General features: G+C 46.0%; 8 protein-coding genes across 16 annotated transcripts; 4 read left to right on the top strand and 4 right to left on the bottom strand.

Annotated features, from left to right (window-relative positions):
• Positions 1-4415: 4415 nt before the first annotated feature.
• On the bottom strand, positions 4416-57167 carry LOC144093963 (V-type proton ATPase 116 kDa subunit a 1-like). Of its 4 annotated transcripts, none has more exons than XM_077627742.1 (19): positions 56910-57167; positions 56676-56754; positions 56091-56188; positions 52330-52458; positions 39212-39297; positions 36217-36343; positions 35617-35699; positions 25973-26066; positions 25389-25601; positions 20308-20458; positions 16487-16626; positions 15996-16132; positions 12593-12671; positions 12401-12519; positions 11104-11326; positions 9655-9789; positions 9078-9336; positions 8336-8507; positions 4416-4752 (listed from the first exon to the last, which is right to left on the bottom strand). In XM_077627742.1, exons 1-19 carry the CDS (start codon positions 57024-57026, stop codon positions 4656-4658), a joined length of 2538 nt encoding a protein of 845 aa, XP_077483868.1. In that variant the 5' UTR covers positions 57027-57167; the 3' UTR covers positions 4416-4655. The 4 variants fall into 4 exon arrangements, with proteins under 4 accessions (XP_077483868.1, XP_077483867.1, XP_077483869.1 ...); XM_077627741.1 differs by having other exon boundaries at positions 39212-39300; XM_077627743.1 differs by lacking the exon at positions 39212-39297 and adding an exon at positions 43241-43326.
• A 93-nt stretch (positions 57168-57260) lies between these two features.
• LOC144093965 (V-type proton ATPase 116 kDa subunit a 1-like) lies at positions 57261-113617 on the top strand. Of its 4 annotated transcripts, none has more exons than XM_077627746.1 (20): positions 57367-57495; positions 57981-58059; positions 59304-59401; positions 62168-62296; positions 63947-63961; positions 68024-68109; positions 72578-72704; positions 73853-73935; positions 79749-79842; positions 80375-80587; positions 83261-83411; positions 87609-87748; positions 89620-89756; positions 93255-93333; positions 93418-93536; positions 97076-97298; positions 105190-105294; positions 105732-105969; positions 109644-109815; positions 113453-113617. In XM_077627746.1, the coding sequence occupies exons 1-20, from the start codon at positions 57481-57483 to the stop codon at positions 113547-113549; spliced, it is 2400 nt and encodes a 799-aa protein (XP_077483872.1). In that variant the 5' UTR covers positions 57367-57480; the 3' UTR covers positions 113550-113617. The 4 variants fall into 4 exon arrangements, with proteins under 4 accessions (XP_077483873.1, XP_077483872.1, XP_077483870.1 ...); XM_077627744.1 differs by lacking the exon at positions 57367-57495 and adding an exon at positions 57656-57864; XM_077627747.1 differs by lacking the exon at positions 63947-63961 and having other exon boundaries at positions 57261-57495.
• A 9531-nt stretch (positions 113618-123148) lies between these two features.
• LOC144093968 (thiamine pyrophosphokinase 1) lies at positions 123149-140505 on the bottom strand. Of its 3 annotated transcripts, XM_077627751.1 has the most exons (9): positions 140365-140462; positions 139184-139226; positions 139015-139100; positions 134696-134776; positions 134232-134374; positions 131437-131538; positions 128508-128657; positions 127161-127272; positions 123149-123453 (listed from the first exon to the last, which is right to left on the bottom strand). In XM_077627751.1, exons 3-9 carry the CDS (start codon positions 139076-139078, stop codon positions 123320-123322), a joined length of 786 nt encoding a protein of 261 aa, XP_077483877.1. In that variant the 5' UTR covers positions 139079-139100; positions 139184-139226; positions 140365-140462; the 3' UTR covers positions 123149-123319. The 3 variants fall into 3 exon arrangements, with proteins under 3 accessions (XP_077483877.1, XP_077483876.1, XP_077483875.1); XM_077627750.1 differs by lacking the exon at positions 139184-139226 and having other exon boundaries at positions 140365-140505; XM_077627749.1 differs by lacking the exon at positions 140365-140462 and having other exon boundaries at positions 139184-139418.
• Positions 139431-207581, top strand: Nrx-IV (neurexin-4). The gene is made up of 23 exons (XM_077627748.1): positions 139431-139640; positions 140789-140878; positions 141350-141546; positions 142871-143012; positions 145513-145716; positions 146993-147162; positions 149300-149473; positions 152743-152901; positions 155905-155983; positions 159407-159544; positions 161874-162012; positions 162996-163102; positions 164078-164206; positions 168813-169016; positions 170499-170822; positions 172247-172417; positions 175068-175289; positions 176988-177224; positions 182253-182426; positions 190659-190792; positions 194659-194755; positions 197589-197858; positions 201831-207581. Exons 1-23 carry the CDS (start codon positions 139577-139579, stop codon positions 202019-202021), a joined length of 3816 nt encoding a protein of 1271 aa, XP_077483874.1. The 5' UTR covers positions 139431-139576; the 3' UTR covers positions 202022-207581.
• Positions 207582-213993: 6412 nt separating this feature from the next.
• LOC144094899 (uncharacterized) lies at positions 213994-229979 on the bottom strand. Its single transcript, XM_077628768.1, has 5 exons — positions 229849-229979; positions 226813-226893; positions 222195-222410; positions 218471-218753; positions 213994-214447 (listed from the first exon to the last, which is right to left on the bottom strand). Exons 1-5 carry the CDS (start codon positions 229945-229947, stop codon positions 214113-214115), a joined length of 1014 nt encoding a protein of 337 aa, XP_077484894.1. The 5' UTR covers positions 229948-229979; the 3' UTR covers positions 213994-214112.
• Positions 229980-234071: 4092 nt separating this feature from the next.
• On the top strand, positions 234072-237396 carry LOC144094900 (uncharacterized). The gene is made up of 2 exons (XM_077628769.1): positions 234072-234346; positions 236835-237396. The coding sequence occupies exons 1-2, from the start codon at positions 234164-234166 to the stop codon at positions 237105-237107; spliced, it is 456 nt and encodes a 151-aa protein (XP_077484895.1). The 5' UTR covers positions 234072-234163; the 3' UTR covers positions 237108-237396.
• A 19118-nt stretch (positions 237397-256514) lies between these two features.
• On the top strand, positions 256515-261510 carry LOC144095441 (solute carrier family 22 member 7-like). Its single transcript, XM_077629181.1, has 2 exons — positions 256515-257682; positions 260783-261510. Exons 1-2 carry the CDS (start codon positions 256515-256517, stop codon positions 261508-261510), a joined length of 1896 nt encoding a protein of 631 aa, XP_077485307.1.
• Positions 261511-268990: 7480 nt separating this feature from the next.
• LOC144094901 (uncharacterized) lies at positions 268991-270452 on the bottom strand. Its single transcript, XM_077628770.1, has one exon. The coding sequence runs from the start codon at positions 270425-270427 to the stop codon at positions 269027-269029; it is 1401 nt and encodes a 466-aa protein (XP_077484896.1). The 5' UTR covers positions 270428-270452; the 3' UTR covers positions 268991-269026.
• Between the last annotated feature and the right edge of the window lie 17906 nt (positions 270453-288358).

Raw genomic sequence — 288358 nt, forward strand, 5'->3', positions numbered from 1 at the left:
AGCAATATATTATACCACAATTCCTTGCACTCGGCGAAAAGTGCGGTGGCTTTATTATACTGATGGTTCAAAAACACGTTTATGCCAGAAGCGCAGTGGCATGGGGAAATTGGGAGGAAACTAAGACTTCCACAGTGTGCATCCATCTGCACTGTCGAATGTTACGTTGTCTATGTAGCCATAGAAACAATAGTGCACGAGAAGCTCACAAGCGGTATTATTTAATCCACTCTAGGAATGCATTTGCTCCGCTACTCAGTGACATAATGCACAACATAAAATTAGCTCAAGGACAAAACCTAAAACTCTGCTGGGCACAGCCTAAAGGCAACCAGAGAGCAGACTTCTGTACTGATTAAGGTCGCGGCAAGCAAATAGAAAAAGTAAATATACCCTTTAAAGATTGTATGCACATAGTATATCCTAAAGTGAGCAAAAAAATGGAAAAAATGGCGGTCTGCTTGGAGCACTGAAACAGATAACATACACTTTGTAAAGCCTGTTTTAGGTGAATGGAAGTCTGCAAGGAAGTGCTTACCTCGCGCCTATCTCGCACTCGCACCTCATGCATACCTTCATACTGACAAAACAAGAAAAGCCCCAGCGTGAATTGTGCAGAGATGAGCTAACAGTAAACCATGCTTTATTTGCATACAGAAAGCTTCAAACACTAAGAAAAGAGCATTTTGCAGTTATTTTTTTACAATGAACAGATACCATTCCATCCAACATAGGCCTTAGGTGAAGATGAACTTGTAGACTTGTCATGTGTCTTTAAGTTTTTAAAGAGGAGCTGTTTTAAACAAACTGTACATTTGATAAACTGATGAACTTATTACAACAAACAGACTTCTTTAACCACACCTACGCCACTTTCTTGTTCCTGACAAGGAGGAGGCTGAGGTCATTTGATTTGTTGGGAGCCTCGAGACCCATGCCCAGTGAAGGACGGTCGCTTAGATTACCTGACCTTCTTTAAAACTTGTACTAAATTTCTTGTTCTCTGTCATCACTAGGTAGTACGAAATGACTTATTTAGGCACTTTTACGCCATTGTTGTTTTGCCCCCTTTTTATAAATTCATGCACAACAGATTTCTACACCCCGAGTTTGGCACATGATAGCTTAGATGCTTGTGCACCACTAAACCCAACATAACACGCATCACTGCAGTCTTGTCACCAGCTGCTACCCTTCTTCTGTGATGGCATGCAGAGGTCTAGCAAGAATGTGCTTGGGGCAGAAATGCATTGTCACTGGTAGGGACCATATTGAAAAGTAATGAGCTCCTGGGAGAGAAGATATTGCATACATTCGTATTACTCGTATTATTTTTCTCTGGAAACTGGGCTCAAACTTCGGGGTGCACCTGTTATGCGCGGAAGTAAAAAAAAAAAAAGTTTTTCGTGACCAAACTGGGGGTGTGCATGTTGCACGACCCGACCCGCTGGGGTTTGTCTAAGATGAACAAATGAAACGCTTCATAATAAAAACAGTTTGAATGGGAGAGCTCAATTACGGGCAAAAAGAAACTCTCTGAAGCTTGACTGTAAGGAGTGTGACAAAAACTACAAGCAGGTGTGCATTGCATGACTATAAATCCAGTACCTGGACCTGCTCCGTTCATTTTTTATTTTTATTTTTATTTATTTACGTACATACTGCAGACCATGGTTAGGTCCAAGCAGGAAGGGCAGGTGCACAAAAAGCAAAAGTATAGCAACAAAAATACAACAATACAGCAAAGATAATGTAGTAAAACAACAATACAGCAATGCAAGACAAAGCAGAAAAAAATACATAATACGCAATATCAAAGATGGCTGTTTTTCAGGGTTGATTTGGTACGGTTAATGAGTTCCAGTCAGATATAGTGCGTGGGAAAAAGGAAAACTTGAACGAGTTAGTCCGGGCAAAATATGGTTTTAAAAGAGCTTTGTGATAGTGTCGTGTATTCCGTGTTGGCATTGGGGAAAGATAAGCAGAAGGGTCAAGTCTGAGTTTATTGTTAAGAAGTAAAGAAAGAAAATCTAAACGAAAATTTCGTCTTCTTACCTGTAGTTCTTCAATACCGTTAGCATGCATCAAGTCTGAGGGGGAGTCAGTGGGTAGATATTTTGAATATATGAATCTAATTGCTTTCCTTTGAACGTTCTCGAGCTTTCTTATGTTAGACTTAGTATACGGGTCCCAAATTATGCAAGCATATTCAAGCATGCTCAGCCTCATCAGCTTCCTTACATATTATTTTATTTTGTTTTAGCTTTTTTTTTTGTGATGCCGCTAGGGCCAGCAGCACATTCCAATTTCGTAACTAATGGCGGCGCCCCGATGGTTGTGCCATCTATCGTTCTGCCGTGAAAGCTTCCAACGATGGTTTTCAACAGCGGCGCTTGGCGGCGCGCAGTTCGAATTATGGGTGGCGGCGCCAGTTTTTGAGTGAATTAACGAGCTGTTACGCGCATACTTCTATGCACTGCGGACCGGACCACGATGACTATTTCGAATTATCCAAAATTTCGAATTAACGAGCTTTCACTGTATATTGAAACTGAATAAAAAATAATCAGTTTTTAGTAAGTGCATGTCCCTTCTTGCCATTGTTTGCTAGCGCTTGAAGTATTCCACAGTAGGCAAAATGTACTATTGGCGCTAGTGGGGGTTTATACCCAGCACCTTTCACATACGAGGGCAATGCTTTAATTTACAATGCAGCAATTGTATACTCTGAACGACATCCATAGAGGCACCACACCATGGTCATGCGGTCATTACTTAAAATGGCTTGGAATGTGGTAGCACAAAGGTGGCTAAGAACGCAGGTCTCTTATGCAACTTATTGCAAGTTGGTTTATCTTGTTGATCAGGGCAGCCAGGGCGAAATCTGGTCATTCCAGTGTCGAGCCACCATGCTTGCATCCAGTGGTAGCTGCCCCAGCACGAGTTGCTAGATGCTTCACGAGCATAGTGCCGCTATTCTGTGGATACTGATTTCTATATTAACAAGGTATGTGGCACAAGGTCTGTTCGATTTGGCTGCACTTACTGTACCAGTTGGATTGAATCTTGCACCCTCCAAAGTGGAAGTGGAGCAAAAGTGTTGCAACATGGCGGCGCATATACTCATCTCAAATTGTTTGCAGCGCTGTGAAGGCTGTGGCAACCTGAGTCAATCAGGATAGCGTGCACTGCAAAACTTGTGCTTCTGTGCCTCTCACCCTGTGACTCGTGGCTCTATCACTGGGAAGAAAGCACCAGTGTCCAGCTCCTGTGTGCGGGAGAGATTGCCAATTTGGCTGACATTATGTTTACAAATGGTGGTGCACAACTCCACAGCAGGCTTCCACGGTGCTTTGTTTGCGCAGACTTTCCCTGCTAATTAAACTGGTGAACGAAACTCTCGCTGTACTTTCGAAACACAATTCTGAACTACCTTTTCAATTACTGCAATAATTGTTTAAAAAATAGCTCCAATGCTACTAAAATATTTCAGGAATTCATTTGGGCCCAATTGGAAGAGGGCTCTACCTTTTCCAGTGTCGCAAATGTCTTGAGAGATGAAGTATGTGCGTAGGGATATAACTGCACGCATAAATGCAGTTTTCTTGAAAGGTGGTGGTGGATAGCTGTTTGCAGCGTCGGTATTGCAAATCTAAGCACTCAAGTTAAGCTCCGCGGCCAGCATTTCAGTGCACATTTGTAAATAGTGTAATGCATGCAATTACTTCAGGAAAACGACTATCTGACAGGCCTGATACAAACAGTAGCGTTAAATCCACGTCATTTTTTTTTTGTCTCCTTAGTCCACGTTTTCCGCGCAGAAGAAGCCGGTGCGAATCCTGGCGTGTTTTCTCTATGGGTAAAAATGTTAACCAGCTGAAATATTCAGAGCAGTTTGTTCCAGATGTCTCTACCACTGCCAAATGCGAATTTGACCGCATCGACTCGTTGGTTCCACTCATTCCCACCTAGGTTTCTTTGAACAAGATGCTGTCTGCTAGCACAGATCGTTAAAGTGCAGTGCAGCCACACCTCTTTCACCAGAGGAGCATTTGTGTAAACCAAGTGTACAGACAGCTTCAGTTGTCATCTGCAGCCTCTAATGCACCAAAAAAGGTGTGAGGCAACCTGCAAACAGCAAAGCAGCCCTGATCCTGCTAGGCTGCTGCGAGCAAATTGGCTGGAAAAAAAAAAGGACTCCTGCATCAGCAGCCCAGTGTTTTCAATATACAGTTGTACATATCAACCAAAACTTAATGTCTGTGTGAAGGCATGAGCTTGCAAGGCTACTCCACTCATTTGGTATAAGTAATGGCCCATGACTACACCTCAGCTTGCAGTCGTTTTGAATGGGCAACAATCGGGAAACAATAAGACAATCCAATACCTGTACTAACAAGCATTCACAGAGTGGCTCAGATTTGCAAGCTATATTTTATTTCATAAATACAACAACAGTAGGCGACACCGTAGATGACCTTAAAAGTGCTTAATTTGAACAGCATATTGCAGAGATCCATGCAGGAGAAAAGCCGGAGGGGGCTTGGCATGAAACGGCAGATAAAACAGGGATAGTTATGCAACTAAACAAACTTGACTACTAGTATATTACTTCTCAAAGCCTACTTCAGACTAGGCACAATGCCCACAGTGGACTAGTCTTCTGTACCGGAGGTCTCCAGTATGGTGTCAAATGCAAATGGCACAAACATGTGCCCCTCCCCTCGGTAGAACTTGCTCTGGAACTCCACCCTGCAAGCAAGAAAGAGCACAGCGTCGGTAAGCAGAGAACATCGACTTTAATCTACGTTGTCTCCAATGAGCAAACTGCACCATGTGTCGGGGACAGCAGCATCTTTAAAGAGCTCAAGGAGACAGATGTTTGCATGCAGACAAAGCCTGACAAGAGCAATGGCGAATTGTGGGTGGACTAACTGAACTCTTGTTCTAGGTATAAATGTAAGTTTGTATGATGCAACCATAGGCAAACAGTACTGAAACCTGCGTACACAAATCAGAGGCCCACAACGAGTGGCCTCACCTTACTACAGATACAATAGCTCTCAAAACTTTTTTTTCCACAATTGTGAATGTTTCCTTGTGCACCCTTTCTCAATTATGTTAATTTCATTCCTCGTTTACTGATTGTGCCTATACACTCCAGCACAACCACATAATTTCAAGCACTTCCAATGATTTAATAGGTCCCATTACATGTGCCTTAATATGCAACAACGGTAATTTTATGACCTCAATAAATTTTACGGAACCTTTTATGGTAGGTTCTTTGCAGTTGGCTGCAAAATTTTCCAAGTTCAGATTTGTTTTAGCAAAAATTAATTTGAAATTTTCCCATTTCGTGGCCTCATTTGAGGCAATTTTTACGGGCAACCTAGCGTGCGACGTCATGAGCTGGATGTCCATCGATATTTACTTTGTATTTGCTGTAGGAAAAGCTTTCGATCTTGCTGTTGGTAATTTCAGACAATGATTTAAGCCGTCACAGTCGCTAGTTTGGCCAATCAACATATAAGGCATTTTGCGACTGTTTTCGTGATGTCGTACGTTGTGATAACATACTTCAATTGAAGCCCAATTTTGGTTTCGGTTTCCTGGCTTTTGCCATTTTACAGTATTTCTATTCAGTAGTTTGAAAAATGGGTTATTGAGCCGAAAAGAAGGCACAAAAATGTGACGAGTTTATCAATTCAAAATGCTAAAAAAATAACACCAGAATTGCCTTTAAAGACAATCTACAGTATGCAGAAGAAACTGTATAAAGGTTCATTTAATGATGAATGCAAACAAAATCCATAGCCGCTGACAAGAGACCTGGCCTGCCGGTTGCATGCTATGCCGAAGCCCACTGTGCCTTATTTTTAAAGTGAAGTTACTAAATTTGTGGTAGAACTGGTAAAAAGATCAGATGTGGCCATTTCCAAAGCACTGTCCACTACAGCTCTGACGTGAAACAGGCCAGGCGTAGTGACACCCGTGAGTGACTCCTGCCGCTATGTAGGTGGCTGGCTGCTACAGGAAGGGCACTGCTAACTGCTAATGTAGGTGCACCCTATTCTCGCTTCAAAGTTACTTATCAAACATTTGTGTGACCTAAACTTCAATACGCTTGCACAATATTTGACCCCCATCAGTCTAACCTTACCTCAGCCCTTGGATCTGGTCAGAATAGGGCCACTCGCTTTATTCTTTCAAACTACTCGCGATACTCTAGCATATCCGCCTTGAAGTTCCAACTACAACTTCCTTCTCTCGCTTCCCGTCGCCGAATTTCACATCTCTGCCTTTATCACAGGTTTTTCCATTGTTCACCCCGTGAGAGCAAGCTCATTCTACCAGTACGTCGAACACCCCGCACAGGCCATCCAAACAGCATCATCCCGTATCGTGCCTGCACTACTACATTTCAGAAATCATTTTTTGTCCACACAGCTCGCGACTGGAATGACCTTCCCTGCGACCTAGCACTAATCCCTGATCCAGCCCATTTCAAGACTGCCATCGAGGAAGCCATGTCATCGTCATGATTCCCATGTAACATTCATTGTTAACCGCTGTTCTTGCGCCCACCCCTCATGTAATGTATGTCCTGCCAGGGACCCTTGAGATTCAAATAAATAAAAACAAGCTCATCTATTGGCAGATATTGCGTCTCCAATTTTTGACATACCAAACATTTACAATGCCCGTTAAATCAGACTATCCAGTATCAACTGTTCATGTGCACTTTCACATATAGTCAATAGAGTGATGCAGGATGCAACAGCGAAACAAATGGGACAGGATCTACACATGGAAGGCAAACAAATGCATTAGCTATGCTGTCTGCGTCAGCTTGGTGCTGCTATTGTAACTTTTTGGAATTGAGTTTCGGCAAAGTAACGGCATATTTTCATCTGGAAGTGTTCGTGTTAAAGCTACTACATGCTGCTACAACTAAGCTGCAGTCTGGCAGAATCAGTGCAGATCCTGACCACTGCCTCTGGGATGGATGCAATTATCTGCACCTAGCTGAATCTAAGTGCTGGCCAAACCATACCTCTGGCCATGCATCTCAAAGAGAGCAGTCACTATGTACCACTCAACACCAAAACGCGAGCTAATCAAAGCAGCAGATAAAAAGTAGAGGTGTGCCTGTATTGAAATTTTCAAATAGGAATAAAATATGCATATGAAAAAAAAAAGCCTTCTATTAATCAGATTGAATATGTGTTAAGCAAGAAAACTAAAAATAAACATATCTACACTAACGCAGCACAAAAAAGATGCACAAAAAAAGTTCACTGGTTGAATTAGACTGCATAACAGAGCGCAACCTGTAATGTGGTCACGCAAGATGAGCATCAATATTAAGTCCATTAACGCATGACTGCAACTAAATGCAGTGAAGCCTTGTGGGGAGGCTCCATCACACAAATGGCAAAAAGCCAGTGATGAACGCACAGTTTCATCGGGCTGGAAGAATTCGGATGTAAGCAAGGGGAATGCGAGTTGGCGTTCGAAAGTGGCATGCAGCTGGGTTTGGATGACTGGCCTCAAAGCTGAGAAACTATGCGGTCAGACTTTTTTTTTTTTCCTTGCCTAATGGCAGGGGCCCTTTTATCACTACCATGCCTGTCATTACACACATACCAGAGGTGCATGAGCTACAGTGCATCATGCATTAGGCAGGATTTTTACATGATTGCTTGCTCTGGCGGTGACACCGACTGCTCCTTTTGGAGAACCTCAACCTTTTCTGCATATCAGTTGACCAAAATGAGATGGTGGTGCTCACGCCAGGAGAGTTGTGAAAGTGACTGGACAAGCCATGGGTATCGGTGTTAAGCATGTAACACATTATGGATCAAACAAAAACACCGCACACTTGCATGTTTTGGCTTCTTAAAGTTGGTGGTCACTATCTTTTTCTCATCACATGTGATATCTGGGAAAACCCACTTGTAAAATTTCACATGAGGTCCATGCCTAGCAGTGAATGAATGTGAACAGTACATGTGATAACCGACGCTGAAGCGGACGAAGAAGATGCCTTTGTAGCGTTTTCCTGTCAGTTTAAATGTGGTCTTCGGATAATATGCCAATATACTGCGGTTTTGCACTGGTTGGACTTATGAAAATTGGCAGTATTCGGTCACTGCTGAATATTAGAGATATTCTCTAACATCAATTTTTCAAATCGAATATGAACTGAATAACAGACATATGGAATTCGTATTTGAAATTTCGAATATTCGGACACCCCTAATAGGAAACTGACACCCCACTTTGCATTGTGGCTCTTAAACGTGAAGGCTGAAATGCAGCAGTGTCATACCAGTGCAGACGCAGGGCATGCAGGAAGGCAGACAGCCCCTCCATGATGAGCAGTACGGCCACCGTGAGGAAAGCCCAGGCAGCAAACGTCATGTACATCAGGAAGCCACCAACCACGCTGATGGGCATCAGGCCATTCTTCAGCACCATGTTCCACAGCACCTCCGAGAGCTCTGCAGGTTGCATGCACCAGAAAATGACAGCAGAGGGTCAGCTGCGATACTACTGTAAGGAAACTCCAAGGTGCCAAGCTAATGTCAAGCACGCCTTGGTCCTACATCAGCCAAATTGAAAATTTTTGAGGAACGATGGGCGGTTCAATATCTATCAGTCTTTCGCTGTCCTTATCCTTGGTGTGCGAACTGTTTTAGGGCCCTTAAAAAGAAATCACTTTGCTGAGAAAAACTTCCTTGAAAAACAGGAAACTGTGCCAGTTCCTATGTTCCACTTGCAAGCAGCAAACACCACCGACTCCAAAGAGCCCTTCACAAAGCCAACGAAAGAGCAGCAAGCTAGGTGCACAGTTATGTTCCACAGTTTATGCACAAATTCAAGTTTAATAAAAATAAAAATAAAGGGCTCGTACACCAAGAAATATGTTCCCATCAATGTTTGAGGATTGCTTTTTATGTCTGGTTTTGCACAATCGTGTTTGCAGCATCTGAACTTGGTTTGCTCCAGATGCCAAACTAGGCACTCCAACAGACCTGAATAGCATGAGCAGAAGTCTAAGTTGCACTCACGTGCGTGCGCCAGGCTGAGCGCCCAGAGTCGGAGGTAAGAAGCAGTGTGGGACACTGAGCCGAGGCAGTACTCGATGGTGTGGATGGTCTGGTTGATGAAGGTGTCGCCAAAGTTGAACTCGCCAGACTCGTCTCCGTGACCATGGCCACCACCAACACTGGCAGCCCTGTGTGGTTCTGGAACTGCATTGGCTGCTGTGCCATCTTCACCTTCCTTCAGGGAAGTATGATCAGGCCGTCCTGCACCAGTGGTGGCGCCCTGCACACAGATGGATGAAGGCTCCAGAAATGGTCTTCCCTGACCAGTGTCCTCAGAAAACATGCAAGGCAGCAGTGGGAGACAAGAAAAGACAACAAGCAACAGTGCAGATAGTTATCAAATCTGTCAACAGAAGTGAGCATAAAGACTTGAGCAGCAAATGGCTTGCTTTGAAACAGCTGGTGTCTAGAGCAAATTTCACGCCTTTACTAAAGAGCAGGCATGCTTGGGAATTCGCCAAGTATTTCACACTGCGCCCAATCAACAGCCTTTCTTTTTTAAACCAGTTGTAGTGCACTGTCCCAGGCATGCCTCTACCTGCGCATTGGAGTGACCACTCGCAGCAATCCTGGACGCAAGCTGGTGCCTGCGGCGCAGATACAAGGGCTTGGCAAGCAGGATCCACGGAATGCATATCACGGCCAAGATGACCAGGAAGCTCTGGAGCCCCCTCTGCACAGAACAGAGCAGGCAGAGTGTGCCAGTCCGTTGTCAAAGCACTGCACAACACTCTTCCAATCGAAGCCATGTTCACAAATTAAGTATCCTCAATGAGCAGGATGAAACACTTCAGTGGCACATGAATATCGCACTGAGCTATGCAAGTAAACATTTCTCCTCCATCAGAGTACAATTGGATTAGCTCTAATATCGAAAAAGTTACAGCTGTCAGCAAAGAACAAAAAAAAAATTAAGCAGCAGGCGCAGTACTTGAATTTGAACAATTTGTCACTAATCATGCTGTGGCCCATTAAACAGTCTAAAATGTAGTGTGAGTAGTCTCAGAATGAATCAGCCTTACAGAGACTGCAGGAGACTAAAAGGACCTACACAGGAGGAGCATTGCCTGTGTAAAGGGTTGTGTACGTTCAAAAGCCCAGATTTAGTAATCTGTCAGTGCAATGGCTCCAAGAACCTTCAGGCTGCGATCTTAAATTCATTATTATTTATTTATCATGAGATTTCAGAATCAGCAATCCATAAATTTCTGGTGCTTAGCTATCGCAGGCATGATGAAAATTTATGACATGACCTTACTACAATGCTTAACCCAATGACAGGGAGAAAAGAAAGAGAATGAGTAACAATACTATGCATTAAACTTGTTGGTGTCAGCATTAGCCTGATATTAGTAAGGGTAAATCTGACACAAAAAAGCCTGATATTAGTAAGGGTAAATCTGACACAAAAAAGAAGATAGGTTCTCAAACTAATTTCCAAAAGCTCTGCCACCCACCATCCCTAATCCCTGGGAGAGAGAGCTGCTGCATTGTCAGCCCAATGCCACGGACACACTTACTTGCCCACATCACCCATGCATTGGGTAACCATCACACCATGCCCAATCCCAGCCATAACTCATTCAATTAAACTGGCAACCCAGATTTGGGACATAAAGCCAATGAAAGTTTTCACATGCAACAGCCTTAGCTTTATGAGAAGCAGAGGCAAAAAAGGCTTTAGCATGGCTAGGCCAATTCCGAATTAGGTGTGTTAACACTTCGGTTTTGGTTTTGAGGCTGTTTTCAAGGTCAAGCAGGCTCCAGACAAAGATCAGTGAGTGGGGGCCTTAGTGCTAGAGCACCAAAACTGCCATGACGCACTGGACAGAAGGAACTAAAGAACGCCATGCTATTGTACCGCTCGTGTGTGTGTGTGCGCGCATGTTTCTCCCTCCCGTCCTGTGTTATTCTGCGCAAAGTTCTTAACTGTACCACCCTTTATCTCATTCAGTCCATGCAGCAGTGAAATACTGTTTTTCCTCACCTGCCCATTGTAGAACTCTGCCTGGTAGCAGGGCTCGGATGGGTAGGAGAAGAGGAACATGTTGATGAGCGTGATGAGCAGGCTGGGGGCACAGTAGGTGTCCTTGCCAAAGTTGATGGTCCACTTGGCAAAGATTATGATCACCAGGTAGCCAAAGATGGAGCACAGGAACAGCAGCTGGGGCACAAACTCGCACCACACGTTGGCCATGTTGTTGAAGAACCTGGTTAAGAGGAGAAGAGATGGATTGGCATCTGTTCTCCAGAACTGAATAAATGGAGATGAGAACACTTGCTGAAAACCAGCGATAATGGAGGAACACAACACGGACGATCCAACACCTCAATGCACGACACGAGGCTTTTGAGAGCTGGCAGAGCCGCAATGAGCAGTGCAAGGACGTAGAGATTGAATGCGACACCAAACACAAACGCCGACTACCAGCTCTGTTTATCAATGCGAAAGCATTATATTGCTCACGAGACAGAAAAGCCGTCGCCGGAAGTTGTCTTCACACTGTGGTGCCAAAGGTCACGCAGCCATAAGTCATAAATTTGGCCTATGTCATTTGCAAAAATTTGACCCGGGTGACCCCTGAAATTTGAGCTTGGACAATTTGGACCAAAATATATGTCCAACCATAATCGACCTTGCCCTACCTGATGGAGACTTCCAAATTTAGCCCATGCAACCCATTAAATTTGACCTTGGCTGATTTAAACCAAAATGATGCCAAAATGCGTGGCATACTAGGGTCACGTGATGTCTGGATGACTTGCAAAAATGTGTGACGTCAGGAAGTAACGCAAAAAACAAGCGACATGCTTTTGCAGTCCTCCATGTAAGCAGACTTCAGTGCCCTCAGAATTTAGTCAACACATGCAGCTTAAATGTCATTCCAGCAGCAAACACAAGACAGGAAAATACCACTGCATTATACAGGAATCCCACTCAGCCCACCATCCCATCTCGAATCGAAGCCACTTCCAGAAAAAACTTTTCTGTAATAATAAAATGGACGGCACAGTGGCAAATTGCTCCATTTGATGCAGTCAAACAATTTTCCAGGTTAGCTTGATTGGGGTCTCAAATTATCACACTGCACTGATCAAACTAAGGCATAATCTTTGCAGTGAATTCTCGCACAGAACTGCATGTAGCTTTTCTTCTGTGTCTGCATCTCTACACCATTCTTTGTAGTGACGCAAAACTAAGTAATCCAACACTGTCCATTAATAAAATGTTGAGACCAGGCTTACATAATACCTTGTGTAAATAAAGAGCTTGCGTTACTCGCCTGTGGTTCCAGAGGCTGAGAAAAACTCCAAACAGCATCTGAGACACGCCCAGAATGACTGACGTTTTCATCTTGTATGAATTCGTGAAGGGAATCTTGTTGGTAGCCAGCTGCCACACCTGTGAACAGACGCCACTCATTTCAAGACCACGTGCTCAAACAGTGATGCAGACAAAACATGACAAAACTTACAGGATCCACACCAAATGGGTACGGTGTTCCCATGTAGTTGTCAACTGGGTCCAGCTGTTCGTGCTCTTGGTAGATTGACCTAGAGACAATGCAATAAACGAGAAAACTGGCCATTAGAAGGCCTTTCTGCAGCCAAGGTATTTTCCACAACGCCAAAAGTTCAAAGTTGTTTCAGCTTCAACTGAAAAACACATTTGTTTCTCCATAATAAAGTGCAGGCCACAGCACACTCATTGACCATATCTTGACAATTTTGAGTTCCCCCCTAACTGCAGGAGTTGTTGATTTTCAAATTATTGCTCAATATCCTGTTTTTCTTTTACTGGACAGCATTAATCATTACAAAGAGCAATGCATTTCATCCAAACAGTCATTTCATCGCAAACAGCATGGAGGGTTCAATACTAACCATACATGCTAGAGTCCTACATGTAAGGCACAGCTTGTTTGCGCAGTAACTCTAAAAGTTTGGTCCGTAATAGCTTGCGCCCGCCAGTGTAGGTTCTAGAGGATCTAAACTTTTCCTGTTCAAGGGCTGTGTTATGTGCGTTCAGTTTTCTGCACTGTGTGCATTCAGAAAGATCTGCCAGTCTTCTTCTCTAGACGCCATTTTTGAAATTTGACCCCATCGACTACACTGTAATGCAGCAAAAGTTTTTGCGCATTCTCATAAGGAAACCACCGTGCATGATGAGAAATGTGATTTTAAAGTCGATGTCAGATGTTCGAAGCTTTACTGCAAGTAACGGGTAGCAAATTTGCCTAGTATCCCGCACTGTAGGACGGTTCAAAAGTAGGTGTTGAAAAAAATGTTTCCACCAATAAAAGGATGATACTAAATTGTGAAGTGAAATAAATTATTTATATAGAAAAATATTCAAATTTTTTTAACTTTCTGGAGTTTCAGCACATATGGCTTAAGGAACCATTTAGTGCAGGGGTGAAAGAGGGTCAGGACTGTCACTGCTATGTGCTGAGAGTTCGGCTCAAGCACACAGATTAAAAATAAACAAGAGATTCAAGGGAGGGGGGTGGGGGGGGGGGGGGGGTGCTCACCTTGAGCAAGATCAGGGTGCTTTAGAATACAGAGTTATAAATGTCAAATGAAAATGTTATTTTTTCAGGCCTGCAGAGATCAGCAGCTATGCAGCCCTCAAAGCCAGACAGATTGTTCAACTATAGTATTTCTTTTTTTGCTCCACACAATATAGCGTGTTGTTCTGCTTGGCCTAGTTGGTGCATCTCTCATTACTGAAGTGCTCACAAAACACAAATATCTTAGGCGCTGTGGACGTTCAAGTCTTTCCATGCACCATGAACGGCAACAGACGTCTTAGTGCGCAAAATCCACTACTCCGACGCATGTGGTGCTTTTGTTTCCATCAGGAAGCCTCGCCTAGCAAAGCGTGATCAAAGGTAGACTGCAAGCTGGCGGCTAGTATACGTGGCTGCATTCGACTGTGCAGTGTTGCAAGCTTCTCCTGGCTAACAGACCTGCTGAAACCAAATGCGGAAAATTTAACTAACCATGTGCTGAAAACAAATGAATCGCCACAGAATTTGAGACTGCTTAGTAGAAATTAGCGACTACTAACCACACAGCAGCCGAGGAGACAGACTGATTGTTGCAATGGAACAAAGTGCATCACATGCACATGCTTCACTTGTGTTGGCCAAGCCATTTATTTTATGGCTTGCCATGAGAAAACTAGCCTAATGAGGCCTGCAGCTCCCATGGAGGTGTTAAGCAATTCTAGCTACCTTATCTTGTTTCAGAGCACAGCTCTTAGGCGGCGCTCCTGCATTCCGTGTCGTAGTCGGCGTAACACGCCACCTGCCAGCGGTGGCATGTGAAGAGCTGCGCTCATGTTTCGCTTTACAGACTATCGTAGTCGCTTGTACATTTTTTCTCTTTTTTTTTCTCCCCCAACAGTTGGAGGCCATGCATATCTCTAGTCTTCATGTATACGCAAGGACTGCAAGAGTCTATGGAAATGAAGATCACCACACAGGAGTTCCGAATCTGCAGACACCCACCTTGTGTAAGACTTGGTGCCATAGCTATGCAGCATATATGAAATAAATGCTGCTTTCCTTTGTAACAAGTGATTGCTATTCTTTCACTTTTGCTCCCACGTAATAAACTAGTAGTAACCATTAACTGAGGACATTTTTTGCGAAGGTATGCATCCAAACTTTTCATAGCATACATATTTGGATGCAAAAAAAGAAAAGAACCCTTCCACTTTTTGAAAGCTAGTAAGGTCGCCTGAGAGCAAAGGGTTTGGGAACCTGTAGTTTAATTCAAAATTCACTTTCCTCAGTAGTACTTAACTTTCTTGCACAAAAGAGCACAAAGAGGATGGGGCTTTTCATTAAAACAAGCTCAGGCTTGACATTCAAGCATGAAGAATTCGTCAAAAACAAAAAATGGCGACTCTAATAATGCAACCTGAAAAGCAATAGCCATTGTCCGGCAACATTTTAAGCCACACACACCACCCCTACAAAGAACAATTCTCTCTTCCTTGTGTGGCATCTAAAAAAAAAATGCCTCTGCAAAGAACACAAATAGAATGTCCCTATAGGAGAATTTACGTGTAATTCATGGTGTTGAATTAGTAGTACAAGGTAACATTGCCATTAGGATACAATGTAAGCGGAATCTCACCACCTTTAAAGTGTTTTAAACAACAATTAGATAGCTTAAGATATGCGTGATGGCATGGTACATAGGGCTTAAACTCTAAAAGCTGCACATGAGGTATGATGGATGCCATAGTGGAGAGTTCAGGATTAATTTCAACCACCTGAGGTTCTTAGCATGCACTAACATTGCATAACGCGCAGGCATTTTTGAATTTGCCTCCAGTAGGATTTGATCCAGCGTCCTTGTGTTCAGCAGTCGAATTTCATAGCCACTAGGCTGCCACAGTGGGCCAAGCCAAGTGCGATATCTACACCATTATATTGTAGTTTGGGCCAAACGTATTACACTGAACTTGGAATTAACATCTGACCATTAAAATCTAAATCTCTGAAACTGAATTAGGAGAATACCTGAAACAGCAATATTCAAGTAGGAATATCACATCTAAAAAAAAAATAAAATAAACAACATTCAGTGGATTTAGAATACTGCTGCTTCATCCACTTCACAAGAAAATTCACAGCTGCTGGGATGTTTAAGTCTAAATAACGCACACAAAGAAAGAGTAAGGAAATCAAATAAATAAGAATCCGAAATTCAAGGTAATAAAATAATAATGCAACAAACCCTCGCTGCCAGTATCTAACCACCATCAAATGAATACTTTAGACAATAACACCCTCTGCCTACAGTTACATCCAGCCAACAGGCAAGCAACGCTGTTCTTACAAATTAAAACAAAATGGGACTTACTTTTTCGCGACAAACCAGGATGAGCCAAAGATGTTGAAGGACTTCGAGAAGGTGTCATTGTAAATGAGCCCTGTGTACATGCTGAAGATCCCCATGAGAAGGATGATGTAGCGGCCGCCAAAGAAGGTGTTCCAAATCTGTCCAAATGAGAATTGGGGTGCAATGCCATTAAAACACAGTGCAAGAGCTCTTCCCAGATTTCCACCTTGCACTGGCATTAAACCACCCTGTAGAGTGCAACAAGCCACGAGTTATTACACCGCAAGTAAAACTTCCTCAATTGCTCTTTGAAAACCAGGCAAGTCTGGTGCTGGTGTATCAGCCAAGTTCATGCACAAGTTGTCTGAAACTTTCACCAAATGAAAAAGCACCGACTTCCACCAAATCCACCTTGATCAATAAATTGCAGCACCGGACCATGTGCTCATTACAAATGTTTTCCCTGTTATTCTGATACCTGTGCATAAAGAATAAAACGTGGCATGGCCCACCTCATTGTCCGATTTCTCAGCCAGTAGAGCCTTCTCCTTCAGCACCATCCACAAAGCGAACAGGAACATGAGAGTGCCATGGCCAGCATCCCCAAACATCACCGCAAACAGGAATGGAAAGGTGATGATGGTGAATGGAGCTGCACCAAACACATGGGGATAAGAGTCACATCTTGTGTTCACAGTGCACTAGAAGAAGTTCTGCCTTTCGATGGCCGATGAAATTTTTTCTCAACTGTGCAGCTGCAGTCAATTGGGAAGCAACAGATACTGCATTTACATGAATAAAATGCCAGCTTTTCCCTTTGTTCATCAGTTTAAACCTGCCTCCCGCATTATATTCGGAACCAACATGCAACTTTTTTGTCGCTGTTCCTCAGGATGGCTACAGTGAGCTTCACTCTAGGCTCAAGAGCTGCTAGGAGAAGCCAACTTTTAAACGGGGCCTTGGGGCTATGCTGTACGCAAGAGCAAAGGAGAGTGCGGATGCGAACAGGGAAGGAAAGCAGTGCAGGCTGTTAAGATATGGCACAGAAAAAAAGTTGAGCAGAGCAGGAGCAAGAAAACGAGAGCAAACGTAAACAGGACTGGGCAGCACGAAACATGGAGCAGCAATCGCATGGCGGCGAGGGCGGATGCCGTTGCACGAGTGTGTGCGTTAACATGTTGGAGACTTTTCACGTGCATTTCAGAAGTACTGCTTTTCAAATAATATCCACATATCCATAACTTCCGTATTTTTGCACGCCATCTATATCTTTTTTCCAGCCCTCGGATAATAGTTGGCTTGAACAGGCAGAGTTCACATTGTAATCGTTATATGAATTTTCTTCATTTTCATGAGGACTTGAACTCTCCTCTCACGTTATATAAGTGTAAATGTGGTAGTCGTCTCCTTTACGACCTTTCGCCGCAATCATTATGAGGAGTGGTCTGTGCAAGCAGGTAGTCATACCTTATTATCATGAAGAGGTAGAAAAATCTTAAGATGAGTTCGATATAGCTAAACTTCGAGAGATAAAATTGTAAAAAAATACATGCAAGAGCAGCGCAATTCAGTCATCGAGGGGCAGCAACTCAGGTGACCAGCTCTAGGAACTAGGGAAAGACCTCTTCCGGACTGTTAGCATTGTTTTGGAGGCACTTGTGGTGATTCTCGGGGCCGCAAAAAACAGCATCAAACATCAGTTATGTTGGTTCCTCTGCATAGCACTGCCAGCATTCAGCGGCGGCAGGTTAACGCCAGCTAGGGCTGCTTCCACGCATCACGGCAGTGCCATGTAGAAAATGGTATGCCAGAACAAAAACTAATGCCCTTTTCATCACGTCTGTACCAGCCAATGCGAGTTGGACAACTGCAGTGATTACTGCCTGCCGTCCATGCTGACTGCTCCTGGGGTGCTGCCAATCTGTTCGAGGTAATGCAAGACAAACGCGCTAACCATGGCATGAACACTTGCCACTATTCACTTGTTAAGTGCGATGAAGGCTGTCCCCTGCCGTCCAAGTGGGCATTGCTTGGCGCTCGATATATCCGTTTTATGGTTTGGATGATTTAAGAGGTTTAACGTCCCAAAGCGACTCAGGCTATGAGGGGCGCCGTAGTAGAGGGCTCCGGATAATTTCGACCACCTGGGGCTCTTTAACATGCATTGAAATCGTACAGTACACGAGCCTCTATGGCGATGGCCTATGGCGCAGTCAAGAAAGAGTTCAACGTATTAGACGGTATAGCAGAACCTCACTCATATGCTCTCTGTTCATGTGCTCAAGATTATGGGCAATAAAAATGTCCCATAGAGTTACACTATTTTTCTTCCGGTTAATATGTTCCCAGATAACTTTCCAGTTACTGTATTCAAAATTGGAACAAATTCTGGTCTTATAAAGCATTTAGTGCTATAAAGCACTTAGTGGCCAAAAGCACATGTGAAAGTGCAAGAGTCGGCCAAAACTCAACATTGAATGCTGGAACGCAGCGGCAGTCACCTGCTGTGGTGGCTTCTCTGCACAGCTTAAATGCAAAAAGGCGAAACAAGAGAAAAAAAGGGCAAGAGGGCAAAGCATCTGAAACCTAGAACGATGCGCCTATATTAGAGCGTCCAGGTCTGGGGACCGCAGCATAAAGAGCCATGAACAGGGAGCCGCCACTATGACTTCTTCACAGTGCATTGGTGCGAGGGAGCGAAGCATCCGAAAATGAGGAAGAGAGAGACAGCACTTTATTTAGCAGCTTCGTTTTAGCCACCGAGGATGGAACGAGCTTGCTCCACCAGTGCCAATTGATCCTCAAACTGGTCCGAGGCCAAACATGCACTCCAGTAGGGTGGCGGGATTGTATGGCGACTGGCAAAGTCTGTAGAGGCAATGCTCTAAGATTGCAAAGGGTCGATGCAGTTAGGGCAGGCTGGGGTAGCTCAGAGACTATGTAGGTAGGACTGAGCAGGGGTGTGTAATACGTTTAGTGTTGGTAGCGCTGAGTGTGGGGAAGGCAGTGTCTGGAGGGCCTCCCTAATGTTTTCATAGTGGGTGTTTATGCTGTGCTTGTACTGAAGGCTATATTTCCGTGTCTGTTGGAAAGACCAGGGGATTACAGGTGCCCAGTGCATGATGTGGCTGGTGAGCCAGTGGACCAGTTTGTTTCCTGCAATTTCAGCTTGGCCAGGGACACACCGGAGCATGACAGTGCGAGGTCATATGTATCCTAGTGCAATGTGCAGGCGGTCTCAAAGGGTCACGGAGTTGCTGAGGGAGGCTGGGCAGGCTGAGGAAGAGGCTGGTGGCGTACAGTTTGGCATTAGATGTATAAATTGGAAGGTTTAGGGCTGTCTTGTATAGTGTGTGAAGTACCCATTCTATCTGGGACTGTTGCTTACGGTTGAGAGTTACATTGGGCACAGTGCATAGTATTTTGCTGAGAGCTAAGGTGTGTATGAGTTTTTGGCACGTGTGGTTGTTGGCGTGTGTGGAGGGATCGGGTTGTCCACAATGTGAAGGTGGATTAGGTGGTTGTGGGTTCTTGTGGTATGAAATGCGCTAGAGGAGAAGGAGTTTTGATTTTTCCGGTGCTGGTACAAGACCTGCTTGTTCCAGGTATTCATTTACCATGTTTACGCCTGATTGATTTCCTCTACTTCCCCGGGCGCCCCGTGAGTGCGCCATAGGATAAGATATGCACAGAAGGTATGCTGCGGGCGGGGTACTTTCGAGAGTTGGTGGGAAAGTGGAGGCATGCCTATGTTAAAACAGGGTGAGGGCGTGCCCCATGTAAGCGTGCCTGCCTCGTGCAAGATTTAGATGGGCCGATATGAAGTCGGGGAGGTAGAAGTGCGCTGTGCGATGACCAGCCACTTTCGCACTGGCACTGACATACTGAATGTGCTGCAATGTTTTTTCCGTGCTCAGGACACCGTATGAGCGGCTGAATTCTGCGAGCACTTGAAAAGGAGCTGCTCAGAGCTTGTGCTAAGAAGTGCCAACAGACACTTTTATGAAGTGAAAGGATCAATTACTTTGCACCTCATTCAACAGTAGCATTTTTCAAAATTAGGTGGTTTAAATCATGAGCTTTCCTGAATATGCATTTTTTCCCCCTCATTCTTTTAAGTAACATATCAACGCAGTTCTACTGTATATGTGCCACAGACAGAATTTGAGTAGTAACTGCACTGCACATCATTCCATGTGGCAAGGCGCCTTCAGCATAGTGACACACTGAAGCCTAGCCAGAGGTAGCTAGCCAGAGGTAGCCAAACATATAAAGTATAAAACAGCACTATCGAGAGGCCTCTCCTGCATTGGTGAACGTGAGACCACCTCACCTGGGTTCACCTCTCGGTAGCTCGGCACCGCATATGCATCCACAATGTTTTGGAAACCCACAGTGAAACGGTTGGTGCGGTTGTAGGTTGGCGGAGTCTCCTTAGTCTCCATGCGGTTCAGGATAGATGGCACAGTGTTGCCACCACGATCCTGGAGGAGAGAACAACACATCAGCAAATCATCCTAGATCAAATGCTTACACAGCAGACAAAAAAGTGGCTGTGATTTAGCTCTGGTTAAACATGGAGTGACGCGAGAGCTACATCTGATCGAGTGGAACTCGCTCAGTCGAATTGCAAAGTCAGTCTTTCGCTGCTCCATTTTGCTTGGCGTTCCTTCATCTTCGTCCCTGAATGTGGATTCACTCTCTCCCCCCCTCCACCACCACTCTGTTTCGCTGGCGCGCCGCGCTGCCGGCAGCAACAGCTGTTCCGCACCATGTGACCAGCCATGGCACCGCCACGGAGCTCAAGGGGTGCTATGCTGAAGGCTCGAAGTGCTAGCATAGTGTAGCTCTCGCTACAAAACATATCCAAGCTTTAGTCACAACCATGGAGATGATGATAAATTGTGAAATAACACTTTCAAACTGCATGAAATGTTGCACATACACAACTATGCCCAAGCATAAAAGCCCACATATGATTAATAGTTTAGTTTAGTTTAGGACTGTTTCACGTCCCAAAGCGACTTAGGCTATGAGGGACGCCATAGTGCAGGGCCCCGGAAAATTCGACTACCTGGGGTTCTTTAACAAGCAATGACATTGCACAGCACACGGGCCTCTAGAATTTCACGTCCATTGAAATTTGACTGCCGCGGCTGGGATCGAACCTATGTCTTTTGGGTCAGCAGTACTGTGCCATAACCACTGAGCCACCACGATGGCTACCAACTGTTAATAGTTGTTTAGTACAAAATGAAGGTGATGTGACTTATGATGCCAATTCGAGCTATGACACCAAGTCTTAGATTCAAGTTAAACATCAGCTACTGTGAACATGCAGATGCCACAAACCCGCATGTGGAGGCGCACTGCATGACCCTAGCTGTTTACATTGGACATATGTGAGCACTCTAACCTCAATGGCTTTCCCTTTCTGCATCAGAAACTTAAATGAGCTGCAGGTTTTGCACACTCAAGAAAAAGATGGAAAAAGTTTGCCTTGAGTGTGCAGCATCGCCCTGGCTTGCACCCTGAGGTCACTGCCTTGAGGCATTCCTGTTTAAGAAGGTGACCTCGTCGTGCGGAAGAGAGAAGCTCTGGGTGGCTGAACGGTAGACAATGCAACCTACCCTCTCTTTTTCAGACCTAAGTCACTGCATTTTAAAGCAACGGCTGTATATGGTGCGTTCAGCAAAATCATGTTGACAGCATCTATGCTCCCGCCGGTAAGGAGTGGACTACCTTAGGTAATGCGGCTCACTTGTGTGACAAGCACAGCAAGCTGCGACCGTGGGTGTTTGTCACACCTCCCCACAACCCTGCGACTGCTACTGCACTCGGCTACTGCAACACCAAGGCATTCACTAGAGAAAACCTTTTGCACCAATGAGAGTTTAGTAACTGTGAGCACAGGTGTGAAATGTCTGCAGAGTTTGTGTTGCTAAACACTTAGGACTGGTATCAGTAACACCCCAGCTGTTGCTAAAATTTGCATTGCCATAAAGGCAAACATACTGTAAATTTTTCTTTGCGACAAGTCATAACAGGAGAGACTGCACAACTCTCTTGAACAAAGCATAACAGCACATGCAAAAAATGCCAGTCCCTTTAAAGCCAGATAAAATATATGATGAAGACTGCGGGCCTACTTTGCCAAACTGCATAAAGCACAATACGTGCTGCCACTTTCGCTGCAGCCGCTACAAGTGATGTACTTTCAACTTAGTGGCTGGGCAAGCCTTGCAGTGAGTCTCTGCCTTTTGCTGGGATCAAAATTTGGCTAATGCTAGTTGGAATGAAGCCCAAATGGTGTAAACCATTTACTAAGAGCAAAAACTTGCCCATCGGTCATATATGGCCTGCTGCCAAAAATTCAAGATGGTGCTCCTGGACAAGTGGGACATCCAGTTTGCTTCTAGTACAACACCATTTCTTTGGTGTCAGTTTTGGTTTTTCACTTTCTAACGCGAGGAGATGACGTGGTAAATTAAACTCCGGACATAGTTCGCCGGTCGCCGATCATAGAATCAGTTTTGCGGTTCCTATGCTGTTTTTTTTTTTTAGAGCAGTAGTGGTGAATTAGACAAGCATGTGGAATGGTCGGATTTCATTTTCAGTCGCAAGACTTCGTCTCAGAGGCCCGGGACATCAGCATGTGCTCGCATGGGTTTCGTTTTACTGTTCACCTATTTTATGCCGTGCACTTGATTTGTACATGATGTGAGTGGTTTTGTGCTGTAAGGTTTTTGGAACATAGTGCCATGATATTTTACCAAACACGTCAGATTTTGATTATGACCCTGTCAAGGAAGGCCACACCCCTTTTTCTGCGCCATAGGCCATCGGTCATTATATGACTGACGTTTTGAGCCTGCCACCAAAAATTAAAAACTGCACTGCTGGACAAGTTGTGCCATATAGTTTGCTTCTATAACACCATTTGTTTTGTTTCAGTTTTGTTTTTTCATTTATAACGCGTGGAGGCGTCGTGAAAAATGAAACTTTAAACTGACTGGACATAGAGCAGTGGTGAGTTAGACAACCATGTGCAGGGGCATAGCCAGAGGGGGACTTATGCAGCTCAATCTACTCTCTGTTAAACCATGCGCAGGGGCATAGCCAGAGGGGGACTTATGCAGCTCAATTTACTCTCTGTTAAACCATGTGCAGGGGCATAGCCAGAGGGGGACTTATGCAGCTCAATTTACTCTCTGTTAAACCATGTGCAGGGGCATAGCCAGAGGGGGACTTATGCAGCTCAATCTACTCTCTGTTAAACCATGTGCAGGGGCATAGCCAGAGGGGGACTTATGCAGCTCAATCTACTCTCTGTTAAACCATGTGCAGGGGCATAGCCAGAGGGGGACTTATGCAGCTCAATTTATTCTCTGTTAAACCATGTGCAGGGGCATAGCCAGAGGGGGACTTATGCAGCTCAATCTACTCTCTGTTAAACCATGTGCAGGGGCATAGCCAGAGGGGGACTTATGCAGCTCAATCTACTCTCTGTTAAACCATGTGCAGGGGCATAGCCAGAGGGGGACTTATGCAGCTCAATTTACTCTCTGTTAAACCATGTGCAGGGGCATAGCCAGAGGGGGACTTATGCAGCTCAATCTACTCTCTGTTAAACCATGTGCAGGGGCATAGCCAGAGGGGGACTTATGCAGCTCAATTTACTCTCTGTTAAACCATGTGCAGGGGCATAGCCAGAGGGGGACTTATGCAGCTCAATTTACTCTCTGTTAAACCATGTGCAGGGGCATAGCCAGAGGGGGACTTATGCAGCTCAATCTACTCTCTGTTAAACCATGTGCAGGGGCATAGCCAGAGGGGGACTTATGCAGCTCAATCTACTCTCTGTTAAACAATGTGCAGGGGCATAGCCAGAGGGGGACTTATGCAGCTCAATTTACTCTCTGTTAAACCATGTGCAGGGGCATAGCCAGAGGGGGACTTATGCAGCTCAATTTACTCTCTGTTAAACCATGTGCAGGGGCATAGCCAGAGGGGGACTTATGCAGCTCAATCTACTCTCTGTTAAACCATGTGCAGGGGCATAGCCAGAGGGGGACTTATGCAGCTCAATCTACTCTCTGTTAAACCATGTGCAGGGGCATAGCCAGAGGGGGATTTATGCAGCTCAATTTACTCTCTGTTAAACCATGTGCAGGGGCATAGCCAGAGGGGGACTTATGCAGCTCAATCTACTCTCTGTTAAACCATGTGCAGGGGCATAGCCAGAGGGGGACTTATGCAGCTCAATCTACTCTCTGTTAAACCATGTGCAGGGGCATAGCCAGAGGGGGACTTATGCAGCTCAATCTACTCTCTGTTAAACCATGTGCAGGGGCATAGCCAGAGGGGGACTTATGCAGCTCAATCTACTCTCTGTTAAACCATGTGCAGGGGCATAGCCAGAGGGGGACTTATGCAGCTCAATCTACTCTCTGTTAAACCATGTGCAGGGGCATAGCCAGAGGGGGACTTATGCAGCTCAATCTACTCTCTGTTAAACCATGTGCAGGGGCATAGCCAGAGGGGGACTTATGCAGCTCAATCTACTCTCTGTTAAACCATGTGCAGGGGCATAGCCAGAGGGGGACTTATGCAGCTCAATCTACTCTCTGTTAAACCATGTGCAGGGGCATAGCCAGAGGGGGACTTATGCAGCTCAATCTACTCTCTGTTAAACCATGTGCAGGGGCATAGCCAGAGGGGGACTTATGCAGCTCAATCTACTCTCTGTTAAACCATGTGCAGGGGCATAGCCAGAGGGGGACTTATGCAGCTCAATCCACTCTCTGTTAAACCATGTGCAGGGGCATAGCCAGAGAGGGACTTATGGGGCTCAATCTACTCTCTGTTATGAGCTATGAAACTATGGGCATATTTCAAGTCCTGTTCCTCCCTCCACCAATGTCTGGTCTGGGGAACCTACAGCCGCCTTAACTCTTAACAAATGCCACATCCATGTGCAACTTAGCAGTCCCTTCATTGCACTCTCCAAAAGTTGCACAAAAGACAACCACTGGAAGAGAACAAAGTAGCGCTACACCACAGGGTCAAAGGCAGAGCGGAAAGTGTCAGTGAATGGCTGAGCTGTCTTCACTACACAGCTAGGCAGCATTCCTCCTCACCACTTCTTGCAAAAACTTTTACGAATGGTCTAGTTCTCACCTGCCAAATACTTAGTCAGGCCAGTACTCAGACAATGCCGCTCAGCACGAAATACCATTGTACATCTGCACAGCAGTCTAATTAGAGACAGCGGCATTTCGCGGAATCAAGGGATGCACCGAGTACAATTGGCCATGAAAACACCTGCTTTGGTTCCTCCCCCCGATTACGGAAAGGTGAGCAGGTGAGCAGTTCCGAGCCCTCCACAGGCTTCCAATGGCAATCTGGACTGACCGTGCCACGGTGCAGTGCCATCTGAATCTTCTCGAGGTCAGAGACGGCACACCAGCACTCGGCAATCAGGCACTTCTGAGTCACGTCCAGGTTGAACAGGTTCAGGGCGTGGTAGATGGCCTTGATCTTGCGCACCTTCACGAACCAGTTCTTGATGTTTTTGGCCGCGGCGACCAGCACTCTGTGCCGGTGGTCCTGTGTCTGGCCCAACACCTGAAAAGCACAAAGCAAGCGAAGCAGCCAGTTTCCCATGAACACTGCTCAGTGGTACCGTCTTTCTGGTACAAGGCATGGGCCAAAGACACAACTAAAAGCTGCAAGCTTCAAAGAAATTGCAGTAAAGTGTGCACTACCTGGATCAAGCAGGAGGCCAGCAGAAAACCAAACAAATGACTCAACAATACAAATGAAGCACTCTCAGGAGGCAAAGTCAGCAATGCTGAAAAAGACTTGTTAGAAACCACACAGCTGCATGAACAATTACTGATACCTCGCTGAAGTGCTTGTACAAGCTTGCTCATGAAGACTATCACCATGGTTGCACCGTAACCGTCAGCATGCATAATTTCCTAGCACTTACGCACCGTGTTCAGGTCTTCAATGCGGGTCATCACACCAATGGACATCTCCCTTCGATCGGCTGGTGTCTCGGGGCAAGGGTACAGTGTTGCACGAAACCTGCACAATACTCTCACAATTAAACACGATGCGCCGCAAAGAAAGTAGCCAGAAAGAAATCCCAATAAAGAAAGTATGAAAGCATAGCAGAGTGCTTCGTTCACACTGATCTTCAAACGTTTTTTTTAATCATGCCACAAGACATATTAGAGCAATTAAAATATCTACTTCAGGCTGTAAAGAAGCCATTTCCACAAAAGAGTTTGAAACACTGCAAAAGATGTGCAAAAAGTACAGCTTTCTTAATAAAACATAAAACCAAACTGCGGTACCCTCGAAGTGAGAAAGCCCAATAACGCTAGTTTCATGTAATCTCAAATCATGTGTGCACACACAAAAATTTTGTCACCCTAAACAGCATCTTCATTACAATACTCCTAACAACCAGAATACACCGTAAAAGAAGACGATTTCCATTTTTGATGCGCTATCTTAATCACTTAATGGGAACACGGCAGCGCATGGCTTTGCATACGGCACCAGAACAGCCCGATAGCCACATGCACTACTTTATGTGCACATAGCACATATGATCAGCTATGTTACTAGTGCACACACCGTTGAAGTCAAACCCGGATATATCAAACTCGAAGGGTATGGATGCGAAATATTCTATATATTGACAATTCGATATATAAAAAATGGCAATAAATTAGCTTATCTGTAACCCAGAAGCAAGGATACATTGCACCCACATTTGTGAGGCTTTTCTTGCCGCTTGCTAGCGTACAAGGCAGCGTATTGCTCACTAGGTGTTGGTAGGCCTAAACCTGCTTTGCATCCGAGCTGCAGCAGACTGTTCTTTTGAACTAGTCACTGCCTATCATAATGTCGCGTAGTGGTGACGGCAGTCGAAGCAGCGATGAAGACGGACGAAATGGTCTTCTAAAAGAAAACTGTTTATTGGGCTGACTTGCACCCAAAATGGACTGAATCATTCGGCGGCGGCGAAGCGACAAGCGTGCTCGGCGGTGGTCGAACAGAATGCCGGCCGCTGTTGGCCGTGCTCAATTTAAAGCTGATAGCGAACTTTCGAGGTAAAGAGCGCAAAGGTACTAGAACATTCCGGAACAACGTAGAATCAGCTCTGCCTGGCTGCGATCAATCGAGATAAATCTAGTCGTGTCTTGCGTCGCAAATAAAGCGATAAAGTGGTGTGGCGGCAGATTTGAAAAACGAACAAACACTGCAAATATTCGCGGCATTACTCCCCTCTCAAAGAAGCATCGACCCGATGCATTAAAACAAATAATGCGACTAGTAAGGAAAAAGAAACGGATCTTGCGAAAATAGAGGATGGAAATGCAGCGGCCTTTAACGCACATAATACGGCTTCAGACGGACTACATGGACAACTTCTGGTCGTACGCGGCGTCGCTGGGATGCAGTCATAGCGTCAGGGATGACTTCATAATCCAGTTCACCCAGCCGACGAAGAACCTTGTACGGGCCGAAATAGCGGCGCAAAAGCTTTTCACTCAATCCACGGCGGCGAATGGGCGTCCACACCCAGACTTGGTCTCCTGGCTTATATTCCGCGTTGCGTCTTCGTAGGTTGTAGCGTCTGGCGTCGCACCGCTGCTGATCTTTGATCCGTAATCTGGCAAGCCTTTGAGCTTCTTCTGCGCGTTAAAGGTAGGCGGCAACGTCGACGTTCTCTTCTTCTGTAACGTTGGGCAGCATGGCGTCTAGCGTGGTCGTGGCCTCCCTGCCATGGACGTGCCTAAAAGGAGTCATCTGGGTGGTCTCCTGCACAGCGGTGTTGTAGACGAAGACGACGTAAGGCAGGATGACATCCCAAATTTTGTGTTCGGCATCGACATACATGGCGAGCATATCGGTGATGGTTTTGTTCAGGCGCTCGGTCAGTCCGTTGGTCTGCGGATGGTATGCAGTTGTCCTCTGGTGGCTGGTTTGGCTTTAACGCAGGATGGCTTGCGTTAGTTCCGCCGTGAATGCTGTTCCTCTGTCCGTGATGAGCACATCGGGGGCGCCGTGTCGAAGAAGAATGCATTCCACGAAAAATTTGGCGACTTCTGCTGCTGTTCTGTTCGGCAGGGCTTTCGCCTCGGCGTAGCAGGTCAGGTAGTCGGTCGCTATGATGATCCACTTATTTCCAGATGTTGACGTTGGAAAAGTGCCAAGCAAGTCCATGCTGATCTGCCGAAAGGGCCTTGAGGGAGGTTCAATGGGGTTCAGAAATCCTGCTGGTCGTGTGGGAGGGGTCTTTCGTCGCTGACAATCTCGGCAGGATTTCACATAGTGTGCGACATCGGCAGACAGTCGGGGCCAGTAATACTTGTCTTGAATGCGGCGGAGGGTGCGAGTAAGCCCGAGATGCCCAGCTGTCGGCTCGTCGTGTGAAGAAGCCTGTAGAACTTCTTCACGGAGACAAGCAGGTACAACAAGGAGGTAGGCTGTTTTGCTCGCTGCAAAGTTCTTCTTCACGAGGACCTCATTCTGCACACAGAAGGAAGACAGTCCTCGCTTGAATGAAGCGGGGGGTGAAGAAACCTTGCCTTGCAGGTACTCGATGAGGCGTTTTAGGTCGGGGTCCGAGCGTTGCTGCTGGGCAAACGAGCTGGGGCTGATGGGTCCCAGGAAGGCGTCCTCATCGTCATCCGGCGGCGGTGTATCTACAGGGGCTTGTGAGAGGCAATCAGCGTCGGAGTGCTTGCGTCCGGATTTGTAAACGACGGTGACGTCAAACTCCTGGAGACGCAGACTCCATCGAGCGAGTCGGCCAGAGGGGGCCTTCAAATTGGCAAGCCAGCACAGCGTGTGGTGATCGCTGACTACCTTGAACGGTCGTCCGTATAGGTAGGGGCGGAACTTTGACGTAGCCCAGATGATGGCAAGGCATTCCTTCTCAGTTGTCGAATAGTTAGCCTCGGCTTTGGAAAGAGAACGGCTAGCGTAATAACTTTTTCCAGCCCGTCGCTTTTTTGAACGAGAACGGCCCCTAGGCCCACGCTGCTTGCGTCGGTATGAATTTCAGCATCGGCGTTTTCATCAAAATGCGCGAGGATTGGTGGGGACTGTAAACAACGTTGAAGTTCCTTGAAGGCTTCTGCTTGCGGCGCTTCCCATTTAAACGGCACGTCTGCTCTCGTCAGGTTGGTCAGGGGCTCAGTGATGTGCGAAAAGTTTTTCACAAATCGTCGGTAATATGCGCACAGTCCGAGAAATCTGCGCACTGCTTTCTTATCGGCCGGCGGTGGAAACTGTTCAATAGCAGCTGTTTTCTGCGGGTCCGGGCGTACTCCCTCCTTGCTAACGATGTGGCCTAGAAACAGTAGCTCTTCATAGGCAAAGTGGCACTTCTCTGCCTTCAAGGTTAGGCCAGACGACTTGATGGCGTCTAGTACTGTTCGAAGTCTTTTGAGGTGCTTTTCAAAGTTTGAGGCGAAGACAACGGCGTCATCTAAATATACCAGACAAATTTGCCACTTCAGGCCTGCCAGTATATTGTATCCATTACTCGCTGAAACGTCGCTGGTGCGGAACAGAGATCAAATGCCATCACCTTGAACTCAAACAGCTCATCCGGAGTGATGAATGCTGTCTTCTCGCGACCTTCTTCGTCGACCTCAATTTGCCAGTACCCGCTTTTGAGGTCCATCGATGAGAAATATTTGGCATTGCAGAGGCGGTCCAGTGTGTCGTCGATGCGGAGGAGGGGGTAGACGTCCTTCTTTGTTATGTTGTTCAAGCGGCGGTAATCCACGCAGAATCGAAGTGCGCCGTCTTTCTTTCTCACTAGAACAACCGGTGCCGCCCATGGGCTGTTTGAAGGCTGGATGACGTCGTCGCGAAGCATTTCTTCGACTTGGTCCCGGATGGCTTGTCGTTCTCGCGGTGACACACGGTAGGGGCTTTGACGGAGAGGTCGGACGTGTAGATCCGTTATAATGCGATGCTTGGCAATTGGCGTCTGTCGCACCTTCGGCGATGTCGAAAAACAGTCACTGTAGCTTTGAAGCAGATTGCGGATCTGGTCTTGTCGGTTCCAGTGCAGGGCTGGGTTGATGTCGAAAGTGGGCAATATCCCTTGGTCAGGGGAATCTTCTGTGGAGGGGTCGGAGAGGGCAAAGGAGTCTCGTACGTTGGATATCTCGTCGAAGAAAGCAATCGTCGTTCCTCTGTTAATATGTCGGTATTCTTCGCTGAAGTTAGCAGTACTTCGGCCTGGCCATTGCGCAAATGTGCGATGCCTCTTGCGATGCTGATTCCTCGGTCTAGGAGCAACTGCATGTTGCCCTCGATGATGGCTTCAACGTTAATGGCTTTCGTGGCGCCTACGGTCACGATAACGCTTGATCGGGGTGGGACGCTCACTTCTTCCTCCAGGACACTCAGGGCAATGTGATTTTCCAGAGTTTTCATCGAAACGATGGCTTCGTCCGTCGAAAGCGTGATCAGCTTGGATCGCAGGTCGATGATCGCCTGATGCTCATTAAGGAAATCCATACCCAAGATCACTTCGCGGGAGCATTGCGGTAGCACAACAAAGGTCGCAGGATAGGTATGTCCTTTGACAGTCACTCGCGCTGTGCATCGTCCTGATGGCGTAATGAGGTGGCCCCCTGCGGTGCGAATTTGTGGGCCGTCCCAAGCCATTGTGACTTTTCTCAGCTGCGCAGCGAATGTTCCATTCATCACCGAGTAATCGGCTCCTGTGTCGACTAGAGCGGTAACTTTCCGGCCGTCGACAGTCACTTCTAAGTCGGAGGTCCTGGCTCTTGCATTGCATGTCGCTCTCGGCATCGGGTCACGGCTTCGTCGCGTATGCGAGTCGCGGGTGGGGCGTGTGGTCGAAGCTCTTCTGGGTGGCGGCGTCGTTTTCAAGGCAGCCTGCATCGTGGTCGGGGTTTTCATTGTGCGCGGCGTCGTGGGTGCAGCGTCTTCATGGGGCGTGGTCGGTGGAGGATCTTTGGCGTTTCGCTCGTGAGCAACCTCACCTCCAGAGGTTGCTGCCTTTAGTTTCCCCTACGGGGGCTGGGAGATCTTCCTCGTACCGCGGCTGCGTAGCTGCGGTGTGGCGACACAAACCACGAGGTTGACGGCGATGGTGAGCGTGAAAAGCGGTTCGGCGTGTACTCTTCTTGACGTAGGTGCTCGTCGATTTCCTGCGGACGTTGTCCGAGGCGTGGTCGTGGGGCGTTAACGGCAAATCCTCGAAGACTGATATGTCGATACGGGAAGTGACGAAGAATATGGCCGGCCTCACCGCAATGGAAGCACAACGGCCAGTTGTTGGAAGTCCTCCAGGCGTCGCATTTCCTGGGGCTTGAGCGCCGGTCATAGGCTGGGCGGGCGGGGGCTGGGAGGCGGCGTTGTGGAACAAGTGGCTCATCTCGGGGAGGACGTGGGGGTTGTCGTTGGGGCTGGGCAGTCCTTACTGCAGCGGCGTAGGTCATGGCCTAGGGTTCTGTGGCCGTCGGGGTGCCAAGTGCCTGCTGCACTTCTTCTAGTACCACGTCCATCAGAGTCGCTGCTTGTGGCTGTGGGGAGGATGGCAGTAATCGGCGTAGCTCCTCTCGGACGATTTCGCGGATAACTTCTCGCAAGCTGTCGCTGGTGGTGACCGGCGCGTCCGAATGGATTGCACAGGCAGAGGAAGGGCGATTGTACTGCCGATCTCGGACGTTGAGGGTCTTCTCAATCGTGCAGGCTTCTTGCATGAATTCCTCGACTGTTGTTGGCGGCTGGCGGACGAGGCTGCCGAAGGGTTGTTCTTTTACGCTGCGCATTAAAAATTGAACTTTCTTTTCCTCGGTCATCCCAGGGTCGGCGCGGCGAAATAGGCGCTTCATCTCCTCGACGTAACCACAGACGGGCTCATTCGGAAGCTGGATCCTGGACTTGAGGAGTCGTTCGGCTCTTTCTTTCCTCAGGACACTGGTGCATACCTTCAATAGTTCTCTCTTGAATAGCTCCCATGTCGTAAGGGACGACTCGTAGTTTTCGTACCACGTGCGTGCGGAGCCATCCAGTGAGAAGAACACGTGTTCAATTTTTGCCGCATCATCCCACTTGTTGAATGACGCCACGCGCTCAAATTGATCCAACCATTCTTCAGGGTCTTCGCCTAGGGATCCATTGAAAGTTGGCGGCACCCACGGCTGCTGTAGTATGATCGGTGTCGACATCTTCGGCGAGGTTGCGGTGCTCGTAGCAGCGTCTTTTCGCTGTCTGGCGCGGTCCGGCAGTTTCCCGAACTCAGGCTCCTCTCCCTGGAGACGTCGGCTGGCTCGCTGAGCTGCTGGCTCGTCCTCGGGTGCAAATCGCTGAGGGCTGGCTTCACGACTTGAAGGAGGCGTCCGGAACATGGAAGGCTACCCCGCACCTCCACCAGATGTCATGTAGTGGTGACGGCAGTCGAAGCAGCGATGAAGACGGACGAAATGGTCTTCTAAAAGAAAACTGTTTATTGGGCTGACTTGCAACCAAAATGGACTGAATCACTCGGTGGTGGCGAAGCGACAAGCGTGCTCGGCGGTCGTCGAACAGAATGCCCGCCGCTGTTGGCCGTGCTCAATTTAAAGCTGATAGCGAACTTTCGAGATAAAGAGCGCAAAGTTACTAGAACATTCCGGAACAACACAGAATTAGCTCTGCCTGGCTGCGATCAATCGAGATAAATCTAGTCGCGTCTTGCGTCGCAAACAAAGCGATAAAATGGTGTGGCGGCAGATTTGAAAAACGAACAAACACTGCAAATATTCGCGGCAATAAGATGTCTAATCCTGTTACCGGTACACTATAAATAGAATAATTGCTCATTAAAACTGAGATACAGTTGGTGCCTGCTACGCCTTCGGCAGCGAAGCACGCCAGGCGAGGGCCACTGCTAGACTTTAGGCTGGCTTCATGGCATAGCAGTGATGGAGCTTGGAAAATGATTACAAGATATCAGACGCCACTCTCATGCACACCCCACATTCAAGGTATCACATGGTTTCACAGCACCAGAGCTGTCAGCAGGTGCCCAAGGCCGCGCAGCAGACCTGTTTTCGCTCGTGAAAAGTGATCGAAAAGCGCCGTTAGGAGAAGCGCCAAGTGCACGGGCATGGCAAGTGCAGTTCGATATGTCAAGTGACTGGAGAAATTGGAGCTCAAGATAGTATGCCACTTTCCTATAGTTTTACATAGAATTTTTTAGGGGACAATCTACGCGTTCAGTAGAGCCAATAATTCGATATACACAGGCTCGACATTAGTCGAACCAGTTTTATGTGCTAAGTAAACATTTAACCTTGCAAAACGCATCAAAATATGATGCACAACAAGCCACCAATGACAAAAAGCTTCGCAAACTTAGTTTTGCCAATGCTCATTGTAAAATGTAGAAAGGATACCAGAAAATTATGCGAGACTGTTCCATATACTGATGTTGAATTCCAATGGCAGATCCGGATCAAGTTTTTCTGCTCTGTTGGGAGCAATCGTATTCTAATGGCAAAATGGGAGTGCGAGTTGTCTGTTCCAATGGCAGATCGGGATCAGACGTCGATCCCGGATCGCTCCGTGGAGCAGCGATATTTGCTCCGCTGAAATCGGCAGATTTGACCGGCACCCCTCGCGACGTTTTAGTTTCCCGCGTCTGCTTCCGGTCACGACCGGCCGCTGCCTTCCTGTCGTCGCTACGCGGTGATCCGGGCAATGTACAAGCAGTATTTTTGACTTTTTTTAAAATTGAATTGTCCCAAATGTAATTATTTTTCGTTTTGTTTGCGTCTGCACAAGTTAAAACAAAACATTTTCTTAACAGGATGTCAATTCCATCGCGGTCAATTCTTTGTGACTGCTTTTTAGACCGAAATCGTTGACTTGTTTGAACCTCCCGCGCTTTCTGACGTCAGACGACGCATACTCTCTAAGCCTCATTATGAAAAAACCTGGCGCTATCAAACGACGACACAGAGGGGACACACCGCTACTCGCAACTACAAGAAATTTTATTCAGAGGCTTCTATATGCCTAGCAGCTCTGTAAATAAGGAAGCAATCTGAAAATTTGGCGCGTTTCATCACTAGAATTTTGTGGTGCGGGCATCATCACACAAAGCGAAAGCTTCGTGCGCTTTTTGTTTGCCGTGAACGTGAGAGACAGAGTGGCGGCAAGGACGAATCGCTGGTGAAGCGAGAGGCCGCGCTTCGATGGGCGCCGCCATGTTGCCGGAACTTCAGGCTATTCTTGCGCTGAAGAGCGCATGCATTCCATTGGCAAAATGGGAGGGAGTGATCTCCGCCTGAACTACGCGCTCCGTTTGTGATCCGGCGGAGCGCTCTCGATCTGCCATTAGAATTCACATGAGATATACTGATACTGAAAAGTAAACACAGAGCACTATTTCTTTCCAAGCCTTAATTTCTTCGTTATGTGTATTTTGCAGTCAAAACTGCGGACGTCAACATTAGTGTGCTTCAAAAATGCACCATCATTTGGGTCCTTGAAGATCTAGCATGCCATTCACAATATGTACAATATGTAACATAACCCCCAGAGCAGCACATGAAAATCGCTGCAAAATCGCAGCCAACCGAAAAAAATCAAGCCCCTTGACTGAAGACTCCTCACTCAACCATTAAATGCTGGTTAAGGGGGGAGGGGGGATGAGGAATATAAAACTGCTAATTTAGATAACTTTTTTGATTTCTCAATTTATATTTCTTTTTGTGACCCCTCAGGACTTCCATCCCTTTTGTGATGAAAAATTAGTGGAATATGCAGTAGAAACAGAATCACATGTGCATAAAGCTTTCCATGTCAGTTTCCATTGTGGCCATGGGCTTATGATAGTCTGCACTGCATTTCCAGCCACTAATAATTAATTTTTGTGCAAACACAGACTGGTTAGGAGGCATGCCATGTTGGAAGCTGGAGTACCTTCGGTTCTTGGCACAAAAGTGTCAGCACGAAAGTGTTTTTGCACTGTTTCTACACTGATTTTATGCAATAGCATGAGAACCTCATTACAGCCAAAAGCCGGCTTCAAGTGATGACCGATGCCACACCTAGGGAAGAAACTAAAAAATAAACTTCATAGCCGGGGGAGCGAGATTTGAACCCTCAGCGGCGCGAACAGATCAGTTCTGCTGGCCAGTGCTTCATACTACGCCATTGCCGCAGCTTAACATCCCGCATGTTATACTGCCAGTCTCTTACGCTATGCTTGGAATGTCGTATTCATCGACCAACCGCCCTCACACACGTTAAACTGCTGGGCCCTTGCGCTGCAGCTTGGAAGCCGTCATAATTAACTTCCATCCGAGTGTGCGTGAAGTGCCAACAGACAAGCAAGCAGCTAGCCACACGAATGGCGGGAGATGAGAAGCAGTGAAATTCAGTTGAATGTCCAATACTATCGCATAGTCAACGTGTGATGACAATTAAGCGACCTACAATGTGCTCTAGCATTCCCGCAAACACTAATTAGGGTTGCGCATAATGCACCCATCAGTCAAACTCAAAACTTAAATGTCACATTTTTGAAGCTGTCTAAATAGTGTATGAGGCAGAATGGAAAGAAAATTCAGTCTCCTACCCTTCACAAATCTTTTTCACTCTTGTCTTGAGCTGCTCTCCTTGGAAAAAAATAATGAACACAGTCTTGTAGACTTGGTCACCCTGGGTTGAAAAAGACATCACACATCAGGATATGGCAGTTTTAACAAGTACGATTTGAAACTCTGTACTTTGTGATTTACGTACTTATTCTGCACTCTGTGTGCAGTCTGTTCCATTCAGAATATTCTTTTAGTTGCGCCTTGTTCTTAAAGCTAAAACTTATGAGCATGTATTCAGTTCATGCAAGCCAATGAACTCTATGCAAGTTTTTCTTGTGGCAACACCACAAGGGAGGCATTTTGTACCGACATCTTACCAGATACTCACTGCAAGCTATTAATAATATTACGATATTAACTAGGCCAATGACTTCAGTAGATACCTACAAGCACTTGCATCTACTGCCCATCCACAAAAGCCACATGCCTAGCAACCACGCAACTCAATTTTTGAAGTGATGTGATGTCGAACGAAACAGGATGAATAAATGGACCTCCAAGCAAGCTACATTGCAAGCTACTTTGCAAGAACAGCTTAGAATAGAGTAAAAAAAAAGAAAAGTGCACAGTATACTCACAGTGACTGGGTCCTCCAGTGGGGTTTCAATGGCTGCTTGGCGAAGGAACACGTTGCCACGACACACGCGCCACAGCATGCGCTCGAAAGATGGAAGCCGCTCCCGCAGAACCACTCCAGCCACAAACCTGTCCAATGCAAGCACCGTGGCAGCGACGCGCACACATAACACTGTTAGCACATACACGAGACAAGTTACAAGAAAACAATGCTATGACAAGCTGCACAGGCAAAGACTACTTTGTTTAGTCCCCTTAATTAACCCACCCTTCTTCCAAAAATGGGGTAGTTTAGATGCTTTCTAAGTATGCTATTAACATACATAGCAGCTAATTAAAACTGCCCCCAACGTGGAGGGAAGAGAGATGGGCACAGAGTAGTAAAACATTCAAGGTAACGGCACTGAAGACAGCGACAGTTCACTATTATGGTTTATGAAATGCCTCCGCTCCTCCTCCACATGGCCAGAGACTTCCAGCCAAAGGCTGTCAGATTGTGCCATGAAATGCTCTCCAATAAGAATACCCTACAATTAATGGTAGCCAGCAGGCATTATTGCCAAGAATCAAGACGAACTAATGAGCATCAAATACGAGATTTATAAACGTGTGGACAGAGAGGCTATATGCAACTAGTGGGGAGGAGTGGGCCCAAGTGGATGTTGTGGCTTTACTGCCCAATGATGCAGTGCTGTCTTTCCACTTCATCTCGATTAAATCACTCTCTGAACTTTCTGCTTTCTGTTCATTCATTCCGCAGGCTTTATCACGTCAACTATCTGCACTGGATTTCACTGATTGGTACCAGGTGTCAACCTTTATGCACCAATTTAAAGGCCAAGAAATGTTTAAAAGAAATGATTTTAAGTGAAAAGGCAGGAAACAGAAAACATTCTTAAATTTAGAATACTGTTTTTACCTGATATATTAATAAAAAAAACACCTGAAATTTTGGGCACAAACATACAAGTGGCGACTATATGAAACAGGAGAAGTGACTGAGGCAGTCCTGTCACTGGCAGCTTGCACGAAAAAGGCAATGTTCAGAAGTCTTACAAACAGCACATTTTTTAAAAGAAATAAAGCCGCAGATATGAAAGCCTCATCAAAGTCATCTAAAGGTTTAAATGCATCTTTCTCTCACTGCACGTTACTGCGCTTAGAAAATTTTCATCCCAGCAGCACGAAGTGACCGAACACATATCACCAGATTCCTAGAGCATGGTACAGGCACACTAGCAGTGAGTGTGCACAATTTCAGCACTGTTGAGCTGCCTATACATTCGCAAAAAATTAACTTCAATACGCGTCTCCAGTGTTCCAGCAATGCCTAACTTGCCAAGGCCTCTACAGCAGCTGGTGGCATCCGTGGCAGACTTCCGCGACTAAGGTGCACAGAGGCTCATTTCAAACAACCAAAACAATCTGCAAGGTGCAAGTGCAATGCTTTACCAAACGCAGTTCAGGGCATGCGCTGGCAAGTGTCGTCAGAGGTTGCAATGTGCAAAAAAATAAAAGCATGCAAAAGTTATCCACTAAACTAGACCCCGTGAGTGCAATGCCACAGTAGCCTGCATAGAGCAATGGTAAGCATGCAGAAGTACAGCCATAATTTGGCATGTGCACTAAGCACTGCCTCGCATGCCTTGAAATAGCATCAATCATAAATAAAGGAGCTTTTAGGAGCTTTCACAACGTAACTGAATCAGAGTGGTCTTTTCACGACTAGTGATACTTCCAGCGTTAAAGGGACAGTTTATTGGCAGGCCAGTTGGTGCAATTCGTTCATCTCCAAAAAGCTGCCTGAAAAAATGAGGAACAAAATGAGGAAACATACACTGCGCCGTCTTTGCGTGTCTGTCCTCTTTCCTTCCTGCCGTCACTTTTCGTGCAGTTTTTGAAGACTAATTAAAGGGACACCAAGAACAACTACATTCAATTAGTGTTCTCAGTAAAAATAAATTCTCTGGCTACAGTTATGTTTGTACGGCAGCAAAAAATGCATTTATTGGCGAGAAAATTGGATTTAAAAATCGTCTTCGTCAGTTCATGCAAACTCATGATGCCCTTAACCGAACAGGACTGGTTGCCAATGTTCTGAAGTGAATGGCGGTGTAGCATGGCTTCTGGCATCCGGGCACAAGAATCTGTTTCGACGCACACATTTTACTTGATATCTGCCAGTGGTTGGGCCACTTGAACTTCGTTTTTTTATGTGTGTCTTTCTAGCTTATAAAAGCTCCATTTTCTGCAAGAGTGGTTGATCTCTTATCAGAATGCGGTACTGTATCAATACAGGTCAACTTTATTTGTCATCAGTGTCCCTTTAACGCTGGTGTAAGCAACCAAAACTTGCCTTTCAGTCATGTGATTAAATGGGGTGCATCTCAGCCAATCACTTAGGGGTGGCACATAAGTGCACCCATGCCACTGAATGAAGCCCTACATGATAACTATCCTAGTTACTTTTTTATACAGCATGGCAAGAAAATGTAGTTTTTTTGAAGCACAGGACAAACTATACTGTTCGCAAAAATGACCTCTAGAGGCACCGTGACATTCTAAGCCAAATGGGCAGAAGGCTGCAATGGAAGGAATTTGGCAATTTAGTTTGTTACCGTTCAAAATGCACAAGGCATATGTGAAATGGATGGAGTAGGAAACCTCTGCCTTTTGGACAGCTGGTCACTTTGGGAAGTTTCTACGTTCAAGATGGTAAAGTACCTACAACTGCCAGAAAAACAATGCGTGCACTGTGCCAACAACGGGACGCAAAAAAGCGCATGGTTCAGCGAGAGAAATTCCAGGGATGGTGAAGAGTCAGTGATAGCAGACTATGCAGCTGAAAGGGGCACCCCGCCGGGCTCGACCTGCACCAAAAGCTAGGGTTTGCCATCATGCAGAAACCCGTTCACTCGAGCACTTCACCTGCACCAAGCTCAGAGACAGTCTGCGGCTCAGAAAACTATGTGCGAGACAGAATGGCAGGTGACCTACCCAAGTTGCATGGACGAAGATGCAGTCATTTCGCTAGGCACCAATTGGAGATTCATGTGCTCTAAGTCCATGGTCCGAGCATGCGACTGCTGCATTAATGCCAACCGGCAGAAAGACGTGAGACGCTCTGTTCTTGGCATGACAATCCCCACAGAAGGAAGGTCAGGTAAGGCTGGAGAGCGCAGAGTACGCACACCAACAGATGCATGCCACAACAACACCATGAGGAGGATTCGGGGTGGCAAAGGGAACTGCCCACAGCATGGAAGGGGAAAAAATGCTTGGAGCTAGAAACAAGGCTGCTACAGCAGGTTGGAGTCTGTGCAGCAGAGGTGTTAGTGCGAAGAAAAAGGAACATGGGAGGCTTTGCCACAAATATGCTTGACAGATCACTGGCACAAGACACATCAGACGACAGATCACTGTCAACAGTGTCCACACTGAGCTGCCACATTCAACCCTGGAGTGTGCCGGCAAGTATTCCACACAACACACCTCGGGCACTCAGGGCACAATGCAGTCAAGAGCCTAGTCAATGCACTAATACCAGATCTCCTACTATAAGCTCCAGCACTGCGATACAGTTCAGCACACTCTAGCTGGAAGAGTGGTGGGTTATATTTCATACAAACAACATACATGACAACATGCATGAAACTCAGACATGCAACTGTCATTTACCCTAATGCAAAGTGTAATGCACGAACCCAAAAACAATGCAAAGCATACTATAACTACTTCGCTTGTATACAGAATACCCTTCACAAGAAGAGAAGCCTAAGGATAAAATTTAGATGAGGAATGTACTTTTCTCATCACAAAAAAAAAATACAGGAGATACATCTACCAAATAGGAGCAGAACAAATTCTAACAGATTTTGCACGCTGTCTGAAAACCAGCAAGCTCAGCAACTTATCGTTCTCAGACTTTCCACGCCTTAATGTCACGATGCTACAAGTACCCCCAATCTAGCAAAGCAAAACTGTGCAAACCTAGAGAACTGGCAAATGACAATGTTACATGTTTAGATGCACACATGCGAAGATATCAAGCGACAACACGAGTTGAGCGTCTCTTAGTTGTGCAAGCAACATCCAGACCTGTACAAGAAAGGTGGCTGTTAGAAACCACACTGTAAGGCCAAGCATAAAATGTGGCATTGTTAGACATGCAATGTTAAGTTTGGCCCAAAGTGCTCTATATGGTAACGTAAAGTGCATCTGATCTACTCAAGGCTATGGCAGGGATTACCAACAAAAAAAAGCAAATTTCACTCTCAGCCTTCTGTATAACAAAGAAAAAGGCTACTTCGTAATCGCAATGCTGTATTACAACCATGCAATGATGGACACAGATGAGAACTGAATAAGAACACCTCATCCAGTTCCTATCCCAGTCCCTGTCAATGCCCATAAAATTTATAAAAATCAGCGCCGTTGCTATCAATATTAGGAAAATTTGGGTTAGTCTTACATTTTATGAAGATAAGTGCTAATCCCTCATGTGCTACACCCAGTACCCTGCATGCACACAGCAGAACATCACAACTATAACCAAAAGATGAGTGTTATTGTTAGGGCAGCTTATAATATGTGGCCACAAAATGAGCGAGGCCTGCCAGAATGTTAAGGTCAACTACCATGCCCTTGCCCACGGGGCAAGTCAATGCATGGGCAGCAAAGACCAACACATAAGAAGCATTTCTGTATGTATGCCATGCAGACAACTAGCGAACCAGCAAACAGCTTACTAAGAAGCCTTGGCATAGAATCGTGACTGTCTGCTTCTTTTTTTCTATAACCTTAGACTGCACGATAAGAAGACAGGCGTAAATTCTAGCTTGACATGATTGCAAAGCTGGAAGTTGCGTGTACAATTTAAACTTGTTGACAACTGTCTACACTGATCACAGATTCAGATTTATATTTTCTGCTGAAGTGGGTTCCTAATTCCAATTGCATGGCACCTATGAGAGCATTCAAACGTAAAAGTCCTCTAACATTTCTCTACTGCTCCACGTTAAGACCACGCCCATAAAAAAAAAAAAAAGACCCCGACAGTGCCAGTAGCTTTTTATTTCAACCACCATTACGGTGCCATCAGCAATGAAAGGAGAAGGCAGAGTACATGCTTCCAGACCATACTGCTATTCATGAAAGACTACATTAACTCCTTTCTAGCTTGAACTAGACAGCTGCAAACCTCACTGAACAAATCAGCTAAGCACAAACATGAAACGTGGCAGTCACTTTACCGTTAAGCAGGCAGAAGTGTAAGTAGGAAGCTCAAATGATGGACTTAAATTATAGTCTTCAACAAATCTACCTTTTCTGACAAATCCTGACTCTGGCACATTAACAGAAACTGAAGCAAATGATGAAAACTAGATATTAGTCTCAACACGTACACTAGCTCAATTGTCTTTATGTAGTCAAGTTGAAATATGTGTAGATTCTAAACTTTCATACATTGGCTTCCTGCTTAAACACAATAATGGACCATATAGTCGTGTAGGACTTTAGCATTGCCACATGCCATCTTTTAGAAACATTCCCAGGGTATAAAGCTTGCTGCAAGGCTGTGCGGTGTATGTCTGGCACCTTCCCCTGTACCTCAAAGCTCTGGCAGCCTGAGCAGGCAAGTTCTCATCTCCAAAAACTCTTGAGCACTGGGAATGCTATACAAGCTGCACAGCAGAGCAAGAATCAAGCCTCATGACCAAGAAACTCTCGAAAAGGATGACACAAAAGGACAACTGGGAAAGGCAAAAGTGCCCGACACAAGTGTGACTCCCCTTTGGTGTCACTCATGCAGTGCCACATGGCAATGGCACACTTCAGTGACATTCGCCTCGAAGCAAGTTCAGCAAACTGCCTTCGCTCAGCCTGAACACATTTCATGCAGTCTACGTGTGCAACTTCATACCACTGCTCTAGGAATTACAGTACTAAAAGTACCTGCATGAGAGGGTGCAGATGTGTTATAAAATACATTAAATTTTGGTGTTAAAAAGTAGCTTTTAAGACCATAATAGGCACAGGAAGAGCAAAAAACATTGTGCTATTTTGCCTGACAGGGCACTATTATGCTTCACGCTTGTCTTGAATTGCAATACTTCATTACATCAGTAAACGTGTGCTAAAATGCTGTTTATTGTGTGTGCTGTGCTTATTAGCTTTCAGTCATCATCAACATCAATTCCAATGACACTTGGCACATCGCTGCCAAGTGACTTTACAAGGCAAGAGTCCACTCGTTGAAAGTGACGCTAAGCTTGGCTGCCTGCCACCTTTACAACAAAAGCCCCAGCAAAGCAACACACTAAAAGACAGCTTTGCAGGCTGCCACTTAGGTCGTCTACTCATGTGAGGTGACTGCCACATAGGTAAAAAAACTATCAGGCCAGACACTACTGGGGTTACCAGATCATAACGTGCCATCATAGGTGCAGAGTGGTTGGAGCAACTCTGTAAACTTAAGTGCAGGGGAGTCTACATGACGCCTACAGCAAGCCTCCACAATCTGCTTAACCTGCTTAAGCTAAGCATATGCCAGTGGCACTGAGGGAGCATGCTCAGGCCACTGGTTCACGGCCAAATCCCTGCCCAGCAGCAGTTACCAATAAGACTATACATCTCCAGATGCACCTGAACCCCCAAGCATAAGGATACACTAACAACCAAAGCTACAAAAGTGGCTAGTCGGCTGTTTATTCTGTAGGTATGAGGCGTACTATATTATACTGATGTGCAAAAGCAAACAGGAAATTTCACAGAAACAAGACAGGCAGATATGTGCACAAATTCTGTGCCCTCTCCTGTTCGCTTTTGTGCATCAGCACAGTGCGCCTCGCGCCTACAGAATACCAGCAAACCTAGCGGCAGCTCCACTCAACTCAACAGCAGCTCCAAACACCGTGAGCTTACTGCAGCACCTATATCAGCACATGTGCCAATAGACCTGGGTGCCACAACCTTGCAGCGCAAAGGTTCTCTCGTACAGCATGCGCCCCGACATAGTCCGCTCACCCGAGCCTGAGGGCCTGTCCGCCGGCCCTGAGGCCCTCGTCTCCCAGCAGCATGACGTGCTCTTCCTGGGCACTCGGGTCGTGCATCTGTGCACGGTGATGAAATTCCGCCTGGTGTGACAAACGCACCCGCATTGTACGCACAAGCCTGCTCTTCTGTCCCCACGGCCCATTAGGGGGGAGGGGAGATGGGGAGAGGATGGGAGAACTAATAGGGAAGTAAACACACAAATTGAGGCTAGTCCATTTTCCCTTTCCTGCAACATCTTTTACTCCCCCTAAAACGGGGACATAAGAGCCAGCTTAAAGAAGTCTTTGCAGTGGCAAATGGCCTCCCGAACAGTAAAGATGCACGCATGTTACACTTCAAAGCTATTAAAAGTTTGATCTACGCAAGAAGAGCTTTTAAAAAATGTGCAGTATAATGTACGCAGAGCTCCTGCACTGTAGCTCAACAACTAAAGTACCACTGCCACTGCCACAACGCAAACCTCCCAACATCTAGCATGAAAAAGTCCACCGAAAGTCCAGCTACTGGGTGAACGATCTACGAAAGTACAAAGAAATATACTGTCAGTAAGGAAGCACTTCATACTAGTGATACAAAAACACTACTAAACTTTTTAGAGGCCTCCCAGACAGTTTATATCCCTTAACATCCTTCTCTACTCTCCGCTCTATGTTTCGTATGTTCCCCATGCTAAGAAATACAATGATATTAAGGAGGTTTCAATAATGTTTCGCTGCTGCTCAAGTACAGTTTACAGTGCAGTTCGTTACACTAAGAAATAGTTTCACTGCTTCTGCTGAATTTCCTCTATAGTTTGTACTGTGCAACTCTAATCTGCACACTGTCACAAATTATTGCGTAGATCAATCAATTTTCGTTCTTGCAGCCCAAACACCGTGTTCAAATAAACTCACTCTAAATGCCTACACATAATAAGCAGGAGAGGAAAATGGGCAAGCCTAAGTCAAAAGAAAAGAAGATAAAAAGGAAGAAAGAGGCAAGCCATGCAAGATTAACACATCATGCCTGACAACACATTACAAGCAAAACAAATGCAAAGAAAAGAAACAAGTGCCGGCATGCAGCATTTGCATCATATGTATTGCATGCACCTAATGCAGAACAAGACTAACTTTTTTTTCTGAAGGATATTCCCAAAGGCACACAAAAGCTTGCATCCTTAGCCTTCCAAATGAAGGAGCTCCCCATAAACTAGTCATATTCCTCAAAGTTAGTCGTGCTTTAGCTGAGAATTAGCTCGGGAAAGTTCAGTCATAAGTGTGGACAAAAGAAAACATTGCTACATAGATGAACTGACCAAGATGAAAAGCTCCTTTAAAAATAAGTTTACCAGAAATACTTTCGATGACCAGAAGGCATAAATATGACAGAGAATCTGCATGAACTGAAAGTAAACGCAAGCTCAGACAGCATCAATTAAGCAGAAGATTGCACTCACAATTGCACTACAAGCAGACAAGATGTGCCTGTGGTTTGAATGCAACTAAAAATGCTCCGGCTAAATTAGAGCACTCCAATAACAACAGCAATTTCACTAAAGGCATGTTTTATATGCTCAATAAGGACAAAAACATGCAGATGCAGTTAAAGTGGTCTTTACATTCTGACCTCCACTATTGGCAAATGGATACACAATTATGCAAGGAAGCCATCTTTTGGGTCCCTTTAGTCAACTGGTTAGATAAATTGACATGCTCATATGGCCTAACTGTAATCTGCTTACGTGGACATCCTTTCAAAGCTCCAGGCAGTGTCCTCATCTGCCCTTACCCATGCTTGAATGGGGAGAGATTAGCAGAGGAAGAAAAATGGGTGAGAACAAAGGTGAAAAATGAAAGAACAGGTGGTGAAAAGACAGCACAAGAGATTGAAGACAAACCTGTCCTGCTTTTCTGCAATGAGTCTTCACTGATACATTCATGCTCTGGCACCTTCACAGTGCAAAATATGTGAAATAAATGTGCACGCCTATATTCTAGCTGCTACTCTGGCCACTTTTCTGGCTGCATTAAAACCAAGACTTTATAGTCTCTAGTCTACGAAGTACATGCAAGCCCTCAGTTCCTTTGCAGCACTGTAACCAGAGAAGCCACACCTTGTGGTTCAACTAAATGACATGGTGCCGAAAAATTCAGATGTACATTTTTGTCACTATAAAGGCGTGTAAAGTAAATTGTGCCTCGCCTCTCCACATGTGCGAACCGTAATAGAGTATTAAGAATAATGCTCAGCCAACTTCAGAGCTGATTTTCAGTCTAAGATCTGCGTAACTTAATCCCAAAAACCATGACAGTGTGCTTGTTGAAGGTGTTTGAAGGTTCCATTTTTTTTTTTTTGCAATATTCCTCATTATAGCTTGAAGGTTCTGTACAGTGGTTGCACTGCAGTTTTCACTGTGGAGTGTTTGCTTTAGCATCTCTACTTCACCCTATTACAAGTTTTTTTTTGCAATGAGCGAGGCACAGTGCAACCTTTGACTGCAGGCTCACGAAAGCAGTCACGACACAGTCATCTGTACGTATGATGCATCGATATCCAGGGCACTGTGATTATGCAGAACTGTTGCACCATGCAGAAGGCTATCAACAACTTTTCTGCCACTTACCCATTACGTGTTGAAGAAACTTTTTGAAATGTTTGCACAATCCTCATTAAGCAAAAAAATTACGAATGTGAAATGAAGATGGCAAAAGAGCCTGTTTTCTGAAGCAAGGATGACTGCAGCAAAGGAACAGTGAGTCAAGTGGCGGAGACAGAATGCCTTAGAATGCAGTTCAGGCGAGGAGGACAGGGTTCCAAGGGAGGCAATAAATTAAGACATCTGCTGGATCCCGGCATTTTACAGTGGCTTTAGTGTGATTAGTTTTCTTGTCCACCAGTCTGCACTACAAACAATGTGCACGACAGACATTACAGGAGGCTGTCCTAATCAAGACGAGCACAGACGTAAAGGTTAAACTGCATGTACAGCATTGGGAAAAGTGCAATGAAGCAAGAAGGAGGAATGTGTCAAATGGACGTGACAAGGGGGTTAGAACCTAGAAAATAAAAGCAGGAAAGCCTTTTCACCTCAAGCCAGGGAAGCTTTCCACTATTACACAACCACAAGGAAAACTAAGGAAGGAGCAGGTTCTACAGGAAAAGGAGCAGGATGGGGCCCCCACAGACGTCTATATTCCTCAGCTATCTGACAGCTTGAGACACTCGTGCAAGGCAGTCTGGTCATCACCTACTTGGAAGTGCAGCGGAACAATCAACAAAGGTGCAAACCTAGGTCTCGCAATGCCAAAGCTGCAAAAAGAAAATATATCAACCAAGCAGCCCCGCTCAGGTCTTGCCAACCCTGTAAAAGCGGAGGCTTGCACCTAGGTGCAGGCACCTCAGCTTGATTCTGCAGCCGCAACTTGCTCAAGACCATAAAATGCTACAAGGCGTTCCCCAGTGAGCACAAGGCGGACGCGTGCACCCATGCATACTCTGCAGCTGAAACAGACATCCACAGATGGAGAGCTGCTGGGGCTCTCCTGACAAGCCCAGCATTGCCCTGCAATGCACACTGGGAGGCAGCCCTGCTTTGCTCCACGCAGAGAGCCACAAGGATGAAAGCACGTTACATACACATGCACTGCAGTGGCTCAAAAAAAAAGAGCCGCTGGCTGGCTCCCATAAGACTTGCATCAAACCATCCACAATATTGTCACATCACTAAGTTATGTGCAGGGTTTCGCACCCTATTCCAACGCAACAAAAAATAACCTACTTCTCTGTACTTACGAGTTTCTTGACAGTAAATGCCCCATGCAATAGTATGAGAAACACTTGGTGACATAACATGCACTACTACATTCCATTCCTAGTGATTGCATATATAGTGACTGCATAAAAGTAGAGAGGGAAGCAGTATCTGCCAGCTTCACTTATCACTGCTACATCAAACTGGGGCATTAAGTCTCGTTTATCCAAGGCAGTGCACTTTAGCGCACATAAGGACAAACTTAACCGCAGTAATCGAAGAGGCCATTGCTTCCACTGAACATAGGGCACGGGGAGCACATTAAGCCAGTTACTCCACTACATGCAAGAAAAAGTAAAAAAACAATGAAAACAGCCACCGACCAGTGACGTAACCCTGCACATAATAAATGCGACAGACACACCGCTGACCCGCACATGAAGTGCCTAACGCACAGGTTGGTTTTCAACAGCAGCATACGCCTACATGCAAGGAAGACAAGGGTAACATAACAATTCTCCCCGAAGTGCAACATGCAACCCCCCCTCTCCTCCCCCAACAGCCCACACTGTCTGGTTCCACGTGTAGCAATTCTTCTGGACCAATAAGTGGTGAGGGCTTGTCCCTCCCTTCAACTTAGCGAAAAAAGACTTTGCCCCCCTCAACAAAGCAGAAAACAAAGCCAGAGAGAGAAAAGCAGGTTAGTTGCACACAAGTAGATAGGCAAGGCAAGAGAAGAAGACGGGCAACGCTACACAGCACCATGTGAAGAGAGAGAGAGAAAGATCACTGGGGTGGGAAAACATTTCCTGCATGGGAGAAACACCATTTGTCAACGCCAAATTGTGAGCAGGCAGCAGCTTTCATAGAAACCAGTGCAAAACCGACAAACTTCCATTAAGTTCTTTGTGTTGCCAAAGTGAACGGAAAAGAAAGAAGGATGATGATGATTATGGATTTTTGTGGCGCAAGGGCAGCTATGGCCAAAGAGCGCCATGTCACAAGGTATTTTTATTTTTCTCAAGGTGGGGTCAAAGACCCATTTCCCAAGCATTTCACCCTAAATAAGCCGAGCACCAGACCAGGGGAAAGCTTGTACCCATTGTATCACTGGTGGGTGCCCGGCGGCACTGGGGATCGAACCCCGCACCTCCCGCATACGAAAAGAAAGAAAGAGAGAAAGAAAGGAAGAAAGAAACGAAAAGTCAGCTCAACAGAACTCGTACCTTGAAAATGCAGCACATGACCCGTAATAACCTATACAAACCAAGGCTAACCCAGAGAATGTAGAGTGATCAATCAGCATCTGTACGTTTAGCACTGAACTTTGCAAGGCTCCTAAAGTAACAGACTTGTGACACTGGCACAAAGCTGCTGCTTGCCCACCAATGTAAAACAAAGGGTTGCAAAGGCAGATGGAATCTGTACTTGATTAGTTCAATCAAGTCCTGGCTACACAGGTAGTGTGCTCTCTGCTGCAAGCATTTATTTTTAGCATGCAGCCTTGCTTTCGTTGGGCCCCAACAAGGGCACAGTACAAAACGGCAGGCAGCAGTTTACAAAAAATGTTTTCAGCTAGATCAAGACCCTTAGCTGTACAGTTAGCATGCCCTGCATGCTAACCTGTACCCTGCCACAGGTTAGATGGGACCACATGTCAAGATAGCATTTGCTTCAGAACAGTATTTGTAGCCAGCTAAATGACCACAAATTTCTTTTCCCTCATCATGAGGAGTCAAGGCAGCTTTCAGTTTCCCCATTGGTCCACTGGCAATTCTCCCACAAGTAACGATCTTAGTCCTCTCCAAAAAACTCTCCGAAGGGACCCCGACAGCAACTCTACTGGGTTTTTGTTTGCAAAATCTGATGGTAGGGCCTTTTGTGGCTATGTTAATGCCCATTCAGCAAAAAAAAAAAACAACTTTTATCACAGAAATTTAAAGCCGGAATTTTTTCTCTGCAACCCTGATCTGAACTCATGACATTTTGATGTGTCTGTTTCCAGAAATAGTTTGGCAGTTTTCTCAGCAAGGGCAAACTCTGCAGATTTAAGTTTCACCAGCATAAGTGGTCACATTCTTCGTTTAGAGGTCAAGCACTCGAAAAGAAATTTTGATGTTTTGTGCAGGGGAAACGAAAAAAAAATCTCGTGACTGGGTCAATAGGGGCAAGCTTACTTTGTAAATCTGCCGCACTGCCTATGCAGCAACTAAGATGGAACCAGGACAAGACTGAATGAAAAGATTTCCAGCTACCTGCACCAAGGGTATATTAACCCAGGCAGCACAGGTAATTAGCCCAATATTGCAAAAAAATGGCTTTGCATTGGCGCTTTGTAGGACCAGCCTTTGCCAATACATGCACAATATTGGGCCAATTACATGTGCTCCTTGGGAAGATAAAAACACACACACACACATACACAGTCATTCTTGCAAAGCTCTGATAAGACAGATCTAATCGAACAATAAATTGAGCACAGTGACTTACTGCAAAAACACTGAAACAGGAAAAAAATGGGGCTGGTTGTTGCAGTTGCCCTTTGCTCTGCTCAAAGCCACCTGCAATCTAATCTTAACAGGGGCACTACATTCTACGGCTATCTATATGGCTCTTAGGCAAGTAGAAAATATGCATTCCATACAAGCTATTAAGCTGCAAGCGATGCCAGCCTGCCCACAGCTCAGCTTATTCTCTCAAATGCTTAGCAGAAAAAAATAGAGGGATTTAATCACAAAGTCGAGAGCAAAGGACCACTGACCCGCATCAAAAGAGGTGGTCAGCAAAATGCTGAAGATGTGCTTTTTAGATCCAGCACAGTTTCAAATGCTCATTTGCCAAGTGCTGTCCAGTGTGCAATTACATGTTCTGATGCCTATCCATTTTCCAGTGCTGAACTCGCAAAACAATGGTCCTTAAGGCAAAAGTGTACAGGTAACTGCAATACTGTCTTCATGAACTAATAGCTGCATGCGACAGATCCCAGTTTAGCCCAGTACCAATTCCCATGCGCTGTGATTCTAGAAGTGCGGCTCTTTTATTGCAAAGATGTTACCGTGTACGTTTTACACAAAGCTATTTCAAAAGGTGCTGAAGTCAGGAAATGCAATCTGAATCACTTAACTGCCTGCTTTCTCGATGACGTAGCGTGACTATCAACTGATGGAGCAGCTGGCAAACGAGCGCATACCCCTAGCGTCATACTTAAAAGTGCTCTATAGTCGTGGACAAAACTTTGTAGGATGTGGTTGCACAAAAAGAAATTTATTTGTGCCCTGTCAGGGAAATCAGGTCATGGAAAAGCATATAAGCATGTAGCATGCTCCACTCATTGGGATGAACGCCAACTGGGTAGAGAGGCAATGAAATTCTTTCCTTCAAATCCACATCCTGCAAAGTTTTATCTCTGATTACACCTATGCACCTAATGTTGTCCCTCAAACAATACTGGCAAGGATGCATAAAAATAAATCCTATTTTTATTTGCTTTTGCACCCCTACCCACTACAATCTCTCTTGTAAACCCTGTAATGCCCAGTGCATAATGCAAGATGGAGACCATAAAAATTAACAAGCTTTCATTTTTGCAGGTACGGCCTTTTCCAACATATATTATATCAAAACAAGGCACCAGCTATAAGATATGCAGGAGACTTGCTCAAAGATAACTCACTGCAAAAGCTAACCATAATGGCAAAACAGCTCGAAATTTCCACAGTCATACCACAGTGTAAGCAGGTGATTGAACAGTTTTTAATTTTAGTTTACGGTATGCATCTGAGTGTAGATGTGATTTTACCACTCTTAAAGCACTTGAAAACTGTTTTCCCAGCTTAATTTATTTCATTCCTGCAATGAAGAAAACAATAATGGAACTGAAGTTCGTGACTTTTATCCAATGTTTTTGCTGCTTGGGCATTACACGGTTAAATCAACTCCTTGGCTCTACATGCTGCACAGCATGCAACAGTTTTGTTTTTGGGCTGAAACAACCTGCAGAACACCAGTATACATGATAAAGTGCATATGCAAGCACAAGTATATGTTCAAGGCAAAGTGCTGAGTTCTGCAAGTGTCTGGGCATTCTGCAAATATATGGTGGACTCTGCATAAATGAAACTCAGGAAAAAAGATCCCTCTAATTTTGTGCAATTTTCACAGTAATGATAAACTGTAACATCCTGTGATATTCCACAAGTATTAAATGCCAGTAGCATGACTGGGAAGTTCAGTGCCATTGTAATGCTACATTTCAACATATGCACAGTGTGCACACCTCAATCTGCGAGAAGTTTGAAACAAATGAGCCATCAATGACTCTCACGGGAATTTTCAGTTGTCACTATGGAATGGCCTGCATCTAAAACTAACACAGAAAGATCATACTGCACTGCTTTGCATATGCATTCAAAACACAAGACGGTTTCCACGCATTCCATTTTTTTATCCTGCACAGATGACTTGAAGATGCTGACCTCCGCAAACATGAGTGGTTGGTAGTTTGTGTGCTCTTGCTGACATGCTTTCCCAGCTCAATGTTGTAAGAATGCCCCCATTTCACCGACTCTGTGGTTATGGGCTGCTAAGCGAAAGCTCGCAGGATTGCTCACTTGCTGCACAATGTCTGTGCATGCTAAAAAACCTTGAGTTGTCGAAACTAATTCAGAGCCCTCCACTGTAACATCCCTCACAGCACATGTGCAGCTGTGGGATGTTAAACCATTACAAGTGCACTGTGGCTGAAATGAATATCAGAATGTGAGATTTTGTTCCATTTCCACCTGACCAGAGAGAAAGACCTCCACATTAACCAGATACTATTAGTGTGGCGAGCACAGCAAAGGAAGCAAAGTTGCATGTATATTAGTGCAGTCGGTTCACAAATCTTAGTTTCATCTATGGAGAGTCAATTACTATACATGAAAAATGATCAGCAGACGTGCCTCTAGCATGACAACCATTAGGCTGGTTGAACTTGGTTGAAATATGCCATGCATGCTGTGCAGCAAGGCTGTAGGAAAATCCTGACTGAGGGCAACATACACCCAATGTTTTAAGGCAACCACAGGAGTCCATTGTTTTACGACTGTGACCAACCTTAGCCTAAGATGCTCTCTCTCTAATCTTTAAGATGATACCTCACAATTCTTAATTGTTTCAATATGCCTCATTTATTTCACTAGGTGCAGCTGGAGGCACGACTAATTAATGCCAAGTTTTCATGCAGTAGAGGGTTTCAGCATGTAGAAATAAAATTGGCAGACTGAATGAAGTTACCAAAGCACTTGACACTATACTGCTACAGCATGACAGTGAAGGCACGTACCTCATCAAAGAAGGCCTGCGTTTTACGCAGAATGTGCTTCAGCTCAGTAAGCTCGAGGTAAGTCTTCTTCAGAGCTTCAGCATTAGTGTTCACCTCTTTCAGCTCATTCTCAAGCTTCTCAAATGTAGCCTGGAAAAAAAAAGTAAAAGGGGCGCTTAGTCCACATGAGCAGCCCTATTCAACCACAAGGTTGCAGTTAGTGTAGCTAGTACCTGTAACAATAGCTTGCATGTCTAGGCAGATAAATCTTCAAAAGAGTTGTGTCGGCATGAACCCCACTGGGTTTGCGAATACAGATAAACCTGGTTGTACTGAAATTAGCAAAATAATTTGATATATCAGTTAGCTGATAAATTAAAATTTGCTGAGGCAAGATGCAACTGAGACACGAGCCGCTTGCAGCCCATCCCTCCATCCAAGCAGTCAGCACAGCGCAGTGCCCCTGCCCAGTGCACGAGTATGTGGGCATGGATACAGTGAAATATGAGAAGCATTTCCTACACACAACATGCCACGTAGGATGCCCAAACCATGGTACCCAAATGTGCAACTTGCCCCAATGATGATAAGAAGCCTATACTGCCGGTCTTGCTTCTGCTGGTCACTACTTGCATAAAGAAGGCATACCGACAGAAACAAGGTGCCATGTGCCCTAAACTAGCCTCCTTTAGCACAACAACGCGAGCTAGTAATGTAATTTGTTCCAGCAGAAGTCGGTGGCTCAGTGGTTAGGACGCTCGGCTACTGAGCCGGAGTTCCCGGGTTCGAACCCGGCCGCAGCGGCCGCGTTTCGATGGAGGCGAAACAAACGCAAAAGGCACCGATGTGCTGTGTGATGTCAGTGCACGTTAAGGATCCAGGTGGCCGAAATTATTCCGCAGTCCTCCAATATGGCACCTCTTTCTCTCTTCTTTCACTCCTACCTTCCTCCCTTACCTTAACACATGGTTCGGGTGTCCACTGAGATAGGATATGCGAGACAGATACTGCCCTATTTCCTTTCTTCAAAAAAAATTTTTCAAGTTTACCACAGCCTTCAATTCATTATTTCAGTGGCAGGCATAGAAGTGCATCTGCTCTGAGCCCCATCTGGCGGCATTGCTTGCCTGCGTGAGCGGCTTTGGATTCTTCGAGGTAAACTTCACAATAGAAAAATAATTGCAAGAGTGTGCTGATGAAGGGCACAAATTATGGGGGCACAACAAAGCACCTCATTTGATAAGATGCAATGCCGCCATCAGGAGCTACGTAGTTACCACTTAGCTCTAAAAGGGAGCATCCAGGCCACATGGCCTTTCTGCAGGCAACAAAACTTTGCGTCCAATCCAAACAGGGGGTGAAGCATCTGAACAGTGGGTGCCTAAATAGGGTCATGTCATTTGCCTTTCAAGTGTAGAGGTTTCCATGAAAATCAAGCATACACATTTAAATTCTTCAGGGCATACCAAACTGAACAGTGACAGTTATGCCATGTCTGCACTTCATTTTCACACAGGATGCATGAACTGTCACTAATCAGACCCAACTATCTACGAGTGGGGTGGAAAATGAAAAATGAAGCTTAACTTGGATAAAACTGTGTGCATGGAGTTTTCAAGGAAACATACAAAACACGTATCCACACACATTATAAATAATGCGTGTCTTAAAGCAGTCCCACAATACAAGTATTTAGGTATATATTTCCCGCCATCGCTCTGCTGGCGCTGCCATGTAAGTTATACGGTTGGAAAGGTCTCCAAAAGCTTAGGATTTCTCCTCTGAAATACGCGTTCCTTTCCGCAAGCCTCCCCAAGAACTTCTTTACAAAACATATGTACGGTCAGTACTGGAGTATGCTAGCACAGTGTGGGACCCACCTACCATACATAGCTTGTGAAGAAAAACTTGAGAAAGTGCAGTCCTTGGCAGATTGATATATACTTTGAAAGTAATTTAAACATTGTAACTTCAGTGCAAAAATGGCTAAAAAGGTTCTAGCTTGGGAATCAGACAACCGCAGAACCAAGCTAGGGCTCAAACTTTTGCATAACATACACTACTCCCACACTGGCATTCCACACGACACATACATCTTCAAACCACACTACTATGTACCCGCACGCCCTGACCATGGCCAAAAAGTATGTGAATATAAATGCAGGGCGGCAGCATACAGCAACTCTTTTTTTTTTTTCAAAAAACCACTCAGTGGAACCATCTGCCAACCATTGTTACGGCTATCTCATCAAATGAAGCGCTCTATTCCGCTTTGAGCCAGGTCACATCATTTCATCATTAGATTAGGAGCTGTTATCTATGAGCAGCTGCCATGCTTCTTGTGTTTCATAGTGTATTCCACTTTCGTTCTCATCTTTGCATAGTATACTTGCATGGAACACACATAGCACACATTAGAAGTTTTTTGTTGCATTACTTGTTCATTAACATGTGTACTGCATTGATATTTGTTATTCTTTTCTATTATTCTCTAGGTGACTGTGCTGCTTTTCTCTTTTATTTCATTTACCTGCTTTTTTGTGTTATGTTACACGTATCAACCCCCCCATTGTTATGCCAAAATTGGTGCTGTGGGTAAAGAATAAACAAAATAAACGACTGGAAAGTATCGGCAGAGGCATATGCCTCTCTTGATCACCTAAACTTACCCAACCACCTGCAGCAACACAGCCAAAAAAGCAGAATTTTGCAACATGAGGAGCAAAACCAGCAACTGTCCATATGAGGCAAGCATTGTCTAGTAGTTTTGGCTTACGTCGGTTTTGAACTTCTCCATGTTAACATAGTGAAAAAAAAAGAGACAAAACCGACAGACTTTCAGACTACAATGAGCATGTCGTGTCCCGTCACTTGTAATGTGCATCTTGGATTTATCCCTTTTGTGACACGGTATCTACGATTGTGCACGTGACTTTTTTTTTTTTAGGTGTTCAGTGGTGTTTTCGAAAAGTCAGGAATGCGAAATACATTTCAAGGTCCTGCTGGACAGAATGGCAGGCTTATAGTATGCCCTGAAAAAAAAAAAAAAGTTTCCCGAAACAAGAAATAAAGATCAATGTTGCAGATTTATATATAGTCGGCTTTGGAAGTGTTTTCTGCTGCTGTCGCTTATCTGAAGCAGTAGAATGCTTAATTAAAGGTCAATATAGCTGAGTTCTTGTTGCAGAAACAACTCCGAATGATAAAAACAAGTTAAATTGTGCCTAAATGTGTGATACAAGAATAAGGCTGCGATTCCAAGCGTGGAAGTGTAGGGCGTGCGTCATTTCAGAAAGTTCTTGAGCCATTCATTTTGTGTTCGTGAAACAGGTGCTTCTATATATAGTCACACAAATTTTTATAGTTTTCTCAATTGAGTACAGAACGCATGTCTGAAAGGATTGTGTGTTCTTGCAATTGTCTCATCTGTGAACCCGAGGCTTGCCACATGATGCAAACATATAAACACCAGTACGCTGGGTCAATAAAGGTCCCTCATCAAAGTTCCAGCCAATGAATCCTGGCTCTTTATTAGGTCCACCTCAACCTCACACCACAGCAAGAACTCCGGTTTCCCCAGCTAGAACTGTGCTTTGTGATCACCATTTGGCTCTCACCACAGTTCGTGCAGAAAAACTGCCCCTGCAATCAAATGGATTCTGATGCTGGCCATCAAATGTAACTCCACAGTGAAGACTGAGTTCTAAATAGCAAACCAGACAACTATTTACACCCGTCTCCAAAAGCAACGCAAGAGTCGTAAGGAAACTACAGACACTTACCTCCAAGTCTATCATTTCTCGGGGCTGTGGTGCTTCTGGGTTGTCACCAATGTCCAGCATTGGAATCCCATCCTTCTTGATCTCTTTTTCCAGAAAGCCTGGATTTCGTGGAAGAAGAGTATGATAACCAACCAAACTCAAATCTTTAGGTCGGCAGTGCGTAGAAAATGTTTGAAAACCATGAGAAGGCAGCGACGTTCCCAACAACCTGGCACGGCTAGAGGAAGAAACAGGTTAAATGCATGAACACTTATTAGCCACTGAGGAGTAGTGAAAGCGAAATCGAAGCTGTAAGGAGCCCCCAGTAGCTTCCGACGTAATATGCCAGTTTAGTATATAGAACACAGAATCGTATCCGAATCTCGGTACAATTAACGTATATGTATTCGCACTTTTCCGTCTGGGAAACCGCACATTAAAAAACTAGTACAACAAACACGCCTACATCAGCAGTCAACTCGGGCAGAATTTCACGCGTATTGCAAGAGATAGCTGGCGGTTTGGAGGGCGTCGTGAGAAACGATAAAAACGAACACAAGAAAAAGCAAAATACAGAACACAAGCTACAAAATGTTCGACACTCACGTAGCTTCCGCTCCATTTCATCACAGCGGCGAACTTCATTCACGAACTTTCGTTGAAATGCATTGACGTCTGGGTTTAGCTAGAATGAGGCAAGACAAGGGGCAGACAGAAATCAGTGAAATGCGGTCAGAAATTCATCTGCGAAAACCGAAACGCAGGCGTGCGTGCTTGATTAACCGGTGTTAATCACGACTCAATGCGAAAGCAAAGTGAACAAGAACAAAAAAATCTTACATCTCTGAACTGGACCAAACCAAGTTCGCCTAGCTCCGACACGCATCCGTACGCTGCTTCGGACTGAAGAAACAGCTGGCAGAGTGTCATTTCCTCGCTGCGGAAAAGGCCCCCCATCTTCACTATTGCCTGAAAAAGCTTTCTCTCCCAATATGAACTTTTCCCAATTCTTAACCTATGCGTACACTTTCATACGCCCTGATAAAACGGTAGCAGCAGCACTGCGGACTGCCGCAATCATGTGACGACGATCAATAAGAGTCGTTGTTGATGTGAGCGCACCCGTTGCCTGGTGTTTCTCGTTAAAAAGGGAGCGCTCGTGCCAGCAGCGATGTGATCACGTGGGGACGTGAGTATCTATGCCGCCATCGTCCTTCAGGTTTGAAATTGTTTACGTGCGTCACGCTATGCGGATGATTGCACGGCGCTGCTACGAGCACTTCTCTTTCTTTTCTCAGCGTAAATAAGCTGTACATACAAAACTGTTTCGCTTGATATCAGCGCGCTGTTAGGTCTCTGCGATGTTTGATGCTTTTACTGTGTCCCATCAAAATGGCAGCTGTTGTAGTACATGCCGCACCAATCGGTAAGTTTGCTTTCAACCACAGCTTCATTTCTAACGTGGCGAGCGTTTTCACATTCGTGCCTACGAGTCATGCGCAATCGTCTTCTAATCCCAGTGAACGCCGCGCATGACCGGTTAGCTCGTGCGTGCGCTCCTGGCCGGCTGTCTCGCGCCACGCGCATCTGCCGGTGTTCTAGACGTTCCACAGCGTAGCCAGCGTAGCGGAGACCGGGTGTTCGTTTTAAAGCAGGTTTTAAATTAATTCGTTGCAAGATGGGGGGCCTCTTCCGCAGCGAGGAAATGACGCTATGCCAGCTGTTTCTGCAGTCCGAAGCAGCGTACGGCTGCGTGTCTGAGCTCGGCGAGCTTGGTTTAGTCCAGTTCAGAGACGTGAGGCTTCGCTTCTGTCCACCTCGCTCACGCGCCCTGCTCGCATCTTATGCTCGCTCATATATCGTAGTTAACAGTTTTTACAGTACGTTTTCTTGCTTTCTCTCTGTCAACAGCTCAACCCAGATGTCAACGCATTTCAGCGCAAGTTCGTCAACGAGGTTCGCCGTTGCGACGAAATGGAACGGAAGCTACGTGAGTAATTGCATGGTTGTCTGTATGTCATCTTCTGAGTAGCTGTACCGACTTTGTCTTGTTAATTCATAATGTGTGGCACTGATCGTGCAAGTATGTTCATTCCCGCTTACGTCACTCTAATGTCTTGTACAGACCATACAACAAAGTGCTCGAACAGCTCTGACATGCGTTGCTGTAAACCGCCATCAATTCGGATGTGCATGCGTGGTAAGGTGTAGTTTAGAGCCGTAGGCCTCTCCGCATGCACATGAACACGGAAGATGATAATCTCCAATTTTATCCGTATCTTGGCACAAATCATGTCCAGCTGGAATTGCAGTTTCCAGGAGAAACCACTCAGTCCCGACTGCAACGTCTTAAGCTTCTAGCTGGCAAATGGAATTCCCAGCTGGCTACACCTGTGGAAAATCTTCCAGCTAGCTCCAGTCGGAATTTTTTCAACTTCCAACTGTAAAACTGAAATGCAGCTGGAATGAGCGGCACCATTTTCATCTGGCTTGTGAATGACGCCCTCACCAGTGTGCTGTTCGAGTGCTTTAGATGAGTATGTGGACGTCTGCACTATCTTGACTAAAGCCACCGTGAACATGGGAGTGCCTGGCCTTGCATACTATTTATTAATGCTGCATACTATTGGTGCTTTCTAATGGGGCCATAGGGAACCAACTCGCATGTGCAGTGCATGCCACACTGCCATTCAGTGTGCATAGTTGAAAGGAGGCTCAAGGTGTAAGCTATGCCTCTGATTCTAGACCAGACATAATTGAACAAAGAAAAACGTTTGTTATAACACCGATATTTGCTTAGTGCCTAGCCTATCTTGCTGTTTTCACTCCTGGTGCTGTTAGTTTCACAAGTGTTTTGAGACAATAAAGGCACATGACCTTTAAAACCTGGTTGAGTGGCATTACACTAAATAGCTAGAGCACATAGGAGCTTTGAAACTGCTGGAGAAAATAAACAATTGTTTCTTTTCTCCAGCAGTTTCAGAACTCCTACGTGCTCTAGCTATTTAGCCTTATGTCACTCTAGCAGGTTTTAAATGTCGTGCACCTTTAACCTAAATGGTTCACTTTAGCCTTAGTGTATGGTTCAGTATGCTTGCAATTTTAGTGAACGGCACACATCTGATCTGATCCATTACAAGTGCACAGATGCTTAAAGTGTGTACCAAAGTGAACTTGTGCTGCTGTTTACATTACTCAGCTGCTTCTTTGGTATCTACTTCTGTGAAATCCCAGGCTTCCTGGAGAAAGAGATTAAAAGAGATGGCATCCACATGCCAGACACTGGCGACAGCCCAGAGGCACCTCAGCCTCGAGAAATGATCGACTTGGAGGTGAGTGCCGTGCTCTTGTCGGATATCTTGATTGCTTACCCCCTGATTCTTGCAACTGCTTTTTTGGTATACATGATAGCTGCTATGGTTTGGGTATAGAGAGTTGCAGATGCTGGAAGTTCGCGAAAAATGTGAATAAGAGGTTCTTAAGCTTGGCGACAACAGCAAACCTGCCCCCTAATTTGTCTAAAAAAAACCCCGTGGCTGTGGACACAATATCTTTGAGCATGCTGGGTGGGCACAAAGGAGCTGGTCAATCTTGTGGCATGGCCTAGAGCAGGTTTTGATGTATGGAGTCAGTGCTGTTTGTCAAAGTGTAAATTTTGGGAACCAGCGACACTTGTAATTACTGTTTATTTGCTTTGCCCTCCAGTTCGCATTAGATTTAGCCTTGGCGAAGGGTTATAATTTGCTTTAAACAGGACCATCGCTTAGCGTCTGCGTATACCTTCATTTTCACGTCACTGACATTTGCTTATTCACTTCGTGCTCTCTCAGAGTTCCTTGTTATAATTAAATTTCACTGTGCTATGCACTCTTTTCAAATCTATCGGAATGAACCACTGCATTGAACCTTCCAACTTGTTCGCCATGTCTACAGTGTGTACTATATCTGACAGTGCTTATGATGAGGATTCTCCATTTGATGGTGCTCCGGCTGAGTTTCGAAGTGCTTAGTGACATATCATACCAGAAATTTTCTCTCTTGTGCCTACATGATATCAAGTGTGTCCACGTGACTCGCGGTAATACAGGATACTCTGTCCGCCACTGTGAACGAGTGTGGCGCTGGCACACACTTGGAAGGGTTGGTCACACACAACATAAATATATCCCCCAAAAACATAAGATTGAACAGCCGCCGCCATAGTCTAGTTGGTAGAGCCCTATATGTGACATATGGAGGTCATTGGTTCAGATCTCATTGTTGCCATGTGGTTATTCCTTCTGCTTTTTTAATCAGTTATATTTTAGAGATAAAGAGATTACGCTTTTAATTTCCCACTGGTCAACACTAGAAATAAAAAAAAAAGAAACATTCTGATATGCTTTCTTTTATTTCAATTACTGTTGGCTTCCTTAATACAATTGTTAGTTTACTTGTTCAACATTGCACAGTGCTATACTTTTGAGTGACAGGTCTGCATGCAGTGGACGTAGTCAGGCTGATGGTGGTGGTGGTGATGATACTTTTGAGAATGGTCCTTGCTTTCAGGAAGAGGAAGAATGTGAGTTAGTGCTGACTTCGTCCCTTAATTCAGTCACCACTGTAATCCTCAAAACGAAATTTATTGATAACGAACATAGCAGGGTGGCCATTTTTCAATTGATTTGCAGATTTCAGAACGTTGTCGCATAATACAAAATAGTCTTTCACAGATGTTTTTGATATGTCGAATCATTTTATGCTGCTATTTTGTGAAATAGACAGGACTGATCAGCTTAGATTATGAAGCAGGTGGAATGCCTTTGGAGACATTACACTTTTTTATATAGTATAGTCTGCATCTTTTTGCAGCTACTTCATGCTACAGTAGTATAAACCTGCCATCTTGATTTGGCATCAATAAATAATTATGCTCTGGCAGCATAATGACTGATGCCTGATTTCAGCATTTTAATCACTATATTTAGTAATATAACTTGAATTATTAGTGAAATTTCAGTCTCTTGTTGCCCTGAAGTACAATGTGAGGCAGCTAGCTAGTGAGCTGCTCAGCCTCGTGAACATCACTGCCTGATGCTATGGAAACTTGCTTGACATAAGGGCTCTTCATGGCAGGTTTGGTTTGGTTAATGGAGTTTAGTGTCCCAACGAGGCTCAGGCTATGAGGGATGCCGTAGTGAAGGGCTCCGGAAATTTCGACGACGTGGGGTACTCTTTAACGTGCATTGACATCGCGCAGTACACGGGCCTCTATCATTTTGCCTCCATCAAAATGTGACCACCGCGGCTGGGATCGAACGCGCATGTGGGTTGGCAGCCGAGCTCTTCAAGGTAGGGTTAACACACCCTGATATGTTGAATACATAGTATCGAGGTTAGTGTGAATTTGTGAATCAAGCATTAATAAATCATGAAAGCTTATTTGCTTCCCGCAAAAGCAGCTGCCCTCCTACTCTCCTCATTAGCATATATAGTTCTTTCATGGCTCACAGCATGCATGGCTGCTTTGTGCTTACAATGTGAAACTCGAGGCAAGTTCTCTTTTCTCAGAGCTATGTCATATCACTGACTACAGCATTGTGCTGTTGAGCATGAATGTGTTTTGGACCCTGGGCATGACAATTGCGTTTCGATGGAAGTGTGGTGCGAAAATGTACGTACTAAGATTTTAGTGCACGCTGGAGGCCTCCAGGTAGTCCAGCCTTGCAGCCCACCACAGTGTAGGCATATGCTATTAGTCATACATACTGTTGATTGACTGTAATGTACAGGTAGACTGATGAAAATTTAAAAATCCATTCATCGATATGCAGATTGTTTGGCACATTTGATCACACAGACATTACAGATATGGAATTGCTGCTTGTAACCATCGCAAGCGCTTGGAATTAACTCTTGAGTTCTGTTACATGGCTCTTAATTGTTCAGGAGAAACATGGGCAGATGTAGTGCACTAAGCAGTGACCAGTTCGTTTTGTCTGGACTTGCAATTTAATGGTATAGGTAGCAGGAAAGGCAATGTTGCTCTCTGTGGTGGCAGACATTGGCTGCTAAAAGAGGTCAGTGTAGACACTGGTCTGGATTTGATTGTCATGCAGGCCACATTTGAGAAGCTCGAGAATGAACTGAAGGAGGTGAACACCAATGCGGAGGCTCTGAAGAAGACCTTCCTTGAGCTCACTGAGTTGAAGCACATCCTCCGTAAAACACAGGCATTTTTTGACGAGGTACGTGGCTTCCCTAGCATTGTCTAGAACGTGCTAAGATAGCACCGTTTAATTCCTGCACGCATCAGTTGGCCCCTGGTAGTATGTGTAGCGATATTAATGCAAAAGCATTTCTTGCCTCATGGAAGACGCGACCACGAGATGTGTACACGAGCTGTGACCACAAGATAACTAGATAACAATGATAAGAACAACGATAGTAACGATAGCAGGTAATTAACCACTATTGATTAATGAAATGAAATGACAGGTAATTCATAATTAACAAAAATAGGCGGTGACAATAGTTAGTGGTAATAGTTGAAGGGCAGCAATGACAGTTAATAACATTAATAGTTAGTGTTAGTAATAGTGGGAGTAATAATAGTGACATTAAATGTGATAGTAATAGCTAGTAGTAGTAAGATAGTCGTAGTGATAGTAATAGTGATATTAATAGTGATAGTAATAGTGATAGTGATGTCATCAGCCAGTCACATGATGGGACCCAACTAGTCATGTGATAGGAACATCTCTAAACAAATAGTCGATGAGTTTGACATCACAAAAGATAAAAAAGACAAAAAAGCATGTCTAGACAAGAAGTTGCGTCCCTGCAGTTTGTTCTTGGATGCCGACACATGTGGTACTAAAAATGCTTTTGCATTTCTGCACATAAGGAGACTTAAGTGCACGCCTTGAATTTTTTTAGTTAAACGTGTTAAAAGGAATTAAAAGTGAGCAAATACCAGTCAAGAAGGTTACCCTTGTTGACGGGGTTTCTGTACTGTGTAATTATTCTAAACTGCAAGCAATCCCCTTCCACATGCTGTATGCTTGTAGCTTCTTCAATCGCCTAGTTAGCATTTATGTGCTGTTGTTGTGTAGCTTGTCATGGTCTTCTGCTGTAAATTTTATTATCAGTTCTCTTGCCTTGAGAATTTTACAAGCTGTGTACCCTTTCAAAAACCAGCAGGACTTGCAGTTTCTTTTCTTTACCTATAAAAGATCACAGCTAAACATGAAACCCCATGCACTTAATGCTGAATTTTGCTTGCAGACATTACATTTAGCGCCCTGGAACTAAGAAGTGTAGTAGGATTCATTAGTGCTGTTCAGGTTAGGTAAGATGTGAGTTCTGAGGAGAGCAAAGGGCTGTTGCAGCACTAATTGTTGCTGGAACATTACCACAATGTTACCTTCCAATGCTCATTTCAGATTTTTTTTCTAGTATATTGATTGGTGATTCTCGCTGTTAGCCATTTAAGTTACTATTTCTTGGTGCATGGAAAAAAAAGTACTGTTAAGAACGGTCTGGTCTTTGATGCAAAATACGTAAATTCAGTAGCACACTTATTCTTTACAAAAAGCACACAATTCTCTAAGGTTTATTTCTGGCCACCTTACAGCTTCACATAATGTTTGTATGCACTTGCACTAGGCAGGCAATTGCAGCAGCGCAACTCCAGATGGCATTCAGACATACATTTGTAATGTTAGTGAATGGTAGCCATTGTCCTACAGCACGCGTTATAGCAACAGTTTGTGCTACTGCAGTGTTTGCTTGGCACTTTTAGAGTTTCCAGGTTCTCATGCTTGAATAAATATATGCCTTAAGCATTCCAGCACGACTGATTGTGTTTTTATTCTTTTCTCTTTCTTTTTTTAAAGATATCTTCGGTACAGGTAGCTGGGAAATTCTCTTGAAATACAGTCCTGTCCTGGTGCCATCTTGTTGCCGCAAGCATGCTTCCATGGGCGAAACAGCAGATCCCCTGAAATAAGCCCAGGCCTTGCTTTTCCCGTCTTGGCTGGCCATTCACGAGATGATGGATGCCGTTTGCCCTCCCTTTTTCTCTCTTTAAAACTGCAAAACTTCTCGTGAAATGTTTTCCTCTTGCCCTTGTGCTGTAACTGAACATATTTAAATGTGATGAGAAAGTATAAGCAGCAGAGCATGGTAACAGTTTTTTTAAGATTTCTGCTTGTTTACTTAACTGCTTGTGACAGCCAGTAGAAAGCAAGACAACAGACAAAGCAAATTCACTTTCAACTTGTGATGCTGCCTTGCCTGTAAAAATGTTATTGCCTGCAGGAGCATGCTTGCAATGCAAGAGAGGACTCGGTCTTGCTAGGCAGTTGTTTGGTTTTGTGCCTCTTTGGGCCTAGTTCAAGAGGGTGCTTCCAAAAAGTTGCAGGTTGTAGCAGGAAAAGGAAGGTGCTATTAAAGTCAGCATTTGACTGGACTATGTATGCTTGCAGTTTTCGTCAGCCTTTACTAGCGTTGCTTTTGAAATCACAAGCGTGTCATGACATTCAGCCAGTGTAAAAAATTTGGGCGGGTACTGTACTCTACTGCCTCCGTGATATAGCCACAACAAGGGTGTTGACATAATGGCTTCCTGTGCGAAAGCATGTGTGCTTTGCTTTGCCCGCTAACATGGGATGCACAAGATTTCAACCACTGTTTTTTTTTCATGAAGGCAAAGTACTTCCTGCCTGTCCACGTTGCTTGAGTTGTCTACTATGAATGGAACAAGTTCCGCGGTCCTGTTTGCAAAGTCTTCAGAGTACTGTACACAGGAAGATAAAAAAGTTGTTACATCAGGGAATGATAATCAGGTCACGGTCATGTTGGCTTGTGTATGCTTGAGCTGGTACTGCTGTAACATTTTCACATCTCAACAGCCTCTTCTTTGCAGTACATTTTGGTGTTTCTCTCTTGCCTTGCCCCATGTGCCTGTATGCAAAACTAGTCTTTCCTGACTTGGGCTCCTTCCTCTGCTTTGTGAGAGGTGTTTTCACACTGCAAGTTGTAGGGAATTGGACTGGCATTTGATAAAGCTGAAAGCAGTCTGCACTCATTGAGTGCAGAGCGAGCACAGCAATAGGACAGTGTAGTGTAGACAAAGATAGCTGTGTTGCCCCCCTTGTTTTTGTGGCTCGCACAGCATGCATGGCCATCAAGGCATAATGTGTGTGCAGTCAGATTAAATGCAGTGTTTTCATCATTGTTGTTTCCATAATGTTGAATTAATGTTGAATGAATTAAGACTGGGTGTGTTCTCTACGTACTGCTTGTTCACTAGAAGTGCTGACCTGTTTCTTTCTCATGAAGGAGAGATTGGTGTCGATTGTACCAAAATTAATGGTTTACGTCTTGAATCCTGAGCCTAATGCCATCCTTGAGCTATGCATTCATTTGCTAACAAATAGCACACGCAAAAAGTTTTCTTTTGCTTCCGTACTCCTATGCATTGACTTCTTTTGAGCCACACAATCTAAAGTGTAGATTCATCTGGCCCCCAGTAGGCAGAAGTCAGGGAAGATAAAATTCTTGACAGCACAGAATGAAACGAAACAGGATGGAAGCCCCCATTCCACAGACAAATGTTAGGACGGGGTGGCTTGTCTTCATCCGGGTTCAGATGAAAACTGAGGGTTCACTGCCACCTTTTGTTCACTTTGTGCTGTCCCCGCTAATTCTGCGAGGTGCACCCTCATTCACCTGTTGTGGAGGGTGCAGTGAGAAAAGTGGTCAGGAAAGCTAACTCAACTGTGTAATTACTTATTGTACACTTAGATAGCAAGCTACCGTGCACTGATGCAGTGGGGTTAAAATGACGGCGAGATGGGAGAAGTGTGGTACCCTGCTCTGGAGCAGTTCTGCAGTCTGTGGTTGTTGTTGCAGTGACTGTCGGAAAAGGCAGCAAAAATGCGTTGTTCCCTAAAAATGTTTTTCTGATCAGCAAGATTGGCCATCTTGCTGCCGGTTCCGTCCAATAGGCACGAAAGTCCGTTCAGTACTGCATGCTTGCATCTGTTGTCTTGCTTGGCTACATTTCTTTCCTGCCGTTGTGTCTGCTGTTCTGCACTGCCTGACACCCCTTGCTTATTCCTTGTCTCCACTCAAGTCTTGCCCATTCTTCCTGAACATGTCTGGTTAGGGAACCTTAGAGCTTGATTTTTGTTGACAGGTCTGATTAATTGTTGCAAGAGTTGTCGTAGTGTTGCCTGCATTAAATGTGTGTTTGGTGCGAGGAGAAAGCTCAGCTTGTTACGTGAGTAAAGTACCCTTCTCCAGTTTTGAAATTTATTCTTGAACTGCAGAACTTTTCACGTGCAATAACGATTTTTGCCTTGCTGAGTAGCAGCCTCAAATATTGGCTGTTATGTGGCGTGCACAACCTGATCTTGCATAGTTAGCAATATGCTCACCAGATATGGGTTGGTTATGCATGCCATTTTCACAATGTGGTTTTTTTACATTAAGTGTTCTTGGTGGAGTTGAATGTAGCCTGTAACTCCTGCATATTAACATGCACCCAATATTTTTGAACGGTTTTGTAGGAAAGCTGCAGTATTATACACTCAGCTTTGTTGAGCAAGTTCATCACTGGAACAGTGGTACAGATTTGTTGAGGCTCAAAGTTGGCATGTTCACTAGTTCAACTGCAGCTGGAAATTTTGTATGCAGCACATTCATTTATTATTTATATCCCTCAGGGCCAAAGGCATTTCAGAGGGAGTGGTTACAAAAGAATACAGAAGTGAATGAAAACAAAATACAAGTGCCATATTCCTGGTTATAAAAATATGTCTAAAGTATTAAGCAAACAATTGCTAGTGCAAGGCAAAAGGACAAGCAAGGCTGATGGAGAACAATCGGAACATTTGTTGTGAGCCTTAGTATACATTGTTAGCTAGACTGTTATGGAATGTCAGGTTATCTGGAATGCTGGCTGCGATCTGGAAAAGTTTTTCCAATCTACTGATGTGCAGGGAATGAGACTGCGAATGAGCTTTTGCTTGGTACGAAGATATGCCTACTTTGTGAGCTTGGCTACTAGGAGTGAGATGCGGCTGAGGAGATATTGCATCACGTAGATTGACACAATTGTAAAAAAATTTACCATTTCTCTTCAGTGCTAGACCTCTTGGAAAAATGGTTTTTGCTATTTGATAACTTTCTAAGGTATGAGTTGTACATGGCTGCATAATAAGAGATCTAGGTTCTTTAGGAACACTTTAGGAGGTACTTATCTTTTGCAAGTAATTTCAGCAACCTTTAGCTGCTCTGAAGAGTGGTATGTGGAAATTTTAAAACTTTTTTGAGTTGCCAATTTAAAACCATCGCAGGAGCTGTTGAGCTTCTTTCCCTCGTGGTCTGATTTTACGAGAAGCCACAAGGGATGTCGAATTCTTCCTTAGTTCTTCCCCCACCCTCTGTTTCTCTCTTCTTTAGATGCACACTGGGGCCAAAAAAATGTCTGTCTGAATTGTTAGGGTAATGTGGTTAATTGCAGAGCGACCATTCGTACTGCAAACAGAAGTTTAAAATCTGAAAAAGGCCAAAAAATAAAATACGGGTGCCTCTCTATCATCGGTCGATTTCGTGAGTAAAATGCGTGCGTTGGCACTTTATTTTTCTGCATGGATCCCAGAGGGTGCACTGCACTGCCATTCACTTCAAAACAGCCTCAACCAGTTGCTTTTGGTAGGGACATCACGACTTTGAATTTACTGGTGGGAAGATGCTTAAGCTCAAGCATCTCTCCTTGATAGTGCATCTCTCACTGCTGGACAATCTTTAACGTTGCCAAAAGAGCCACAGAATATCAATGTTTACTGAGAGTGATAAGTGGATGGAGTTGCCCCTTTGACGAGTCAAAAGGATGAAAAAGCATGCTTGCATGTGTGATGTGACTGTGTTGCTCATACTGAGTGCTCTTTCTTCGCTTCACACAGATGCACGACCCAAGTGCCCAGGAAGAGCACGTCATGTTGCTGGGAGATGAGGGCCTCAGAGCTGGTGGACAGGCCCTCAGGCTTGGGTAAGCTGGCTATGTAGGAGCGCACACCATGGTAGAACCCCTGTGTGCACCAGCAAGTGTGCGGACAGCACTCCTGTGTCTCCCGGGCCCATGTGCTGGCCAATGAGGAATTCTGAGCATCACAGGTGATGTTTGAAAGCATAGTTGTCATGTACAGTGGGTCTGCTACAAATGAATGTGAGTGGCAGGAAAAAAATTTCTATTTTTAAGTGCACAGTGAGGAGATTCTTTGTTGTTCTCCTTGATCTCATGTTCGCAAGCTATTGCTAACCCATATGGATGATGCAAGAGGCTGAAATGAGATTTGTGATTGTAAAATGCCCTGCTGTCATGCTAACGATCTTTCATCGCCTCACCTTTGTCATGAAAATGCAATAGATTGGTCAACCGGCTTCATTCAGTGCATTTTTCAGAACGGCCACATCTTTTTTTTGTTAAGTTTGTCCCTTGCCTTACAGCAGATGTCAACAGAAAGGTCAGAGCTGGCATAGTTGGAGAGAAAAAAATATCACCTGTTGCTCCTGAGCAGCACTGGGCATTAATGGGTTAACAGAAGTGGCTAAAATTTTTAGCAAGGTTGAACTGGTCATGAGGCAAGCAGAAATGAGAAGGGCTTTGCAAGGAAATCCTTCTATGACAACTTCTCTGTTGTCCTGTACAAGCACGGCGGCCTAACATCATGTCGAAATGTTTATGTGCTGCATGTTACTGAAAAAAACTGTTACTGTAATAAAATAGCAGAATATGACAAACTATGTGCTACGTGCATTACCGACCATTGTTCTCAAATGTTCTCTCCTGGCTAACCTAACACAACCTAATTTATCTTAAATGCCTCTCCTGTGCTGTGATAATGATCTCTTTGGACAAGATTTTTATCAATGACCTGTCACAAAAATGGGGCTGCACAGAAATATCATTACGCACATAAAACTACATAAACTTATTTCTATATCAAAAACTTTTTAGCTGAAATTCTGCTCTCAGGATTTGACAACTGTTATGTGGCTTTAATGTAAAATGTGCACAAGGCTCACTGGGCAGTCAAGCCTTGCTGAACAGTGCAGTCATGTGTTGTGTCATTTGATCTGACTTCTCAGTTTCTTATGAGTCAAATTCTGTCAGAATACATACATCTTTACATACATCTTTATTTCCAGAAGACAACTGGATGGTCTCTTGGGCTAAAAGCTACACAAAAGCTTGACGAGGCCCAAGAGACCATTACAAGGCAGCAGCGTAAAGAATAGAAACATAATAGATGAATAGTACATAGGTAGACAGTAATAGGGAAATAATAAAACAGTTACTGTGACAGGTAATAATGATGTCAATCGCATAAAGCTACCAGTAATGAACTGAAAACAAAAATAAAACAACTGAAAAGCACATACGCAGAAACAACAAACAAAAATTAATGGATCACAACTGCACAAAACAGGAATGTAATTGTTTTTTGTTCAAGCCCACTGTGTGTCTATATTTGTTTAGTATTGTAGGGAGGTTATGGGTAAGTGACTGATATTTATAAAATGTATGAAAATGAGGAACTGCCCGCGCATCAACATTTCTTGTTTGCACGCTAATATTTCGTCGCTCTAAGGATGCCAAGGACTTTAGAAGGTTAGTAACTTCAGGGGAGGAAAAGTAGATTGACTGTAATAGGCGAAATTCATACAACTTGTCTACACTTATGATATTGAATGATTCAAATGCACCCTTTGTAGTTTCCATGGGCTCAATATTTGCTATGTAACGGATGATTTTTTTCTGTAAAACCAGGAGTTTATTTAAATTGGTTTTTGTGGTTGTGCACCAAACTAGACTGCAGTATCTTAAATGAGAGTTAAACAAAGCATGATGTACTTGAAGTTTTATCTTGGGTGGAAGTACAGTACGACAGCGCGATATAACTCCTGTAATCGAGGAAAGTTTTTTACGAAGGTGATCAATGTGAGCATCCCAGGTTAGATGTGAGGAAAAATGTACACCTAATATTTTATTTTTGTCAACGATTTCAATTTCTTGGTGCTCATAGGTTATAGTGTGATTTATTTCAACTTATTTGTTTTTAGTGTGGAATATAATAGCTTTAGTTTTAGTGCAATTGATTTGAAGTCTGTTTAACCTGGACCATGTGGATAGCTTAGCTAAAAATTCATTACATTGCATGATTAAACCATCAGCATTTGGGCCAGAAATAAGAATAGTACTATCATCAGCATATATCACTAGTTTTACTGTATTATCAATATTCACCAAGTCATTAACTTATGTATTGAACAACAGCGGACCTAACACACTTCCCTGGGGTACGCCACTCTTTATCGGAAAAAGGGATGAGCTGCAGTTTTTGACAAACACTCTCTGAAACCTGTTGCTGAGGTAGCATTTCAGCAAAGCTAGACACGTGCCGCGGATCCCGTAAGCTTGTATTTTGGATAGAAGAATGTTATGGTCCAGACAGTCAAAAGCCCTGCTGAAATCTATAAAAACAGCCAACGAGAACAAATTACTTTCTATGTTTCGTAAAATATTTACTTTTAATGTTAGTAAAGCAGTTTCCGTCGATCTGTCCTTCCTAAAACCGAACTGTGCATTTGTTATGTTTTCTTTGTTAAAGAAGTTAGTTATACGAGCAAAAATGATTTTTTCTAGTGCCTTAGAAAATACAGGGAGGACTGAAATTGGGCGATAGTTTGTTGCCAAGTTTGGGTCGCCGCCCTTGAAGATTACAGAAACCCTGGCACATTTCATTTTTTCAGGAAAGACGCCCGAATCCAGTATTAAATTAAATATGTAAGCAAGTACGAATGTCTACAAGTGCCCAGAAACTCTTCTCTGGACTCTATTTAGAGATTTGCTCAAACTGTTTTTTTTTTTGTCCCCCTGAGTCTATTCTACTCGAAGCTTAATTCATCAGTGTAGCACAATCTCGATGCTAGTCTGACAGCACACTTGTGCTTCCTTCCATATTCCCATCTTTAAAAATTAAACGTTTAATTTTTAATTTTATTGTTTTGAATGCTGATGAAATGTTTTTATGTACCTGTTAGCGTTGCTGTTTGGTGCTGTTCTTTTCCAACCAGAATTTGCTTTCATCATGCTGAAATCGACTGTGTGTTCTGATGTGTGTTCATATATTGATGTCCTATTGATGTGCGTGCTTTGCTCCAGTGGGGGCAGGGTAGCGATGGATGCCAAAATTTGCATTATCTGCCATGTAAATGGCATGACATGACATAAACAAGCAGACTGTTGGTACCAGGAAAAAAAAAAATAAAGTGAGCACAGTACCACGTTGATTTCTGTCCCATATTGCACGTTGTCCTTTTTTTTTTTTGGAAGCCTAACCAAAGCGTTCCAGAGTGTTTCTGACCTTTTTTGTCATTGGTTTATCATCCTACTGTTAATGTGGTGGCCACTGATACATACCGTATGACAGGGGTACCAAAATGTGCGGCTGGTTTAGTGGTGGGTGCAGTTCATGGATGTAGGCAAGTCACTTTACTGGCAGCTCCATAGTTGGTTCAGTGCCACACAAACTATGTATGACTCATCTGCATCATGCATGGTGAAAAAAATATTAGTTTCAGGGAAAGGCCTTTCCACAGCTTTCTGAGATAACACTGCTGTTCTGATATGGAGGAATTATGTGGATATTAATTGCATTTCAGACTTACAGCTTTTCAGAATGGTTATTAACTGAAGAGAGCCAAGGGCCTCATTAAGGGAGTGAAGAAAAGCATGCTCAAAACAAGCCTGATGATACTGCTGTGATGAAAATCTGGAATTCCTGTCTTGAGGGACCAAACTGGAAAGAGATCGAGAAAATTGCACTCTGTTGGAGGGAGATTAAATAATGACCTGCCGTCGCGTGAACTGCCCTTTTTCATCTTTTATGTTGTAATTTTTGCATTCCTAATCTTAGTCTCTTGTACAGGAGCTAAAAGCTTTGAATTATTTATTCATTTAATGTTTCCCTAAGCTGTGTTTCAAGTACTACTTCCCTCCAGGCTGATGGTGTTTCAGGCTTTTTTACAGTGATGGCTGTTAGGTGCCTATCCCTGGCATTCTCGTTGCCATTGCTGTCGGCATAACCGGTGGGTGCGCTAGCACCTACTGGTTACGCTGGTCAACCTGGGTCTCATGAGCCTATGGGTGGCACTATGCATCACTATGGGGTGCATCACTTGACCGCTACACCAGTGTGATATGAGATCATTATCTTTTCTACCTCAGAATATCCCCCAAACTAAATTCCTAAACAGCTATCGCTGAATCTTGTGTTACATAGTTGTAACCGTCCTGTGAGTTATTTTTTTTCACTTTTGTAGGGTGTAATGAGACCTCCTATGCTTGTAGTGCATTTCCTCAGTGCCCTTTTATCGAGCGTAGTTTTTTTTTTGTGTGTGTGTGCTGATGGTGTTGTGTGTTTTGCTGCTGCCACGGTGCTTGCGTCGGCCAGGTTCGTGGCCGGAGTGGTTCTACGGGACCGGCTTCCGTCATTTGAGCGAATGTTGTGGCGAGTGTGTCGTGGCAACGTGTTCCTTCGTCAGACAGCCATCGAGACGCCACTGGAGGACCCAGTCACTGTGAGTAGTTCGGATTTTTTTTTTTCATCCTTTGCTGCAGGCAATAAAATGGAGCAGGTGCTGTGTTAGCATTCCTAAAATGAAAGCTGAGCGCAAACACAAGGCAACCAACAAAGACCGCTGTTCCTTAAGGGTCTCTTTATGGGCTGTCTTGTGTTCGCACTCATTTTTCACTATGCTCGTAGACTGCTTATGTGATTGATGGTTGTCTATAGGGCTTTACTAATGCGTTTATATTGTGTGCACTGTAGCAGAGCCTGTTTTGATGTCATTTTTATTTGGAATTCTAGCTAACTAGAATGGCATGTAGAAAAATTGAGCTAAAAGTAATCGTTTGCAGCATTTGGCACAAGCTAACCATCAGAAAATTGGGCTGTACAGTCACTTTATACCAAATGTTTCGCCTAAGATTTTCTACTATTTTTAAAGATAGGCTTTTTGAGTTTGAAGGTTGCATTTGTTGACATAGCAGTGTCAGTGGTGTTGCGCATCTGAATACAGCTAAGATGTGCAGACTAGATGGCTGGTTAACTGTTACTAAGAAATTAACTTTTTAACCTTTAGTTAGACTCCTTATTTATGTAGAGATGCATAGCCCACCATAATTAATCTGCATATGAATTTTTAGAAATTCGAAAATGCAGTTACTCTTGGCTCTGGGGTCCTACATATTTTGGCTATTTCAATAAGTTACATGAGCTGGAGGGGTTGCTTTGCCTGCAAGCTTCTCGTAAGCACATGTATTTTGGCTCGATGCAGCCAAAATTTGTTAGGCCACAGTGCCAGGGGTAACTGCATTTTCGAAATTCTAAAAACTGATATGAATATTATTTACAGTGGGCCACATGCCTCTCAGTAAGTACGGAGACTAACAGTAATAGTTAAAAGCTATCAAAGCAATGCAGGCTGTCCAGCCTACTTATTAGAACATCTTAGCTATATTCTGATGTGCTACACCACTGGCAATGCTATGCCAAAACAAAGCGCTCTTCTAACTGCCAATTTTTAAAAATTGCACAGCATCTTAGATGAAATACCCATTTGTGCTTTAAAGGTGACTAGACTAAAACTATTATATTGTGTCATGGTACGAGGAACAGGTGTTGACATTAGAGCATTCTTAAGCATACTATATTCTTTTGACCCAGAGCGATCAAGTCTACAAGATAGTCTTCATCATCTTCTTCCAAGGAGAGCAGCTAAAGACACGAGTGAAGAAGATCTGTGAAGGGTGAGAGATGAGTTTTTATGCCAGCTCCAAATGGAGCTGATTTCAAAGCCTGGACATGCAAGACTCCCGAGTTATCGTGGTGTCTTACTTAACTTTCTTGCTATTGATCAATTGTTGTTAAAAAAAATCAATCTTGGTTCATCATATGCTATCAGTCTTGGTTAGCTAAATGGTAAAACGGCTGCCCCGCTGAGGTCCCGAGTTCAAACCTCTGACCAAGACTAATTTTTTTTCAACTGCGAAGTTTCTGTAGAAGCTGTATTGCTTTCCTTCGTAGCCTTATGGCTGCACTTGGAGGGATGCCATTGAGTAATTACTGTCTTATTGCTAATCTGCTCCACTTGGGGAGATTCCCCTAAACTTAGAACCAAAGCTAATCACTCAGCATGGGCTTAAAACACTGCAGCCTCTTTACATCTTCGTATTCTAGAAAGGACAGGTGATGGTGAACCTTTCAGAACTGCACGAACACTGTTGTAGTAGTTCTGATGCCTTTGATAATGTGAAGAAATTGCCTCTGCTGTTGGCTTATTTTTACTGACTTTTTGGCACATTATGGTCTAGATTGGTGCTACTCCTTTACCCTCTGTATACAGGAGACCGACACGTGCGGTAGCCATGAAACAACTGCCGTTTATTGCCCGCTCACCGGAAGTGCCCGAGCACGTTGCCAGACTGGCTGGCGTGCACCGTACAGTTTTAGCGGTCACCGATACATCCTCTTTTCTTTAAACATTGAGAAGGTGACTACAGAGTAAGTCCTTCACAATAGGGAGCAGGTGATATGCAGGACGGGGCGCCTTAATTCTGGTGGGCCAACCGGCGGGGAGGCCTTCTGAGTCTTGAGGACCGTCTTAGTTCTGCACCAACCACTCTAGTCGGTCCAGAGGATGTAGTGTGTTCTGTAGCAGTCTCTGCTGCTCCCCCTTGAGGTTGCACCGCTGGCCGCTCTCCTGTTTGTTGCTTGGGCGACACGCTTGGTTCGGTTGCCCCCAACGCTCCAGCTGGTCTAGGGGGTGTGAGAGGAACGAACTCCGCGGAACCCCTTTCTCCTGCTGCTGGCGAGGATGCTGTAGGCGGTCTTAGTAGTCTAGGTGGTGTACACAGCTCCCTTGCTGGGGCTGTTGATCTTGCACTCTATAACGGAGTGTCAACACGCATGAGGGCCTGTTGGGGTCTTGTCGCTCTCTGCAACACTGGGCGACTTTCCACGTCTCCAGCGCTGCGTCCTGTAGGATGAAGCTGTTGTGATGTTGGGTTGCAAATCTCTCTCGTTTTTCACAAGTCTTGACGGTTCCTTCTAAATTCGCTTCCATCCTCTGTTATTACTCTGTATGATCGGGGGGCCACAAGATCTAAAACTATAGCTTTTGTGCCCCACTTGCTTCCAGACCTAATCCGAACGCTGTCTCCAGGCTGTAATGGCGGGAGCTGCTGTCCTTTGTTCGTATCCTGCTTATGTTTTCGAGGTTTTGAGAGCTGCTGAGCTGAATCCGAGCAGGGGTCCGGGAGCGGCGTTCTGCTGTCGCGACCCATGAGATACTTGGATGGTGAGACACCGTCTTCCAGCGGAGACGCACGATAGTTGAGGAGGCCAAGCCAAAACTCCTCCTTTGATGATCCTGCCTTCTTGAGTAGCCTCTTGATTATTTGTACGCCTTTCTCCGCGAGTCCATTCGATTTCGGATAATAAGGGCTGGAAATGATGTGTTCAAAGTCAAACATCACTGCAAATTCCTTAAATTCCTTGGCTGTGAATTGGGGACCTCCATCAGTGCAGACCTCGTGGGGGATGCCATAACATGCAAATATCCGAGATAGTTTGTTTATGACCTCAGTAGTTGTGGTGCCGTTCAACTCCTCCACCTCCGGATAGTTAGAGTAGGCATCGTACACAACAAGGTAATGCTTCCCAGCATGCTCGCATAAGTCGGCTCCCACCCTGTACCATGGGCGACTGGGCGTATCCCGTAACAGCAGAGGTTCAGCAGGCTGTTTGTAAGCATGTATCTGACAGGTCGGACACCGCTCCGCCATTTCTCTTATTTCAGCTGCCATCCTGGGCCAGTACATGAGGCTGCGTGCTCGTGATGTGCATTTCGCTATGCCCAGATGCCCTCGATGCAACCGACAAAGCATTTTCTTTCGAAGCTCGGAAGGAATGACAACTTTGGTACCTTTCAACAACACACCTTCCACCACTGACAGTTCACTGGTGTGCGTTTTCCACTCCCCGTTCAAAGACTGTGACGCCTGCAGTTTTGCCATGATTTGCTGCAGCTCCGGGTCCCTAGCCGTGGCATCTTTCAATTTGTCCATTGTTCTCTTGCTCACCCGGTCCTCCAAGACACTTATGGCGGGTATTTCCAAGTCATCTGATAAGTTATCTGACAAGCGTTTCCCTTGCATCCTGGAAAGAGTGTCAGCAATAACCAGTTTCTTCCCAGGAACAAATTGCAACAGGTAGTCGTATTTCAGCAGTCGCAGGAAGAGCCTTTGAAGTCGAGGCGGGATGTCTCAGAGTCCTTTCTTCGAGATAGATATCAATGGACTGTGATCGGTTTCTATAGTGATTCTTCGGCCCAAGACAAACTCATTAAACTTCTCACAGCCAAACACTATTCCAAGGGCTTCCTTTTCAATCTGTGCGTATCTGCGCTCGGTCTCTGTCAGGACCCTTGACGCATAGCCTACAGGCCGCCAGTTGCTACCATGCTGCTGGGAAAGGGCTGCACCCAATGCAAAGGCGGATGCGTCAGTGCACAGCTTTGTAGGTAAAGATGGATCAAATATAGCAAGTACAGGAGCTTGCGTGAGCATTTCGTTTAGACGGGCCCACTCGATGTTGTGCGCTCTAGTCCATTCAAAGACAGAGTCCTCCCGCAACAGACCACGAAGTGATTCTGTCTGACTTGCTAAGTTCGGCAAGTACTTGCTGAAATAGTTGACTGCTCCAAGTAGCCTCTGGACTTCCTTTTTCGTAGCCGGCTTCTGGCAATGGGCTAGGCACTCTACCAGTTCTGGGTTTGGTTTGATGCCTTGTTCACTTATTCTGTCTCCAAGGAAGTCGATCTGTTTCACTCCGAACCTACATTTGTCCCAATTAAGAGTTAGGCCAGCAGCACTGGCCGTTTCCAAGGCTCTGTACAGTCTCTCCTGGTGCTCTTCCCATGAGGCACCCCAAACCAAAATGTCATCGATGTAGATGCGTACCCCTGGTAGACCGTCGAAAATCTCTGTCATTGTTCTTTGAAATATCTCTGGAGCCGATGAAATACCAAAGGGCAGCCTTAGGAACCGGTAACGACCAAATGGACTGCTAAATGTGCAAATTCTCGAGGACATGTCATCAAGCGGGATTTGGTGGAATCCACTATTGGCGTCAAGCGTGCTGAAATATTTCGCTCCTGCCAGTTCACTTTCGATCTCTTCCCTGCGCGGAAGCTGAAAGTGTTCCCTCTTCAAAGCCTCGTTCACTTTTTTGGGGTCCATGCAGACGCGAAGTTGGCCGTTCTTCTTTCGAGCAATAACAAGTGGGCTTACCCAGTCAGATGGCTCTCGCACCTTGGCAATGATTCCTGCAGCCTCCAGGCGATCAAGCTCCTCTTTCAGCCGCGATCGAATTGCGTGAGGTACCCGCCGGGCTGGCTCGGCGACTGGACGGGTGCCATCTTGAAGAGTCATGCTGTATTCCTGCTTCAGTTTTCCGATGCCCGTGAACAACTTGGGATACTGCCGGCGAACGCACTCGGACAAAGCCTCATCTTTTTTTACTGCTCTGATTCTGTTGACAAGACCAAACTGCTCACAAGCCTGCAGTCCCAAGATCGCTTGATGGCCCTTCTTCACAACAAAGAATTCCACTAGTCGAGTGTCGGCGCCAATCCGAACCAGGAGGCATACCTTTCCCATGTGCACGATTTCATTCCCGCCGTAGCTGCGTAGTACAGCCCTGGCTGGCTCTGGCTGCTGCTTGGTTCCCAGGGCTTCAAACAGACCGCGCGGCAGCAGGTTGGCCTGCGCGCCGGTGTCGACTTTCAGCCGCAACCCAGCGCATCGTTCCTGTGCTGCTGATGCTTGTTTTTCTCTTCACCCACTGCGTCGACGCTTTTGTCTTCACTCCACACTTTGCTTTGTGCGGCAGTGATTTCCTCAGCCTTTGCCCACTCGACGGCTGTGGTGAGTGTCAAGTCCTTTTTGGCTAGAAGCTTTTCCCTCAACGTCTTACTAGATGTGCCGTACACTATTTGGTCTCGCAGCATCGATTCCCGAAGGTTGTCAAAATTGCAGGTCTTGGATTTCAGTTGCAGGTCTCGATAGAATTGCTCGAACGGCTCACCTTCGGCTTGCGTGCGGTTCCGGAACACGTAGCGCTCGAACGTCTCATTGCTCTGAGGTAGGCAGTAGGCTTCAAAAGCTTGCACTAGCTTGTCGTAGTCCTTCTTGTCTTCAGCGGTAAGATCGAAGGTGTTGTAAACATCTATTGCCTCTTGACCGGCAAGGTGAAGCAAAATGGCGGCTTTCTGGGCGTTGCTGCGTTGTCGTCCTGGCTCTGTTGACTCAGTGGCGATGAAGTAGAGCTCTACCCGTTGCTTGAATCGAGTCCAGTTGTCCGAAACTTAACGGCTCTGGAGACAGAAGCTCCGTCTTTTTTTTTTTTTTTTTTTTGGCGCGGGAACTGGTCACTTCTGACACCATGTATACAGGAGACCGACACGTGCGATAGCCATGAAACAACTGCCGTTTATTGCCCGCTCACCGGAAGTGCCCGAGCACGTTGCCAAACTGGCTGGCGTGCATCGTACAGTTTTAGCGGTCACCGATACACCCTCCAATTACCATACTACTGCAACTCTTTAACACCTGCAACAGCCTTTGCTTCTCTGCATTAAAGCGGTGACCCCCACCCCCACCCGAGATAACTTGGTCCTGTTGAGGGAGGGTAGGTTTCGGATTCCTAGTGCTGTGGAGAGATCGACAGTTATTGAATACTGACACTTGTGTTGTACAAGCTTGCAACGGTGAAATCGAGAGAGCAAACTTGTCTCATAGCAGTTACAGGGTACATGGGTAATCAATCAAACAAGCCGCACCTTGTGAGGCCTCTTTTGGGAGCATGAAAGTCATGCATTGGACATGCACACAAGGCTGCATGCCTGCAGAGCAAGAATAAACTATATATGCGAATCATGTAGAGACTTGACAGTAAACCAGATTATATTTTCATGTGCAAAACTCTAGAAAACAAGGTAAGAGTATCTCGTGTGATTTATGACATTGCTTTCTTATGTAGATTCAGTCTGTGAGAAATGCAGTTGTAGATACTAAACAAGTCTCTCTGGAATTCTAGAAGAACTGTATGTTTTAAACAAAGTGCAACATATTTTACTTTGTTCCTCTATCTCAAACGGCATGTTTGTCCTGTATTTGGTGCATGATAGCCTTTGCCACTTATATGTTCCATAATATACTACATATCACAATAGCAGCATATTCAGGCTATCACATATGTCAAGACTTTCGACATTTCACACATGGGGAATCATGCAGAGATGGGCCTCATCACAGATGGAGAAGGTGTCATTCTTGCGTTGTCTGAAATTATCTGAAATCATTGGAGGTCTGCAGTACTAGCATGCTGAGTACACTGTAGTTTACTTAACCCGCTGTTTCATAGTGGTTTTTCAAATTGCTTACAGAGAATGCCGACCAAAGTAGTGATGTATAGCAGTTAAACTGCTGTCGTCTGCTTGTAATCAGTATTCCTTGGCTCATTTAGGTCAGAAAGTGTTTAACCTGAAATTATTGCACAGGTTTCGTGCGACCCTCTACCCTTGTCCAGAGACGCCAGCCGATCGAAGGGAGATGTCTATTGGCGTGATGACCCGCATTGAAGACCTGAACACGGTGCGTAAGTGCTGGCCTAGTGCGTCTACATGCAGACTGTCACTTTTAAAAGTGGTCATACCATGATAAACATCTGTGAGCAATTTTGAGCAAGCACTTTAGGAAGGGATCATTCATTGTCCACACAGCCCTGTGTGTTCAAATTAGTCCCTTTCATCACTGCTGACTATATATCAGCTGAAAGCAGCTCATCATTTGCCATCGTTAAAAAATTGTCTTGGTTTTCCGCTCTCCTCCTGCTTGATGCAGGCAGTGCACACTTGCTCGCCTCTAGTGCATGAAAACTGTCATACAGCTCTCCTCTAATATTTTGTTAACCGGAGACCAGTTCTATGTACTGCCATGCTTCTGTGTATGATGGTTGATGTGGTACATGATTGCATGTGCAGCCATTGTAAGACGTGTAGTTTTAGTCCTTGTTTGATTGAACTCGCAGTTTGTAAAATTTTTGTTCTTGGCTCATTTCCTGTACTGAAGGAAAACTCAACTGAGCAGTGTTCATGGGAAATGGTCTGCTTTGCACTCTCCACAGGTGCTGGGCCAGACAAAGGACCACCGGCACCGGGTGCTAGTCGCCGCTGCCAAGAACATCAGAAACTGGTTCATTAAGGTGCGGAAGATCAAGGCCATCTACCATGCCCTGAATCTGTTCAACCTGGACGTGACACAGAAGTGCCTCATAGCAGAGTGCTGGTGTGCCATCTCCGACCTTGAAAAGATTCAGATGGCGCTGCACCGAGGAACGGTCAGTTGATCTGCATCAGCAGTTTTCATGCGGGTTGGGTTTCTGCTGACATTTGCCAAGCAACTAATAAACTAATGCCTCATTTTTGCCCTTATTACTGCACCAGTGCTTATTTGCACTGATGTAGCCTTGAAGCTTGGTGTAGCTCTAGTAGTGTTGACGTAGTGTTCCCGTTAGGTGGCTGGCTGACTTGCGTTTTTGTCAGGAGTGAATAAAAATGACAGTAGCTGCGCTCTTGGTCCAGGCTTCCTGCCCCCTTTTTTTTGGGTCCTACAGTGTCTTGCAGATTGGGTCTAGCCTGAGCAAAGAGCTCACCTAAAGTGAGACATTAGTAGGTCTGCAATACAAATGATCTACATTTCAGCTACGTTGTTTTCTATGGCAGGAGCCTAAGCAGATGAAAGGCCCTATAATAATTAATCTCCATGTTGGCATCTATAGTCTGATGCAACTCGAGAACGAAGCTGCAGATGCCACTCAAAAAAGGCCCCCTCCAGCCAACGGTGTCGACAGATTCTCGTGACATTGTGGTTGATCACCTTGTACCTGCTGGCGTGACAATGCAGGGGGTGGAAAATAAAAGGCAATTAACCACGGCTAAATTGGATTAACCATAGTGTCAGGAAAATGAGTCAATGCCAGTGTTTCGGAGGACCTCCTTTGAGAGGCACCTGTCACTTTGTTATTTTTTATTTATTTGATGCCTTAAAGGCCCCTGGTATGGGGCATTACATGAGGGATGAACATGGCAGTTAAACAACAATGGTCTTAAAAGCATTCTTAAAATGGATGGCACTGATATGATGCGTTCTTTGGCAGATCATCCCAGTCCCGCGATGACGACGAAAAAAGATGAGGAATGAGTGGTAGTTCTTGTGGGGGGGGGTATGGTCTATACACACTGGCGTAGTATGAATAATCAGAATAAAGCGGTCATCACGATTTTGTATTTTTTCTAAGGTTAAGGAGAGGTTAGATTGGTGAGGATCCCATATTGCTGAAGCATATTCTAGTTGGGATGAACAAAAGTTAGGCATGGCAATAATTTGATGGATGGGATGGCAAATCGTAGATTGCGACATATAAAGCCAAGGGTACGATTAGATTAGCCTCATTAGCGATGTTCTTGATATGAGATGACCATCTTAGGTTTTGCATTACAGTAATACCCAAGTACTTACAGAAAGAAATGGATGACACTTCTGAACCAAAAAGAACATATTTAAAAGGAGTATGCAACTGCCAATGATGGAACGAAATCAAACATGTTTTAGCAATATTAAGAGACATTAACCACATTAGCTGTATCCCAATTATAGCTAGCTAGCTTCAGCTTATATTCGTGGTTACCCGCCGCAGTTGCCCTATGGCTTTGGCATTTGAGTGTTGATCCCAATTTCGTGAGTTTGATGCCAGCCGCAGTGGACTTATTTCGACAGAGGTGAAATACAGAATCATCCATGTGCTGTGCGATACCTGAGCATGTCGAAAAACTGCCACGTGGTCTACTATAATCCAGAGCCCTCCACTACAGTGTACCCATAGCCCATATACCACATTTTTTTTTTGTACAAGTACCTGCAGCACCACAAGGGCGTTATTGCAGTTTGTATTCATGTTTGCAGATTCTGCTAAATTGTTCTGTTCTGACTTCAAATTAGCTGTTTGTACAGTGGGATCGTGCTTAAGTTGAACTGCCAGTTTATTCAAACTGATGCTTCAGCCTTGTCAAATTCATCGGTATTTCACTGAGAGAAAACTCCCTCTAACTCTAATGCATGGATGTATGCAAAAGTTAATTCATACAGGTTGCAGAGCACACCGGCTCTTGACTGACAAACCACATCGGCATAAAGGCTTGTCTTCATCCTGCTGGCAAGTGGCCATGCGCCTGTAACCATTGCAAATGATCAACTCCTTTGAGTGCGTGGTTACGGTAGTGCCACTGGCGCTGTATGCACGCATGAAAGCCCACTGGCATCTGCTGTCGCTGCATGCTGCTTATTGCCAACTGTATTCTTGCTGCCCCGCGTGGGCTGTGCACGTTGCCCTATCAGCACCAAGGAAATCACTGCTCTGTTCATGCTCCCTTTTCATGCACGCCTAATGCTACCGCGGACCTGTTTACCTTAGCAATCTTAGAAAAACTGCAGCTGAGAGACACTGATATGACACAGCGCGCATTGGAGACCCCCAGAGATCTACCATGTGAAAAAAAAAGAAGGGCATGATGCTCACTTGCAAGTCTCCAACGCTCTTGCATTTCTTAACGTGTATCAACCGCTCATTCCAATTAAATTTCTTTGGTTTAAAATGCATATAGTTAGAAGGAGGTTTCAGTCTCCTCATTTGTTGTAGTTATCAAGATTCGATTGTAATTAGTTAATATTGTTAGCAGTTCAATGAATATTAGCCTCAAAACCATTGATGGCAGCTCCTCCGCAGAGATATATGGTGAGGGAATGCATTGTTTTTAACATAAAAATTCCAGATGAATAATGTTAATTGCTAATGACATTAATGCACAATTTATATTTATTTCCATGTAACACATTTGTCAACAACGTTGCAATATACTGCAGCAGCAACATTGCTGCTGCCATCAGTGCTGTTTGCCCTGGAACACTGTTGCAATTGCAGTGTGTGTGCTGAAAGATATTTTTTCCCTTCCAGGACCGTAGCGGCAGCACCGTGCCGTCCATTCTCAACCGCATGGAGACCAAGGAGACTCCACCTACCTACAACCGCACCAACCGCTTCACAGTGGGGTTCCAGAGCATTGTGGATGCATACGCCGTGCCAAGCTACCGGGAGGTGAACCCAGGTGAGTCAGCCACTTTATGCGGGGTAATAGACACTTTCATTCTGCCATGTAACATGCTTAGGCTGTAAGCAGCCATTTATAAAAGTATATGCTCTTTAATTAGTGGTCACTTAATTTAAACTTCAAATTTATTCATACAATGTGGGCCCCTCAGCATCAAGTTTATTAGAAAGGCTGCCATTAATTCAAAGTGTGCATATTTTAAACCGGTTTTCAAATCCCTTCGAGCTTGATGTCATCAAGAGCCGACTGTACTGGGATCCATGCTTCATATTGCAGTGGCTTCATGCAGCATAGCTGCAACAGTTTCTGCTGACACTTGAGTTTCTTCTAGGTTTTGCAGCATTTTAATGGGAAAAACATGAACTCTATACATGCTGTGGATAAATTCACTGGTGGCTTCGTGCAAAACCATACAGCAAAAAGTAAGCTTTTTAAGCTGCCAGTTGTAGTGAAGTGTGCCAGTGAAAGTAGAGAATTGACTGGCAGACAAAAAAAAAAAACCAAGTTAACACTGTTTAACCAGGTGGTTCAGTGACAACCCTTTTTTTTTGCTATTGTGAGATTGGCAGCTGCCATTCTTAGGTTTATTCATTTGTAGGTCAGTGGCTGTTAGCCACTTTATCGCCTGGCAATCAGCCGAGACAAATAAAGCAGAAAACCACTGCACCAGTTATTTCAGTTGTAAGTAGTTAGTAACAGGTAGGAACAGTTTAATGATTAGTAGCACTGTCCTCATTTGCAAAGGGTAAAATTTTCCTGGTTCAGGAAGACAGTAGTTAGAGCTGGGCATCAGTTAATTCTACAAGGGCTGCAGCTTTTGCCTGATGTGCTTACAGCATCAAAAGCCACTAAAGATCTGAATCCATATCCATATTTGTGAAAAGTAGGAAGGCTAGCATGCCCAAGTGAACCCCTGCTTTGCCTAAGACAAAGGGTTTCCGAGTGCATGCAAAGGAGCTTCAAGACTGTATGTCCATACGATGCTACTGCCGTTTATCCTCTGATTAAAAGCAAGCTGTGGTGGGCGTGAGCGTGAGGCGTCGGTCTCCACTGCAAAGGGGAAAAAAAGAGGAGGGGAAGAAAGGAGGGAGAGTGCCAGCAGTGCAGGCATGCAAGGGTGTTGCCATCTGGCATTGTTGGAGACAGTGCAAATGGGTGCCAGAAGGCGGGTGCTGTTACAGATTGTTGCCTCTGTTAGCAGTTCTGTGTTAGTGTTGTAAGTCATTAAGCTTCTATAATTCCACTTTACATAGCATGCAAGAAGCACGCAAGAGGAGGAGACGTGTGAAGGCTGTTATGCAATGCTGAAACATTCAGGGTCATCATGTACCACAGCCGCAGAGAAAGCTGAAAGGCAGATAATCACATCAGAGATCTTAAATTAAGCTCCCCATGATTTTTGATACCTCTTGGCTTCTGACAACCTTGTTTGAGAAAAGAAAAGGAACTTAAGCTTGCTTAAATTTAGGGGTGCTTCCACTGATTGAAGGTCTCTACTTTAGAAAAAAAGGGTGTTTGAATTCACGTATCAGGATCTAAAATTATTGTGGTGTGAAAGGGGTTAAAAACAAACTGCACTAACATAAAACAGCAATTTGGAAATGATACAACTGTGCATCAAGCAATCATCTTTCTGTAATGAGCCACGATTTTGGGCAAAATTTAACAGCACAGGCTTTAGTGAAACATTTTCCGTATGCATGACTCTCTAAAATGATCCGATCTGGTAATTCCAATGTTGTATTTGACTGATGGACAACAGTGTCGGGGATAAGGAATGAGAGAGGTACATGAAACTTGAGCCGCAGTCAACATGCATGTAACTAGTTTTTATGCATTTACTTCTCATGCATGAGAAGTCAATAAAGTACAATAAAACCTCTTTTAAGGCATACTCACTTAAATGGTAGGTCTGCTCAGGACATCATCTAATGAAATTCCCGTTACATCTTTCACTAAAGCTCATGCGTTTGGTGCCCCTTTCTACGTAATGGCATATTGCAACTGTCTTGGTTAGGAGGGTGTACCTGTCATCATCTCTGGAAGAAATCTCTAGTAAAACACTCATGAACTGTGCCATGTATTGTAAGTTAACTTCATTTGTGCTCCTAACGCTTAAGCCGTGGCGAAATGTTGATGCTGTGACAGAGCACCGTGTGACGAGCATGCTTGCAGCTGGCAGGCTGCAGGAAATCACACTCCTGTCCTATCGTTGGGAGCGCCAGTGTACCCACGCCACCCCCACTGCCCCATCGCCATCCCATTCACAGGCGCTAGTGTCAGAATGGCCACTGTTTAACTCTGCATTTTCGCAGCACTGTAGCTGCTCAGTTTAGGCTGGCTGCAGCTATTTCATAGCTGCCATTGTTGTGTTGCTGGCTGACAGATGATACTGCACGACTGATTCGGCCTATCTCGTTGCCTTGTCGTGTTATTACTGTTGCCATGAATCGCATGCTTCCCATGCCTAGGACAACACTGCTTCCCAAGTGACTGCACTGCCAGCATGTCTCGCGTTGGGGGCAAATCTCTGCGTATGGGCCACAGCTGGCAGTGATGCCTGTGAAAGGTTGTCCATGAAAGTTTTGCAGTGGGGAGGCGCTGTGGAAACTGTCGCCGTTTGGATATTTAGAGATATAGTGCTGTTTGTTTATTTATTTTTATTTATCAGTGTACTCACAGCGCCTGTACAGCATTACAGTGGGGGGGAAGGAAAATACAGGGCAAGAGTGTAAATGCAAGAATTACATCAACAATCCGAAATATGCAACTTAACGACGCTTCTCCAGCATGGTCCTATAGTGACATTGTTGCCTCTCGTACTGATGAAACGTCACCCTATGGAAGGAAGCAGCCCCAAGAGGAAGCTTAAGACAGCCTGGGCACTACCGTTGGGGAGACTGCATGCGCGCTAGACGGGGTTTGTCTGCTCACCCAAATACAGGGCCTAATAGGGCAGTCAGGGCCTCGTGTGCCTTCGAGGCTGCGCTAGTATAGCTGTGAGATCGCTTCTGCGGCAGACATAAACAATTGATTTCTTTGCTCATACGTTTCTAAAAGACTGCGTGTGTGCCTTCCTTTATACCGCATGAGGCGATATTCCTTCGCGATACGTCGTGCGATGACGCCGCCGTCGCACATCGTTGCCGCTGGCGCAAACCGCACGAAGCGACGGGACAACGCTCTTAAGGCTTCATACAAGATAAAACACAATAAAAACATTGAAAAATATATTTAGGTAATAATTTTTAGTCTACACAAAGTCACGTGACGCAGAAAAGTGTGCGCGAGGGACGCTGCGATGAGGCGCCAGGCGACATTCCTGCGCTCTTGCGACTTATAGTGCGTGTAGGACATACCCACAACACCTTTTACTTTTGAATTTCATTAATGAGCATTTCATTAAATTCTTGCATAGCTGCCATGGTGAGGGATGCGTCCGCTGAAAAAAAAAAAAAAATCGACTTTCGTGCGCAAGACGGATCGGAAGTTACTCACCCGCAAGGCCTACCATCATTGGCTAGTCTCGCACGGCACTTCCGGGCGATGGGCGAAATTTTTTGTAAACCCAGAACCTGGGCGACGCGATGAGCGACAGTGCTTCGGTGGCCCTCAGCCCATTGCGCGGCGTGTCGCCGCGAATTTTCGCCTTATGCGGTTACTGCTTTAGATATCATCCTTTACAAGGTCAGTGGATATATTTAAGCTGTTTTAGGTTGGGGCATATTTCTGTTTTGTGCATTCTTTTTCTGTGGTCCCGCAGGGTACATGTTAATGATGCTTCAGTGTATACTACCACCAGTATACCAATACCAGTAAACTACCAGTGAAGAGAATTGTCCTCTTGCTTGCCATGCGTTCTTTAGTTCCTAAAGATGTGAGGCACCGATATCATGAGCCCATTTTTTTACGTTGTGAAAAGGGGAAGTTTGCAATGCTGAAATACTTTTGCTTTAGACCAATGCATTCTTTGCAGTCTGGGAGTTCCTAATGCACCACTGGCAAAATAAAACAAAGTAGGCAAGTACAGAAGGCTGGCTGTCACACTGAGACTCTTCTTTCTTGTGGTGGGAAATACGTCACGAAAACAATGCACTGCTTGCCCAAATGTGGAATGGCACCAAAGAGACCAGCGTGCAGTCCTCTTTGTGGCCACGTGGCAGTGATGCTCATTCTTTTCTCTCTTTGGTGCAGCTCCGTTCACCATCATCACTTTTCCGTTCCTCTTTGCGGTGATGTTCGGCGATGCTGGCCATGGCACCCTCATGTTCCTGTTTGCCCTGTGGATGGTGCTCAAGGAAAAATCCCTCCTGGCCATGAAGTCAAACAACGAGGTGAGCTTTGGACAACTTTTTTTTTTTTGTGAGATTATACCAGGTGTCCCAGCTAAATGTAACCAGGTTTTAAAAAGAAAGGTGGGACTGGTTTAGGTGACTGATACCAACTGAGTGCTGTTGAGAATTGTGTGATTCAGTATTTTTTTTACTCTTCTAAGTTAGGTAATTGGTAAATACCTTAAGCTGACCTTTTTTTACTGTAGACATCGGAAAAAGAGTAAATTTGGAACTTGTAGATTGTGTTGAAAAACAGGAGGCAATGTTTGCATTACAGCAAGGCACCTTTCTATTTGTCAGCCCGAAAACGAAACCTGCCAGTGGGTTAACAGTTGCTGATACATATCTTGGAGCCACTGCAAATGCAGAGTTGGATTCGGGACAGTGCTCCAGAGATAATAATAATAATTGGTTTTTGGGAAAAGTAAATGGTGCAGTATCTGTCTCATATCCTTGCACACCTGAACTGCCCGAGAAAGGAAGAGAGAGGTGCCATTGTGGAGGGCTCTGGAATAATTTCGATCACAGCACATGGGCATCTTAGTGTTTTGCCTCCATAAAAACACAGTCGCCATGGGAACCCGGAACTCTGGATCAGTAGCCGAGCGCTTTAACCACTCAGCCACTGCGGTGGGATTTTAATAATAATTGGCTTTTTTGGGGAAAGGAAATGGCGCAGTCTCATATATTGTTGGACACCTGAATGGGGGGGGGGGTAAGGGAAGGGATAAAGGAGGGAGTGAAAAAAGAAAGGAAGAAAGGGGTGCCATTGTGGAAGGCTCCGAAATATTTTCGACCACCTGGGGATCTTTAATGTGCACTGACACATACAGATTTCGTTTTAAGAGCGCATCCTGCAGTGCCGAGGTAGCACCCCTATCACGATTGTTTTTATATGTTGCAGACTTTGTTTTATGCCAGTAGAAACATCTGTGTAAATGATACCTTGTTGTTGTTACCTTGTTTTTCAACTTCCGAATTGGCACTTTTTTTTTCAGTCATTACTTTAAATGTTAACTAATTAGTGTTTGCTAACTAACTAAGTTTGCAGAATGAAAAAAATGCTCGCGCAGCTCTCAACAGCATTCAGTTGGTTCATTCACCTCGGACACCATTCTTTCTTAAAAACTTTGTTACGTTTAGCTGGAACACCCGACATAGCCAATATTTGGGGTTCTATCCTGTTAGTTGATTGCAAAATGATTGTAATAGTTGCTATGAATGGCACCACAGATGTTCCCAGAAACAGCTTGGGACATAAAGTTAGCTTATATAATCAGAGCCTAGCACTTCACTGGCTGTTGTATGATTGCTAAGGGGAAGATTTTTGCATTTATAGCTGTTTGGTGTTTTATGTTATGTTATGTTTTAACCTCTGTTAATTGTATGACTCAGAATATATTTCATCTGTATGTTTTCTTCTCAAGAATGTTCGATGTGCTCATGGGGCTTATTGAAGTTGGGACTAACATTCAGAAGAGACCTGAGGATCAACTGGGTATCATTGTATTGGGTCAACTGTACTGGTTTTCAAGTGAAACAATTTGGGTCAAAATTTATTCCCCTTTTCATAAGGTTTGTAATGGTGGTTGCATTCTGTGAAGGTGTCAAGTTTTTAATTGTTGCATCAGTAGAGATACTTGAAATTAAAGCAAACTTAGCTTTTATTGAACAGAATTACTTTTATTAAACAATCAGCCTTTTCCTCTGTCTCTCTTTTTATGTATAACTCCTTTTGCACTCTTCTTTGACATCTACATCAGAATTTAAGGTGATTAATTAATTAAAAAATAAAACTTTGCATATAAGTCTTTTTGTTTGTACTGCATTGACATTAACTTCCCGGGTTCTTTCTGCAATGCATGAAACAGATTTGGAACACCTTTTTTGGCGGCCGGTACATCATCCTGCTGATGGGCATCTTTAGCATCTACACGGGCCTCATTTACAATGACACCTTCTCGAAGTCCTTCAACATTTTCGGATCTTCCTGGTTTGTCACAAAAAAGTGTGTTCTGATTTCTTTTTACTAACCCACTTAGCATTTACTAAGCAGATATGGTTGAAGGGACCAAACACTGAATTTTAAGATCCTGATTTTTTTGCCCAATAGAGAGCCTGTTATTTAATGTACTCGAGTCTGCTAGGGTTTCGTTAAAAATTTTGATCAGTGCATGCATCTGTTTTTATGTATTACGATACTATAAACTGTGACCAGTGAGCACAGTGGCAAGAGTGATATGCCAAAACATATAAATCTCACCTGCCAGACAGTAATAAATTTTTTTAATATAGAGTAGTGTCTATTTTAGTTTCTACACCTAAAGATATTATGGCACAGTGATATGCACCTTGTTGACAAAAGTTTTAGTGGGCTGTGGTTGCACTAGATAGCGTTAACTATAAAAAAAACATGACTAATACTCCTGAAAGAAAAAAACTACTATATTTCTCCCTCATGTAAAACCCTCACCCAAGGGCCCTTGAGGTATTTTAATAAATAAATAAATAAATAAATAAATAAATAAATAAATAAGTAAATAAACAAACAAACAAGTAAACAAGTAAAAAGTAAATAAATAAATAAATAAATAAATAAATAAATAAATAAATAAATAAATAAATAAATAAATAAATATTCTACTGCACAAAAAACAGCAGTTGTATTACACTGGGATGTGGTCATATGGCGAGATACACTGATAATGGCAGGGTTTCACTACAAGATGGCACTTCTGTTTATGTGATTTTAAATGCCGAATTAAAATTATAAATCCCCGTCTTTTTTTTCATAATTCAGTGCTCAATTACAATAAAAGGCACAGTCTTTCAATTGCTGCATAATATGACATATTGTGGTCAGTGGTCGGTCCCTTCAACTGCCTTCCTGGTTGCCTACTTGAAAGCATGTTTGTTACTTTGTAGAAAGACAATGCTGCATCACAACTTTTTCCTAATAGGCAGCTCTTTTCGAGGCTGGGCACGCATCTCATGTTTTTCTTCTGGCCCTGACCACAGTGCACTTGTGCACTACAGTGAGCGTTGTTGTCTGAAATATTATTTTGTCATTTTTTCACATAATTTGCTAGCTTTGTTTGCAGCAGCAAAATTACCTCTTGGTGTGGCCTTTGAAGTACTTCAAAAAAGAAGTACCAGCTTGCACCACAATGCAGTGTCAACAACCCAGGCCTGAATGAGATAAGAAAAAAAAAAAACAGGTGACACAGGCACTACTTTAAGCTAGAGCTTTCTTCAGTGTGCAGAATGCGCCCAAAGCAACTGTTGTGCGTAGTTTGTGTAAGTCGCGATCGCTGTGAAAGTTCATCTTAACTGAGACACATGCGAAACAGTTAGTCTTAGGTTTTTTTTTTTACATTGAGTTCATGGGAAACCAAGCAAATGTTCCCACATTGTTCATATTATTCAAAAATTCGTCATAATGTGAGTCTACTGTATGTAATTGGAGCAGCAGGAAAATGTCATTAGCAATCTTTGAAAGGTAATAAAGTGGGCAGGATAATTCTGCATTGAGAAATTTAAGCAACATTCGGAATAGTCATGATGTTAATGATCAAAGTAATGGGGCTGATGCAGTGAAGAATGAGGACTGCATGCTGGCCAGTCAGCATGACACACGGTGTTAGGCCAACAACACGGAATTGGGAAAACCTGCCCTTAAGGGACACTGAGAACAGCCCCATCTAATTTTTTTTTTCTTCTGTGGCTCTTTCTGTTTTATTGTTTGTCCTGCAGCAAAGGGTGCTTTTAATGTTGGGGAAAAAAGCATTTAAAAATATTCCTACCACTTTATTCAAACTCTTGACATCCACGCTAAAAAGGACTCTGTGTTCACGGATAGGAAGTGGGTGACTCTGTAGCCTGGCCTTTCAGATCCATGCAAAGAAAAATTTATGAACCACAGTTTACGGTATTCTTTAGGTTATAAAAGCTCCTTTTAGGTGAAAGCGGTCTCATTGTGATTAGAACATGGTAATCTTTCGATACAGGCTAGCTTATAATACTCTGTTTCAACATAGCAGGCAACACAGCGGAGGCTGCAGAAGTAGTGTGCCCGCCGAACCATATTATTCCGCCACGTAAAATTCGTTGCTCTCGAAGTCTCGTTGAGTGGACGAAAACAAGAGTGGTATAAAACGAAGAGCTAGCATTGAAAATCACAGTCGAAGCTGTGACACACTCAGTTTTCGAGCCCTCTGGCTATGAAGTTCTCCGAGCGTTCACTAGTTTTTTGGCGTGGATGGAGTCTGAGCGATTCACCATACCAGGTGTGTATCATACCGTCGCATGTCATTCTTGCATGTCGAAGTCTCGATGAGTCGCAGGACAAGGCTGTGGCAAGAGATGAAACGAAGTGCAGGAGATTGTCAGTCACGGCACTTAGGTTGTACGACGAACTGTTTTTCGGGTGTGGACTTAGCTTGCGTGAACAGATGCGCTAGCTTTGGCAGCGTTGACTGCTATGTATGAAACGGAGTATATGTTTTTCCTCAATGTCTCTTTAAAAAGCTGCCGCTGTAAAATTAAGATGAAGACTAATGTTAAGCAGCCTCGGCAGGGAAAATTTTTCGGTTTATGATATGCAACAAGGTACTGAAAGTTGTCTAGGCCATGCAGTAATTGCAGATCTGCACACTAGAGGAAAATAATTGGAGCAATAAGAATATGATAGTTGCATTTTGCCAGTACAGTATTTACTCGCATAATGGATGCACTTAAATAATGAACCCCCCCCTCACTTTGGTGATCAAAAAGTGTTTTTTTTTCCCTTGCACAGCGAACACATTCCACTCTTTTTGCACGCAGTCCGCTGCTGATGATAGTGAAAGCTAGCAGGTGCTCTTTTGTGACCGCTGGAGCCACTACGGTACACTGTAAAGTACCATCTGCTGTTGTTCCGGGGTCCCTGGAGTGGATACAGCTGAAGCCTAGAAGAAAAAGGCTTGAACTTAGATTGCAGACATGGCAGTGAGCTGTGGAAAGGAAAATGGTAGATGTAGGAGGAGAACAGGGTGAGCTTGGGTGAGAACAAATGCAAGGTAATGATATCCTAGCTTAAATTGGTAGGAGAATATAGGCATTGGCAGGGCATGTAATGAAATGTAGAGAACTAATTTTCAGGGTAGCAGAGCGCATTCTGAAAATAGTACGGCATAACCGACAACAGCACAGTCATGTGAGGCAAAGAAATTTGGCCATTGGTATGGACGGGCTGCAGCTGGCACAAGACATAGTTGGTCAGTAGGAGAGGTCTTTGTCCTGTGATGGATGTAGTTAGGCTGACAGTGATAAAGACTGTGGTTTTCACCACACTTTAATTTGGTGCTGAAGAGGTTTAAACATAGTCGTTTCTGAAAGATGAATGTTCAGCATTTGTTGTTAGTATTAGTCATGTTAGTTTCATGCCAATTCGGGAGTGAATTTGCCTTTTGCAACAAAACGTATCACAATGGACTGAGGGCATAATTTTTTTTTGTTCGGCCTCCAGGGCCAACTATCATGAGCATGAACAACTGGACCCGGTGGACAACTTCATGGGATCACCTTACCCCTTTGGCGTGGATCCTGTAGGTGCCCTTGCATTGTGTTCTGCATGTGTTCGCTGAAAGTGCATGCTCTTGATCAAAGCATGTAATTATTGCTCACCGCAGGCATGGCAGCTGGCCACCAACAAGATCCCCTTCACTAATTCGTACAAGATGAAGATGTCAATCATACTGGGCGTGTCTCAGATGCTCTTTGGAGTGTTCCTTAGCCTCTGGAACCACAGGTGAGTGAAGCAGTCTCGCTTTTCTCTGTTTGGTCCAAAATGAGTTGTAGCCAGTTTTCTTCATAGCAGCGCAACCCATTTATCACCGCGCTAGAAGTTTAGTGGCAGAATGTCCAACCGTACCTGTCAATTTAAAAAATGGCCTCAAAAGCATATGGGTAGCTGGGCTTTAGCCTAGGCCTCCTGATCTCGAAGCTTGCACAGTGACATGATCCAGGCTTCCCTCAGGCCGCCAATGTCTTTGCTATTAGTCCTCGCAAACACCTGCCCAGTAGAGGCCACATTCTGTATTGTGACTACGCATGATTTCATAAGCAGTTCAATTGAAAACACTGGCACTTCTCTATTGAGCTTTGCCCTTGTGTGGCATACAGCATATACTGAGTTGCCTGCATGTGTCCTGTATTACATTGCCTGCCTGCACTCTTTCCTTCATTGCATACCTCAGAGCTATGAACGTTGATAATGGAGTGTGGAGAGCAGCCAAACCAATTGAAAACTTGGAAACAATTTTTCAGCACCGGCACCAGTGAATTTGCTCCCCACAAATGCTATCAGATGCATTCTTATGGGAATGCAAAGCTCTTTCACGTTTGAGCTATGACATGGAAGAGAGAGAGAGAGAGATTTTTATTTTTTATTTTATTTCTTGATGCCTCACAGGCCTCGTAGAGCATTGAGTGAGGGGGGCATCAAGGAAAAGGAATATACGAAAATAATAAACAACAATAAAGGTAGAATGGACGCAATACAAAGCGAAAAAACACGAACACAGATTATTTAAAACGGAGCATAAATAACATATGAACAACACAATAGAAAATACGAAAAGCTGCGAAACTCGAATACGCGAAGAGGTAGTAGTCAGGTGCAAACAAAAACAGTGGTACATCAGATAACAATATAAAACCAACTGAAACTGCAGAAAAGCATTTGAAACAATACTTGAGGGGTAAATGCATACATAGGGCTGTTTTAAACTCTACAGGATCAGCACAGGAGATTATGCTGTCAGGAAGATCATTCCAGAGCCTGATTGCTTTAGGTAATGCAGACGAATTAAATGATTGAGTTTTGCCATATATACAATTGAAGCTAAGATGATTATTCAAGCGCGCTGAGGAATGGAAAGGTGCTTCTGGAGGCAGAAACAAGGGGTGGGTGTAAACATATTTATGAAATAAACACAGAAGTGAAAGTGAAGACAAATTTTGAGTACCTGTAAGTCCTTAAGAGTTTTAAGCTGGGTGACAGTGGCGAGGGGACTACAATTACTAACAATGTACCGGGCAGCTCTGTTTTGAATAGTCTCAAGCATTTTAATGAGATATTTTTGATGGGGCAACCGTATAGATGAGATGAATTCCAACTAGGGTCGTACAAAAGTTGGGTATGTGAGCGTACGAACGGAGCTAGGTTGCGCAGGTTACGTCGTATGAAACCCAGCGTCCTCGACGCTTTGTTGCAGACTGCTGAAAAGTGACAAGACCATGAAAGATCTAGAGTGAGCTGAATTCCGAGATTTGTAAGACATTTGGGATAGGAAGGTGTTGTTAATAGAGTAGGTGAAGTTAGACATACCATGTTTTCTGCTAAATGTCATAGATTTACATTTAGTAGGGTTTAGGATCGTGTGCTAGTTATTACACCAATCAACAATAATGCTAAGATCAGTTTGAAGGGTCAGGTGGTCAGTCTCTGAAGTGATCATGCGGTAAGCAACAGTCATATGCGAAAAGTCATAAATGGGATGAAATGTTATTAGGAAGGTCATTAATGTAAATTAGGAAAAGCAAGGGTCCAAGTATGCTTCCCTGTGGTATGCCAGAGGTTACATCACATAGTGGTGAGGTCCTTTGACAACAGTGAATTGTTGACGAAATGAGAGGAGGTTACGAAGCCAAGACAGTATGAGAGAATCAAGAGAAAGGGTAAATAATTTAGTAAACACCCAGCCGTGTGCAACTCTGTAAAATGCTTTTGAGAAATCTAAAAAAATGTGATCTGTTTGCTGGTTATCGTCCATGTTAAAATGCAAGTTAGTAGTAAATTCAAATAACTGGGTATCACATGCCTTTCTTAAAACCATGCTGATTAGAATTGAAAAACTGATTATGTTCTAGATGGTTGTAAGTGATAACAGGAGAGGTGTGCCTGATTGTTAACCTGGCATGCTACTCCAGATGAGGGTGACGAAAGAGTGAAAAACTGGTGGGGACACTTAAACTCCGCCATATGACACGATAGCTTAGTGAGTTAATGCTCGTGTATGCAGAATTGGTCATTCTCTACATCCTTGGGAGTCCTCATACCACTTCTTTGCAGCGGTGCAGCTGTTAAGCAATGCGCCACTGCCCCGTGAATGGCAGGTGGTGCCACTGGTGGGCCTTGTGCGACCCAGGTTGCTTTTTCCAAGCAACCAATCATTAATTTAAGTGCCACTTGCCACGGTGCGCAGGTTGTGATGCTGCCGCAAGGTCACTTGACATAGATGGCCCGCTTGCCTCCTAGGTTGCTTCTCAGGGGATTTTTCGGGGATTTTTTGCTCACGATCAACGACGCCGACGATGTTGGATTTTCTGCGACACGAGCTACTTAACGCTTGTGTTAAAAAGAGGAGGGAAAAAGGAAAACGAAAGGTGAAATCAAACACACACAACACTAGTGCACTTACCAATTTCACAGGATCATCAAGGGGTGTTTACCAAACCAGTGTCCCTAAGAAAAACAAATGTAACATTGGAGGTTTTTTCTCATACCATTTTTACAGTAATGGCTTTTGTGTTTCCAAAAAAGGCATAATGTAGAAATACTGCATGGCTGCAAAAAACTCAAAAGCATTTTATTGTCTTGAAGACTGTAGGCCTTGCAGTCACAGTAATGTTGGCAGCTTGACCCTCAAGTCCTCGAAAATATAATCGGGGGCACATGCACCCTAAACGAGATCAAATTGCTTCCCACACAAATGATGCTTTCAAAGCATTTGCTTCAGTTGCTGTTATAGATTATTGATTGTATTCTTTTATAGATTTCACGCAGACACAGAAGAGTCGCACTTACAAGTTGCATGGCACCTGTCATCCAGAGAAATTTATTTTTTTGTTTTTCTTGGCTACAGTGGCATCACGGGCAATGTGAAACTGATATGCAATATAAATTGTATCAGCGGAATCTATACAATGTCTAACCCTAAGCTGCAGTACAGTCAATAAAAGCTATGACAGTTTAATAATAAACCTTGTTTCTAGTCATTAACTTGAGTTGTAGCAAGCTTTGTACCTAATTTCTTCACATAAGCTGACTGAGCAGCTTGGCATCATTGAAGGGCTGAAGTAATTGACAGATTGTGCAGAAAATGTCATACATTAAGGAAAGCCACAATAGGTTGCATGCACAGGCTCTCGATCCTGTTTAGTGAATGCAGTGTATTTGTTTGCTTTTGTGCAGTTGCTGCTCTACTGGGGTGCATCCATAGAGAATGAAGTGGTTATTTGGGATCGAGCGATGCTAATGGAGCTTCCGCTGGTCCTGTTGTGCAGGTTCTTTGGCAACATTGCTAGCGTGTGGTGCGAGTTTGTGCCCCAGCTGCTGTTCCTGTGCTCCATCTTTGGCTACCTGGCGATTACCATCTTTGCCAAGTGGACCATCAACTTTGGCAAGGACACCTACTGCGCGCCCAGCCTCCTCATAATGCTTATCAACATGTTTCTCTTCTCCTACCCGTCCGAGCCCTGCTACCAGGCACAGTTCTACAATGGGCAGGTGGGGAGGAGCTTGAAGGGTTTTAGATTTTAAAGGAACATGCATGCATGGAGGGGGCTACAAAGTCATCAGATTTGATGTTAAAAAAATTGTAGGGTTTGATGCCCTGAAGCGACACACGGGCTATGAGGCACGCCGTAGTGGAGGGCTCCGGTTTAATTTTGGCCACCTACAACGCGCAGTACATGGGCACCTTTTGCATTTTGTCTGTGTTGAAACATGGCCAGGATTAACATTGTGTCCTCTGGCTCAGATACCGAGCGACGTAACCACTGAGCCACTGCGGCAGTGGCAGATTTGATGTCCCATCATCCATAAGGTTGAGTGCTGGGCAAAGGCTATTTTTATTTGTAGAAAGATGTACATGGAGGAGCAGTAAACCTACTATTTTCATTGCATTTGATGTTTCAGTTGTTTGAGCATTCCATGTTGAGTCCGAAAAATTGGTCCGTTACTGTCAATAGCACTCTTTTAACTTTCGCGCAGTGTGCAGTCTGATTTCGGAGCATGTTGGATTTCTGCTCCTGCCTTCTGTTCCTGCTGCTTTGTCTTGCGTCCTTTTCTCCCACCGCTTCCTGTTCCTGACGTTCTTTTTTTTTTTTCAGACTTCACGCCTCGCTATGCGATCATCTTGTGAGCCGCTTTTACGTTTAACCGCCTTTTGACACTGTTGCAGTTGCCACCCATTTGGCATATCTGTGCAGGAATATGTAAGAGATGTTACCAGGCCCCAGTCCTTTCTCAGTTTCCAAATTTAGTGGAAGGGTTAAGACTCCAGGTACAGTTACAGTAAGGGGCCCTAGTCGCTCTCCTGTGCAAGGGCTAATAAGAGTCGGATTTCTGTCATCCGCAGTTAAAATAGAACAGAAGCAGTTAATCAGTGTGGTTGCATTTTTTCGGTCTTGCTCTGGATATATGCTTGGCTTTCATTGTTTTTAGCATTTAAAATGTCAGAACTTTTGGAGAGATCTTTTAGGAAAATAAGTAAAAAGTTTTAGCTCTTCTGATTTTGGATTTCTGGTCATGGCTGTGGTTAATTTGCCAGGTATTCCTTGTGGTGGATGATGATACTGGATTTTTCTGTTTTCTAGATCTTGGTAGGCACGCAATTAGTAATGCAATGCAGAAAAATATTTTTCGACCTATGTGTATGCCACAATGTTTCCCTGTCAGCATTTGTCATCTGAGAGTTGTTGAAGTGATGATAGTTCTTGAGAAGGTATCAAGTATCATCAGCTCGGCTGCAGTTGGGATACGCTATTGTTGATTGCAAACAAGGTGCAGTATAGTGATACGAGACAGAACACATAGTTATCTTGTGGTCATGCAGGCCATCTAATATTTGTGCGTTTGCTTCAAGATAAAGGAAATGACTACCGAGAAACACTAAATCTAGAATATTAGAGCTATATCCTTGTATGCGGGTAGGTCCTGTTATTAGGTATTTGTGAGAGGTTAAAAGAAAGCATTACTTTGAAAACATTTGCGCAAGGTGAATGATGGTGCAGTGTGCTCCAGTTGACTGAAATCTCCTAACACTTTTAGTCTGGCCCCCTGAATGTGATGTAAGCATACAGTGATTGAATTACGTCTGGATTGGAACAAGGACTGCAATAAACGCATCCCACAATGATGGTGGTATCTGAAAAGTTCCGCCCCCTCATCTTCTGGCAGTGTAACGAAAAGGACTTATTTTTTTATTAGTAATGCCACGTCTCTGTCTCGTGTCGGCCAGTCTATGTTAACAGTAGCATAGGGTGTTATTTCAAAGTATTTGATATCTTTCATTGGCCAAGTCTCTGTTATGGCTAAGAAGTTTGGCTCCAAGCCTACTAATGATGACTGAATGGGACCCAGCTTAATGATATTATATGTGCATTGATGTTCACGAAAGTTATTTGGGACGTTGTGTATGCTGCAGTCGTAGAGCTCATATAGTTGTGTCCTGGTTTTTGTTTTGTTTGAAGCATGTGCAACAGGAAACACATTTCTTTTTTTTTATTTCATTTCATATTTATTTTATTTTGATATACTGTCAACCCCAACCGGGGTTTTTACAGGGGTAGGCGGATGTCAAAAAAAATACCTAACTTCCAGATAAAACAATTATAGTAAGCAGTTATACAATGAAAAGGATGGGTCTACTTAAATCAAGACAAGAACAAACAAATTCGAGGTAATCAGTTATACAGAACACAGTATATATCACCAACATTTTAACAATATTTAGTCACTTTTGTGGCAGCATACTCAGCTCGGCAAGCTCCAAAAATTTGAGGACTGTCGGCTGCATTACAGTCGAAGCATCAAGGGCATTCCATTCGTGCACTGCCCGCGGAAAGAAGGAAAAATAGAATGTGTTATTGCAACAAAAAAATTCTTCAAGTGTAAGAGGATGTTTGCGGCGGGTGATTCTGGAGTGGCTTATATTGACGAAGTCTTCAGAGTTAAGCTTAAATGAATTGTGCAGAAGTAAGTATAGGAATTTCAAGCGGTGCAGTTTCGATCGGATAGATAAAGGCTGAAGTCCTGCGTGATGCAAAAGTTCAGTAGGTGAATCTGTGCGCCTGTACTGGTTATAGATAAATCGCGCAGCTTTTCGTTGCACACTTTCCAGTGCGGCTACGCTAGTGCCTGTATAAGGGAACCATGTAATGTTAGCATATTCTAATACCGGGTGGATAAGTGTAGTGTATGCCAGAAGCTTTATCTCGGGAGGCGAGTTTTTCAAGGCACGTTTGAGGAAAAACAGCTTGTTCATTGCCTTATTTGCTACATACTGAACGTGCATTGTCCAATTCAGGTCGGATGAGATAAAGATGCCCAGATATCAATATTCCGTAGCAGTTCGTAGCGCAGTGTTATCAGAACTTAAGTGGATTTTTTTTCTTTGTGACGGACATAGAAAGTCTTGTCTTTGTTAATGACCATACTCCAGTCATGACACCACTGAAAAACTTTATTCAAAGAGCTATTTAGTTTGATCTGGTCAGACTGATGTTTTATTTCATGATAAAGAACGCAATCGTCTGCAAAAAGTCTCATTTGTACTTCATTTTGGTTAGTTATATCATTAATAAATAGCAAAAATAAAAGAGGCGGCAGTACAGATCCTTGGGGGACGCCAGATACCACGGGAATAATGTCGGAGGTATGTCCGTCAAATTGGACAAATTGGTAACGTTCAGACAAAAAACCATTGTGTGACGGGACCATCACCAATTAAATGCTTGAGTTTGTACACAATTTTTGGTGCGACACCCGGTTGAACGCTTTGGAAAAGTCAAGGAAAATTATATCAAATTGCGACTGATTGTCAATACCTTGCACAAGATCATGCACGAATTCAAAAATTCAACGATATTGTCCCAAATATCGTTTTATTTAGTTAATTATAAACCAGGTACACTTTATCACTGGAATCATTTCTTGGTTTCTTGTATTTCCACAGCTTTTTTCTGAAGTCACAAACACGGGGTTAGAAAATCTGATAGCACACTCAGTCCCTTTCAATTTTTGACAGTTTCATAATGTTTTGCTCTGCGTTCTCTCAGAGCCTCATGCTCTTGCTGCCACCATGTTTTGGCTGCTAGCTCAGGTTTCTGACACATCAGTGTGGGACGCTGAGAGGTGTCCTGCATCTCCTTGTCATGCACAGTACGTTGGACGTTGCTACCCACATGCACTACATAATGTGCCAGCGAAGCACAACCTCTCTTGTGCTCCATATTGTCATGGTCGGACTACAGTCCAGTAGCATCCACACTCTGATCACTCACTTTCCTCCTCACTGCTTTCATATCTCCCGCTTGCTGTGGTCTGCATAGAGAAGGTTGCTAAGGCAAAAAAAATTGGAGGGGTAAGCTCCACCTTAAGGGTATGACGTGATAGGGTTAATGGGTTAATGCCCATATATTGGAATGGGTCATTCTGTATAATTTACATTCATAGATCCCTGGGAGTCCTCATACCACTCTTGGCACAGAGATGCAGCAGTTAAGTGATGTACCACTGCTTTGAGATGGCAGGTGCTGCCACCAGTGGGGATCGCTCTTCCCGAGCAACCTCTCGCGAGCAGTCATTAATTTAAGCGCCACCTGCCATGGTGGGCAGTTTGCTCACAACCCATTGGGCAGGTTGTGATGACGCCGAAAGGGTCACGTGATCTACGTGGCCCATCTGCCATCTAGATGGGCCACCTAGGTTGCTCCTCTGGGGATTTCATGGATTTTTTGCTCACAGCCAACGACGTTGATGATGGCGCTGGCTTTTCTGCGACACAGGCACCTTAATGCTATCATGCTAAAACATGCCAAGAAATCTACCGTGGTTGCTTCATTGGAAGATATGAAGCTGAAGAATATCAGTGAATTTGAGAACAGCCAAGGAATAGTCGAGCCCACATATAACGGCCCCACTTAAGACTAACTTTTCGCTTATAACGAACGAGACCTGCGCGACCGTCAAAATATACATTGTTTCAATGGCACAAAATCACACTTATAGCGAACATCATTAAGCCCTGCTGATCGGTTACAGCGAACGGACGGTGTAAACCCGGTGCCGCAATGCGAGATAACCTTCCTCCGACCCGTTTGTGCGCCCGGGGTGCGCGCAGCATGTTTTCCCCGAGCTCTCGAGCAAGCTACCCTTCCCCGCCGACGCGCCTTCCAACATCGCCCTCCCGCCCCTCCTCGCAACTCCGCTCCCCTCTCCTCATTCTCTTGCAAATCCGCGAGTGGCCTCCGTGACAAACCGCGCCGGTGCCGATCGCAAAGGCCATGCTCTGTGGAGCAGGCCTTCCCTAGGAGCCAAGAGGTGGCTGCACTGATGCTCACGGATGCCCCTCATTGGTCTCTCCGCTGGCGCTGTGCATCTGTATCTTTAGCTTTACTGGCTTGATTGCCATCTGTTCACGTTGCATGTCTGCTCCATCGCACGCTTTTTTTCTTTTTTCACTCTTGTTGCGGTGCGGACGTTTCGATGGCTTCGTTCAAATCTCGGGCCCTGGTTGTAATTCGGGATGGCGGACGGGAACACTGTGCCCATTTCCATTCTGTTCAGCGGTAGAGAAGATGAAAGCGGCCTGGGCGGAGGTGACGTCCACTGGTGAGCGGAACTGCTTCCGCAAGGCCGGCTTCGTCAACACAGTATCTGAAGCCGAGCCTGATGCTTCAGAAGATGACCAGCCCAGCGGCGATTTGTGGCAGCGTGTCGTCGATTCCGACATAGGGGGTCATGACATTGGTTGGAATGATTTTATTTCTGTCGATGACGACGGCGACACCGCAGAACCTTGCACGGACGAGGGCATCGTTTCTGAAGTGCGGGATGAGAGTGAGCTACATAGGGAGCCTGAGACAGCTTGTCTATGCCAAGGGCCTCGGCGATAGCACAGTTCTGCTTTAAATAAACTAGAAACCTCCCTCATCTGATCTGTGCTACAGAAACAGACATCTATCACGGACTTTTTCGCAAATAAATTCTGTGTTTTGACAACTGTCTTTAAAGCTGTGGTCCACTTACTACGAACTTCGGGATATAACGGACGCCGCGTGACGCTCATGTTCGTTATGAGCGGGCTCGACTATATTGACTGAAGCTGAAGAGTCTGCAGGATTCGGTTGTGGGTTGTGTAAAGAGGAAAAAATTAATTTAGCACTACCAGCATGTGCTGCTGAAAATCTGAAAATACCTTTATTACCACATTTTTATGCCCTTGTCATTTTCTGTTTATGCTTTTGAGTTCCCTGTTCTACATGTGTGCTGAGAGGCACTGTGCTTTCTGTGGTCCTTCTTTCCTTAATCCTCAACATTGGGCTCCTGCTACAAAACATAAGGAAGCTGCTCCAGATTCACTATTTGCCTGCAACAAAGCCTGCCTCTAAATGCTCGTGGCCATTTCCACTACAGGGACTGTTAACAAGTACCGCACTTGAGTGCGTCAGCAGATGTCAAATCTGGAAGAGTGCGGTAAGGGGCTAGTTGATACGAGATTATAAAAAACGAGAACTGCGCAAAAAGGCTGGTACAAGAGAGTAGTAGTATGCGGTATGAGTGCTCGTCCCGTGTGCTTCTTTTCTCTTGTCCCGTCCTTTTTTGCGCAGTTTTTTTTACAATGTCAAATGCCATGTTCATGCTGCAAGTGGGGGAAGCAGCAATGCAAGAGTGGTTTTTATGACATCAAGACTGGCAGAACTTGTATCCATTTGGCAAGGGTACTGTAGGCACTGCTGCATCATATTTATGTGGTTGCAGTAAACACTTTTTTTGCCTAAAAGAAAAATTTACCGATGATTATGCTTCTTCTTGGGAATGAAATTTTTGAGCACAGCTGCTGCAGTATTTGAACCATAGACGACAGCATACGGAACATACTATGCCTAATGGAGGAGCCTCTGGGTTTAGGCTTGGGCAGTGTCGAGCCTCTTCTCAGGCAAACGGATGATGGCGCGCGCTACTCTGGTGCCATCTTTTAGCAGGCCGCCACCACAGAGCCAGTCTTCCGGCTGCCGCCATACCTTCCTCCTTAGATTTCCTCCTTCGCTTTCCTCCTTGCGCCCTCTTCGCTTTCGCTGTACTTTCATCCTCCGCTGCGTTTCGCATTCTTTTTCATCTTCTGCTATGCTGTTCATTCACTCTGCCGGTTATGCTGAGACCGACAGCGAGAGACGCCACCCAGACTACGAACAGGCGCTTAAGAGCTGCGCGCTAAAAACTAGGGAAAAGGCATTTCTCATTACTTTTTGATGAATACATTGCTCTCCACGCTAGCTTGTTCCTTGTGCACTTGTACACATTCCGCGTATTTTTAGTTTTGAGTGCGCTGTGGTGAAATTTGGCTCCCCCTAATGGAGAATCCTGCCTTCATGCCCGATATCGGAGGCCACAGCTTGTAAGTTATGACATTAAAGAACCCCAGGCGGTTGAAATTTCCGGAGCCCTTCACTACGGCGTCCCTTATTCCCTGAGTTGGCTTGGGACGTTAAGCTCCCATAAACCAAATCAAACCAAACCAAATCCCCTCGTCAAGTCATGTGTGGCGCTAGTCTGTTCACTCTCATCTTCAGTAGCAAAAGGTAATTTATTGATGCTCTTGACATGACTCTCACATATTTATTATACCTACTGACTTCATGCTGCATGTTCCCAGTGGAGATAACTGTTGCTTCTTTAGACCGTTACAGCTGTAACTCTGAGCTATAGTGCCACCGCTAGCACTTTGCTGTTTCATAAGAATTGGTTTGGTATGAATATTCGTGCAGGCAGCGAATAAGCATGCAAATTTTCTATTCTTATTTGATTCGATTCTTTCACTATTTGATTTGTATTCGATCCACTTGCTGGCTGCACTATGCTTATTCGATTCAGTACCGAAGTTTGACTATATGTATTCGATTCAGTTACGAAAGAGTACTATTTGTACAGCCCTGACAGTTTAAGTGACATATGCATATCAAGGTCATTAATCTTTCTTTTTCAAAAAGCTGCAGTATCTGCAGTACCGTTGATGCTTTTTTTTTTCTTTTCACACATAAACAATGTCTGCCCAGTAGTGCTTTCTTTGCTCTTCACAGTAAACTGTTGAAAGTTGGCGCTCGCGTGTCTCCTGACCTTTTTATGTTCTTGTCTTCCGTTGTGCTGTAATCTTCAAATCATGTTGTGTCAGGATGAAAGTTCAAGAAAGCACTTCTCTTTTTATTTATGGGGTTTGGGCTGTGGTGGCATATACTTTTTTTGTACATTATGACTGCCTGATAAAGTGCTCACCAAGTTTACTGTCGTGCTTGCTCGTTCGTTTTTGACTGCACTTTATGTTCACTGGGGAGATGTGTAATGCTCTGGCAACATGCTGGCAAGGCCCACATTGTGCCTGTTGCATTCTGTGCAGAAAGGGCTGCAGAGCTTCCTGGTCATCTTGGCAGTGATATGCATTCCCTGGATCCTGCTTTCCAAGCCCTTCTATCTGTATTACAAGCACAAGAGGGCAGCCAAGGTAAAGCAATCTCCTGGAAAGCTTCTGTGGATGCTCCTTGAATACCATTTCCGGTTTGGTTCTCAGTGTGGCCAGTGCCTCTTTGTCACTGGCTTCGTGATCACAAAAAAGATTTATGGCCACGAAAAGGAGTATGCTACTCATATGCTGTTGAGAATGCCGCGATAAAAAAAATGTTCATTATTTAAACCTTGCACTTTCCCCACATGAGCTGCTACAGAAATTGCAATAATATGTCACTTCTTTTGCTATTGGAAAGCAGTAAGCCCTCATTTAATTAAGAAAACTACTGCGCAACTACTTTGCTCCTTATCACTTGCTTTAATGCACTCACTCAGTATTGGTAGTATTCGGATCGTGCTCTAGCTTTTGCCCCATGTGCTGGCAAACACGGGATCACCTTGGGTGCATGTCAAGTTCCATCCATCCATGCACAGGCTGCTGCTCGTGGCTCATCACGGCCCGACAAGGAAGCCGAGGACAGCACACTGGCCAAGGCACCGAAGGCCGCTGGTGGTGGTGGTGGAGGCCATGGTCACGGTGAAGGGTCTGGCGAGTTCAACTTTGGTGACACCTTCATCAACCAGACCATCCACACCATCGAGTACTGCCTCGGCTCAGTGTCCCACACTGCCTCTTACCTCCGACTGTGGGCGCTCAGCCTGGCGCACGCACGTGAGTGCAACTTGGCCTTCAGTAGGCTTCATGCAGGCTGCTTGGAGAAGTACATGGATGTGTTGGTTGGGGCAAATGGTGGACAAATGCCCTCATGTTTGCTTTTCTTCTCACTGTCACCTTTAAGGTGGTGTCCTTCCTTCACCTTTGTTTCACAAAATTTGCTGACTCTTCCTCACCCCCATGCTTGCACTACAAAAAATTACCCACTCTCCCACATCCTGTAACCATGTGGCTGCACTTTGGTGTATGTTGATCAGCAATTACTCCCCTATTTCAAATCTTACTCCACCTTGGAGGATTCCCCGAAACACATCCTCACCCTTCTGTTAGACAGTTTCGTTACTTTTTCTGGCTGCTTACGTATCTCAACATTGTTAAAAGAATTTTGAACTGACAGTGTGAAACTTTTATGGGTTGATAAAAGTTTGTACGTGTAGGTGTGGTGACGAACACAACCATATCGCTCGGTTCATTCTTGCCCTGAAGCACTTCACGTGGCACTCCACATGCGTCGGCATTAGAATAATTCTAGTACTCAAAAGCCGGCGAGTGTGCATTCTTTGCTGCTCTTGCTGCAGAACTCAGTCCCCTTTTGCCACTACGTAGGCATGAGTGGAAAAAGGAGCAGGTAGTGCTGCTGCCGCCAATGTTCTTTTGCAAGCAGAAAACTCTGAACACAAGAAAGATGAAAACAAGAGTGGCCTGCGCAGCACGCCCTGCGAAATGTTTGTGAGCATTCCGGTACGAAATTGCTCTGGACGCCCAGCTTGAGTTCTGTGAGCTACGAAAACTGTGTACGTATTCTAAGTCATTGCCCATAGGCATCCAGTGTGCTGGTACCTACTAGTTGTACTGGTTGGCAGCAAAAACTTTTAGCGGACTTCATCAGTTCCTGTGTTCCACTGTAATTCCCTCAAAGGTTCTGCATATTAAGGAAATGGAAGATTTTCTCCAACTAACACATTTGCCTGGTGACATAAGCGCTACACCTGCTATTGAAGAATAGGCCTAGGAATTAATATAGCTTGATCATGAACACATCGCATCAAGGCGATGTGGAACATGGAACAGGCAGCCTGGCTGCATTGTTGGCTGGAAGATGAGCGAATATGGCACACACGCAAAACACGTACACCAACCACAACTGGCAATGTCTGAGTCCTGTTTAGAGGATTTCGTTCTTGCATTTTTATTTTTAGCGTTCGTTTATGTTCTGTCTCATCTGTGTGGTGTTGTGCTATTTTGCATGTCGTGTTACAAGCTCACTCAGTCTGCCACTTTATTAGTTGATATCATCATGTTAGTTCATATCAACATGTTCACCTCGCACCTTTTTGTAATTAACACCAGCAAATTTTGACACAACAGCATCAATCCCAGACGTGCTTTAGAAAACTGCTCTTCATTTAGTTCCTGAGTGCACCGCATGAACTTCTGTCCAGCTCTTATTAAGGTTCGGAAAGACTACTGTTAAAGGGGAATACCAAGTCAGGCTAGACTGATAGGTTAGCGTCACATGTTAGCAAATTTATAAGCTAGAAAACTGCTTAAAAGTGAAGTACACAGGGCGCCGTCATACGCGAATCCGTGCAACTGTGGCTGTGGCATGTCACTGCACTTTCTTGCGGAACGCTATTTAGCCATCTGTGGGAATTTATTATTGAAATAGGTGGAAAGCAGCATGAGGAGCGTAGCCAAGAATGCGAAGAATCTAAGTTAAAACTGCGCAAGACAGACGAATTGAAAGAATGGCTTGACGCAAAAACGAGCGCCGAATCTTTTGCCTCACATTCTGTGCACTCAGGCTTCATGTGGCCTTTGTACGCAGCAAGGTCAGAACTGCAAGCTGTCAAAGGCATTGAAACTCTGTTGTGCTTGCTATGCATACGGTGAAGCAGTTTGATTCGATCTTCAGCCATCGAATCAGCTACTTTGTGCAGGTTGTGGGTGTTCTGTAATTGCACAGTGTCTTTTTTTTTTTTGGTACGTGCTCATGCAGACGCATGCATGCATGTACGTTGTTAACGTGTGTGTGAAGTGCAATGCGAATGCATGGTCTTCCATCATTTCTGCGCAGTATAAGTGCAAGTATGCCTTTTGATGTGTTGTAAAATATCTGAGAAGTGTCATGTGCATGCACCATGATCTCTTATTCGACTCATTGAACAAAAGTTTCCTGGTGCAGGTAATCATGCATGCAGTACGTGAGGCGCAGAAATGCAAGACAAAATTTTAGCTCTTTCGCCACATAGTTTTTTTCACACCCATGGAGCCTATGTCTACCTTGCACATGCATTGCAACGTTGCAACGTGTGCTTTTGGTGGAGTTGGCTGACGCAGCCCGCGCTTGATCCTTGCCGCTGTGTTGGCTGCCTCAAGCAGTGGGTTAGTTCCAGTTTCCGGCAGTGTTTTTGGTCTTCTGAAGTGGCACCTCTGGCTGGTTGGAAAGCTCCGCTACAAGTGCGTCATAAGATTCAAAATGGTGGTTCAACAGCGCAAACACACACAGACCAAGACTTGCCGAACTGAGCTCGTTTTGAATGTGAAAGGGTTTCAGGACTTCCATTTGCAATTTTGTCAGCAACACAGCCATCTTTCCGTGTAGGAAAAAAACGTCTGTAGTGTTCTTGAGGAATAACTTATCAGTCTTGCTTAGGTGATATTTCCTAATGTGTTCTTTTAAGCATTATAGGCGTTAGGGTGGGCGACTGCTTCAGAGTAAAATTGTAATAGCTACTTTGGAAGCTTTTGTGTCTGAAATACAGCTATATGTGTCTCTCTAAACCACCTTGAAGGTTCCAGTGAACAAGCAGTTGACCCATACCTAGCTTCGTTAAACAGCCACACTGATTGGCTTTCTTTCATTCAAAAGTTGTGAACTGCGCCTTAAGTAAAAAGAGCATGCTATGTTTACTGAGGTATAAACAACTGAATAGTATGGGTCGTATTAACCGATCCACATGCCTCTACGTTCAGATCGTTTCTCCATAGACTATGCTTATTTAAGCAGAATACATCTGTCATCTGGGCAGCTTGCTTGGATATGCGTAGTCAGTTAGGCAGTGCCAGCTAACAGTTGGCTCTTTTGCTATATTAGACAGTACTCGTGACCGTGAGTTATTTTGCATTTTGACGCTTTGACACAGCACATTTTTTTAATACTTTGTTATGAAGTTGTGAATGACTGCCTTACTAATAGAATGTTTTGTACATTTCTGTTTGCTTGTAGTAAGGAGTTCTAGCACTCCAGAGATGTGTTAGCATAGATGCATACCAGATTAACACATGCCTGCTGTGCACATGCAGTGGCAGGTGCATGCAACACCTTGCACCATATCCTGCAAATATGTGTGCTTGGCAGGCATATGTTAATCCAGTTTGTGTCTATGCTAACACGTCTCCAGTATACTAAAACTCTCCAGAATAGCCTCACGATGAGGTCACCCTTATGAGGGTGCCAATGTCTGGCTGGAACGCACTTCTTTTGACGCCATTTTGCATGTGTCGGGCACCACAGAAGGTCTTCCAAAATTTGGTAGTGTTGAGGAACAGTGCAGGATGCAAGTGCTGATGATCGCTTTGTATCTGAAGTGTTTTCTTTGTACACTACAGTATTGTAGCTATGCGACTCATTGCAACAACACGCTTTGGACCACGCGCACGTTATGCAGAGCTCTCGGAGGTGCTGTGGGGCATGGTGCTGAAGACTGGCCTGATGCCCTTGAGCGCTGTCGGCGGCTTTGTCATGTACATGACGTTTGCTGCCTGGGCTGTCCTCACGGTGGCCGTCCTGCTCATCATGGAGGGGCTGTCCGCCTTCCTGCACGCTATGCGACTCCACTGGTATGAAACTGCTGCATTTTGAGCCTTGGCAAAACGCTAAAGCTTTGAAGGCAGCCTTTCTGCATTTCATAAAAAGCAAGATCTTGAATGCAGTATCTCAGTACCCTAAAACGTGACTCAACAGAACAGGAAGAGAAAAATGGTCATTCCTGCCGTCTAGAGGCCCATTCCCGGTAAATAGCTTTTCTTTTTGTTTTCGGGAAGATATTTGGAAACACTGATTATGGTTATCATCAAAGGCTATGGCCTCGGGCACCAGGTACAACCCACTGTGCTACCTGCTACAATGATATCAATTTTACTCTCCAATCTAAGATAGAGAAGTACAATTATCTCGAAGAATAGATAAATCATGGCAAGCATGAGCAGGCATGCACAGAAAGCATCAGCAGGCAATAGGGAACAGAATTGCAGTCTGTGCATATAGACACAAAGGTGTGTGATTTTCATGTGCACGCACGTGCACGTGAACTGTTTTCTGTCCTCTGAAAGTTCTGTAAGGTAATGTCAGTATGACATATCAAACAGCCCCATTCCAAGCTTTGCTAACACATAGTATATTTCCAGCTGTTCAGGGTGAATAGGGACTTCAGCCACCACTGTCCTCAGCTGCTGTGGCACCTTGGTGAAAATCTGAAGTTGGTTTACTGTTTTGCTTGGTCTTTTCAAGTAAAACGCATGTTTGGGCACAGTTTGAGCACAGTTCAGGCCTTAAGCTAGTTTTGCTGCAACATGCAAATGATGTGCTAGTCACTCCTGTGTTTTTTTGTAGAGACTGGAATGCGCAGTGATCAAAGAAAGCCATTTTTTTTCCCTCGAGTACTGCGCACCACATAGAGAAGCTGAGGATCTGCTTGGTGTGAACAGTGTTGACGGTGCTATGCAACTGCGGAGAAACCTGTGCATGCTATGGTCATTTTATTTTTCACCAGTAAATGGCCCCCTTCCCTTCCAAAATGTACAGCTCAAATTTTCTCGATTTATTAATACAGTATTGTTGCGATTTGCACGTTCTAGAGCAGTGATGCACCCTTGTTTTATTGCAAGTGCCATAGCTGTTGGCCCATTCTTGAAAAGGCTGACCTTTACTTAGAAATCTTCATTTCACTTGTAGCTTTCATGCAGCTGTGAGATAGTTCCATGATATGTACTTGCACTACAAAGCTGCCTTTGTACAAAGCTACCTTTGTGGCTACTACAGTCGACGACCAATTTTTCGGACTCTCTAGGGACCGCGAAAACGACCGAAAAATCAGGCAGTCCAGAAAATCAAATTTCCACGAAAAAATCACAAACTTATTACCAATACGCCGGAGGAAGGGGTCAGTTGTATTGCACACATTATAAAGTTTCTCATGACTAAATTTCGCTGCGCAACATTTGCATGAACGACGGCGACAACCACTTTCATGAGCTCGGCCTGCCTGTGCCGCCCGTGGCATGTTGCCGATGAATGCACAGGTTGGGACAAAGTCTAAACGGGAAAGCGAACGTGCCGCTACGGAAATTGAGCTGCGCTCGCAGTACGATGGGCCCGGAACGAGAACGCGAAAGTGGCGAAACAATAAGAACCGAGAAACAGCCGAAGCTAGCGCTCCGCCGGCGTTGGCCTTCGATATTAGGTCTAGTGACTAGAGCCAAAATTTCCTCATTTCCTCCCGCGCTCATCCTCTTCGTGCTTGACCTCTTTCCGTATTCAGGACGAAAGACTCTGCACAGATGAGTTCCGCGAACTCTGACTACTGTCAAAGTTCATGCGACAGAAGACATTCAAGAAGAGTACGGATTCAAAACAACGCGGGCACAATGTACTGACTCGCGCAGAATTTCAGAATCTCAAGTTGAGGGGCTCCCTTTAAACTTGAATTTAGTTTTGCTTGATCAAGTTTTCGATCTCTCCTGCAGTTTGAATTAATGAGGTTCCACTGTGTGCATTATAAGGGGCTTGGGCATTGCCGGCGAGTGCGAACAAGGTCCGAAAAATCGAGCAGTGAGTTCCGGTGTGTCCAAAATTTTAGGCGCTCTTATACATTGGCTCTGTGGGCCATGTCGCGGCGCCGTGAAAAAGTCCGAATAATCAAGCATGTCTGAAAAATCAGGCGCCCAAATTTTCGGCCGTCGACTGTACATCCCTTCCTTAATTTAGTAGTGCTAACTGATCACTTTGCAGAGATAACCTGTGAACAAGAAGAGCATTTTAGGAAAGGCAGCTTGAAAAGGGTTCTGATTGGCAAACATGAATAAAGTTATTATTTTGTGGTGACGTTAATGCATCCTTAAGTGTAGAATTTTTGTATCACTTCTGCCCATGGTCGTGTCACATAATGCCCCATATTGTGATGCCCTCATGTATAGATAGCGTGTTCCGCAATTAAACGCACGCCGTAGAGTGCACCTCACAGCTAAACCGGTTAAATGTTCGAGCTCAAATTTCGCACAGAAATGGCATTTGGTTGGGAGTATTGTTTTATACCGCATTTGTTTGGAGTACTTGCCTGAATCAATAAAAAAAGTGATACTTGCATCGATTGCGGCGATGACGAAACAAAACGGGCCACTCTGTCAGCGATTACACTGGTGGCGCCATCTCATTGGTCGGCCGTGGAAATTCGGCACAGGAGGCGAGGGAGTGTTTTGCAGGAGGTTTGACGATGCTGTACCACGAAAGCCTTCAAACTTAGTACAGTTTTGGCTAAACTAAGCTTTTTGTATTCATTGCTAAAGCAGTTGCCGAAGAGTTAAAACCTCCCGCAAAAGACTCCTGCCCTTCGCATTATCTCCATGGTCAACCAACGAGATGGCGCCACTGGTGCAATAACTGATAAAGCGGCCAGTTTCATTTCGTCGCCGCCGCAGACGATGCGGATATCTGACTTCTTATTAATTCAGGCAAGTACACCAAAGAAATGCGGTATAAAACAATTCTGCTGACTCTGCCGACCAAATGCCATCTCTGTGCAAAATTTGAGCTCGAACTATTGACTGGTTTAGCTGTAAGGAGCATTCTACGGCACGGATATAATTTCGGAACAGTCTGTATATAATGGCCCACACCCAGGGCCAATGAGGAAATAAATAAAATAAACCATAATTTGTATATTTGAAGTCTGCCTTTCAAAGCAACATTTACAAAAGATTTGATCAGGTTAGAATTGCATGACACTCTGAGGGCTGCGCTCCACCTGTATGCTTGTGATGTCCTTTCATCATCTTGTTCTATTTCTTTAAGCTAACACAGTTCTAACATCATGTGGAACACGCTATACATGAGGGCATCACAATATGGGGCATTATGTGACACGACCATGGGCAGAAGTGATACAAAAATTCTACACTTAAGGATGCATTAACGTCACCACAAAATAATAACTTTATTCATGTTTGCCAATCAAAACCCTTTTCAAGCTGCCTTCCCAGCATGTTAAACACCATTACTTACAGAGTAACCACCATATAGTTAGGATAGCCTTGGTTCCTTGTTGTGTACAGACCAAATAGCAATATACTAGCAGAAAACCCAACAAACTCTAAGGGTATTCACAGGAATCCATGCGCACTTCCTGGACCACAAGTTCCAGTCTGATTTTCCTATAAAGCAGCCAATCTCAGCCTACTGACACTGTACTCTTGCATGCAGGGTGGAGTTCCAGAGCAAGTTCTACCGAGGGGAGGGGCACATGTTTGTGCCATTTGCATTTGACACCATACTGGAGACCATGGGTGCCGAAGAGTAGGCCTGGCATCAGAGGTGAACTTATACATAGCACACACAAAAAAGAATATACCATTGGCAAAGCTAAAATGCTTGTATATGTACCCTTCTTGTCTGCAATTTTATTTCGGGTGATATATTTGCAATTGTCTCCTGACTTGTAAACCTTTGGTCTGATCAGATTGGGACCACTTTCAATGTTAGCTGGTTACAACAACGCAATCATTTTGTTATGAAGAACAATCATATTGTTCAATGTATGGATATTGACTAAAGTAGAATTTGGAAACTTGCGCTTGTAGAGAGATTGAAACTTCGTTCTCTGTTTTATTTCACAGTGCTGGAGAGATTTCATGCTTCCACATTGATCGGGGCATAAAGGCCTGCATGAAAGTTTCACAAATTTTGGTATCCATTTGGGCACTGCTTGCAAACTGCTGATGCAAAGCCTGCAGCGCTGCAATGATTTATAGTAGAACCCCACTTACTTTCCCGGGTGCAGTTTTCCTAGCTATTTTGTTGAGGTGGGCCAGTTCTCCTGTAACTCCCATACAATCCTATGTAGTACAAATTCTGCTGTTATATCAGAGTTGTGGGATTTTGGTAAGCATTTCTCCACAATACTCCTGCACTGGTATGTGCAACGAGTTCCGTGAACCGTGCTGAATTTAGGCTAGACTTGGCCTAGCTTTACACTATGACCAACAGCAACAAGTACTGCAGCTGTTGTAGGTGCAATAAGACACATTTAACATGCAAACTGAGCACTGCACGCTGACAACAGTTGGAGCCTGTTACAGCCCATCAGCGCTTTATGATGTATAGACTACTTTGGACACATTTAGCGTGTGTCTTCTTTCTTCCCATGAACAGCTTCCAAATCTCTCCTCTTTCCATTCTGCTGAACCATCAATGCTGGACTGCCACCATGTTCGGCGGCTTCCAGTGCTCTTTGACATTGTGTACACTTAAAACGCAGTGCTTATCCATTGCACTGCAGAACCCATGGGAATGACCACAGGCATGTGCAGAGGGGGCAAGAGGAGCAGTGGCCCTTAATTGGGAAGGGGGTTGCAAATATTGTCCCCCATTGTTCTATGCTACCCAGAAGGCACCATGAACATTCTCTCCCCCCCTCTCTCTCCTCTTATGGAGAAGCCCGTGCATGCCTATGGGAATGACCTGTCTTAATTGTGCCCTTATCCATCTTCATACAATGTCTTCTATTTGCATCCAGTTGGTGCTGCATAAACAGCTGTGGTAGAGAATGAAATAATGCATATATCTCACCTGACAGACTGAGTGTAGATGCTAATAGCAGTGTAGTTTCTGATGCTGTAAGGCAACTCGCTGCAAAGGTTAACCCACCTGCCATATCTAGGGGTGTGCAAGTATTTATAATTCCGAATAGCCTGCTAAAACACTGCTTGATTTTTATTCGCACTGCACATTTACTGTTATGTACAATTAGTGTTTCTTGATTTATTGAAAACTGTAAATTTTCATATTCGCCTGAATCCACAGTGAACTGGCTCATTTCTGAATGGTGATCAAAGATGCTCTTTCCATATAGAGTCTACTGCCAGCACGCTGCAGATTGTGCATGCGCATACTGCTGCAAGTGCTTAACGAACCAATCATCATTAACTGCAGGAAGGCTTTGCCCATTGACCTTGTAATTAATCCTACCCAGGAGTTAATTGGTCTGTTTATATAGAAAATGGTGTTCAAATAGTGCTACACCAAGGTGGTCCAATCCTGTTCAGCGGGTGCACTTTCGGCTCCGCCCACTGGGATAAGGCCACATCCCATCCCTTGTCCCAAACCAACGGACCAAAACAGACACTGTAAGTCACTGTGGTATTGCTCCCACATGCTTCTGTATATGCAATTACAGTGCAACGCCACGCTTTATCACATTCAATGAATGCGTGTGAATGTGTGATAAGAGATGTAGTGCACATAGAAACAGGGTTTCTGCAATACGCGGAGTGTGGGATGCCTGCACTACTGGGGGGTTATTGCAAAGGCCAAGTTTTATGTCGCACACTTTTCAATTAAAGACTGAACAAAAGCCATGGGGCACAGAGCCGGCCTGTGCAATGGCAGTTAGCTTAATTTTATCCTGCTGTCCCATGCATTGTATCTAAATGTGTACTTTCATTTACGTACTTTTGGTTGTGCATAATTGCCATCAAACTGCATTAATGGCCACAACAAAGTTCATGTTGCCCGGAAGCATATGAAGTGTAATTTGGAGAAATGGGAAATTATGCCCACTGAAGTTGTCTGTCATTCATGCGAAAACAAGCTTCCAATAAGATCAGATATGTCTGCCACAGCTGTGAGCAATTTAAAGCAGCCTGAAAACTTGTGCCTGTGTAGTAAGCACAGGTCAAACTGTCTGCGTGGTGTTATCCTTCTCCACCCTTTTCTTCCCTGTCATGTAATGTATAACAACAATGATGAAAAGAATAGGTATTTAAGCTATGAGTGTTCATAATGAGTTGCAGCTAACTTGCGTGGTCTGTCCAGAAAGTAAGGAGACAAGTTGTGGCATTGTGTGCATGTGTGCTTGATGGGGAAATTGGTTCTGGGGGAAGGTCAGGCAACCTTCAGCTTGAGCTCAGTTGGCTTTGAACAGGCGAAGCGAGTGGACATACTTGAGAGTGTACCCCTGTTTCGTTGCTGCATTAAGGAAATAACTGAGCAAATATTGGAACACGAACAGCACTATATGGTAAAGTTTTGCATTAAACTAAGGAAGTCTCCTACCGAGAGGCTCAGCATGGTCAAGACAGCATAAGTTAATAATGCAATGTGCATATTAAAAGTGTTCGAATGGCACAAACCTTTGTGGACTTCCAAGATGATGTCCGCGATGAACAACATTTCAGGCGCCTGTCAATGATTGTTACGAATGCTTATGTTGATTGTATGCATGCTTTAGTGAACACTAATTGGTATTAAGTGTCTGTATGATTGCAGAAGTTAGGGACTCCGAAAACACAAACATATGCAAGTGGTTCATATTCATTTCATTAAACTGATACTCGAAAATTTCAGAACATTCAGCACTCATCGAATACCACGCAGGCTTTTATAAGTCCGACTGCAGCAGAATCACAATACCTGGAGAGAGACAAAACTTCATTTGTTTTTAAAATGTTGGGCAAGTCAGGTGGGTGGACTCCAGTGGCTTGCACCGATGTCTGGATCCGTCGGACGGTCCCACGTTACCCCTCCAGACCACTGCTGGTCAGGGCTGCCTCCCACAGCTCGTGTGATGCTTGTGATGTTCTCAAATGGGTTGGCTTTCTTACGAAACTCCACGAAATGTGGAATAGCATGGGCTTACCACTGCACCTGGCACAGGTGGGGTGGTACCTTGAAGGGTGGATGAAACTTTACGAGTACAGGTAAGGGAAGATTTCAGCCTGTATTTGCCTCCAGAATGCGGTTTCTTCTGTGGTGAGTTGAATATGGGAAGGGGGATAGTTAATATGCTTTAGTATAAGGATTTCTAGCCGTTCTCCACAGTTTGCTAGTACAAGGGTGAGGTATGGGTAAAGATCTGCCCGGCTTGTTAGCTCGTGAGTTAATCGTTTTATGCCTCGATGCCTTTAAGCCCTCCATGGCTCGGGGTCCATGTAATGCTATGGGAGCGTTTAGAGTCTGTGAAAGAGCCAGTGGTAATGAGCAGGGCCGCCATCGTTTTTTTGGAACTTGCCCTGTAGTATAATACTGATAGGCTTGCTTCGAATCGGTTATTATATGGGCTGAGTAGACCGCCAGATCGCAATGCCTTATGGTGAAGGCGATGGCGGAGATTTCTGCTATGGCAGGATCCTCCGCCTGGAGTGAAACGCTAGTCAATATGTGGGAGCTGTGGTCGAATGCAACTGTAGCACCCTCTCTTGGGTGGCGCCGACAACCCGGCTAGCGCGCGCCACCCTGCGAAGAGAATAAAGACGGCACCTAATCGTGGCTCGTGCAGCCACGACTGGCAGTTCTGTTCTGGTGTCCGCTCGTAGCAGTGGTCTCGTTTCCTTCGCTCCTGAGGCGTTAAGCCTACATTGGTGACCCGGGACCAGCAATGACCGATCCCGCAACATCCACGCAGCAGGATTCGCGTCCGCAGGACGTCTTGTCGCTGCAGGTTCGCCTTCCACCTTTCTGGCCCCAGAACCCGCAAGTTTGGTTCCACCAGGTTGAGGCGCAGTTTTGCCTAGCTCGCATCACGTCGGAGACGACGCGCTACTACATGTTGCCTCAGGCCTGCCTCCTGACGTTGCCGGTGAGCTCTCCGACGTTCTCTCCGCCCCCATGGGTGCTACACCATATCAGCACCTGAAAACCAAGGTGCTGGAGAGATTTATGCCGTCGGACCGCACCCGCCTCCAGCAGCTCCTTACCGGGGAAGACCTTGGCGACTGGCGCCCCTCCCAGCTTCTGCGCTGCATGCAACAGCTTCTCAGGGAGCACGACATCCCCAACCACTCAGCGTTGCTTCGAGAGCTTTTTCTCCAACGCCTTCCCCAGCCCATTTGCCTCGTCCTTGCGGCGGCCGGTGATGTCACCCTCGACCGCCTGGCTGAGCTCGCAGATAACGTTAATGAGGCCACCTCCCCGTCCGTCACTGCTGTTTTGCCGCCAAGAGACCCAGCGATTTCGCGCCTTGAGGCCCGTCTCGAGGAGCTTGCCGCCTCAGTCGCCGCACTCTGGAGCCGACCTCTGGAGACCCGTCCGTCTCGTCTTGATCATCGCGCTCTTTCGCGCTCACGTCAAGCTCGGAGTCGCAGCCCTACATCTCTCTGCTGGTACCACAGGCGTTTTCGGCACCGGGCCACGAAGTGTACACCGCCCTGTTCGTGGCCGGGAAACGCCCGCCGGGATCACTAACGGCGGCGTGTGGTTCCCCCAGTCATTCGAGCCGCTTGTTCATGGTCACTGACAAGTTCTCCGGCACCCAGTTTCTTATCGACACGGGCGCGGAAATCAGCGTGGTTCCACCGACTAAGGCAGATCGTTCCAAGCCATCAGGACTGTCACTCCATGCTGCCAACGCCTCGTCTATACCCACGTATGGGCTACGATCTCTCACCCTCGACTTCGGCCTACGCCGCACTTTTCGATGGGTCTTCGTCATCGCAGACGTGGTTCGCCCGATCATCGGCTCAGACTTCCTCTCCTACTTCGACTTAGACGTCAGCGTGCGGCATCGTCGCCTTACCGACAATCTGACTCATCTCTCCATCTCGGGAGTCTCGTCCGACCTTGCTCCCATGGGCATTCGCACGCTGCATGATACCTTCCTCTCAGTTCGAAAAAGTGTTGGCGGATTTCGCGGAGCTCACTAAGCCATGCAACCTCACTCAGGCGCCTAAACATACTGTGACAAACCACATCGTCACTCGGGGTCCACCCGCAGCTGCTCGACCGCGCCGCTTGTTTGGAGACCGTCTAGCTATCGCCAAACGCGTGTTTGACCACATGCTGGAGCTCGGCATTATACGCCTGTCGTCCAGTGCGTGGGCGTCTCCTCTGCATCTAGTGCCCAAGCGTGATCCCGGTGACTGGCGTCCCTGCGGCGACTATCGGGCGTTGAATGCCAACACTGTCCACGACAGCTATCCGCTGCCCCACATCCAGGACTTCACATCGCGCCTCACCGGCTGCGCCATTTTTAGCGAAGTTGACCTGGTTAGGGCGTATCACCAAATTCCCATTGAACCCGCTGACATACCTAAGACCGCCATCACGACGCCCTTCGGTATGTTTGAGTATGTCCGGATGCCTTTTGGACTACGCAATTCGGCTCAAACCTTCCAGCGGTTCATGGCTGAGGTCACGCGGGGCCTACAGAGTGTATTCGCGTAACTTGACGATGTCCTCATCGCCAGCCCTACACCTCATGATCATGAGCAAGACCTACGTGCTTTGTTCAAGCGTCTGCAGCACTACGGCCTGATTGTGAATGCCTCCAAGTGTGTTTTCGGTGCTTCTGAGCTCGACTTTTTGGGTCATCACATATCCTCAGTGGGTATCCGCCCTCTCGCGTCCCACGTCCAGACCATCGAGAATTTTCCTCTGCCCACAACCCTGTGCCTCCTGCGACAATTCCTGGGGCTGGTGAATTTCTCCCGCCGCTTTATCCCGCACTGTGCAGAGCTACTTCGCCCGCTCACCAACCTCCTCCGGTCAACCGCTGGCCCGTCCTCCGCAATCTCTTGGTCATCAGAAGCCCAGGCCGCCTTTACTGCCGCGAAGCAAGCAGTCGCTAACGCCGTGCTTCTAGTCCATCCGCGCAACGACGCCCCTACGAGATTGATGGTGGATGCCTCCAGCGTGGCCATCGGAGCCGTCTTACAGCAGTACATTAACTCTGAGTGGCGACCATTGTCTTTTTACTCTCGGAAGCTACTTCCTGCTGAGACCCGCTACAGCGTCTTCGGTTGAGAGCTCCTAGCCATCTACTCCGCCATCCAGCACTTTCGGCATTTTGTAGAAGGATGCAAGTTTCACATGCTAACCGATCATAAACCGCTGGCATATGTGTTCCGGACCAACTCATCGAAGTACGTGTCACGTGAACTCCGTCAGCTCGCTTATATCTCGGAGTTTACTACCGACATCCGGCATGTGAAAGGTGCAGCCAACACCGCCGCTGACGCCCTCCTTCGTATAGTCGCGGTAGACGCTCCATCTTCCACCGTCGACTGGGCCGCATTCTTTTCTGCCCAGCAGAATGACGATGAGCTCGCCGCTTTTCGAGCGAACCCTCGTTCTCTCCGATTATGGCTTGTGCCCCATCCTTGCTCGCCTGAGCCCTTGTGCGATGTTTCAACGGACTTTCCTCGCCCTTTTGTTCCGGCTTCACTACGTCGCCCTATCTTCCATTCTCTTCATGACATATGCCATCCAGGCATTCGGGCTACTCAGTGCCTTCTCACCCAGCGCTATGTTTGGCCCGGAATCAACGCTGATGTGCGTGCTTGGACGCGCCGGTGCCTACCGTGTCAGTTGACCAAGATCTGTCGACATACCAAGACACCTTCCCAAGCCTTTCTACCCCTTGGCCGTCGTTTCGACCATGTTCATCTCGACATCGTGGGCCCTCTACACATCTCTCGAGGCTACCGCTATATCTTGACCATAGTCGACCTCTTCACTCGCTGGCCGGAGGCAGTCCCCATTCCTGACATCACCGCAGAGACTGCTTCGCGCGCCTTCATTTCTGCGTGGGTATCTCGATTTGGTTGTCCTGGCACTGTGACAACCGACCGTGGACGCCAGTTTGAGTCCTCCCTGTTTGCTTCCCTTAACAATATTCTCGGCGCCAGGCATTGCCGTACCACTGCATATCACCCGTGTGCTAACGGCATGGTGGAACGCCTTCACCGCCAATTGAAGGCCGCCCTTGCCCCTTGTGCTGCTTGGTCTAAGGGCCGTCATCCGAGAAGACTTACAGTGCTCAGCTGCAGAGCTCGTGTATGGAAGTGCTTTGTGTCTTCCAGGCGACTTCTTTACATCCCAGCAGCTTCCAGCCCAGCCCCAAGAATTCCTCCAACGCCTGCTGGACTGCGTTAAAGACCTCCGGCCTACTCCCCCCTTGTTCGTCCCGGCACCATACCATTTTCGTACACCCCGACCTGGCCACTTCGACCCACGTTTTTGTGCACCGCGACGCTGTCTGAGCTTCACTCACACCGGCTTACGACGGACCTTTCCGTGTTCTCCGCCGCACCCCGAAAACCGCCACCATCCTCCAAAACGGCCGCAAAGAGATCGTCAGTCTAGACCGCCTTAAACCGGCTTACATGGAGACCGCCCTGGAACGACTCCCAGCGCTGCCTGACCTAGTGCTCCAGTGCCATTGCCGGCCCTCCGTCCGTTTCGACTTCCAATCTAGGTGGGGGGCCCTGTAGCACCTTCTCTTGGGCGGCGCCGACAACCCGGCTAGCGCGCGCCACCCTGCGAAGAGAATAAAGACGGCACCTGGTCGTGGCTCGTGCAGGCAGGACTGGCAGTTCTGTTCTGGTGTCGGCTCGTAGCAGTGGTCTCGTTTCCTTCGCTCCTGAGGCGTTAAGCCTACACAACAAATTATCCAAGGATTGAGTTTAAAGTGCCAGAAAAATGGCACAAAGTCGTCCTCTTCGCTTTATTCATCGTTTGTGATGTGGATCGGTCACATTCGGACATTGATAAGCTTCGACCTCATACAAAATTCTCAGGTTGGCTTTCCCACATACCACATGATGTGAAAGCGCATAGTTCATTTGTTTGTTTCATCCTTCCATGCTGTGCTGTACATCTTCCCTACACCCATCGCACTTGTCTTGTCGCTTTCACCACTCGCCTAGCACGAGTGGCGCCACGTCGTTCTGGTCAGCTGCGAGATGCAGGAGAGCCCACTTGCAAAATTTCGCACAGGGACCGTCAATGGGCACCGAGTTAGTTATGTGTTACTGGCTGGGCAAGCGATTGAGTAAAAATCCCCTCACTTATGTCTGCGTTTTTCTGCCATTATGCCAAACTGTGCACTGGCCACGGGTTTTTCGCCATTCGTGCGATGGAATCTCCTCACAGGACTTCACTGCCTGTTAGAATCTTAGGCAATGTGGGGGTTCATTTAATAACTTGAACTTCAGATAATTTGAGTGTTTCTTTTTATCCTCTGATTAACATGATGTGCTACCTACCAATCACATTTATTTTAGTTGCCAGTCATAAGGCATTCATGGATTTCATTTTGTTACTCATTTTTTGCAAGACCACAATATAGCCTGCATATTTATGCTAATTGAACAGTACACATTGCTGTGCACGTCTTTTTTTTTTATTGCATGGTGCTGAGTCAGTCTAGGTTTGTTTACTTAAGATAAAAACAAAATACACTACAGTAGAACCCCTTTATAGTGAAGTTGCTTTATAGTGAAGTTTATAGTGAAGTTGATGATATGGCATGGCACTGAGGATACTGTTAGCACTTGAACTGCCTTCCATCCTCCGCTAAATGTGCCAATACGTGCTAATGATTTATTTTAAGTTACTATTTCAAAAAATAAGGACAGCGGGTGTCCACCAAGATGTGAGCCAGTTAATGTCCCTCTACCCCTATCCTTTCTCACTATCGCTCCCCCCCTTTCTTTCCCTCTCCCTGTCCTTATATTCCCACTAGTCCAAGCTCAGGTGCTTCAGGTTCCCATGGCAGATGCCGTGGCTACCAACATCTTTTCCTTCCATTGTTATTTTATTAATAAATAGCCACTAACAAAAACAACATACTGCATCATTTCCTTTCCTCAAAACCAATTTTTCAGCATGCCTGTTTATCTTTTCTGTATTTTTTTTCATACAATACAGGTATTGGATATTTTAAGTCATTTCTTCTACGTAATTGCATGCAATTCATATTCAGAAATTTTAATATTTGTGCAAACCAAGTTATGACACGAAGTTTGCACGCCTGCTGATACTGGTTTGACCAACTACATGCTAAAGCATTTCATATATGTGTATTGGAACTACTGAATATTCCATTCGTTCGTACAAAAATTTACTCCATCACGAACCACTCTGCCACATTTGCAACGCAGTTTCAAGAAGTACACCAAGGAGTAGAAAAATTAACCTTTATTTTAAAAACATCTTAAAACAAACTACAAAAGATATTTAAGAAATTCTATCAACTCTTCTACAACAGTCGTTTTCTAGTATGCGGTATGCACATAGTATAAAACAAAAGTTGCATCACCGGTGAATTGGACTTTCATCTTGTACATCGTAACATTAGCCTGTGATGCACTGTTTCTGCAACTCCATAGTCCAAACGAGAGGCTCGTCGGTGTTTACTGTCACCACCCCTGAGCCGTCGAAGGCGTTGGATGTGCTGATTAGCTTGCCAAAGCACATTGCGGAGTTGCCTGCACAAAAACAGCCACCCACAAACATGTTTAAGAGGATGGATACAGCAGACATGTTCGGCACTGCTAACAGGAGATGATGGCACTAGTCATGGCTTTAGTGATCACAGAGCTAGCACAGAGGAAAAAAGCAACTGAATTAAGCTTAGACTAAACTGGCAGACTCGTATACCTATATACAACTAAAATGGTAATGAGTGGCAATAAAGCTAAGAAGGAGCTTCTTTTGTAAAATAACAGATGGCATTGTGGTTCAGAGGCTTTATGGAAATGCTTTGGTGTGGACACGATGGGGAAACTGAATTTACTGAAACCTAAAAACGGGCAGTGGTGAGTACCAAGTCTCAAGAAATGATGCTGATTACAAAGTGTGCCATATTTAGAATGGAAATGCCAAAAACCATTTTGGCATGCTATGGCAAAGGAAAAAAATTAATGTTGTTAGTCACCAGCATCTTCCTGCCAGTCAGCACACATGCTACCACAGGTGAAAGATGGAAATGGCATGAAAAAATGCCGCACTGATGACGGCACTGAAGATGAGTACCCAATTTTATAACCACTCAGCTATGTCAAAAATATTCCTTGAAAGTTCTCACTCAGTTGACAACAGCAAAATTTTTTGAGCAGAGTGCACCAACTGTTTACAGACACAGGGAAGTTCTATAAGTAGGATGTCAAGATAGCAGGACAACAAACTTTTTCAACTATTTGTACACAAAATTAGACAAAGATTTGTGTACATAAGTGATTAATAATGCTGATACCTAAAGAAAAAGAAAACGCCTCCCAAAGGCATTCCCATTTCAATAATTATTTGGCAGAAAATTCAGTGATGTTCATAAAAGTATGTTCATGCAAATAGGCAAACAGCGCATTATTGTGCCTCCACTGGCCATTTAAAAAGAATTTTACTTCACAAGCCCACACTGTTTCAACAAAAGGAAAGCCCTGTTCAAAAACAATATAAAAGTAGAAAGGCGGATATCTGAGAGCACATTCAACAACAAAAAGCCACAGTGGCCGGTGAGGGCTTTTAGTACAAAAGCAGATGCAAGAGTATGCACAGTATGATTTTCATTACTTTTTAAAAATATATTCCAATACAAATTTCTGAACACAAGAGGGCTGGAGAAGTGACACTCGTGTGTTCATGTTATGTACCTTGCATCAGTGGAATGCAACGTTTGGCATGCTACCAGGCTGCTTTGCTGCATATGCTACACAAAAATCTGTATAAGAAAAATTATGGATGAAAATGGACCATTCAATTATAAATACATTCTATATGAGTTTAGCCTTTTCATTTGCAACTTACTTCCCATTATAGAAAGCCAAACACAAGGGTTTCTTTTTAGAGACAGCCAGAATGCTCTCACCCTCGCATAGAATGCACTTAGCCAGCCCTCGTGAGTAGGTTACCAACTTAACGGAAACAAAACTTAGGATGGGAAATGGACAAGTAAACAAAAGCAAAATGAACAAAAATTAAAAGCAACGAAACAGCAAGACCAGCCCCATGAAATTATTTTATTCCTGCTGTTCAAAGTAGTATGCCGCTTTCTGCCTCAAAGTGTTTGGCGAGTGGCTCAAGGGGATTTTTCTGACTCGCGTACTAAGCGGGCTAAAAACTCTAACAGTCGGAATTAGCCATCACGCAAAGGGAGACTCATGTTTCTATTGTGTATGAATGTGATGAGCGTGTGTAAGCCACATAGACTTAGAGACACTGAGGACAAATAGAAGCTGTCCTGCACTGACAGGGTAGCCCGTTCTAATCCCAAAGAGTCCGCTGTCACCGAAAACAGAGCTTTTATAAGCTAGCAAAGACTATAACACGAAATAGAGGTGTCGCCCTCAAATAAGTAAAATGAGTGCATCGGCATTGGTTTCTGGACACGGATCCCAGAGGCCACACTACACCACCATCCACTTCGAACCGGTGTGTCAACCCTTCCTTTTCAGTAAGGATGTCACAAGTTTGCATCGAATGGTGAGAAGATTTTTAAATACAATTTTATCGGCAATAAATTACTCTTTTGCTGCCGGGCAAACATCAACAGAAAGAGCCAAAGAATAAATTTTTAGCCAGAACAATAATTGGTTGGAGTTGTCCTTGGTTCCTCTTTAAAAGGGCCCCGAAACACATTTTCAGTGCATTGTTTTGCCTATTGTTTGCATAGAATGAGTTATAGTGATGCTATTAGCATCGGTCGTACCGCATATACTGTGCTTTTTAATATTTTAATTAGCTCGCAAAAACAAATTCGGGGCGCTGATGGTGTCACCATACAGTGGCGGTTTTTAGCAGCGGATATGACATCACTTTGTGCGAGCTTGATGATTGGACAAAAAGTAAATATACTGCAAATTGGGTTAATAACTAGAGATATGTTTCGTAAAGTTTTTGTGTTTTATACTACTTTAACAAAACCAGCTTGTTTGCCCTAGATAAAAGCACTAAATCAAGTAAAACAAAAACACGCCACCAGAGGCACTGGCTACTTTTTGCATCGAAGGACTTTGCGCCTCTCTGTAAACATCCTACGACCTAGCACTAAACACTTATGGCTACTCTCTATGTATCTGAGAGCGGCTTTGCGGAATCGATCCGATCGAGCCATTGCACTCTTTAAGTGTTCATTTCGATCCCAAGGAAGGATGTGTTCATTTCACATTTAGGAGGCAGTGCGCATCGTCGGTTTGTGGAGAATCACCGGGTGGTGGCGCCAGATGGCGCCACGTTCCCGTCAACAGCGCGCGCTCCTTGCTCGCCGTGGCCAACCAGCGCGCTAGGAGCGACCGGGCGATGGTTGGCAGTAAGCAGTAGCGGTACGCGCTATGCTAAATGTGTCTGATATCTTGCGCAGGCTGTCACACCGTCGCAGTATATCGAGCTCGAGTTCGGATCCATAAGTAAAGGAACGTCACTGATCAGTGTTCCCTTCTGCGCTGTCAACGTGATGGTGAAGCATCGCAGGGTCTGCTGGGCGTTCACATGGTTGTTGTAACCATGCAAACGGTGCTGCCAGCCTTGGCATGAATGAGTTACAGAGAACAGGCAACCATGGAGTGCAACTTCCACGACGTGCTCAGATAGGCTGTTTTGATTGGTCCCCCCCAGGTGTCGTCATTGGGAGAGTGAAATGGGAATGGGAAGCTGCATGAAAATAGAGTTGAGGGCAGCAGCATATTGTTTGCTTGTATTTTGATATTTCTTCATTGAATAACTCCCGTTCCTATGCATCGATTCTCGTAATTCTTTTTGAGTCAGCATCTGTGTGACATAAAGAATCCATCTGAAGCGTAACCGGCATCCGTTCAAACGGTGTTTCGCAGCCCCTTTAAATCCTGGAAAGATGTCAGTCCTGACTAGGGTAAGTCACGACTTGAGACTCCTGACGGAAAGTTGGGACGGTCCCGCAACACCCGGGATGGTTGACGACCTTACTCATGATGTGCACTTTACAGTCACGAGCATGTGCTGCAAGCTCGAACTGCACATTAACGTTTGAGAACTGCACTTCCAATCCAATGAAGCCCTCTATGGCACTGACTCTGAGCGATTTAAGTTCATGCACATATTATAAACTTGAAATTGTTTGAGGTACACCGTTATTCAAAACCACTCCAACTGAGTGCAGACAAAGATTACAATCAACAGCAAGAGTTAAGATCAACTGCAGGAGAACACGAGAGACACTTGCCCAGGTTCCACTTGAGGCCCGTGGTTGTGACGCTGCCACAAGCAGCCCCCAAGGGAATGAGACCACACCATGATCCGGTCAGGTGTGGCGGCGTCAGGATGCGATGCTGACCCTGCACAGCAGCATAAGTGGTGCACATAAGGCTCGCTGCTGCACAAGGCAGCCAGCAACAGCCATTATAAAGATGCATATACCCATTTTTTTTTTATTAACTAACCAAATCAGTGCTTCTAGACTGTGTATCAAACTACATAGCAAGCATATATTTAATAAGTAAAGTGCATGGGTACTGCATACTGCCATTAAGGTTATGCAACAGATGACCAAGGACTACTAGTAGCATTTCGTGCGAGGGTTGTTTGACCATGACATGGCATTCCAAAGCCTTTCCCAGCAGTGTCCAATACTGACACAAAGAAAAGAAGAATGCAACCCTCCTAAACAAGTCATTCAGTCTGAGAAACTGAGTTTTCTCTACTGCATAGCAGCAACTGCTATGTTCCTTGCCAGCCATGTGATGGATAAATGACACCTATGGCAATGAATTCTTTTGGGATGTGGCTAGCTATTTTCTTGGCTTCACCTCCAACAATACAGTGTTACAAGTGCTGCAGTATTGAAAGGCATCTAATGTTGCAACTAACTTGCCTGGCTGGAGGGCCACATTTATATCACTCCCACGGCGAAATGGCAGTAAGGCAGGTGCATGTCAGTTTTTGTAATTTCCTAATGCCTGTTGCCAGTCCTTGCTAACCTAACTGGCTGCCATACAACCCACTACACAGCTACACATGCACATTTGTATGCACTTCTGAAGGATCGTTTAATGAAGGCCTGCATATCATATTTCAGATGCAGCCACTGAAGCGTGTTATGCATTATGGCACACAGTGTGACATGCCATGAGTGCAGTAAATGAGGACGAGTACAATGTGCAGCAGCTTACACACAAACACCTCTCAGTTGAGGTACATTCTTTCCAGGTGAAGTAAGCTTGCAGTGATAAATCCTATGCACCAGCTACTCTACATGCAGAGCATAAAGTTCGATCCCACAGCAAAAATTCAAAACAATGATTTCTTTAAGTTTGCTAAATCTTGTTCTTGCAGCATATGTCAAATTAATTTTATTGCAGGCAACCTAGAGCAACAACTCTAATATGAATATTACGCAGGAAAGGCACAAAAGGTGAAACCTTCCCGAGTGACTTGAATCCAAATAAGCTGGCATGTTCAGTATTAAAACCTTAGCCTTCCAGCCTTCACATTCTAGATGCAAAAACCATAACATGACAGCACTGCTCAAGTTCTGCCTGCAAGCTGAACATGAGCGACAGCCTGAGCATACCTTGTCGAGCAGCCAGGTGAGCGAGTTCTCCAAGAGCAGGCAAACGGGTGTCCCGTCCAACAGTTGGCGGCTCTCAAACAGCGTGTTGAAAATGGACATCATGTGATCAACCCGATCGAAACTGCCGCAAAGCGCCAGTACCCAGTCCAGCTGCAAAGAAGGGGGCCCACTGTTATCAGCAGCTCTTGAAGTACCCAGTTGAAATCTCAAATTAGAGGCTACGCTGCTGGCACACAGCTGCTGTGTGCCAGCAATTCGGAGTTCACTGGGCTCTTTGCAGCGTGACGCCATCAGGGCAGTGTGGTATTCTGAGCTTTTAATCCAGTGCAAGAAAAAATGGGGATGCTACACGTGGGAATAAGGACCACCATCACATTGGGGTCAACAGACGTACTATACATCTTTGGGACTGCCTGGCTTCTCAACTGCTAGTCTGCTAACACCTTATGACAATGTATTTATAATACTTTATTTCACAGCCTTTTCATTTTCTTATAGCTGTTCAGACTGATGTCTTTTCAATGACTGCTTGGTTCCCATCAACGCAGTGGCACAGGCCTGTGTCAACTGATGCTGAAAATGAGCTTTGCTGTACCAAAGACAGCAAGACAGAAGAAACTGAAAAACGAAGTGCAACGTTTCGCACCCATCCAGTTTGCTCAGCTTTGCAAAAGTCAGCGATAGGTGTTTCTCCTCTCATATGTGCTGATCACTGCAACATACCTGCTAATACAGCATACATTTTTAACCAACAATAAGGCAGCAGCTTTTCTGAAGCAGCAATATACAAAGTAAAGAATGCTACAAATACATACGCAATCCAGAGTTGGGGATGCCTATAAGTGTTTTTGATCGCTTAACTGCACAGGTGTTCCCTGTCGTTTATTTGAACATGACACCTGCCCTAGCCTAGCTGGTGCTACAGGGCAATTTAAGATAAGATCATGCAATGGGTGGTCGGTCGACAATTTCAATTTAACTAATATTTTTGTATGTCATTAACTGGAATTGTAAGGGATTAGATACAGGGGGGTTACACAATGGTATGCAGTTCGCCGCAGATAACATGAATGCATCAGTTAATGTAGTAGCGACTAAAAGCAACAACATTGAAAAAGAAAAAGCATTTTCACTTATTGCACCAGTTATAAGGTGTTCCACATGTTAGGCTGCTCATGTATTTAAGTGTAAATGGTCCCACTGAAAAAAAAAAAAAAAAAGAAACTTACTTCATTTGATACACATTGCAGAAAGTTTGTTCACAGCTACAGGGTACGCCGGAATTTGCAAAAAGGTCTCGTGTCTACCAGCAATATTATGCAACATATGTACAAGGCTCATGAATATTCATATAATACAGACACCTGTACATAATACAAAAAATAATAAAACACTTTTTTTAACCATCATCCAAAATCTTTGTTGTTCTGTGTTTTCTTGAAATTTGGGCAATAATATTTCTTTATCTGTCAGATATACCATATAAACTTATCTAAGGGCAGAACTTTAATTTTTTAAATTCGGGTGTGAATTTTGAAGGTGCGGCCCATACATGAATTAAAAAAAACGTATAACCATAATTTTTTCTCAAATATGTAGTCCAAAACAGGGGGTGTGGCCCTTACAGGAGATTAGAGATTATATGGTATATCAGCTAACTTCACACTGGTTGGTAGATAAGTTTGCATACAACACAGTGTAAACTAGTTATGGTTAATGTTTATCTATTATCCGCAATAAAGACCTCGAAAGTTTGCAAAGTCCTTCCTGCACACCAAGTTTGCGAAATTTTACAAAAAGTACAAAACTGAAGACTCAACAAGAACAAAAGGATGCACTCTAGAGTAATTGCAAATGTCCTCTGAAAATTTTCAAGATATTTGCAAGACATTTTAAGCTCTTCATAAGCAAAGTTGGCAAAAACACCAGTCTGCATAAAAAAAAAGCCTCTTTAGAAGTGCTGTATCTCCCACACTAGCAATTTTATGTAACATGTTTTTAATGGTTACAAATATTCATAGTGTAGTGCATTAGTGTGGGGGTCTACCTTTTCATGATCAAGAATTAGATGTGCTTCGAAATAATTTTTTATGGACAAAAGTAATTGTAGCTCCCTTCTTTCCAGTAATTAGGCATATAAAAATATTAAGTAAATTGATGACGTTGACCAGCCACTCATGCACAATCTTGTCTGAAATCCCCCTACCATCTTCATGTGAGGTAAGCACAGGCAAGCTGACACCTGACTGACAGGTTACCAATTACTTGCATGGTCCAACTACTTGCATCAGCTCACTGCCACACCTCTTTGGCGCCTTAGTGATAACAGTGAGATCAGTGCGTGGAATGGAACCTGACAATGAATGGTTCATGAGTTGTTTTGTACCAAGTCCTCTGACAAGAAACCCTCAGCTTACTGCACCTGCTTTGTCATCTGGCCATTGGGCTACACAAACTAGAGTTCCTTTGAACATCACCCAAGTGTGTCAAGTCTGCACCACTGATGTCTCACCAGCTCAGAATGCCTGGCCCTCCACCGGTCTCAAGAATGCACATCGAATCAGGAGAGGCACTCCGTCATTAGATTCAAGAGCCCAGTGGCCAGCGCACCATGCTGATCATCACTCCCGGTACCCAGAAATTCAACTGAAGCTTCCGAGAGTGGCGTGACCAGTCAACTAACACAACATCCCTTAGCTCCAACAGCAGGATCTCCCACTTCCCCTCTTCTGCTTCCTGCCTCATCACACAAAACCTGCCCCTGCCTTCACTGCCGCTGCTCCTTGTTCGCCACCTGCGACTACACTCTTCACTCCAGCATATCTTTAAATTGTTCATTGTATGTGGTAATTATTCTGAAATGAAAGCAGTGAAACACTGTCGGAATGTGCCCAGGACGGGCCTGTAAAAGCAAAGAAGGGAGGCACACCTTGATGGGTGGAGCTTTTGAACGCGCATGCTCCCCAAGCACTGCAAGTGCTTTGGTGAAGTCTGTGTGATCTTGGTCTGGCGTATGCACCACTTTGGTTCCCTGTAAGGACACAGGAGGAGATCATCAAGCATGGAAGAGCAATCTAATGGACTTTTGTTAATTCGAACTCATTAAATTTGAATGGCCAGTTTATTCACACCAATGCCTCAGTCCCACTAACATCAAGTGCACTAAAAAGGCTCCACTTAATTTGAACTCAAACATATTTAATAATTTGAAGAACTTTGAAGTACCCTTCAAATAATCAAAAGTTGACTATACTTTCACACTGCAGAAATCTCTAAAACATATTAGTCAAAATCTACAAGTGAGTGGGCCCAACCAAAGTCTACAGATACAGCTGTCACACAAGCACCACTATGCAGTACCCTACACCACCCTTTTTTTTGTACTTTACACTGGAAGGCAACGAACCTGCAAAAAAGCCAGCATCTGTTAATAGGTTGATATAATAAAAGGGCTGAGCAGCACACTACTTATACAAGTACCACAGGCAAGTGGAATTATAGTACATGCAGCTAGGAGCATCATCTTGTAGCTAATTATATGTCAAATCCACGTGTAATTCAAGTTACATTTTCAGCTCAAGGTTTTTTTTTTGATAAAAAGTCTGGTTTGGGCTAGTTGCTTTATGCTCATCTTGAATGTGCAGCACTAAACATACAAAGAATACACATTGCACCAGCCGATATCATCTGTGTTTTTATACAGTTTGCCCTGCACCTACATAAATTGAAAAACAAAGTGCTTGTTCCTCAGTGCAAATGAGAAAGACTAAAATTTAAAACTCCATTAGACCTAAGCTTGATAAGCTTCAATCTAACTGAAAAGTCTGACAGGAACTGCTCATTTGCAGCTGGTGGTGGAGGTTTGGTTTGCACTGAAATAAATAGGGTTTCCTTAATGCAATGATTTGTAGTTGCAGAAATTTTCACATTTCACTTTCGTAACACTATGCGAGCAACAACTAGAAAACCATTCTGCATGAAACGAAGACAAAATTTTAAAAAATGCTTACACTGAAAATTTTTTTCCAAATTTTGCAATGTAAAGACTTAATTATTAGGCAACTTTTAACGAGTACCAGCTCCACAAGTTTAGAATCAAAAACAGTATTTACGAGCTCCAGGGGCTTATAAATAAAATAAAATTTTGATAGAGCTTTCAGTGCCTAGCACAAAATAAAAACACAGGCACAGATAAAAAAATAACACTTTTAATTAAAGACAATTTGCCGCAGTCAAAGCTCATTCTTTGGTTCACACCGCAGTAATTTACGTAACCATGCAAGTGGAATGCAATTCATACAGTAAGTATGCACATATGTAAATGGTCAGAACAGTTTTCTTCAATGTTTTGTGTACTTTGTCCAGAGAATTAAGGTCAGCAATGAAACAATTCAGAGTAAAAGAAGCTCTATGAATAACAGTGTATCTTCAAAACTGTCGCCTTAAGCACTTCTTGGCTCTACAGCCTTTTAACTAAAAACTTCTTCAAACTCCTATTCTTTGAATTGACCGACCAAACAATGAAGTAGACCCTACCTGTGCAAAGCATATTTCTAAATGTTAAGTCCAACTTGGACTGCATACCTCACATTTACTTTGCAAAAAGGGTATTATAAGCTGATGAAAATTCAGAAACAACATTGAATGATATAGTTCTGCCACGACGTGGCATAACCTCTGCGTACTGAAGGTGTTCTGGTCATAACAGAGATACCGGCTGCTGGTTTATAACTGCCTACACATGACAATGAAAGACCCACAAAATACTTTTTTGACCTTACTCAGTCTAGCGAAATTCAGTACTGGTCATCTAAAAAATAGAAATTCTATGATGCATGTGGCAGTGCACTCTCAGCATGTCAGTGCACTGCTTTAGTGTAAAAAGAATGTCCACCAAGAGTCAAGCATCCATTTTTTAAAGTCTTTGGCAACACTCAAAAGTTGTTTGATGCCAAAGTGTGAACAATGTGAACAGTGCCCACAAAAAAAAAAGCATGCCTAGAAGTCAACACTGACGACCTGTAGGGCTCTATGTCGACCATTTCTGATTCTGCTGTTTTTACAATGAATGCAATTCAATGAGCTGCACTGACAGCATTCTCAGTGGCTGCAATCAAAACCCGACATCAAGGCTGCCAAATTTCAGTCCTTTTCAATGAACTGTTTGGTTTCCAGAGTTTGTTGCAGCAAAGCTGCAAACAATGTAATAAAAGTTATGGTGCGCTGTTGAGTTCGATCTTGCAGCCACAAATCATGACACATAAGTAGCCATCTTTGTGCGACATGACTATACAACTTGCTTTAGAAAAACCACACCAAGTCTACACAGGCAGGTTTGTGAGGAACTCTAGGAGCGAGCATTTGTACAATGCATTGAAATTCATTCACTTTGTTTTCTACCCAATAACATGGAAGCTAATGCGCATTCAAACTGTAAAGTTCTCACATGAGGGGGAAGGGGTCAATCTTTCCTAGACTGTCAGCAGGAAAGTGCTGACTAAAGTTATCACTGGATGTCCTTGTAGAGAAGATGAGTACAAACAACTCATGTCGAAGAGACATCATTTTTTGCAGAAAGGCTACAGAGAACTTTACAACCTCATCAAACACTGCTGTACAGCTTAGACTGCATGCGGTTGCATCATTGCCCAGTACCATGCACCTTCGTGAGTAATATATACACTGATTGCTTCAGCCCCACAAGGCAAGAAAGCACAAACTCACTTTTGATTTGTAGTACTCGAGCGTTTCCTTGGATACTGAGTCAAAATCTCCAGTGATATAGTCGGGAATAAGCTCCTCAGCACAGGTAGCCATGGCAGTGCGGAAGCGGTCGGCTCCTCCATCGATGCAAATTTTCGTAACAGCTGACAAAGAGATGTATGAGTTTAAAAAAACTGCTTTATGTGCTGCAACAAACTAAACCACTCAGGAAAATCTTAGAGCAAAAAAGAAAAAAAGCCTCCAAGCCTATATGATGCACCCAACACAGTGCAGATAGCACATCTGATACAAACTGCCACTGCTCTAATCCCTGCACCAGCTGACATTGGTGGCAAAAATTTCTGAAGTGCTGCAGCCACATGTCTTATTGCTCATAACCATGGAACTGTCGTATTAAAAATTAGGCAGGCAAAATGTAAAAACAGCTGCTTCAGTGAATTAAGTTTGGAAACACAATGCCTTACCTTGGCTCCAGACTTTCTTCAAGAATGAAGCAGTCTGGGAGCTTAGGGGCTGGTTCAGAACAACAACAGCGTTTTTCGAACCTGCAAAGCATGGCAGAAGCATATAACATAATTAACCTACCTTTCATCTCAGCACTTTTAGAATGCAGATCTTAGCCGCCTGTTCCCGGGCTGAGCGGCGTGCCTCGGTGTAACCGAGCATGGAGCGCAGCGGAGGATGAAAGACGGCGATAGCGAAGAAAGCGCGAGGAGGAAACCAGAGGCGAGTACGGTGGAAGGCTCGCAAGAGATGGCGCCAGAGTAGCGCACCAGTGTAGAGAAGGAAGAATTAAGATCAAACGGACAATGGAACCATAGGGGAAGAAAGAGACGCAAGTGCCAGGGCCAAGTTAATTCAGATATAGGTTTCATTAACATGCAAGGTGGCAGGAATAGACTGAAATGGGAGGAAATAGAAGAACAGTGAAGACAGGAGGAATTAATGGTATATGGTTTAGCGGAAACACATCTTAGAGGCATGGAGCAACCACCCTGTAACCCAGACTACGCATGGGAATATTGCAATAGAACAGAGGGCAGCAGAAAGGGAGGTGGAATTGGGGCATTCATTCATAAAAGTATGAATTTTCAAAGGGTTAGACTGGTATGCAGGGAACATTTATGGCTAAAAGGAACAGTGGCAGGCAAGCAAACACTCCTTGGCTTTGTATACCTGTGGACAGGGGTTAATGCCAAAGAGGAAAACAGGAAAATGTTAGAATGTATTGCAAGCGACATTGATGAGCTAGGAGGACAGGGCGAGATAATTATATTAGGTGACATGAATGCACACATAGAAGACCTGGATGGGTACACGGATTCGACAGGAAGCATGCTGCAGGACATGTGTGACAGGCATGATTTAGTTGTATGCAACAGCACCGAGAAGTGTGAAGGGCTCATAACATGGGAGGCGGGGAGTCTGCACTCGACGATAGATTATGCACTAATGTCACAGAGGATGTATAACAGATTAGGGGTAATGAGCATAGATGAAGATGGTTCCAGAAGTCTAGGTAGTGACCACAAGCGTATCAAGTTGAGCTTCAGAAGAAAAAGCAATGTAGGACTGAAGCAAGATGAACAATCAGGGGGAAATTTTTACTCAGAAAAGCAATTGGAAGTAGCAGCCAAACAAATCGAGAAAGTAATTTTTGAGGATAGTGAAACAGAATGGACTTATACCAAATTAACTCGATTACTGGAGCTAGAGCTAGCTAAGGTGCGAGTAAAGCTAAAAGGGAAAAGATGCAAACCCAAGAGTTGGTGGGATGAGGAGGTCAAGAGGGCAATAGAAAAGCGCAAGAAAGCATCCAGGGAACACAGATATTCCAAGAAGAGGGGGGAACCAAAACCCGAAGTAGACAGAAAATGGGATACCTTCATAAAGTGTAGAAGGGACGCATCCTATTTGATTAATGAGAAAATTAGAAGAAAGGGTGCCCAATGGATGTCAAAAGTAAATAAAGAGGATAGAAAAGCAGCCCAAAAATTCTGGAAACATCTAAATGCAATGAGTAATAAAACTAGGCTAGAACAAAGGTTTATTGTTACAGATGAGGGTATTCGACTAGAAGGGGATGAAGCAATAAAACACATAGGAACAAGGATGACGGAAAAATTTTCAGCAAAGCACGTGGTACATAATTTATCGAAGGAGGATAGACCGGTTACAGCAATAGCTTCACTTGAGCAAGGAGAGTGGGAAAGGGCAGAGAAGAAGGTTCCTAGTGGCACATCAACAGGACCAGATGGTATCCCGATTATGTTGATAAAGAAGTTAGGACCAAAATCCAAGCAAACATTAATACAGGTAGTGAACAAAATGATAGTGGATGAGAAAGTCCCCGATGAATGGCGATTAAGTAGAATGAACATGATATATAAGGGAAAGGGGGACAAAGCAGACGTAAGTAACTATCGCCCCATAACAGTGACATCTGTGGTTTACAGGGTGGTGATGCAAATTATAAAGGATAGACTGCAGGCTTGGGTGGAGAACGAGGGGGTGTTAGGGGAACTACAGAATGGGTTCCGGAAACAAAGGAGGTTGGAGGACAATCTATTTTCATTGACACAGTGTATAGAAATTGCGGAAAAGGAACATAGGCCCTTATTGCTAGCATTTCTGGATATTAGGGGAACCTATGACAACGTTACTCAGGAGCATTTGTGGGACATATTGGGCACATTGGATGTGGAAAATGGAGTTATTAATCTTTTAAAAGATATATATAGAGGTAACAGAGTGCTCATAAAATGGGAAAAAAATGTATCAGGGCCTGTAGAGATACGGCGGGGGCTTAGACAAGGATGTCCTCTGTCCCCTTTGTTGTTCATGTTGTACCTGCAAGGTTTGGAGGCCAAGCTAGAGGGGAGCGGACTAGGCTTCAACCTATCTTTTTTCAAGCAAGGGGAATTGATTAAACAGACATTACCGGGACTAATATACGCGGACGATATAGTGATAATGGCTGACAACAAGGAAGACCTGCAGAAGTTGTTAGACATATGCAGTACAGAGGGAGATAGATTAGGCTTCAAGTATAGTAAGGAAAAATCTGCAGTCATGATATTTAATGAAGAGGGCGGCGAGCATAGAATACAGGAGTTCGTGCTAAAAGTAGTGAATGAGTACAAGTATCTTGGGGTGTGGATAAATAACAGTGTTGAGTATCTGACAGAGCATGAAAAATATGTAATGAATAAAGCTAGTAGGAATGCAGCTGTCATGAAAAATAGGGCACTGTGGAATTACAATAGGTATGAGGTGGTAAGAGGGATCTGGAAAGGGGTGATGGTCCCTAGCCTGACCTTCGGGAATGCGGTCCTGTGTATGAGGCCCGATGTTCAAGCAAGGCTGGAAATTAGGCAACGGGGAGTAGGGAGGTTAGCTTTGGGAGCACATGGCAATACACCAAATCAGGGGGTACAGGGTGATATGGGATGGGCGTCTTTCGAGAGCAGAGAGGCTAGCAGTAAGATAGCATTTGAGGAACGATTGAGAAGGATGGAGGAAAAGCGGTGGGCTAGGAAAGTTTTCAGATACCTGTATATAAAGAACGTTGACACGAAATGGAGAAAGCGAACTAGAAAATTGACAAGCAAATATCTGGACAGCAGTAAGGGGGCAAATCAGCAATTATCGGTTAAGAAAAAGGTTAAAGGAACAGAGAGAGCTTTGTGGAGAACAGGGATGCTGACGAAATCGGCACTGGAAACATACCGGACCTTTAAACAGGAAATTGTCAAAGAAAATATCTATGATAATTGTAGGGGAAGTTCTTTGTTGTTTGAGGCCAGGACTGGAGTTTTGCGGACTAAGACGTATAGAGTCAGGTACCAGGAGATAGACACTTTGTGCATTGCGTGCGGAGAGGAGGAGGAAACGGCTGAACACTTGATACTTTTCTGTAAAGGGCTTCACCCAACAGTGGAAGGCAGCGGGGCTGACTTACCCAAGGCATTGGGGTTTAGGGATAGTGAAGGGAAAGTGGATTTTAAGAAGTTAGAAGTAACCAAGCGAAGGTTATCTGATTGGTGGCTAAAAGCAAGACAGGAGTAAAATTTCACAAGACATGGCTAGGTGGCTTGAGCCACCGCCCGATGTAAAGGGTTCAGCCGTATCCATCCATCCATCCATCCATCCGGTCGTTGACCCGAGGCGAGGCTCACCGGCGGCAGAACGCACAGCGCTCTGCCAAAGTCGAAACTACAGTGACTACAGCGAATTCTAGTTCACTATATCGAAACCCAGAGCCGTCTCCGTTCAGCACTGCGTGTTCCGCATGTGGTCACCTACGGTTCGAGCACAGCAGCAGCTGCGCTCAAAAATCGCATTGGGCGCCTGTGTGCGTTTCGCCTCCATCGAAACGCAGCCGTCGCGGTCGGGTTCGAACCCGGGTACTCCGGATCAGTACAGACGAGCGCCCCAACCACAGCCACCGCGGCGGGTTCATTTCCGAATCAGGTAGCAGCGCTATCAAGTGAGAGCCAAATATCCATCCGAACGAAGCGACCACAGCGTTGTCAAGTGCGTCACTACGCGAAAAAGACCACAAACCGCTATCTCCGTGCGACAGTTTAGCGCGCCATGCCAAAAGCAGCATGCACTGGCCAAACGAAACTAAAGCAGGTAGACAGGTAGGAGGCGGGTATTCAAATACTGTAGCTATAGTTTTCGTGCGAAAAGAACACAGTGAACACGTACGTTAAGTAACGTACTTCCTGTGCGTTTTTAAACGCCGATTAAACGTACTACAACTTCAGAACGAACTTGCCTGCTCTCCTGAACAGCGCAGCTTCGGGGTCCCATTCCTTCAGTGCAACAGTATGCGAAGCCATGCTCCTTGCGAGAGGACGGAGACTATGGTGAAACAAACAGCAGCACCAATGTAACGTCCAAGAGCGAACAAAATATGCAAATAAAATTCAGTCATCCCGGCTTACTCATGCGGTACTTGGAATGCCGGCGGTCTCCGACGGAATAAAACTGCAATACAGCGCCAAGAACTGTTCGTGCTAAGATGACTGGTGCACCACAGAGTGACCGTCATTGCACATCAATGCTACGGCACAGAGTCTAAAGTGAGCTCAATCATCTTGTCGCCTCACTCAGTTTCCGCACACACAAGCAAAACATCAAACACGAACTGGGCGCGGCCATTTTGAGCACGTGGTATTCAGATGGCAGCACCTGACATTCCATTCATGTATGTCATCCAGGCCACGCGCTGGAGTAGAGGAGTTGCTGGAGTTGGGCGTGAGCTTGTCCGAGTTTAAAAGTTGTTTACATTCCGAAGTAAAATGTCTTGTGTGTAGTGCGTGCTCAAACAAAAAGCAATGGGGCGCCTGTTGCATCTGTTTTTGGTGTCACTACTCTTCCAAATAATTGGGCTCTGCTTTGGTAAGCGGTTTCAGCATTTTTCCTTTTGCGCTGTGCTACCTTTAGGGCTAACACCTGTTTCGGCTGGCTCCGGTGGACCCACCTGTCTGCTGGCGACGGTGTTCAAAAAAAGCTTCCTTAACTACTTCATCAAAAAGCCGTTAGCGCGGCTTGACGTATGACATTGATAGGAAACACCTTCGATCTCTAGTTGCTTGTCTCCACATCTTTATGCACGCATTACTTTTCGCGACAGTTGTGCTAATTGAGTGTGGTGGTGCGTTACCTCAGCGGAAGGGCGTCGCATTCTTGGCATCTAACGTCGATTCCTACCGCGCGATGGCAGTTTCTATGTCTCTCTCGACCGACCAGCGGCGTGACACACTTAAGTTAACACGATCATCTTGTACACACTGCGTGCCGTAGAATATTTTAAAATACCTTTACGGCAGGTGCCTCCTGCTACCGTTATGCTGCAAGTATGTACTACTCGAAATCAGTTTCGATGTCGAGTCACTTCTTGTAGTTGCATGGGTTATCCTTTTCCTAGTTTAAAAGCTAACGTTTTCTGCGTCCTGTGAAAGCATTGTGTTCGTCGTGAAATTGAAAATAACTTGTGAACGGGAACAGCAATCTGTCATAAAAATGGGAAATGGAACGGCGTGACCTACTCTGAGTTGCGAATATTCGTATGATTTGTTTTTAAGGGCTGTGGAGGAAGATCTGAAATGTTGCAAGCGCTTACCTGCGTAGCGTAGAGTCAAACTTGACTGCTTGAGACACAGCCAGCGTATGTTACAAAGCAGCTTATGTAGGAGCTGCAGGTGTTGGGGAGTGCGAGATTATGAAGGTACACACAGTTTATCTTGAGTGCGCTATATTTCTGGAGCGCGTATCATTGCCTTCGCTTTCAGGCTTCGAACTAACAGCTCGAAATAAAACCAGCGTGTCTTAAAGAGCAGCAGCTTAGAGCCACAGGTGTTGCAGATTGGCAGAATCTGAAGATACACGCTGTTTTAGCTTGCTTGAAATAAAGCCAGCGTGTTTTACAGAGTAGCAGCTTAGAGCCGCAGGTGTTGCAGAATGGCAGAATCTGAAGATACACGCAGTTTTAGCTTGCGCGTACAGTATTTTTGCCGTGCCTATCTTATCAGTGCCTTCGTTTTCAGGCTGTGATGAACCTCTCCTTGGGTATGCCAAGTTATCGGCATCGTCTGAGCTGTCTCTAGACAGGAGTGCAGAAAAGGCTCGCCTTGACAGTAAGTGTTTTCGTGCAGACAATTGTTTGGCCTCGCGAGCCAGTGTAGTGTTTGCGATGTGCTATGTCCAAGGCATGCGCTGGTGACAGCGCCCGTTTATGTTGTCTGGGCAGCAGGGAACAGCATGGTATAAAATATCTGTGAGATTGGTGCCCGCCTTCCCCATGTCTGTTAGGGGGACCATTGACCCCTCCCCCTCTGTGCACACATATGTGTATGCGTGTGTTGACTTGATCACATCATGTCTAGGAAATGATTTATTCGGAAGTCTGTGCTGTTCTTTACTTGCCACTATATACAACATTTGTGGAATTCAGTAGACTTCCAAGTCATTTTTAGTGCTAGTCCCCTCAGTGCAAAAACTGTGTAGCTCTTGAACCAAGGAGCCAGTACTGTATGTTTACGGTGTGTCTAACCAGCACATGCTGGTGCTGACATGCATTGTGACAGAACTGTGTTGCGGTTTCAAAGGTGGCTCTGCTTGGACGGCCAAGAATTCTGATTTCGAGCAATACCTGATGATCTCGCTCAAGTCCAAGAAGACTATCACCTCCATTGTCACCATGGGCAAGCAATACAGCCCTGAATTTGTTCAAGAATTCAAGATTTACTACGGTGACAATGGAGGCGACTTCACCGAGTACAAGGACAGAGAAGGAAACCCAAAGGTCAGACACATGCCTTTGCCCTCACAAACTTTCATCTAGCACAGCTCTCAGAAACTGTGTGTGGAGCCTCCAAACTGGCTTAGATTTCTTAGATATAGTAAAAGCAGAACAGTTGGCATCCTAGCAGTTTTGGTTCCATAATTATTGAGCACTTAGCTTCACTGTGGTACAATATACAGAGTTTTTTTCCCAAAAAGTTTTTGGCCAAGTACAGTCAACCATAGACCTGTCTAGAGCACTAGAACGGCGTACTAGACAGTACACATCCGCCATTTACGAGAGGCCTTGGGCTCGAAGCAACACCTTGACATGCACGCACATTTCCGTGGATCTTGTTTAACCACTCATGTCTTTGAAAATTATATTGGTCTGGGTGGGCAGCGACAATTATCATAAATGCACAACAGAACGCACTGTTCGAGCGCTCTAGACAAGTGCATGGACTGTACGTTTGGGGGAAAAAGTAGCAGACCCCCTCCCTATCCAAGTTCCGCCGTGCGCCACTCTGCTTGGGAGCGCCCCCTGACAAAACACTTCTGGTGTCGAGACCGATGCAGCAGGCCCATTTCGTCACCAGAAGTGTGTTATCAGGTGGCTCTCCTGCAGAGTGTTAGGGGTCGGAACTTGGAGGGGGGGGGTCTATTAATTTTGCCCCCAATGGTACATGTGCATACTTGTCCTTTCTCATATAGATGATGTAAAAGTGGTGCTTAGTGATTGTTTCTTTCTTCAAGGTCTTCTGAAAAAGTGGTGATTGTGAACTACATGCTTCTTATCCATGCCATGTAGACAAGATGTATACTGCCCTCTGTCTTATACACAATACAGCAGGAACAACCTCTTGGGTCACAGATTCATCTTGCCATGATGTGCAAAAAAGAAAAAAAATTCTGTGTCAAGTTGGTGATGCTGTCTGCGGGTGTGGGTGCTGAATTATAACCTTTGTGAAAGTGCATGAATTTTAAATGAGGTAGAAGTTCGGTCAACAGTAGACCACTAGATGTGTGCAGGGCCAGGATATTTTATGCTGCCTTTAATTTTCTTGTGCCTTTCATTCAGTCCATGTCAGTCTGTACTTTACTTGCTGGTACAGAGCTTAGTGCAGGGCACCTCTTACGCTTTTTTTTTTCTTCTTCTTTGCAGTGCTTAGTATGAAAAGGGGTCAAGCAGAGATCAGTATATAGCATAAAATGCCAGCCTTGTGTGGGAGATTGGAGAGGCATTACAAGAATGTGGAGACACATATTTGTTCACACAGCAGTTCTGAGCAAACATCATGTGCATTGTCATTGCAAAAGTGCCTGCTTTGTCTTTTGTGCGACAGCTGTTCAGAGGAAACAGTGATGGCGACTCAGAGGTGTACAACACATTCGACGTGCCCATCATAGCCCAGTACATCCGCATCAATCCAACCCGCTGGAGGGACCGCATTTCACTTCGGGTGGAGCTGTACGGCTGTGAATATGGTGAGTCTGGGCTATTTCTTGTATTGGCATGGAAAGGCTTTTCAACCTAGAAGCATGGGCTGCGATGAGTTGGATTGCAACCAGAAGGCAAGGGACTGCATAAGTTCGGGATGGCCTTATGTCTTGGTCTCCATTGTAGTATGCCACTTCTGTTCAAAACAAGAATTGTCTGAACAGCTGGCTTTGTTTGGCATAATGTTTTTCACAGCAAGTGTTCTGTACATTTCTATTTTATTGCTCTTCTATTATAAAGGCACCTTAAAAGTAGCTAAGGTGGATAAGGGACTGCAATCATCCATCTGGTGGCTGTGTTGCTTTGTATTACATTTGTAGATACAAGTGGTTTAGTGCATAAATGTAGAGGCAGGTACTTTGCAGGCACTAAACTGATGAAAAGAAAATCAAGCTCACATCTTTCCAGCTTGTAAGAATACTCCAGGCAAAAAAGGTGGACTAAAAAGTGGCAAAAGGCAGCGCACAGGCTTTGCCCATGGTGCTGTGATCCTTCTCCTCTAAAGCTCTTAAAAGAGAAACGTTGTGCTTGTGTGTTTTCTTCTTGGAAATCGCGTGTTAGACAATAGTGCACATGGATCACGCCATCGTGTTCCCCTACGACTGGTAAATAATTTATAATTGAATTTCTTCTTGATGCTGTTTTGGTTTCAACAACCGAACAATGGCTATGACATGTAAGGTGTGTTTAGGTCACATAAGACATGGAAAAAAGTACAATATGATCATTGATACATAGTTTAAATTCACGAATATGCTTAAGCCAGCCAGCTTCAAGAGCAGGAATGACAACAAATGATGTATCAGTGATTATATTAAACATTTTTTTTCATGCCTCACACGACCTAAACACACCTTACACATCGCAGTCATCGTTTGGGTGATGAAACCAAAGCAACATGAGAGAGGAAAATTAGTTATAAATTATTTAGCGGTTGTAGGTGAATACTGCATGGTGATTCATGTATTGTCTCGTGCATCATTACAGAGAAGAAAACATGCAAACAAGCTATGAAAATTCACCTATGATGTAGCTGACAGTCTTGATGTACCTAGTTACCTGTTGAATGGGTAAATGTTTGCTCATAAATGTAGCAGCAAGGTTTTCCACCATATATGAAATGTTGCTATGCTGTCTTCAAGCAAACAAATGAGCTAAAAGTGTTTGTGACAAAAAGGTAGCCTGTGATCTGAAAAAAATTTTGGTTTTTCATATATATTGGGTGCAGTGAAGATGTCAAAAAATATGTACAGGCGTGTGAAACTAAAACTGTGAGTGTGAAACTAAAACCATTACAATGCTTACTAAGATGAGAACAGCTGTTCTGCTGTGCCTGTAAAGCACCAGCTTTATCTGGCAGCCACCTTATCCTCTCATATGTCACTGCTTTAAGGGAAAAAAAGACAGGGACCACATTTATGTGCAGTTTTCAAAAGTGAATCAGGCTTTGCCATAAGCGTGGCAGTTTGTGCAAGTTGGAACACTCAAACTCTAATTTTCTTGTTCAGCGCTATGGGCACAACCTGTGCTATTCGTCTCCCGTTAGTGCTAAGCAGCAATGAAAACAGCCAGAAAAAAGGGAGCATTGAGGAAAAAAAGATGACTGTTATATTTCATTTGATCGCATAGGTATACAGGACTGAAATTCGACTCATTTTATTTGCCTTCCAAGTGTACCTTTGCAGGGAGCTTCTGCTTGTGCTGCTTTGCAACAGAAGTAATCTGTAAACAAGCTCAGTACTTGAGCATGCATGCTTGCACACTGGTTGCTTGTTAGAAGCAGCATGCTGCACTGGCAGAGGAGCTGGAGCCTAGTCAGTGTTAGCACGTATTTCAAACCATATTCACCACTGAAGTCAGTCTGCAGGTGGTGTCAGTAGTGTCACACAGCAACAGGTGTTGTGTGTCGTTGCTAATGACATACATGTGATTGTTGCATGCACCATGTTCAGTGCGTGGGAACACCTTAAGCGTGCAGAATTCTGGACTTTATGGTGCTCCTGTTCACCATTTTTCACTGCCTGTTTTGGTGCTTGTGCTTCAGAAATTGGGAACTTGTAGTTTGTTGTTTACAAACAGTATGTGCTGTTGGTTTGACCTGGGGTTAATTCACGTCCATGCAAATGGTAACATGTTGGCCCGCACAGAAAACTTGCCTTTTATTTTGTGGCATTGACTTCTAGTGAATGCTATGTGATGGCACCCTTGTATGACACTCAGGTAGAGCGTAATGAACTAGGAAGGAAAATGTCGGTATCTGAAGTTTTTCTCCACAAATAAACAGAGAATTTCAATATAGGCGCTGTTGCAAGCCTTTGTCAAGACTAACGGGTCGTTACACTGTTTGTAGAAAATGATGTGAGTGTTATGGCGTAAGGATAATCTGGCATTGGAAGCACATCTCTCAGAACACTGATTTGTGTTTTATTGCACGTGGCATGTGGCAGTGTGACTGAACTGCCTGTGTTGTGGTTGCTGCCTGTGCAGAGGCGGAAGCATTGCAACTTCACGGCCAGAGCTATGTGGTGATGGACCTGAGCCGCCGGCCAGTGACGTCTACAGAGGATACACTGAGGCTTCGCTTCCGCACGAACCATGCGGACGGTCTTCTTTTGTACAGTCATGGATCGCAGCGTGACCTCTTCACCCTTCAGCTGGTTCACAACCAACTGCTCTTCGCAGTTGACCTTGGTTCGTGGCTGGAAAGCTGCTGCTTTCTTTTTATTTTTGGAACCATTGCCAGTCGTGTACGTGCTGTCTATGGAATTAGTTGAGGAACTGCACTGTAAGGCTTCTTCTGTGCGCGCCACAAGCAGTGGCTAGTGCACTCGACGGTTGTTGTCTCAACTGGAATTTTTGGAGATTCTTCTGTCGTAAAATTTTCAAAATGTTTTAGCAGAGTGCTTGTTGTTCCTCAGGAGGTGCCATAAATGTTGGATGCAACGAGCAACGGCGATTGAAAAGCCAACAGTGTGGCCAAGGCTAGAGGCAGTGCTTTTTCCACGCATGAAAGAAAGCCATTTAATTAACAGTGGATCCTTTTAGTTATGATGTGCAATGCTTTAGCATCCACTACTATGGAAGCAACAAAATCCAAACTATGTGGTGGCCCCACTGTCTTGCCACCAAGTCACGTTGGTATTGTGCATCAAAGCTGCTCACGTTGCTTTGCATATGTGTAGTGTCTCCACTGTTTCATAGCATGATTTGTGGTCGCACTGCTGAATATCATGCCACAAAGCAGAGTTATAGGTGCACTCGGTGATGCTTATGTGACTGTGGGCCCTTTGCTACGTAGTGTAGGTTACGTGCATGATGAAAAGCTGGGGAAGGGCATCTTTGCAAGAAACAGCTGTGGCTGTCCGCTGAGGGCATGGCCATATGGCCCTCTCTGCACCTTTTGAATGTAAGGTGCGCACCCATTCAATTTGGTTCGTGGTGCAGATAACACAAACTCTAGGCACGTGCAGTGCCTTCGAACTAAGGTTAGCAACAACGGCAGTTTACAAAGGCTCCGCTGCAGTGCCTTCGACTGCTTGAGTGTGTGTGCCTTTACAATGCTAAGTGTTTCAGTAGGTCATAATGCAAAGCTTCTCATTCAGTTTGCTACACTGCTTTTTTACTTTGTAGGCCTTGAATACAGACTAAAGGAGTGTTGATTGGGTGCGAGCAGCCAATTATTGGCAGTGCAAACAGAAATTGTAGCTGTGGTAGGTTTAAACCTGACATGTACAGTTGTACAGAATATAGCATGTGTTGTGAAACAGATTTGAAACACAGTACTAGGTCAGGCTCTGGCAATTTAAGCCAGCCCATTTAGAGAGTACTAACAGCCAATCTTCAGCGTTGAACCAAGATAAAGATGCCGTTCCCTTTATTTGGGAACAATTTCACAATTTATGGTTTGTAGCCAGCAATGTGTGCAAAGGAAACTGCTGTGGACACACCTGTGTGCATTGCATTGCAGGAGGTGAAGGTGTGATTACAGAGGTGTGGTGCGGCAGCCTGCTGGACGACAACCTTTGGCACGATGTACAGATCTCTCGTTTCCGCCGGGAGCTGGTCTTCACTGTTGACCGTGTGGTGGTCCGGCAGCGGCTGAGAGGCGACTCCTTTCAGCTGGACTTAAACAGAGAGGCAAGCCAGTGCCTTATTGACTTTTCTTAAAGGATGTTTTCACTGCAGACAAGATGGATTCGTGCTGTGGAGTTTGCTGTCAGAAAAAATGTGGTGCTCGGGGATGCTGCTGTTTCTGAAAGTGTACCACATGCAACTAGGCATCGTGGTGTAAGCTTTTAAAGAGTATGGAGCAGAGAGGTGTCCATCATGTCAAAAGAACTTAGACCACAGTGGTCTAAACCTTTTGGATGCACAGCTTGAAAATGATAGCTGCTTTGTACAGGAAGCATCAGCTGTATGTCACCATGGCAGGGTGAATGCTGTAGCTGCAATAAAATTAATGCCGCAGCCACAATAAAATGAATCATTTTGCACCTGGCATGATTTATAAGCACTTGCCTTAGCTGTGCCAGCTGCTTCTATAGGAAAAGGGCTCCTAATGAAGTCGTTTAGTGTGAGTTTGTTGACCCAATGACATCGTGTGAAGCAGATGAGGTAAGTCTTCGAAGCATGACATGCTTTTAGTTCCTGTTTTAAGTAATCTCAGTCGAGCATTGTTCTGATGTCACAGAGAAGTTAATTTGAGAACCAGTGCCAAAGTTGACGCCAAGTAAGACCTGTATTTCCTTCAGAAATGTATTCTTATGCTAGAAAAAGAAAACACTCCTAAGTACTTTATGCTGGATTCGAACCCACATCTGCACGGAGTCAGTAGCATGCTTGCCTGACACCTTCGATTCCTTGTCGAACAATACAAGCATGCTCACTGTTTCTAATAGGCATCCAGAGAATACACCATCACTCGCTAGACACTGGGGTGGCGTACTGATAACACATGGCAGTGCTTTGAGGCTGCTGGCACAGGTGGCAATGCCTACCACACGGACACAAAGGAGAAAAGCAAAATCATTATCATAATCATCATCATTAATAAAGAGAGAGTGAACAAAAGTTTTGCTGCCGAGATGCTTGGCCCAAGTGGTTGCTGCCGAGCTGAGGATGAGCTAAACAGTGGTATCTTCAAGCAGAAATGAGAGGAAAGTACTGTATTTACTCGCATAATTTGTGCCTGCACACAATTATGCACTCCTTACTTTTTACTGGGATATTGAAAAAACAAACATTTACTCTCATACTCTCATATTTGGCACTCTGCTGCATCAGACCACCAACATTATGTGGGTGCGCACAAGACAAGCTTAGGAAGATTGGCGCGGCTGCATTGCCATGTGCAGTTGTGAAAGCTGCGAGTGACGAGGACATGAATTATGCGCCATTTACTGGCTCGCTCGCACTGACGTTCACTTGCTCGGGTGACCAGTTGCACGTGCCTGAATCTGAAATTACGTTTGCTGCTAGTCAGCCAAGCCGCACGAGAGAGCGCCGTTTTATCGCCCGTTATCTCCTTTGCCTCCCACTGCTGACTTCACAGTTGCATCATTGCAGTTTATTGCTTTGAGCTGTGCGCATGCTGTCATGTCATCCCACAGAGAACCACATAACATGGGACGGAGCGGGAGGGGGTATGCGTGTAATATTTGGAGTTAACATTTTTTTGTCCAGCGAGGGATGCGAGATGGGGGCCCGGTCTATGTTTAAGCAGAAATATAAAGTATATATTGCGCGTTATGGCCTCTGTAATGGTTTTATGATGTGTTCAAAAAATTTTTGCGTAATTTGCACGCCCCCTTTTTGAAGCCTTAAAGAAAAAAGTGTGCAAATATGCGAGTAAATAAGGTAGTTCTTTTTTGAACTGCCACCTTCGAAACCTCTGGAAAGGCAAAATGTGATATCAGACTTACGGGGGTTTGTCCCTGCCTATCACCATCCATCAACTGCACTGGCTGCATGAACAGACACATGCGACACGCTTTGCTTTGCTAAGCAGTCAGTTTCATTCTGTTACCTCTTTCCCATTGACCCCTGTTGCCCAGCTGTGCTGTCCCATATATGGTAAAGAGCTGCGACTGAACTTGCATGTTTTTAGCGTACGCTAAAGAGAATCTTGGCTTTGCATGTTTGGAAAAGATGCAGCTTGCCGACTTGGTTTGGTAGAAAAAATTTTAGGCTGCTACGACGCCTGCGGTTGTGTGTTTCAGTGCCAGAGTGTCCTTGCTAGTGCATCAGCTATGGCTGTTTCTTTCTTTTCTTCCAGCTCTATGTCGGTGGCATGGCAAACTTCAACCAGGAGGGCATCAAGGTGGCAGCCAATTTCTCTGGCTGCATAGAGAACCTGATGCTAAATGACACGAACGTCATATATGAACTGAAGCGAGATGAAGAGATGTACATGTACTCCAAGGTTGGCCAAGTGCTTTACAGCTGTAGGGTGAGTATGCATACTATTTAGTGCACAGGTGCTACCCTAGCACAAAAACAAAAGGTTACTGAGGTGCCCTGAAACAAGAATAGCCATTTTGCAAGCATGACATTTGAGCATATACAGACAAACACAGTTGTAACGAACAGTGATTCAATGTGATTTGTTCAATATATGGAATAATGCATTATGCCCAAACCGCTTATAACGAATTTCAGTAGACTTCAGTACCTAATTCGTTATACACAAGGAGTGGAGCGAAAACATGTTGACGAAAGAAAAACCGTGCCACTCGTCTACTCTAAAAGTAATTTATTGGCGAGAAGTGTTCACCTATTTGCAGCAGGCAGTCATTTTTGCCTTAACACTGTTTAGCTCAAGCAATGAGAATCACACTTTCGACACATGACATCATTTCAAACGAACTCCAGTCTGGTTCCCTGTGTTTCCAAGCAGTATCGTCACAGCACATTAGTAGCAAAAAGGGCTTCGTCGGGACAAGGGTGATCATCTTCTGGTGATGGTTCCTTGGTCTTACCAGGCACCAGCACACCGGAAACAATTTCAGAGTCCAACGAGGTCACTGTCGCAGCTACATCGTTGTCGACCATAAAAAAATCTTAGAAGGCAATCTCGGTTGGCACAGCATATGGAACATTGGCGAGTTCCTCCAACAGCATGGTAGCGTCACTGACATCTTGCACTGTGTGCATTGCACTTGATGCTTACGTATCGTCATGACACATTCCAACATGATGGAAGCAGTTCTGGATTGTATCTTGAGCCACATTTTGTCAGACGTGACTGATCTTCTCAATTACGGCCTGCAAATTAATCTTAGCTCGGCATTAACCCACTGTTTCAGTAAGCACTGCTTTACCATGCGCTTTCGGTAGCCCAGCTTGAATGCACGGATGATGCCTTCATCAAGTGGCTGTAGAACCGCTGTTGCGTTGGGTGGCAGGAATCAAAGCTCAGTGGTTTTGAGCAAGACACCCCTGAACAGTTACCGTATTCACATGATTGTAAGTCGACTCGAATGTAAATCGACCCCCCCCCCCCCATCACCTGTCAGAAAAAAAAAAAAGGATGCGCCTGTGGGCACCTTCAAAAGTGAAAATGTATTAGCCACTGGACTACTCGTCCACACTTGCACCATTGTCCTCACTAGTGCTGCTGTCGTCATCACTGCTGCAGCCCGACAGCACGTTGTTCTGACATCGTTATTCAGCGAAATCCTGCACTTCGCAAACAACCACAGCACGACGTCATCACGCGAAAACCTGCGCTTCGCAGACAACCACAGCACAATGTCGTCACGCGAAAACCTGCACTTCGCAGACAACCACACAAAGACATCGTTGTGCTTTCGCCTGGACTGCGCCGGTGATTCAAATTATGTATACCGTATAAACGCGTGTAAGGGCCGCACTTTTTTTCCCAGATTCGGGGGGCAAATTTCGGGGTGCGGCCCATACACGCGATTTTCGAAAAACAATTTTTTTTTTAAGTGAAAGCAAACCAATCTGGAATGCGCGGCATTTATTTACCGTTCAGGCATCACTCACGGAGTCTTCAGACTCCGAGCTGGTGCTGTGTTCAGGTAAATGTTCAGCCCACAGAAAGTCGTCTTTGGTCCCGTCTAAATTGTTTGAAATTCCGGGTTACAATGTCGGTCGACACGGAATTCCACGCGGACAAAATCCATCCAAGCACAGTCGCGAGCGGGGCCCTCTTAAGCCGCCCTGTCGGCGTCTCGTCGTGATTGCCATTGGCCATCCATTCCGAATACTGCCTTCGAAATTCAACCTTAAAAGGCCGATTGACGCTTACATCCAGGGGTTGCAGCATGCCGGTGAGGCCGCCCGGTATCACGGTCATGTCTGTGCGGATACCGCGCAGGCGTTCCTTAACCCTACCCGTCAAGTGACCGCGTCCAAGACGAGGAGCGATCGTCAGGCCAGCATGGCGCCTGGGCGCTTCTCGCAAACGCTTTTTACCCAGTCGAGCACAAGCTCATCATCCATCCAGCCCTTTTCTTGGGCGCGAACTACAATTCCCTTGGGGAAAACGCCTTTAGGAATCGTTTTCCTTTTCAGCATGACATAGGGGGGCAGCTTCCGCCCGTCCGCGGTGACGCACAGCATAACGGTGCACCGTTGGCGCTCCTCGCCGGTTGTCCGCACGAAAACACTCTTCTTTCCTTTCAGTTCAACTGTGCAGCTCTCGGGACAGTCGAACCACACGGGGGTCTGGTCGGCATTCGCTGTCTGCGAAAATATATAGTTGTGCTCACGACGCAGACCGATGACATACTTCTGAAAGCTGAGCACCTTGTCTGTCGGTGTAGTCGGGGGGCAGCCACTGGCACAGCGTGGTCCTTCGCCGAAATGATAGGCCCTTCCTCTTCAGAAAGCTTCGTACCCAGCCGGCACTAGCCTTGAAGTCCTCGTGCGGTATGCTTTTAGCACGCGCCAAGGCTTGTGCCCTCACGCGCAGCATGTCCGTTGTCAACGCGTAGCCGTTGTTCCGCACTTCCATTGAATAGCATAGCAGCTCTTCTTCTAGCTCAGGAAATTTGCATGGCTTGCCTCGGAAAGCGCGCTTTTTGGAGCTGGTATTCTTCAACGCATCCCTTTGTCCGCACCACCGTCGGACACACTTCTCGTCCACGTCAAATTTTCTGCCCGCGGCACACTTGCCGTGCTTGAGAGCGAACTCCACTACTTTCAGTTTAAAGCCCGCCGTGTAGCTGTTGAGGTGCTTGCCCATTGTGCAACAGTGACAATCCTCGGAGGCAGTTCATGAAAAAGTGAAGAACGACAGCGCATGAGAGCAACAACTATGCCGAGCGACCACGCTAACACAACCACCAAAAAACGCATGCTTTGACAGCCAGAACAGAACAAAGTTAGACCTGGCGATACCGATGCCGATACGGATAGCGGAAGTACAGTAGCAGAAGCTCGCGGCAGAAGAAAAGATGATGATGATGACCCGCGGCCTCGGGTGCCATCCATGGGCGGCACCTCGAAGCTCCTGTGCGCATGTATTTCGAAGGCTATTCTTGCGTGTTTCCTGGAAAGTTTGGATGCGTCCCTTACACGGATTTTTTTTTTTTTTCAAATATTTCCTTTGGGAACACGGGGTGCGGCCCTTACACGCGTTTATACGGTATTTCTGAATGAAGGCGGTCAAATTAACTAGCTTTTACTGTAATCCTGAACTGGGCTTTGATGTTCTTGTTGAAGCTGACAGCAGCTCTGTTCTTGTTGCAGTTCGAGCAAGTGATCCCGGTGACATTTGTTGACTCGGCATCTATGCTGAAAATTCCTGGCTACATGCAGAGCAGCATGAACTGCAGCTTTGACTTCCGCACCTTCAATGAGCGGGGACTGCTACTTTACAACAAGTTTTCCATTGAAGGCTACGTTAAGGTGAGTATGGCTGCATTCTTGCATCTACTTTTGCTGGCCACAAAGCATCTTCAACTACTAGAACATCTTCAGTGGAAGTACAATTGTAGTAGTAGAGAGAAAAGTATTTAGCAGCTCTATCTTACCGGTACTCACCTAGGGCGGGGGCTAACTAAATGGCCGGAACAGCAGCTTGGGCTTATTGAACTTAAATTGAGGACAACACAACAAGCTATGGAAAGGAGAATGATGGGTGGTTAAGAGACAAAGGAGAGAGCAGAGTGGGTCAGGGAACAAATGCGAGTAATGACATCCTAGTTGAAATCAAGGAGAAGAAATGGGCCTGGGCAGGGCATGTAATGCAAAGGCAAGATAACTAATGGCCATTAAGTTAATGTTCCATACTCCAGGAGAAGGCAAGCATAGCAGGAGGTGTCGAAAGTCAGTTGGGTGGGTGAGATTAATAAGTTTGCTGGGATAATGTGGCCGCAGCTGGCAGAGGATGGGGTAAGTTTGAGAGATATGAGAACAGCCTTTGCCCTGCGCTGGGCATTGTTATGCTGAAGATGATGACGATGACTCTAGTATCGGCTCTGTGTGTGTTGCTTCTTCCTTATTTGTCCCGTCTTGTGCGCTGTTGTTTCTTCAACTCTAGTAGCATTACCTGATCTAGTTGGTGACATTACATGGCAAGTTCCTGCAGTGCAACAGCTGATGAGGAACAAAGGATGGGCAGCACCATTAACTAAACATTTAATTTAAAAAAAAGTGCCATTGGTAGTCAGTACGCGTGTTTAATCCATCCTTTCTTCGTTCATGATTTGCATTGTGGGCGCTGGTATTGTTCCAGTATAAAAGGGGAGTAATATGTAAAATAAAGAAACATCCAGTTGAGCTGACTTATGAACATTTGTTTGCTGCAAAAAAAGCAAAAGCAGCAGTAGAGCTGCACTAATCTTTTTAGGTGCTGTATTGTGATTCATGTTCAGTAAATCCAGGTGTGCAATAAAGCTGTTTATTTTTTTATGTACACATGCCATAGTTTCTGAAAACTGGTTAAAAAAAACCAATACCTTTATTGCACATAACAAGGCTTTATGAACATGCTAATGTAAAAAACTTGTGCACTTTCTCCTTAGATATTTAACGCCCTGTGGATGACTTTATAAGGCCCGTTAACTCTTTTCATACCATGCTTTAGGCCATCGGTCGGAAATGATCGATGTTTTGAACCTGCCGCCAAAAATCTAAGATGGTACTTCTGGACCATCTGCGCCATCTAGTTTGCTTCTATAACATCATCTCTTTGGTTCCAATTTTATTTTTTCATTTTCTAACACTAGGAGGCGATGGGAAAAATGAAACTTTGAGCGGATGTGTGTGCCTGTTGTACATCGTGGCATCGGTTTTCCTGTGCGCTTCGCAAAGGCTAAAGCCTACACTGAGCACTTTTGTTGGTTCTTATGCTGACTTTTTTTTTTTTTTTTTGAGCAGTAGTGGTGAGTTAGGAGAACCGCGTTTAATGGTCTGATTTCAGTTCCGATTGCGAGACTGTCTCAGAGGCCTAGGACATAGCGCGTGCTCGCACGTGTTTTGTTTTACTGTTCAGATTGGATTGTATCTAGCACGCTTGGTTGTGAATGATGAAAATGGTTTAATGTGGTGCCTTAGGGTATTCGCAACATACTGCCAAATGCACGAGTAGGTTTTTTATTATGATGATGTCAAGGAAGGCCAAGCCTTCTTTTCACCCATTGAACCCATTCTCTATCCAACGAAAAAAAAAATGAGGAAAAGGGGGAACTGCGGGTTCAATCTTGGCCGTGGTGATCGAATTTCGATGGATGCGAAATTCTGGAGGCCCGTGTACTGTGCTATGTCAGTGCACAAAAGGACCCCAGGTGGTCGAAATTTCGGGAGCCTTTCACTACAACAACCCTCATACCCTGAGTCGCTTTGGGACGCTAAAACACCATAAACCATAAACCTCCACCTCTTGTCCTTAACGACAGCATTCTCTTGTCGAAACCATAAACCTTATCCGTGTTCCTTCTTTGTTATCCTGTCTACTCCTGCGCCTTGTATCTTCGAGTCATGCACCAACTCGCCCAGCAATCGATTCTTCTCAATTTCTCTAGTGGCCCAGAAGTTATAATGCCTAACTTGAAAGGCCGCGCAAAGTGCAGTGTGTTATGTACGGAGCTGAAGATCAACATCTGGCTCTCTGCAGCGGCTGATTTTTGCTTTGCTTGTATTTTTTTTTGTGTTTGCGTTACCAGCATATATAACCAATAAGTTTTCTTAAAATTTTGCGCATACAACTATGGCTTTTTTTTGTTGTTTGGAAGTGTAAACAATAAGCTAGAATTTGATGTATCACAGTGTGCAATGCATTTATAGCACTTCTTGAAGAAATTTTTATTTTTAAACACTCAAAATCTGCCATTTTTTTCGTGGTAAGGAAAGAGTCAGTTGTAGTTACTCAGCAACTGCACCAGCTAGCTTAAAATAAAATGCAGTTCTGAAATCCGCACAGACGTTATACATCTATACCGTATTTTGTTACATTTCATGCATAAATAACTAAAATAGTTTTATTGCCATGCTGTACCCCGTTAAAAGTGCCACGAAGGGTTAATCAGCACCCACCGCTCGCATGTCATCTATTTTTCGCTCTGATGTCCACAGGTTTATTATTTATTTACTTATTCATTGGTGCTGCTATCTCGCTTTAAGGACTTTTTAAGCAACATGATGGCAAAAAGTACAAACCAGCATACATGTTTAAGTAAGGAAGAAAATAGCATTAGATTCAGTCCATACGTGGAATCAGGTGCAGTGTGAAGAAAATAGCGTTCATTATTTGCTCATTGATACTGAAATCAGGTGAACTCTGAGTAGGTTCAGATTTCGTGGTCTTGGTAAGCAAAAAAATTAAGCAAAATAAATTTTAGTGAAATGCACATGAAATGCACTTTGTTTGCAATTGTGGGTGATGCAGTAATCAGGAATGTTCGCTTGCAGCTGTTCCTGGAGTCCGGACGTATCCGAGTGCAGGTTAAAAGCGTAAATACACCCGAGGTGCTCCTCAGGCCGTTCGACCGTGAGTATCACTGATTGCTTCGTGTTAGCTGGTGACATATTTTACTGCGGCCACAATCCCCCTTCTTCTGTGTCCTTGGATATGGTACTTATTGACATTGATTTGTAGATAATTAGAAATTTTATGAAGGCTGCTCTGCTGTATGTGAAATTCAGAAAAGGCTGTTTTACGCTTATGCTGCCTTGATGGCGGTGATTCATCGGCACGCTTTTGTTGTTGTGCTTCATTTGTAGCAAGGTTTTTTTGTTGATTGCTGTCGCTGTGCATTTTCAAGTTTGTAGGATTATTGTAATTTTTTTCACAGTCGCAGAGTAGATGAGAGCGTGAACTGCCGTCATATTTCTCTTGCAGTAGAATCTCGCGGGATCATGAAAAAGTTTATCATGACGACACGTTTTGTAAACAAAAATGAAGGAATTTTTGTGTTTGTGTAGGAACCATTCGTGTAGCATACTGCTCGCTGGTGATTTCAACGCGCCTTTCATCAATTAGGCCGACAATTTTCCATGTGCCCTGTCTCGAGCAGCAGAACCACTTGTCGATCTTATCTTATTTTATGACTTCTCTCAGTTAACCAAACAACGCATCCGAATTCAGAACAATGCATTATCTACATTAGACTTGTTTCTTGTCAGCAGATCCATTCTTCGATGAAACCCTGAAATCCACATTTTTGAAGGCATTTCAGATCACAAGATGATATGTCTATCTATGCAGCTGAATATCCATCTGCAAGAAGAAGGGCAAAATTGTTGACTGCTGACTGCGGTTGCTGATACGTGGCGGCGGCCTGATAACACAATCGCGTTCTATGGGAAGATCAAGCGTCCAAAAAGTTTTCTTTTTACTTTCAAATGTGCGCTCGGCGCTGAAGGGAGCATTGATAGTTGATGGAAGAGCCGCGGTTCCAATTGAGGCAGCACCCCCACTCAGAAAGGCAGTGGTGCCGGGGAGTGTCGGTAGCCTACGGAAGAGCCGACGCCATTCACGCGTAGTTTCTTTTTGGCTTTGACGCATTTGACTACTGCCGGCCGCGTTTAACATGTTTTTAATGTAGTGCTTCGTCAGTCGTCATTTGTGCTTTGTGTCCGGTAAGCAACCGGCGCTCGTTCACAGCTACATTCAAGATGGCTGCCATTTTTTTACGCCGAAGAAACGAACAGCGGCGCACCGGGCCGCAAGTTCAACGTTCGCAATGGGCGATACAGTTGTGGCAGCGGCAGTGAGAAAAATTTTCAGCTGTTGCACGCGATGTCGTGATGTGGCTGTTTGTGAAGTGCGGGATTTCGCTGCGCGATGACGTTAGAACGACCTGTGTTGGGCCGCAGCAGCGATCACGACGGTAGCGCTAGTGAGGACGATCGCGCAAGTGTGGACGAGTAGTCCAGTGGCTAATACATTTTCGTTTTGGAATGTGCCCACGGGCACGCCCGCACGCGGCAGCCGATAGCAGCTGGCAATAAACGGCGGCTGCTGGATAATGCTATCGTGTTCGACTGTTCAAGGCCAAGCTTAAACAACCTCGGAATTTTTTTATTTTTTGGAAATGTGATTTGGGGGGGTCGACTTACATAGAGTCGACTTGTAATCGTGTGAACACGTTATGTCCTGATGTGCAATAAACTGATCTAGGCAGACTCCTTGGTGTTTTTTTAGAATTTTTGGTTACAACAAGAGACATATTTCTCGAGTCTCTTGAGTGTCTCTTGTAATAAGGTTTTACTGTACACCCAAAGCTAATGACCTGTCACAACCCTGACCATTTACACCCATTTCACTGTTGTGCACTTGCACCAAATCACTCGAGCATATCATTTCCAAACACATCTGTTTTTTCTTGATAGAAAAAAAGTAACTGATATGCGGCAGCACGGGTTTCGAAAGGAGCTGTCCACAGTAACCCAACTACTTTAAACAATTCACGATACCGCTGCAGCATTAGATAAGCATAGCAAGGTCGCAAGTGTGGCCTATGCCCTATAATTACCATTGGTCTCAAGCGGACTGTATACTATGCCCACCCAGCAACTTATTCACTGGTAATAATCTTCTCCTCAAACAAGTAATGCGAAAAGAACGGTAGTTTTTTTTTTCCCCCAACTGTGTTCTGCACATCACTTGTAATAGCAGAGACAACAGAAAGGGACACGCCAAGGCTCGCATGTTTCATACTCTGTTGGCAGGGATACTAGCTGTGACCTGGCACATGCTCGGGCAGATTATTTACAAACGATGTGCGGCCTGCGCATTATTTGACCTTGCAGCCCACATGCTTCCTTTGTGCAATAATTTAGTGACTGCTGCGAAAAAATGGTTCTCAAAGATCAATTGGTTTAGGCAGCCAAAATAGGTGCATAACCCCACCAAGTCCACGTCCCATTCTCACGACAAGTTAAGGTTGGCCTACCTCCACCCGTTACCAGTGCCTAAGGACAAAGAAGCCATTTTCACTGATAACAAACTTTTATAAGCTAGGAAAAGCCAGAAAATGAGATATAGGTGTAACAACCGCGGGATGTTTTCACTAGCTTGCTGGCGTGCTATTGAAAACATCCTGCATTTGCTACCCCTATATTTCATTTAGGATGCTTCCTGCGAAGACGTCAAGTACTTTTTGTGGCGAGGTCTTTGAGGCTCTTGACTGCACCACCAGTCACTTCCAGCCAGTGATCACAGCGTCCATTGTTCTGTTGGCAATCAGCATCGAGAGTTTGAATCTAGTGGTGGGAAGAAATATTTCGTTTCCCAGAAAAATAATGCGCCTTTCGCTGCCACCAGAAGAGTCACGAAAAAACAGACAATTTTTACTAGAAATGAAATATTGCATGAAGCTGTCCCAAGTGCTTTGGAGGCACTGTCCAGAAGAGGTACAGTAGGGGTCAAAAGTCTCTGACCCCCCCCCCCCTAGTTTCAAACCGTGTCACGCTGCCTGCGGAGAGCACCTGATGATGCACTTCTGGTGTCGAGACTAGTGCAGTGCCGGTCTTGACAACAGGATTGCATCATCAAGTGGCGTCCACATGCAGCGTAACACGGTTCTGAACTTGAAGTGGGGGAGGTTAAGAGAGTTTTGACCCCGACTGCACCTGTCCGTGTACTATCGTGAGAGACTGGCCCGGTCTCGACGGTAGCAGTGCTTCATCAGGTGGTGCCCGTGTGCAGTACGGCATGGTTTGAAACTCTGGGAACCTTTGCTCACGATAGTACATTGCCGCTGTGCCCATGAGCTTGCATTGCTTAGTTGATCCCTCACAAAAAGAACGCAAAACTATTCTTGTACTGAGATTTGTCTTGTCACAGAACTCCGTAGTTGGTGTAGATTTGGAATCTTAGACTTCGGCATATTTTGAAGCTTATCTTGTTCCTTTTGCACATAAAAATTTGGTAACTATGTCTGTGTCTGTGCTCTTTAATGTTTTGCAGAGCTCCTGAATGATGGACGTTGGCATCGGGTGATTCTGGCTCTAAAAAAAAACCGCATTGAGCTGCACCTGGACGGTGTGCCCAGCATCACTACACGTCTCTTCACTGTGGAGACAGGCCGTGAATACCTGGTTGGAGGTACACTGCCTGTCATTCCTGCTTCTAAACTTTTTCTTCTGCCAGTTGCATGTGTTGCACAGGTGTTTGCTTTGATGACACAGTAGCATTCTTGAAGTAAATATGTAGATCTGTTTCTTTATAGGTAGTATAGCCAAACCCGGCTGTAATGAACAGTGTGATTCAACGCGATTTGTTCACTACTGTTTTTCGGACACGATGGAACTTGGACGTTTTTCTGCGAAAAACCAGCTTTAAAAATCTCGAAGTTTGCTGCTTCCCATGTTCTGCTTGCATGTGATAGTACATGAGCCATAGTCACATTTGGTTCATGTCTGTGCCATTTCATGTCGCGATACCAGACAGTGCGATGCTGCTGCAGGTCATGCTGTGCAACCGTCCCCCCATCTACTCTGCGCCGCGGGTGGTGTCCAAGCCGTGATGGACGCTACAGCTTTCCCGTTTTCAACACAATCACAATAGTGCACTCTTTGTAGGTATCTCGAGTGGCAACAATGAACATAGTCGAGCCTTCCAAGCCATTCCATTCGATTGACTTCATTTAAATCCAAGACGGTGCCTTTCGTGGTGCCGGAGAACCACTTGGTTGCGACAGTGATGCCCACTCGCGTCTATGTTAGGCTGAAAAAAAAAGCGAACTTTCAGTTGAGAAACTACAGTGGAATGTCGTGTATGAACACGGTTGGTACGAATTTCATGATGGTATGAATTTGCGAAGCCGAAGCTGGCGCTGCAGCATGGCGGGTGTTTGGTGAATGATCGCAGGCGCTCATAGTCGGTTCGATGTATCCAATGTGTATTCCGTTATGAAAAATACATTTTATTTGCATATTGCTAGAAGTTCCGAATGTTCAATATAAAGCATTAATCCCTCTATTCGAATTCATTATATTTGAGTTTGACAGAACTGGAAATTTCATAAAACTGGTTGATAAGGGTGGCAGTGGACATTGTGTCAATGTTGATCAAGGTAAACTTCTTTCAGTATTCAAGCTCTAAATGTAGTGTTATTTTTATGCAAGTTGTAGATTTCTATTTGAATAGACCTTTAACATGGGTTCTTTCCCATTTTATATGCCCAGTTATAATTTATTTATTTGCATTGGATTAGCTTCAAGGATGCGCTTTGTGCTGCTGTCTGTTCAAAGGGTGGAATTCTTTATCTGGGATGATATTGGGACAAAGCTATGACATTTTATAGGGTGAGCTTGAGCTGGGACTCTAAAAGGTTTGCAGGCTTGCTTTATACAAAAGAGTGCTTACTCTCAGAATCAAACACAGAGCCTAATTCTTTTGTTGGCCTCGAGAATAAGGGTTGTAACCAGGACAATACTGCCTGTGGCTCAACAAAGCTCATTTTTCGATTGCTAAGAGCTTCTGCGTATTGTCGTGTGTGCAACTGTTATGTTGGCAACGCGTGCTTTTTTCTCTTTTTCTATTTCTGTAGCAGTTGTGTTGTGTCATTGAGGGTTTCCTAATCTGCTGCATTTGAGTTCGGCCACCTGAGATTATTTTGCTATTGTTTGTGGATTTCATCACAGCATTGCAATTCTTGATGCTGCTACTATCTGGCACATTGCTCTTCCTTTTGTTGAAATTTTGTTGTGTCCTTCCTTGATCTCTTTCTTCATTCTCCTCTTTCTTTTATCTACCTCTGTCAGGAGCAGTAAGTCCCGTCACTTGTAGGGCTCACCTCTCCTCATTTAATAAGGCTATCTTGCTCAGTATGCCTTTAAAGAATACGGTGCACTGGCTGCTATGGTTATCTGATCTTCTTTAAAGCTCGTACTATTAGTCATTTATAGAATTTATTTACTCTGTCATAACTAGGTACTACGCACTAACTGTCTAGGCCCTGTACACCACCATTGTTTTTTCACTTTTGGGTGAAATACTGCAGAACACAATTTTTCTATACCTTGAGCTTGGCACATGATAGCCTTAGGCGCTTATGTGCTGCTAAACCCAACACAATACAATGTGACGTACATCAACATAAGGTGTGAGCCTCAGTTGAGTAGTGCACGCTGCATTGTTAATGTAGGTGCACTTCTTAGTGTGCGCACATTGATAAGGAAGTCTGGGGTCAAGTGCTGAGGAAACTCGCAAGGCTATGTGGCTTATTTTGTGCTTATTTCTTGTCAAGGATATGTGGGTTATTTTGTGCTTATTTCTTGTAACGGCTTTTTTGAAGTTCTGGAACATCATTGAACCAACTGAAATCGACAAACCTGAGGGCCGCTTTACCTGCTTAGAACCGTCCATTATATAACCTGGTGTGTTGGTTGTCCTTCCAGTAAGGTGAATCATGTGCACCTTTCTTGTGCAGGGGGCGTTTACGGAATGCGAGGTTTCATCGGCTGCATGCGCTACCTGTACATAGAGGGGCGCTACATCAATGTGCTCACGCTGCCACCCAATGAGGTGGCGGGACAGGTGCTGCGTGACGCCTGCCAGATGGTGGACCGGTTCGTGCTCCTCTTCCTTCTCTCGTGGCCTGAGTGTGTTTTGCACTTTTTGGCAGCGTTGCTGTGTATCCCTTTGCTTCGTGCGAGAGAAATGAAGGCCAGCAGTGGCTGAGGTGAAGCATACACTTGTTTCTGGGCCGCCATCACTGAAGAGAGCGACAGAGTCGTCGTCTGGTTTCACTCAAGGAATGCTGCCAGGCTGGTCGCACTGCTCATGCAGTGACTTCCCACAAATGACAGCAACAGCTTTTTGTTGTGAACTACAGTAGGCTGTGTGCATTGGAAGTGGGAATGATTTATTGTATTAGGGAAGGTGGGTGTCCTAGGTAGTGCATGCCCAATGGGAGCATTGCCGTGAGGATGGAAATTTTCCCTCCCCTCCGTTAATACTGGCATAACTGAAACTCTGGTTGCCAGATATCATAGTCTAAAGTGCATTAAGTAACAGGGCATTGCATTTTGCACTGTAGTTCGTTAATCATAGCAGTTTCTAAAATCCATTGGGTCTGTAAAAACTACTGTTAGAACATGTGTCTTGTATCCCTCATAGCCTGAGTCGCTTTAGGACGTTAAACCCTCATAAACTAAACCACAACATGTGTCAGGCACACTGTCTCTTGAGGTACAGATTTTATGACAATTTTTGCAACTGACGTGGGTGAAGACCTCTGGTCTATACACCCCTTTGTTTTATTACTTCATTTTTATCACTCCAGCAGCAAAAAATAAAGTATAGGATGGGAGAGCACTGCCTCACTTGGCCCAGTTGGCCAGACTCAGACTTTTGTGCAACCTGTGGCGGTTCTTGTTGTTTTTTTGCTAAAATGTTGCCACCACAGCACTTCAGAAATATGAAAGGTAGTTGTGGTCATGACCGAATGACTCTAGCTATGAAAATCTGTCAGTTTTTAGACAACTAAAACTAATGTAGCTTACGCTTATTTACACAACAGTCAACTTACGTGGCATGGTTCTTCCCGCAGCTGCCATCCAAACCCCTGTGAGCATGGTGGCATCTGCAAGCAGGACTCAATCGAGTTTGTTTGCAACTGCACTGATACCGGCTACGCTGGGGCTGTCTGCCATGTCTGTAAGTAGTGTGTCCTGGCTTAAAAACAACATGAGGACAGTTCTCCTTATGTGTGCAATTTTGCAGGCATGTATTCTTTATGTGTGACAAATTACATCAGATCACATCACTTTATTTTCCTTGAAAACCCTTGATGGGGTGTTACGTAACGGATGAATTTACATAGTGCAGGCATTCACAGTGGTTAAAAATGTTGATCGGCAGGTTACGGCGATATGGTGGGGAAGGGCATTCCATTTCATTGCTGCTCGTAAAAAAAAATGAATTGGTAAAAAGTGTGGTATAGACTCATGGACGTGAAACTTGAAGCGAATGACCGATGCAAGTTGATCAGCATGGTGGGAGTGCGCAGATGTATAGTTCCTGTCTTGGGGATGAATAAAATAACTTTTGAAACAGGGCAAGGCTGGCGATGCAACAGCGAGTAGAAAGATTAGACAAACCGAACTGATATTTTAGGCATGATATGCTAAGGGATTCAAGTTCTTGCAGCTTTGTGATCAAGCTTAAAAAGTCTTATTCTTTGATAATAGTTTTTTGATTAAGTAGATTCCCTTTAAGACGAACTTGAAGGGACCAGAAAATTTGTTCTTGTTAGAAGTGCATCTTAACAGAACTGCCCGCACAGTGGCTAATAGAATAGAATATATTTTAGGAAATTCTCAACATTTTTTTCTTTTTTGATACAAATGAGTCTTTACAAGTTTTCTTCAATTTCTACATAAAATCTTGTTTTTGGCAATTAAATTTTTCTGTTGCAACATTCTGCTCACTTATTCCTTGCTTTGAATTCAAGAAAGTTATTTTTATAGTTTTCCCTGAATTTTTTGGAGAGCATTACACCTGGTAATGATTGTACTATGCTTAGCAGTGGGCAAAATCTGCGTAATGTGCTTATATTCGACTGCTAATTTCTAGCATATTTCATGTCATAGCACTGTCTTTTAATTTTCTTGTCTTCCCTGAAAACACTAGCACTGCATCCGCTTTCTTGCGAGGCCTACCATATGAAGAAGAAGCCTGATGAACAGACAGCAAACATCCTCGTTGATGTTGATGGCAGTGGGCCTCTGACCCCATTTCCAGTCGAATGCGTCTTCCATCGTAAGTAGTGTTTGCCCTCACAAAAGCTTCTCGCCAGAGCACAGCTTAGCTGGTGCTGTTTAATCCTGGTACTGTGCATGTACGTCCCGTTTTTTTTTTTTTTTTTTTCCACCAAGTTTTATGAGGCTTCCACAGCAGTGGGCAGTGGCTGTGTGCAGAGAGTTCCAGAGGTTTCTTGCTGATTTTTGTTTGGTGCTTTCACCTGTGCAGCTCCAAAGTGCTAGTAGGTTGTGAATGGAGCACTGTGAGCTGGCTAGCACTGGTTCATGATGGCTGCGGGGTCTCGGATAGCCTTGGCTAGTAACCTATAGTCCTGAACTTACTTCCTTCATCTGTGCATGGCCATCCCTTGCACATGTTGTTTGGTTTTGCACAATGGTTCAGTGCGGGTGCGTGTTAGTGAAAAATAGAGACTTTGCACTGCCTTGAAGATGCGAACAAACTGGAAGAGGCCCAAGTGCTGTCTTGTGGCATGCTTCTTATATTTGTCCAAGCAGCCATCTGGTGCTCATCAGTGAGCTGATCATTTTATAGCTGTTGTGGTTTTCTTTTGTGCTTTTAATGCGAGCACATTAAAACTAGGATGTGTGAATATTGAAATACAAATTGAATATGATTATGAAAAAATGCCTTTGAATATTGAATCGAATATCTGTTCAGGATGGAACAAATTTCTGGAAAAAATTCATTGGCAGATGTTGCCCTTAATTTTTCAAAATAGTGTGGGGTCTTTGCAGCCGAAATGAACACGGAGAAGAAAGCAAAGAGGATGCCTTTATACTGCTATTCTGGAACATTAAACTTTATCTTCGGATAATTTTGCTAGATTTTGTGGTTTTGCCATGGTCTGATTTGTGAAAGTTGGCGTGATGTTCGATCGCTGGGGAAAATGTGGAAATTTTGGAATGTATGAAAATTCTCGAATACCAATTTCTCAAATCAGATATGAACCGAACAGGTTCATATTCTGAATTCTAATGCAAAATTTTGAATATTTTTGCACCCCTATTCACAGCTTCTTCGGGGGGGAAAAAAATATGTCGTTGGTCATAAAGTTTGCGCATTGGCTGGAGGTAGGTAATGGCATTTCCGGTAAAGGCATTAACAACTTTTAATGTTATTACATTGCCAACACATAAGTTTATTGGGGGTCCCTGTGAATTTTTCATTGCTACTTTGAGCCATGAATGCAGATATACTGTTAACTTACGTTCGTAGTCTTTGCAAGTTGCCCACAGTGATAGCATACAGAAGTGTCAAATGGGGAGTAACATTTTTTCATCCCGTCTGCTGTGCACCAAGCATAGGTGTGCGCATGTCTCTCCGAAACGAGGTGCCAAACTTCATGGCAGCGCCCGTTCATGTCTTCTGTGTAGCAAGAAGCAATAAGGTACAAAATTTGCACCATCTGTCCCCATGTTTTTAAGGAAGCCCCTTGACCTCCCCCTTCCGCACATGCCTATGGGATCAAATATACATTCCAACCACCCCAGCTACGTACTGCGTCTACAGCCCATTGATGTTGCAGCCATTTGACGTATTCCTTGGAAAAGAGCAGAACACCTTTGCATTCCATTTAACTCGTTTCTGTGGCACAGTGGCTGTGGCACGGTGGCTGTGGTACTAGGCTGCTAAGCCCAAGGTTTTGGGACTGAATGCCTGCTGCAGTAACCACACTTCAGTGGAGGCAAAATGAAAGAATCGTTTTGTAGATGCCAGTAAATGTTAAGGAGCCCCAGGTGTTTAAAATTATAATCCAGAAATGGCACATCCCGTAACCAACATGCAGCTTCAGGATGTAAAGCCCACACACCTGCATTCCTTTGACCTGTGCAAAAGTTACTGTCCACAAACTGTAGCTTGGAATGAAATATATAGCTTCTCAGTCTAAATCAGCCTCCTTCCATTTTCCATGGAGAGATTGCTCAGCAGGTTACCTTTCTGTTCTTATAAACGGTGGGTTTAGTAAGTTGGTGGTGTGAACGAAGGAGAAAAAGCGTGACTAGAGTGGGAATCACATACACAAATAGCTACAAGTCAAACCTGTACCTAAGAACGTGCATCCGGAGCATGATGAGGGCAGGAGGAGGGCTACATCTAAAGCAGTCCAAAAGTACTTCTCCCCTCAACCCAGTGCAGTAAGCGTTGATGCTGCAGAATACTCCAACCAGAATTCTTTTTCTACAGCGCTAGTCGATTACTCAGGAAAGCTGGTCAATGGCACCTCAATTAGAAATACGATCCACCCATCAGAAGCAGAAGAAGCGGCTGCAGTGAATTGCAATACAGAGCTTTGCAAAAGGCTCTGTATGCAATACAGCATTCAGAATTCTATCCGAATCACCGCAACAAAATATAAGACCAATTAAACCGATATGGGTTCCAGCTTACTCCAGCAGTGAGGGAAACGAAAAAGCCAACCAATATGCCCGAGAATTCGTCACCCAGGCAATGTAAGAATTTGGATCTCTGGTTGGCTAGAGAGAGAATGGTTTCGTACCATGAAACAGGACGGGACTGAGGCAGGCGACAACACAGGGCCATCGTACCATGAAATTACTTTCCTCTACAGAAACAGTAGACTTAAATTTCCTCCCTTGCCCCCTCACTCAACAAAAGGCAAGGAGTAGTCTGGAGGCAGTTCCAAACAGGAACCTTTATTAATCTGTACGTTTATTCCAAATTCGCCCGGGACGAATTCAGACCAGTCTGCATTAAGTGTGAGGCAGCTGAAGTCACTCTCACTCACATTCTTTTTGAATGCCCCAACCCCCGGAACATTTGCCAGTCTCCAACCTAGAGCAGTGGGGAGGTACAACTCCATGCAACGGACAGGGCTGAGGAGGTCGCTGAAAGGCTGTGGTGTGTGGCCACCTGATGTCCATTCTGGAAGGGAGCCCACTATATGAACTTTAATCCGAACATCCCGTGATTTCCTTCCTCACACTTCCACCAATGAATAAAGTTGTTCTTAGGTTTATGTTTGAGCTAGGGTTATGGGTGAGTATTCTCCAGTGCTCAGGAAGGGGTGGCACTCCTTGGTTGGAACTGGACATGTGCAGTGGTATATTCCCGTGAGCACATCCCACAGCTCGGGAACAAAGGCATGCTGGTGTGCTTCTGCATCGAGTTCCTGGTGTTAGGAGATATGAACTCCACACAAGGCACTGTGCTGGCACCCTCTCGCCTTATCTAAGGGGGGGGGCGCAGTTTTCAAATTATGATGATGGTGCTGATGATTTGCTAAGTGACCAATTGTCAGATGTCGAATGGTGTCAAGTCTTTTCATCTTCTCTTTCTTCTAAATTGCACCCCCAAAATTTTTTTTTAATCGTAAGTATCTGCTCCTAATTTTCATTGTGAAATCCACCTTAAAGTACTCTAAAGAAAACTTGTGGCCCGCGGTGGCGCTGCATATAGGGGAAAGGCTAGAAAAATCATTCCTTGTCTCTGGTCGGTTTTCTGACTAGGTGCTCACCTTACGGAGCAATTTCTTCATGACAGTTTCGTCTATTTTGACCATTTATATTTTTTTATGCTCATAGAAATCAACTATATATGCAGTGACATTCTTGGTTGTTCACTTTGATGGATTGTACATTTTCGATGTGACCGCTTGTTTGCAGTTTGGTCATGTCTATGCCAACTGTCTTTGTAAAAAATGAAAACAAAAATTTGTGGAGAAAATTTAAGGTTGTCATCAGGAGTAGCACTCATTTAGAAATGCAGTGGATGCTGAACTAGTCTTCCACTACACTTTTAATGGAGAGCATTATGTGGCTCATTGTGGGAAAAAAATCCTGCTGTCATCAGAATGGTGTCATCACCTCTCCTGGACCCTTAGGCCCCTCCAGTCTCCACTGAAGGGGGAGGGATTGAGGTGTCCACTGACCCAGGGAGCCAGTTATGCACCTTTCCTTTTCATAATTAACAAAGTCTAAACCTCCCCTTGGTTTTGAGAAAAGGAAAGGTGAATAACTGCCTTGATTTGTAGGCGTAGGCCTATTCACAGTGTGATTACGGTGTTGCACTTGCTATTGCATTTACACATCATAAGAATTGCCTAGGTGCCCCATAGTAATTTTTTGTGACTCTGCAGGCTTTCTGCAAGGTATACGAAAGAAAAAATTGTACAAAGAGTTATCTGGATATAATGCTGAAATATTGTGCACTAAAGTTTGAAAACATCACTAATATGCACAACAGTTTTCATCAAAATCCATCAAACAATAAGCAAGTTGGTGTTGAAAGCAGTGACCCCCACTCTGCTGTACACCATTGTTTCATGCAGGGAAGATGAACTTCAAGGGATACTGCAGTCGCGCATTCCGACTGAATATGCATTAGTATGCTTCAGAATTTGGTTTTCTGCAGATTTCAAGAACAGACTAATGGCTGTGTGGCAAAAGCTGCTCTGAATACTTTTTCAGCAGTAGCATCATTGGCAATGACTGTTGAATTTAACTGATAGGATAGATTCCAGAGGTTTCTAGTCATAGAGATCATAGGAGTTCTTAATTTCGCACTCAAAGAAGGCACAGGTATGATCAGCTTACTTCAAATGGTAAACACATTGACTTCTCTTTTTTTTTTTTTCTCGGCACAGCTGACAACCGCACGGACACCCTTGTGCACCACCAGAATGAGCAGGCAACGCTCGTCAAGGGCTACCGAGAAGCGGGGAGCTTTATTCAGGACATTGTGTATGATGCCCCCATGGAGCAGATGGTCCAGCTGGTCAACCGATCATCACTGTGCCGTCAACGGCTCATCTACGAATGCTTCAACGCCCGCCTGTTCGACACGAGTGGTGAGTGGTGGCCACACTACTATAGTAGAGGTGTCTGATGCCTGACTCCAGGTGTTCTACAATGGTTTGCACCTCGCTTTCAAGAGGTAAAAGCGTGCCCAACATTTTTTATTTGTTGTCTTTCGTAACGGCCGTAGATGCGAAATCATTTTAGGTAAAGCCATAATTGGGAACAGTCGGCACCATAAAAGAAATTGTCAACTGTTCAGAACAGAATTGTGAACTCTGTTTTCATTCCCTGCAGTCAGAAAAAATCAGTTCTAGCTTATTGGTATAAATTATGAGGAATTTCTTCGAAGACTACAGATGCCAGTATTTCAAAGGCATTGCCTCTTGCCGTATTAACCTTCGCTCACAAAATTGACTTCTTTAGGTGTTTCACACATGAGCTTCTCAGGTTCTGGTTTTATCTGGTGGTGGTCATGCCTTTACATTTATGATGGTACTGGAACTGACATAACATTTGAAATAGTAGTTATACCCACTGCATTTGAATTTTTTAAGTTTTTGGGGTGACATGCATGGGCTGGTGGAATTGTCAGATATTTGTTTAAGTGAACACCTAACAGATTAAGCTAAGCATACTCTTAACTTCCCCCATGTCAGTGCAGCTATCACAAGGTACATACATGAAATGTTGATGAGCAACTTGGCACATACTTTTTCGATCGCCAATTTACTAGTAAATTTTTAAGAAAAAAAACCTTGGTGAGTTGTGTTGGACTTAATCACTACTTCAGTAATTTTGTAGGGCCCTCATGGTTTTGGAAGTTCTCTTTCTGTAGGTGTGTTCTGCATGAAAATGAAGTTTGCTTAAAATTTTCTTAGAATTTAGTGACTTAAGAGGGCAGTGAAAGCACTGTATGCACCTAAAGTTGTGAAACTTTTAAGAAATGAATCGAAGTGTGAAGTCTTACATCACTGTTTTACAAACCTGATTTACGAAGCTGTTTGAAAGCCTTTTGTGAGCAAATTTTGTTGTCATTGCCTCATTAGGTCAAGGCTCACACCAACCACAGCATTCACTTGCTTTACTTCAAATGAAGCTGTATTGTCCACCCAGTTCATATTTAGTAGGACTGTAGTGCCAATATTCAGTACTTCTGAATTAGCAACAGCCTTATTAATCTGTTGCGTAAGCTCAGGTGCTGATTCCTGGATACATGAACAATTTAGATGCACCTGTTGTGTAATTTTATTTTTGCACTCAACTTCTGGCAGTGGCATTGGTGCCTGTTCTTGGAACTTTGTATTAACTGTCTCATTGTGTGTGTTAAGAATGTCTTTATTGCTATGAATTCTTGTGTAGGAGAAAGACCAGCAGGTGCTGTGATTACAAGCTGTTTGAGACATGCCCTACTTTGTGAGCCTTTAGCAGATACAGTGGTAGTCAGGATTCCTTTTGGGAAACTGTAATGGACCGTCAGTGCAGCGTGGCTTTTGCGGGCAACTTTTCCCATTGTTACGTGTGCTGTGGTGCAGTGCAAGACACCACCAGCCCGGACACGTTCTCGCCATTCAGCTGGTGGGTGAGCCGGAGCAACCAGCGCATGGACTACTGGGGTGGCTCGATTCCGGGCTCACGCAAGTGCCGCTGTGGCCTGTATGGCACATGCCGTGATCCCCAGCGCTGGTGCAACTGTGACGCGGCCGTCGAGGAGTGGCTTACGGATGGGGGCGAGCTCACCGACCGGGACTACCTGCCCGTGCGACAGCTGCGCTTTGGTGACACTGGGTCACCCTCTATGCAGGAGGATCGCAAGCAGGGGCGCTACACCCTGGGCCCACTGGAATGCCAGGGAGATGGTGCGTGTGGCAAGTTAGGGTGTGCACACAGCACCCAGAGTAATATGGCTAGCGGCAGTGCCTGCATAGACGTGAGGATGCAGGCAGCATTATGCACCTGCCCTCTTGAGGGACAGCCTCTGATGTAAAAGCCATGCAAAGGCTTGACACTGAGTGCAGGAACAGGGAAAAGAGAGGCTACATGAAATTATATGTATTGTGCTGTCACTGTGCTCCAGGAGCCACTCTTTTTGGGTTTATTTTCTTTTAGCAGTGCTGCATGCAAGCCACCTCTTCGTCTTGACATATTTTGTTGTCAGAAGAAGCAAACAAGCATCACAGAGCTGTGGTAAAAATAGAGTTGTTTTTCATTACACTAATGTTCTCTCCATGACATAATGTTTGCCAGTGTGTGTTGGACAGTTTGTCATGAGCATTTGTGGTGTGTACCGTATTTACTCACTTAATTTACGCATTTTCTCTCTATAATTTAAGGCCTCATAAAGAGGGTGCGCAGATTACACGAAAATTTTCTGAACACTTTCGAAAAAACTCTACAGAGGTCATAACGCGCAATATATACCTTGTATTGCCGCCCACACATAGACTCCCCCATCTCGCACCCCTTAGCTAGGCAAAAAAAAAAAAAGTTGACTCCAAATATAAGTTTAATGACCTCCTCCCCCCCTGCCCCACATTATGTAGTTCCCTGCAGGATGGCATGACGGCGCGTACGCAGCCCAAAGCAGCAAATGTGCAATGATAAAATTGCGGAGCCAGCAGTGGGAGCCAGAGGAGATAATGGGCGATAAAATGGTGCCCTCGCATGCAGCCCGGCTGACTAGTGGCGAATCAAACAGCAAACGGGCTGGTAGTTTCGGATTCGGGCACGCTTGCAACTGTTCGTCCAGGAAAGCGACTGCCAGCACGAGCGGGATTGGTAAACGGTGCACAACTCGCGCCCTCTCCACTCGCACCTTTCGCAACAACACACAGCGACGCGGCCGCTCCGATCTTCCCAAGCCTGTCTTACATGCACCCGCGTACATGCTGGTGGTCTGGTGCAGCAGAGTTCAAAATATATATATATATTTTTTTTTTTCAAAAATACTGGTAAAAGTTTTGGGGTGCCCAAATTATGCACAGGCGCAAATTACGTGAGTAAATACGGTATTTAGTCTGACCTACCGGAATCTGGCCAGCTTGAATTCTATGCTGTGCCTTGTCTGCAGTGCAAGTCACTGGAAACAGTAGCTTGTTTTCTCATCAAAGCAGGCAATACAAATTGATCTTTGATTGTCCACAGGCAGCCGCAGAAAAGAAAGCTGATGCATCATTAGAGATTGCACCGCTGCCGATTGTTTTCAGTCTGTTCTTGTGGGAAGGCAGTGCACTTGGCCCTTCCTATTTGATGATTCAGTGCCTGCTCTTGTGTCTCGTTGCAGCCCTTTTTGATGACGTGGTGACATTCCGTTTCACGGATGCCACCATTGAGGTGCCACACCTGAACCTGCGTCACTCGTGGGACGTGTACTTCCACTTCAAGACGACTGCCGAGAACGGGGTCATCATGCACAGCAAAGGACCCACTGACTACGTCAAGCTGGTGCTCATTGGTACAACCCTTTGTCTGCTCAGTTTGTGTTTCTGCTTGTAAGAACAGTGCAGCAATTGTTTATTTTTTTTTCTAAGCGGTGCATTAAGCAACATTTTATTGTTCGGTGTTCTTTTTTCGTCATCATAACTATGCAGCCAGGTGGCATTTTTCTTTTTTTATCTTGAATGATGAAATGCATTACGCTCTGAACAGTTCTGTAAATTAGGGGAAGGGGTCAAGAACTGCTGTCTAACAGAAATTGTTGCAATATGAGGAGTGCCTTAGAGTGAACAGAAATCCAGATTGGACACTGCTTGCTTACTATCATGTGGAAGCCTGGAGCTCAGATGAGTGGTAAGGAGTGTTTATCTCTTGTCTGAACTTATCATTAGGGGTGTGTAAAAATGTTGCCTATTGCATGGTGCATTGTAACCCGCGCACCTCTTTAGCGGGTATAACGGCAGGCGGGACAACGATCGGAAGGCCCCTGTCGCTAGGTAAAGAAATAGCTTGGCCGCGTAGTTTTGGTTTCTGAGCTTCGCAGGTGCACCACGGCAACTGCAACTGTCGGCCCGCGCACTCACCGGTAGTCCAATCCCAGCTCCACGCGGCTTTCAATGCTGACTGGCGCTTCACACATTTTTTTTTTCTTTTTAGAAACCGTCTCGCCGTTCGGACGCCAGTGTGTGTTCCCCGGCTCTTGCTTCCATTTGTGTTCTTCTTCCAGCACTCCAAAACGGGTGGCTCGTCACAGGCTTACAGGTGTTAGCGCAATGGAGCCGCTTATAAGGCCTTACTGCATCTTCGAAGGGGGGGGGGGGGGGGGGGGGTATTTTATAAACCGAGTCCTTCGGATGGACTGGGCATTTCTTCCGGATGAATGAGGTTTTACTAGTCATCATATAATTTTTTGTTGCCAGTCTTGTCATTTTATGGATTTTGTTTTGCATGGCCTCATTATAATTTGGATACTGTTATGCTGTCTAATCAAGTAATATACATTCCTGTGCACGTCATGTTTTTTATGCGGTACTGAGGCAGTCTAGTTTTGTTTATTTTAGTTGCAAAGACCATACACTGTTTTGAAAAAAATAAGGACAACAGCATTTGTTTGTTTATCATTTTCTGAAAGAAAGTTTTGTACTGAACAGATATTCGAAGCCATTTTTTCTTCATATTCGTATTCAATTCATATACGAAAATTTCAATATTCGCACACCCCTACTTATATTTAGTATGACAACAAAATGGTCAGCTTTCAGTTGGGTTCTCTTTAAGAAGGGCCAATGTGGCTTCCATGGTTGAAATAAGCAAGCCTTATGGCTCATATCAGGACTGTAGCATTGGAGGCACTTTCAGGTCCTTGGGTGAGAACTGAAAAACTAGGTATTAGTTCAACAATTTCACTCCAACTTGAGTGACAAGAGTTGTTTCACATATTCAGACTTCATGTGTTTGTGTGAAACTCATGTTCATAAAACTTTCGTTCTCATGCTGATTGGCAGCAGTAATCAGGGACGCAGTTGAAGGCTGCACACAATCGTGACATGGCATAGATTAATGTGCTTCAGTGTTGCCCTGCTGTTTGCCCTTCACCTTCAAATCCATGACTGCTCCGAGCTAATTCGCGGTTCACCTATCAGCATTGTGCATTGTAGGCAGCACTGCAGCATTTACGGGTCAGCGGACTTTATCGTAGTGACCTTACGAGGACTTTCTTAGTTGGAGGAAAACAGAGTACACTAAAAGTGGGCTTGTGATTCATGTTGCATTACAGCAGCGTACATCAGCAGGCATGCAGAACTTCCATATTCAGAATTTGTGTTGAATAACACTGAACTTGCATTGCTTGCTGTAGAAATATTTCACAGCTGCTCTGGACAAAATAGAAGATAATAGAAGCAAGTGTTGGACGCTTACCAGGGGCATGCTTTTAGAAGTGCTGCTTTTAGTGATAGAAATGGCTTTTTATTGTACGGAGCTGTAAGTAACCACCACCGTGTCTGCAGCTTGTGCAAGCATAACTCTTGTTCAGTTTCCACACCTCTGACACGGTGAGTGCCTGACTATGCACCCTTGCAGTCACTCGCATGCCACTTTGCTTTTGCGACCGCCGCGGTGGCTTAATGGTTATGGTGCTCGGCTGCTGACCCGAAAGACGCTGGTTCGAGCCTGGCCTTGGTGGTCAGATTCTGATGGAGGTGAAATGCTAGAAGCCTGTGTACTGTGCGATGTCAATGCACGTTAAAAAACCTCAGGTAGTCAAAATTTTCGAAGCTCTTCACTGCAGCATCCCTCATAGCCTGAGTTGCTTTGGGACGTTAAACCCCCCATAAACCAAACCAAGGCATGACGCTTTGCAGTCCCGGTAGCGGGCTGTGTATAAGGTACCCCCCCGTAAAATAACTGCTTGTGTACCAGCAGCTTGGTGCAATCAGCCGAAATTGCTCAACTGCAAACCATGGGGTGAAAATTGTCAATCGGCCAGCCTGCTTTACTTATTCTGAAAGAAATCTTGCTTTCATGCAAATGTCACCCAGTGTCATGCCTCTGTTCACTTCTGGACCATTACCACCTGCATGTGTGCGTATTTCGATCAATCTGCAAGCAAACACTGCTGAATACGACTTCTTTGTTAAAAGTCTGCCACATAATGTTATGTGTTGCAGGGGGCGACCAGATTCAGCTGCTCTACGAGACTGCTGGTGGGGGCCCCCAGGGGGTGAGCGTGGAGACGTCATACAAATTGAGCAACAACGAGTGGCACTCGGTACATGTAGAGCGCAACCGCAAGGAAGCACGCATCGTGATTGACGGCAGCCAAAGTGCCGAGGTGCGTGAGAAGCCTGACCGATCGCACCCCCTCCACCTCCCAGGCCACCTCATCATTGGTAAGACAGCTGCAGTGGCTAGCAGTACATGCCACTCATCATGCGCTAGTCTACATGGCATGCAGGCACCCTAATTGGTCTCGCCTCAAGAGGGCCCTACAGCTATGAGTTCCTCAGTCGAAAAATGTGTTCCCATTCTTTTAAGCGTGGCAACCAGCTGCCTGCTATTCGCTGACTTGTCTCGCAAAACCTGGCTGAGTCAGAGGCATCAAATCCCAGTAATCAATGCGAAACAATCTTGGGCAAAAACAATCCTTTTACAGTGATGTCCCTTGTTTGCAAGTTGCAGTCTCTGTAATTTTTACTTGAGGTGGGGCCTTGCCTCAGGTGGACTTTTAACTTGAGCTCATATGACAAGCATCAATTTTCCTAGTCAGGTGGCAGTTACTGCTGCACCATAAGGTTTCTGTGCTGTTACTTTGTTTTATATCTTATTGAACTCAAACCCATGTCTGCTAAAGGTAGCTCTTTATGTGCAGTCTGTGTGTATGTATGCTTGCGTACAAATACCTCACAGACCCCAGTTTGGAGTATTGTGTGACCTGAAAGGGAATACAAAAGTTGCTGCATAAAATGAGCCATAGAGGTCGGCGAGTGCCAATGGCTCGTTGGTTACCTGACGAGTTGACCCCGCCTTCCGCTGTTATAGTCTAATTAAGAGACTCTTTAGATTGATGAAGTAAAGTTTCACCACCACCAAGGAGCAATGTTAGTGAAATTATACCTTCTGAACTATGTTCCGTAGAGATTAAAGTCATTAGCACGTATACAATAGTTTGTGACATAGCAGTGATGCATGAAAAGGTGGATGTCGATGATACAAATCTCATGGGGACACGAAAATTGTTTATATCATCTAGAAACATATTTTCATGCCAGAGCACAAGAAATGCATCCGCGCAGGTCTGTTTTTGGTCGACAGGATTTATTTACAGCTGCGCGCCACTGCTCACTGCTTGTAGCGGCGTCGCGTGACTGGCTGTTGCGACGTTGGCAATTTGCGGGCCGCTCTCCATGCGAGTAGCATTCATGGTGTCTGCAATTTGCAGGCTGCGCTCCACTGCTCAGTGTGCATGGTGCACTACTGGTGGTCGCGGTGTTTGCGATGTGAGGCCAGTACTTGGTGCTTGCGGGTGCCTTCGTGGCTTTCGCATTCTGATCACCTGTGAAGGCGCAGGACAGTGTTCGGAACATCTGAAATTCTGCCCCGTGTGCACAATGCTCGTTGTCCAGGGGGCCAGGGAACTTTACAGATTTGTGTCATACCAAAATTCGTATCAGCCGAAATCGTATGATCTATATTTTATAGTACTGCCTCATACTGATTATCAGTAATTACATCATGGTTAACACATAAGAAATTCAGTTCAAAATTATTAAATATCAGATTACAAGCATAAACTTGGTTATCACACAGTTGCGGGGTGGTGGTAAACTTAAAAACCGTTAACAGAATATAATTAGTAAAATATAGTTGGCAGCAAAATATAGTAGAAATTGCTTTTCATCAAGTCTTCAGGATTATGAATGTTAATAATGTCATTGGGCAGACCATTTTGATAAATTCTATAACCTGTGGAGACATGCGGCTCGGTTTAGTAGAGCTCAATATGTGAGCCGGTCAACCAGGGGGCAAGTGTTAGCAATTTGCGCCTTTTTCCCTCGGCAAATTGTTGCAGCTGTTGCATGTTTGTACAGGTGCTACTGTGGACTACAAGGAAGGATACGTGGGCTGCCTGAGGGGTTTCATGGTCAACGGGGAGCCCGTCAATCTGCGGCTGCGTGCAGCTCCAGGGCTGTACGGGTTGTCCCTGGGCTGTGTGGGCAAGTGTGCCTCCAACCCTTGCCTCAATGGTGGCACCTGCCTTGAGGGCTACTCCGGCTACACGTGTGACTGCCAGTGGACACCCTTCAAGGGACCCATCTGCGCTGATGGTAGGAAGACACAGGGGACTTCTTCCTTTTAGTGCGAAAGTACTCATACAATTGTCAGAGCCGAGCAAAAATCTTGCTTGTGCATCTTGCTTGTGTATCCTGCATCTTGCTTGCGCATCTTGCAGCTTGCGTGTTACTCGTTGCCATAGCAACTGCGATTCCAAGCGGCAAGAATTGGACCCGGGCCACCCCTCAAATTTGACCTTGGCCAATTTGGACCAAAATCGATGTCCAACCACAATTAGGCGTGTCCGACCTGATGGCGACCTCCGAATTTCGCCCAGGTCATTGCCAAAATTTGTCTCCGCCCACACCCGAAATTTGACCTTGGCCAATTTGGACCGAAATCGATGTTCAACCATAATTGATTGGGCCCAACATGATGGCGACCGTCAAATTTGACCCGGTTCATTTCCAACAATTTGGCCCAGGCCGCCCCTGAAAAAGTTGTTCACAGCTTTGAGATTTGCGCATCTCGTTGCTATGGTGTCGCTTGTGATGTCGCCAATTACATTATCGCGCTTTTGCATGTCACGTATCAGTTCAAGTGGAGTTAAACCCCGGCTGATTTTTTGCTAATATGGTCCGGCTTTATGTGTCAGAATTGCTTGCACTAATGCTTTTTTTGGGATGACACTATACGGGGTGATTTTCCATAACTTATATAGACATATTTGAAAACAAGCTTGATGAAGCGGTGGCTGCTGCCTTTGGCTAGCTGTAGTACTTGGCTTGTTTAGGATAAGGAGGTAATCGTAATAGTTTTAATTGATTAAAATTTGGTAATTACATTTTGTTGTTGTTATTATTATTATTATTATTATTATTATTATTATTATTATTATTATTATTATTATTATTATTATTATGCCCCATTTTGCATCTTCATTGGAGACTAATCCAGTTCGTGCAACTTGTGGAAATGCAGCCAATTTTTAAATTTCTTGTCAGTTGGTTCTCTGCCTTCTGATACCTGATGGCAAAACTAAATGCTGAAAGAGTGCTGGAGCTGCTGCCCACAACAGTGTGTAGGAGACTAGCACACTCACAATGCGTGCCTTGTCTTCATGTTGCACCTGCACTGTGCTGCAGTGGACAAGGCAAGCACTTGTGTTGCTTTGTTTGGGACATTAAAGGGGGAAAGAAATGGGTTTTTTGTGCTTGTTCGCAGCTGACGATCAAATTACAGACTCCACTGCGGTCGCGAGTGCTACAGAGTGCAAGCCAGCAGTGGCGGGCTGTACTCTTGGGAACAGAGTGCATTGCATGCCGGCACAAATGGCCTTTACTTCTACTGGAACTATCATATTTACTCGTGTAATAAACCCAATTTTTTCCAGAAAAGTTGACATCAGTTTCAAGCGAGGGTTCATTATGCGTGGGAAAATGTTTTGACAGATTTTTTTCCTGAAGTCGACAAGCATGCGGTCAGCTGCGTCTGTGTCGCTGACGTTTAGCATCATTCACTTTGAAAGATGTCTGCTGTATCACGGCACAATCCGACAGTTTTGTGATTGTTGAGGGCTAGGTCAAGCGCGCGTTTTTTATGCAAAGTTAAAAACCTGCAGGATGGTTACGAATGTCTGTTACGAATGTTTAAGCTTTGGCCATGGTGTGAGAGGGTTGAGGGATTTTCACTCTCTAGTCTCGAGCTCGCCAAACTTCTTGGGGGTCTGGATGTCCTGCTTCCTCCATAGCATTTCAGTGTAGAGCATGTTTCACAGTGCTGTTGTTTAAACTGCCATGCTCCTCTCCAATGCTTGAGCACTCACCGGCTTTCTAAGCGTACACTGGCGAGGCAGTGGTTGCGCCTGCAGTGCCCCACAACTGGCACAATTAGCACCAACGGCACATTCCCACTGAGTTGTCTCCCTCTCTCTCCTTCATTTCCCTCTGTGCCTCCTCGAACGATGCCAGTTGACTCCATCGGCCAGTGCGGGGCCTGTCGCATTTTTCTTACGCGTGCCTTTGTTTCAACACATCGATTGTAGCCTGCGTGACTGCTGTTATCTAGTGAGCTATAGGATCTACGGACGTAAAAAAGAGAGAAAGAATCGGGACTTCGCAACAAAGCGTGAGGTGATCCGGTGTGTCGAGAATCACGAAAAGAAGTCCTCCGTGGCATTCCGCGGAGCATTCTAAGTACGGCGTTAAAAAACAAGTAGGACATCACGCTCAAAGCAGGTGCACAAAGTCGCTCGGGAGCATGTTGTGTGCGCCCTGCTGCTTTCGACAGAGTTGAGAAGGCGCAGTATGCGTGGTTTCTCGATGTCCGAGCGAAAAACGTCCCTGTGAATGGCCCGATGTTAATGGGGAAGGTTAAATGGTTTGCCACGACTCTTGGCGAAGAGAAGTTTTGCGGTGGCACTGGGTGTTTGCAAAGGTTTAAAAACTGCTACGGCATTGTGGGAAGAGCTATTTCAAAGAAAATGGGCTGTCAGTAGCCAGGAGATGCAGCAGTGGCTTTCAGAGGAGTGGCCGAAGATCTCTGCAAAGTTTTTGCCTGCCGAAGTCTTCAATGCAGACGAGACTGGTCTCTTTTGGCAAATGCTGCAGAATAAGACACTCGATCTCAGTGGGAGCTCATGTCACGGCAGGAAAATGAGCAAAGTGCGTGTGACGGTTCTGCTTGCGGCAAACATGGATGGCTCCTGCAAGCTGCGTCCGTTTATTATCGAAAAGAGCTCGTCACCACGCTGCTTCAAGAATTGCAAGCAGCTTCCCATCCCCTACGGCTGTAATAGAAAGGCCTGGATGACACGCCAACTTTTTTTGAATGGCTGCAGGCTTGGGACGCTGAGTTGGGCAGGTCGGGCCGCCAAGTATGCCTTCTGGTAAAAACTGCTTGGCCCATCAAACAACTTGCAAGCTGCAGAACATTGAACTCAAGCTTCTCCTGCTGAACACCACAGCTAGACTGCAGCCCATGGACCAGGGTATCATAAAGGCTTTCAAGGTAGACTAGAAGGCAACTTGTTCAGCGGCTTATTAACCTCCGCATGGGAACTGATCTAAGATTGACCTGCTTGGCGCCATCCAGATTATTACCGGTGCTTGGAACGACGTAAAACAGGCCATGGTAGCCAACTGTTTTGGCAAGGCAGGCCTTAAATTGGCTGGAGATGAATGTCCTGGAATGCTTGGAGGACACTTTTCGCAACTTGTCCCATTTTCCCGGTGTCATCCCGTCGGAACTTACTGTTGAGGACTTCATCAACGCTGACAGCGAAGTTCAGGCTGTAGCTTACCTCGCTGATGAGGACATTGTGGCCGGAATAGCTGGTGCCCGAGAAGGCGATTCCTGCAACAATGAGGACAACTGTGTTCCAGAAGAGATGCACCCGTGCAGAGCTGCTGAACTGGCATCAGCATTCAGTCTCATTCGGCTTTGTTGCAGCAAAATGGGAAGTACCGGGTTGTCACACCTGGACAGTCTCGAGAAGCTCGAAACTATTGTTTTCAACTGCATTAATCACAGCAAAAAGCAGTCGAAAATTAGCAATCTTTTTTCCTTTTTTTTCCCGTGATATAAAGTGCTTTCACGTTGCATGCCCGGACTTTGCGGTTCATGACACTTGCGATCGGTAAGCCACAGTTTGTCACGATCTCGAGTGCTGGTTAAGCCTGTATCTGTATAGCGAATCTTCGCTATATCGAACTATTTTCCGATACCCTTAGAATGCGATATATCCGGGTTCGACTGTACAGTATAGTGCCAGCTAAGCTGGCGGGGTTGAAGTTCCTTGAAAGTAATTCGGTAAGGAATCAAGGATGTCGAACTCGGCAACATAGTTGTGAGTGTGTATTTGCCCATGCCAGGTTAGGGAAGACATTCCGAGGCTGGATGGGACAAGTTCTTGAGGCTACACCCACTTTTCACTAGCGGGACATAGCCTCAAGAACTTTCCCTGTATAGCCCCAGAACATGAACATGCTCCCTGCCATGGCATTAGCAAACACGCACAAACAACCACGATCCATACCAATACACTTTTGTGATACATTGGTTGCCACACTGTAGGGCTTATTCTGAAATTTCATGAGTGCTTATTTCCGGAACTGCAGCGAATGGAAGCTATACCCAGGTAGCAGTATTGTCCAACTCCTGTCAATGGAAAGAATACAACATTACAAGATCACAACATTGTAAGGTGCAGTGACACGTGGATGAGGCCAGAAAATATTGCTTCTGTGCTAGTTTGAACTGATTGCAGTGGACTTACTGAATGAAGTAGATTTGTTCCTTTAAGGTAGTTCTACTTCTATACCAGCGTTTTGAAAGGGTTTTGGCACAGAAGGATTTGGGCTCACAGAAGCTGCCTATGGTGCATATCTTTTTTTTTTGTGCACAGGCACTAAAACCACCAACCTCAGATTTTGCCGATGTTTGTCTGTCTGAATCCCCTCTTCGTGACCTTGAGGTTTGCTCGGTAAAAGCAACCTGTCTCTCACAAGCCCTACTGGTGGGAGCACCTGCCATCACTGGGCAGTGGCCCATTGTTTAACCACTGCACCACTGTGCCTGTAGTGGTATGAGTATTCCCAGCGGTCTCTGTATATAAAAAAGTAAATGACCAATTCCGCATATATGGGCATTAACCCAATTAACACTATCGTGTCATACCCTTAAAGCTTAAGACCGATTTCGCCAATCTTTATCTAAAGCCTGCTTGACCTCGAAAACTGAGCCTCGAAACAAAACCGAAGTGCTAGCACACCTAATTCGCATTTGGCCTAACCATGCTAAATTGTCTGCCATTTTTTTATTCTGGCTTGCTGTGTGGTGGCAAAGCAACCAACAGCAGAAATGAGATGTTGCAAGAAACTAAGGCCTGCCCGCGTACAAAAGCATATTTCATTCGAACCCTGCTATACGAGGTGCTCCAGTATGAAAACCTGTTCTGTTATTGCTAGATGATGTTAAACTTTGTATTGGCATATAGGCAGTTCTCAGCCGTGTCATGTGGATATCATTCCACTAAAAGTTGAGGCATGGTTGTTGCTAAAGTTGTCGACTTTCTTTTGCAGAGATTGGTGCCAACTTGCGATCTGACTACTACGTGCGGTATGACTTTGAGACTACCCTGTCCACCTTGGAGGAGTACATTCGGGTGGGATTCACCACTACGGAGCACCACGGCATGATCTTTGGAATGTCATCAAGGACTGGGGAGTACCTGAACCTCATGATGTCGACCAGTGGTGCGTATAAAAGAAAGCTGCTCATTTTTGCACGTTTTCTGAACCCTTTGAGTAAAGCCTTCACTCATTTTTGAGTTGAAGACTGTGCTGTGTTCAGGTTGAGGAAATAATGGTGATACAGTAATTCTAACTTTTATACAAGGTAGATAAGATGTTTTGCACACATTGGTCGCGGTAGTGACTCGGTGGTTATGGTGCTTGGCTGCTGACCCAAAGATTGCAGGTTCAATCCCGGCTGCGGCGGTCTCATTTCAGTAGAGGTGAAATGCTCGGCATCCGTGTGCTGTGCGATGTCGGTGCGCACCTTAAAGAACCCCGGGTGGTCGGAATTATCTGGAGCCTTCCAATATGATGCTGCTCATAGCCCGAATCGCTTTGGGACATTGCTGTAAAAACCCTCGTATAATATGAGAAAAAATTTTCTAGATTTTGCCATGTGAAATGTCCACCTTGGATCCAAATGTGGGTCCGCATACACATCCCCATTATATATGCCAAAATCCACAGTTCCGGCTTCATAATTATTTAACGCGATCACCATCACGCTTCCAGCGAAAGGAGGAACTATCTAGCGGTGCTGTTGATTGATAGTTTTTATTTCGATGCCGTTTCACTCCGCTGCCATGACCTCGCAATGCCCAGAACGATCGCACCTCGCATTGTATGGAGACCACGAAAACAGCACTCGGCTGCTTTTAAAAGGAGAGTAATCGTACCTGTCGAAAGCATTGGCACTGCGTCAAGCGCTGCTGCATGGTCTGGATGAGGCAGGGAAAGCCCGAGTTTACTGCCGGACACTGGCCTCTCCAACCATTCTGTGCATTTGGATTGCGGATGCTTGTGGCAGCATACCCGAGGAGATCGGCAGTTGTTATTTCAAGAAATGCGGGCTATCGAACGTGCTTGAAAGTACCGAAGGCTTGTTTCTATGGAACGATATCTCTGACAAGGGCCTCTCAGAAGACAACACACCCGGCAACGATGACCTCTAAAGCTACGACTACGGACACTTCCGACTTCTGAACCATGCGCGCAAGCGCATATACCAGAACCGGTCTGCACATGCTTGTGGTGCATGTCACGAGTAGGTGTGAGTGGTGCGAGCGGTGCCTCTGTATCTGCGGCTCACACTACACACGTCGTATCCAGCGCGCCGGCGTATGCAAATAATTGGAGGGCATTTGGCTTCTGCGACTCCTGAAAGTCTTCGAGCTGACTGCCTTTCCTTGCTCGCAATATACGCAGATGACAACTTTTTTTCTACTTTTGCTATTCCAAATTTTACCTCATATTACATGCGGATCTTTATTATACACGGGTTTTTATTGTAAACCCTCTAAAACAAAAATCATGCTTGGCACACTGTGGAAACATTTAGTTTAGCAGATTCATTTGATTCAGTTCTTAGCTCTTTCCTTACTGTGGGTAAACAGCCAATTTAAGGTGGTGAGCGTTAAATTTTTTCACTTCTTATATTAAAACTTTCTTGCAGCAAGTCATAAAGAAGCGAATAGGAATTCTTTTTTCCATGATAGAAAGAAAAGGACTATACAGTAAAACCTCGTTAATTCAAACTCGAGGGGGGCCGGAAAATTGTTCGAATTAAGCGGAGTTTGAATTAACGAGCGGGCGCTAAAAAAAGCGGCCATCACGCCCGGCAGCACGGGCCGAAGCTAAAACAGGCATATCTGAGATCGTTATCTCTTACTACGCGCTACTACACATTTGCGGCGGGCGATTGCGCGAATTAAAATCATAGAGCCCGAATGTCGAAGGAAATAAAGTTCATTTGTTTATGCGGTTGGAGCTAACATCAAAATGCATTCGCGTAAGCAGCAAGCTTAATGATTAAATATGACACTATGCTTCAAAAACATGTTTATTAACAGCAGATTGGCAAAGCATATCAAAGAGAAAAATAATCGGTGATGCGCATTTGTTTTCGTTTTCTTTGCCGTGACTCGACAAGCATCGTCTGCAACTTGCCCAACAGCTCCAACGCAGCGTCCGAATTATCATCGGCGGAGAAGTAGCGCGCAGCCAGATCGAGTGCTGACGCTGTTTCACATGCACTCGGGGGTGGCAATGGATCGTCGCCTCCGTCGGACTCGTCGTCGCTGTCAGCTGTACTCGCCGCGCCCGAGTTGTGCGGCATCTGGTCACCGCAGGCCGCTTCAATAATCTCGGCATCGCTTAACGGCCCCGATGTCTCCACGCCGCTGTCAACGTCTACGAAGCTCTGGAAGTCAACACCCTCCGATAAAGCAGCGTGGGCAGGGTGCAGCGCGACGGAGTCATCACACTGAGCATCCAGCTCTGCCATGCTGCAGGCTTCTGGGCCTTCAATGAAGCCGCACTTTCGATAACAGTTCGCGACTGTGTCCGCCTTGACAGCATTCCACGATGTTGCCAGCATGTGGCAGGCTCCGAGGAGATTGACGTCGTACGATTTGCCGCTGTCCATACACACAAGAATCCGCTCTAGGAGGTGGCGCCTGTACAGTGCTTTGAGGTTTTTAATAACCCCAAGGTCCATAGGCTGCAGCACAGCCGTAGTGTTTTTCAGCAGAAATGCCAGACGGATCGCCTTCAGTCCGCTGATGTCGCAATGGGCTGAACAGTTGTCGACGAACAACAGAACATTCCTGTTCTGTGCCGCGAACTTCCTGTCGAGTGTGCGCAGCCAATCCGTGAAAATTGCTCGCGTCATCCACGACTTTCTGTTGAAAGTATAATCAACAGGGAGAGTTTTTAGCCCTTTAAAGCAGCGAGGCTTCGCTGCTTTGCCTATAACTAGCAAGCGGCACCGTTCCGTGCCAGTCGCATTTGCGCACACCAACACCATCACTCTTTCCTTGCTTCTCTTCCCGCCTGAACACGTGTCGCCTTTGTAACTGACAGTCTTGTTCGGCAGCAACTTAAAATAAAGCGCGGTTTCATCTGCATTGAACACATCGCTGAGCGAGTAATCGGCAAGGTAGTCCTTTAGTTGACCTGAGATCCAATTTTGACACGTTTCTTCATCGACTGCGGCTGCCTCTCCACAAACGCTTTTAAACGTAAGTCCGTGACGGGCCTTGAAACGCGACAACCAGCCTTCCGACGCGCTGAAGTCACTTATGCTCATCTGGCTGGCGAAGTCCACTGCCTTTGCGGCAATTATTGGTCCACTTAGCGGAATGTTCCTGCTGCGAACGTCCTTAATCCATGCCATTACAGCATCCTCCATCTCTGGATGAGCCGATGTTCTTAGTCGTTTCCGCGAGGGCTCCATCTCCTTTTGATACGCATTGAAGATCGAGTCCTTGTTCTTGAGGTATGTGGACAGCGTGCATTTCTTGACTGCAAACTTCTCTGCGATCGCTGTCTTTGTTAGGAGACCACGTTCGACCTCCTGTAATATCTCCACCTTCGTTTTCAAATCCTTTGCGGAGTACTTTCCTCGGTTTGCCATGATTGGCACAGTCGATGAGACGTCACCAGCGAGACACCAAACAAACGAGGAATATCACGCAACACAAACTTCGCTAGACACCGCGGCAACAAAGACTAGGCGCAAGAGGGGCCGGGTTCTGCGTGCAGGGTGAAGGAAAGGAAAGAGTCTTCGCTTCCCGAGCTGCGCAAAAAAAGGGTACCGGAAGTCGCACGTTCTCGCAAGGGCTACTGGGAGAGTTTAGCCGACGGCGCAGCCAATAGAACGCTGGGCGCAGCGGCGTCGTCTGCTGCATGGGCAGGCGCGCTGGGACGGCGCCCAAGTAGAGGGAAGCGGGGGAACGGGGAGGGGAGGCCCGCTTGATTGAAACGTTTATTTCCATCAGAAAAAAAGCGCGGCTTCAAAAAAATGTGACGTAACCGCCTCTCCCGAGTACTTCCTTCCTCCATGGTCGCGTGCGTCTCCAATGGTCACGACCGCCTCGGCGCAGCGGAAACCTGCAACGGCTTGCGCTGGAGCCACCGTGGCCGGAGCATAGGCGGCGCCCGCGGTAGGGTGGCTACCCGCGTGACTGCGCGTCAGCCAAAAATAGACAAGCCAATGCTTCGACGCTCCGGCAGCGAAAACCTGCTACGGCATGCACCGGAGGGTTGGTTCGGGCAACGAAATTCACGTATCACCTCGTGCGTGCTGACATGCGTGCTGGCTTATTTTTTTTCTCATCATTCTGCATTTTTTAAAAATTTTCAGCGCATTGTATTTGCTACGAGGTGACTTCTATATGCGAGGAGCAATGCCAGCCATCGGCGCCTAGTTCGAATTAACCGACGTGGATACCGGCATATTCGAATTATCGGGAGTTCTGACCCACTGAAATACACAGGGCTTTGCCGGGACCCGGCCGTCAGTTCGAATTAACCGGAAGTTCGAATTAAGCGATTTTGAATTTACGAGGTTTTACTGTATATACCGCTTATGAAAGAAAAAAATTTTTGATTGGTCAGATTTGAAAGCCTTGCAGAAAAAGTAGAAAAAAATCTTGGAATATATCCAGTCAGAAAGTAGGAGAAAGAAAAATCTAGAATTTATGTTTTGTGTTACAGCATAGACCCCTTATAAGGCATACTGCGGGAGTCTGGAAAATCCGCATTATAAGCGGTACTGCATTGTAACCAAAATGCAGCTTTTCCATGCATTCGCGTTTTCGCGTTTTCAGAATGCCAGCCTGACAACACAGCAGATGCACAACACTGCGATCACAGGCAACAAAGAAGTTTATTTATCTTTTTGTCGAATCATCGTAGTGAATGAAAGAACAATGTTGTTATAGTCTGGCGCTTCAATTGAACTGCATTGCTAATGATTTCACCTTCAAAAACAGTGAGGCACTTGAGCGCTTGCTTGCTGAACGCAGTTTCTCTGAGTGCAGTAGAGGTGCAGTTTGTGGCAACAGTCGAGCGCGTCTTTGCCCGAAACTTCTGCTGCACTTTCACTCACTTCATCGGGCTCATCATTGGATAGAGGCTCATCGCGACTGCGCACTGCTGCCACGATGCCTTCATCTGTGGCGGCTACTTCACACGCAACGCCGTCGGGGTCGGCGGCGACGAAGAGGAGCTTATCTTGTGCCGGTTCTTGAAATGCTGAATCCAACCGTTCAATGGGTTGAAACCATCATTCCCTAAAAGGTTTGCAAGGCACCTGGCCTTGGCTTGCAATATCGAGCCGCTCACAAGAACGCTGTGGACCCGGACCCCACGAAACCGTTCAAACAAAGCGGCGACATCTTCGTACTTTGACTCATGAATCCGCTTCCTTGCAAGCGACACGGAGTCTTCCTGCAGCTGTTGTCGCAACTTGTCGCTGTTCTTTCAAATGGCGGACATAGTAGCGTCAGCGACACCATACTTTTTTTGCCACTGTAGCCTTTTTCAAACCGCTTTCGACATCCATCGTAATGCTCTGCTTGGTTTTGAGAGCTTGCCATTTCCTGGCTTTCGGCGGAGCAGACGCCATCGAAACTGAAGACAGCAGAGGCTGGTAGACTTGCTTACGTTGTCAATTTTTCGCTACATGCGACGACACGTACCTTGCTCATGGGCTCAGGCGTGACAAGATGTTGCACGTGGACGTGGTACGAGCAGCGCTTGCAGCGTCATGCCATGCGCTCGCCGCCGCCGCCTCGGCCACTGCTCCAGCATGCCCGTCTGGCTGCTGGTCTGGCCCTCTCATCACGTGCTTTCAAGTTTTGTCCAATCAGTGTGCCCAACGGAGGCGCATCAGAGAGCGAAAGGAAAAACGCCTGCTTTGCGGCTTCTAATTTTTTTCTATGCCCTCCTGCCTTCAGCCTTGCCTTGAACCATGATGACAGCGCCTTACTCGCTCCTGGCTAGCTGGCTCGCTTGGTACGCAAGGTCTAACATACTCTGCATTGAAGCCACGGTGGAAAGCGCTTCAGAACTAGCTGCCGATGATCATAGAAATGTCTAATCATGTTACCGCTTCTACAGTAATTTCACGCTGGTGTGAACACGTAGTTGATTTCCCTAATGCCTTTGTCAGCGAAGTGCGTGGGAAAACTGGCCAGGCAAGCCACCTCGCACCGATGACCGTGGGTTGCATGCGCAGAGTCCCTAAGTCTGAGGTGTTGGCAGAACCATGATTACAAGCCGTCATGAGCCCAATTGCATCGTTGCACGTGCGTCTCCATCTTAATTCCAATATGGAACGTCGCGTCTTGGTTGACGTCACGTCTGCCAATAAAGTGGTCCGCCAGCGGCTCTCATTCCGGACAGCTCCCTCTGGCTGTCATATGAAGTGGGGGCATGCATATTTTTTCGTTGTATAATTGAGGATTTTAATGCATTATTCCTGTGGGAGATTCACCGGGCCCACGCCAATTTGTTGTGAAATGTGTGTCATCGCATGAGGGGGGTTGCATAATCGAGGTTCTACTGCAGTTTTTTTCATGCCTCACAAGACCTGAAGCCACCCTTGACTTCGCATTCATTTGGTTGGTGCAACAGAAACCACAGCAGCATTATAGAAGAAATTCAATTGTAAATTGAAGTATAGTTAAACCACGATTTAATGAAGTCAGTAAAATCGGCAGTTTAATTCGTAATATTGAAATTTCCCAGCATCGAAATTCACCTCCTAGCATGCTCAGAAACTGCTGAAAACGTGCTGCGGATAATTCACAGGAAAAAACCTTTGTGATTAAAATGCTCCTTATGCTCTTTCTTTGCCAGCACCTGTTACGTGCGTCTGATATTGCGAGCTTGTGAGCCACCTCAGCACGTTTATCGCGCAAACCACCTTGTGGGTGATGGGAACGACGCACTCGTCCTGAGTTTTGGTTGTGCTGTAATCATCATTCCTTTGTAAGTGCCCCGAGCACACCGAAGGTACGATGCGTTCTGCCGCTGTCACCACTGCGACCTCGTGACCATCGACGGCGGCCTTGCGACGAGCCACGCCAACCCCATTCCTCGTTTTCTGCCGTAAGCACAAGTGTGTGTCTTTTTGCACATACGCACATCATTTGAGTAAGAGGCGAGGTTGTCAGGTGTGAATTGCGCAATGGGCTTCACAACTGATGGGTGTGCCAGCGGCACTGACCCTTCCAGTCCTTTTACCAAGCTTTGGGAATCTGTAAACACAATAAACGCGGCGCGCTGACTTGGAGCACAAGCAGCGCATCACATTTGGCGCCGATTTGCCGATTTTTTGCGCGATAACAAGAGCCGCGGGCTCGCCTGGCAGCTTGCCAAGGCTGCGCAGATGCCCGTGCCAGCCTCGCCCGTACTGACCCAGATGGTGCGGCCGGCGGCAGAGGGCGCTCACCACTACGATCATCGCCTTATTTACGTCTGCCGTGCATTCTGTTTGTGAGAGCAGTGCAGCGCCCATATTCATGCGCTCTCCGATACGCGCTTCGGCACACGCTTCGCTCAACCACTCACACCCGCGATGCAATTTTTCCGCGGGTTCGTTTCCAGCCAGCAACGAAATTTCATTGCATTGAAAGTGCTCCAAAGTCTACTTCGTTTTATTGTGGCTAGAAATACATGGTTTTCTATGGATGCGAAGTTATGAAAACTGGAATACTTCGTTGCATGGAGGATTTCGTTACATTGAAGTTTGTTACATCGAGGATTAACTCTATTATAAAACAACAATACCGGGAAACAGAATCCTAAACTGAGTTTCCACCAAAGTACGACATCGCATTAGACGAAAGTATGACTTCATGGATACTGTCAAAAGATCTCTCGTGTGCACATTTATTGGCTAAACTTGCAACTGTAATTTACAGCTTTGATCATTATTTGCCTTATATTATGAAAAAACAACTTGAAATTTTTATTTTGGTGTAAGATGAGTGTGCAGCTCTAGACTTCACACTCACAAGCTTGTCCATAGAAATCGCGGTGATTGATGCCATGAAACAGGAACATCTAAAATTAATTTGTGCTAAAACAAAACACTGGAGAGCCTGCTGCGAAAATTTCAGTAAAATTCATGGAGATGAAAAAAAATGCCAGAGTTGCTCTTTGAGGGCCCCTTCTTGCAGTGTGCCTTGCATGTTTTACACTCTGCCCACTTGTCTGGACAGTGTACACAACATACTTTGATCTTATTGCCTTATTAGCATTTTTACGAAGTTGCAACAAAGAAGCGCTTTTTTCTTTTTAGAGATTTTGCAAACTGCGTGCAATCTTGGTGTTGCTTGGATTATGTGCGTTGTGATATGGAAATCTAATCCATTGCCTGATTGCCTTGATCTCTTTGCCCAGGCCACTTGAGGCTTGTCTTTGACTTTGGATTTGAGCGACAGGAGATCATCATCAAGAATGAGAACTTTGCATTGGGTCAGATTCATGATGTCCAAATCAAGCGTACCCACAACGGGGAGAGACTGACCATATTTGTGAGTTGAATACATTTTTCTTGCTTCCTTTGTTATGGTGTACATTTTAATGTGAACTGACATCTGCAGTGCTGTGTCTTACCTCAATTTCTTTGGAAAAGAGTTATGTGGTGCAGCTGCTTATATGCTGACATGACCTGAACAGAGCTTTCAAAACTTCCTGTTCTGGATCGTCGCTATCCTTGTTTTAAAGGGGGAAGCTGGTCTTAGAAAAAAAAAAATTGTTAATGAAATCACAATAAAAAATTCTTCAAGAAACGTATTTTTGTGTACTGATTCCAAATATGTAATTCAATTTTATGTAAAACAAGTCCTTGTGCACTTATATAATAATTTTATGCAACTTTTTGCCGAGAGCTTTCAATAAATTTTGCTGCAGGAAACTTGCTATAACACACGCCATTGGCTTGTCTTGACATGAAGCTATGCAATAGACAAAATTGTTATCCTGTCCATCATAGAGGTTGAGTTACAGGGTTTTGAATTTGCCACTTCACAAACGGGAAGAAAAACTTGTATTTGTGATCATTTCAAAATCCTATAACTCACCTTCTACAACAGGCAGGATGATAATTTTACCCTTATTGCGTAGCTTGAATTCAAGAGAAACCAATGGCATGCAATCTAACAAGTTCTCTGCAGCAGAATTTCTTTCAAACTCTCGGCAAAAAGTTACATAACATATTGCACAAGTGCAAAAGGACTTGTTGGACATAAACTTAAGTTACATATTTGGAATCAGCATGCAAAAACACATGTTCCTGGCAGATTTCTTGATTGTGACTTCATTAATAAAAATTTATTTCTAAGACATTCTTCCCCCGTTCTAGTTGGTGGAGGGGCATATCAGTGCTAGAACTTTTCACTCAGCTTAGAACAGTACTAATTCATCTGCACGTTTGTGTGCATGATGCATGTTAAAAATCGTGATTTGTTGAGTGGTATGTTAGGTGGCACTTTGCCCTCACAACGCGGGTTGAGGTCGGAGCAAGCTGAACGCAAAGCCAGCGTTCACAGCGCGCCTGCACTCAAGCTCCGAAAGAATGAAGGCTCAGTTAAGCATAGAGAGCACAAGTGTGTGTTTATTACACAGTAAGCTGCATTAAAGAACACTGCACTAATCCCCGGACCTCAGGACTACCCATGGTCTTGCCACAGCATCTGAAAGCGGGCCCACGGTACCGCGCGCACAAAGCAAGGACTACACACGCGTGACGGTGCAGTTAAAGGCTCTCACGGGCCACACGGCCAACCAAAGGGCTAAATCATGCGACACAACATGAAAGAGGATGGGAGTGTGCGCAGCACATCTTGACAACACAAGTCGCATGTCAAGGGCTCAATGTGTGTCACCAGTGGTCGGCGGTGACGAAGAAGCAGCTATATCAGGCCCTCCCAAATCTGAAGCGTCAGCACTGCACAGGTGGGCAACAGGACTCTGTTCAGGCCTGTTCTTGAGCAAACATGCAAGGTGCACGCGTTTCACTGCCCGCGTTGTTGGTTCCCTGGAAAAGGCCGGGGAACCGGGAGGAGAACACAGTGCACCTTGCTGCTGCCGCGATCGGTGGCGTTCTCCCCGCTCACGACCTGTCGCCGAAACAGAATTTCAGACGTCACTCGGATTGGCCTAATGGGGACACAAGGTTAAAACAAGAAGAACGAAAAAGGGGTTATGGATAGTTGGCCGAAGCGGTGGCCTTGTGGTAGAGCATCCGCCTCGCATTCGGGAGGTGCTGGGTTCGATCCCCAGTGCTGCCGGGTACCCACCGGTTTTTAATGGGTACAAGATTTCCCCCAGCCTGGTGCTCGGCTCTTCTGGGTGAGATGCTTGGGAAAGGGGTCTTGACCACAGTTGCTCTGATGGGTCAGCGATAAGTTCCGCCGTCAACAACATTAAATCCGCCTCGTGCGGTAGAAGCCCATTTGTAGCCCTTTTTTAACCGAAGCGGTGGCCTTGTGGTAGAGCATCCGCCTCGCATTCGGGAGGTGCTGGGTTCAATCCCCAGTGCCGCTGGGTACCCACCGGTTTTTAATGGGTACAAGATTTCCCCCGGCCTGGTGCTCTGCTCTTCTGGGTGAGATGCTTGGGAAAAGGGTCTTGACCACAGTTGCTCTGATGGATCAGCGATAAGTTCCGCCGTCAACAACGTTAAATCCGCCTCGTGCGGTAGAAGCTCATTTGTGGCCCTTTTTTTATGACTGCTGCTGCAGGTGATGAACGTTCGAGCCACGTTGGCTGTGACACCACCTTTAGCAGGCACCGAGGTTGTCCGACACTGGGGCCTCGCCCGCGAGGGGTGCAGCGGGGTTTACGGAGCTTCTCCCAAGCGAACACCCCTAATGAAAGCCGGGCGCCAGGCCGGGGCCGCTTGTACCCATTTTTAGCGAGGTTGTCCGACACTGGGGCTTCGCTCGCGAGGGGCACAGCGGGGTTTACGGAGCTTCTCCCAAGCGAAAACCCCTAATGAAAGCCGGGCGCCAGGCCGGGGGCCGCTTGTACCTATTTTTACCGGTGGGTGTCCGGCGGTGGGTTTCGAACCAACCACCTCCCGCAGCCGAGACGGGCGCCCAACCAGCTAGGCCACGGCTACGCTGGTTATGGATAGCTGTTCTCGGAAGTGCTTTCCTTGGGGATGAGGACATGCAGCGTGGCTGCCCTCATACCTCTCGCTGACACCCGCTCGCGGATGTCCCACGGTGTGTCCTTAATGGGCAAAATGGCAGCAGCGGGTGCACAGCAGGGTCACTCAAGAAGCACAATCCCCACAAGTTGCAGTTGAACTTGGTAATAACAAAGTGAAATTTTAAGCAAAAATGAATCTGTTATATTCAGTATCCAGTATTCAGACCAGCCATGGTGGCTTAGTGGCTATGACATTTGGCTGCTGAGTCCAAGTCTGCGTGATTGAATCCTGGCAGTGGGGGTTGCATTTCTGTGGAATCAAAATGCAAAAATACCCTTGTGCTGTGCGATATCAGTGCACGTTTAAAAATACCAGGTAGTCAAAATCAATCTGGAGCCCACCACTATGATAAGGTGGATAGTTGGGAAAGTTGAATCATCGTCATAATGAAAGCAACAGACAGATCATTACAGCAGGAAGAAGTGTGACATGACGTGAGTGCTGTCATACTTCTTCCTGTTGTCCTGGTCTTTCGCGCTACTTTCATCACACCACCATTATGGCATGCCTCAGAGCCCATGCGTAGCTTTAGGGAGTTAGACTCCACATAACATGACACACCCAATACAGTCACTGACTGGTTTTTCACACTCGGGTGGACCCGGAAAATGGTCCAAATAATCAGTCTGAAAAATTCGTGATCTTAAAAAAAAAAAACTGGTGAGTAAAAACCAGCTATCAAAATCGTGAATTTTGCCATTTCCCACATTCCGCTTGTAACTGATAATATTAGCTATTTTTGCCGGAGTCATACTCTCGTCATTTCCTTCCTACGCTTGTTTGCACTGCCTCTTACATCACCGGTACCAAAATCCAAACAGCTGCAGCGTGAATCGTGTAAAATAGCCATATAATGAAGCCATGGGTCAGATTTTGTTGTGAGGTCTAAGGAGGAGGACCTCACCATAAAATCTGTCCCATGGCATCATCGTGAGACTCAGTTTTTGTAGCCGCGCAACATAAAAAAATGGCATGACCCATTGGTAACTCACGATGCAGCAAACTTGTTAAATAGCTGCACTCTAACTACTGTTTATTGCCAGAAATTTGCAAAATGGATGCGTGTGTGAAACCCCATGGATTTGCACTTTTGCAGCGTAAAAACCAAGGAAAAGACTTCAGTTTCTATTCATGTTATGGCTTTCTCTTGTATTCACCTGTTCACTCATCTGTCTTCCTCAGGTGGATAACTATGAGCCCCAGGTGCACACTTTCAACATTCGAGGCAAGGCTGATGCACAATTCAATGACCTGCTCAGTATCTACGTGGGACGAAATGGTGAGATGCTGGCCTACTTCCACAGCTTGCCCAAGATGATTTATTTTGCATTTCATTTTATGCCATTCAATTCCTCCACACAAAAAACACAAAGGTTTTAAACCAGTTTCTGCGTGGAGTTTTTGAGCATCAGTATTGGGCAGTTGCTCCTGATCTGTGTGGGCATGAGACATCGAGTTCAGCGCGTTGCCAGTTGCAAATTCCGTGGCTTATTTTAGCCTCCACTTTCTCGGTACTTTTTCTTTTGCTAGTTGCGTACAGCATGCCACAGACCTTCCTCCAGGAACCAGCTTATAGGCTGACAGTTTATGTGAAAAACTTTTCGCACCAGCTGAGTTGGCCATCCAGATGTGTAGAATATACCTTTTAGTGCAGGTGCACGCAGTGCATCGCTCAGTTTTTGTTTTCTGAAAACTGTGTGAAGAAGATTATTCGTCTATTTTTTAACACAAGCTGAAAGCATGCTTACATGAGGGGAAAAGAAAAAAGAAAATTAGTGAAGGTGTCTCTATTACATTCCGTTATACTTCCCAACTATAGTTTCCCGGCGGCAAGTTATCACTGCAGCTAATTGGCCTTTAATGTCCAACTTCAAGCAGTAGTTCGCAGCAGTGCACACTGGCTCTGCCCAGCTACCATCACTGTAAGGTAAATTACTTCAGGCACAAAAAAAGTGCCCGGCATAGTGTGATCACGAACCAAACTTGTGCCTAGAGTGCTTTCATGCCGAGTAATGCCCCTGTCACGTGGGCAAATTAGTGACACTTTCAGTGCACGCTGTCACACGGCAAAAAGAAGTGTTATTTGTAAATGATGGCAGTAGCGAAGGATGTTGCAGCATCTTTGAGAAATTAATTTGTTTCGCGTAAATACTTAAAGAGTACAATTTTTTTGCAAATCTATTCCAAGTTAATTTTCAGATCTTTATTTCCACATCTGAACACGTACTATTAACTACAAAAACCATCACGATCCGAGACAAGTAATACCCCTGCTACACGGGTACACGAGCATTTGGAATTCCTTCCAACCGAATGCCATTTGGCTTGACTGTTGCCTTGCGTTGCTACACAAATTTTTGAATGACATTTGGCTGAAGTACTTTCGAGTCAGTGGAGCTCCGCGAAAACATTAGGGATTTTGTAATGCCTTTGAAACATGAACACAGCCGGCACTTACCTACAGCCCGAGATAATCGGTCTTCTTGTAACCTTGCCCGTCACTGGAGAGAAGGTACTTGCACCCCTCTGTTGTCTAACATCGTCATCCTAGGAAAACATAATGGCAGCCTAACGCGGAAAATTTTGGATGCTTTTCACATCCGCTTGGAACCTGATAGCTGCATTAGTGATCCTTCTGTCACACTAACTGATAAAGAGATGATGTTCTTATCTGGCCAAGATGTGTAGTCTCGCGCTCGTGCCGCTCATCACCATTGTGGGCATGATTAGTAGCTTTCGTGTTTTCTTTTGGTTTTTCCCTCATGTTTGTGTTTGGCGTACTTAGTATTTAAGATGCTTTGATGTGAATTGAAAATCTAGTCGCGAGTCAGCGCTTGTGTCCTTTCTTCGTTATGTCCCGTTGTTTTATTGCGCTGTTCAAATATGAATCAATACCAACTCGCCCAGCTCGCAGCTTTAATGAAATGAAATACAAAAGGAAAGAAGGTTTTTGCTGGCCGCGGTGACTGCCATCGTAACTAGAAGCATCTGAGCTGCAGCCAGCGTAATGAAAGGGACAATGAGTGGACAGGGAGGAGAAAATAAGAGGGGAAGGTACAGAGAGAGAACAGGGATGGAGAGTGATGTACGTGAAATAGGTAAAAGTCATAAAATAGTTTGATATAGCCGAAATTCATGATATAAAATTTCGCCAAAGGCTCACACTGAAAAGTGAAATTTATTAGTTTTAACACAGTTTCGAAGCTGCTTGCAGCAATTGCAGAGAGGCAATTGCATTACCAAATGGCAAACGCCAGTTTGGTTGGCTTCCCCGTGCAGCACCACAGCATGCGGCAGTGCCAGGTCAAGACGCCACGTAAGGCAGCTTCTTCGCATTACAGTGGTGTTGGGTAAAAATTGGATGGCAGGATGGAAGCTCTCACAGTTTTCACCACCTTCGCTCCGTGACAGTTGATGTGAGCAGAGGATGGCTACTGGAAAGCTGCAACAACCGACCATGTCGCTGGTTCTGGAGCACTATCGACAGGTGCGAGAGATGCAGACGGGTGCCGAATGCCTGACGACCAGTTCTTCTCGCTGCTATATCATCTGTGTGGCAGTTGGCAAATGCAGGAAAAAGCGTGAAGCAAGCCCCAAACGTTTGCCGCACCACCACTAGTCACCCGTATAGTAAAGCAAAGCCTGCTACCTGCCATCCGAGCTGGCACAGCTCTGCACTCGGCAGTTTGATATGTCCATTTTTTGGAAAACTACGTTCGATATATAGAGTAAGAAATGCATGTGTTTGTTCAAAATATTTAGTAATAGTTCGGTATAGTCAATAATTCTTAATTAATCGTTATAACGAGGTTTGACTGTAAGACACTGAAAAATAGCATCGCAGCCACCACGATTGTCTTACCCTGAGATGTGCTGAGACGGCCAGCAGGCAGGCGCTTTCGCACTGTGCCTGTGCGCATTTGTTGAGCATGGAATAGTTCGCAGTGCGCAGGCACACCAGCACAGAAGTGTTTACATTCATAGTGTTAGCCACTGTGTGCGTGGGATGGCTGGACACGCTTGCACTTCTGAATGGCTGGACACACTTCCAGGAGTCAGTCCTTTGCATTCCTGTCCTCCTGTTTCACTGCCTTCGGTTTTTTTTCCTGCAGAGTCGATGGGCACTGGTGAAGGCTTCGTGGGCTGCATCTCACGGGTGCAGTTTGACGACCACATGCCGCTGAGGCGCTACTTCCAGGAGAGCCGGCGCAGCAACGTGCATGCCTACCCCGAGGGGGCCGTGCGTGAAGACACATGTGGCATCGAGCCGGTTACATACGCACCCCCGGAGGATGAGACTCGTCCACCACCTACATTGCCACCAGGCGTCTACCGAGAGCCATGGCCAGTCTCGACATATGTTGACTCTGCCATATTGGGGGGTGAGTTACTCTGTACTATGCTTCCGTCTGGTTCCCCCATAAAGATTGTGCTTTTCCAAGTGGTTGAAACTGCTAGAGATCACTGATTATCACATGTCATTTAAACAAGCACAATGATGCTTGTGGAGCACACATAGAAAAAAAAAAAAAAGGCTGTTAGCAAAAAGTGGTTCATTTTGTCTTTGTTCACTCAAGAACAGGTGACCAGTGAGTGAAGAGAGTTTTATGAAAAGCATATCTTAGAATTACTGGAAGACAGTGGGCAGAACCTTTCAGCTGTTGAGCAGTGCTTTGGCATGCTCACCTGAACTTCTCAGTGAGCTCTACTCCTCAATGCAGCTTCAGGAATACAGTGTCATTTACATCTCTGACTCACTACTCCTTTCTTATTTATTGCATGGAACCCTCATTCCCAGTTTCCTTATTGTTCACAACGTATGGTATACTGGGCGCATGTCGGCTCAGGTCGGTATAAGAGCAGCAGGTACACTGCATGGCATCGTACCGCTTTCATGTTGATTCCGTGGTGGAGGTTCACCTGGTGCACAATGACATAATTCAGAAAGACATGTGCTGCAGTAAAGAATGTGGAATGTTGCATTTATCTTGAATTGTGCGTCTGACAATGTTACTGCTTATCCCAGTAGCTGGTGGTCTTTCTAACTAGCTACATTAATGTCATTGTATATGCTGATACGTACAATTTCATAGAGCTTGTGTAGTCTATACAGCCACATTCAGGCATGCATTAAAAATTCGGTAATTTGAACTCCGTTAATTCGAACTGACACCCAGGTCCCGGCACAGCCCTGTGTATTTCAATGGGGGAAACTTCCAAAATTCGAAATTCAGAAAGTCGGCATCCGCTACGGTTAATTCGAACTAGGTGCCCCTGGCTTACACCACGCCTCGTAGATAGAAGTTGACCCTTAGTGCGTACAGTGCGCTGAAAATTTACTAGAGATGTAAAACAATAAAAATTTTAAAAAGAAAAAAAACGAGCACACGAGGCTGGCGGAGCCTTCGCTCCGGTGCATGTCAAAGCAGGTTTTCGCTGCTGGAGCACTCGCCCATGCGGCTCGTTGTGCCGCGATCGCTGGGTCGTGATCACGTGATGTACAGAGTGCAGTATGTTGGTTAGGGGCGACGCCGTCATGCTTTTTATTGGTGCCGCGAGCTGTGTGGACAGCAGTGTGGGACGTTGGAGCCCTTGAGTGATGCCGATATAATTGAGGCTGCATGCTGCCAGCAGACACCACAGGGCTCACGTGCAGTGAGTACAGCTGACAGTGATGAGTCCGACTGCGGCGACGAGCCTATGCCTCCGCCAAGCGCATGTGAAGTAGTGTAGGCGCTCGTTGTTGCAGCATGCTACTTCTCTGCCAATGAGAACTCTGACGTTGCGCTGGAGCTCTTGGGCAAGCTGCAGATGATGCTGATGGAGTCTCGGCAGAAGAAACGCAAGCAAATGCACATCACTGATTACTTTTAATTTTGACAACCCGTCCTCGTAAATAAACATGTTTTGGAGCATAAATAGCGTCCTATATTCCAGCACTAAAGCTCGCTGCTCACGCGAATGCATTCCAGTACAGTAAAAGCTCGTTAATTCGAATTCCATGGGGCCGCCAGGCCAGTTCGAATTAACCAAAATTCGAACTAATGAAAGTGAGCAAAAATGGATGCGTTTGATGCCCGGAGGGCACGAAAAACACTTATTTAGCAAAACAATCTGTTATCATCTTCTGCTTCTTCTCTTTGAGGGCTACCGTAGTCACTTGGTCTTCTAGCGCGCGAATGCGATGCAGGGAGTCTTTTTCCCCCTCTTCGAAGCTGAAGAAAAGGCGCGCGACATTCAGCGCTCCCATAACTTCTGCCGCGGACGGACGCACAGGTGCTTGTTCCTCATCGTTGTCCTCGTCTTCTGCCTCTTCTGGGACAGATTGCTCCCCAACAATTTCAGCGACAATGTCCTCATCACTTCGGGCACCACACACTGCTGCATCGCTGTCTACTTCAACGTGATCATCAAAACTAACATCCTGCAGCACAGCACGCACAGCCGCAGGCAGAGGCTCTGGACTCCCATCGTCGCCACTTTCTTCCATACTTCCGGCAGCAAAGCCACAGTGGTGGAAGCAGTTTGCACTTGTGGACGGCGTGACCTGCTCCCATGCACACACCAAAATGTGCGGAGCCTTTTTCTGTTGCTGACGAAATCTTCGGCTTCGTAGGCATACTCGATGGCCTTCCTATTTCGGACGTAGGTCGACAACGTGCTTGGTGGAATCCCGTGCTTTTTCGCGATTTCCACTTTGCTGGCCTTCCGTTCGTCCACCTCGCGTAAAATCGCTACTTTCTCCTTCACCGTCCTGGCGCAGTATTTCCCACGTGAACACATCTCGCGGACACAAGCTCACAGCAAGCGGCGTGCAATACCAGGGCTAAAACACTAAAACATCGTTCCTCGAAGCAGTCGCGGCAGGAAAGACTGGTTAGTACTTGTTCCAGCACCCTAGCGGCTCGCCGATGGTTTTGCCATCTATCGTTCTGCCGTGAAAGCTTCAAACGATGGTTTTCAACAGCGGCGCTTGGCGGCGCGCAGTTCGAATTATGGGTGGCGGCGCCAATTTTTGAGTGAATTAACGAGCTGTTACGCGCATAGACTTGTATGCACTGCGGACCGGACCACGATGACTATTTCGAATTATGCAAAATTTCGAATTAACGAGTTGTGAATTAACGAGCTTTCACTGTACTTGTTTCTGGTGCATAACTGGCTGATCAATTTATTTTATTTGCCATTAAAACGGCATGAATTTAATTCTAAGAATCAGCTGTCATAAATGTGCAGTAGCGCCTAGCTTGCGATAACGGGTCTAGATGTGACTGCTTCGTATTCTGCCTGCACGGTGGGGCGCAATGAGCACTTATTCTAGCGCCCATTCGATAATCCGAACTTCGCTTAATTGGAACAATTTTCCGGTCCCCTTCGAGTTTGAATTAATGAGCTTTTACTGTGTTAACATAATTAAGCATGTGCAAATAGTGGTTCTTTGGTTCGAAACGAATATTTCCATTAGTTCTAGTACACAGAGAAAAGTTGAACGGCACGATAGGCGTTTAAAAATGCTATATTTTTCGAACACACAAGGCATTACATGGAAAGGAGAGAGAATACATTGCACTTTATCACACTTATTGAAGCTGTGTTGATGTCCTGCTAAAGTGGCCATTGGAAATTGGGGAGTTGGCTTACATGCAGAGCCGAAATATTTGTGGGGTGTGAGACCTACCTACAAGGCCCCTGAGTGCTAGTCTTAATTGCGATTGCGTCGTTGCACGACTATGCGTGACAGTTGATCATGCTATGCTAAATCTCTCTGTTGATGCATGCCGCTGTGCCGGTTAGGGCACGTACGCACCCGCACACACCTGGCAGGTAGAGATCTGGACACCGCACCTCCACCTGCTCATGTTTGTTGCCGTGAGCATGCACAAACCGGCTCCAGCATGCGCTTGGAAGCGCAGGCACGCGGCGCGGAGTCACGGCTTTGGTTGCACGCGTGCCGTGTTGCGATCCTGGAGTACGAAGCAAGAGTTAAGAAACATTCGCTTGGGACGAATACTTTGAAATTTCGAATACCAAACATTCAGTTCGAATCGAATATCGAATACTTTACTGGTCGACTGAATATTCTAAATTATTGAATATTCGCACATACCTAAACATAATGCTTATCTAGGAAGTGTTGGTCAGAATGGCTTGGGGAGGTTCTAGGATTTTCAGCTTCATTTTTTTTTCTTGTTTGTCACACATTAATTTGTCTATCTCAACACTAGTGTGGTCATTGCGGCCAGCCATTTCAACTGAGATTTATTACTGTTCTGTGAAGTACTTGGTACACATTGTGTGTCATTTTGAAGCTTGCATGAGGAATATAATGGCCTCTTTTGATCACTCTTTTGCAGGCGTGCTGGCCGTGATCCTAGCGGCCATTGTGCTGATGGCCATCATCTTGGGCCGTTATGTGTCCCGCCACAAGGGCGAATACCTCACCTACGAGGACACCGGTGCCAAGGATGCACCCGATGCTGACACTGCCGTGGTGCACGGTGTCAGAGGCCATGATGTTGCCAAGAAGCGTGAATGGTTCATATGACGTGTCAGTGTTCGGCGTGTTTGTGTCACCACTTCCACTACCAAACGACAACAGTGCCCGGTGGCAGCATCTTGCACCCTGACGGGGAGCTGCCTCTTTTTACACATTCCCAGGACTGGTTCTCCCATGCAAAGCAAAGGCTTCTCTGCCCACAAGGTCGTGAGTCCAACTCCTGACAACAGCAGCTGCTTTCCAGTGGAGATGAAAGGCTCGAGTACCCTTGAATCCTCGGTATTTACACGGGTTAGGAAAACGCCAGTGATGGTCGACACCAGTGTGTGGCAGATTTCTGGTCTGTCATGCACATACTGTTAATGGCACTTTTAATTGGGAATGCCGACATTCCATTTCCAACTGTTTTTGGAGTGGTAATGGCCCTAAGGTTGTGTAGGCTGTCCTCTAGGTGACGTTTCTGTGGTGCACAGGATAGTGCAATGTGCACCAAAACTTCACTGTAGGTCCTGGTGAAAACTGCAGTTCTTTTTCTTGTTGGACACTTGCAGGTTCTGCCTGGCTATGTTGAGTCATTCAGGCACTGTTAAACATCAGGGGCATGCCTTTAACTGCAATGTTAGAATTGTTGGCAGGTTGTTTTTGACCTAATTTTGGGTTAAACCCTGGTAAGGAATTGTGAGAAGTCATTCTTTATAACATACTGTGCAGGTGCTATCTAAAAACATGGTTCTTGTGTGTGTGATGTGTAGTGTGCACTTTGAGACCCCATTACTTTGGCGTGTTTGCGTATATTGTTGAGTGAATGTGAGTACAAGAGGACCATAGCCACAAAATGGTGAAGAATGTGGAGTTTATGCTAGAGCTCTTTTTTTGTACGTCTGGACATCGGACGTTGTGAGCTTTTTTTTCTAATACAGCCTTGTTGCATTCCTCAGGAGGCTTAACTTTTACATGAAGCTGTACCTTTGGGAAAATTCCTTTTATCCTTGAAACCTTATCCTTATCATTTTATCCTTTTTTTTTCTTTAGCTGCATGATGTGCTGAGTGAAACACTTGTAAACATTCTTGCTGAGCCAATTAGAGCCACTAAACATTGCCCTATGTCGTTTACACTTGTGTCAGAGAAAAGTTCACAACAATTCAGACATTCCACTGCAGTGCTAAGCACTGGCACTGTGAAGATGTGTATATTTGTCTATTTGATCTGCAGTCTCTGACGCAGCACTTATGTTTCATCTGGCACTAAATTAACACCAAAGCGGGAATGCGGGTCTTGAAATGATAAAAAAGGCAAAATTTTCTATTTTGCAAAAATGGCATATTTTTTTCACTGACGGCCACCATCTTGGTCTTGTTTGAAAGCTGGGCCCACTACCTGGTATTACTCACTACAGTGAAATATTTCTGGAACGTCCGCATTCCGCTGTTTTTTGAGGACTCTACAACGAGCTCCAGTTGACTGGCACGCTATTCAAATGGTATTTTCTCAGCTTAGTTTTTTTTGCCGTGACTAGCCTCAGGGAAGATTTCATTATGTTTTTGTGGTGCGATTTCAATTACTCGCATACCGTTGAATTCAGAAAGAACTAAACTGTGGAACTGTGCCGGTCTTGTTTGGCTCAGTCAAACATTTCAAATTTTGGGGACTGTAAAGAAAAAAAAAAGCAGTGAAGGGGAAATTAGGCTTAGGTAAAAACCAGATGTATGCGTTAAGAGACATGGAGGGCATTGTCATTAGCAATATGGATAAGATATTTAAAGTAGCCGAAGAGTTCTACACAAATCTATACAGTAGCCAGTGTAATCAGAACATTAATGATAGAGACAGTAGCACACAGCAATCCGTCATCCCGCCCGTAACGAAGGAGAAAATAAAGAAATCCTTAGGAACAATGCAAAGGGGAAAAGCATCCGGTGAGGATCAGGTAACAGCAGACCTGTTGAAAAACAGAGGGGAGATTCTGCTAGAAAAACTAGCCACCCTGTATACGCAATGCCTTATGACCTCGACAGTACCAGAAGCTTGGAAGAACGCAAATATAATCTTAATTCATAAGAAAGGAGATGCCAAGGACTTGAAAAATTACAGACTGATCAGCTTACTGTCCGTTGCCTACAAGGTATTTACTAAGGTAATCGCTAATAGAGTCAGGGCAGCCTTAGACTTTAATCAACCAAATGATCAGGCAGGCTTTCGTAAAGGATATTCCACAATAGATCATACTCACACTATCAATCAGGTGATAGAGAAATGCACAGAATATAACCAACCCCTGTATATTGCTACGGGAATAAGCGCCCAGGGCACGGCATAAGCCAACCAAGTGCCCTGGGCAGAAGAAGAGGCGTGGGGAGCGCGCGAAGGAAGAAGATAAAGATTTGGGGCCGCCGGGCGGTGTTCCTGGAGCTCTGTCCGGTCAGGTGTGGCTTTCTACAGATTCTGTACCTTGACGTCCATTATGCTTTTTAAACTGACTGTGGCGTTATGGGTGAGCTGTGAGGATGGTTTTTACAGCTGTATTTTAATGAATTATAACTGCCTTCTAATATTTATTTTACTTAACGATCTGAGCCTTTTTTTTTTTCCTTGCTTCATTTATTGAAACATCCATGTGCGAATCTCAGAGCTCTGTGATATTGATGTTGCTATGTCCACCATGGTGAAAGGCACAGATTAAGTCCGTAGCATGCTGGTGCCAGTCTCGGACTGGGCTAGTTCTTGAGAGCGACTAAATTTTAATATGATTTCTTTATGCTAGCATTATGTGTGGGTGTCAGGCTGGTCACCAGCTTTGCATTGTGATTCTCTTTAGAGTGCTGGAGAAAGAAGGATCTGTCATTTTGTTGATGAAAAATAGACATGTTCATGAATTCTAACATCAACATTGCGATAATGCTGGCAGCTGTATTGTTTTTTTTGGTGAGATAAGTGTGTTGTGCATATTACAAGTAGTGCTTAGCACTTTTTTATTTTTCCCCTTTGCACATTATGTGTGCTGTCCTTCCAGGCCTTCGCTTAGGACAGGTGCGCCCAGCAACAGTACTCCTTTATGTCCCAGTGTATTTGTTTTCACGGCTTCTTATAGCCAGAGTACAAGTGTGACTATTTAGTGGGCGTGCATGTATTTCATTCTTGCTTTTAGCAGTAAGACACAGAAAATCCAGCATAGTTTTGACATGTTTGTAGGGACACAGTTTTACCTTTCTTCTTGCTAGCTTGTGGTGAGTTAGTTGCTAGATCTGCACCTAGCGGAGCTGGATACCGGTGGTGTCAAGTATGCACTTCCTGCTGTGAAGATCACTGCCAAATGGAGGAGACTGTGCAGTCAGGGGTCTGCCCTCATTGAGAGAAGTGGCAGAATTTGCTCAAACTGGCTGCCTCCTTTCCTGCACTGTTGCCCATCAGTTTAAGAGACTGTGACAGCACCTTAATTGTACATAGTGCATGTTATGAATGTTTATTTTTCTTGTAATGGAAGCCACGCTAAATGCAGTAAGGCAAGTGTTCACTGGTAGCATTAAGTGATATGCCTCAGAAGTTGCATTCTCACGTACTCCTTTCCATTATATGGTTGTGTTGCAGCCAAACGCCAGATCAGAGGCTACTAGAAATCGGGTGGAATGCATAATCTGTGAATTTCTTGATGCAGCATTCTTATCCTCACTAGAGCGTGCTGTAGTGTGGTCCAACTGCTTCTCCCCTGTTACAGCTTGGCCTTCACAGTTAGCGTGGAGAGACATGCATATCATTTTACCTTGAAAGCTGTCAGTGAATTTGCCTGCACACTACATTCTACAACTGTAGACAGGCACTGCAAGCCAATCTGCTGGAGACCACTTCGTGGTCAGTTCTTTTTGAACTTTTGTTTCCAGCTGTGATACACCTACCCTTTGCATACACACACATGCACACAGTTGAATTTTGCTTTGAAGTTTTTCATTTAGTGGCCTTTAACGAAAAACTGAAACTTGGCTGTCCTAAAAAACAGCGGGCACAGAAAAGGTGACGAGCTATGTGTCCCGGTCACGCAGCAAGACTATTTAGGAGGTGAAACTCCCGTCAGAAGCGAGTGAGCGCAGGCGAGCAGATAAGGTCACAATTGTATGCGCCGACGGGGCCGTATGCAGTGGCGGCGCCATGCGGCCCATCGTAGAAGCCGCAGCGAAAAAGAAAAAAAATGCAGCGTCCAGGCAGGCGGCTCCGGCGCGCGCTCAAAACAGACGACAAGCAGACGGCAAGCAGACGACAGGGGTGTTTGCTTCAGCGGGCACGCCGTGACGTTGTATTTCTGCGCCCTTAAGTCAAACAGCAACAGTTCTTGTCGGTGTCTGTTCGAGGGCCGTAATACTAACAGCGCTGCTACGCGCAGTGCGGCCTCCTTTGGAATTTGCTAGACTGAGATGGTACGCAAGTGTTTTGTCCAAATTGCAAAAGCGGTTACAAGTGTTGCAAAGAGAAGGTGAGCAAAGGCGCGCGCGGCCGAATGGGAGCAACACGCTCGACAACCGAAACGGCGATAGTTTCTTTCCAGGCCGCCAGCATGATAGTGGCCCACGGGCTTGTGACCTTTTCTGGTCGCCGCAAACAGTGGAGTTTCCACTCCTAAATAGTGTTCCTCCGTGGTCCCGGTTTACTAATTGTCATCATGTGCAGTTTCACAAAACTTCGTGCATTCACCATACAGTGTGCATTATTCAGAGGTGTGGAATGTTTTCTTTTATGTATTTGCTGCTTGTTGAAGTGTTACTCAAGCCAGCTGTGGTCCATCAGCAGTGCGTTAGGGTGTGACTGAAGAGCAAAAATTAAAAATCATTTCTGTGCAAAGGGTGTTCCAGAGCAATGCCCTGTGAAAGAGTGCTTTTAAAGTTCAATTTATGGGTGCGTCAGTATTCCACAGTGGTTCAGCTTTTCTGCTTTCAACTGCTGATTGCTATGCAAGTATGCAGATGGCATTCCCTCGCTTTTTCCATTCAGTGCAGTGTACCCACTAGTGAAAAAGGCATCACAGACCTTAAACCTTTGAGCATTCCACTTGTTATCTCTAGAATCAATGGAACCAATATTGTTTTTGTTATTTGTTGATTCTTGTAATACACTTTTATGTTGCGCCTAAGTAGAACCTCTTTGTCACTGCATGTGAAAGAAACATCTCAGAAACTGCTGACTTGTATTCACTATGCTGCAATCTTACAACTTTGCAGTAATTTTTGCAGCGAGTACCCACTGGTCTTGAGTGGTCTGACAGGACAGGTGGCCTGTGTTGGATACAGTAGAAACAGCAAAGTCTGAGTACAGTGAACCATTGTGACAAATATTGCACTGTTATTGCAGGTACAGCAAACTAATAGCTCCTAACCATGAGGTTGTATGACAAGATGACAAATATGCGGCATTTGTGTTTTACAACTGCAGCCAACAAATGGGCAGTTCGAGCTGGGGATATCATTTTGAGCAGCTGTTTTAACTGCGAGAGAACCAGTATTTTGAATCCGTCCATGCCAGATGAAGTGTCTGTGTTAGTGTGTGTGTGTTGTTTATACACTAGCAGGCCCCATGATGCACACTTTTTACTGGGTCTGGAAATAAAAAAAAATCAGCTGTGGAAAGATGTTGCGCGTCGTTCACTCATTGCTTAGGCACTGCAAACTCAGCATGTTGAGCCAGTTCTTGGATTGCATGTTGTCTCATTGGTGCAATGTCATCGTGAATTGGACTGAGCAATAGAAAGGTGTCACGTGTCATTTACTCTGTGCTTAGGCACTTCAACTGTGCATGCAATGAAATGAAATGTAACATTGAGCTAATTCTCACATCGCATGTTCCTTCATCGGTACAAGGGGCAATTCCATGAATTGGGTTGAGCAGTAGAAAGATCGTCACGTTTCAGTGCGTGGGCACAGTCAACTCTGCATGCTGAGCTGATTCTTGTATGCCATGTTGCCTCATTGGTGCAATGAAATCACGAATCTGGTTGAGCAAATAGAAAGATGTCACGCGTCATTTACTTTGCGCTTAGGTACTTCAAATCAGCATGCTGAGCTAATTCTGGTATTGTATGTTGCCTCATTGGTGCAAGCTACAATGCCATCATGAATTGGGTTGAGTGGTAGGAAGATGTCCTGGGTCATTTACTCAGTACCTAGGCACTGCAGACGGAGCATGCCAAGCCAATTCTTGAATTGCATGTTGTCTTATTCATGCAAGCTACAATGCCATCATCAATTAGCTTTACAGTTAGTCTCATGTTGTTCTTGCAATTTTCCCGCCAAAACTCTGGTTGGGACCAGTTCTATTGCCCTTACATGGAATTGCCCTAACATAGAATGTTCGAGCACCTTTCATTGGATTACCATATGGGATTATACTAGCCTGACCTACTAATCCACTTTAATCCATTTTCTGGGGTGATAATTGGTTTTTCGGGAAAGGAAATGGCGCAGTATCTGTCTCATATACACCTGAACTGCGCTGTAAGGAGGGAGTGAAAGAACAAAGGTGCCCATAGTGGAGGGCTCCGGAATAATTTCGACCTCCTGGGGATCTGTAACATGCACTGACATCGCACCGCACACAGGCGCCTTAGCGTTTCGCTTCCATAAAACGCAGCCGGCGCGGTGGTGGTGTAGTGGTTTTTTATTAAAATAATAGTAAAAAGGAAAGAAAAGATTTTTGCTAGCCCCGGCATCTGCCATCAATGCTGAAGCATCTGAGCTGGGGCAGCGGAAATAAAGGATAGCAGGCAGAATGGAGAAATTAAATGAAAGAGGTGAGGGGACAGGAATAGAGGATAGGGGAGAAGTAATATATACAAACTATTTACACAATAAGAAATGTGTCCAGGTTGTGCGCATGATTAGTTCATTTTAGAGGAATTAAAACACACGCACAGCACTGTGTTGGCTACAACTGGAGTGGGGCGTCCAGTTATTAATCGTTCAAGGTAGAACTCGCGGAGCGTTCGGTCACTGCGTGTAACTATACCTGACGGAGAACAGACGGGACGTCAAGCCCGTGTGTTCGAGGAATGCACAGAGGCTCACCAAAGTTCGCTCACGAGTGCGCGCACTGCCCTGCGGCCACAATAGCGTCTTGATGGAGTCTGGTAGTATGCCCTGCGCCCTATAGGCCGCAAGCATATCGCGACGAGCATCGGCGAACGCGGCACAGTGAAGGAGCAGGTGTTCTGGTGTCTCCACTGCACCGCATCCGTCACACACATCACTCGTCGCGATTCCGTGACGCACCCGTCGTTCCCTGGGCCGCCGCCGCGGTCGGGATCGAACCCGGGAACTCCGGATCAGTGGCCGAGCGCCCTAACCACTCAGCCACCGCGGCGTGTTGGGTGGGAAATTAATAATAATAATAATTGGTTTTGGGGAAAGGAAATGGCGCAGTATCTGTCTCATATATCGTTGGACACCTGAACCGCGTCGTAAGGGAAGGGATAAAGGAGGCAGTGAAAGAAGAAAGGAAGAAAGAGGTGCCGCAGCGGAGGGCTCCGGAATAATTTCGACCACCTGGGGATCTTTAACGTGCACTGACATCGCACAGCACACGGGCGCCTTAACGTTTTGCCTCCATAAAAACGCAGCCGCCGCGGTCGGGTTCGAACCCGGGGCAATAATATAAGAAAAAATATATAAGCGCACACCGCCAACACGAAATTGAAAATTGGTTTTTGGGGAAAGGAAATGGCGCATTACCTGTCTCAAATCTCGGTGGACATCTGGACCGCACTGTAAGGGAAGGGATAAAGGAGGGAGTGAAAGAAGAAAGGAAGAGGTGCCATGGTGGTGGGCTCCAGAATAATTTCAACCACTCTGGGATCTTTAGAAGGACTATGCAATAAATTAATTGAGATTACGTAAAGCAGACGAGAGATAGGCATTTCGTCACTCGTCCCCCCAACGCAAGAATTTTTAAGCTAGCATCAATACCAACGAAGATATAGACGATTAAAAATTACGCTCCTCCTCTCCCCCTCAACTCGTACACGGACCAGAGAAAACAGGTCTGGGACTGGGCCCCACCTTTGAATACGTCACCAGATGACGTTCGCTTTGCAACTTCCGGTTGTCGCTCCTAGCCCCCCCAGCAGCAGCGTCGGCGGCGTGGCGGCATCTCTCCGGTATCTCTCCGCCTTCCTGGATTGCGGCCCGCGTCGGGTTTCTTTGCTTGTCGTCAGTTGTAGTTAGCAGTAATAAACCCGGACCTCGAGGCGCGACTGCTCGCTCTTACGGCCGTGATGGGCATCGAGCCCTATGCGTGCCCACGAAGAGCCGTGCGAGTGGCTCCGGAACTCCCGACGGAAGGAGGCGGCAGAGGAAAATTGAAATCATATGCGCGAAGGCAATGCCCTGGCCCGCGCTTGCCCGAGAGGGTCGCGCGGCGGCACGAGCAGACGATTTTCACGGCAACCGGAAGTGTGCCCGTGACGTCGTGGCTGCCGTGGCTCCAGCAAATGACAGCGTGTGGTGGCGCACAGCACACAGGCGCCTTTTGCGTTTCGCTCCATCGAAACGTGTCCGCCGCAGCCAGGTTTGAACCCGGGTCCCCCGGCTCAGTAGCCGAGCGCCTTAACCATTTATCAATCAGTTTTCAGAATCTAGAATACGCGACTGTGCTAGGCGCTGTGGGGCAACGAATTCTGGTCATTTCGGTGCTCGGCTACTGATCCGGAGTTCCCGTGTTCGAACCTGGCCGCGGCGGCCGCGTTTCGATGGAGCGAAACGTAAGGTGCCCGTGTGCTGTGCGATGTCAGTGCACGTTAAAGATCCCAGGGTGGTAGAAATTATTCTGGAGCCCTCCACCATGGCACCTCTTTCTTCTTTCACTCCCTCCTTTATCCCTTCCCTTACAGCGCGGTTCAGGTGTCCGCCGATATATGTGAGACAGATACTGCGCCATTTCCTTTCCCCAAAAACCAATTCCGGCGAAAACCGGGCTTAGCCACACCCCGGCAGCCTGAAGGCCGCCGCAATGCTGCTGCGTAATTTTCTTTATTTTAGGCCTTCGCTTCAATAAAGGTTTTTCACCACCACCACCACCACATCCATGACCCGCAGACGTCCTTCAGCAGCGCACGTTTCACCTGACCCTGTCTATCCCAAGTGGTCTGCACTGGGATAGCGAACGTCACGTTAGGGACGCATGTAATGTGCCTGGCAGATGTGGCTACATGCACTCCGCAGGTACGCGGTTTCGGTTTGACGCTCCGAGAAGGCCAGAATATAGTGAGGATTTGTTGCGCCACGGCATCGAGCGTAAAATCACTTTCGCAATTATAAAACCTGCTATGACTCTGCAAACCTCTCATTATAACCATGGAGTCGCCTGACAGTATAGTTAAAAGTTAACCTTTTTATTTTATATTTTTTGAATAGTTTGCAAGATTCCTTTGTTTTCTAACGCCTGTACGTCTGTATACATACATATGCTGCTATTCATCAATGGTGCGGGCAAGACAGTATTTTTATGAATCCTTTATAGTGCTTCGTTATAAACTCTGTATACTATGCCGCAAAGCCATCTTTGTCAGAAAAGTGGTAGAGGTTTAGCATTGCTACGTGCGAAAGCATGTGTTCACTGGAGGGGACAATTAATCAGCTCCGCCTTAAGGGTATGACGCGGTAGCTTTAGTGGGTTAATGCCCATATATATATATATATATATATATATATATATATATATATATATATATATATATATATGCAGAATTGGTCGTTGTCTACTCAACATTCGCAGATGGTAGTGGGTCCTCGTACCATTCCTGGCGCAGTGGCGTAACGGTTAAGCGATGCCCCACTGCACTGGCAGGCGGCTGTTCCTATCACAGCCACCGCTAGGGATTGTGGGACCCATGTTGCTCTTTTCGAGCAAGCTCTCGCGGCCAATCATTAATTTGCCTGCCATCTGCCATGATGGTCAGTTTGCTCACAGTCCAATGGCGAGGTCAATAGGTCACGTGACCTAGGTGGCGCTACGCTCTCCTCCGCACTACGGATCCGCACAGGAAGATTCTTGCTCCTGGTTTGTACGTCTGGAGTAGCCTCTAAAAACCACACCGAGACACAAGTACACCGCTAGCCATTGGGCACTGAAACTACCTCGGACGTTCTGTGGACGTCGTAAACATCCACAGGGTGTGTGAGGGAATTTCAATGCCGATGCATTGGGTAGAGTTAGGCCGTGGACTTTCAGGTGCTTATTTCCGGGAAAAATCGGTCGATGTTTCTCGGCGTTTATGTCATTATAGGAAATTGGTGATTTTCGGGCGTAAACTCTAAAATTGGTGATAAAAAGATGAGTAGAAAAGGTGGAATAGACGCAATGAGCTTCTTTTTTTTTACTTCATTCGTGCACATGCTATGCACAATTGGTTGTCGCATGCTTGCTCACCTTGTCGACTCGATTGTGTTAGCATGGTTTTGTTGACAGTACCCAACTTCAAAAATGTTCGTTCATTATATTAGTAGTGGAGATGTTAAAAGGCACTCGGGACAAAACGGGGTAGTTGCTCGCATATATATAGTTTCCAAAACAACGGAGCGGCGACCACATCACTGTCCCTGTACGGTGCCACGTGCCGACCTCCTTAAAGCTTCATGCTGCAGCCGTCCCTCACAACGGGTCTGAAGATCTGTTCGTAGCGCGAAACATCCTCTTGCAGCTCAGGCTTCCGCAGTGGTCAGCAATTTGGAGGTATATCTAATAGTAACCTGAGAACTGCAAGTCATACATGCTTGTTGTTCCTGTGGATGTTGTCTGCATCTTGAAGAATGATGTACAAAAGCTTCGAGCTATAATCCTAGGTCTTCATCCACCACGTTCATTTGCTTGTCCACGCTTCTGTGGCCTTCTGCAGGTGCCCGACTCCGCTTAATTGTTTAGCAGAGCGACAAGCTTCACACCATGGAGAGGAGACACATCGTATAGGAGGTTCTTTCTTCAAATGAAGCGTCTACATATCCTCGAGGAACGAGGCAGATGCCTCATATTGGAAGGCCGTTCGCTGAAATTTTTGCGAATATTTTAGTTTATACAAGTGCTCTGAGCTTTCGGCTCCTCTCTCTGACAGCATCGGTGCATTTGGTGAAAAGTGAAACTTTGCATTAATGCATCACAACATCGTCAAAAGGCTAAAAAAATCATCCTGAGGGGCTCACTGTGGAGATGCCTTTGTTGTTCAGGACCTAATAAATGAGAGAGTAACTTAATGGTGCAGTTTCTGGAGCTTTTCGTGAGAGCCGTGATCCAGAACTCTCAATCGGGAAGACTTCTGCTTTTGCCCATGAGCTCGGCCTAATCCGAGGTTTCTTCGCCTTAGATTCAAGCAGAATGGTGCTACGAATCACCGGTAAAATTTGTTCTTTCGCGCTAAATACCACACCGTGACGCAAGCACGCCGCTATCCAATTGGCACTGAACCTACCTCGGTCGTTCTGCGGTCGTGGCCACTGCGCTCTTGAAAAGAGGAAACGAAGCGTTGTGGCAATATTCTAATCAACCAGGGTTTAAGATATCGGTGGTATACTGCCCTGAGTGCCTCCTCGGCGGTTCTGCTTTTGAAAGGCAAAGGAGGAGGATTGTTTCTCGGCGAAAAACGGCCATCGACCAGCCTCAGGACGGCCAGAAACCGCTGCTTTTCGGTTACATCCGATTCCATATTTTTTTTTATTTTATCGGCGAATATTTATCGGTATTTCTCGGTTAAAAGCGGAAAGTACTCGGTCTAGGTGTAGTTCATCACAGCTCGAATCCCGGTACAGCCAAGTCAGAATTTATACAGAGCAGTAGCAAGTGCAGTCCTTGCAGGCTGATGCGTGGCCGCACAAGGTCAATTGCCTTTAGTCGAAGCGTGAATGAAACGAAAGTGGAGCAACGTGTTTTGTTGCGTTTTCAGTGCAACACAGCGCTGCAAATTCACTACCAAACTAGCGTTTTCACGTTTACTGTATAATTCTCGTACCATGATTACAAAACTATTGACGCTATCTTTATCGAAACAGGGGCAAATTTGTTGCTAATGGGGTGCGGAATCGATCCGTCGCCGATACTGCGTTCACACATGCGGCGGCACCGTTGCCGCGCCGCAGTCCGTGTGCACCGCCGGGGAGGCCATCGCCAGCTCGCAGTTAGTCGAGCGGCGCAGGCGGCAGCTGGCGCCCCATCAGGACGGCAAGCCAGCGGCGCGTGCGGGCGGCCAGGGAGCCCGGCGGCCGGTCACCCGCGAGCCGCTGCTGCGGAGCCGAGCGTGGCGCCGGTGGACCGTGCGGCAGCAGCACCATGGCAGCGTCGGCGCTCGCCGCGTCCGAATGCTGCCGAAGTGGCTCTGCGCCTTCGTCCTCTTCGTCCTCCGAGTCCTCCTCGTCGGGGGAGACGCGCCGGTAGTGCAGCTCGGCGCTGGAAGCTTCCCACGTGCACGTGGTCGTGTTATCCAGCGACGACTCGACCGCGTTCTCCACAGGCGCTGCGCAAGCCGAATCGGTCAGCGGCAGGAGCATGGCCGAGGGGACGGGGCCCGCTCACTCGCCTCCAGCCCTCCACCCTCTCAATATGAAATCTACAGTACGGCGCCCTTTAATGACTGCACTGAGTAATGCTCATCAGATTCGCCGTTCAACTGGCTAGCATATGGCTGTCGATGATAGGGCAGAAATTTATAGACGGACCCTGTTTTGAAGAAATTGGTAAGAAGGCAATATGAATGTGGACAGAAGCCACATTTAGGCGCTCTGCTATACACTGGGTCCCAGCGGGAAAAGGTCAGTGGGGCACTCGCGGTTTCTGAAACCATTGTAGGCAGACAGAAGCATTTTGCATTCTGTCAGTGGCTGTCGGCAGGCTGCGCACAGTGCGAAGGCGTCCAACATCCCTATTCCGGATAACTTTCCTGGAGGCGCCTCTTCGCGCGGCCACGCACTTCCCGCTGATCTCTCTGAAAACCACCGCACTCGCACAAGTCACACGCGCGACAAAAGCGATTGCCCATAAACCTATTTGCAAACTTCCGGACCAGTGTGACGTATATAGGATGGTGGTAGCTTGACATTGTTATGTCACGCTGCAACCTTCGATCATATATTGCTTTGAAGACTCTTACATACACCGCCTCTGTGTTTCCATTCTGCACTCACGCCCTCCGGTATCTGCTCGAGTTTTAAGCACGAAATGCTTTACCGAGCTCGGCAGGCAGATTCAGGCGATCATAGCCCGAACCTGATGCCGAACAGCACGCGGAAATCTGAAGCGCCAAACGTTCCAAAACATTTCGTCCTAGTGCTATCCAACTAAGGTATACGATAAAGGAACCACTGCGCCGCGAAAGGAAAGCACGACGTGACGGCCTTCGAAGGATCTCGAATGACAGCGAAGATTCGTCTGGCCACTGGCAGCAGCGCGCGTTGCCCAAGCGGCCATATCGATCAGAAAAGAAGCCGTGGCGTCGGGACGACACGCGTGGCGATGGGAGGGTGAAAAGTTCACGCCGTCAAGGTTGTGTTCGCCCTGCAGCTTCGGGGTAAGCAACGAACGGATGCAGATTATTCAACGGATTCCACCCCGACCGTGGCGGCCACGTTTCGATGCAGGCGGAACGCAAAAGGCACCCGTGGGAGCGCGATGTGTAAATTGATCCGGAGCCTCCACAACGAATCTGCGCTTCCCTCATAACCCATGCGTCACTTCGGGACGTTTAAAATGAACAATTTCTGTCCGCGCCGTCGATCCGTCGTTGTGTGCGTTCGAAAGAACGCTGCCGCACGATTCCCGGGTCAACACCACTGCTTCTCAAGGCTTCGAAGAAGCAGATGGACGCGCCGCTCTGGAATTCAACGTCTACTGGATGGAGCCAACTTGTGCTTTTCCTGTAATGCATTTCTTGCTTCTCTGGACGACGATGGAAGATACAAAAACGAAAAGCGTGAAATACGTGTTTAGCTTCCATTCCTGGAAAACTCGAACGAACGTCCGCCCAAAACTGCGACAAACCGACGGCGAAACTGAAGTCGATAAAGCCATGTATTTACAAAAGATATTTCCATCCTTGTGGAGTAGCACAAACAAAAATGTTCAAGTCCTATATATGGATGGCGACTCCGCCATTTTGAGGCACGGACTCATTTAGCCACGCCAAAATATTTTGAGCAAAAAAAGACGCTGTTTTTCATCACAAAGCAAACAATTCGGTGTAATGGCCGTCGAAAAAACGAAAGTGTGAAGTATAAAATTGTATTCGATTAGACCTTCTGGACTGTATGGTTTCATGGCAAGGTCGGTTCTTCGCTCTCTTTGCCTAACATCATATCGCGTAACGCCATCTTCCGAGGGCCCTTAGATCTCCAGGCCCGTGCTGCTTGATGTAGAACTGGCGAGAGCGGCATTTCGCAGCTGGTCTTCAACCGCTGAAAGCGCCAGTTAAACTAAATTTATCGCTCCAAGTGTCCGAGCGTGCGCATGCGCGGTTGCATGGTGCTGCACTCGGAATGGAGCTGCATAAATTCGCTTTACAAAGGACGAAGTTGAGCCTGCACTCATACCACTTCCTTGGAGAGATTTAATTCAGTGCCGACATTGTTTCATTTACCTAAACCTCCGAGCAGCAGAGAAAAAAATTGACGAGATGGTTACCATTGGTTAGCGCAACATTCAGGGACAGCTGTTAAGGTATTTATACTTTAAGATATGTTGTGGTAGAGATACGAGAGCGACCTCACATCTGTATGGTTCTATGGCGCTCTCTTTAGTTTTGCGCACACAGTCGCTTTTCGTCTAGGTCCCCTCTCCAGTACGTTCTCTATAGAAGTGCAGCGTCGCCGATAATCCTCTCCTCGGGCGTCGCGTTTCGCAGCAGCTGCCGCAGATTGCCTGTGCTGTATTCCTGCGTTCTCGCCATACTCTCTCCTTCTACGTTAAACACCCTCCGGATGGTCAAACCCTCCTCCTCTTGTTTCCAGGGTAACTACTCCTAGGACGATCCCGTGACAACCCCCCTCCGTTTGCGCTTTAATTACGCTCTCGCCATACATTCTTTTCACATTAACCACCCTCCCGATAAGCTTTCCTATGCTTCGCCATGCCATCTTCCTTTCACAGGAAGCATTCTCAGCTCTCACCACATCCTCCTCCTTCCAGGGTAACCACCTTTTGGACGGTTCCCGCGTTAACCACCTCCGGTTACGCATTACTACGTACGCTCTTGTCAAAGCCTCCTCTTGCTTCCAGGATAACTATACCCTCACGGTCATTCCGTGGCAACCACCCACCGGTAGCCTCTTTACGCTCTCGCCATAGCATCTTCCTATCACGGTAGCCATTCTCCGGTTCTGGGTCCCTCCGCTCTCGCCCCACCCTCGTCCTTCCACGGTAACCACCTTCTGGACGGTTCCTGTGGTAACCACCTTCCGGTTACGTCTTGCAACACTCGTTTACCCTCCTACTTCCATTGTAACTACCCTACGGGTGATTCAAATGGCAACCACCCAGCGGTTGTGCCTTAATTACGCTCTCGCCGTACCCTCCTCCTTCCATGGTAACTACTAACCGGGTGATTCCCGGGGCAACCACCCAGCGGTTGCACCTTTTAATGCTCTCGCCTCACCCTCCTCCTTCAGTGCTAACCATCCTCCGCTTTCGTGTTACCCTCCTCCTTCTACGGTAGCCACTTTCCGGGTGGTTTCGGTGATCACCATCGACCGGTTACGGATTCCTCCACTCATGTCGTATATCCTCTTTCCATAGTAAACATACTACGAGCGCTTAACATGACAACCGATTATTCCGACGACTACGACATGCTAATACTATACTACAACGAAGACGCGAAATCCGAGAACGGAGACCAAAGAAGTCTAATTTTCAAGTTTGAGAACAACGTAATTATAAGACACCAAACCAAAAAGTTGCGATGGGCACTTAAGATCCTTACGTGCTGTGAATGCGAAAGCACCTTTAACCCAAATGCCTTTACCCTAAAGGACATGCCAAATGGCCTGTAGCGTAAAAGCACTTGACCTAAAGGCTTTTAACATAAAGGCCCTGAAGGCCTTCATCCCAATGCCTTTATTGCCATTGTCATTAGTGACCATCATTATAACGCGTTCCTTATCATTCCAAAGCTACCACTATCGCTATAAGCAGCTATTACTAACTACTACTGTATAGTCTAATGTCTTTCCACCCATCATCATCTTTTGATGAACTACTGAGATAATGCGAGACCATGGTGACGTCATCGGGGTTGCCGGAGAACTGCTGCTGGAAAACAACGCCGTGTTTCGTTGCCGACGGGCCATATAATGCTTTCAAATTGAAATAAATAAATAAACGCCGACAATTTTTGCTTCTTCGCCAGCATCGTGGGTCCTGTTTTCCGATAGAAAGCCCGCCATTAAGGAACATCTAACATCCGACAATAAGAAACCCAAAGCCCCGGCGCCACCGGCCCGCAGCGCGCATCATTTCAACATTCCCGTTTCGGCGCGTTCTCACTCACATGTGGGCGACCTGGCCGGGGCGTCGTGCCAGTATTTGTGGGCCCGCACGGCGGCCACGGGCCTCCGGGCGGACACGTCCACGCGTAGCCCCAGCGCGAGCAGCGCCGCCAGCGCCGACACCTCGTCGTCGTCGACGCGCTGGCCTCCGCGGAAGTGCTTATGCAGGTAGCGGCGCAGACAGGCGGCGCTCGTGAAGCGGCTCGTCACGTACTCGGCCAGCAACGAGAGCCGCTCAGCCATGCTGCGCTCGCGGCTCTTGCTCAGCACCAGGAACTTGCGCACCTGCAGACGTCACGGTGGGCAAATGTCCACAAAAATCCGGCGAGCTGACGAACGACACTCTTATAGCTGTATCTGCTAGCTGGAGGAACAGCCAACGCTGCGAACGAGGAAGGGAGGGGAAAAGGGTCCCCCCAACCAAGCAATTGCACGCCCCTGCACCGATTACTCTAATCATGCGCGGCGCAGCATCTGCATTTATTTCCATATTATTTATTTATACATAGTGTATATTACTCCTACCCCTATCCTTTCTCACTATCGCTCCCCCCATTCTTACCCGCTACCTGTCGTCTCCCTGTCCTTTAATTCCCGCTAGTCACAGCTCAGGTTCCGGTCGCAGATGCCACGGCTAGCAACAACTTTTCCGTCCATTGTTATTTTATTAATAAATATTTCCACTAACAACAACAAGCAGCTCAGCGTAGAGTGGCGTGGGTATGGGCGCTGGCGAGGCAGAGCGGCAACAAGCACTGCGGATTAAGCTATAGGCTGAGAAGGTGAGACTGGCGCAATGTCGCGGAGCAAAAGAAGCACCACATGCGCGAATACGGTAGCTATATCGCTGACTTGAGCACGTTAGGCAGCACGACGTAAACATTGAAAGGATTTGAAAGTTTTATTAACACGAACGCATTCAGTGCCGAAATTTGGAATGATGGGAATGCTGTAGCCTTACTGGATCATTGCTATAGTCGGGTACAGCTCAAGAACGATGCGACAGATTACCCTCAAAGGAGGTCCTCCAGCCAATGGCGTTGGCCAATTTTCATGACGCCGCGGTTAACCCGATTAAGCCGTGGTTAGTCTCCTTTCATCTGCCGCCCCCGGGGATGTCAAGCTAGCAGGTTCAATGGGATTTACCGCGACCGCATCAGAATATGTCCACGCTATTGGCTGGAGGGCCTTCTTTGAGCGGGTGTTTGCTGCTTCGCTCTTGCGTTGTATACGACTGTAGGAAAACGTCTCATGGGCGCATCTTCTCCCCCAGCTGCGCTCGACGTGGCAGGGACGAGAGGCCGAAACACGGGTGTGCGTCCCGCTGCCCTCGCAACAGAGTTCCGTCGGCTTGGTCGGCCATCCAACTAAAGTTCCATCATCTTTTTCCCTATGTGCACATATCTGCACCTATGCTTAGATGGGAAGCGCGTGACCCTTGCGCTAGCCATTTCACGAATACAGCCCCTTCGACATGTGCAGTCCCTAAGATCGTGTATATTGCAATAAATGTATTTCACAGCGTTTAAAAATGAGTAGTAATAATTGATTATCGACAGATTTGTGCGCATGTGTGTATGTGTTTTATGGCACTTGGGCAATAAGGCTATCAGGCGCCAAAAGCATGGCTGGAAAATTGACTGTTGTGCTAACGTTAGTTTGTCTATAATATTTCTTTCTGCATTCTCTCCTAGAAGTTGGGGAGGAAAGGAATTCGTTTTAAAGTACTGTGAAATGCGTCCCTCTCAAGTTGGGTGAAATGCTCGTACGGCAAGCTGTACGCAGCCCTGCTAACGACCAGGGCTCTTGTCAGCCTGACCTTGTCCTCTTCCCTGAAGCCTTTTCGGTTATTTGCAGCCGATACCGAGCAGGTAGAGGCCATGCTCCGCAAGGCTTAGAAAGTCGCCCTGGGCAAACCCAAGCGGACCTCTACCAGTAAGCTGATAGACCTCGGGGTGTGAGACAATTACCTAGAACAACAAGAAGCCCTACTCGCCTCGCATAAGGAGAGACTGCTTCGGTACACCACCGGCAGAGCTCTACGCGGAACACTCGGAAACAGAGACAGCATCAGAAAAATCAAGGGGACAATCGACGCCACGGACATCAGGCATCGTACAGAGCTCTCCCGACTCCCCCTGTACGTAGTTTACGTAGACGCTGCCTGTCACTCGATGAAATTGGAGACGGTGACGACGGCGATCCACTCTATATACGCAAGGAGGTCGCAATTAAGCTTCAAATTTCGAGTCTGCCATTCGACTGAAGCCGAGGAGGCTGCGCTTGGTCTCGCTATCTCCGAATATTACAGAAGAGGAGGGTCGTTATTAACTGTCACCGACTCGCAAGCGCCGTGCCCCAGCTACCTGCATGGCCGCCGGGGGAGAGCGCTCTATGCATCCTCTATAAGCTAGGGGGCGAGAACCCCGTAACGAAACACCACATTATAGGGGCGCCAGAAAACATAGTCCTGGTCTGGAACTATATGGCTGATGCCATTGCTCGAGGTCACGTATGGCCATATCCTCGAGCACCTCAGGGAGGCTAGGAGACGCTATCGACCTCCCTACTCTAATGAGCAGGATGTGATTTGGCGCCACCTCTAAACTGCCACATACCGATGGCTCTATATGATCAGTAAAATGCACTGCACCGCGCCGCATAAGCAGGCAGTTTGTCCGGCATGCAGGGAAAGGGCCTTACTGCATAACACTGCATGGGACTGCCAAAAAATACGGCGGTGCCCAGCATACATAATACCACACTGGGGCAGTTGGAAGGCTATCCGATCCAGCAATTAGCAAGGTGACCAGGTGAGACTTGTGGACCGGGCGAAGACTGCGGCAGCCGCTGTAGGGGCAATGGACAGAGGGCTCTACCCGTTCTCCTAGAATAAAGTTCTCCTAGAACTTAATTTATTAGCAAATAAAAGTCTTTCTCTCGCTCTTTCGTTTTCTCGTCGAGTGAAGTATAGCAGTTACTGTCTCGCTGCCGGTGGACACCTTAACCGCACTCGTGGGGAAGGGATCAAGAAAGGAGGGAAAGAAGATAGAGAAAAAGAGGTGCCGTAGTGAAGGGTGTTGGCGGTAGCAATAACTTGGACTAACGATGGAGTAGCATCGGTCTAACGTCGTCGGACTAACGATGGCGGAGCTGGACAGCGCCTCCTCCCACTGCTCATGAGCTCCTGTTTAATTTCGATACCTGGGGTTGTTTAAGGTGCACTCACTCGGCACAGTGCACGGGCGTCTTCGGCGTTTCGCTTGCATCGAAACGCGAAACCCATGTGCTACCACGTCACCGTCTTATCACGTTAAAGAAAGGGGCGTTTGTGAATATGAGGGGAAGACAAGTCCTCTTGTCGAAACGTCGGCTAGCTGACTGTGCCCTCCCTCCCTCCTGCCTTCTGATGATTTTACGCTGTCAAGAGTTTAACCTTTTTCGGATCCGCTCTTCAAAGAACTGTTGCTTACAAAAATCAGGTTCCTGCAATCTCGAAATTATTCCCAATTTTTATTGAAACATGTATTCTCCGGCGCAAGTGTTCAAATAAACAGGCATCATCGAGCATTGTTCCGTGTTTATAAAGGCACAGATATCCGTGATCACGGTGAAAGGTCTCAGAGAAAGAATTACTGCTGCGCAATTATCTGCTTAGCTTCGTGGGAACACCCCAAACTGAGTAATATGCCTTGGTTGACGCTGCCAGGCCTGACGAGCACGCACCTTCCATCGCCAGTGGCAGGTGAGCGCCTCGGCCACGAGCGTGCATAGCGCCCAGACGTCGACGCGGTCCGCCTGCACGTCGCCGCTGGGGGGCAGCCCGATGCGCGATGCGATGACGTCGGGCGGTGCGAACACGCTGTCCACCCGCACGTCGGAAGCCGACACCAGCCGGCTGGGCTGCAGGCTCGCCAGGCCGCCCAACACGGCACGGTCCGCCTGCCAGAGCGACACGCATTTCTCTCTCAGGCCAGGCATTTCTCTACCATACGGGCGATACTGAGCACGAACCAGCGAAGAGTAGCAATGGTGTGGGTGGGCTTGCCATCATGCTGGACCCAGAGGCCAAGCACTCGGATACGGAAGAAGGTATTCATGATTCGTATATTAAGTTCTCTCTGCGAACTCTATTAATAACTCCGCCCTGCTATTCCAAGAGCCTGTGCCATAGTTGCCTGCTGAAAGGTCTCCAGCCTGCTTTTTTCTTTTCTACCTTGGCATTGATGCAGCCCATCAGTACAGTGTACTTGTTTTTGCTTTGCTCATTGAAGATTCCACGTCTTCATAAAAGCTTTTGACGATTTGGTCGACATGGTTGTATGTAGGTGGGTAAGCGTGTACCACCTTCAGTTTGTACCTCTTATTAAGCCTAATTATGATAACTGGCGCCCTCTCGCTAATACTATAGTATTCCTCTATTTTGGCAGCTATATCCCGATTGATGAGGAATCCCACCCCTAGTTCTCGTCTGTCCGATAATCCACGATAGCTTATTGGCTTGCTGGGAATCAGAGCAGCATGTGTGTGTGTGCGCGCGCGCGCGCGCGTGTGTGCGTGTGTGCGTGCGTGCGTGTGTGTGTGTGTGCGTGTGTGTGCGTGTGCGTGCGTGTGTGTGTGCGCGCGTTCGTGCGTGCGTGCGTGCGTGCGCGTGTGTGTGTGTGCGTGCGTGCGTGTGTGTGTTTTCAAGAGCGCTGATTTGGATGAACACGATAGCATTGTTTTTTCAGCAGCGCAGGGGACAAAAGACGTGACAAGTCCATGTCACACCAAACCATGTCACACCAACTTGCCCAAGCTTCTACAGTATCACGATAGCATTGTACGTGCCCACCTCTTAGCACTGTATACGCCTCATTTGTCCTTCTAAACTCACTAAGCCCTTTGACACCCGATTTAATTCCCGCTAGTCACTTTCCAATGGCTGCCTGCCCGCCATGGAAGCCGACAGAAGTGGGGTTTTACCGCACGAGGCACGCATTTAGATTGTTCGACGGCGGAACGAATCAATGGCCAGGAGAGTGGAAATCTTGTATTCATTAGAAAACCAGTGGGCAGCCGGCGTCGCTGGGCTCTGTGGATCGAACCCAACACCTTCCGAATGCGAGGCGTCACAACTGAAGTGGGCGCGCCAGAGATCGCTATGAATCAGACTCGTGGCTACTGCTGCTCAGAGACCTGCTGGCATCTCCATATTCGCCGGCAGCATTCAGCGCGCGCAGGCTCATAGACAATCTCGGCGCAGAGGTTAACAGAGCAGCAGAGCTGCGCATAGGACGGTCAACAGATCATGACGGAGATCGTTTTACCCCTAGAAAAACCAGAAACAGGCGGAATGCCATTATCGCACCTATTAGAAAAACCAGAGGTTTTCAGGCAGTACTGGAATTCGGATGCAATGCTTCTCGCCAACCGATATGGCACGTAGAAGCCGGCGCAACGCCGTCTCGCTTGTGTCGAAACCCGCGCGCCCTGCAGCGCCTCTATGAGGCGAACGTGAAAGACGGACGACACAACTTGCGCGCAGTACCACGGTTACATGTTACTGGGTGATTGTTGCAGAGCATGATAGTTTATTGCGCTACTTAAGCAGCAATCGTCGCCTATTAGAGATGCCACCAAGTGGCTACAAACCGCAGCGGGGGCTTAGGGGCCAACAAGGTGTTCTGCTAACGAGCACGAGGTGCTTGATTCCGAAAGCGGTGGCTGCCTTCCGATGGAGTGGAGCATGTTATTGTACGGCTGGTGTTGTCGAGGGTTGATGGTCGTGCTGACATGGGAGGACTCAGTGGTAGACCCCAGGTTCGAGTTGAGTCGAACTGAACCTCGTTCCGGTGTATCGCCCCATAACATTCCATAACACCATAAGATTTGCGGCGCCGCTCTGGTGCGAGAGCGCGGGCCCAGAAACATACCCTTTCTGCCGACCTCACTCTATATTTTAACTCGATAGCGTTAAAACCCCCTTTAACCAGAAAATCCGGTCTAGGAGTGGTCAGAGTCGGCGTTGTGAGTGAAGAATCACGAGCATGGATCTGGCAGATGGCGCCCAGAGAGCAACATATAAGAGGCAGGTGGCCTACCTAGGTCACGTGACCTTGCGGTGTCATCACAACCTGTCCACCGTGGCAGGTGGCAGTTAAATTAATGATCAGTCGCTCGCGAAGAGCAACCTGGCCCGCACACTGGGAGCAGCCGTAATCGCAGGGCAGTGGCGCATCGCTTAACCGATGAATCACTGCGCCAGGAGCCACCTGGCAGGAGGGGTATGGGGACTCCCAGGGATCTATGAACGTGAAGAAGAGAATGACCTACTGCATATATGGGAATTAATCTATTACGCTATCGCGCCATTCCCTTAAGGCGAAGCTTAAGTGTCCCCTCCATTTTTTTGCAGAGGTCGCGCGCTTGTTCTTTGTTTATCGCCAACCTGGGGCGCACACAAACGCCACCTTGACACCATAGTCACTTCAAAGCCGGCGGGGGTTGTGCATGGCTAGCAAGCGATGAGATTATAATTGCTGTACCATGCGCAGTGCTACGCGCTGCCGCCGGCTTAGTCGTGGTTGCACAGCCTTCGAATCGCCACACGGCGCGCCGTTTCTTTTAGCACATACCAAGCTGCATACTATTCAGACGGAAACTTTCGCTAAGTTCGCTTCAAGTTCGGTTTCATGTCTACTCTCCGAATTTTCGCTGTTCATGGACGATATTCGCTTGTGTTTGCCGAGATCGGGAGCTCGAGGGGAGATCGGGGGAAGTGTCACGCGCAACACTCATCGCTCAGTGAGAGAAACAGAGCTTCCTCTCCCAGCAGACTTCAAAGGCGCACTTTAATCTTACGCGGACGCAAACGCCAAAGATAATAATGTTGCACACCAGTCTTCTCGGTCCAGCCTTACCTGATACACGCCAGACATGTTCCTACACCCCAGAGGCGCTGCTTCCCTCTGTGATAGCAGAGCTCATTGCCATACGTGGCGGCTTGTCCACTTTAAAGGACCTCCTCTGTATACCACCACCGAACTGTCTTCTCCTATATACCGACTCAACGGAAGCAGTAGGAGCTTTATACGGCGCGTAGCCTGTAGCCTGGACATTGTTATCGATGTGTGCTCCATCGTGCAATCGTATGGATGCCCTGTTTGAGTTGTTTGGGCTCGACGCAATGCGCACCATCTTAGGGAAGCGGACTGCGCACCCCATTCACCGCAAGAGCCACGCCCGCCTATTTTGCTGAAATTATCCGCCAGAGACGCCGTACTGCCTAAGAAGGAATTTCTCCACCGCTCCACGCGTGCTTCAATTCCACCGCGTGTATACAACCTTCCCGGCGATTTAACTCGCCGTGAGGAGGTGGTGTTAAGGAGAATCCGTGTGGATACTGCACTGACGCCTGCGGTCAGGGCCTCCTGGACATCACAGACACCGCTTCTGACCTGCCCCTTCTGTCCCACTTCTGCTACAGAGGCGACGTTACCTCACTTCATGCTAACTAGCCCGGACTTCGGGAGGCACGCAAGCGATATCTCGGCATTCAGGGTTACCACCCCAGCCGACCACCAGACACTCGAAGCTGGACCCATGGGCCCCTATACAGGCCTTGTTCGCACTCATAACCAACACCGGCCTGCACATGTTCCTGTAACCTTCTTATGCTGAAGGGCATATTCGCGCAATGAAAAAAAAAAAGATCGAGAGCTGAAAACATTCTGGGCTTAAAAAAGCCAGTGGATTCCCTGCTCCCGGTGTAAATACGCATGCGATATGGGCGCTCCCAGACACAGTTCCAAAGTTGTGGACTTTCAGTGTGAAATTACTACGGCGTGATTGAAATCTGGTTGGCCGCGCCTTTAAGCATTTCAAGCTGTGGATGCCTAAGAGTTAGCTTGGGAGAAACGAATATTTCGTTGCGCGTATTTAGGTATGCCGTTTACGAACTATAATGGTTCATGTGTGACCACGAAGCGATATTGTTACGAAAAATAATCCAAAGATCATAAAGGAGCTCTGGACGTATTGATGTGTTTGATTCTACACACATCGATTTCAGTCGCCGCGGTGGCTGAGTGGTTACGGCGCTCGGCTGCCGGCCAGAAAGACGCGGGTTCGATGCCACCCGCGGCGGTCGAATTTTGATGGAGGCGAAATTCTAGAGGCCCGTGTATTGTGCGATGTCAGTGCACGTTAAAGAACCCCAGGTGGCCACGGCGTCTCTCATAGCCTGAGTCGCTTTGGAACGTTAAACCCCCATAAACCATATACCGAACACATCTATTTCATTCAGCCGTCCTCCTGAACTTAATTGCGTCAGGTAGCGATGGCGACATGCAGGTGTGCGTACCTGCAGTATGAAGACGTTTCGCAGGCTAACGTCCAAGTGGTAGAGCTCACGCTGGTGCAGGTACTCGAGTGCGCCGGCCACCTGGAAGAGCTCAGCCAGGTGGCATTTACAGTTTCAGACCTCCCTCCAAGAGGCTTGACGCACGTATGAAATCAAATCAAATAACTTTATGTGAGTGTCGACAACGAAATCGCAATTCTCGTGATGCTGTAGGGTGTCAGCGAAAAGCCTGTAATGTCTTGACAAAGGCCAGCACCCCATTCACATATATAAACAGCAAGGGACAAAAAGGAGCGAAATAAATAAAAGCCTTACAATCACAGCGACGGCATTCTATGTAAAAAAAAACATCTACATTTAAATGACAGGGGTAAAATGTGAGCATAAAATTGCTTACGTTAAACGTAACTTTAGTGACGACGCATGCACTGTTCTACACTCTACACCAATACACACTAGTACGCGAGTAAAAAAGGAGTCAGCTGTCTTCTAGCGCACTACTTTTTATAAAGGGAAGTGCACTAGAGGACTGATTACTCACCTTCTATTCCTTTCAAGCTTGGAGTGTACAGATTAGTTCGACTCATTAAGAGAGGCACTAAGTATTTGTAGCAGTACTTCAACATTTAGCGGCCCTAGTTAATACAAACGTAGAGAATCTTCAGTATCTGACACTTTCATGATGTAATAGAATAAAAATTTAAAAAGTAAACACAGCAGTTGTTGACACTGGGCCACGGTCCGCGGCGTCCTGTATTACTCCGCTTTCCAGTCACAAAAGCAAACGAAATGAGCTTTGAAATGTTTTACTTTATTTAACAAGTCAGGCATCAAAATTCTAGAGCCTGTAACTTTTTTTTCTCGTGACTAGCTTCTTGTTTAGCTGACAAGAGAAGTTTGAACAACGGACTACTTTTTTGCCGTGGAGGAATTCTGTGCGCCGGTCCTAAATGTGGGCGGAGCTTCACTGCAGAGTTGTATATGACTATATATGTTTTTTTTTTTCATGTGGAGCCAGGGTTGCAAGTTTTTCTAGGAAAGGGCATCATTTTGCGACGGGCACGGTAACGTTTCAATAGAAGTATGTCGAACAGGTTTGGTAGTGGTTGTAATATAAGGTCATACAATATACGTTTTGTGTGTGCGTCGAATACTGCGTTAGAAATGATCTTTGCAGCTTTTTTTTTTTGCAGTCAATAGATTTTGGACAAGTTTGTGTCAGTCACTGTGCCCCCTACCGAGTAACCATGTACTTAGGAAGTACACACATACCACCACATCGTCACCCATCACGACCCTCTTTCTGCTCCTCTTGCCCTTCCCCAGTGCAGAGTAGCAGACCAGATATCAATCTTCCTGGCCGAACTCTTTGCCTTCGTTTCAATAAATCTATCTATCTATAAATTAACTATGCGTTAATGTGAATGCGAAAAGAGTATTTTATAAAACTAAATTAATCTGTTCTGGTACAAAGAAATGGAAGCGTGTAAGAATACCAACTGTTTGCGAAGTCAGCATGTGCGTTCCACTGTATGCTTTCTTCAAAAAGAACACCCAAGGGCTTTGTTACTGGCACAAAATCTCTGACTGAAGGACCAAGACGCAGTACAATATTTGGGCAAAAAAGAACTGACTTCGCCATCGAGGCCTTTTTAGTTAGAGAATTAATTTCACTCCAGGTGTTAAATAGATCAAGCACTTTATTTGCTTTTTTTCACAAGCGGTAAACTGTGATGTGAGAAAAATAAACTTGTGTCATCAGCATGAATGACAAATAAAGTATTTGCGTCTATTTTAACAAGGTCATTAACATATGAGCTAAAAAGCAGAGGCCCAAGGATGCTTCCCTGCTGAACGCCGAGTAGCAATGGTTTGAAGCTGGAGTGAGAGTTGTTTATGAGCACCCTTTACTGGCGATATTGTAGGTAGGACTTAACTCACAGAAATCGATCTCTGAAACCATAGTATTCCAATTTTTTCAAAAAATAGTGTGACGTGATTTATTCTATCGGATGACGTTTGAAAAGTCTATGGAGATTCCAGTTGTATACAGTTCACGCTCAAAAGCGTCAAGAATGATTCCTTTTTTGCACTTGCAAAGCGCTTTCTGTCTAAAGTTTTTTTTTTTTTGTAAGCCCAAGTTGACAGGGCATCATGATGTAGTGCTTGGTTATAAATAAGCTCATTCGCACGTCTGTTAGTTTTTCAGCAACGTATCAGGCGAGTATGCCACAGACCGCAGGATAAGATCACGTCTCGCTGTTGCGTCTCAAAAAGAAAATTCTCTTGAGGCTAGCATCCATCCTGTGGGCTGCCAGCCTAATGGGGGATATAATCGATGGGGCCACCTGAGAAGAAAAAAAAACGATTTGCAAAATTGCAATATGACGGTTCCCGTCAATAATCAGTGCTATCTAATATGTTGGCAGTCCTACGCTAATCGGAATTTTTTTTCGAAAACGTGTGCATCCGTTGTATGTGTGTCGCTGAGTTAAGTTTTCTTCAGGGCTTAAGTTATTTAATGAGCAGTTAGTTCTAAGCCTTGCACAAGCCTGTCATCACCGTTACATGACGATTTGTTGGTCACTATCTTGGGAAGGGTATATTATGTAGAACAATATATCGACCACTGGTCTTCAGAGGTACAGTCGCGAGCAAAAAAGATTAACGCATTGACGTCACCGGGGAGGCGAAAATCGCATCGCGCGGCTGGTGGTGGGGCGCCGTGCTTTGCGAACACACGTACCACTCTTGTTATTGGCGTGTTCGTAACCGCAGCGCCGAGAGTTGCTATCTGCCGCTGCTGTGGCACGTCACTAGTGCATTATAATCATTTTTACTCGCGGCTGTACCAGAGCGGAGGGGACGCCAACGACTGGGAAGTGACGCCAAGGGCTGCTGAGCGTCGGCCGGAGCAGATAGGGCAATTCTCTGGAAGATGGGTGCCGTCGGCTTACGGTTAGTTAAGAGCCTTTAACGCTGCGGCGATCGCGATAATGGCACCGGTGGTTAAGGTGCGCGTGGTCGTTGTCGCACCTGGAAGAGCCATAGCTTAACGGCGGCGTACGATCCCTCGGAGCAGAGGAAAGCCTTGAGGGAGACCTTGTGCTGCAGCGTGCACCGAAATGCGGGCATCACGTACGCCACGCACGTCTGCAGGTGCGGCGCACAGATGTCCACCCTGTCGAACGAAGGGGCTCTGCGTCACTGCGCGCACTGCTCGCCGGAAGGCAAGCCGCGCTCGATGGCCACGAAAGAGAAGCCAAAATCTTGCAGGCTAATCCGTGCTTCACCTGCATTTCCCGTCCTCGTTGCTCCTATCTTAAGCGGGGCTCCCACAGAGGTTTGTATCTTTTCTTCGAGGCTATCACCTACGCGACTGTAAATACGTGGGTTCTCCTCCGTTATCCAGCCCCGAGATTAGGCCTGTATTGGTGAGGTGGAGCCTCACTGAAGTCAGTCTAGTACAACAATAGCTGCACAAAGGAAGCTGGCGTGTTCACGGCGCTCGGCGTCCGCACAAATGCACCTGTGCACAGGATGAGAACATGTGCAGAGCAGGAGTATAGATGCACCTTTGCTATATGGTGCACCTGTGCGGGCGGATGGACGAACATGAGACAACTGGTCACCGAGGAGTCAAAATGTAACTGCATAATGTATATTTCGTGCACCAAAACAAACTGACTGTCTCCATGACAGCTCGAAAACAAGTCGTAAATGATTCACATTTTTAGCCGTGCCTCTGAGGAAGAGTGTGGGATGCGCATTGAAGAACCTAGTAGAAGCGTTTCACTAATTTCCGTGTGGCTGGAAGCAATGCGCAGGGACATCCTAGGCTCGGATGGCCTCGCGTTTTACTGAGTTAAGGCGTACGTGAATCGAACACTGCCGATTAGTCCGCGTCGTCTATTCCAGTTGCGATGTCAAACTAAGCAGTTCCTGAGTCGATCCAGACACGAATCATGAATCAGTCGTTAATGTGTGAACTGTAAACACAGAAACAGTCACACATGTATGTATACGTAAGAAAAATGGGAGAATCGCACTTATGAAGGTTAGGGCACGAACGAAAGCGGCGAAGTAATATATGCGCTCCTCTTTCCAGATTACAAGACGCGGGTCGTCTATCGCGAAAACCCTAAGACTTGGTCCTGTGAATGATAATTAAAAATAAACTTTTGCAGCTAGAGATAATAAACCTCACCTAACTTATTGACAGTGCTTGTGCAGCTGCCACGTCATTTTGTTAGCAACCATAGCTCGCTGCGTTATCCTGAATTCAAGTAGAACCGTTTTCGTTAGCCTCCCCATTTCTGCCCCATAAGTGAGCAACGGGAAGGTACAGCTGTTGTATACTTTTTTTTAGGGGTATTGGTAAACTGCCATTGAGGATGTGAGAGAACCTGCCAAATGCGCCCCACCCCATTCTTAGTGTTCGTTATTTCAGTCTTGTGAGCCGTATCTGCGGTCACAAGAGCTATACCGGAGCACTAATCTCTGCTTTGTAGTTCGACCAATAGCCTCTCCTTCGCAATATCTTATATATAGTACGTTGCTGCGCCGAACAAGAGTGAATCGCGCTAAGTATGGAGTTAATTGCAGCGTGGCCATCGATACCCGATTGCGAAATATGAAGAAAAAAATTGGAGGGCACTCTTAAGCGCCGCCTTAAGGGTTTGATGCGATAGATTTATTGGGTAGATTCTCCTATATGCAGTATTTCTCTTCTCTATTTAACATTCATAGATCCCTGGGAGCCCTTTTACCGCTCCTGGCGCAGTGGTGCAGCGGTTAAGCAATGCGCCACCGCCCTGCGATGGCAAGTGCTGCCACCGGCGGAGCTTCGACGCAGGTTAGCAACCTCTCTCGACCAGTCGTTAATTTAACTGTCACCTGTCACGATAGTCAGTTTTCTCACAATACGGTCGGCAGGTTATGGTGATGTCACAAGGTTACGCGATCAAGGTGGCCAATTTTTTCGTAGATTTTTCGCACACGGTCAAGACGCCGACGGCGACGCCGGATTTTCTGCGAAGCGCGCTCCTTAACGCTACCGGCGTTAAAAATGACGGGAGAGAGGCTCGTCTAAGTTTTGATGCTTGCGCCTATTACTTGCAGCTGGCACAGGGAAGCATCTGCCGTGCTTTCCACTATAATCGGTCAAGGAAGGCCATAGGCACTGTTACATATGAACGCCACCTTTGCTTGACATGACGACCAGGAACGACTGCACTAAGAACGCGACGCCAGCAGCAAAAGGGTGCTGACGTCACAGATTCCCGGCTCTGACTAGACCGGCAAAGCTCATATTTTCAACTCAGGAGGCATATTTAGTACGGTGTTTCGAAGCTTTATACATGGTAGCCACGTGGGCATTACGGCCAGCTCCTCAGCCCTCTCTACGCGACAGTGTGCAGGAATTGCCGTGCCTGATCCTCCGGAGCAGCTCCATGAGGTTCGGGTGGGACAGCGTTCGCCAAAGGTTCTCGCGGCGCGCGTTGACGGCGCCGCTGAACCAGACGGTGACCTCGGCGCGGTTCTCCGGGTCGTACATGCGCACCAGGCGCCCGAAACTGCCCTCGGCGATGTTGAAGTCGAAGAAGTAACCCAGCTGGGTGCGCAGGTAGACCAGTGTACGCTCGAACGTGTGGTCCCAGCTCTCGTCGCCTCCCACCGGGCGCCAGCGGTCATCACCCTTGTGGAAGCACGCCTGGTCAAGCTCGTCCAAGTCACCCACGGGCTCGATAAGGTCGCGTAGCGTCGCCTCGTCGATGCGGCCGGTCGCAGCCATCTTTCTTCTTCATCGGCTTCACAATCGGTAGATGTGACTTTCTTGTTCGTGCATGTGGCGGGCGGATGCGAAACTATCAACAAAAAGAGAAACCACGAGTGTAGCCTCAGTCTCGGGTTCCATAAGAAGCGGCAGCCGCCTGGTCCCTAACCACTGATAAAGCCAAAGGTCGAGTTGTGGGTCAGCTGATTCGCACAGCACTACATACGACATACTTTCAAGCACACAGATCTCGCAAAATTCACTTAGTGTTACAGACGAACACGTCCGTGTCGACTTCGTATGAAGCGCTGACGAATGCTTGGGACATAATGGTTTTAAGCATGAAATGTGTCCACCTCCCATTTTCGGCAAACTCAGTCCAACGGCGTTCTGAAATCGGTGCCGAAACTAGCACCGAAACTTTCCTTCCGAATGGTCAGCGGCAAGAAACTTTCCCATCCAAATACTGCAGTGGGATTCTAGCCCATACCCCCGCAAACAGAGAAAGTTCACTTCCCGCGGCCGCTCGGTCATCGCCTAATTGACTCCGGCACGGTGTTTTAACACCATGTTTTCAAAGCCGCAATTACACTGAATAACCTTAGAGCCGCCATGATTATGGGCCGATGAAAGAGGCAGCAACAACCTCCTTGAGAACATCAGTCTGAAAGATAATTTTGGAGGTCCTTTCTTGGTTTTTACTTGCGGAACAACTGACTTTGCAGGTGAAGAAGGAGCTCGACACTTCTGGGAAGGGCACAGCATTTCGGCGTCCGTAGTACAGATATAAGCACGAGAGACTACCAGGAACGCCAATAGCAGGCGGCACTTGGGACGCATCAGGAGGCGACAAAGAATGGCTATAGCTGCACCAGTTGGGACAAATGCAGACATCGATGCCGGAACAGATGATGTAGATGGCACAGATTAGCTTGCAACAAGCTGAGGCAGAACCTCGGTAATACTACACAGCACACTCTAAACCTCTGCAGAAAGAGCCTGTTCTACTGTGGACACAATCGAAGCACTTATCAAAGTGGACTCAATATCACCGGCAGTTGTGAACGCACGTGGCTAGCGTGCGAACTTTCTTCCGGTCAAGGAGGACGTATGCATCTGCTCTCTAGCATCGCTCCGCTCGGATTATTTATTGTCAGCTCGTTTTGATCAATTCACATCAACAGCTGAGTGGTTGCTCTTGCAAAGGCAACACAAGCTGATCAGAGGCGCAGCTGTCACACGAATGAACTTCTCCACAAACAGGGCAACGGGACGCCGATTTGCAGGCTTTGCCACTGTGACCGAACCGCCAGCAGTTGCTTCATTGTAGAGGGCGGGGCTGCCTGGCAGCCAGCGCCGCCAATTGTTGGTCAACGTGCACTGTGGCGAAGCCAACCAAAGGAGCTTTGAAAATGGTTGGTTGCGTGAGGACGACGAAGTCGCGCGAGGTGGCAGGACACTCGCGCTGCTCGTGCTTGCAGAGCCGGCGTCTCCGACTGCGAAGCACACGCAGCCCAAGCAGCTCGAGTGCCTGTTCCGCACCTCGACAGTCCCGGATCTAGAGGACTAGAGAAGATGGCTGCTGCTGCAGACCCCGCAGCGAAGAAGCCGCCCATGGCTCCGTCGATGGCGGCGTCGGTCGTCCCCACCGGCACGGCGCCCATCGTGCCGACCTACGTGGCGCCGCAGCAGACGTACGAGGACGACGAGGACGAAGTGGAGGACATCATGAAGCCCAAGGCCGCGCCGATGCAGCAGGTGCGCACCAAGTGCGTGTTCATTACGCGAGGCGCAAGGTCTATAGGAGGAAATTTATCCTTGCCAAAAAGCGTCGGAGATGGCATCAGACTTTGTCGTAAGTTTAAACCTCCGCGTTCGCCTGTCTTCCGAGGACGATTTTGAGCACGAATACCGAAGAATGAAAGGAACCGTAAGCCGGGGAGTGGGGCTTTCGAAAATACGCATTCAAGGGTTGTACGGTCTTTGTCAAAAATATACGGCCCAAGGGGTTTGCTTCTAAGCCGTGCAGCGAGCCTACCGAGCACAGCTGGCAGTCCTAGGCTTGGAATGGTTGAGGAATTAAGTTCTTCCTGCCTTCGTGAGATTAGGGTCCCTGAGTATGCAAAAGGAGCTGCGCTGCAGGGCTCAGTAGGGTGCCTCGATGAAGCTGCAGACCCCTTCAGCTGTGTACTTTTTGACGAAGTCTGTACACGCGTTGTTTCGGAGGGGCATGGGGCAGGCGCAGTCATCGGTTAGAGGCGGGGGGGGGGGCTGTTTTTATTGTCGATTTTCTCCCAGGCAACGATGGAAAGTACAAATATCCTAGTGGAACCTGAATGAGAATTCTATTATATCGCTATAAAAATTACTTTGTTGAATAAAATCCTCGCTGGCCGGAGTCTGCTATTAGCCATCAAAAACATGTGAACCAAGGAAACGGTTTGAAGGGAGATAGCATGCAGACACGACTAATCAATTGCAGGGAACCCCTCAAATTGTAAATTAATGCGCGTTCCTTCGCCTCGAGGCCTGGTTGTTCCGCTATCCTCGTGGGCTCGCTGCCGTAAAGAATGCCTTCATCGCTGATTCTACGTCCGTTTAAAACTTACTGCTCCCAGAAAGTTGTAAATATCCGAAGTGCGGCTACGGAGAATCCTCTTTCGAAACGGCCTTAAGGTGTCCCAGTGCAGCAGCGCTGTGTACAGGCTACGCAGAGCGTGTTCAAGACACTAGATGATTCCAGTATTTTTTTTTATGACGCAAAGGCTTCTGTGGCCAAAGAGCGCTATGGAACAGTTTTCGACTACTCAAGGTGGAGTCAAAGACCTATTTTCTGGTCATTTTACCATAAATATGCCGAGAACCAGGCCACGGGAAAGCTTGTAGACATTGTATCTCCGGTGGGCACCCGGCGGCACTGGGGATCGAACCCCGCAACTCCCGCATGCGAGGCGGATGCTCAAACCACTAGGCCACCGCTGCGGTCCATCCTATAATACTACTCCTTGGCTATTACTACAGCGGCAGTATTACCGCTGTTTATACACAACGCCCAGAGTCTTGCAGCATGACGTCAGAGGAATCGTGCTGCGGAGTTTCCAAGTGGTTTCTAGACAACAGCTACTGCATGACACGCGGGCTTAACAGGACTTGTTTCGTGCATTTATCGGCACAGAGTTATGCTGCGACTTATCCGTCACGAATGCACATTGCTTTCACTCACGAGGCAATTTCGGTGCCGAATCTGGCATACCACAAGCTACGATCTCCCAGATCTACAATGAAAACGCTTCTATCATGGAGACCTCCGCCTAAGACAGGGGCGGTTCTTGTCGGCGGAGCGAACGATGCCGTCCCCGCTGCCTAAACGCAAACGTCGGCGCATCCTCGGGCTCTAGAGGGGGGCGGGTGGGGGGGATGTTTCGGTCATGTGACGCGCACATATACAGCCACGACCGTAAGAGTTGATACAACGCGCGTGTGAATACCGCTTAAAAATCTGAGCCTGGCGTTAAAAATCCAGAACCGCTCTAACGTGCTTTATCCTCGCAGGCGCTTTGTCCAGGACTGTGCACATTGCGAATTCAGAACATTTTCAGGAAGTTTGCAACAGCTAGAAATGATTGTTTCAGACGAATTTAGCACCATTTATATTCAGGATACAGCACTCTTTTACGTCAACGAGCGAACGCAATAAATTATTTCTCAATTTTAGTGAGCCTGGCATAGCACGTGTCACCCGCCATTTTCATTCAGACAGGCTGTCATCCGTAACAGCATTATTTTTCCTGCGTTTCTAGCGTGCACGTGCTTCTTAAAAATAAAAAAATAAACGATTCCCTGTCCCCTCGACTACTCAGCAGACAAACTTTTGTGTTTCGATGTCATGATTTCGAACCGGTGTAATCACACTTTGTGCGAGAGTTTGTGCATGCCCATACAGCAATCACCAATGGAGTTTTAAACTGGAAAATTGAATTTCTCAAGAGAAATGGCTTGGGCCTCTTGAAAGCTTCCTTGCTCAGGACACGACCTGCTGCAGTGACTAGTGACGAAAAAAGCAAAAGGAACGAGTCAACATAGTGACGTCGCCATGAATGCTGATATTTATGCCTTGAATCGCTCAAACCACGTTGGTACAGCGTCACTGGGGCAGCGGGAGCGAACACGCCTGTTACTCGTGCAGAATCCGGCGACAAAGGGGATGCTCACATGCTGTGGCCTCTTTTCTGTCCATGCTTTGCAGATGGGCGCCGGCCCCAGCATGGGCCTCATCTTCGGCGTGGCGCTGGTGGCCATCACGCTGTCGGCAGCGGCCACCTTCTACGCGCTCAAGGGGGACAAGGACTCGACGACGGCTCCGGTCACCCCTGCCTCCTCGCCGAAGCCGTTGGAAGTCACCGGCGCGAATGACAGCGCGTCCGCCGAATCCGCCGAACCCGTCGGCGCCCTCACGGAGGACGACATGGAGGAGCCCGCGGCCCACGACTCGGCGGTCTCAGCTCCTGGGCTGTACTGAGCGCCTGCCCGCGTGCCAGGAAGCGGCGCTCACTCATTTGCATTTTTTACTTTCATTTTAATCTCATTGCCATTTTTACCCCGTACATTTCGTACGAGTATGCATTTATGAACTCGGAACGTTGCTCTGCGGCTCGAATGCCTGCGCAAGTCGAGAAGTATTGTGGCTCGCTGCAGCGCGAACGCTTCGGGCGCAGCACCACGTTCGTCTGCTTTTGTACGCGCCACCTTTATGTCCGCATTCGTAAACGGACATGCTATTCAACATTTGCATAGCAGATTTTACAAAGCCTGGCCATCTTAAAAACATCCTTTATTACATGCTATTCAACATTTGCATAGCAGATTTTACAAAGCCTGGCCATGTTAAAAACAAGGTAGCTGTTTTGACGACATAAGAATAAATGTATCAGGCAAGGCTTGATCCAGTAGCTCCAAGAGCCTTCCCGCGGTTTCATCCCGTGGTCTACTCAATAGCCTTCGCAGATGCCGCTGAGCACAGTGTCGGCGAAGAAAATTAATCGTAGTCTGATTGCACGCGATGATCAGAACCTTGGCGGACACCCTATTGGGCCTGAACCGGAGCGCGTTCATCTGCGCCTTCGTGTTCACGGTCTTTCCCCGCACTATATGTTAATGAAGGCAGAGACTTCAAGGACATCAGGCAAGGACATCATGGACGACCGCATTAGGCACACAAAGTAAAGAATCGTGATAATAGGTCACATTCTTTGGAAGCCTTCCATCATAGCGTGTCTCATAACCATGTGCACGTCGTGTCAAGCCGTGTCAACACTCTACAGTAAGGGTACACTGCCTTTCACGGATGGGAGTGTTGACTGTTTATACAGGCGCTAAGGACTCGGGGGGGGGGGGGGGGGGGTATCAAAATTTAGTTGATGCAGACACGCGGTGCCGTTCTGTTGGGAGCGGCTGTTGCATCCTTATACTTGTTTTGTTGGAGAGGTCGAGCTCCCCAGAAAAAAAATTTTGATACGAAGGGAACTTCGGTGTTGCAACAGAGGCACCGCATTATTGATTTGTAGTTATGTACTCGGGATGCGTGGAGCGTGAAGTTGGAAGCAAGAGCGCAGAGTTCTTGGTATATAGTGACAACAATCCATTCGGATGCCCTGTGGAGCAGCATCCCATGTAGGTTTTTGTATTGTAGAACATGACCCGAAGGAAGTGAATGTAGGGTTAGTGGACCAACCGGAGTAATAACTAAATGTGTCCCCTCCCGCACTGAATTATTGCGCTAATATTGTACGCAGCTGCATTCTGTCGTTCCTCAAATTCCAAGGTGGACGGCGTTCCGTTAAATCCTGTTTCAGAAATGTTTCCTTGACAGACATGCCTTCTGTGCAGTTAGTATATCTGGATTCGCCAGCCGTGGTCTCACCCGACGGGTGGCCCAACCGCAATGCACCAAAACACCGGTTCACTCCAGGGCAAGAGAATATCAAAGGTAGCGGAGATGCCAAGCAAGCAATCACGGGCATGTTGAATGTGGTCCATGCGGAAAGGAAAACTAACAGAACATCCGTCGTGGTAGTTTTGTGCGCATAAATGGCGCAGTCATTTGGGAAAAGGCGTGTAGATGAATTAAAAAGTAAGCAAGGGCCCTAACACTGAACCTTACGCGGCATCAGATATTACGTGAGCGGATTTCGCAATGAAGTCAATTTTGGCTGATTGCATGGATACGATTGATTAGATACTGCTCGATCCAGTAGTTGCTATATTGCCGAGTTCAGGGTTACGAGTCTCTATTGGTAAGCATTAGCGCCGGCTTATGCAGATTTACCGATGGTTAAGGCACCACCCGCAATGCCTTGATGAGAAGATGTGGGGGAGCAAAACCGGACGGTATATGGGAGGAGGGGGGTCGGGTAACTGTTTTTGGAGGCCAGTACTACGGGTTGCACCGTGAAAAAAAAGCGCTTGCTTCGCTAAATCCTCGTTGGTAATCCGCAAAGTCTAAATGAAGCCAAACGTTCCAGGAGGAAGGGGGAGGGTAGGGGAAATAAAGGAAGGATAATGGCAGTGTTAAATGAGTTCAGGATATGTGTTCTATATCCGCCGTATCCTCCGGACAGTCGGGAGAGTGAGCCATTTCAGGTTGTAGTGTACTCATTTCTTACAGCCCTTGAAGCAGTGCTGTCCGACTAATCAGCGGAAGGCAATTACGAGAGCGGCGGCAGGTCTCTTAAATCCACTCGACAAGGTTCGTATGGCGGGTCAATATCGGGGAGGCACGAGCTTCTCCAAATGTGCCATGGGTAGAGGTGCACAACCGCAATTTTACCCTCAGCACATGCGGTTGAACGCTTTCCGACGTGCGCAACCAAGAAATACTCCTAATTAGATGGTACTTGCAGGCCACGACCAATTTAGCTTCCAGAAAAGTGGCTGTGGTTTAGCTCTGGTTAAACCCGGAGTGACGCGATAGCTACAGCTGGCCGAGTGGAACTCGCTCAGTCGAATAATAATAATAATAATAATAATAATAATAATAATAATAATAATAATAATAATAATAATAATAATAATAATAATAATAATAATAATAATAATAATTGATTTGGGGGAAAGGAAATGGCGCAGTATCTGTCTCATATATCGTTGGACACCTGAACCACGCCGTAAGGGAAGGGATAAAGGAGCGAGTGAAAGAATAAAGGAAGAAGAGGTGCCGTAGTGGAGGGCTCCGGAATAATTTCGACCACCTGGGGATCTTTAACGTGCACTGACATCGCACAGCAGACGGGCGCCTTAGCGTTTTTCCTCCATAAAAACGCAGCCGCCGCGGTCGCGTTCGAACCCGGGAACCCCGGATCAGTAGTCGAGCGCCCTAACGACTGAGCCACCGTGGCGGGTTCAGTCGAATTGCAAAGTCAGTGTTTCGCCGTTGCGTTTCGCTGAGCGTTCCTTTATCATCTTCATCCCTGGAAGTGAATTCACTCTCCCCCTGTCCCCTCTGAACTCTTCCCTCCCCTCCACACTCGGCAGCTGCTCCACACCACGTGCACAGCCACGTAACCAGCCACGGCGCCGCCACGGTGGCCACAGCGCCACCACGGGGGCCACGGCGCCGCCACGGGCCACGGCCAGACCGCGGTCAGTGATTGCACCCCGGAGCCTGTTCTGGGTGGAACATGCGATCAATCACATCAACTGTGTGTTTCGCCTTAAACTATCAGCAGTTCTTAAAAATAGGCTTTTTAGTTAGAACAGTGCCTTCTTAAGCGTAGCATCGGTGGAGTATATCAGAATACAGCTAAGAAGTGCCAATAAGCATGCTGGTTAATAATATTTTATAGTTAATATTTTAACTACTACTGTTAGGCTCCTTGTTTATCAAAAAGCTTGTAGCCTAGCTTAGGTATAATATATCGGTATCAATTTAAAGATTTTCGAAAGCCACTCCCATCGCTGCTGCAGCGCAAGCAATGGTGGGGCCGCGAACGTGCGAATGCGAGTCCTAGCGCCGGTCAGAAGGAAGAGGAAGACGAAGATGTTTGTTCGATCGCCTGTCGCCTCAGCTCTGTTTATTTAGCTAATTTTTCCTAATTTACCTAGTTTTATTTGAATATTCGAGGACGGCAGCATATTCAAGGCGGTACTGTCCCTACGGGAAGAGTATGGCTGCTCCGGCGCCGGCAAGCCTAAAGGGACCACGCCATTCAAAGGAGGCTGACTCGGAAGAGGCGGCCATGGCTTCCCAGGCTGTGGAGTGACCAGAACATGGACTCGACCACCCGTCCAGCGAGAGCTCATCGCTTAGTGGGGCTGAGTCAACGATCGTGGACGGTGACGAGTCAGTGGCCGGTATGGCTGACGTGGACAACGAGGGCTTCAAGTTGGTGAGTCATCGCAAGCAACGAACGGTAGGGTTCCCGTAAGTGGTTGAGCCCACAGAAAAGGGGGTTGATTTAAGAGAGAAGAATCCCATCTTACTTTTCGCGGCCATTCAAACACTGCTGGGATCAGCTCCGATTCGAAGTCGGTTCACCATGCACGGTGCTCTTCAGCTGGAAGTCTCGACGGAAGAGCAGGTTGACAAGCTCCCGCAGAGCTCTCAGATTTTTAGCATCAAAGTTAATGTGCGGTTGCCCCATTCCTACATGAAGAACACCTGTGTTATTAAGGGTGTACCAAAGTGGTATTCAGAACGCGACCTACTTGATTATCTGAAACCACAAGGTGTGCTGCATGCACCTGAAACGACTTGTGCGTCGTGTGGAGTCTCCAGGAAAAGAATGGGCTGTGAAACCTACCAACTATATCGTGTTGACATTCGCTCCCAACTCAGAGCGCCCCGATATAATTGATATGGGATTCACAAAACACGCAGTTGCAGATTTCACTGAAGCTCCTCCACGGTGTTTTAGATGCCAACGGTTTGGGCACGTGGCCAAAGTTTGCACAAAGGATCGACGCTGTTAGCGGTGCGGAGGCGACCACGACTTTAAAACCTGCAGGGCAGATTTTGCTTGCGCCAATTGCGGTGGCGATCATCCAGCGAGTTTCGGAGGCTGCCCCTTCCATGTGAGCGCTCTGCACCGTTGGATGTCCTTTATTGCTGGTCCAAAACCCCCACCGACTGAGACGCCTGTCCCAGGATTAGACGAGTTCCCAGTATTGGAGTCTGATGTTCTTGCGTTGCCCAACAATGTCCTTAAGAGACCTGAGTCCAGCAAGACGCCAAGGCCCAGTGCGCGCGAGTCGACTTTTCGACCTCCAGCAAAAAGTGTCCATGTTCCTGAGCGGCCGGATCACAGCCAGACTCCAAGGCAAGGGGGGACCCTCATATGCACAAGTGACAAAAAAACCAGATACTGCGGCCGAGAGTGTGTCCCCGTCGGCATCTTTTGTCGATGTTGTAAGTGAGTGCGTTGCGCAAAATAAGGAGCTCAAAAATCAAGGTATGTCTGACCGTCTTCATGTTTTGTTTGGGGCCCTGCGTTCACATGTTCCAGCGATGGCGCCTGGTAACCTGAAGAACTTCCTACAGCTGGTGCTTTCTTTTGAGTCTCTAATTTCCACCTTCGCAGCAAACTTCCTTGCGAACTAAAGTGGATGGGGCTAAACCTCGTGGATCTCATATGCACCGAAAATTGCCGTTTATATTGCAGTGGAACTGCGCTGGGATTTTAAGTCGCTTAGCTGAACTAAAACTATTCTTGAAAGAGTCAACGATATATGAGACAGATACTGCGCCATTTCCTTTCCCCCCAAAACCAATTATTATTAAAGAGTCTTGTGTTCCAGTATTGGCCCTGTCAGAAGCTGGCCTGCCAAGCGGGAGATGTTTGACTTGATATGTCGCCCATAAAAACTGCAGCATAAAGTCATTTCCTGCAGGAAGTGCTGCGCTTTACATAAGAAGAGAAATTCCACATGTTTCTCTAAGCGTTGCCGATCTTTGCACGGATGACATTGGGTAGCGGCTGTGAGAATACAGCTCGGCTCTCGAACCCTTTCTATTGCATTCGTGTACGCGTCTCCACGGAAGAAGGTAGCATTAGATTTGTTTCTACAGCAGCTCTGCGACCGCTTCCCAGCACCTAGAATCATCTGCGGTGATTTCAATGCCCATCATGCCGTTTGGGGTGACAGGAACACTGATTCCCGTGGACGCAAACTTGTAGAGGTTATTGACAGTTTGGACCTGTGTGTTGCCAATGACGGAAGCCCCACTTTTTTCCGGCCTTCAGCCTCAGCGACAGCTATAGACCTGACACTGCATTCACCTGACGTCCGCGTGAGTTGGTCAACAGCGCCTGACCGCATGGGAAGTGATCACTATCCGATTTTTGTGTTTGCTGCCGACTTTCGTATGCATGGTCCTAAAATTAGCAACGTGGTCAACTGGGACAAGTACAGAAAGCACCTAGAACGTGTTTCTGGTGATGATGTTGACAAAATGATTTCTAGTAAGCTAGCAGCAACTACGGCGGTCAAGTTACCTGATCATTTTCCGACCCCGGATTTAAAACTCAGGAACCTTTGCGCAGCGAGAAGAAGGGCGGAGCGCCAACTCGTGCGGAAGAAGGACGACAGGCAACTGAGGACGACCTTCAATAGGCTGAATTCTGCTATTAGACGGCACACGAACAAGCTGTGCAGGTCGCAATGGGCCTCATTCTGTGCTAGTTTCACTGTGGTCTCACTGATAACGAGAATATGGCGAGTTATTGGCAGCCTTGCTGGAGAATCTCGCCCTTCGAAGCCTTTTGAAGCTCTTGCAATACGCAAGGAAAAACCTATTGCGTGCTTGGCAGAGGAATTTGCAGACGCACTAGTACACTCTGATTCTGGAATATATATATATATATATATATATATATATATATATATATATATATATATATATATATATATATATATATATATATATATATATATATATATATATATATATATATATACACACCACCTGCCTCCTCCAGGTCTATCATGGACGTCCCGTTCACGCTTCGTGAGCATCAGACTGCGCTCAGTGGCCTGCGGCGCCGGTGTTCACCAGGTCCCGACGGCATCACCACTCAAATGCTGAATAATCTGCCCTTGCAACTCAGAAAGGAGCTCCTCAACTTCATCAATCGAGTTTGGGAGACTTGCGATGTTCCTCCGTCATAGAAGGTGGCACATGTAGTTCCAGTACTGAAGCCTGGCAAAGTCATGACAGACCTTGCCTCGTATCGCCCTGTGTCATTGACCTCCTGTGTAGCTAAGTTGATGGAGAAGCTGGTAAATGAACGCTTATCATGGTGGCTTGAGGACAGCAAGGCACTGCCATCATGTATGACAGGATTCCGCCGAGGTCTTAGTGCCCAAGATAGCGTCTTAGACTTGATCAGTCACATTGAACACCAGAGAGCTTTCGGCCTTTCCACCTTAGCCATTTTTCTTGATGTTGCGAAAGCTTACGACAGCGTGCTTCAGAGCTCAATTCTAAACAATTTGCAAGGCATGGGCATACAGGGCCATATGTTAAGATTCATTTACAAGTTTATAAGTGATCGCGCGGTTCGTGTACTGTTAGGGAGTACGTTAAGCACCGAAAGGGTTCTATCACGAGGTGTGCCTCAAGGAAGTGTTCTTTCCCCCACGCTCTTTAACGCCGTAATGGCTAGCCTACCCGATTCATTGAAAAAAGTTGCAGGCAAGTGCGTATGTCACTTTATGCTGACGACATCTGTATTTGGATTACTGGCTACCAACACAAGCGATTAGCCCTGATAGCTGGACAGGCTATACTTTCGGCACAAGCTTACCTTCAAGGTGTGGGGTTGTCTCTCTCAGTGGACAAATCCGGCTTTATTCTGTTTCCAGGTGTAGGAAGACGTCAAGCGCGGTTGAAGATAGACCTCGGTCACTCTTGCATCCATCAATTCAACCACGCGCGTTTCCTGGGCGTCATTATTGACTCCCGTCTACAGTGGCGAAAAGCTGTAGACGCGATTGTTTCATCTGTATCTTCTCGTCTCAATGTGATCCGTAGAATTGCACGTGAGCAATGGGGAAACCATCCTTCTTCAATGGTCAAACTTCATAAAGCGCTGGTGGTCAGCCGGATAATGTATCAATTACATTAAATTTCCCCCTCGGCATCACAACTTGAGCGTCTCGAAGTTGTCCACAGAAAGGGCCTAAGAAGAGCCATTGGAGTTCCCCAGGCGGCTGCGAATAAGGCAGTACTTCATGAGTCCCTATCGAAACCTCTTAGCCTTATTGCTTCTCAGAGACTATTAATGCATCTTGACCGCTTAAGAGGGACGGTAGCTGGGCGATCCCTTCTCCAGCGGCTCTGCAAGAGATATGAGTCGAAGGCTTACTTGGCACTCAATAGTCTTAGTTCTTTAGGCATTAATGTCCAAAGGCAAAGGAAACGGTTGAAACCCCTCTGGTCTTTTCCGACCCTCGACTGTAAGGTCACAATTCCCCATGTGAGCGCAAAGCGCAGCTTTCCTTTGGCAGCATCGCGTTCGCTTTTACTGGAATACTTGGAAACAGAGTATGCCTGCCATCTTCAAATTTTCACGGATAGTTCTGTGGACAAGGTCAAACAAGCTAGCGCAGCGGCTTTTTACATTCCTTCTTTGGACTGTAAGTGGTCCGTACGCTGTACTGCTGTCGTATCCTCCACAACGGCTTAAAGTGTTGCTATTGAGGCGGCTTTACGGAAGTTAGGGTCTTGTCCGGCTCAACCTGTTGTCATCCAAACTGATTCAAAATCTGCCCTTCAGAGGTTAGAGCGCGGATTCCCTGCTGTTGCCTTGTCTCTAAGCTCTCTGCGCTTGGTGCAGAATCTTCACAGTAGAGGCTCTACTCTACATTTCCAGTGGGTGCCCTCTCACATAGGAGTCAACGGTAATGAGGTGCCAGACAGTCTCGCCCATAAAGCTCTCTCAAGGATTCCATCAAAAAAAGTACCTCAGGATGGAAAAAGTTTCTGCAGGAAAACGGTGCTCGATCACTTCAGTACCCTGTGGAATGCGTCCCACAAGCCATGTGTGACCAAGGGACTGAGAAGATCTCAGGCGACCCTTCTACATCGAATTCGCATGGCCTCTGCTCGCACTCCTGCATGGATGCATAAGACCGGCATAGCATCGTCTCCGCTCTGCTCTTTATGTGGTGTGTGCGGGGATATCGAACATTATATTATGTACTGCCCAGAGTACAACGCGGAAAGGCAGGTGATGTTCGCTTTCTTCAAGAAGACAGGAACCCGTTACAGCACAGTGCAGGACATTGTCTACCCGAGTGGAAACCAGACATGCAGAAGGGAGGCTGCACGCCTTCTTTTAACATTTCTGCAGAACACGGATCTTGTTTTTAAATGGTGACAGCAGGAACGGACTATGGCCTACTGTGATTGAATGTGTGCGTAGATGGTGTCTTCCGGAGTGGACTACTTTATACTGTGAGTGAATGTGTTTATGGAGTGTGGCACTACAATGGCGTATGTTCTACTGTGACTGAATATGTGCATAGATGGTGACTTCTGGAGTGGACTGTGATGTGAACTGTGTGGATTGATTGTGAGCATAGATGGTGACTGTGGGAGAGAATGTGTGCTATTATAAGAGACAGTGCGCTTAGCGGGGTAGATGCGGCGTTGTTAATATCGAAGGGACGCTGCGGTGGAGCAATTGCCGGCAGATAAAGCCCCCACCTGTAGCATTCAACACCTCAACCATCAACCAACCAATCGCCGGTCAGAAAATCGTCAGCCATGCCTACGAGTGGCGCCACCTGTCACCTGCTCTCGGCACTCGAATACGCTTATATGTGAGTAAAAAGGGAGTAAGCTGCGTACACCCTTTAATAAATTGGTGTACGCTAGAGGACACCACTCTGTTTTTACTCCGTTCTATTTAGAGTGTGCGCGCTCGACGCTATCAGCTACGTTCGTGCCACAACCTACAGAAGTTGAATGGACCTCGCGTTTTTTTCTCAAGAGACATTTATTATAGGGTGACCCTGTCGGTCAGGTGTATAAGCGAATAGCGGAATAGTGGGGCGCCAGTACACAGACGCTGGACAATAAAGCCCCTCCCTTTGGTTATTGCCCGACGTCTGCGCACTGAGCCCCGGTATTCTCCTATGCTCATAATCGATAGCGTTCCTCTATTTTAAAGTCCCTAAAGTCTGTCCTCTGCTGGTAAGTGCTGTGATGTCGAAGCTCGTGGAAGTGACCACATTCCAACGTATGTGCGTGTTAACTGGCACGCCCCCTACATTTTGTTTCCTGTACAATGAAGACCGGCCCGCCTTAAAGGCGTTCTGTGGCGAATCTTGCGCTAACATCGCCGTTGAGGAAATAGACGCATAAATTAACGGGTCTGGTCGCGTCCTTTGTGCGTAACACCACGAAGTTTTTAATTGTGCCTACAACTACTATCGAAGTAGAGTTAGAGGGCTTCGAGCTGTTCGTCGGCGTGCTGAATGGAGAGTGAGAAGTTATTAATTGATATATTAAGCGCTATGCAAGTCAGTAGCTTGTCGGATTAGCGCCAAGTCGTCATTCAGCTGGGCAGCCAGGCATGCCGGGAGGATGGAGAGGGGGGTAGAAAATGGGATTGAATAATGACGGGGTAGAAGAGAGAATGTTCCAAATCAGCATATAGCCTATATAGGCCTAAAGGCCAGGTTCCTTCTTCGATTGTCCATTATAGCACTTTCCCACTGAGGGCGATGAACTTTGAAATGTACGTGCAACTCTGGATCACTGAAGGCAAGTTGCAACGTCCAATGTCTTCTCTGGGAAGAATGTAGCCACCAGTGATAGAAAATACAGGTTCTCTGAGCGTTCCAGCGCTCGGCGAACATGTGACATGTGTGTACATGTGTACTTGTTATTGGCTATTAATGATCATGTGGTTACTCCCCTATATGAACCCACCCCACCTGAATGAAATGGGATTCATCATGTCATTCTGAGTCTCCACTCCGTGCGGGCTCCTGGCCCGACACCACAATTTTAAACTTGCGTGGCTAAGGTAAGAGGATTCAGGTGTCAGAAATGTTGTTTTGGTATTGTCTGGCTTTCCGTTTCCATCTATTTTTAACTTCTACATGTAGGCTTGAATTTGATATTGTAGGTTTTGTTGAGTACGCAGGCTGACCAGATCTTTTGGGCTCGCGGATTGAATGGATTTGGCATCAGCGAAGCCAACGAAACGACGAACAACTTTCAAGCTGCCATTTTGTTTTAATAACACAGAGCAAAATGGAACGAGAGGGAGGAAAACAAGGGTGGATTCGAAAAGGGGGAACGGTGACGGCGCACCAACCACGGATACATGGCGCCTTCTCGTGACTGGCCATTACACTCCCCTTTAATGGACTGTCATTGCGTTCACACCTTTGATGCCCAAACACTCACATTGGTTGAGAGTCATTTTTCCATTTAAGGCCTTAGTGTAGAGGTCAGCACAGTTTTTCGACGATTCGACATACTGGAGTTGTAAGTTTCTCTCCTCGGCCTTTTCTCACAGGAAATAATACTCGAGGTCAATGTGAAGTAACTTGGATTTTCACAAGCGCAATTACACCCTGGTTGTCAGCCAATAAAATCTGTGGTTCTTTCATGAATTCGTGCGCATTAATTTTCTTCATTAAATTTTGGAGCCACATTACTTCCTTTGTAGCGTGACACATTGCTACATATTCCGCATCGACTGTTGACAATGCAGTGCTTTGCTGCTTCTTACTACTCCAGTAAATCGCAGCTAGCGTGAACACGTACCTGCTGAATGACTTCCTGTCAGCCTTGTCACTAGCCCAGTCTGCGTCGCAAAAGGCTTGTATGCACTTCCTAGTTCTCTGGTAGACTAGTGCATTATTCTTTGTCTGTTTCACATAGCGAACAATGTGCCTTGTGCCATTCCAATGTTTTTCTGTGGTATGTTCATTGAACTGGGTCATTGAACGGCCTTGTGCCTCCGACGAGGTAAAGCCGCGCACCAATTGCTTGTCTGTACTTGCGGGGCAGGTCCTCACTTGATGGGTTATTGTTTTCTCCTCTTTAGTACTTGCTTCTAGGATCCAAAGGAGATGATGCTGCCTTTGCGTCTGACATGCCAAAAGTCTCCAGTATGTCGTTAGCGTAGGCCGTCTGGTTGGTTGGTTGGTTGGCCTCAAACAATGCTGGCACATACCCACTGTGGGGGAGTTAGGCTGTTTGGTGCCCCCAGTGTTAATTTTCCATCTTTTTCTTTCTTCAGTCGTATGGAAAGAATGTGGCTTGCTTCACCTAAGTCTCTTGCATCAAATTCTTCACCCAAGCTGCTCTTGAAGTCGGCAATCTGTTTCTCATCTTCTGAGATGATCAGCAAGTCATCAACGCAGACTCCTGCGATGAGGTACTTCTTGCTGACATAAACACAGGGTTCTGCGTTCGATCCTGTCATCCCTTTTGGATTGAGCATTTTGTCCAAAGCAAGGTTCCACTCACCTCGAGACTGTTGTAGCCCGTAAGGGCTCTTCTACAGAAGGCAGACTTCATCCTTCTTACAGTCATTCAAGGCTGCGGTTGTTCAATTTAGACGGTCTCCTTCAGAATAATATTTAAGCATCCTGCCGTGATGTCCATTTGGTGGATCTTCCAATTCCTCTCAACTGCTATGGCCAGCAGTGTCCTGACGGACTTCAGCTTCACTACAGGAAAGAAGGTTTCCTTGTAATCGGTACTTTTCACTTGTGAGTATCCGCATGCAACCAACCGTGCCTTGTATCGCTCTAGGTCACCATTTTCGTTGTGCTTCTTGCGGAACATCCACTTGCATTTTACGACTTGTCTGTCTTTCATTCGTGGCACTAGTTCCCATGTATTGGAAGCTTCGAGGCTGTCCAGTTCATTCTGTATAGCTGCTTTCCATTACTCCTTTTCTGGTGCAGATAAAGCTTCGTGTATAGATTCTGAATCTCTTTGGCTGTTTTGCCTGGCTGTGCAGCAGCCGTGACAATTCCCTTTGACCTGGTTTCTTGTTTGCTAGTCTTTCCGACCGTCTTTTTGCCTGTGTACTACAATCTGTCAAGCTTGACAGTCGCTGCGTAGCTCCTTTGTTCTGTGTAGTTGCCTCGTCTTCATGAGTTGATGAGCCAACTTCTTCAGCATAGTTGTAATCAGTATCATGTGGCAAGCTCAAGCTGTCCTCAACTTGTAACATGATTGTGCAATAAGGGTCGCTATGTGCTTCAGTCGTGCCACTTGCAACTTGGGTAAGCTTGCATAGGAAGGACTCTTCTTCAAAGGGTACGTCCCGACTTACAAAGAAGCGATCTTCCTTCTGGTTCCACAGCTTGTACCCCTTCACTCCTTCTGGGTAGCCGACCATTATACACTCTTCTGCTTTCGAGTACAACTTGCTCCCCCTGCACCGTCTGTTTCGCACACTCCATGTTCTGCACCCAAACACTCTTAGGTTGTACAGTTTCACTTCTCCCCCTGTCCACAGAGCTTCTGGTGACTCTCCTCCAACCGCCTTCGACGGGCACTTGTTTCTGATGTGACTTGCAGTGACAACGGCATCAGCCCAGAGCCTTTTTGTGACACCTGATTCGATGAAAAGGCACCTCGTCATGTCAAGCGCTGTTTGGTTAATTCTCTCTATGACTCCATTCTGCTCAGGCGTGCCAGGAATGGTCAGCTGGTGCCTTATACCATGCTTGGACAGGTACTCGTTGAAGTCTTTGCTTGTGTACTCTCCTTCATTGTCACTTCGCAGCGTCTTCACCTTCGTGTTATGCAGATTTTCCGCCATGCGTCTGTACTTGTCAAAATTCTGAAGCACTTGGCTTTTGGCCTTCAAGGGATACACCACAGTATATCTTGAGTAGTCGTCTTTGAAGGTTACAAAGTAACTGGAGCCCCCTTTGGTCGTTGGTGTGATCTTTCCAACCACATCTGAATGCACCAGCTCCAGTGGAATCTTAGCCCGTGTTTCCTCTCCCTTTGGGAAACTGCTTCGCCTTAGCTTTCCTAGACAAAATGTGTCACATTTGTCCTTCACAGTGTCTCCAATAGCTCCAAAGAGGCATCGAACAGCATTCTTCTGAAAGTGGCCTAGTCAACTGTCCCACAAAGCTGTGTATTTTGTTTTTGCCATCTTCGTGGACATTATTTCTTCTTTGACAGAGTACAGTATTCCTTCCCGAGTTGCAGCAAGGATCAGCTCACTGGTGTCCTTTGTAACTTCGGCTTTGCCCCCGGCGAACGTGACTTGCAAACCTCGCTCTTCAATTATTCCGACTGATGGTAGGTTGCCGTTCAAGTCGGGCACATAAAGGACATCTTCTAGCGTGATGAATGACTCACCGCACTCATCAGATAGTTGAATCGGAACTCTTCCTTTCCCCATGACACTCATGGATTCTTTGTTTGCAGTTTCTACTCCTGACTCGCATGGCTTGGAGTCAGCGACCTTCGCCTTGTGCGATGTGATGTGATCTGTAGCACCGCTATCAAGATGCCACACATGAGGAGGTGCTGTTATCACATTTCTGGCACATAAACCCATCTGTGCTGCAATCTTTGCCAGTGGTGAGTTTCTCTTCTTCTGGTCATTCCCTTAATCTTGAAACTGGTCACAATCTCTGGCTATATGAACCATTTTGCCATAAGCAAAGCATCGCACCTTCTTTTGTATACTTGAGGTGCATTGACAAACCTTCTCGTCCTTCTTGACAGTGAGTTGATGATGCATCTTCTCATTGGGTTGCTTGCTAGCTCTCAGTCCTTAATCGAGTTTTAGTGATCAGGACCCTTGTCTGACTCTTTTCGTCGCTCAGCCGATCTTCGTCACGACGCAGCTTCCTCTTTTTTTCGATCAGCAGCCTTGTCTTCACTGCTTTGGTCGTGAGGATTTGTTCGTCTTGCTCCAAATTCAGAATGAGCGGTTCGTATGTGTCAGGAAGCCCCGTTAGCATCACCAATGCAACCTCTCTGTCTGTAAATGCATAGCCTCCATTTGACAACTTCCTATGCAGCACCATCAATCTTTCTAGGTAATCTTGCATTGACTCGTCTCCCTTCATTTTTACGTTGAAAAAGTCGCGCATCAGCTGGAGTATATGCAAGAGTCCGAACTTTGAGTGCATTTCCTGCAACGTATTCCAGGCGTCTTTTGCAGTTCTGCAAGTCCCGGTGTCATCCATGTAGTTGTCCTCGAGGATAAGGAACAGAAAGGTCAGGGCCTTGTTGTCAGTCTGCTTTTCTCGCTCGTTGATTTCTCTATTCGAGAATCCAGGGTCCATCGCTTCCCAGCATCCCTTCTGTACGAGAACTCCTCTTGGCCTTATCGACTATGTGTGATTGTTATCTGATGAGAAATTCCGCAGTCTAAACTCGTCTAATACCGACATGTTCGCAGATCCTCGAAAGCAAGAGGGACAACGCACATCTTTTTCGGAGCTGTTTCTCAAGTAGCGGACGCGAAAACGATTTGTCAGTCGCTTCTTCCCGAAAAATTTCGCCGCTAACATCCACTGAAAAGATTTGGTCGGTCACTTCTTCCTGACAGTTTTGCCGTACTCACGCCGGACGTGTCTAAGCGTCTTCCGTACACATCCAACATGGGGCCTGCAGCAACGCCGGTGTCGCGTGACGGTCCGTCTTTCTTGCAAAAAAAAAAAATACGCACTTCTCATTTTTCTTCACGGGTACACGCCGCTTGTCAGCCAGTTCTTCCCGACAGTTTCATGATGCTCACACCTGTCAAAACTTCTGAAGACATCGGCACGACGTAGTGAAGGCGGTGTAGCTTGACGTTTTCTGCTGCAACGTGGTCGCACCTTTTTATCACTCAACCAAGACAATCCATCTCATTTCTTCTAAAAAAAGTGGTCAATGTGTCGTCGTGGGATCATAACCTGTTGGTTTTGCTGAGTACGCAGGGAGACCAGATCTTTTGGGTTCACGGATTGAGTGGGTTCGGCACGAAGCCAACGAAACAACGCACAACTATCAAGCTGCCATTTTGTTTTAATAACAGAGAGCAAAATGGAACGAGAGGAAGTAAAGATGGATGGATGGACGGGCGGACGGACGGACGAACGTAGGGAAGGACGGACGGACGGATGGATGGATGAATGGATAACACTGAACCCTTTAAATCGTGTGGTGGTTCGAGCCACCTAGCCATGACTTGTGAAATTTTACGCTTGTCTTGATTTTAGCGACCATTCAGATAACCTTCGCTTGGTTACTTCTACCCGCTTAAAATCTACTTTTCCTTCACTATCCTTAAACCCCAATGCTTAGGCTAAATCAGCCCCACTGCTTTCCACTGTAGGGTGAAGCCCTTTACAGAACAGTATCAAGTGTTCAGCCGTCTCCTCCTCCTCTCCGCACGCAACAAACAACGTGTCTATCTCGTGGTACCTGACTCTGTATGTCTTAGTCCGCAAAACTCCCGTCCTGGCCTCAAACAACAAAGAGCTCCCCCTACAATTATTTCAGATATTTCAGATTATTTCACATTTCATTTCAGATATCTTCTTTGGCAATTTCCTGCTTAAAGACCCTGTATGTTCCCAGCACCGATTTCGTCAGCATCCATGTTTTCCGCAGAGGTCTCTCTGTTTCTGTAACCTTTTTCTTAAACGATAATGGCTGATTTGCCCCCCTACTGCTGTCCAGATATTTGCTTGTCAATGTTCTAGTTTGCTTTCTCCATTTCATGTCAACATTCCTTATGTACAGGCATCTAAAACTTCCCTAGCCCACTGCTTTTCCCATATTTTTTTCTAAATCGCTCCTCAAATGCTATCTTACTGCTAGCTTCTCTGCTTCCCATATCACCTGTACCCCCTGATTTGGTGTATTGCCACGTGCTGCCAAAGCTAGCGTTTCTACGCCACGTTGTTTGATTTCTAACCTTTCTTGAAGATCTGGTGTCATGCACACGACCGCACTGCCGAAAGTCAGGCTACGAACCAGCACCCCTTTCTAGATCCTTCTTACCACTTAATACCTATGGTAATTCTACAGTACCCTATTTTTCATGACAGCTGCATTCCTACTAGCTTTATTCCATTACACGTTTTTCATGTTCTATCAGATACTCAGCATCGTTATTTATCCACACCCCAAGATACTTGTACTTATCCACTACTTCTAGCGTGAACTCCTGAATTCTATGCTCGCCGCCCTCATCATTAAATACCATGACTGCCGATTTTTCGTTACTAAACTTCAAACCTAATCTATCTCCTTCTGTACCATAAATGTCTCTCAACTTCTGCAAATCTTCCTTGTTGTCAGCAATTAACACTATATCATCCGCGTACATTAGTCCCGGTAATGACTGTTTAATTCATACTCTTTGCCTGAAAACAGAAAGGCTGAAGCCTAGACAGCTCCTCTCTAGTTTGGTCTCGAATCCTTGCAGGTAGAACATGAACAACAAAGGAGACAGAGGAAATCCTTGTCTAAGCCCCCGCTGTATCTCTAAAGGCGCTCCACATTTATTTTTCATTTTTGAAGCCCTCTTTAACCTTATATATATATATATATATATATATATATATATATATATATATATATATATATATATATATATATATATATATATATATATATATATATATATATATATATATATATATATATATATATATATATATATATATATTAAGAAGGTTAATTACTCCATCTTTAGCATCCAATGTGTCCAGTATGTTCTACAAATACCTTGAATAACGTTGTCGTAGGCTCTCTTAATATCCAGAAATGCTAGCCGTAGGGGCCTGTGTTCCTTTTCAGCAATCTCTATACACTGCGTCAATGAAAACAGCTTGTCCTCCAACCTCCTTTGTTTCTGGAACCCATTTTGTAGCTCCCCTAGCACCCCCTCGTTCTCCACACAAGCCTGCAGTCTGTCCTTTATAATCTGCATCACCATCCTGTAAATCACAAATGTCACTGTTATGGGATGGTAGTTGCATCAGCTTTGTCCCCCTTTCCCTTTATATATCATGTTCATTCTACTTAATCGCCATTCATCGGGGCTTTGCCATCCACTATCATTTTGTTCACTACATGTATTAATGTTTGCTTGAATTTTGGTCCTACCTTCTTTATTAACATAATCGGAATACCATCTGGTGCTGTCGACGTGCCACCAGGAACCTTCTTCTCTGCCCTTTGCCACTCTCTTTGCTCAAGTGAAGCAATTGGAGTAACCGGTCTATCCTCCTTCGATAAATTATGTGCAACATTTCTTTCTTTAAATTTTTATGTCATCCTTGTTCCTATGTGTTTCATTGCTTCATCACCTTCTAGTCGAATACCCTGATCTGTAACAATAAGCCTTTGCTCTAGCCTAGTCTTATTACTGATTGTATTTAGATGGTTCCAGAATTTCTGAGCTGCTTTTCTATCATTTTTATTTACTTTTCACATCGATTGGGCACCATTTCATCAAATTTTCGCATTAATCAAATAGGATGCTTCCCTTCTACACTTTATGAAGGTATCCCATTTTCTGTCTGCTCCAGCTTCTGGTTCACCCCTCTTGGAATATCTGTGGTCCCTGAACGCTTGCTGACGTTTCTCTATCGCCTTCTTGACCTCCTCATCCCACCAACTCTTGGGTTTGCGTCTTTCCCTTTTGGCTTGACTCGCACCTCAGCTAGACCTAGCTCAAGTAATCGAATTAATTTGGCATAAGTCCATTCTGCTTCATTATCCTCAAAAATGACTTTCTCAGTTTGTTTGGCTGCTTCTTCCAATTGCTCTTCTGAGTAAAAATTCCCCTCTGATTGTTCATCTCGCTTTAGTCCTACATTGGCTTCTCTCCTGAAACTGAACTTGATATGTTTGTGGTCACTACGTAGACTTCTGGAACCATGTTCATCTATGCTCATTACCCCTAAAGTATTATACACGCTGTGTGACATAAGTGCATAATCTATCGTCGACTGCAGACTCCCTGCCTCCCATGTTATGAGACCTTCACACTTCTCGATACTGTTGCATACAACTAAAACATGCCTGTCACATATATCCAGCAGCATGCTTTCTGTCGAATTTGTGTACTCATCCATGTCTTCTATGTGTGCATTCATGTCGCCTAATATAACTATCTCGCCCTGTCCTCCTAGCTCATCAATGTCGCTTGCAATACATTCTACCATTTTCCTGCTTTCCTCTTTGGCATTAGTTCCTGTCCACATGTACACAAAGTCAAGGAGTGTCTGCTCCCCTGCTACTTGTCCTTTTAGCCTTAAATGTTCCTTGCATCCCAGTCTAGCCCTTTGAAAAATTCATACTTTTATGATTGAACGCCCCAATTTCACCCCCCTTTCTGCTGCCCTCTGTTCTATTCCAATATACCCATGCGTAGTCTGGGTTACAGGGTGGTTGTTCCATGTCTCTAAGATGTGTTTCCACTAAACCATATACCATTAATTCCTCCTGCCTTAAGTGTTCTATTTCCTCCCATTTCAGCCTATTCCTGCCACCTTGAATGTTAATGTGACCTATATCTGAATTAACTTGACCCTGGCGCTTGTGTCTATTTCTTCTTCTATGGTTCCAACATATCTTTGACCTTGGTTCTTCTTTGTCTACACTGGTTCCCTCAGAGCTCCGGATCCCCCCAAAGAAGCACCAACGGATATATGGCGCCATCTCCTGACTGGCCGTTACACTACAGACACATTTCCCGTAATCGATGTGATTGCAGATATATGAGGCTTATTTAAGATCTCAGGTGCCGCTCAGAAGTCATTGTTGCACCATCCATAGCCGTGACAGAACGAAGAAGAAAATAAGAGCGGCGCACGCTCACGAGCAAGGCAGCGAAGGCGCCGCCACCATTACAATCGGATCCTAGCCATCGAATACCGACGTCCAGATATTCGAGCGCCGCCACCCTTGTGACCAGATATGGCCACTACTGAAAGGACGACTCGCACGCCGATGAAGAGTCGGCGCCCCAGCAGCCGACCTTCCAAAGAACCGCCGATTCCATGGCTGTCCCCCGAAGCTCCGCAGGAGGTGGGCGCGACCGTCTCTGCCCCTGCCACAGCAACCACGACTACCGTGCTGACGTCGCCCCTGGACCACATCCTCATTTTCGGCCACGGCTGGTTTCAGAGGCTCGTTCTGCTCTGCACCACGCTGGCTTTCTTTGCAACCGTGCTGCACGCAGCGGCGATCACCAGCCTGGCCCGCCCCACTGACCACTGGTGCAGGCCGCCACCAGAATACGCCCACCTGCCTTCGGAGGTGTGGAGGAACAACAGTGTGCCACTCGTCGCTGACGGCCTGTCGCGCCACCACTGCCTTCGGTACGAACCGCCTGTCCCCTCTGTAGAAGACGACGGCTTTGAAAATAGGAGAACGGTTCCTTGCGACGCCGGTTGGGACTTTGAGGCAGATGCCGCCTCTGGCAACCCCGTCAGGTCCATCATCCAAGAGTGGAACATAGTCTGCGGCCGCCGTTGGATCATGACTGCCTTGAAAGCTGCCTACATGTCGGGAAGAGTGCTTGCTGCTCCCTTCGCAGGAATCGCGGCTGACAGGGTCGGAAGGCGCCCCGTGCTGTGCGGTTGGCTCTTCCTACTCGCGTTCGCCGGCATAGCGCTGGCCTTCGCCAAGACAGTGCTCGTCTTCGCCGTTCTCCGCGCCCTGCTGTCCGGCGCGGCCGCCAGCGTCCTCGTCACATCCACCGTGGTGCTGTTCGAGGTGACCGATACGCAACACCGGGCCCTGTTCTGCAGCCTGGCCGTAGCCGGCGGCAGCCTTCTGGCCTCACTCTACGGCGCTGTCGTGTACGTCACGGTCTCCGACTGGGAGGCCGTCCAGATCATGTACATGGTGCCCACGTGTGGCCTGATTTTTGGCGTGTACCTGATGGAAGAGTCGCCGTGCTGGCTCCTTGCTGTCCTGGACATGCGGCGCGCAGAGGACGTGCTGTCGTGGGCGGCGCGCGTCAATAGCGCCGACCCAGACGTCTTCAAGCATCGCCTAAATGCGCTGAAGGTAGAACTCAAACGGCAGCAGGAACAGCAGCAAGACCCCGGCAGCTCTGACGCTTCCTCTCAGCCTCAAGGTGCTCTTCTTTGCGTTCTAAGCACGGTAGTCATTGCAGTTAATACAAATTGCAATACACGCTGCAAGGCATATAGTCGGGTTAATACAGAAAAATAGGACAGAGATAGGAAACATAGCGTCAAGAAACAATCATATACGTCAAGCGTTCACTCGATCACCAGTCATTTGCAATCCAATACTTGGTTGCGAAATCAGCTGTAAGTCAGCTCATTTTTTTAGCTTGTATTCGATGCTACGGTGCATTTTTATGAGCTGCTTTACAGAATCCTTATGCATTACCGAATATAGGACTGCAGGAACCTCATTCTGAGTCCCAAGTCCGAGCTCTGATGGCCACTGCGGGCAGCTTCAAGACGGAACTTTTTCATACTGCTATCACTTCCGACACCATGTCGCGCGGCGTTCATGAGTTGTCAGGCCACGATGCCAAGACGGAGAGCCGATTGGGCGAAACCTAGCTACCACATCGCTCCAGCACAAAACTCCAAGTGCTTTCTTCGTATACACTCCACAACTATGCTTGAGCTGCGCCCCTAGTTTGCTGATAGGTGGCGACCACTACAAGCCAGAGACCCAAAGCCTGATCCCGGCCCGGGCCTGATACCTTATCCCTCTGCTGAGCCCGAGCCCCACCCGCGAAGGTAGGCGTGAGCCCGGCCCAGGCTGGGTCAGTTCCCAGAGCAGCTCAAGCGGTTAACTGCTTTGTGCGAGAAGAGTGCTACTACAAAATTAAAGAAGTGGCCCGAAAAGGCAATCAAATCGCAATAACGCTTGAAAAAAATTGCCTTGGCAAACACAAACAGAACAGACGATAAGGCTGGCTCATCCCCTCAGCTTTTTGAGCAAGGATCTCGTCTGCGTGTACCCCTAAGTACCCAGAAGCAAATGAAAAGGGTTGCATACACGAGTAATAAACAACATTGGTTTGCGGATAGATATTTAATCTCTCTTTTTTTACGGTTCGCGATGTCTGAATATTAAAACGTCCTCAAAGCCGTAATATCGACTTTCCTGTTCTTTGATGATCACGATTTCACAGGTTAAGTTCTTGGCCGCACTGGACGCGTTTACATTAGACTAAAAACGAAAGCACCTGTTTATTAAGTATATAGTATGTGATAAGAGATGTGATCCGGCCTAAACTAATGTGGTCTTCCTCAATGGCGTTTCTGGTAGCGTAGAGATTCGTTTTGGGGATGCGAAAACACATAATCAAAGACGAGCTTGGAGAGACTGCTGTCGAACATTCAAATAAAGGTCATTATTCAGTGTTCTTATGAGGCTTCAAAAGCCCACTTGCGAGCGGTAACAAAAAACCTAGAAGATGCGGGGTACCTTTTGGTTCCCACGGCGGGTGCTCACTTAAAGCTGCAACTGTCCAAGCCAGCGGTTGCTCTGTACTTTAGTAGGAAAATCCACTCGTGAAAATAAGCCGTGGTGTCAGGAATCACGCTGAATTAAGGACACCGCTGTATAGTGCAGCCCGCTGCTGGATTTTGCGCTTTAGAAACTTCTCAAGTGGTCTGTTGCTCTTCAATCGCTGCAAAATGCCATTCCTTCCTTCTATTGTATCGTTCAACAAGGTCGGGCGTGCACTTACGAAGTTGCTTAGGCATTGTCCCGTCAGTTGCGCTGATGAAACTTGGTCGACAAAACTCGTAGTTAAGCTTTCTATCAGTTTGCGTCTACGATGGACTCCCTGGAAAGGTTTTAACGCCGAGATTCCTTCATTTTCGAGATGTTCCTAAAAGCAGCAAAAAAACTGTCTGTGGCTTAGCTCTGGTTAAACCAAGTCGAATAGCGAAAGCTTCGTTTCCTCGGCACGTTGTCTACGCAACGTCTCATTCCGACGCTCGCGAGAATTCAAAGCGGTCTCTTCCGCAGTTGAAGAGTCACTAAGGGAGGTGTCACTTACTCTAGCCTCATCTTCGTTACGACGCTTCTCGAGTCTTGCGGCGCGTTCTTTTGCCGTCTCTTGAGCTCGTTGTCACTTGCTCGCTTCGTTCTGTCGTTGTTGCGTCTCTTTCGTGCTCTCCATAACGACTAGAATATGCACGCCATTTAGCTAAACTTTGTTTCCGCTCTTCATCCGTTTCTTCCGCACGCTGCCGCTTCTTAGCTGCAGCACATCGTTGCAGCTTCACCTTATACACATCATCCAACATACCGTGGAGGATTCGCTGGGACGACTGCGACGAGCCGAGGTGGGGGGGCCGCTTTTCCACAGCTGACATGATGTCACACATAGGTCACGCTAAAGGTCAATGGTGGATTCTCCGGGACGACGGCCAAGAGCGGAAACCTCGAGCAGTATTGCTTTCGCAATAAAAAGAAAAAAACTACTGCTCCTAATTTTTATAACGCGAAGAAAATGCAACTCACGGGGGTGTCCTCCGTTATCACCCCGCACATATAACCTGTGCGATCGCGTGACTGCCCTGAGCACGTGCCTCGCGTTAAGCTGCTTAAAACAGAAGCATAGCTGCCACACACTCGTGCGTCGCAGCTGCAGTTATTGCGAAAGCGCAGGGAGCAATAATATCTAGCGCTTGTCCGCCGCACTGCCGAAGGTGTGATCGCCACCGAATTTTTTTTGGTAGTGTTTGTACCCTTTTGAACAAGCCGCTCAGCGCAAGAATTAGTGTCGCATGGCACCAACTTCTATTCACTTATCCGCGGCGGTATCATCGAGCAGAGTGGCGTGCAGCCAGGGACAAGGACAGTATATAGTCGGCTAGAAGTCAAGAAGGTAGCGGTGAATCCCCCTCAAAGGACACCCCAGGCAATTCATTCCACGCCACGCCATGCCATGCCATCCTGTGCTATGCTATGCTATGATATGCAGTGCTACGCCCTGCCCTGCCCTGCCATGCCATGCTTAAAGCGGAAGTCTAACGACAAGTAATGATGTCTAGTCAAGGCAGTTCCAAGGAAATTCTATTCGATTGTCATGAGTAAGGAGTATCGAAGGGGTGTAAACCGTTTCGAAGGCATATCGGAACCGCTCGCGAAGACTGGCAATCGCTGAGTGCTGCCTGCTGACCACTGAGACCATGCTTTCAGCACTTTATTATAATAGACACGCTCTTCCACTGCAGACGTCCACATGACCATGCTGCTGCGGAACCAGAGCCTGCGCCAGCGCTCTCTGCTCATCTGCGCGTGCTGGTTCGTCGCGTTCGCCGTCCACTACTCGCTCGCCACGGGCCAGGTGATGAGCTCCAGCCAAGGGGCACGCGTCGCAGTGGTCGCGCTCAAGCTGGCCGGCATCTTCGCGAACGTGTTCATCATCACTCACGCCGGGCGGCGCCGCACCCTGGCCCTCAGCATGGCCGCCCTGGCCGTCGTGGCCGGAGCAGTGGCCACGGCGCACGTGGTCCGGGCTCCCAGCCACGTGCAGGCGGCCGTCGTCGTGCTGTGGATGCTGGTGTTCGAGCTCTGCGCCATCACGCTGTTCATCCTGCCCGGAGAGCTGTACCCGACCGTGGTTCGTGGAGCGGGGCTCGCCCTCTGCTACACCTGCGGACGCATGGGCGCCTTCGCGGCCCCGTTCCTCAGCGAGATCCGGTCGGCCGACATGAAGGGCGTGCTGTACGCCTTGGCGGCCGCGTTGCTGCTCTTCTGCGGACAGATGGCGCTGGCGTTGCCGGAGACGACGCAGCTGCAGCCGGCCAACACGATGCGGGACCTGGCGGCGGAAAAGTGGCAGCTGCGCTCTCCCCTGAGGATCGCGCGAGGAGGGGGCAAGCGGAAGCGACGCAAGAGCGGCGAGTCCGCCATTTGCGAGGGCGGCCAGACGGGGTCGAAGCGGGAGGGCCCGAAGTGAAAAAACAAAATGCGCAGTGATTAAGTAGGGGGTAGGGGCTATTATATTTACGTTTCGAGAGCGCATACGCGAGCCTCTCGCTTTATTTTATTTTATCGTTGACTGTTTACGTAGTTACTGGCTAGCCTAATTAAGCGCGCATATATTAGTTTCGCTGCCTGGATAAAAATGTGTGCAAGGGAGCTTGACAGACACTGCTAAAGAATCATTGTAAGACTGATATTATCGATCCGTAGACCGTAGAGCACTGGATTCACAAGCTCTATGGCATCCGGATGCGTCCAGCGATGTCCCTGCTCTGTTAAGGGCGATCAAAAAAATTATGCGCCAAGTGTTCTCGCATGTAACGAGTTCCGAAACTGTCCTCCTACGGCGTCGTGTTCAGATGCGGAGAACTGTGTGACCGCCAATGTGCAGCATGGCAAAACTTTCTAACTTCCCTTCAGCCAAGCTAGCAACGCGGACTGGTGCGTAGGGCATGTTCTTGGTACTGCGAATCCTGTGGCATTCACGAAAGCTTGGTGTTGCTGGCACAATATTTAACCCACAGTTTTACAATTCTCTAGCATGCGTTCTATTCTTACCATATACTCCATGAACAACGGTGGCAAGGGCCGTAAGCCTGCTAGTATGTTCGCTTCCTAGTTCGTGATGAGCGCCATCTGCACGTGCCGATGAGCACCGCAGCATGTATCACAGGTGTAGTCTAGGTGACATCTGTGTGGTGCGCACCGAAGTGCGACAGCTGAAGGCTAACAGCTAATAAAAGGCATCGGAACAAGGGGCGAGGCGCTTGAGCGCCGCGACACCGGCTGACCACTCACTTAATTTTGCGCTCTCCAGCGCCAACTGCAGGAGGCATGCCACAACCACGTCTTGTTAGAACGTCTGTCTTTGCTTGTTTTTTCATTGCTCCGCTCCTGGTCACTGTTCCTAATTATTTGGTTCCCTGCGCCGTTGCTATGTTATCTTTGTGTTAGCTCGCCCGTAATTGACGTTTCCAAGTGTCGATTGGCATCAGTAAGTTTTCGCCAATCTAATTTTGTCCCGTGTTTCACGTATTTTCTTCTCTCGTCAAATTCTTAGCCCCTGTGTTTTCTAGAAGCCGTCGGTCACGAACCTGCCCGTATATACACCAAGATAGTTACGTTGAGCGCTAATGTGCGAACTTAAGGTTGAAGGGGTCATGATATCCTATTTTTGCACATGCGCTGCTTATTAAATTCAATTCCCAACACGTCAAATTCCCCGAAGTCTGAATTGATTTGGTGCGGTATGTTTTTTTAACGAATTTTGCGAATTTGTTTTTTCAACAGCTTGCTGGTTTGGAAACCTCTGTTTGTGAACCTTTGATTGGAAACCTCTGAGGTGGGCGAATGAGTTTAGGAAGTTTGCAGGCACAGGCTGGGCGCAGCTGGTAAAAGATAGGATTAATTAGAGAGACATCGCAGAGGACTTTGCCCAGCAGTGGGCGTAGACAGGCTGATGATCATGATTATGATTGTTCATGCAACACGGCCTTCTGACGTCGCGTCATCTGCTGAGCACTGTTCGCTTGAGGTGCTTGCATGCACGTCGCTCGAAAAGACAGCGGTAGCTCGAAAAGCTTTTTTTTTTTAACTTAGCGAAATAAAATGCGTTTTCTGTGTTTGGGAAGCCTGTAGCATTGTACGCGAACTTTGTAATCCTTGGGGAAGTGAACTTGTTCGTGGCGCCCGGCTTCAGATTGTTGAGGAAACGGATATTGATGGGCCCTGCTGAATTTATACTTTGACGCATGTTATTCGTACGTTTTGGGTCCGGTTTCTCTTTAGCAGCCAAGTGCTCCCGCATGTGAAAAGCAGCACGTGCCCTGCCTGCATTCGCCGATGTGCACCGTGAGAGGTGTGTCGGTGGCGTTCCGTCCCCAACTACCAAGTTCTTGCCCGCTATTCGCCGGCTCAATAATTATTCAGGTCGGCACAAGGTGGAATTAGAGTGAAGCTTGCGGCACGGAATAAGCAGCGAACATACCGAATGCGATGGCTTCCCCGCTGCATGCATGCGTGATTAGCTATATGCATGTGCGTGCGTTAGTCGACCATACATTCCTTTCGGCTGGTAGAACACTTTCGAAAAACCAAGCCGCTGGCAAAACCCAACGCGGCTCGAATGTTTCACGGCAAGCGCCGACGAATGGCCGCTACCGTCTTCATTTTGCCCCAAAGCCGCGCGGCTACTCCGCCGCCGGTGGCTATTCGTACTGCTCGTTCTTTTTTCTTTTTTTTGCTGCTTGCTACGCGAACAGCTATAGAGTATTCGCTAAATGAGTGCATTTACTGCATGTGCTCAAAGCTCACCCACAAACGCGCCGATTACGACGAATAAAGCCCCACCCTGAGGCTGCTTACGTCGCTTTGCACAAACAGTACTGCTTATCTGCATGGCATGAAACGCAAGGTGAGCTCTCCTTATCTTAAATGTTATCATCTCTTGCTCATAAGTTGTAGTTTACTCGTGTTTACACTGCGATAACTCTGCAATGAGCGCAGATGATGGGATCGCCAGCCTGGGAAACGCTTCGCGTATAGGACCGGCGTTTCCCGCTCATAGTATACCGGCTTCCTCCGATGCTCCCCTAATGTTTTGTTTTAAATCGCTTTATCTAGAAATACGTTCTGGTGGGCGGTCTTCTGGGGCGCAGCTGGCTTTCCCACTGCGTCTTGGAATTAAATTTCGTCGATCCTTTAATGCACGAGCATTAGAATACGCATGTCGGGAAAAACTTTCTGGCATCCGATGTTCTCTGAAGCCTCCGAGAACCGCCGACCACGGTTGGTAGGTGACGAAGTGGAGAGAGGGGAACCCCCTTCTCCACTTGTAGGCGAGAGGAGCGAGACGCCGAGGGTGGCTTCCAGGGTGGCCACTACCCTGAACGCAGGAAGGTCTGACGCAGGCGGAGGAATTCGCAACCTGGGGGTGGTTGCCACGGGAACAACCCAGCCGGTGGCTGCCGCGGGACGTGAAAAGGGAGGAGGAAAGTGGGCTGAAAAGAGTAGCAGAGATAGCAGAGCGGCGCGCGCGCGCCGGATGCCACTCTTCTGTTGAAGTGGCTACGTGTGAGCCACCTGCATAAGCGATAGGTATAGGTCGATAGGTCCAGGAAGCTGGATAGGATAGGAAGCTGGGAAGCGATAGGTCGATAGGTACTGGAAATCAGACATGGAGATCAGACATTGATACTGGAGATCAGACAACTTAGCTACGGTTACTGCTGTGCGATCTTCTACTTTCGGGGGTATTAATGTTGCATGTAACCTAACCCCTGAGAGCGTTGACTAGCGACACCCTCATCCTAGGTGGCTCTTTCAAGGTTATTTCTACACGCAACATAAGTACCCCCGAAACCAGAAGATTGGACAACCGAAGGTCGTGGGTTCGGATCCCACTGGCGGCATGTGCTTGGTTTTCTTTTGCTTGGTAATGAATTATCTTTAAACGATAAAGTATTTCACTGTTAATATCCCGTTGATAAACGCCACAAATTAAAAAATATATATACTTAGAAACAATGCCCTGTGCTCCTTAGTTTCGGTGACTGTTGGCTTCCTTCATGTGTACGTTTGTCGTAACGAGCCCCTCATTCCCTTCCCGGAAATCGGGCCAGTACTTTGTGGTGCGGCGCTGAGGTGGTCGTAACTACCGCTGTACTCTTGCGGCCTGGTGCATCGAAGAGCTTTCGCGACTGCTGGCAGCTGGGCATCGGAGGATCGCTGCGAAAACCCGCTTTGGACAGCGTGGCGATTCTCCTGTCTCGATCATACCTCAGGTGTCATGCACGTGCCAGAGGAGCGTAGCGCGTATTCGGTGGTGAGTGGTGAAATCCGGACGTGCCCAAAAATGCGTACTGACCTAGCATGGCGATTCTTCTTCATCGTCCAAAAGGAGTCTGAAAACGTATTGAGAGAGAGGGATAGAGAGAAAATTTTCATTGGGGAACCACAATAGGCAGAATGGGAGTGAAGGAGCAGATATGGGTCCTAATTCCGGGACTTCCCTATCTTTGGCACCGTTTTTGATCGTGCCCATCAGCTGAAGCTGAAGGCAGCGGTCAGAGTCGGCCAGCAGAGACTCATAGAGCTCCCATGAAATGCGTTAGGTTGCTTAGTTGTATATCTTGCCTCGCATATCCATCTGCAATGGGTTAGCGTAGGATATTGGTAAACTGCCATTCTCCCAGGTCATGAAAGGATGTTTATGAATGCCCCTCAAGAGAAAAGTACACAACAGCTGTATCTTACCGGTACTCACTTATGGGGCAGACACGTGGAAGCTGACGAAAGAGGTTCAGCTTATGTCAAGGACAAGGCAGCGAGCCATGGAGAGAAAAATGATAGGTGTAACGTTAAGTGACCGGAAGCGGGCAGAGCGGGTAAGGGATCAAACGCGGGTTAATGATATCCTAGTCGAAATCAAGAGGAATATTTATTTATTTATTTATTTATTGATACTGCAGGCCAATAAACTGGCCCTAGCAGGAGGGGCAATACAGTAAAAAGTGTGACAATGCAAAACAACAATAAACACTAACGAAAAATAATGCTGGGTGTAGCAGTGTTACTCAATGAATACGCTCTGGCACCAGCACAATAACGAACAAAACATGAAGAGTGGCACATGTGAAATAACAAACAGGCGGGCAATTTTTACTGAGAACAACAGAACTGTTTCTGGGGGGAAAAAAAAGGCATCACAAAGTGAAGGAGTTAGGAAAACATAACAGATTGTGAACACTGGTTTTGTTTCAGTTAGTTTATGGAAGAAAGATGTTTTTCCAGCTCTTCTGCAAAGTTTTGTGACTGCAATACATCGACAGGTATAGAATTCCATTCATGTATAGTACGCGGAAAGAAACTATTCATATGGGATTTTGTTTTAGAAAATATTGGCGTAAGTGAAAGGTTATGTCTGTGTCTTGTCTGGCGTGAACTTAGAGGTTTTACGTAATGAGGCTGCTGAAGTGCGCTTTTTCCATTTATAATGTTATGTAAAAATTGGAGACGACTTATCTTCCGCCTGTTTTCCAGCGTACTGATTTTATTTGCAAGCATTATTAAAGACGGAGAATCCTCTCTTTTATATTTACTAAAGATGAATCTGATAGCCTTCCTTTGAACACGCTCTAAATTCATTATATTCTTTTTAGTATGAGGATCCCATACAACTGCTGCATACTCCAGTTTGGAACGGACAAATGTGTTGTATGCTAACATTTTGGTATTTGCAGGTGCATTTCTAAGTTTCCTTTTCAAGAACCACAATTTGCGCAATGCTGCTGAACATGTAATGAAAATATGGTTTGACCAAGAGAGTTTACTGTTGAATGTGAGACCCAAATACTTGTATTTTTCAACCTCAGATATTATTGTGTTGTTAAGTACATAAGAAAATACACTAGGTTCTTTTTTCCGTGTGACTCGCAGCAAAACTGTTTTGTTTACATTGATTTCCATGCACCAAAGTTCACACCAATCACGGATAGCATTAACTGATTCCTGTAAGTAATTGCTGTCGTTCCTGGAAACAATTTTTCTAAAAATGACACAGTCATCCGTAAATAAATTAACATGGACATCATCAGGAATTACGTCGACTATATCATTAATATAGATCAAAAATAAAAGTGGTCCTAATACGCTGCCTTGCGGTACACCAGAAGTTACCTGACGGATATTGGAAGTACATTTGTTTATTTCAACAAATTGCTGTCTATGGCGGAGGTAGGCCTGGATCCATGTTATAATATTTGTAGGAAGACCAATGCGCTCTAGTTTGTGGAGTAATTTTCCATGGGGAACCTTATCGAATGCTTTACTAAAATCAAAAAAGAGCATATCGACTTGCCCGGACGTGTCAAGCACCTGAGAGATTTCATGAACAACTGACACAAGTTGAGTTGTTGTCGACAGTCCCTTTCGAAACCCATGTTGAAATGGAGAGAGGACATTATGGTCTGTCAAAAACTGACGAATAAAGCCTGCGACAATGTGCTCTAATAATTTGCTGCAAGTGGTCGTTATAGAAATGGGACGATAATTCGATACTGTAAGATGGTCACCCTTTTTATGAATTGGAACAACTCTTGCGGTACGCCAGTCAGATGGTATTTCTCCTAATTGTAATGATAATTTGAAAAAGTCAGTTAAAAAACGCATATCTGTTCCGCATACCTTCGTAAAAAAGCATTTGGTATATTATCCGGCCCGGCAGATTTCCTGACATCAATTTTTAAGAGCATATCCAAAACACCTTGCCTGGAAATCACAATGTCATGTACAAAAGACCTATCATTGTTATGATGTTCAAATTCATCCAGGTCAGAAAACACACTCCAAAAATAATCATTGAAGTGTTCGGCAATACTGGAAGCGTCTTCAGTTATTTCATCATTAACCTTAATTTTATGAATTACCTGTTTAGATTGACCTAAAAAACGCCAAAACTTCTGTGGGGCATGTGAAATAAAATCAACAAGATCATGACTGAAAAACTTATCTCGGGCTGCTTTCACTTTTGTTAGTAATTCAGTTTTCAATTTTTGGAAGACAAACTCTGCCTGCTATGTTTCTTCATTCGCTTTAGTTTTCGCTTAGTTTGGATAATATCTCTGTTTATCCACGGGTTTGATGGAGGTTTCTTGACACTTCTCAGTGGAATGAATCTGTTAATGCAATAAGAGGCTATGTCCCTGAACTTTTGCCATGAAAGCTCGACATCATCATGGACAACATTTAGGTATAGGTCTAAGTAATCGATAATTGATGTATCATCTGCTTTAGCATAGTCCCTAACCTTAAATCGTTCGCGTTGTTTTCTTCTATTCACGTTGATTGTTGATGAAAAAGAAATTAATTTGTGGTCTGAAATGCCTGCATCAATTTCAGCGGTTCCTTCATGGAAAATTTCACTGAGGAATAAGGTCTAGAATATTGTCTCCTCTGGTAGAAACAGTGATAACCTGTTCAAGACTAAAAGTTAGCATCATATCAATGAGTATATCACAGGAAGGACTGTGCCCATAGCTCCAGTTATTCCATTTTATTTGAGGAAGATTAAAATCACCAGTTATAATTAAGTTTTTTCCTCTGAATTTCAAAAGGTGATCATATAATTTCTGCATAAAGTGATCATCAGCATTTGGTGCGCGGTACACAGAACATAGTATGAATGAAAAACCCCAGACAGAGACATTCAAAAACAAGCTTTCGTGGTTATCAATCTGATCTAGTTCTCGTATATCAACACTATTTTTTGCTATAACTGCGACGCCACCACCTCGGGAGAATCTATCTCTTCTAAACAGTTGGTAACCTGGCGAAATTATTTCATCATCCTGCACCCCATCATGCAACCAGGTTTCAGAAATAACGCATATATGAGGATCGTATACTAATAAAAGATCTTGCAGTCTGTCTATTTTATTGACAATGCTTTGGGCATTTAGTGAAAGCAGCCGAAACTGGAAAGACCGTGATTGCTATTCTGCCTGCTCTAGTCTCATTTCTGTGTCATCCCTTTTTGCAACTAGTTTCCGTGTGTTGTGTACGTCGTCCCAAATGTACAAGTCGCCGCCAACGCGAATCTTATCATGAACAAGCCAGACCTTTCTGCCGCTATCTTTTTCTTCTTTCGCGCTGTTCCAAAGTAGTCGGCGCTTGCGCAGCGTGTCTGCGCAGTAATCATTTCGCAAGGATATTCCTGATCCTTTCAGTTTGTGAGCATTCTTCATGAGGGCTTGTTTTTCAGTGTAATCCTGGAAAAACGCGATGACGGGCCTTCCTGTGGGTCTCTTCCCGAGTCTGTGAATTCTCGCTACTGAAACACAATCTACCCCCACCTTATCCTTGAAGACGTCTTCAATAACCTTCTCCCGTAGCGTTGTTTCCGTTTCATTAGGATCTTCGGTAATCCCAAAAACAATCAAATTTGAACGGCGGCTGCGGTTTTCCAAATCAACCAGTTTTTCATGGTGAAGTTTAAGTAGGTCATGCGCTGCGGTTGCAACTGCATGTGTTTCTTCATTTTCACGGGTCTTTGCTCGAACCTCGGTCATACTGCATTCCAAGCTGATTAAACGCTGTTCGAAACAGTGTATTGCTGTCTCCGTGGATTCAAGGCGTTCTTTCAATGAAGCGATGTCAGCTCTAATTGCTTGCTGGCCACTCAATATAGACTCGAACATTTCATCAACAGTCGGTCCCGGATTTTCTTCAATGTCCCCACAAACGAGAAGCTTACACGAATTTAAACACTCATAGGCAATACTCAAACACAGATGTGGGCGCGGCAGTACAACAAGAAAACGATCATCACTGCGTATTGTGCTGTTGTAACTAACCTGTACAAGAAGAATCGGACGCATAGTCAGCGTTGTGCGCCCAAGGCTTTCGCCGCGCCCACTGGTAAGTCCATCGTGCGGTGCTGTCTTTATAGCAGTTGAAGCTGGTGACGTCAGGAACCCGTGACTTGAAAACACTGCATCATCCGTTTTCGGAAAGAGGCACGAAACTGCATCGTCGATATGGCTTGATGTCACTGTTGTAAACGGCTTGGCTGAAGGCGCAACAAGGAGGCTGGCAGTTGGCAGGAACAAAGCCTGTACAAGAAGAATCGGACGCATAGTCAGCGTTGTGCGCCCAAGGCTTTCGCCGCGCCCACTGGTAAGTCCATCGTGCGGTGCTGTCTTTATAGCAGTTGAAGCTGGTGACGTCAGGAACCCGTGACTTGAAAACACTGCATCATCCGTTTTCGGAAAGAGGCACGAAACTGCATCGTCGATATGGCTTGATGTCACTGTTGTAAACGGCTTGGCTGAAGGCGCAACAAGGAGGCTGGCAGTTGGCAGGAACAAAGCCTGTACAAGAAGAATCGGACGCATAGTCAGCGTTGTGCGCCCAAGGCTTTCGCCGCGCCCACAATGGGCTTCGGCAGGGCATGTAATTCGAAGGCAAGATTTTGGAGAAGCGGTGCATTTAGTGTCATGGTAATGAGGGCAATTTTTCGCCTTGCACATTTTACCTAATGCCAGCGTTTGTATAAAATCGCATCGAGTTCACTAAGAAAGCCCACGGTGTGGACAGGGGTCACGGCGGCTTTATATCGTGCATGTCACAAGCGAGTGGCGCTTGATGGGGGGCGCCATTATGAAAAGTCGAAACACGGTAGCATTGACGGAGTGTTGAAGTGGGATGAAGGTCATTGTTTATGCGCAGTAGGTCAGAATGTGTACTTTAACAAAGTGTTATATACTCCAGCAGATTTTCGTTGCTACAAGCATATAAAACAGTCGAGCTATTGTCGCCTCTGGCCAACACATGACTAAATCAACCTCCTACTTTTTAGCGCAGACGATAACTTTAAGAAAGACGACAAAACTCAGGATCTGGAGGGCTCACGGGGAACAAATTCGCAATCTTTGGCCAGGAAATATCGAGAATTTCTAGAAATGTGCAACTATTTCGCTTTGCATTGATGCACGGAGTGATTGTTCCATACGAGCACTTATCAAGGGTCATAAACCTCAGGTTCACAGGTCCGTGCTGGTACAATGTGCACCTCGATGAGGTTGCACGAATAAGCTTTCCATGTAGGAACATTTGGCGCGGTTTCTTGCTGGATTTTGAACTCTGGACTTTGATGCCAAGTTAGAGGGCGCAAGGCATCTCTTTTAGCGCTGCACCACCTGCTGGTACGGAATCAATTGTTCAGAATTTCGACATGAGGATCACAAGGTGGCAAATATTACAAAAACATCACCATTAGCCGCGGCCAAATATGGTTATCCTGCGGTGGTCAACATTGTGAGATTTTGTCGCAATGACTGGCAATACATTGGTCAAAACATGGTGGTGTTTCGTGCATAAAGCTTTAGTAGAAATGAGAGTTTACTGTCCTGCCGAAGAGGGGCTTACTATCCCCATGTCTATAGCTTAATTATTTTGACTGTAGGAAACACAAAGCGTCGTTTTGGAAGACGAATGCTGAACTATAACAGAAATAGACGAATTGTTAGTTCTTTCCGTTCAGAAGTTGAAGACCTCACATAATACACGCAGCATGGCACATACAGTATGCGATACACTTCACCTTAATAGATCTCAGTTTAAGGGAAAAACAACTCACGTTGTTACTCTAAAACCTCATCAAGGCAGCCTCGCCATACAGACTGTTTCTTAATGCTATTTACGTCACTTTTTACGATCATTTTATATACCTCGTAGTTGAGTCAAACAAAGCTTGAACAAACGCTTAAATACCTTCAATAACACCATTCTAAGAACACCATTCTAAGAAGGATTGGGCCCAGTGCTGCTTTTCTGTTTGGCGTTGTATTTCTGCGTGAAACAATCAGTATCCAGGAGGCTCTCGTATTAGACACATGGCTGAATGTCAGCATGGTGTCAATGCGCTGCTCTCAACAGTGCGGTAAACGAAGTGTAATTCCGAGTTGTTCCACGGCACCGCGGCCACCCCTACAGCTTTCATTGCCACAGAAAGGCGGTTCTTCCATCTGACGACTAAGAAGGCGCGTACTTGAGCCACAAAATAGAATTTATCTCTCTCTCTCTTTCGTGGGTCGTACATCATAATCATCACCGTCATCAGCGGAGCTACAGTGAACTAGAAGAGGTAGCGCCACATGGTTGTCAGGGATTGCTTCCGCTAGATGTTGCTGGGAAAAGCATGTACTCTCTTGTGACCATTCGGCTTCTGCCACCTGCAATATTTACCACGGATCGCGCTCCGACCGGTAGTTCAGCAACATCACTAGAAAGCAGCAACTAGCATGAATTTAGACATGGGCGACAGGGCTTGGACGAGGTTGAAAATCGTCGACTCTGCTCGTAGGAAATCTTCTTTTATTACACTGGTGTTGAATTCTCTAGCGTATTTATTTATTTATTCATATTTTACTATGCCCACAACGCCGTATGGAATTACAGTGTGTGGGGAGAGGGGGGGAGGGGGTGAAGACAACGCTAACACAGTCGATAAAAGCAAGAAAATGCAAATAAAAGCAAATAGGCAAGCAACCAAATATACAATCAAACGCGTATATCGGCAACACTTTTACAATCATTAAGAACCAAGGGCTTAATTGCATTGCACATTTCGAAAAGAGGAAAATATAGATCAGTGGAGGTAATGGAAGCAACGTCATGTTGGGAGCTCATTCCACTCGCGAATGTTTTGGTGGAAGAATGACATCCGAATAATGGCCTGATGGGCGAGTTGGTGCATGATGAAATGAACGGCAGCGCAAACAAGCACAGTAACAAGAAAGAGACACCACATGCGCACACTACCAACTGTTTATTGCGCGGAAAGGTGACATATTTAAACACTGAGCTCAAGCATGTGACATCGCATTATCGCTCCGAACCCAGCACGTGGAGAAAAAACGCATCAACATCAGGAAAACGAGCAAGAAAATTTAACCAGTTGCATAAAAAAGTAACAGATTCTGATAAAAGGAATTAAAAAACTAAAAGGAGGGGGCAATCTCTTAGCAAAAGCAGTGTCACACAATCGTAGCAATAGCAGAGTCATACATGAGAAGCAAAAGCAGTCAGACAGTAAAAAACCAATAACAAATAACAATCGTAGCAAAAGCAGAGTAAAAAAATAAGCAAATGCAGACAGAAACCGAAAAGACAAGCACCAAAAAGATAAACCCAATAAAAATATAGACAGTCGGCCGCTAGAAAATAGTGCATGCATGTGATGTCTCTTTCTTGTTAGTGTCTTTGTTTGCGCCGCCGTTCATTTCATCATGAAGAATGACATCTTGAAGAAGTTCATTTCTCACCTGATCTCTTTAATTTTATATGCATGATCAAGACGCGGTGATCATGATCAATTTTTATTGTGAAATATACGGGGGAGAAATTTCAGTCTGAGAGATTTCCTTCGCTGCCGGAGTGATTCCCATTCAAGGCTATCCTCTACAGCGGAAACACTAAAATTTCTGGAATAATTGGCATTAACAAATCACATAGCAAAGTTCTGGATCATTTCATTCTTGTGAATATCTACCTGCAGACAAGGATCCCAGGCACAACAAGCCTATTCTAGTACTGGTATAATGTTAGTTTTATACAAGAGCTCTTTAGCGCGAAGTGGTAAATTACTCGCATTGCTGCGAGGAAAACTCGGCACTCTGGATGCCTTGCTTGTAATGTAATCTATATGGTGACGCCAGGTTAAATTTGCAGTAAAGTAGACACCAAGATATTTATGTTCGAAAACTTTTAACAGTGTTTCGGCGTAAATGCTGTAGGCAAAATCATGAGATTTTTTTTCCTAGTAAAACACATGTACATAGATTATTTCACGTTAATATCCATACGCCAAGTATTGCACCAGTTTGTAATCAAGGACAAATCATTCTGCAGGGCTCTGCAATCGTCGGAAATATGAATGACCCTCTATAGAACGCAGACGTCTAGAAACAGGCGCATTTTTGAGGAAGTGCGATAGATTCACATCGATTAAAAAGAGGAGTGGCCCCAGCGCCGAGCCCTGAGGCACTCTAGACGATACGTCTCACTCATCAGACTGCACTCCATTTAACACTACTATTTGGCGTCTCAAATGTAAATATTCTTTAATCCAGGCAATAACTAATAAATTTATCTTGTACTATGATAGTTCTTCAAGCAGTAAATAACGGGGGACAAAATCACAGGCTTTTTTGAAATCTATATATGAACGGTCAATAGTGAATTTGTTGTGTTTAAGGCACCAGCCAAATCATGTGTAAATTCGCTCAATTGCGTGACATAAGAAAATACAGTACGGAAACTGTTGCTGGGGGTTAGTAACGAAAAAAGGGTTCAATGATTCATTATGTTTGTAAAGAAAATATGTTCAAGAACCTTACAACTAATACTTGTTAGCGATGTCACACGGTAATCTGAAACGATACTGCGGGGCCCCGACTTGTGCACTGGCACGACATGAGCAAGTTTCCAGTCATCTGGCAAAACACTTGGTAGTTATTTTGTGAAAATAATAAAAAAATATTTTGATACCGGGACCACGCACGAAGAAAGTAATGCCGGTGGTAAGCCATCCGGCCCGAGTGGCTTTTGAAGCATTCAATTGTTCTAACAATGTTTGGATTCCGTGCAAGTCAGAAACGATGTCTTTCATGTGTTCTGGGCACACATCGGTTGTCTGCGCATCATATATTCATGGCTGCGCAGGCAGCGAGCTGCAGCTCGTTGAAGAGTTTTGCCTTTACAATGTCACCGTGGATCAAATTGCCGTTATCTTCGAGCGGTGGAATTAATACTGCATCTTTGGCGTTCAATTTGAAAAGTTGCGAGGGTTGTTATGGGCGCCTCTGTATCCTTGAAGAAAAATACTTAAAGAATTCGTCTTTCTATATTTTCAAGACACGTTTCATATATTTAGTTATTTGCTTCAGTGCTTGGCTCAAGTAGAACGAAGGCGATATCTTACATGCACCATAAGCTGTCGCTCTTTTTCTGGCGCTCCTGCGCACCTCCTGATTACACCAGGGCTTAGATCTGCAGCGTCGCAGCCTCATTATCCATGATGACACATACTGATCGTGCTACTCGAGAAATTTGTTTTTGAATATGTTGCACAATGTATACACATTCTCGGTTTCCGCTAAAGTTTTGAAGACATCGTAATATGCATCTGAAGAAAGTGCTATATCATTTGTGCGGGCTTTTTGATAGCTCTAAATGTGCCACCGAGCACAATTAGCAATTTTTGCGTACTGCAAACTTATTGCGCAGAGAACATCGTGGTCACTAATGCCTGGGAGTCCTCGCAGCCATGGGAGCGTTCGTTAACATCAGATCCAAAATATTAGTTCCACACGTGGGCTGATGGACCAACTGTATCAGAGCATAAGATCAGCAAATTTCCATGAGTGCGTTGGTTGACGCACTTTGTACTCTTGAAGAAGGCCCTTGATCCCTCCAATTGACTTCAGGAAGGTTAAAGTTGCCTCCTATTACCATGTAGTTCGTTTTTACACTTTCAGTTGCATCATTCAGCTGCTCATGCGAAACATTTGCTGGACCACTCGGTGCGCGGTAAAAGGAACACAAAGGAACAGTTTTGCCATTCTCAAGTCTAATGAAAGCCCAGACGGCCTCGCTTTGGCTAGCCTCTATTTCAAGCGTTCTAGAGTTAATCACCTCGTCGATTAGTATGAAGACATCTCCTCCACGACAGTTTCGGTCCTTCCGGTAGTAAGCATAATTTTCGGAGAAAATTTCTGCATTGCTAACAGTTTCATAAAGCCAGGATTCGGATCCGAGCACCACAGAGGGCAGAGTTAAGTCAAGGAGGGTAGCGAGGTCATCTATTTTATTCTTAATTCTCCTACCGTTTACAATCCAGACCGAAAGAAGACATGGAACCGTCCACGTTCGCCAGTGAGCATGAACAACCTGGTCAAGCGGTTCATCAAATATATACTTGACATCGTTTAAGCGCAGGGTATCATATTTTAAAGGCATTTCGTCATTTTCTTTTTCAGTCGATCTCTTTACTATATTCCAACAACCACTTCCTTTTCATTCAAACAGACGCAAAAAATCTTCCGATATGCTTTTCTTAGGTCTTTTAGGTTCCTTCGCGTAGTTCGTCCACATGACGGCGCCAATAAGTGGCCAGTCGTGCAAAATGTGAAATACTTAACTCAACCAGAAAAACACGCTGCCCCTTCAGCGCGGAGTTCCTCGACGCAGTGCGTAAATCAGTTTTATTTATTTGCAGATTTTACCTTATCTGAACTCTTCAGGTCGTACCTTCTGTCTACCGTTGTACACCTTGATACTTGCTCTTTCACCTTCAGTCTTTTTTTCTACAATTTACCTACGCATCTCTCCTCGCCACTCGGATTTCTCAACGCATCTCCAATTGAGTTCAACAGCGAAAAGTAGGAGGTAGGAAGGAAGGAAGAATACTGAACGTTTTCCTGGTGTTGCAGTTGCATTGCCACATTTCCCTTCTTTTTCATCTGCGTTTGCGTTACAATCACACCTATTGTTCTAGCACCACACGACCTCAGAATGTTGATTAGAAAGATTCGTGAATCCAGGCCATCTTTCACCGATGGGAACAACTCCAAAATCTGGTGCGTGCCGTACCAGCATAGATAGAAAGGGTAGATTGAGACCTGACAAAAACGAAGTGGGCTTTCCCGCTTCGCACTTGTATTGCATCCTGGGCACTTGTATTGCATCTTGGGTTGTTACGAGTGAGATAAAGAAGAAGTGCTGGGGAGCATTGTGCACAGTCGCTTGGCATTTATGTGTACACCGCCAGACTACTTAAAGAACGATAGCAGTTCGCGTCGTTTTACCATCCATGGATCAGCAGGGACTCTCCAGCAAGCCTCGGTTTCCCTCCATCGATCCGAAGCTGCCCTTCGCCCTCATACTCAAGGAAAGCTGCCATGAACGCGCACTCACGACGCCCTCAAGCTTAGTGTCTGGCTACTCCGACATCCAGACATCAGAGATGGACCCAAGGACTACCCTGTCATTCCGAGCCGTTCCCGACATCGAGAGAGTAAGCAAGACAGTCTGCAACCTGGTTGACGTACCCGTCATGGGCTCATGCACGAGGCTTGTCGCGGTTTTGCTTATTGCAGTCGCCGCATTTCTCGGGACTACTGCTGTGCTGGCCATGCTGGACGCGCCGTTCCTATCTCAACACGTGGCTCAAGACGAACCGGTCATCGGCCAGACGACCGCCATGGAAGGCAGACCATACTCATCATCGATGGTCGATCGTGACACTGAATTGAGAGGCCTTGACAGCTACTCTGGCGGTAATACCTGGGAAAGGGAACGTGTGCCACAGATTACCTTTGACGAAGACGACGCAACGAAGTTGCCCCAGGACATCCTAAGCACAAAACTTAAGGTTGACCTGCCGTCAGCAGTGAATGCTGACAAAGAGCATACATATTCAGTTTCTCTGTTTGTGAAAAAAATGCCCCTCGAAGACATTACGAACTCTACTAATACCTAGGCGCTTAAGTATGCTCTGTGTACGTTATTGTGCTTATTTACAGTAATGTACACCTGTTTAAATAAAGAACGTACTTTATCTAAGCCCAACTTCTTTTGGTGAAGAGTTCTCATGCTTGGAGTCTATACTATACAGACATCACGCTGCCCCTCTTTTTAAACACTGAAAGGTCTCAAAACATTCATCGCGTAGCAGCAAGTTCACTGCGCGTGGACAGACACTGTTGGAAATATCATGTTTAATTGCACTAATTCAAGTACTATCTACCCCTTCGCCAAAAAGACCTAAACAGAGAGCAGCCGATATCCTGGGAACAACTGCAGAACATATGTACCCAAACATAGGCCTGTTTAACAAAATTCACCTCACAGTCTGCGAAAGTATATGCCCGCTCTGCGGAGAGCACCCATCACTACACCACGGTACATGCGCCCGTGAAAAAAAAAGCAGCGTTAACGCTAATACACAACACAGCAAGACCCGAGGAGTGGGAAGCGGCGCTGGCAAGCACAACTTTTGAAAAGCAGCTCAAATTGATCGCCAGGGCTAGCAAGACAAACCAAGCAGCTGGGGCCTTGGACTGAGAGCCAGACCCCCTCTGGAAGATTTCCTTTTACCTCGAAAACGCTTTTTATCATCATCGTCGTCGTCATCATCATCATCAGCAGCAGCAGCCTGACTGCGTCCACTGCAGGGAAAAGGCCTCTCCCATGTCTCTCCAATTAACCCTGTCCTTAGCTAGCTGCGCCCACCGTATGCCCGCAAACTGCTTAATCTCATCCGCTCACCTAACTTTCTGCCACATCATGCTACGCTTGCCTTCTCTTGGAATCCACTCCATTCCCCTTAAGGACCAGCAATTATCTTGCCTTCACATTACATTCCCTGCCCAAGCCCATTTCTTCCTCTTAATTTCGACTAGGGTATAATTAACCCGCGCTTGTTCCCTCGCCCCCTCCGCCCGCTTCCGGTCTCTTAATGCTACACCTATCATTTTTCTTTCCACAGCTCGCTGCGTTGCCCTTAACTTAAGCTGAACCCATTTTGTTAGCCTCCACGTTTCTTTCCCATAGGTGAGTAACGGTAAGATACAAGTGTTGTATACTTTTCTCTTGAGGGATATCGGTAAATTGCTATTCATGAGCTAAGAGAACCTGCCATATGCTCTCCACCTCATTCATTCATTCATTCATTCATTCATTCATTCATTCATTCATTCATTCATTCATTCATTCATTCATTCATCCATTCATTCAAATCAAGATTGAAGCGAAACAATTTCTGCTAAAGTATGTCATCTCTCCAAAGCAATGCTAAGCTTTCGGACATTGTTCAGAATCAAAGACAAAACTTGATTTCATGTTCAGGAGGTTATAAGGGCATGCATTCATGTGCATAAATATTAGGGATGCTGTAGGAAGGTCCCTGTAAGGACGTTCATCTAGAATATTGGTGAGACATCAGGAGGTGACGTTGCTGTTTGAGTCGGTAGAGTTTCATTAGCGCTCTGCGTCCAAGTATCATTGCGGGAATGAAGATTGCAAAGTCAGCTCGCGTATTCCTTGTTTGCCGCCGTGAGCCGCTGTCCGCGTTCCCGCAGCAGGCGCATAGCCGCTCTGAGGCACGACAGGCGAGCGCCCGGCATCGTCTGGTAAGAACAGCTAGTCGAGTGTCACCGTGACTGCAGAGGGGACGCCGATGTTGAGGCACGTACCCAGGATGAGCCGAAAGCAGGCTTGGTTCATCGACTTCACTTCATGTCCCGGCCAGGTCGGCAGGCAACAGTGTGACGGTTGCCGTGTTCGAAGTTATAGATACGGGAGGTTGATTTAACTGCGGCCCGGATTGCAACCCCCTAGCTCGAAAGTCAGTGGGGGGTCGTTTGGCATTAATGGTGCTGAAGTTGGCCTAAGTTTTTTTCATCCAGTGAGCAATGGTACCTTCTCTTCTCATGTTCATGGAGAGCCGTGATCGGGAAACTGCTGTTGTTGGCCTTACAAAAGATGGCACATACCTAATACACTGGGGACTCGGCCAAGAATAGTGAGGAATAGTTCGCTATTCACCTGCACAATTACGTGGCCTCAAGAAAAACTAAAATTTCAATAAACAAACAAATCAATAAAGGCGGATGAAACACACGTTGGAGGCCAACGCCAGTGCCATGAGTTCTAATTAAAGTAGGGCATATGGACTGAAAAGGAGAGAGTCTGAATAGCAAAAAAAAAAAGATAAATTGGATAATACAAAGAAAAGAAAGAATTGTCAGGTTAAGCAGGATAGTCGATGAGATTCGAGCAAGAAATGTTCAACAGCGGAACAAACAGATCTCTGGGTGAATATAAGTGTGGCGGCGCCAAATAATAGCTGGGGTGGGCTGCTCAGTCTATGGCTAACATGCTGCAAGGTCTCCTCCAGCAACCTTCTCTCAGAGGTGAAGCGGCGACAATCGAGCCAAAAATGATCCATAGAATCTGGTTCTCGGCAAAGTTCACAGAAAGCAGATAGCGCCAAACCAGACTTGTGCAGATAAAAATTTAAAGGAGGGATACGGCAGCGTAGCCTCTTCAGAGAGACTTCAGCTGCCGAGTTCGACAAAATTTCCTGTTCCAGGAATATCTCAGACATCGGTAATCAGTTGATGTTAAAAGTGCTCCGTTTTGCGTGCTTAATAACGCACGTCGCCGAAACCTAGCTGCTGTGATATACGCTGTAGCCAGGAGAGTGGGCAATATGGGGCCGTTTAGGGACGCCTTTACGAGGTTATCAGCAGCCTCATTTACTCTTACACTGCTTGGTTTGGTTTATGGGGATTTAACGTCCCAAAGCGACACAGGCTATGAGGGACGCCGTAGTCAAGAACTCCGGAAATATCTACCACCTAGGCTGCTTTAACGTGCACTGACATCGCACAGTACACCGGCCTCTGGAATTTTTCCTCCACTGAAATCCAGCCGCCGCGGCAGGGATCTAACGCGCGTCTTTCGGGTCAGCAGCCGAGCGCTCTAACCACTGAGCCACCGTGGCGGGTTAATCTTGCACTGCTGTGAACGGGTACCCATACTAAATCTACAAGGCGGAAATTTAAAGAAGCAGGGGTAAGAACGTGCTTAAAATCGGAGAGTCAGCAGACGAAGTGAGGGACGAACACAAAGATAAAGAATCGGTAATGACTGCCACTGCCCAGCAGGCAGACTCCGTTGCGTGCGCAGTCTTTTCCATGCACCAGGAAAGCCATCTCTAATCAGCATAATGCCAAAGTCGAGTGTTTATCTAACCACAGGAGGCCGTACCTCTTCTATAGGACATTGCTATTTCTGTACTTTCGTGTGGAGGGAGATAGTGAGAGATGATATTTAGGATGCACGATAGAACGAGCTGTTACTGTAATCAGATAGTGAAGGCGCAAGGCTAGAAAATCACGGATGTCTCGAGGCACCCGTATAAAGCCGGCGTCAAGAAGTTTGCGGGCTTATCGTGGCCGCAACTGGCAGAGGACAGGGTTAATTGAAAGATTTGGGAGAGACCTTTGCCCTCTATTGTGGGTGTAGTCCGGCTGATGGTAATGATAGTGATGATGACGACGATGTTTTGTTGTCCATTATTCCGTGTATAGGCCCCATGCCTGTGGTCAGGGGCTGATAAGGCGTGGCGCCTATCGCTGGACAGCAGTTTGAATCTCTTTTTTTCTACACTTGGGGTGGAGTAGTCTGTCGCTTAGCCCCCTCCAGACATACTGAGTGTGGAACATGTACTTAAGGGCGAAATTTGGTCAGACATGGTTCTTGTAAACGAGAGCAACGGCTCGAAGCCAGGCAAGGAAGGGACAAAACACAGCGCTATAAAGTGTCTACACGGAAGTGTTTTTTTCTTTTTGCGAGGGTTCAACGTCCCAAAGCGACTCAGGCTATGAGGGACGCCGTAGTGGAGGGCTCCGAAAATTTCGACCACCTGGGTTTCTTTAACGTGCAGTGACAACGCACTGTGCACGGGCCTCTATTAATTTCGCCTCCATAGAAATTCGATCGCCGCGGCCGAGATCAAACCTGAGTCTTTCTGTACACGGAAGTGTGAATACAGAGTGCGCAGCGGTGAGCAAGTTGGGTGTGTCTAATTATGAGGGTGTCTATTCTCCCGGCAATTTGACTGATTACTTAAGGCGCTCGAAAACGATTTTCAGCGCTTTTTACGGCGTCTAATCTCCTGGCTGCCACAAAATTCGGCGCACATTAGGAAGGCCGGAGCGGCGCGGAAGCAATCTCGCCAGCGAGCGCCGTAGAGAGTTCAAGAACAGCAGAGAAAGAAACCCCGAAGAGCGCCTTACCTTGTGTGAGTTGCTGCCCTCGCCATTTCGCTCGCCGGTGCGGCGCCAAAGGAAGTACGTGCGCGCGCGCCGTCGAACTATCAAGAGGTTTGGAGTAATGAGACGGAAATTCTACAGTTAATACTGTGAACATGTGCGCGCCTGCCTTGGCGGGAAGAACGAACAGACGCGGCGCGCGCCTATTATGAAGAGCGCTGACCGCTGACTGTCAGCCCGAACCGCTGTTCAAGCTTCCGAGAAGCGCGCCTGCTCGACTCCCGGGTCGACACCACTCGCCCAGCCATAGACGAGCGAGGCAGCGTGCGGCAGTCTGCGGGCCGGCTCCGTCGTGATCCTCTGGTCGTCGGACTGTCGCAGTGCCCGGTGAACAAATTGTGTTTTGTTAGTTTCTTTCTCTCCTGAATCAGTGCACTACAGGTGCCAAACTTTTTGTTGTATTGTAGTCTCTCTCGAGTGTTACTTTACAAGAGTTGCATTGTATCTGCAATCACTTTGTATGTGCTCGTACGAGTGACTGTGAAATCCTCTGTATCGTCTCTTTGCTGTATAAACTTTGTTTTGTTTGTGAACCTATGGCTCCGACCCATTCTCTGGCTTGGGACCGGCGAAAGCTGGGCACCAAACGGCCATCCACCTTGTCACTTCATAGCTGGTTTCTGGCTGAGCTTGCCACGCTGAATCGAGGGCACCTGCTTTGAGACCGAGACCGCTACCCCCACACGCTCTAAGGGTGTCTGGGAGCGCACGCATAAGTGCGCGAAAAGGCGGCACTGGCACAGTTCATTTCCGCAGCTCCTGGGAAAATTAATTACCAGCCTACACGGACCGTGCCAGAGATAGGCTACAGCATGAGCACAGTCCCTCTGTTATTTCTTGCGGCCCTTTTTGGCTGTCGTGAACTTGAGAATGCTAAACTTGGAAGATCGACGCGGCTCGACACAGACGGAAGAGGACGTAGGGAACAGTAGTTAAGGCCTAGTACGTGCCAGTCAAAAATGACGACATTCAGGTAAAATAGCTGGCTGCGAGAGTCAGAAACGGCAACCGAAATTAGGGTGAGGGCAAGAAATGGTCATAGAATTTTACAAATTAAGGCTGGGACGAGAGAGGGTCAAGGATTCAACTGTGAGGGGGAGGAAGGAAAGGCAGAAATGGGGCAAGGCATTTGCAAACATCAGGACCCAACCTAGTGAATCGGGCAACACTGCTTTTCGATTGCCCTTTTAAAAACAAAAACACGGTGGTGGCTAATTTTACCGCAGTTGATATTTCAAATTAAAGTTCTGAAGACGTGCTAATAATCTATTATAAGATATGTCACACAGAAAGTGGCTTGGCCAACTTTAAGAAAGAACATTGGTTTAAATATCGTTAAAAGGCGCCGTCAGAGACAGCACCTCGTTATACTGGGGACATTAAAAGGCCTCACCATCAGTCGTTATTAAGTCGAAATCTTGTTCTGTCACCGCTTCTTCCGAGGAAGGAAACGATGAGTCATCACCGTCCACCTCACTCGTTGGCGCAGTTGGCTCACCGTCCGCGTACGTAAAAGGCAGGTCACTGCTAGGCGGAACACTGTCCATTTCGCTGGTTGTGAGCCGAGCAGACTTGGTGGGCGTTGGTCTCGAAGCCGGCTCGCTTCGAAAGTCTTCGTAAGAAGGCGGCGCCGTACCGTTGCCTCTGTGCGAGCCGTTGTTCCGTCGGGCAACAGCGGTGGCTTTGCCCCCGGACACGAAGGGCCAGTCCAGGCTGACCAGGAGCCACAGCGTGGAGCACAGGATAGCGAAGGCAGCCAGCGCCAGGATGGACACGCGCAGCCAGGGCGGACGTGGTCTCTCGGTGAAGTAGAGCCTGAGGCTGAGCAGCCGGTTCCGGAAGGAGTCCCCTGTTACGATCCCACCCGACTCGAGCCCCGGCAGGCGGACGTCGACCAGCGACTCGTGACGGCGACGCCACACGAGGTCGCTTTTCGCTTTCTTGGCTCTACAGTCCGAGGTGGGACGGGACAGGAGCCTCGAGGCAGACATCGCAACTCTTCTCCGTCTTCTTCTTCGTCCTGTGCACCGCCACGTGCCCACCTAACGATGGAGACGCTGGTGATGAGGATGACGTTTCTCATATAACAGTACACCGTAAACGACCCTGTGAGTAGAATCTCATGTCGGCACCACTATCAAAGAATTGTAGTCTAGGGGAATTGCCGCACAGGGATAATGCCTTCCTAAGCCCGTAGCGTCCGCGAACCGTTCGATCACTTCGCTTTAGCACAGTCATCCGGCACTTCTAGTGGCCATGAAATTCACGCTAAAATTTGGTTTAGAGAATATAGTGGCTGCTAGGGGCGCCACCGCGCGGGTCGGGGAGCTGCGGGCTGTAGATCGCGACCGTGGAAAAACTTGCACGCTCGCGCCATAATATTTTTACGTGGACCAAGGCGAGGACAGCGAAAGAACGCCCCGGGCACAGCGCACAGGCCTAAAGCACAGGGCCCTCACAGAACACAGAACACTCAAGCCCCGGAACACGCGCACCACCGCGACAAATCTTACAAATCGTCTTCACTCACAATATCCGTTGCAATATTTGTCCTTTTAATATTCTATGAAAAATTTAAGCGGAGATCCTGTCTCTTTTACAGTCGCGCTATTATAGCCAGCTTGACGCATACCTGTATTGAGAAAGAGCGCGGTCGGCGGTGACATAGATGGCTCCTTACCCATGATCGTGGGCATGCTGCGTGGAGCGTGCATAAATCAAGTGTCGAGCTTTATGCGACATTTGAAACAAGGTGACACAATGAGACGTGGGGATATATTTAGTAGCAGTAACCTTTTGCTTGTCTCCTCTGTGAATTCTGAAGTGGCTTACCCCCGTTTTCCTGCTAGCTCTGCCCGCACATTTCAATCGCTGAAGTCCACGCCATACGCATAAGCGTTTTATCAGCAATTTTCTTGTATGCATCTCATCGCTTAAATCTGCCACTTTAATTTTAGTATCCCTGTTTCCGCATCCACTCTTTCAAGCAAATAGAAAATAAATATTCCCAGTGGTTCGCAATTTGACTAAACACATTTGTTTGTCGATTGTGCTTCGCGCAAGCACCGACTTCTTCCTCCTAGCATCAAAAGGCGCTCATTGATGTCCTTTTTCTCAGTGGTGTTACCCGTTACGATTCTTACTAGAAGAACGAAGCAGAGACGCAAATTTACGCCAAAGCCGATCACAACGAACTGCGCGTTTACTTCTTCCGTCAAAACCAAAGGTACTCTCCAGGCTGTTCACTGACGCACATCCACAAACTTCCGCCTGTAGAGGGCGCTAGGAAGCTGCTAGCAATCCTCACCCTTAACTGCAAGGTTGCCGGTGTTCCATCCTGGGGAGTAAATGGTCAACGGGTCGTCTTATATTTTCACTCCGACGCAGCGTAACGGGCGTTCCCGGCACATGCGTTGGAGCTGGAGAGCTTGATTCACTGTGAGCCAGTCTGCAGCTGGTTGCTCTTCACGGTGAGGAGATGGCTCGTGAGCTGCCGGTATATGTGGTGGCATTGTGGACGGCTCTTCGCTTGCAGGCTCTTGTGGAATCTGCTTCATGGCGGCTGCTCGTTTATGGTCCCTATGTTTGTGCCGTGTAGACTTATCCTACACAGTAACCTCCGCCGAAGAGGCACTATCCGATCCATCAAAAGTGGAAGAAACCCACTGTGGACTTGCTCTGAAGTCTGCGGCGTACACAGGTGCTCCTGGCTCCAGCTCTGGTGTAGGGCTGCGCCCTTGGTCAGCTTCTGCTTGAGTCTTGAACTGTGGCGACTTAATCTTAATTCGCACGGTGCACGCCCGGTTGCCTAATAGGGTGTCGTCTGATATTAGAATAGCAGTCTTTTTCCAACTGTGTTTTGAAGTCTCGCGGTGCACTTTTCTTGAGTTGGTCATTGATAGTTGGCAGCACTCTTTCTGCGGCCCCGTTAGAGGCGGTATGGTAGGGCGCAATTGACATGCGACGGACCCCGTTCCGCTGCAGGAATTCAGCATTCTGGCTAGTAGCGAAGGTTGGTCTATTGTCAGACACGATGATGTCAGGTAAGCCGTGCTGTGAAAATACAGTCCTGAACACAGGAATGGTAGCCTTACCTGATGTTGACGAAACGGAATGAACTTCGACCCACTTAGAAAACGCATCCACCGTGACTAAGAGATTGTGACCGTTCAACGGCCCTGCGAAGTCTACGTCAATCTGAGACCATGGCTTTTCTGGAAATGGCCACGGCATAACAGGTGTGGTTTCTTTGATAATTAAGCTTGATAAACAGCACAGCTTCTGACTTGATTCGCGATAGCTTTATCGATGTCCGCCCACCATGCATGGCACCTGGCAGACATCTTCATTTTTTCCACTCCCGGATGCCTAGCTGCATGCAATATCTGGAGTACTTGCAGTTGCAATACCTAGGATATAATCACTTCAGCTCCCCACAATACACACTTTTCATGCAGGCTCAGTTCATTGAACCGAGAGGTAAAAGGAGTCCACTCGCCACCCGCTGGAAGAGGTTTCCCAGAGATTACTGCATGGGAGACCTGTGCAAGCACAGGGCCTCTCCTGGTCTTTCGAGCAATGGCTGTTGGCGACAACAAATATGGATACGCTCGTTTCAGCATGAAGATGTCAGCTGGAGTGTACTTAGGTACAGTTTCACAGCTGACTGGAAGCGACAATCCGCTGAGGCTACCTACATGATCCAATATACTTTCTGGCCTATGTATAAGCATGAACTGATAATTTTAAAGAGTCAAGGCCTACCTGATGACTCGAGGTGATGCTTCTCTGGGCACTGCACGGTTAGAAGCGAACAAACCTAGCAGGGGTTTGTGGTCGGTAACAGCTGTATATGGTCCTCCCCACAGGTACTGGTGGAATTTTAAATCAAGACTAACAATTATTTGTCAATTTGGCAGTTGTTTTTCTCAGCAGGAAGCAAAAGTCTTGATGCAGATGCTACAGGTCTCTCATTTTCGTCGCTTTAGACGTTCGTGTGCTAGTACTGCCCCTAGTCCATGTGGCGACGCATCACAGCTGAGAACAAGTTCTTTCCTTGAATCGTATTGCACCTGTATGGGAGCAGCACTTAGTTATTCTTGCTTTCATTGAAAGATATTTCTTGGTCCTTCCCTCAAACCCACGTCCTACCATCCAAAAGTAACTGGTGAAGTTGATATGGCTTTGACGAGATGCTGGGCATTTTCTAGAGCTGGAGCATTGAGGATTGCCTCCACGTTCGTCGGGTTAGATGCAAGCCCCTGTTAACTAATGGCATGACCAAGGGAATCCATTTCATTTGCAAAGAACTGACCTTTCGCACGCTTCACCTTGAGACCTCGCTCTGTAGCTTCTGAAGAACTCCACTGAGATTCTTGATGTGATCCGCTCCAGCGACGCCTGTGACAATGATGTCGTCAAAGTACACGGCTACTCTGGGGTGGCCTTGAAAGAGATTCCCTATTCACGCAGAAATATGGCAGGCGCAGAAACTCTTAACGGTAGTCTTATATACCGGAAAAAGCTCGTATGTATTTTAATCGTTACAAATGTGTGGCTCTCCACATCGAGAGTAATTTGGTGATACGAATCTTGAAAATTCAACTTCCTAAACTTTTCTCCATCGTATAAAGTAGCTCACAACCCTTCAACAAGCGGAACTGGATAGGTCTCTAATAGGGCAACGGGATTCACGGTAAGTTAAAAGTCTCCAGAAATGCGCACCCGCCTGTCCTTCTTCAGGATTGACACAATTGGTGCTGCCCAGTCCGATGTCTTCACAACCTCAAGCAATCCCTCACGTTGCAACCTTTGAAGCTCTTTTGTGGTTCATCTCGCAGCGCGAACGAAAGTGTTCGGGGCCTGAAGAACTTAGGTACACCATCTGTCTGAACATGGATCATGGCAGTTATACCTGTAAAGATTCCCAGGCCTTCTTCAAAAATTGAAGAGTATTGTTAATGAGGCTTTTAACATCAGTCTCTTTCTTTACTAGTTAAGTTCCTTTGATGTTCATGCCCAATGCATGAAACCAATTGCGTCCGAAAGCGATGCCGTAGCCGCAGCTGTCGACCACGTTTCGATGGAGGCGAAACGCAGAAGGCACCCATGTGCTGTGCGATGTGTGCACGTTAAATATAATAATAATAATAATAATAATAATAATAATAATAATAATAATAATAATAATAATAATAATTGTTTTTTGGAGAAAGGAAATGGCGCAGTATCTGTCTCACATATCGTTGGACACCAGAATCCCGCCGTAAGGGAAGGGATAAGGGAGGGAGTGAAAGAGGAAAGGAAGAAGGTGCCGTAGTGGAGGGCTCCGGAATAATTTCGACCACCTATGGATCTTTAACGTGCACTGACATCGCACAGCACACGGGTGCCTTAGCGTTTTTCCTCCATAAAAACGCAGCC

This window comes from Amblyomma americanum, chromosome 6 (assembly GCF_052857255.1).
Source record: "Amblyomma americanum isolate KBUSLIRL-KWMA chromosome 6, ASM5285725v1, whole genome shotgun sequence".
In the NCBI taxonomy this organism is placed as follows: domain Eukaryota; kingdom Metazoa; phylum Arthropoda; class Arachnida; order Ixodida; family Ixodidae; genus Amblyomma; species Amblyomma americanum.

Bases quoted from the DNA above. Each gene is read 5' to 3' on its own strand.
- Nrx-IV (XM_077627748.1), top strand. From the start codon at position 139,577: ATGGGGCGCCTGTTGCATCTGTTTTTGGTGTCACTACTCTTCCAAATA. The intron at 170,823-172,246 runs GTGCGTGTGGCA...GTCTCGTTGCAG, and splicing joins ACTGGAATGCCAGGGAGATG to CCCTTTTTGATGACGTGGTG. The intron at 194,756-197,588 runs GTGAGATGCTGG...TTTTTCCTGCAG, and splicing joins TATCTACGTGGGACGAAATG to AGTCGATGGGCACTGGTGAA.
- LOC144093965 (XM_077627744.1), top strand. From the start codon at position 57,748: ATGGGGGGCCTCTTCCGCAGCGAGGAAATGACGCTATGCCAGCTGTTT. The intron at 73,936-79,748 runs GTGAGAGATGAG...ATTATTGCACAG, and splicing joins GTGAAGAAGATCTGTGAAGG to GTTTCGTGCGACCCTCTACC. The intron at 89,757-93,254 runs GTGTGTTCTGAT...TTCGGCCTCCAG, and splicing joins TCCTGGTTTGTCACAAAAAA to GGCCAACTATCATGAGCATG.
- LOC144093963 (XM_077627740.1), bottom strand. From the start codon at position 57,026: ATGGGGGGCCTTTTCCGCAGCGAGGAAATGACACTCTGCCAGCTGTTT. The intron at 12,520-12,592 runs GTAAGTTTTGTC...GTCTGTTCACAG, and splicing joins ACCCATTTGGTGTGGATCCT to GTGTGGCAGCTGGCTACCAA. The intron at 4,753-8,335 runs GTATGACACTGC...TCTTGCTTGCAG, and splicing joins CATGCCCTGCGTCTGCACTG to GGTGGAGTTCCAGAGCAAGT.
- LOC144094899 (XM_077628768.1), bottom strand. From the start codon at position 229,947: ATGCCCGCATTTCGGTGCACGCTGCAGCACAAGGTCTCCCTCAAGGCT. The intron at 218,754-222,194 runs GTGCGTGCTCGT...TGACGTCTGCAG, and splicing joins CCTGCCACTGGCGATGGAAG to GTGCGCAAGTTCCTGGTGCT. The intron at 214,448-218,470 runs GTGAGTGAGAAC...CGGCTTGCGCAG, and splicing joins CCCGGCCAGGTCGCCCACAT to CGCCTGTGGAGAACGCGGTC.
- LOC144093968 (XM_077627749.1), bottom strand. From the start codon at position 139,290: ATGACGGTCACTCTGTGGTGCACCAGTCATCTTAGCACGAACAGTTCT. The intron at 134,375-134,695 runs GTAAGGCATTGT...TCTCTTTGTCAG, and splicing joins GAAGAAAGTCTGGAGCCAAG to CTGTTACGAAAATTTGCATC. The intron at 123,454-127,160 runs GCAAGTGTCTCT...GTTTTTGTGCAG, and splicing joins GGGCCTCAAGTGGAACCTGG to GCAACTCCGCAATGTGCTTT.
- LOC144095441 (XM_077629181.1), top strand. From the start codon at position 256,515: ATGGCCACTACTGAAAGGACGACTCGCACGCCGATGAAGAGTCGGCGC. The intron at 257,683-260,782 runs GTGCTCTTCTTT...CTTCCACTGCAG, and splicing joins CGCTTCCTCTCAGCCTCAAG to ACGTCCACATGACCATGCTG.
- LOC144094901 (XM_077628770.1), bottom strand. From the start codon at position 270,427: ATGCGTCCGATTCTTCTTGTACAGGCTTTGTTCCTGCCAACTGCCAGC.
- LOC144094900 (XM_077628769.1), top strand. From the start codon at position 234,164: ATGGCTGCTGCTGCAGACCCCGCAGCGAAGAAGCCGCCCATGGCTCCG. The intron at 234,347-236,834 runs GTGCGCACCAAG...CATGCTTTGCAG, and splicing joins AGGCCGCGCCGATGCAGCAG to ATGGGCGCCGGCCCCAGCAT.